General features: G+C 38.3%; 3 protein-coding genes across 8 annotated transcripts; 1 reads left to right on the top strand and 2 right to left on the bottom strand.

Annotated features, from left to right (window-relative positions):
- Positions 1–57,516: 57,516 nt before the first annotated feature.
- On the bottom strand, positions 57,517–61,376 carry oxsm (3-oxoacyl-ACP synthase, mitochondrial). 4 transcript variants are annotated; one of them, XM_059012835.1, is made up of 3 exons: positions 61,301–61,376; positions 58,535–59,547; positions 57,517–58,151 (listed from the first exon to the last, which is right to left on the bottom strand). In XM_059012835.1, the coding sequence occupies exons 2-3, from the start codon at positions 59,527–59,529 to the stop codon at positions 57,743–57,745; spliced, it is 1,404 nt and encodes a 467-aa protein (XP_058868818.1). In that variant the 5' UTR covers positions 59,530–59,547; positions 61,301–61,376; the 3' UTR covers positions 57,517–57,742. The 4 variants fall into 4 exon arrangements, with proteins under 4 accessions (XP_058868818.1, XP_034776815.2, XP_033848210.2 ...); XM_034920924.2 differs by lacking the exon at positions 61,301–61,376 and adding an exon at positions 60,042–60,196; XM_033992319.2 differs by lacking the exon at positions 61,301–61,376 and adding an exon at positions 60,063–60,195 and having other exon boundaries at positions 58,535–59,550.
- A 5,949-nt stretch (positions 61,377–67,325) lies between these two features.
- On the top strand, positions 67,326–128,720 carry LOC117394436 (DNA topoisomerase 2-beta-like). Of its 3 annotated transcripts, none has more exons than XM_059012833.1 (36): positions 67,326–67,860; positions 85,768–85,962; positions 87,882–87,972; positions 90,439–90,502; positions 90,899–91,044; positions 93,222–93,319; positions 99,664–99,876; positions 100,091–100,264; positions 103,113–103,214; positions 103,441–103,578; positions 103,671–103,809; positions 104,100–104,257; positions 104,705–104,830; positions 104,929–105,039; positions 105,565–105,670; positions 105,809–105,918; positions 106,265–106,357; positions 107,442–107,556; positions 107,838–107,959; positions 108,180–108,328; positions 108,981–109,212; positions 109,517–109,651; positions 110,040–110,240; positions 110,460–110,655; positions 110,781–110,872; positions 111,035–111,187; positions 111,488–111,571; positions 111,705–111,906; positions 116,040–116,204; positions 116,549–116,707; positions 117,027–117,213; positions 119,426–119,511; positions 119,610–119,708; positions 120,547–120,669; positions 126,983–127,080; positions 128,226–128,720. In XM_059012833.1, the coding sequence occupies exons 1-36, from the start codon at positions 67,819–67,821 to the stop codon at positions 128,379–128,381; spliced, it is 4,860 nt and encodes a 1,619-aa protein (XP_058868816.1). In that variant the 5' UTR covers positions 67,326–67,818; the 3' UTR covers positions 128,382–128,720. The 3 variants fall into 3 exon arrangements, with proteins under 3 accessions (XP_058868816.1, XP_058868817.1, XP_058868814.1); XM_059012834.1 differs by having other exon boundaries at positions 67,328–67,860; positions 85,783–85,962; positions 111,705–111,902; positions 116,036–116,204; XM_059012831.1 differs by having other exon boundaries at positions 67,328–67,860; positions 111,705–111,902; positions 116,036–116,204.
- A 3,057-nt stretch (positions 128,721–131,777) lies between these two features.
- Positions 131,778–217,063, bottom strand: LOC117394672 (retinoic acid receptor beta-like). Its single transcript, XM_033993094.3, has 8 exons — positions 216,386–217,063; positions 189,999–190,147; positions 175,373–175,514; positions 149,885–150,045; positions 139,986–140,162; positions 136,852–137,056; positions 134,962–135,120; positions 131,778–134,184 (listed from the first exon to the last, which is right to left on the bottom strand). Exons 1-8 carry the CDS (start codon positions 216,543–216,545, stop codon positions 133,982–133,984), a joined length of 1,356 nt encoding a protein of 451 aa, XP_033848985.1. The 5' UTR covers positions 216,546–217,063; the 3' UTR covers positions 131,778–133,981.
- Positions 217,064–288,358: the final 71,295 nt, after the last annotated feature.

Below are 288,358 nucleotides of genomic sequence, written 5' to 3'. Positions count from 1 at the left end.
AACATCTGCACAGCCGAAATGCTGTATTTAAATGAACAATTAAAAGGTTTATTTTCTAACTTACCACATATAAAGCACTACTTAAAAAAATGAAAAACTATAATAAAGTAAACACAACTGTAAAAACTCGCAGCACTGAATCCAGGTTGAGCTGCTGCACCCGCAGCTTTGCAGTTATCTGATCGAAATGTTTCTGCTGAAGCGCTTTCAAAATGACATCTCTCCTACCTTGTACAAAATGAAGGAATTGATGGCTGCCAGGTCCAATAGAGATAACAACAGGCTTGAATATATATATATATATATATATATATATATATATATATATATATATATATATATATTAAAAAACTGAATATTGTAGGTTATATTCAAAATAAAAACGTATTGTAAAAGGCGGTTCTAGTGTTAATGAAATTTAACTTTTAGATGTTCCACAAACACACACACACAAATATAAATTCTAAATAGTAAAACTTGTAGAAATTAATATTTTATATAATTTTGTGTGTGTTTGTGCGTGTGTGTGTTGGAAAGGTAAACAGACAAACAGCTAATGTGCAGCGTAATTCAGAATGTGCGTGACAACATGTGAATTAATTTCTCTTTTTATCTTCATGGCAACGCATGAAGCTCTCCTCACGATATTCAGAATCGTTCTTTTCCTACTTAGTAAGCAGACACATACATTTAAATATCCCCTCCCCTAAATGACTATGAATTGAGTAATCTGCATTGGTACGGCGATTTTTTTTTCCTAAATCAGAACTGCATAGCAATGCATTTTTTTTTTTAATTTAGTCGTTGCCAGTTAGTTTTTTATTATTTTCTCCCCAATTTGAAATGCCCAATTATTTTTAGGCTCAGCTCACCGCTACTCGGGAGGGACGAAGATGAACACACGCTGTCCTCCGAAGCGTGTGCCGTCAGCCCCCCGCTTCTTTACACTGCAGACTCACTGTGCAGCCGTCTCAGAGCTACAGCATCGGAGGACAACGCAGCTCTGGGCAGCTTACAGGCAAGCCCGCAGGCGCCCGGCCAGACTACAGGGGTCGCTGGTGCACGGTGAGCCGAGGACACCCTGGCCGACCTAGCCCTCCCTCACCCTGGGCGACGGTCGGCCAATTGAGCGCCGCCCCCTGGGAGCTCCCGTCCACAGTCGGCTGTGGAATAGCCTGGACTCGAACCGGCGACGTCCAGGCTATAGAGCGCAATCTGCACTCTAGGGAGTGCTTTTACTGAATGCGCCACTCGGGAGCCCCAGCAATGCATTCCTGAAAAGTGAGAAAAGTTAGAATTTTGAATGCTTAAATCAGATCGCCGCATAGTCGTCTTTGTTCAAGACTGAATAGATTCAGTTATTTTACCCTGTCTGCATATGACATGCCTTTTAACCCCGGAATAATTCTGGTCGCTCATCTTTGCACTCTTTCTAGAGCAGCAATATCCGTTTTGCTTTTTGTAAGACTAGACTAGTTCTATCTTAATGTTTCACAGCATAATGTCCAATTAAGAAGATTTATATACATGTTATGAAAGGCTACCATTAACACACTGGCCCACTAATATAGATGATTAATTTCACCTGTAATTAAGGTTGTGTGTGTGTGTGTTTTTCTGTTAAAATAGTATTAACCCGAGAGGACCTTTCATGGTTCAACACTGTTGTCACCTGACAGAAAATACCATATGATTTTCTTAATTAACCTGGAGAAGCTTGATTATATGATCTATAAAGCCTATTTAGCAATCACTGTAGCGATTACTGCTTTGAAACCTGCAAAGTCCTGATAACCAAGGCAAGACTAATCAGCCCTCTAATTGAACAGGGCTCTTTTTTATGTGGTCTGCTGTAATGCAATTTTTCTTGTTAAACTGATCAGAAAATCCCCTATTTAAAATAAAAATAGATTACTGTATATTGGAGTCAAAAGAACAGAAATAGTCAACAATCTATACAGAAATACAACCTATTGTACAAAGGTGTATTCTCCTGTAGGTTTCCAGCTGTTTTATTGATAATGTATCATTTCAAAACATAAAGATGATGTAGACTACATTTTTTATTTATTGTTGCTAATCATATTAATTTGGCATTGGAATCATGTTTTCTTGTTGAACGGGTTTCATTTGGAAATTAAAGTACCAGAGACAGCCGCTTTCAATTAAAAAAATATATATATTTAACTGAATCATGGGCAAATAAAATTTGAGGCTGTTGCAATAGAGAGTTCATACAGCAAAACTCTCTTTCATATATAATAGTCTGATTTGATTTCATGGTTTATTAAAAAATATATATATTGGTCCATTGATATCAGTAGAATATGGCTAACCAACAACAATGAAAACAAACACTGTCATTAAAGCTGTCAGAAAATCCTTTCTCATCAATATTCACTTAGGATAGACAGCTTTGTTCTTTAAATCTGATATTTTCTACAGATTACTAAGATTTAAAGAAGGTGCCCACTTACAGGTCACCTTACCCTTTTGTTTCAATTTTACATGGCCTTCTGCTAAACAATCAATAGTATCTGTCATGGCAACAAATTAACTTGAAATCTGTTTTGAATGTGATGGAATTATAAATGGCACTGGTGTACTCTTAATGTTTAGTTTGATGAAGGACTTTGAAGTGGTTTTAAAAATTGTGCAAACAATTAACTAATTAGTGAGCTTGATAAATTCCAGACAGTTTTAGAGGCCAAACAAAATGGAACAAAACCGTTAATGAATTCCATAGAAAATTATAATTTAATTAGGATTATAGATTATATTTTAAATTCCATTTTAAATACAACCCCCATTTGCCTCAAGGATAATTATAATAATACTTTGTATTCGTAAAAGTTGAAATTGCTTTCATTATGGCTTTCTTCAGAAATTTAAAAGACCATCATAGAATCTCCTGAGACTGGTGCTTTGTAGCTTTACTTGCCTATAAAGGCAATAATTTACCAAAGGCAATTTTATAAATGGGTGCTGACACAAAATCAATATGCCACATTCCCTCGTAAAATAGTTAGAAACTGGCTTTACATTATCCGGCCAAAAATAATTTCATAAATAAGCTACATATTCATGCGTCACTCCTTTTTTTAAATAAAAAAGCAATTTATATGCCTCAAGTTTATGAAGAATGAGGACAAGACTTCCTTCCTAAAGTTTCACCTGTGATTTGAATAAAATATTAAATATGGTTATATCATTTAAGGTATTATTTGACAACCCAATGACCTTCTTCTACTGCCTATGTGTTTTATCTTTTAGCAGTGAGCTGGCAGTGGGAATCATGGATGGTTCCTTGATACAGTACATGACATAATTACAGGACTTATTTACCATGTATTGCTGTTCGCTGTGTATAACTCACACGTGTGATTTTGAAAAAAGTAGTTCAATTGATTATACAAAGAAAGCTCCCCTTTTGTTTGTCAGCCAAAAGATTACAATCTCTGTGGGCACTACACTATATCTTTTTTTTCATGACCAGTTCAATGTTCCCATTGAAATAGGATAATTACAGGTAGCTCCTGACATGATGCAACAGGGGTTGTTAAATGATTTAGTAATGATGGGAATAGGGATTATTTTGGCACAGTCAAGGACTATACCTTTCACTTGTAGTTCCATATCAGTTAAATGTGCAGAGAATGAACTATGGAAAGTGTAATTTCTCCAACCCCATTGAAAAACATTCCTTTCAAGAATGGAAACTGTGCAAACAATCAATATAAAAAAAAAAAAACTGGAAATAGCATGGGTGCTTGAGCGAAACATCTATAATTGCCATTATCAATCGTACCTGCTAGATTATTTTTTTGTGTATTTATTATTTTGTTACCGTCATTCCTTTCACCTAAATAATAAAAATGCGCAGAAATGGGTTTCCCATATAATCAGCATCTTTTCATACCTAATTAGTTTCAGTTTAACCTTTGGAAGGGAATATATTGCTTGGTAGCAACATCAATCTATAATTAAGACAGTAGAATTCGTAATAGGACACTAAGATGATAAGTGCATAACAGTTGATTTAATTCGTGGCTTAAGAGAACACAACATCAACCACGTGAGCCACAGCAGAGCAGAGCTGTGGCTTCAGAACATATCTGGGGAGCTGACTGGGTATCCACCTGTGTAGGCCGTTTAAACAAAATATTTGTTTTAAACCTTTCTGTTACAAAGCAAGGGAAGCACCTTTAGGAGTTACATAAAAATGCAGTTTGTGATAACACCCTTTCTTTATGTGATTGCATCATTCAGGTCCACTGTGAATAACTTCCTATCAGATAGTCTGCTGAGAATCAATTTGATCAAGAGCACACATTATTGTACAAGCTCTCAACACAGCTGCATAGATACTGGTGTCTAAGTGACTCAATGCACCAGTTTCACTTTCTGTAATATGATGGATAAGTGCTTTAGGATAAAGAAGCATGTCTATGGTTAATTGGTTGTTGTGGTTCTTCTTTTTTTAGTAATTCATCTATAACTTCTGATATCCCATAATAAATGCTGAGGTAAAAATCAAGTTGGCAAACATTTTGGGAATTCCTTAAGCAGTGTTAATGTTGTGATTAATGTCTCTCTTGTCCTCTGCTGGACACTGTACACATTACCTCTGTAATATTCCATATCACGGGATGTACACTCAGCACATGAAATATTATAATATAGTCTTAGTCACCTTTAAAATAAACACAATACATATTTGTTTAATGGTTTTTAGACTCGCACCCCCATCTATCAGGCATTCCCTTTCATAAGTTTGGCTTCTCGCTGAAAAATCCCTATTTTTGCTGTACTAGTGCCTACTGACAAGTTATCAACAAATGTCATCTGGATTTCAGACACCCATCATCCATCATATGAATGATATTATGTCAGACTACACCAACTCCAAAAACATAGGATCTGGAGAAAATATGATTGTTTTTGCTGTTGTTTGCCAATTTGTGATTTAGTTAGCATACAGCTTTGTAACGCAGGGTTCAGACCAAGATCCAGGGGATAATGTCTATATCAGGTGTAGATTTAAGTGCAGCTTTTGACACCATTGATCACTCTGTTTTAATTGATCGCCTTGAAAATATTGTAATGATCTTCGCGTCATGCAGTGAAGTAAGACTCTGGGAGACTAGATGGGATTCCAAATTGACCAGTTTATTTTCTTTTAAACTAGTAGAAACAGCGAATCCCTGTTTGGGGCCGGGGTTCACGCCAAATAATAAAAAGTTCCTAATCCCTCACTTCACTGTCTTCGTCTCACTCTCCCTTGTTCCTGCTATCTTCTTTCCCTCACATGCACTCTCCTTTCTTCTCATGCACTCTCATTCTCGGCTCTTCACACTCGCTCTAGGCTATTTCACTGCTTCACAGCTAAAGGCTTTCTCTCATACCGCTCTCTCTGTCCCTCACAGTCTCACAGGAACCACTCACATCGAAGTCTGCGTGCATTCTCCTCCTTGAGGCTGGCCCCCCCTACTTATAGCCTCGGGGGAGGGGGTCCCACCCCCCATACACACACACAGTCATCATACGCACGCGAACATACACCCTTACTCTAACACAAGCACACACACGAACACACACACACTCTAACAGCGTGCCCCGTTCCCTTACAATACACAGAACACCAAACAATACATAACAAACAAAAAAGACAAACACATTGTCCAGGACGATGCCATCACCAGGGTCGTAACAATTAGGGCAGCAGTGTGGAGTAGTGGTTAGGGCTCTGGACTCTTGACCGGAGGGTCGTGGGTTCAATCCCAGGTGGGGGACACAGCTGCTGTACCCTTGAGCAAGGTACTTTACCTGGATTGCTCCAGTAAAAACCCAACTGTATTAATGGTTAATTGTATGTAAAAATAATGTGTAAAAAATAATGTAATTGTATGTAAAAATAATGTGATATCTTGTAAGTTGCCCTGGATAAGGGCGTCTGCTAAGAAATAAATAATAATAATAATAATAATGTGGTGGGACTATCAGGTACTGTCCTGTCCTGGTTCCTATCTCTCTAACAGGTTTCAGTTTGTTAAAATTGAGGAGCAGACCTCTTTTTTGGCAAAAGTTACATGTGGGGTCCCGTAGGGTTCGATTTTTGGCCCAGTGCTGTTTTCTCTTAATATGCTACCCTTGGGTAATATTATTCCTAGACGTGGAGTTAATTTTCACTGTTACGCTGAGGATACTCAGCTTTACCTGTCCCTCAAGCAGGATGATGGATCTGCTGCTAATATTTTGAATACCTGTCTTGCTGACATCAAAAATGGGATGTTTAAAAACTTCCTACCGGCAGTGTTAAATTCAGACAAAACAGAAGTGATGATATTAGGACCTCAGAAACAATACAAGAATATACACTCATCTGATTCTGTACTTGACAGATTTTAGATTTTAGAGCAGAAATAAATTTTAAAAAAAAAACTCTCATTTGAGGCACACATTAAAATTTCATTTAATAAACATTGCCAGATTGGGAGGTATTTTTTCCAGACAGGATGCTGAGAGATTGATGCATGCTTTTATATTGTCAAGAATTGATTATTGTAAGTCTTTTAATTGGTATTGGTAGCAATGTCATATCTTGTTTGCAACTTGTACAAAATGCTGCTGCAAGAGTTTTAACTGGGACTAAGAGACAAGATCATATGCTCCTGTGCTGACATCCCTACACTGGCTTCCTGTCTGATTTAGGATAGATTTTAAGGTGCTGTTGTTAGCCTATAAGGCTCTAGATGGCCTTGCTCCACGTTACCTTAAAGATCTTTTAACACCACACGTCCCCAATCAGTCACTCCGATCTGAGGATGCCAGGTTACTTTCTATACCCATTATTCAGAAAAAAAATCAGGTGGTAGATGCTTCAGCTATATTGCACCGAAATTATGGAATGACCTGCCCAGTACTGTAAGGGAAGCTCCTTCGAATGAGCTGCCCAGTACTGTAAGGGAAGCTCCCTCGAATGAGCTGCCCAGTACTGTAAGGGAAGCTCCTTCGAATGAGCTGCCCAGTACTGTAAGGGAAACTCCCTCGAATGAGCTGCCCAGTACTATAAGGGAAGCTCCTTCGAATGAGCTGCCCAGTACTGTAAGGGAAGCTCCTTCGAATGAGCTGCCCAGTACTGTAAGGGAAGCTCCTTCGAATGAGCTGCCCAGTACTGTAAGGGAAGCTCCTTCGAATGAGCTGCCCAGTACTGTAAGGGAAGCTCCCTCGAATGAGCTGCCCAGTACTGTAAGGGAAGCTCCTTCGAATGAGCTGCCCAGTACTGTAAGGGAAGCTCCTTCGAATGAGCTGCCCAGTACTGTAAGGGAAGCTCCTTCGAATGAGCTGCCCAGTACTGTAAGGGAAGCTCCTTCGAATGAGCTGCCCAGTACTGTAAGGGAAGCTCCTTCGAATGAGCTGCCCAGTACTGTAAGGGAAGCTCCTTCGAATGAGCTGCCCAGTACTGTAAGGGAAGCTCCCTCGAATGAGCTGCCCAGTACTGTAAGGGAAGCTCCTTCGAATGAGCTGCCCAGTACTGTAAGGGAAGCTCCTTCGAATGAGCTGCCCAGTACTGTAAGGGAAGCTCCTTCGAATGAGCTGCCCAGTACTGTAAGGGAAGCTCCTTCGAATGAGCTGCCCAGTACTGTAAGGGAAGCTCCCTCGAATGAGCTGCCCAGTACTGTAAAGGAAGCTCCCTCGAATGATGTTTCTAAATCTCGATTAAAAACACATTTTTATAGTCTGGCGTATTCAGTTATCTAAAGTTATCTATGATATTCTCTCTCTATATGGCATATTTTACTATGTTTACTATTTTGCATTACTTTACTGTTTTATTTACTTTAAATACTATTTTATGGGTATTGTTCTTGTTATCATTACCATTACTGTTATTTATTTATTTATTTATTTATTTATTTATTTATTTATTTATTTATTTATTTAATTATTTAATTATTTCATTTTTACTGCTGTTATTTTTTATTTTTATTTTTATTTTTTTTCGTGTGAAGTGCTTTGTGGCGGCCCTTGTTAAAGGCGCTATGCAAAAATAAAGTTTGATTAATTAATTAATTAATTAATTAATTAATTGATTGATTGATTATTTTGGGACTGGGTTATGACATTTCCTTGGAAACCTGTTTTGCAGGGGACCAGCTATAGCTGATAATTGAAATGCATGTTCAGTGGTTAATCCAGTGGCTAATTATAGAGGAGCAAAGGCATAGAGCTGTAAAATACTAATTTAACAGTACATTGCACAATATGCAACCATCAGAGAAAGAAAATACTTTCAGAATGTATTGTTTATTTGTTTTTCAGCTTAACCAGCTCTTGCATTACATTTTCTTGAACAAGCAAGATCTGGCTTTTGCCATTTGTCCAATATTTACTTTTTAATTAGTTTTGTGCACTGCATCTGCATTAGAACTATAAAACCATGACCCAGGTAAGTATTGAGTTAATAATGACATTCATACAAACATTGCAGTATAAATTAACTCAGATTTGCATCTCGCAGAAAGGTACTGGAAGCCTGGAAAATGTCTTGCTATAGCAATTAATCTTATAAATTAGAACCACTTGAAGTAAAAAATCATAAAAACAAAAACACTGTAAGCTTTTGATAGAATAACCCAGCATGTGAAACAAAAACAAAAACAAAAGGATAATGAAATGCCTTCTGAAAAGGATAAAAGAACAAAATGGCTGTGCAATTTATTTTCTTCACAGTTTAACTAAAGCAATCACTTCTTTTTATGATTGTACAAAAAGTAATTAAATGTCCATAAAAAGATAATCACTTAAAAAAAAAACACAACCATTCTTGGCTATAATTCATTAAATGTAAAATATTCCTTTTTTTTTTTTTTTTTAATTACTTAACTGTAAATAACAATTATGAGCCTGGATGATTTTATGACAAGTTTTATATTACTCATAACAAAATGGATTGAGCTGGTTTGATCAAGTCATAAATCAGTGTTGTTTAATGAAAGAAGACACTGCACTGTTACAAGCCTATAAGAATTAGATTGATGTTTAACTGAATGCAGCGAAGGGAATCCTTGTGTGTCTCATGTATATATATATATATATATATATATATATATATATATATATATATATATATATATATATATATATATATATAGTATATATTACACTACAAGCACATTCATGTTTTCCAATGTAGTGTATTTGAAGGCTTTTATAAATTGTGGGTACAGAACCTAGTGCCAGGGTTAGACTGGCGCGCTTGACAGCTGGCTCATCTTACAACACTGATTCTGGCTTCACATTTATAAAAGCTATTCACATGTTTATTTATTGTAAGCGTGCATTATCTTTCCTTTTCACAGTGGAGAACAGTGTTCAGGTTAAAATGATTCTGCTTGTTCCATTTGCCAGATTTAGATTTCCATGCCTCTCTTTATTCTTCTAGTTCTCTCTGCCATATGTAGAAACAATACTTGAGTGTGCTAATAGTAATGGTTTTTCACACTGAGAAAGCACATGTGAAGAAAGTGTTTTTTTTCTGAATAAGTCTCTTATTTCTCAGTGTCTATACCTTTCTCTCTCTCTGTCTAGATTCATACACGCACTATCCAATACTTGAAATATATGATTTTGTTATGCTTTATATTATTTTTGTAAAGAAAAAAAAGAAGAAGAAAAGAAAAAGGCATTAACCTTATGTGGAAGGGTGGTAGGCAATTCACTGACACACACGGGAGACAGAAGGTTTTATTTGAAACACTGCACGGGTGCCCAGTTTTATTTTGGGAATTTTCTTTTTTTAAATTTTATTATTTGTCGCCAGATGGTGCTGGTGCTGCCACTCCCCTTATACCAACGATGGTAAGCAGGGGTTGCACTTGTATCCAACAGCATACACAGGTGCTCTAAAATAATAATGAAAACCAAAGGCGAAATAAAAATAGAAAATAAAACACAGTAATAAAACTACAAAATAAAGGTGCTGCTAAAGCAGTGCCCCCACTGCCGCTAAGCTGGTCAGAACGGGCCTCCGTCCTACGCTCAGCTATTCCCTATACACTGGGGTGGCCAGAGTTCCCCGTATAACTACACACGTCCCTTTGGTTATGTAATTATTTATATTAATTCTTGATTTATTTGTTTCAGACAGCAGTCTTCCTCAGCCGTGCTTGCCTGTTTTGTTCTCTCTTCAACCGCTGGCGTTCCTGCCTGGTCTTTGTTTACACTGGAGTCTTTCACCAGCCTCACTGGGTATCCTCTTTCCGTCCACCTGAATGCATAACCAAGTGCAGTACTTATGGGCCGAGCAATCCCCCAAGGCCGGCCTCTCAGCAACTCAGAGAGAGGGAAAGCCAACACACCCTCTTCCCCACCTCTCCGTGTCATCGCCATGACTGACAGGCAGATCTTACTGCAGAACCACGCATGCGCCAGATAGTCAGCACAGACTTCCCCCCGTTACACCTTATTTTCTAGTGTTTAACCCTTTGCGGTCCATTGTCGGACCTAGTCCGACATTGCAATTATTTCTATCAGGTCCGTTGTCGGACCCTGTCCGACATCATTATAGAAACGCAAAAAACGGGTTTTAGTCGTTTTTTCTCTGGAAAAGTCGAGAAAACCATTCAATGACTGAGTGGGAACGACAGGAGCCGAGACAAGTCGAAAAAAAAAAAGGCGTATCTCATGAATAGTCATACATGGCCCTGGTATCAGATAACAGGGCGGTCGTAAGTAAACAAGCTGGCTGATAGTAAGTCAGCGCACAGAGAACATGGACATTTGCAGAGCTTTTTTGAGATGTTATAGTAATAAAATAATGACTTGGATCGCATTATTGAGGAGTTTGGTGATAAAACGAGTGATCGGGAGATGATTGATCGGTATGTACGACTATTATTATTATTATTATTTATTTCTCATATGTGAAAGCTATAGCGAACGAAATGGTGGGGCGGGGCTGGAGATGCCTAGTGAGTGCTTTGTTGATATGAAGGGCCATTTAAACCCGTTTGACTGTGAAAAAAAATACTTTTAAACAGCGCGTCTAAAATTAACTGCGCGTGTGAAAATAAATTAGACCTGGCGTGCCTGACACGCATTTAATAAATGGACCGCAAAGGGTTAACATATGTCTGGGTTGTAGTTAGAAATGGTAAATAAAATAAGTAGTTTGTGGTGTCTTTTGATATTTAGAGTTTTTGTTATTTTCTGGTTATTCTGATTAAGTTTGGTGAGTTGTTTTCTGCATATTTGATATATACCAAATTATTACAAATCAAAGTATTTCAATTGATTCTTTCATGCATACATAATGCTTTCATAATAGTTTCTGCAAGGCTAGTGCAGCATCATTTATTTATGGCCATCTTCTGCTGTTGACAGATGACTATTAAAATGATGACTGACAACCTACGTAGCCCTCCATTACGAGCTCTGATAACTCTAAAAAACAGCCATGTGAGACAGCTACCAGTGTTACTGTTATGCAACAATAAGCATTACTGCTGTATTTTGTAAAGGAACTGTAGTTTGTAAGGCAGAACTGTTTAAGGGGTTGAAAGTTAAACACATACCCGGTAATGCATGTAGTTTTTTCTGTAGCTTAGTTTGAAAGGGGTTTCCTAACATATGGCTTGCCCAGTTCTTGTTATTGGTTGAATCTAGTAAATTGAGCAGCATGACAAAAGGATGCAGTGAAGCATGAAGTTTCCTCCTGGAATACTGAACTTGAAAACTACTCAATTTACTACATGCAGTTAAAGGGTTTTAACTATAACACTATTTCATTGTGTTTGTATTGAAACAACATCAAATATAGATACGCATATAGATATGCATTAAAACAAGGCCTTATACTTCTAAAACTTTTTTCTTTAAAGCATTTTTTTTATATATATATACCAGTAATGAGAAATCTGTGTCTGTGTGTGTGTGTTTGCAGTAGTTTTGACCACTAAATGATATTCAGATCTTGAAAATTATGGTATAAAAAAGTGTTTGGCCTAAATGGATATTTAAACATCACCATTAACTATGGTTTCTGTCATATCGTGGTAAGGCAGCAGTGTGGAGTAGTGGTTAGGGCTCTGGACTCTTGACCGGAGGGTCGGGGGTTCAATCCCAGGATGGGGGACACTGCTACTGTACCCTTGAGCAAGGTACTTTACCTAGATTGCTCCAGTAAAAACCCAGCTGTATTAATGGGAAATTGTGTAAAAAAAATATATATATATATAAATAAATAATGTGATATCTGTATAATGTGAAATAATGTGATATCTTGCAACAATTGTAAGTCACCCTGGATAAGGGCGTCTGCTAAGAAGTAAATAATAATAACTCTAGGCCTAGGGGCTTATTATTCATTGATAAGTTTATTCTGAAAATAATTCTTTTTTTTGTTTAAAATGCAAAATTTAGTAGACCCTTAGAATTCCAAAGTGCTAAAATCCTAGAGTGCTGCATGACAGCAATTGCTTTAATATAAATAACAAGATGCAAAAAATATTCTCAAATGAAACTAATGAAGCAGGGCAAGACATTCTCTGTGTTCCACCCTTGCTGATGAGCGACAATTTCTCTCTGGATAATAATGCAAACAATATCTAAGAAGTCAAGAGAAATACAATCACAGCCACACACACACAAGGACCAGGCAATAACACTGAATTATCCTCCCAAAATACTATTTTAAGCCAATGGCAGCTGGTAGCCAAAAAAAAAGGGGGAGGCAGAAAAAAGGAAGAAGGCTTAAGGGTCCCATTAAGCCCACATAAACCGTATAATCGTATCATTGTATTCTGACTGACAACACTTTTCATATTATTATTATTATTTATTTATTTATTTGGCAGACGCCTTTATCCAAGGTGACTTACAGGTGTTACAGGGCAGTACAGTACAGGGTTACAATGCAAGATTAATATTTAAATAGAGTATTGTTTACAGTACGAGCAATTAATACTACTAAAATACAATATGAAATAGGATGCAACAAGTTAGGATTACAAGAAGTTATATCTACAATGACATATTACTAGTGCAATAGAGCAAGGATAGTGCATCAGCTGAAGATCCAGTAACACAGTGTGTAGGTCAGGCAAGTCTAGTGAATAGTAGTAGGAGGGATAGATCAAGAGATCTACAAGTTTATTCTAATAAACTTAACTGTTATACACTGCCAGCGTGCTGGGACAAATATCCGAATATTCGAACAAATATTTTTTGACATTGTGGCAAAGTGGTTTGCTGTGCGCAGGTGTAGTGCTGATGCAGTGCAGTAGAATAACGACCCAACACACTTCCACAGTTAATGAAAGCTTTATTTTTGCTTTATAAATAATAAGGCTGGCAATACACACCTGTGTGTAGTTGCCCAGCCAAAACCCCACTGGGATTTCATTCCCAGAATAATAACAACAATAATCCCGTGACACTTATACACACACGATCACAGTCCAACATGAGTGCTCTCAGTGTAAGTCATGAAATACACTGTAAATGGTGAGCAGTAGTGAAGTGCAGTCCGGGTTTGGTGCTGGCTTAAAAGCGACAGCTCCCAGATATTTAGCCATTTATAATGACAAGTAACAACAGTTAATAGATAGACTAGACAACACGAAAAACACTCACGGTTATTTTACACTCTCAAATTCGTCTCACCAGAATTTGCACGACAGTTTAAAAAAATGACAAATGTGATATGTGAGATGAATATACATATAAATATATATATATATATATATATATATACAGTATATACAGGCTAACTTCACTATAACGAACCGCCATGGGACCTAGAGAAATGTTTGTTATATCAGGGTGTTCACTATAATAAGGTTTGGCATTTTTCTGTATCAGAATAATGACAACATGGCAGATTTGAATTGAACATCAATATATAATACTTTTATGAATATTCCTTCACATTGATCAACATTTAAATGGTTTTGTGACAAGGTACTTGTGTCACATGTGTGGGTAACCGCATTGCATGACAGAGAGACATGGGAGTCGGAGTTGAAACGCCAGCACAGGAGCACAGGATTTATTAAACACAAAACAGAAAGTAAACAAACAGGTCATGTGACGCTACCAATGATGGTAACGCACAGAGGACACACACATAAGACAGGCAGGCAGCAAGTCTCAAATCGAGCTCCCGTCTGTAAACAATCATTTGATCAAACATAACAACTCCAAAAAGCACACAAAACAAACCTGTTTCCACATACAAATTACACCAACATTAATTTCCCCACGTGCAGGGCAATCGCCCTGCTACAGGTATGTTCAAAAGAAAACAGTAAAGAAATGAAAAAGGACAGCTGCAGAAGCTAAACTAAATTTCCAAAAAAGCTGGGGAGCTTGAGGAGCTGGCACACCCACAATTCATGGAATTCATGGAAATCAGCACCCCTATCATACTGAAAGCCACCAGGGAGATGGAAGATAGTCAAAACAGCTGGGTTCAGGTAGGCAGAAGCAGGGACAAAAAGAAACTTTGTCAAACACAACCACCAGAAATCAAAACATCCAACAAATTTGAGCCACTTCAGAATTTGGATGATCAAAACCAACATCAGGAGAACAAAAGGAACAAGGAATTAAACAGTGCTGGCCAGGCAGCAAAAAGAAGGGAGGTCATGATTGTTGGGGACTCCATATTGGGAAACACAGCAAGTTCAGTTCGCATTTTGGACCCCCTTATTACAAAAGTGTGCTGCCTTCCAGGAGCCTCTGTCATCACTGAGAACATGGACAGGCTCCTAGAATGAACAGGAGATGACCCGGTAGTAGTCATCCACATCGGTACAAACAACATTGGAAGAGACAGGCCAAGATCCCTGCAAAACAAATTCAGAGGGCTAGGAAGGAAATTAAAATACAAGACGAAAACGTATTTTCTGGGATACTGCCGGCACCTTGCAAAGGACCATACGGTCAGCTGGAAAAACAAAATTAAAATGCATGGCTGAAATCGTGGTGCACACAGGAAGGCTTCATCTTTCTTGAATATTGGAGCACATTCTACAACAAAGACTATCTATATAGGCGGGACGGACTGCACAAACAAAAAAGGGAACCAATCTACTTGGAGAAAGGATCCTTGAAGAGGTTCAGAAGCATTTAAACAAGAAAGGAAGGGGGGAGAAAACAAAAAAACAATAGGGAAACCACATCAAAACAAGGGCAACAGCTCAGGTAAGGCAGCTATAAAATTGATTTATCTAAATGCTAGAAGTCTCAGAAACAAAATGTTAGAACTTAAAACTACTGCACTAACAAGTAACTACGATGTGGTTGGTTGTCTCAGAGTGATGGAGACAAACATAATATTAGTGGCTGTAAACTGTATAGGAAAGACAGGCAGGACAGAAGAGGCGGAGGGGTAACGCTATACATAAGAAATAGTCTTGAAGACAAGGTGTTAAATCTGGATGAAGAAAACAATGCCGAATCAATATGGGTCAGAATAATGGACAAAAATTCAAAGGGCATAATAATAGGAGCATGCTATAGACCGCCAAATTCAGACGCCGAGCAAAATAATCTGTTATACAATGACATTAGAAATGCGTGTAGCAAAGGAGAAGCCATACTAATGGGGGATTTCAACTTCCCCATATAAAATGGGAAAACCCAGTGGGGAGCACGGATGAAATTGATGAAATGAAAATGGATGAAAATGACTGCTTCCTAACGCAATTTGTCAAGGCACCGACTAGAGGGGAGGCATGCCTTGATTTAGTCTTTTCAAATAACGAAAACAGACTAACTAAAACAGAGGTCAGAGAGCCATTGGCAAACTCAGACCACAACATGGTCTCATTTTAAGTGATTTTTAAAACCCAAAAAGTAATGACAAAAGCTAAGGTTTACAATTTTAGAAAAGCAAACTATGAAGATATGAAACAGAGACTAACAGAAGTAGATTGGAATAAAATAGAGAAAACATCCACAGAAAAAGGATGGCTGTTTTTTAAAAATGTAGTACTAGAGGATCAAAACAATTACATCCCAAAAGTAGACAAATCTAAATCTAAAACAAAATGGCCAAAATGGTTTAATCGATCAATTAAAAAAAATATTCAGCGAAAAAAGGCACTTTACAGAGCGTTTAAAAGGGACCAAAAACAAAGTACACAGAAGAGAACTTGGAACTGCAAATGCAAGTCAAAAAGGAAGTTAGAAAGGCCAAGCGAGAGATAGAAATGAACATTGCTAAGGGGGCTAAAACCAATTCCAAAATGTTTTTCCAATACAATAACAGCAAGAGAACATTCAAAGAGGAGGTTAAATGTCTAAGAGACACAAATGGCAAAATCATAGACGAAGAAAAAAAAATAGCAAATATATTAAATTATTACTTTTCACAAGTTTTTACAAAGGAGGACACGGACAACATGCCCCATATGTCGACCTGTTCCTATCCAGTTTTAAATAACTTTGGCATAACAGAGGCAGAAGTGTTAAAGGGACTAGGAGCTCTTAAAATAAACAAATCCCCTGGACCGGATGAGATCCTCCCAATAGTACTAAAAGAAATGAAAGAAGTTATTTATAAACCGCTAACCAAGATCATGCAACAGTCTCTTGACACAGGGGTTGTACCAACAGACTGGAAGATTGCATACGTAATACCGATCCACAAAAAGGGAGACAAAACTGAACCAGGTAACTACAGACCAATAAGCCTGACTTCTATTATATGTAAACTTATGGAAACTACAATAAGATCCAAAATGGAAAATTACCTATATGGTAACAGTATCCTGGGAGACAGTCAGCATGGTTTTAGGAAAGGGAGATCGTGTCTAACTAACCTGCTTGATTTTTTGATTTTTTTGAGGATGCAACATCGACAATGGATAATTGCAAAGCATACGACGGTTTATTTAGATTTCCAGAAAGCTTTTGACAAAGTCCCGCATAAAAGATTAATTCTCAAACTGAACGCAGTAGGGATTCAAGGAAATGCATGCATATGGATTAGGGAGTGGTTAACATGTAGAAAACAGAAAGTACTGATTAGAGGAGAAACCTCAAAATGGAGCGAGGTAACCAGTGGTGTACCACAGGGATCAGTATTAGGTCCTCTGCTATTCCTAATATACATTAATGATTTATATTCTGGTACAGTAAGTGAACTTGTTGAATTTGCAGACGACACAAAAATAGGAAGAGTGGCAAACACTGTTGCAGCAGCAAAGGTCATTCAAAATTATCTAGACAGCATTCAGAACTGGGCAGACACATGGCAAATTACATTTAATAGAGACAAGTTTAAGGTACTGCACACAGGCAATAAAAATGTGCATTATAAATATCATATGGAAATACTGAAATTGAAGAAGGAATCTATGAAAAAGACCTAGGAGTTTATGTTGACTCAGAAATGTCTTCATCTAGACAATGTGGGGAAGCTATAAGAAAGGCCAACAAGATGCTCGGATATATTGTGAAAAGCGTTGAATTTAAATCAAGGGAAGTAATGTTAAAACTTTACAATGCATTAGTAAGACCTCATCTAGAATATTGTGTTCAGTTCTGGTCACCTCGTCACAAAAAGGATATTGCTGCTCTAGAAAGAGTGCAAAGAAGAGCAACCAGAATTATCCCGGGTTTAAAAGGCATGTCGTATGCAGACGGGCTAAAATAATTTAATCTATTCAGTCTTGAACAAAGAAGACTATGTGGTGATCTGATTCAAGTATTCAAAATTCTAAAAGGTATAGACAATGTCGACACAGGGGACTTCTTTGACCTGAAAAAAGAAACAAGGACCAGGGGTCACAAATGGAGATTAGATAAAGCGGCATTCAGAACAGAAAATAGGAGGCACTTTTTTACACAGAGAATTGTGAGGGTCTGGAACCAACTCCCCAGTAATGTTGTTGAAAATGACACCCTGGGATCCTTCAAGGAGCTGCTTGATGAGATTCTGGGAAAAATAAGCTACTAACAACCAAACGAGCAAGATGGGCCAAATGGCCTCCTCTCGTTTGTAAACTTTCTTATGTTTTTATGTTCTTATGTTCTTAAAATTTGCCAGTAGGACAAGGCTAAAAGGTATTACCAGTAGATTATTTACCTTTTTCTTGTATTTTACATATGTATCTACAGTATGCATTTGATATATGTAATATTTGATGCTATATGTATAGAAATTAAATAACAAAAAAATAATAACAAATAGGCTTATTGCCAATTGTTCAGCTCTGTTCATTTCTTACGTCCTTCTCATATTTTTCCCTTTCTTCTTTGCACAACTGACTAGGGACTGCTAAAACATTCCCAGAACAAGGGTAGAGTGGAAATACATGTATACACAAACTCCACATGACAAGGGCGTTGAATCCCTGAACAAACCTCTGGGATCTTGGAGGTTTTTTTCAAGTACTGTATCTCTCTTTATAATGTCTGCTGGGAAGCCATGCTACAGCACCAGTGAAGTGACAGACATTTTTTCTGCTTGTTGTGTTTTACCATAAACCACCCACTCCAGAAAATACTTATAACAGTTAAAATACTTTATTTGAATTCATATCCTGTGTTACTTTCTAATAACTTAATATAAATCCCTGCGCCCAAAGTTCAAATAAAACCCTTTAAAGCAGTGGTTTGCAACCTTTTTTAAAAACTGTACGCCTTTTGTCTGAAGGTTTCAGCTCAAGTACCTTTCACAAAACAAGCAAAGATAAATCGTTTCTTCAAGGATATACATCAATTGATGTTTTATCCGAAGTGCTTTTTGATATTAAAAATGTTGTTTTTACAAAATCTTGTAGATTTAAATATTTAAATATTTATAGTGAATAATCCTACAAAATAGGTTTTATATATTGTAGCAGCAGGTGCAGGCAGACCGGCTTTGTCTGTGGCTATATTGCATTCCCGAACTTTTAACTTGAGGGACTTGATTGCTTGTACTAAGCGGCAGGGTGCTGGGACTTGCTGCTGGGTCAGGCAGTCTACACAGGGGTCACCAGGTGCTGTTCACGTGAACCCCATGTGGCTGTACAGGACTCTGATTGGGTGAGGAATGCTATAATCTGTTGCATTGTTTAGTTAAAGGTCAGTGGATGCTGATTGGTCGAGCCTCACATACTTGTAATGTTGTGTTTTCTGTGTCTGGGTCTAAGGGGGGATAAAAGAGGGTGCATAAGGTGTGTGAGTGTATGTGGATTCAGAGAGTGGAGAATCGTGTGCTCTGAGCTGTGTTACTTGCTGTGAACCTGCTGCTGCAAATAAAGAGCCTGCCGGCTAGTGAACTGTGCTGTGTTGTCAAGACTGCTTTTTTTTTTCTGATAGCAATTTCATCCAGTCCTACAATATGTTTATCCTTTTTATGGAAATAATTACATTGTAGTGAATGCACTGTTACAGTTGGTTTGCTCTAAAAACAACAACGCCTGTGTAACAGCGTACTTGCATGTGGGTAATCAACCAACTGGAATAAACTATTTCAGTATGACAATGTTATTTGTGTGGTACAGGTAGTACTGTATATATAATTGCCCTGTAAATTATGACTGAAGAGCTTCAACTGTTGCAGCACCACTAGCATAGTTTATCCTCTCTGTCCTGTAGTTTTCTCTGATTTTGCATTATTGGTTGTAGGTACCTGGGCACTGGATTAGCTTAATCCATTGCATTAAAATTAGAGTGGCCTCACTACTGTTTTCACACTTGAGACTTGTTTTCAGCAGCTTTTTTCAAACACATATTCAGCAGCAGATTCAGTTTTGTCTGAAAATACAACCGACTGGATGTTTGAACCTTTTTTATTATTACTGTATCTTTGAAACAATACAGCACAGTTCACTAGCCGGCAGACTCTTTATTTGCAGCAATAGGTTCACAACAAGAAACACAGCTCACAGCACACGATTTAATTCCTATTATTCTTATTCAGTGCACTGTACTGTCCTTGAGCATGTAAAGATTCCATCTGAACATATCCAGTATAACTTCTTAATAAAACATCATTTATATTAATAGGTTATTTATTTTTTTCATTATATCTATACACTTTGTTGGTAACTTATTAACTTATGGAAACTAATGTATTAGCAGTTGATGAATTATGAATCATTTTTTTTTTTTTTTTTCTGTGAAACTAGCTCCGAAAGAATACACTAGAAATGTAAAACTTGTTGCTTAAACCCCCATATAAACTTGTATTAAATGGTTTTCTTGTTCATAAGAAGCTTGGACATGTTAGCTTAACTTGATTATTCTTATGTAGTGTTTTTGCAAACAGATACTACAAAGATGGGATGTCATACATTTTCTTGTCCTGAACTTGAACTAACTTTAAAAATTGAAATGACTTGTAAAACAAAGGACAGAGTGTTGTGTTACTAGAATGGGTTGCTTCCACTTTTATGAATGACAATTCTTACTAGATGCCATAAAATACTGCACAGAGGGGCTTGACACATGAAATCATCCAATGGAAAAAAAATACAAACTACCTTGCACACTGTTTCCATGTGTTAAATTGCAGAATTTAAATGACTCCCTGTGGCAGGATGGCTTGCAGTGGTGGTCTCCAGACCTGCCCCCCCTTCTTCATGGCCGGCAGCTCCCCTCCGTGGGGCTCCAGCCACCCTTTCTCCTGCAGCGAAATTGCTGCGGGGGGAGCTGGTCTCCTGACCTCCCCCCCCTTCTTCGTGGCCGGCAGCTGCCCTTCATGGGGCTCCCGCCACAGTATTTCCTGCTGCGAAAGTGCGGCTGGGGGAGCTGGTCTCCTGATCTCCCCCCCCCTTCTTCGTGGCTGGCAGCTCCCCTTCATGGGGTTCCAGCCATAGTATTTCCTGCCGCATGGCAGGACTGGTAGCAACCCCAGGCAAAACAGGACCCTCGGCAGGCGACGGCAGCAGCAGCGGACCCTCGGGAGGCGACGGCAGCAGCAGCGGACCCTCGGGAGGCGAACTCGGGAGGGGAGCCCCTGGCCATGGAGGCGGCAGCGGGAGCTCCACTTCTCCCTCATACCCTGTAACTGGTGGCTCTCCAGGCGATGCGGAGCAACAGGCAGTCCCAGGCGATGCGGAGCAAGAGGCAGCCCCAGGCGATGCGAAGCAGGCATCCTTGGGCGGTGCGAAGCAGGCATCCTTGGGCAGTGCGAGGCAGGGCAGGAGCAGTCCTTCCCATGACGGTGGATGTGGAACCAGCAGGTATTCACCCTCTGCTGGTGGAGGTGGGAGGGGCAAGGAGTCCTCCCACGCCGGCTGAGGCGGAACCAGCAGGCATTCACCCTCTGCTGGTGGAGCTGGGAGCGGCAAGCAGTCCACCCACGGCGGTTCAGGCAGAACCAGCAGGCATTCACCCTCTGCTGGTGGAGGTGGGAGCGGTAAGCTGTCCTCCCACGGCGCTTGAGGCGGAACCAGCAGGAATTCACCCTCTGCTGGTGGAGCTGGGAGCGGCAAGCTGTCCTCCCACGGCGGTTGAGGCGGAACCAGCAGGTATTCACCCTCTGCTGGTGGAGGTGGGAGGGGCAAGGAGTCCTCCCACGGTGGCTGAGGCGGAACCAGCAGGCATTCACCCTCTGCTGGTGGAGGTGGCGGAGGCAAAGGCAGCTCTTGCTGCTCTGCTCCTGGCGGTGAAGGTGGCGGAGGCAGAGGCAGCTCTTGCTGCTCTGCTCCTGGTGGTGGAGGCAGAGGCAGCAGGTATTCTTCCTCTGCTGCTGGAGGCCTGGGTGCTGAATGCATGGGCTCCCCCCCTCTGGGCGCTGGATGCACGGGCTCCCCCCCTCTGGGCGCTGGATGCACGGGCTCCCCCCCTCTGGGCGCTGGATGCACGGGCTCCCCCCCTCCGGGCGCTGGATGCACGGGCTCCCCCCCTCCGGGCGCTGGATGCACGGGCTCCCCCCCTCCGGGCGCTGGATGCACGGGCTCCCCCTTCTGGACTCTGGATGCTCGCGCTCCCCCCTTCTGGGCGCTGGGTGCTCGGGCTCCCCCCCTCTGAGCGCTAGTTCCTCCTCTTCATAATAGCGGAAGGGACAGTTGGAAAATCGATGCTTCTGGTTGCAGAAGGGGCACACCTCCGATGGCTGGCTATATCTCCCTGGGTGTCTGGCCATTAGGAGACACTCCTCCTCCCTGTCCTTCACCTCTCGGTCTTCCTTCCATCCCATATTTTATTTATTTTTTCAAAACACAAAAACCACTATTTGAAAAAAACAAAAAAAAAACGTCCTTTCCTTTCCTGGTCCGGCTCCTGGAGGCGTTGTTTGTCCCACGCAGGACACCATATGTGGCAGGATGGCTCGCAGTGGTGAGGTGTAGTGACGTCACGGACCAGGAAGTAACTGAATCAAAACAATGGATGGGCGGGTGAAGCTGAATGTAACGGCGTTCAGCTGATTTTAATAAATAAATAAACAAAACAAACGATTTGAACAAAACAACAAAACAGAAACCAAAGGGCACGAGGGCCAAACGAATAAACAGAAACAAGTAAGTGTCGTGCTGGCTAATCCAGCACGTTTTAGCAATTGTTATTTTAAAGTCTCCTCTCTATCTCCCCGTACCTCCTCTCTGTACACCCAACCCTGCAGCACGGACAGCTGCAGGTTCTTATACTCTGGCCGAGGGGTTAACTAGCTGTTAATTATCTTATTACCCCTCGGCCACAGTCTGCACGCATTTGGTAAGGATGCGTGACTGTCAGCTAGTTAAATAATCAGTAGCTGATAAGCCACGCATCCTCACAGGTTTTTAAATATAAAAAAAACAATAACAAAAGACGCGGCGCTTTTATCCGCGCCGCAAACAAATACAAATAATAATAAATAGGGGCGGGACACTCCGCCACACTCCCACTGTTTAATATTTATGAACCTTACAGGTACAATGAACGCTGTCATGAACAATGCACTGTCTGACCATAACAGCAATCTTGTTCATTCGGTATATAATTTATAATGTGGTTTAGCAGATGTTTTGCTACAAAGCCAATTTTGTCATTCAAGGTCAGATTAACAGACAAGATTATTGTAATGTCAAGAGAGTGAGAAACTGATGCATGAGGCCTTGCCTGGTGCGCAACAAAAAACACAATAAATGCAATTCAGATTAATTGAAGACAGACAACAAAGTTCACGATCCAAACAGGTTTTATTTTATAATCCTGGTCTGTCAACCACAAAGAATAATCCCAGGCAATACACAGCAATGTTGCAGTCCCGAAATAAGAAGACACAATAATTAATGAAACACAGTATAACACAGTATAACACACAAAAAGACACACGTTCACAATCCAGGGTTTAGTTGTCCGGGTTTAGTACTGGCCTGTAGCGACAGCTCCAGATCGTGTTAGCTGTCTAATAAATAACAAACAAACACTAGGCACTCACGGTAATATTTTGCTCGTCCTTTAGCGTTCTCTTAACCATAAACAAAGGAACAGCTCACCTAGCCACATCCCCTTTTGTGTCTTCAGTCATGCACCCTTGGTTAGCGAGTGCAACCATTTCTCCTCCAATCCATCGCTTTCCCTCTGGAGCTATGACTTAATGTACCACAGCTGTGACCCCTTTGTAGATGGCCGACTTCCACCTAACCCTGGGAATGAATTGTCAGGCCATCTAGTCCAGGGCACTCTGTTCCCTTTACACAGCACCCTTACAGGTCGGGAGGGAGAGTTATCACCAAGAATCATTCTGTCTGTCACAGTGTCCAATAAATAAAAACAACAATAAGTTACTATGCTGTATGATAAAAGGTTTACAGCAATAAAAGCCCTAGAATCCAATCCTGGGACCAAAATTGTGTTTAGCTGTAGGGTGGTTCCCTTTCAAGTACGAAATGTAGCCATTACCAATGGGTATTTACCTCCTAAAGCCCCGAAACCTGAATAAGATGCTCAGCCAAGCCTGTCACGCAGTCATGCCCGCATCCGAGAGTTTAAAGGACTGGGCGCTCAGATCTCAGCACCATTTTTTCTTTCAAGAACGGACCTGACACGAGACATTATTCAGATAAGTACTTGCTACTTTTTCTGCTATAGATTTATTGTGTTTTTTCACAAATTACATGCAATATTAAAAATAATTGCTGTAATAGTTTTACTAATTATGCATATTTGTGCACAGCCTGTTGTTTATTACATCCCGCTGTGGCCTTGTGCCCTGCGTGAAGCAAGTGGCTTGCCGCTCCTTCCCAGGGATCAAGCAACTTAAATCAGCTGGCTTTGTGCTCTCCCTCCAGGCTGCATTAGCTCTAGTTGGAGTTATTTTATTCTCGTTTTGGTTCCAGCCCAAATTATGAGATGGTTTGTATAATTAAACTAATTGATATTACTGTATTTTGTTGAGAAAAATATTTTCTTTTCTCATTCTCTTTTTCTGTTTTCACAGAGACTATGAGCAGGCCTGTCTGCAGCGTGTGCTGCGGCACACATGTAGTGATAGCAGCTGCTGGGCTCAGCAGCACTGTGCAGGACCAAGAGGCTGCTTCGGTTGTGGTTGCTTGCAATGTCTACCACTGCATCTTGATGCTGTTTTGGTGACAGCTTTTGCATCACCGTACAAGGGCAGTTAGTTCATTCTAAGAAGCAGGCTTCCCTCAGTCTTGTGTGGGTACTGACTGAGTGGTTTTGCCAGTAGCTTGCACAGGTGGGCATCCCTGTACAGTGCTAACTGCGGTAACTGCAAACCGGTGGACCCATACCGTACGGTACTGAGGTCACCAACCCACTCAGTTCCCAGCCCAGTACTGTACCGTACCTACCCGGTGCTAAAGTCACTGGAACCGGTACCAAACTGACCCGGTTCCAACCCAGTACTGTACTGTACTGACCCGGTGCTAAAGGTCACGAACCGGTACCGAACCGACCCGTTACCGTTCCAGTTCCGACCCACTACCGACCTCCTACCAACCGGTGCTTACATACCGGTCCAGTACCAAGCCGGTCTCTTAATAGAAAACAAACAGTGCCGGGTCTCGGAGGTGATCCTCAAGCATGCCTATTCAGCTAGTGCGTTCGCTGCACAGCTGGGCAACTTTAATAGTATTCTGGTAGCCTACCAGTCCTATTTGCTGAGATCCCTGTCTGACAGCCACAGGCCCTCACTACAACAGCTGGATGAGCTGCGCCTGGTTAATAAGAACCTGCTCTGTCTGTCAAAACTGAACAGGCAGGCTGTAGGTAGAAACCTGGCTACGCTGGTAGCTGCATGCAGGCAGCTTTGGTTTTCCCAGGCATGGGTGCCTGACGGGGACAAAGCACTGCTGTTGGATGCCCCTATTACACCAGGGCATACCTTTGGTCCTGCCATGGACAAGATGCTGCAGTGCTCTCACAGCGTGCAGGAATCCACAAAGTGACCACCCCCAGTGCGCAAACCAGTGGCAAACTGGCACCCTAGGCCCCAGCAGCCTCAAAGACCGGCACAGCCGGCTACACTTGCTGCCAGAGGTGGTGTTCAGAACCGGCCTGCGACTGCTTACCGCGGAGGCTTCCGCCACCCGGGGCAGAGACAGAAGCCTCAGGCTAAGCCACAAGCCATGCGGTAGCCCTAGAAGTTTGCTGCCACAGGCCCAGTGCCCCTTTTCAAGAAGCCATCTGGAGTATTGGCATCAGTGCAAAACGGACCTCTGGGTGCTTACTACTGTTCAGACCGGTTACTCACTGCAGTTCAAGCAAATTCCCCCTCCCTTTCGGGGCATGACTGCAACATCATTCACGGACCCACAGGATGCCGCTGTGGTGTCTCAGGAGGTACAAAAATGGGCTATTCGCATGTAGACCCCCTCCAGCTGGGTGAAGTGTTCTATTCCAGGTACTCCCTGGTGCCCAAGCAGGAGGGTGGCCTCAGACAGGTCAACCTGTCTCTGAGCTGAAGGAAGTTCAAAATGTTGACAATGCAACAGCTGTTACAGTCAATCAGGACAGGTGACTGGCTCACTACGGCAAACCTCAAAGACGCCTATTTCCACATCCCCATAAAACCAGTGCACAGGAAGTACCTGCGGTTCACCTTTCAGGGAACAGCGTACGAGTTCCAGGTCTTGCCATTTGGCCTGTCTCTAGCTGCCCGTGTCTTTTCAAAGTGCATGGAAGCTATCCTGGCCCCACTGAGACTCAAAGGCATCAGAGTACTCAATTATCTGGACGACTGGCTCATTTGTGCCCAGTCTCCAGCACAGGAAAATGCCCACACGGAACTTGTCATCTGAAATCCATGATTGCAGCAGGCTTGAAGGTAAAATGATGCTGAGATCTGAGCGTGGAGTCCTTTATACCCTTGGGGACGGGCATGACTGCGTCACAGGCTCGGCTGAGCAGCTTTGTTATATCTTATTCAGGTTTTGGGTCTTTAGGAGATAAATACCCATTCGGTAATGGTTACATTTCTATTTCAGGGAACCAGGGTTATGATAATAAACTAACGTTTTGTGCTATGGACTAATGTCAAATGGTGGCTGCATTGAGACCCCCAAATTTTACTTGAGGCTAGAGCTGGTGCTGGATACATGCTACTCAACACAGGACCAGGCCTGCATGATACATACATGTAAAACAAGATTTAAAAATGTGGTTGTCTGAGAATCTGCAATTGAATTCCAGTATGTCTATGCCTAGACTACTGCAACTCCCTCCTGGCTGGCCTCCCTGCGTCCGCCACCCGTCTGCTCCAGCTCATCCAGAACTCTGCTGCCTGCCTGGTGTTCTCTCTGCCTCGCTTCGCCCACGCTACTCCACTACTCCGCTCGCTCCACTGGCTCCCGATCACCGCTCGCATCCAGTTCAAGACTCTTGTACTAGCCTACAGATGCCTTGACCAGTCTGCACCCAGCTACCTCCAGACCCTCATCTCTCCCTACACCCCCACTCGACCTCTCCGCTCCGCCTGCACTAGAAGACTAGCTCTACCACCGCTACGCTCCCCTGCCTCCAAAGCCCGCTCCTTCTCCACCCTTGCTCCGCAGTGGTGGAATGACCTTCCTACAGATGTCAGGACTGCCCAGTCCCTGACCACATTCCGGTGCCTCCTTAAGACTCACCTCTTCAAAGAGCACCTGTAGAACTCCTCTGTTTGTATCCTGGGACACTATCACCCTTCATGTAAATGTGCTTTATTTTGCTCTTCTCAGCCCCTATTTTACTGCATTTAATCCTGTACTTCAGAATACTGTAATCTGCCAAGTTTTTAACCTGTATTACTTGTATTGTAACGCTTGAAATGTTTTTGCTTACGATTGTAAGTCGCCCTGGATAAGGGCGTCTGCTAATAAATAAATAATAATAATAATAATAATGTGCCATAACAGCAAAATTACTTCTTGTCATGGGTTAGATATCTAGTTCTGGTAACCTGAATCTAATTGACTCATTTGTGGCTAAGAATAAAATCTAATATAGAAAGTAACATGGTTGAGCAGGAGCAGCTACTGTATGTCTATGCTTTGTGTTGTTTGTTTTATCATATGGCAAGTTACCTAAATGTATATGAGAATGCATTATTTACAGTAAAAACCTGTCATTCCTTTATTTATAGAGGTGAAGAAAATGTGTTGTTTTTTTTTTACTTATATGAAACCTGAACAATGAAGCAAATTAAAGTATAAAATAATAATGTGCATTTAAAACTTCAAACCATGCTGTCAACATATCCTTTTATGAAAGGTCTTTATGATAGTATGAACTAAGGACATCTGTGTGAATTCTCTAGGGCCAGCTTTGATCATTCATGCAGAAAAACTACTTTACTTGTAAATGCAAACTAAGCATGTCCATTTCACTATATCCTAAAGCATGATGATGTAACCAAAATACCTACTGAAGATACCTACTGTTTTCAAATTAGAATAGGAGATAAAAGTTAAATCGCAAGATACTGAATGACCTCCCACTGTACTATATATACTATAAACAGGCTGTGCAAAAACATTGTATGCATTCATGTGATCTCAGTTTCAATCCATGTGATTAATGTTCCAAAGAGCACATTTTATACATAACAGATTCAACTATTAATACAGTTGAACTTCTTTGTAATTGCTGCTTTTTACCACAATGTAAAATATTACAAACCAACATAGAACAGGCTACCAACATTTGTAATACTGCAATGTGCTCTTGCTATTTTTGCTACATAATGCATTTCATAATTATTGTCCAATTGACCACACTTAGATATACTTAAAAACAGTAAACAGTGCAGATATTACTTATAGCAGCACCTGAGTCAAACTTTGGTTTAAGGATTAGTGAATAATATTTCCAGTAACATACCAGTAGTCTAAAGAAATAATTTGACAACTAGTGTAATTAATGTTCTTGCATATGACATTTATCTTTTTTCTTAAAGAAAATAACAAAATTAAATCATCATGCGCATCACTAATTAATACAGCACATTAAGCACTATCCACAGTTCACTGTCCATTCATTTATATACCCAGTTAGTTTATCCTACCACTGAGTTCAATCCTTAGGCCAACAAAAGAATGGAAATGAAGTCGTTGCAGAGAGTTGATTCACAGCTGCTGATAACGTTGCTGCTGAATAGCTGTTATGATGTCATCAGTCCCGGTAAGAAGAAATGGTGATGGCTTCTCAGTCAAAGAAAAGTCCCCCCGCACCCAAAAAAAAACAACCTCATATTGGAACACACATCATTATGCAGGTCTAAATAATTTTCACTCAATATACAGTTATTTTTTTTTTCTTTTAACATTGCACATTATTCATATTTTTTTTTCTTTCAGTTTAATTTTCCAGTATATTATCAACAAAAATACATGTGCTTATATCTAAACCTTTTGTCTAAAACAGAAATAAAAGTATACAGCATTTCACAAATTCTGTATTCCTCTGCCTTTGTTTTAATTTATTTTGCAACTGTGTAGTTATATTTATCTTTCTTTCAATTTAAAATTAAATAATTTCTACCAGCATTTCTTTATAAAAACAATTTCAATGTGTTTACATTTAATTTACAGGGTTTTTTTTCTTACTATCTGTCAGAATCGTAAGCTTCATTTTCTTTCAGTTTAACCAAAACATACATAAATATTGCATTTAAAATAATACAAAAATAAAATAATATATAATAGTACACATTCTGTCTACCATTACTATTCAAAAGCACATAACAGAAATAATTCTGGTTGGTTTTATACAGTATTGCAGAACAATAATAAACAAGAATACCATTTTTCTTAATTTAGTTATTTGTAATATATTATAACTCACCAGAAAATCATAGATCTCAGTTCCTAGCGTTGAAGTTCTTCAGCTCTTTTCCAAAAGTTCAAGGATTCCTTTAAGCTATTTATATATATTTTTGTTTGCAAAATAAATCCTAACAACTTGCTGTTGCTTGCGATTTCTTTCTCTATTTCCCAAAAATAAGTAAAACGTATTATCTATCTATTTCTAAAAAAATAAAGCACTATATATTGCTCTAACGACTTGCCCTGTTGCTTGCAATTTCCTTTTTCTGTCTTTTGGTCAATTTTTCTAGAAGCTTCTCTCTAGTGCCTCTAAAAAGATACATTTACTTTTTTCAGTTAGGTCACCTGTTCACTGCACATTGCATGCACGTGATTAACTCTGTGTGTGCTGGAACTCTGTTTTAGAGTGTGCTTAACAAAACAGGGTTACACATGGTACTGCAGGAAGAGGGCAGCAGTCTTGTAAGATCCGCCTGTCAGTCATGGCATGAGAGGTGGGGAAGAGGGTGTGATGGCTTTCCCTCTATCTGAGTGGCTGAGAGATGGGCCTTGGTAGATTGCTCGGCCCATAACAACTGTGCTTGGTTGTGCATTCGGGTGGCCATGATTGGGAATACACCAAGAAGTTTAAAGTGCAGATTGTTTCTGTGCAGTGGAGCGTGGAAACTGGATACGTTGTGAGCGACCAAAACAGGCAAGCACGGCTGAGGAAGACAGCCAGCCTTATATAAACCATTTATTAAAATCTCTGCTTACATAACCGAGGGGACGTGTGTAGTGTTAGGGGAACCTTGGCCACCCTAGTGTATAGTACACAGCGAAGCGTAGGACGGAGACCCAAGCTGACTGGCATAGCAGCAGTGGGGGCACTGTGTAAGCAGCACTTTTGTTTTGTAGTTTTATTACTGTGTTTTATTTTCCCTTTTCATTTCACCTTTTGTTTTCATTGTTATTTTGAGCACTTGTGAGTGCGCCGGTGTTTTTACTGTTTACCAGTGTTGGTATTTCTGTGGTCCTGCGTACCGTCGTCGGTACTCAGGCCACAGACCACAGCGCCCTCTGCAGGCTAAAAGACCAAACAGCAGAAATAATAAAACTGGGCACCAGTGCAGTGTTTTCAAATAAAACTTCTGTCTCCCGTGTGTGTCAGTGAATTGCCCACCACCCACATGGTCTGTTAGTGTTCCTGTATGGAAAACGACCTCACAATTTGAGATATTGTGCGGTTTTGGAAAATGCAACACAAAAGTCCAATGATAGTTTTCCAATACACTAATGTATTCTAGTTCTTATCTCAGGGGAAGGACCTTCAGTCTTCTGCGTTTTGTATACAAAGGTTCCTTTCTGCAAGGCCTGCAGGGTTGCAAACATTAATCTCCAAAAGAGAGGGCTAAATTGGAGGTATGTGTGGGATGAGAAATGGTCATTGGTTTTACAACCTGTTTTATTTCCTGTCAGTCCAGACAAGTGCATTTAGTATTTACAGCTCTTTTGGAATTTATTGCAGACTGCTGACTGTTTTAAGCTTGAGAGGTCTACCGACAAACTTTATAAATCACAGTTGTGTGTAAAAACATAAAAAACAAAAAATCATTCCCTGAGAATCCCAAAGTAAACTGAGCCCATAATTTCAAATCTTGCAGCCTCTTAAAGCTTTATTATTTTTTTCAGATGAAAGTGTTCACATTGATTTATTGACTGTGATGTTGATGCTTCTTTTTTCTATTTTCTTTATTATGACTCATCCACTGGTTAGAGAACTGGTCACATTTCTTTTAAAGAAGAAAGGCAGTTTTGGAAAAGTGGACATTTGAAATTTGGCACTACTGTACAAATATTGTTCTTTAATAATGAGGGAGGGGAGGGGAGAAGAAAAAAAGTTTTTTTTGTGTGTGTTTGTATTTTTTGGACACTGTAAATAAAAACCACACACATTTTTTAGCTTCTTTCTGAGTTAGATTTTGTTTTGGGTTCTGACTGGCCTGGTTCCTGGTCCCGTTCACACTGGCTTTTAAAAGTAATTAAGAGATTATGTTGTTTTTCATATTGTTTTAAAGACAGAGTTAATGTCTCTGCCAGCAACCACAGGTGTGACCACTCTCCAGTTAGTGCAGAAGGACTTTAACAAAGACTGGCACGATGAGCAACGGCGGTGGGAGGGAGTTTGGGCACATCATGGAAGAGTGTCCTTACGAAGACTCCTGCTTTATGAAGGCATACCATAGAGATGAGGTGGAGTCGGCTGATTAGTGGCTCCGTCTAAAGGCCCAAGCTGCCAAGCTGCCAGCCCAAAAGCCAGTGATGGACTTCTATGCCTCCCAAGCAGAGCACGTGAGCGGAGTGGAGTGCTTATAAACTCCGCTCCTCGCGCTCTTCCTCTTTGAAACCGCTCGCTCCAAGGCTTTTATTTCCCCAGTCCGCTCCGCTCCGGTGCTTCTAATTCTGCAGCCAGCTCCACTCACACTCCTCTCCACTGGTAGTGTAAATCACTTCCAAAATATAGAGATGTGTGAACCGGTTCCTTTGAAATTGTGTACCCGGTTCCTGCTTTGGTACCAACTAACCGGATACTATTACGTTTTAAGTAAAACTGATTATAAAACATTTTCTGTCAAAAATACATTTGATAACTATAATTGACACGTTCACACTTAGATAAAAAAAAAGGTCTGCAAAATATTTATTACAGCAACAATAGGGTTTTATAAAGTTTTTTTTTTTTTTTTTAATTAATTATATTTATTTCCCTGGTGAATAATTCAATCTCACTTTTACATGAAGTGATGAAAACGCTTTGGGTAAAGTGAATCTTCTGCACCTCGATGGGATCATTTGCAAGAAAACCTCAAGTCAAACACAACACGATTTCAGCTATCTAAAAAAGTAATTTAACCCCAAGTCGATTAGGTCGTATTTTGGCTTGGAATCCTAACATGCACTGACCTTTTTGCACATACATATAGCATAGTGCAGTTCGGGGGTGGGGGGGAGGGTGTAGCTGGGGATCTTTAATTTCATGTCAAGTCTCTATTTCCCTATTTAAGCCCTGATCACCTGCACTCCCACTGTCTAGTGTTTTTGTTGTGTAGCAAGCATTCAAACTCCATCATTCATGCTTCTTTACTAATATCTAAACTTCGTTGTCTCGTTCCTTTCACTGCAGGTCACTTCTCTGCAACTGCAATCTTCCGGCTCCGACTGCTGCGCTTTCACAACCGGTGAGAGCGAGTTCAACTCACCGAATTGTGACATCTAATACTGCAGGCTCGTCTTGTAGACCTACGTTAACTTATTTATATACATCACTAACTGTTCTAAAACATGTATTGAATATATTATTATTCAAATCTAAAAAGAATACGGAAATGTTTTTATACATAGACAAGGATTTTAATCACAATAACCAAATATATTCTACCCTGCTTCACTGAAGCCAATGGTTTCAATTCCAATCACAACCTCTAGACAGCAGTATAACACCACAAGTTCTACATATTTTAAGTTGGTTTGCTATCGCTGAGAATCTTGCACACTCCAACTTTTCTATTCATTCTTGCAGTTCGTTGTCACTCTGAGGGATTCCATTTCCGCAGTCAAGGCTAACGCTAATCCCCATCTAATCAAAAAGAAAAATAATACGGGGCGCTTGACTTCTTCAGAAATCTAGTGATATGTCCGCTAATCCTCTCAAATACTACAATCATTAACCCTTAGCGGTCCATTTATTCAGCGCGTCTCAGGCGCATCAGGTCCAATTTATTTTCACACACACAGTTTATTTTAAACGCACTGTTTAAAAGTATTTATTTTCACAGTAAAACAGGTTTAAAAGGCACTGCATATCAACAGGACACTCAGTAATGCATCTCCAGCCCCGCCCCACCCCTTGTTCGCTGTATTTTTCACATACCTCTTCTTAGCCGTGCATACTGATAAATCATCTCCTGATCACTCGTTTTCTCACCAAACTCCTCAATAATGAGATCCAAGTAATTTTTCTTTTACTATAACATCTCAAAAAGCTCTGTAATGTCAGTGATATTCTTTGAGCGCTGGATGCGGAAGCAGCAATCTTGTTTGTTTATGGCCGTGTTATCTCTGTGGTGCTGGGGCTATGCGTATTGCTCAGATCCGCCCCTTTTTTCTTTTTGGCTTCACTCGGCCATTGAATGGTTTTCTTGTCTTTTTTCCGGAGAAAAAACGACTAGAGACCTGTGTTTTACGTCTTTTTGATGATGTCGGACAGGGAGGGTCCAACATCGGACCGGAAAGGGAAAATTATAATGTTGGACCTGGTCCGACATAGGACCGCAAAGGGTTAATACATGGTGAGAGATGTGGTACAAGACTGGAAATCTTCCTTGATTATGCGTTAAGGAGTTCCACTATTAGGAGAATGACTGGAGTTGTGAAACCCAAATCTCTGAATGTGAGTTCACCTTTTCCATTCCAAGCAGACATGATAGTAGCAAACTGCTGATCAATCCTGTATTAACCCTTTGCAGTCAATTTATTAAGTGTGCGTCAGGCGCGTCAGGTCCAATTTATTTTCACACGCGCAGTTCATTTTAGACGCGCTGTTTAAAAGTATTTTTTTTCCACAGTCAAAGGCCCTGCATATCAACAAAGCACTCACTAGGCATCTCCAGCCCCGCCCCACCCTTTCGTTCGCTATAGCTTTCACATATGCTAAGAAATAAATAATAATAATAATAATAGTCGTACATACCGATCAATCATCTCCTGATCACTCGTTTTATCACCAAACACCTCAATAATGCGATCCAAGTCATTATTTTATTACTATAACATCTGAAAAAAGCTCTGCAAATGTCCGTGATATTCTCTGAGCGCTGATGCAGTACCATCCAGCTTGTTTCCTTATGACCGCCCCTATCTGATGCCAGGGGCAAGTATGACTATTCATGAGATACGCCCTTTTTGTTTTTTTGTTTTTTTCGGCTTGTCTCGGCTCCTGACGCTCTTACTCGGCCATTGAATGGTTTTCTTGGTTTTTTCCGTAGAAAAACCGAGTAAAAACCAGTTTTTTGCGTCTTTTTGATGATGTCGGACAGGGTCCGACATTGGACCTGATAGGAATAATTGCAATGTCGGACCAGGTCCGACATAGGACCGCAGAGGTTTAACTAACACATAGGATGGTCGGCATCTCATCTCTCTGCCCTTGTTTCCAGAATATGGGGCGCAAAGGGCGCTGAGCTTCCTCAGCAGTCGATTAATATATTAATTCAGCTCCAGCTGCCACATCAGCCCTTAGTTCCAGCACTCCTTCTGCCTCTACTTTCTGTATCCAAGTTCCGTCAGCTGGTCCTGTCCGCTTCCCCAACCCCCCTCCTGACTCCCCAGTTCCACCATATGCTGTTCGACTGAATCCTTCTCTCAGAAACCTTCAATCTGCTCAGCACTACATGTTTGCAGCCCGCCTCCTTCTTCAAGAGCTTCCTACCCCACAGCCTGGTCAGCATTCTCAACTTTCTGCACCCAGCATCAGATTCACCCTATTCCCTTCAACACAAACTGGATCCTGGCATTTTATAGTCCACGCTAGAGACTCTCTCCATCTCACCCCAGCATCTATTAAATCCTAAATCTCTGGAATACAATACTGTTACCATATTATGTCCGTGCCCTCCCTCCATTCTATCCATAATCACCCTCCCGTCTGCCATATCAATGGACAGTCTCTATTCACTCATTCTTACACTTCGAAAAGGCTGCTTCTCCCCCTACGAGGATATACTCATGGAGACAATCTGTCTGTCAGCCTTCTTCGGCTTCCTCAGAAACTCCAAGTTCACTGTTTCTTCTGCTTCCAATTTCCCTGTGACAGGCATTGCCTGTGACATTTCTGCCATTTCATCATTCGGCTGCACACCTCCAAGACTGATTAGTTTTGGTCAGTTCATTCAGCTGTCTAAGATCGAATCCCCCATCTGCCCTTTCTCCTCAATGTCAAGGTGTCTCTCTAGAAGAAAACCACCTGTTCATCGACTCATCCCGCTCCATTATCACTCGCCACTGGTTCTCAACCCACCTCTTCACCCTCATCTCCAGAGCAGGTCTCCCTCCTCAGCTTAACACCTCTCATTCATTCCGCATAGGTGCAGTCACCTCTGCTGCGAGAGTCAATATCAACCTGAGCCTGATAAAGAACATGGGGCGCTGGTCCTCTTCTGCAGTGGATTCCAACATCCAGTCATCGTCCTCTGACATAGTAGCAGCCCATTCAAAAATTGGTAGCATGCCCAGAGTGGGGGCTGCCCTTCCACCAGGCCTACTGGAGGTTTTCCCTCCTCTCCACCGAGCGACAGGCACACACATAGTTACACCAACTAATAATTCCTAACCACCTTTGTTTGTCCTGGTTAATTCACGGAAAGTTACATTTTTGCTTCACTATGTGTGCATGTGACAGAGACAGAATGATTCTTGGTGATACATCTCTCTCCCGACCTGTGAGTGGGCTGTGTAAAGGGAACAGAGTGCCCTGGACTGGATGGCCAGACAATTAATTCCCAGGGTTAGAAGGAAGTCGGTCATCTAGAAAGGGGGCGGAGCTACGATACACAAAATCATCTACCCGGAAGGGAAACGACGTGGCAGCCGCGAATTGGAGAAACGGTTGCAGTAGTTAACCAAGGGGTCATGATTGACGATACAAAAGAGGGCGTAGCAAAGTGATCTGTTCCTTATTATGGTTAAGCTAAACCGGAAGGAAAGATGTGTGTTATTATCGTGAGTTTTTTCTTTGTTTTGTCATTATTAAATATACTGTTTGTTGTTATTTAGACGGCTAACACAATCTGGAGCTGTCGCCAGAGGCCAGCACAAACCTGGACTATACTGCACTTTGTTTCATGAATAACTGCATTTACACCACAAGCACTTTAGCACTCACTGTGGACTTGTGTTTTGTTGTTTTTGTGTTTGTGTTTTGTGTTACGTGTGGGTGAATAAGGATCGGGACTATTATTTCGGGACCAACCTGTGGATTAAAACATGCCACTGTATTGCCTGTTTCTCATTGTTATTGTTTACTGCTGTTTTGTCATCAGACTTTGGATTATAAAAATATATAACATTGCACCTGGATTACCGTTGTCTGTCTGTTCATTGATCACTACTGCATTCCTGGACCTGCACACTGTTAAACGCCACTGCCACACGTGGTGTCAGCCAATAAGGGATGGATCATGTTTCACCAGCGGCGCTGCTGGAGGCGCTGGACAACAGACGGGAGGTCGAGGAATGACGGAGAGAGTAACAGTACACGGTGCCGATCGAGAGGGTCGGGCTGGTGATACCGTGCAATGCACCAACAGGACCCGTGATGACGGCCCCAAAAGCAAGGACACAAAAGATGACGGTAGAGGATGACCCAGAGGCTTACCTGATCGCTTTTGAGTGGCTGGCTACCACCGTGTCATGGCCCAAGGAATTCTGGGCAAGCCAGCCGGAATCCTGCCTGATCGGGGAGGCTCGGGCAGCCTACCAGGCCATGATGGATGCCAAACTCGCCCAGTACAACCTGGTAAAGCAAGCCATTCTGCGCTGACTCAACATCACGAGGGAAACACACACAGTATGGCTCAGGGAGTACAAGAGATCCCCAGATACACGCCCCACGGTTGTCGCACAGAGGTTGTGTGATCACATAGTGCACTGGCTCAACCCCTCCCAGAAAACGAGCTTGGAGACGGACGAGGCTATCGTGGTTGAGCAGTTCTGCCATGTGGTCGGCGCTGAAACCCAGGCATGGATATGGTGCCACAACCCCGACACCATGGAAGATGCTGTGAAACTGGCTGAGGATTTCGAGGACTCCCTGGTTCCTGCCCGGGCCGGCTTACACACCACTCCACCACAACGGAGCACACCTCCTCTCTCCACTCCACCATCACTGGACCCGGAACCGAGACCTCCTAGACCACCAACCCCAATGGGAAACCTTGCCTCGACTCCATGGAGGCCAAGGTTGACCCCCAGTTGGGGTAGAGTTGCTGCCCCTGCCCCATTGCCATACCAGCAACGGGACAGATATTTAACCTCTGCTCCCTCCTTCCCCCTACCTGTTTTAGATGCCACCAGCCGGGACACCAGGCCAGGTCATGCCCATTTACGATGCAGTGTGACGTGGCAGCTTGCAATTGGGCATCAGAAGAGGGTAAGCGAGGGGAAAATGGTCGGGATGGGCCTTGTATTATTGATGTGGTTTTAGGGAATGTGAACACCCACGCATTAGTGGACACAGGGTGTGGGCAGACCTTAATTAAGGTAGTTCTCTTAGGCGGTGTGGCTTGGCTATCTCCTGTATCCATGGAGACACGGCGACATACCCCATCTGCATAAAAGCAGACAGAAAGCCTGTGGTTGTGGACAGGAGTAGGTGAGTGTTTTCTGTGATCTGTGTGTTTCTGTATCGTTTGTAAAAGTTAAGTGGAAGCTCTGCCCAGCCTGGACAAGTTTGGTGGTGTTTGTTAAACTCTTATTTTGGCCCTTGTGCCCTTTTGTATGCTATTTGTGTTATTTTGTTTATTAAAAGTGTGCATCCAGTGCTTTTCTCTGCAGTTCAGTCTCGGAGTCTTTTTCCTGCCGCTACCCTGGTGCACATGTGTTTTGACGGTTATGGTCTGGAACTAAGTTTCCTAAATATGTACTCCCCCACCGCTATTTTAAGTCCAGTTAGTTCACAGTGGATGTGTGATGTGGAGTCCTCTTATATGGCCAAATGTAGAGCAGGGAATGACCAACATCAAATCTACTTAATATACATTACATACCTGATATACAGTTAGTGAAAATAGGTACACTACATCGAGGAATCAGGACCGATCCTCATTGCTATGTCAAAGTGGAAGGACTGTTCTGTACAGCATAAAACATGCACACACACACACACACACGCACACACACACACACACACATACTGATCTTTTTGCTCCCTTAAACAACACTTGCTGACTTGGGGGACATAGAGAGAAGCATGATAAGGATTAATTGAACTAAAGTGGCAGATCTTAATAATACTTCCCTAAAACTTGCTCTATCAAGGATTTATTTAAAATGTATACTGATATTAATAAGTGAGTCACTCTTGGGCAGTAGTTTTTTATGCTTATACGTACATAACTACTGTATTGCACTGATCAAACCAACCAAGAAAACACTTCTTGAAGGGAGGGGGCGGGGGAGGGGGTACTGTAAGTGCTAAATAAATACATCTGAAGTGTAATTTATGTTTGTAGTGGTTAGTTATTATACATCTATACCATGTATGTAACACTTCATTATACATTTATTATGCTTTTAAAATTACGATAGAACTCACAAACCCAATACACAATTTGTTTATAATTAATTGTTCGGTGAATTCTTCTAATCATGCATTTTCTCTGGTACTCTTTGCTCGCCTCCATGATAAATAAACTCAACATGAATAGAAGTAGCCACCGAACACTTACAGTATTATAAGAAGATGTTTCCTTTCAATTCAAAGATGACCACCAACAATACTTTCGGGAAATGCCTGCCACAGGTATTCACTGAGCATTTGATATCAGAGCTGCCGATAGGCTCCTCCGGGGAGTGATGTCCTCGGTCCTGCCTTCCAAGGGAACAAATAGTTTCTGAACTGAGCTATTATTGTTGCACAACTGTGCTTCGTTGTCTTCTGTCTTTCTAACCAACAGCTTGCTGTTACATGTTTTTTTCTTCTGCTACTTGCAGCTAAAAAAAAAAAGAGAGATGCGTGATGCGTCCCGCTGTTGAGTCGACTCTGGCAGTTGTCTTGGCCCACCCGCTTGGTGTGCTGTCTTAAAATAAATAAATAAATAAATCTACATATAATAAAAACTCTTCAGTCTGCCCGCCTGGCGTGGTAACTGCCCTACCCCACAGCTTGACTGTTGTGTAAGTGTGTGTATTTTCTTATTGCGTCTGCAGTTTTAAAAAAAAAAACGGGGCCTGGTTCTAGCTTACCCCGCTGTTGAGTAGAGTTCACTGGCTGTCTCGGCCCGCCCAACTCGATGCGATGGGCCGTCAAAAAAATAAAAAGAGAGAGTACTGTCTTACTACTGTTAAAACAAAACAAAACACCATTGCCTACCGCAGATCTTGAAGCCTGTGCTCCAGTCTGGCGCATGGTACACACTGCCCCGGTTGTATGACTGCATGCGGTTAAGGCCAGACTACCACCTGTGTTGTACCCTGGTGCAGCACCACATGCAAGACTGCTTTCTTGTTGTCTACTGCAGCCATCGAGTCTGTGTATCCACCCTGGTGTATGCTACGCGCTACCCCGGGTTGTGTGACTGCACGCAGTTCAGTCTTGGCGCCCGTCCCTAGTACCCTTGGTGCTTGCACCCTCAATGCGTGGTGTCCTCAGTGCCTTAGAGCCTCGGTGCTTTACGCCCTCGTGCTTAGATGCTCCGTGCCTCGCACACTATAATACTCAGTTGCCCCCGGTGTTTCTGCGCCTACGGGACCTCGGGCCCTCGGTGCCCTCTGTGCTTCGGCGTCCCTGGTGCCCTGGTTTTGCGCACCCTCTGTGCTTCGCTATTCGGGGCCTCAAAGCCTCAGTGCACACGGTGCCCTCAGTGCCCTTGGCGCTCCAAAGTTTAAAATGCCCTCAGTGCTCGCTGCCCCTCGGTGCTTCGACACCCTTGGGACCTCAGACCACTCGGTGCACATGGTGCCCTCGGTGCTGCGGTGTCCCTGGTGCCTTGTCGCCCCAGAGTCAGATGCCCTTGGTGCTCATTGCCCCTCAGTGCTTCAACACCCTCGGGGCCTCTGAGCCTTGGTGCTCCCTTCCTGCGCTGTCCGCTGCTTAGTTCTTATTGAATAGATACTGTTATGTAGCCATGCAGAAATGCATTGTACTACAGTGTGTAGTGGTGACTCGTGGCTTGAAAAACTGGAGGGCACAGCCCCCCCCCCCTCAAAAAAAACAACTAATGAAGCGAAACCGCGCTCAAACCCGACGCCCAATTTTAGCCACTTTTATGTAAAAATTAACCTAGCTATTTCTAACATTACCAGATCTTTCATCACAAACAGTTCTAAGCCAGATTGTCACAATCAAGAGAGCTGCAAACACTTTACAGGCAAGGGTCTCTTTTATCGACAGCTGCACCTGCACTAACCTGAGCGTTTGAAATGGAAGTATCGTCACACTCTCGTGCTGTTAATAACATTATGAACTACAGAAGAGTCAGGTTTGGTTTCTGTTGATGTCTCTAGCGTTGGTGGTTTAGCTTTTTTGTTGTAGAAAAACTCCAAACGTAGCCGTCTTTTTCCCATTTTAGGGCTACATCAAATTCACTGTTTTTAGCACCTATTTTCGCTGACTGAGAAAGTGAAAGTCTCACACAAGAACAAATATAATGGTGAAGGGTCTTAGACACTCTTTATTATTAAGGTTATTAAGGTTTGAAAGTTTTAAATAAACTGCAGACTTGCATATTCTCTACCCACTTATGAAAAACATAAAAATATATATTTATTTTTAAATAATAAACCCTGGCAGCAGTGGTGTAGCCAGGATTTTTTTTCAGGAGGGGATGGAAATCGTAACTTTTTTAAGGTGAGTAATCAGAGTGGTGCAATTGGAAACCTGATTTGACGTTTTATTTTCAAAAAATAAAGAACAATGCTTTTTTTTTTTTTTTTTTTAATTTAGTTGTTGCCAATTAGTTTTTATTATTTACTCCAGCGAGTGCTTTTACTGGATGCGCCACTCGGGAGCCCCCTTTTTTTGTTTTTAACAGAAGATCCAACAACCAAATGCACTGTTGTGCAAAATAGTTAGAAAATGATTCAGTTTAGAAAACTTCCGATTAAAAACAAAAAAGGAAATACAAAGCAAAGGACTTTTAAACTGCGCATCAGATTTCAATTTCACACTATGATAATAAATAAATAAATAAATAAATAAATAACTATATATAATTTCATTCGTGCTTATGGTTGTTGATTTTTGTTAACTAACATTTTGTGTTCAAAACCATTTTATTTAATCTCACAAATCCTGACTAATTTAATTACCGTTTGACTGGTGCAGGACTGCCGGTGGTAGCTGCTAGCTTGTTGTCTTCAGAAGGTTCATAAACAGTTTTCTGCTGTTTAGACAAACTGGGGCGAGCAAAACAAATATCTAATTTTTAAATGATTTTTTCCTTTCCCCTACCGTTGTCAGGCCATACTTCACATCTCTCACTCAGTGTTACGTCTGTTTGGACTGTAAAGTGTAAAAGCTTGAAACGCGTGCTTTGGCAGACAGCAAGCATGTCATTGGTCAGTTGTGAGTGGCAGTTCATGTGTATACTAATTGAAAGTGGTACTGATTGAAGCGTATTGAGGCCACCAAAAAAAAAAAAAAAATCTTTTCAGCACTTTTTTTTTCCTGTAACGCAGTGGCTAAGCCATTGCCTGGCAGAAATCATGGGGGGGGGGGGGGGGGGGGGGGGGGGGGGGCACTGTGTTTATGTATATATTTATAATCTTATTTCAATTATGCCTTACATATGTTTGGATGTAGTTCAAAATACAGGATATTCTTGATAGTTACATATTTGATAGTTACATATTATTTATAACAAATGAACAGAGGATTGTGATTTTGAGAAATTCTATATTTGATTTTTTAAATATTTTTTTTGGAGTAATTATTCATATTAAGGTTTTTAGTCAATGTTGCTACCTCTTGCCTACCTGTCTGTGCTGGGCAGTGTCCATTTCACAGTGAATATAAACTCTTGTGTCATTCACCTCGTAGGAGTAATTAGGGAGCAAAGATAAGCATTAGAAAATGGATCAGAGATTTCTTTTAACCTGATTGGTCAATACGAGGGCTTTAATCTCTGGTAAAGAACCTTGAATGCTGTCTTTTAAACTATGTTTAATCACTGTTCCAAATCAATCTGCCGGAAAATACGTGAATACAGTAAAGTGTGTGTGTGGCAATGTAAGGTTGGAAGGGATGGGGTTAAATCTTAGGGACACTGATCTGAATTGTGCATCCTGAGTCATATTGGGAATATGTGGTTCATTGGCACAAAGCGTGTGTCAATTTTCTAAACCGATATCAGGAATATCATGTTCATACGCTTCAGTTAACAACGGGCTCTTGAAAGCATTGCAAAGAGGATGTGTGCACAATGAAGCTTGCCACATTGACCTTCTCCAGGGTAAAGCAGTGTCTCTCACTCACCTGGTAGACACTGGCTGTAGAAAAGCTGCAGTGAACACTCAAGAACTCAGCAAGACAGCTCACTCACCATTCACAGAGACACCAATAGAAATGGAATTTTTAATAAAGTACTTCAATCATGTGGTTTCAATGCACACTGATCATGCATTATTTATGTAGTTTGGATGTCATATTAGTGGCTGATGCCAAATATTTGGTCTAAGTTAACTAACATGAAACCTGACTGGCAATTGTTGCATTAGCTTGTTTATAGGGTCACATGACTGAAAATGTAAGCTTTAATTAAAACAAAGCCAACGCACAGCAGTCAAAATGCTAAAGATGAGCTCAGCTGTAAACTAGAGAGCTTCAGAAGTATACCAGCAGTAACCTTTCAATGACATTCAGACCACGATAATGTGGGAAGACATTTGAAAGGGCAGCAAAGAAGCTTGGGAATCCACAAGGAGAATTCACTATTTCTGTAGGAGTCAGCAGGAAAGTAATTTAGAGAGGAATTTCAAGTTCATGTTTAAGCTAATATTGCTTCCTTACTTGAGCTTAGTATTTTTAGTTTGGTAATTTAAAGAACTCCCTTCACACCCAAAACAAAAGTTTCTGTTGACGCTTAATGACAGCCTCTAGGTATACCAAAACCTACATAGAGGTTACAAGCGCCGTAACTGCTTGTGCAAATTCATTTTAAACTCAAATGTTCTGAAGAGATATTACTGCAAATCACATTACTGTTATGTCAAAAGCTCATCGTTCCCTATTTAACTCAGTGTGTGATAAACAAGGTGGTGGGTCTGAAGCATGGACAGATCCTGGTACTGTATTATCAAAGCCAACACCTTCATAACAATCAGAATACGGAACTGTCAATGTTGAGAAACGAGGCTTTAAATGTATGTAGTTCATAAACACTGAACTCCCCTGAGGGGGGATTGAATATCAAAGAGGAAACCGTTTCCATGGTGAAAATAATTCAGCCTCAATGTGCCCTTATTAAATAGGCGGACTGAAAAATGTATTAAAAGGTGGTGATAAAGTACTGCTCTTTCAGTGTATTGATTGAGGTAGAATGCATGAAGTGCTTGATGGGTCAGTATCGGAGAAGACTGCAATGAGGATCAATGGAAAAGCCAACTATTTATTGGTTGTAAAAGGTAAGGTCGCCAGGAAAGAAAGAAATGGTGAGAGCTAAATAGTACTTATCGTTGGTGTGACATTCAGTGGAGACAGCAAAATCTAAATGTTTCAAAAGAAATTGACTTGCTATCAGTGTCCGATTTATAGCTTTGCCAGTAACGATCTGATACTGGCACACAACATAATTACATCTTTCTCGTGTGAATGGCACATTATATTCCTATTTAAGCATAAACTACTACAGGCTTTACACAAAGTAGACATTAGTAACACAGGCTAGATCAGGCTATGCAGTCACTTTGTTGATCTAGTGTGAGTTACTAATGTCTACTTTATGTAGCAGTCCATGCTTAAATAGGAATATAATGTGCCATTCACACGAGAAAGATGTAATTATGTTGTGTGCCAGTATCTTTGATCACATACTTAACATTTACCTTGCAAGCTGGGCCAGTGTTTGGAAAGCATGAAATACACTTGCATCTGTATTCCGATTCTGACTCTCTTGCCAAATCTAAAATCTAAAGTCTTTTTAATGTTAATCCCTACAGTCCCACACATTGGATGAAAAGCAGATGAAGTAAGTTCCGGTACCCAGTACTGGCATTAAAATAAGTCCCGGTACGGAGTACAGATGAGTACCGGCAGAATTTCACCCCTGTTAATGTCAATGGAGCTGGAGAGCTGATCCTGATTTCTGGTAGTTCACAACGAATAGATTGATTTAATCACCCTACCTGGATTTTTCTATCCTTTTACAACACTGGGGAATTCCCCTGTATTGCATCAACCAGCAGAAGTGTTATAGGGACTAGGAGCTCTTAAAATAAACAAATCCCCTTGGCCAGATGAGATCATCCCAATAGTACTCAAAGAAATGAGTTATCTACAAACCACTAACCAAGATCATGCACAAGTCTCTTGACACAGGGGTTGTACCGACAGACTGAAAAATTGCAAACGTAATACTGATCCACAAAAAGGGAGACAAAACCGAACCAGGTAACTACAGACCAATAAGCCTGACTTCTATTATATGTAAACTTATGGAAACTATAATAAGATCTAAAATGGAAAATTACCTATATGGTAACAATATCCTGGGAGACAGTCAGCATGGTTTTAGGAAAGGGAGATTGTGTCTAACCTGCTTGATTTTTTTGAGGATGCAACATCGACAATTGATAATTGCAAAGCATACGACATGGTTTATTTAGATTTCCAGAAAGCTTTTGACAAAGTCCCGCATAAAAGATGAATTCTCAAACTGAACACAGTAGGGATTCAAGGAAATGCATGCACATGGATTAGGGAGTGGTTAACATGTAGAAAACAGAAAGTACTGATTAGAGGAGAAACCTCAAAATGGAGCAAGGTAACCAGTGATGTACCACAGGGATCAGTATTAGGTCCTCTGCTATTCCTAATCTACATTAATCTGGCACACAACTGATACTGGCACACAACATAATTACATCTTTCTCGTGTGAATGGCACATTATATTCCTATTTAAGCATAAACTACTACAGGCTTTACACAAAGTAGACATTAGTAACACAGGCTAGATCAGGCTATGCAGTCACTTTGTTGATCTAGTGTGAGTTACTAATGTCTACTTTATGTAGCAGTCCATGCTTAAATAGGAATATAATGTGCCATTCACACGAGAAAGATGTAATTATGTTGTGTGCCAGTATCTTTGATCACATACTTAACATTTACCTTGCAAGCTGGGCCAGTGTTTGGAAAGCATGAAATACACTTGCATCTGTATTCCGATTCTGACTCTCTTGCCAAATCTAAAATCTAAAGTCTTTTTAATGTTAATCCCTACAGTCCCACACATTGGATGAAAAGCAGATGAAGTAAGTTCCGGTACCCAGTACTGGCATTAAAATAAGTCCCAGTACGGAGTACAGATGGGTACCGGCAGAATTTCACCCCTGTTAATGTCAATGGAGCTGGAGAGCTGATCCGGATTTCTGGTAGTTCACAACTAATAGATTGATTTAATCACCCTACCTGGATTTTTCTATCCTTTTACAACACTGGGGAATTCCCCTGTATTGCATCAACCAGCAGAAGTGTTAAAGGGACTAGGAGCTCTTAAAATAAACAAATCCCCTTGGCCAGATGAGATCCTCCCAATAGTACTCAAAGAAATGAGTTATCTACAAACCACTAACCAAGATCATGCACCAGTCTCTTGACACAGGGGTTGTACCGACAGACTGAAAAATTGCAAACGTAATACTGATCCACAAAAAGGGAGACAAAACCGAACCAGGTAACTACAGACCAATAAGCCTGACTTCTATTATATGTAAACTTATGGAAACTATAATAAGATCTAAAATGGAAAATTACCTATATGGTAACAATATCCTGGGAGACAGTCAGCATGGTTTTAGGAAAGGGAGATTGTGTCTAACCTGCTTGATTTTTTTGAGGATGCAACATCGACAATTGATAATTGCAAAGCATACGACATGGTTTATTTAGATTTCCAGAAAGCTTTTGACAAAGTCCCGCATAAAAGATGAATTCTCAAACTGAACACAGTAGGGATTCAAGGAAATGCATGCACATGGATTAGGGAGTGGTTAACATGTAGAAAACAGAAAGTACTGATTAGAGGAGAAACCTCAAAATGGAGCAAGGTAACCAGTGATGTACCACAGGGATCAGTATTAGGTCCTCTGCTATTCCTAATCTACATTAATGATTGAGTCTGGTATAGTAAGCAAGCTTGTTAAATTTGCAGACAACACAAAAATAGGAGGAGTGGCAAACACTGTTGCAGCAGCAAAGGTCATTCAAAATGATCTAGACAGCATTCAGAACTGGGCAGACACATGGCAAATGACATTTAATAGAGAAAAGTGTAAAGTATTGCACACAGGCAATAAAAATGTGCATTATAAATATCATATGGGAGATAGTGAAATTGAAGAAGGGATCTATGAAAAAGACCTAGGAGTTTATGTTGACTCAGAAATGTCTTCATCTAGACAATGTGGGGAAGCTATAAAAAAAGGCCAACAAGATGCTCGGATATATTGTCAGGTGTTGAATTTAAATCAAGGGAAGTAATGTTAAAACTTTACAATGCATTAGTAAGACCTCACCTAGAATATTGTGTTCAGTTCTGGTCACCTCGTTACAAAAAGGATATTGCTGCTGTAGAAAGAGTGCAAAGAAGAGCAACCAGAATTATCCCGGGTTTAAAAGGCATGTCGTATGCAGACAGGCTAAAAGAATTGAATCTATTCAGTCTTGAACAAAGAAGACTGTGTGGTGATCTGATTCAAGCATTCAAAATCCTAAAAGGTATTGACAATGTTGACCCAGAGGACTTTTTTGACCTGAAAAAAAGAAACAAGGACCAGGGGTCACAAATGGAGATTAGATAAAGGGGCATTCAGAACAGAAAATAGGAGGCACTTTTTTACACAGAGAATTGTAAGGGTCTGGAACCAACTCCCCAGTAATGTTGTTGAAGCTGACACCCTGGGATCCTTCAAGAAGCTGCTTGATGAGATTCTGGGATCAATAAGCTACTAATAACCAAACGAGCAAGATGGGCTGAATGGACTCCTCTCATTTGTAAACTTTCTTATGTTCTTATGTTCTTATGAAACCACAGATAAGTGGTTGATGATTCCCCAGTGTTTTAAAATGCTACAAAAAGGGGCAGGGTAAATTACATAAATTAAAATGGGGGGGCGTGAAGGCGGGGTTGTCGATGTACCTCTCATAACCACAGCCAAGCTACAATGATAACGTTATGGTGAATAACTGTAATTTATAAACTAGATAGACTACAAGATATCATAAGACTTGTTGCTTTTATATATATAATGATTTCACAGACCCAGATTAGCACTCATTTTGGACTACCTTACCTAACATAACATTAAATTGTCCAAGATTAGATCTGAAACCAACAGTCTATGTAACGGTTATCTTATCTTTACTGGTTCTTAGCTTTACTGGGATTGTTTTCAAACAATTGAATCTCTCTAAAATATAGCGTTCCCTTGTTATTTCCCTATTTGATATATCAAAATTAATGAAATATTGGAAACAGGGAGTTAGGCCTTTATACAGTTAAGAACACGTACTATTTACTGTCAAAATGGTGCAGAAATAATAGAATTTGTGAATTGTGATTGAACTGTGAAATAACAGGGAAGCACTGTTTACACAACTAAGCTCTGGATATTGTACAGTTTGTTTTAAATAAATGTAAATAAATAATTCCTTTTTTCCTGTTTGGAAATTAACCAATAATAAAAATGACCAACAAATCCAGACATGATACAATAAAAATTGAATTATTTACAGTATAAACAAATACATTCAAAATGAAGCGCAACACAAATTAGACTCTTGTTAAATAATAGCACTTTGCCCACTGTAGTCGCAAAACACATCCAAACTGTTGTTGTCATAGGACAGGTTCTAATCAGCCTTGGTTTACTTGAGAAATATTATACAGTATCTCTGAAAGAGTATAGCCAAGACCAACATGGAACAAACCAGGAGGACTTAATCTGACTGGAAATTGGTCAATTTAACCCAGAATGATCACACAGCAGAACAAGGGAGGGAGGTGTAGGCACAATCATCCAAAGCAGATCAGGGAGACCAGGGAGAATGGAGGTCACCTTAATGTTTTAAATTGATCAGTATACGCTTGTCTCATGTCAGAACCACCAGAGGAGGTTCAGTTCCAGCAGATCTACAGACTCTTTTCACCTCCAGGTTGTGGTTTATAAAGGCATGACATAACTTAATGGTGAATGATTATTTTTGTTCACACCTAACTGCTTTGTATTATATGTACAATAATACTTTTGAAATATGGATTTCCCCCTTGGATAGCTGCTCTGGCAGAATAATTGATTTCCAAATTCACAGTTTTTAAACTGCTTAAGAAATCCTTTCATCCTCATGACATAATTTGAATAGTTGAATGTCAGCAGAGAAATACAGTGCACTCGGTTTATAAGAATCACATCCACCCCGGATGATTTGATTCTTATAAGCGGTTGATTCTTAAAAGGGGACTGATATGATTACTGTGGTGAAGTGCTGCAGAATCAATATGTTAGTTTGAGAATTAAAGCTTTGCTTTCCTGCAGTGTAATGGGTTGACCACTAGATGTCATGAGTTCCCTCATGTATGCGCAGTATTGTTTATTTGGTGCTCCAACTGAAAGCTAGGTTTTTGTAACAAAAATAAAACCAACACCAGTTTTAAACTATAAATCAAGACTCCAGCCTGATCATTTACACTGCCCCCGGGCCACGTCACATTACAAATAGCAAAAGCGCCTCCACGCGTCAGCAGTTTAAAAACAGTATACAAATGTCAATGGTGCTCAATCACTGAGGACAATACATCAAAACAAGTCCTCGTGGGTAACCAACTTGTTATATGATCACGATTATGTTTTACTACAGTATACTTGAGAAGCAATCGTCTCGTGAGGGTGCCTAGTTTAACTGCCGTGCTGTGTTATGTGTAATGGCCTTTGAATTAAAATGACATTACAGTATTTTACTGTCAGGACTACCACTGCATTTAAGCATCTGTGGCTTACTTGTTTTTTGTTGCAATGCAAATCTCACAGTTTTTTATTAAGCAGAGATGCAAAGCTCTGCAATCCCCCCCCCCCTCCTCCTCCTCGCCGCGCCACAATCCCACTCCCTCTACATGCATATCACAATATAACACTGCTGTACTAAGTATGTATTCAATGAACGTGTATTCACTTTATTAAAACAAATTTTCACTTACAGAGAACACAAAAAAACATACCTACACAATGCAGTGGCGCAGTCACGTTTGATTACAAACAATGCAGTGTTTCCTGCATTGCACTATCCATGCTGTGTACATGCCTAATCACGCAAGATGTGATCAAATTCAAATTCAAAACAGCTTTTATTGGCTGTACTGTCATGTCATTGCACTTGATCAAGTATCGTATTACATGTAGCCAGTTTGCCCCAAAATGATTCTTATAAACGGATTGATTGATTCTTACAAGCAGATTATTTTACATTGGTTGGTATGGGAATGATTTGGTTCCAGTGGTTTTGATCACTATATGCGGTTGATTCTTATATCAGTGATTCTTATAAACGGAGTGCACTGTATTAAAAGGGTAGAATGCATGAAGTGCTTGAATGGGTCAGTATCAGAGAAGACTGCAATGAGGATCAATGGAAAAGCCAACTATTTATTGGTTGTAAAAGTTAAGGTCGCCAGGAAAGAAAGAAATGGTGAGAGCTAAATAGTACTTATCCTTTGGTGTGACATTCAGTGGAGACAGCAAAATCTAAATGTTTCAAAAGAAATTGGCTTGCTATCAGTGTCCGATGTATAGCTTTGCCAGTAACGATCTGATACAAAATTAAGTACAGCAGAATAAAGGATGAACATGAAATCTTTGAATGTATTATATTAGCAGGGAAATATTGATTCACTTATTGTATGAATGATTGCAGGCCCTCTTGCACTTGGTCACTCTTCAAAAATATCTACCCATAAGGGAAGATATCCATATTCTGAAAAGTGTCTCTTGTGTTTAGGCCTTGCGATAAGAGAGTGAAGTGATAGAACTACAGTATGTATCATTCTTTTTAAATTATTTATTTTGCTGTACAAAACCTCAAATCAAATTAAACCTATACAAACTGTTGACTTTCTTAGTAAGGATCAGAGAGGGAATTGTACTGCTTCACTTGAAACAAGGGTATTTGGGTTTTGGGCTTCACTGTTGGTCATCTCAATTCAGTTTTCTGTACTAAATCTTTTTAAAGATACTGTCGAGTCAATACATCGCAGCAGTTTAAAGAAGCATTTACAGACATTACATCTTCCACCTACTGATTCCTGTCAAGTAAATTAAGTGCTTTTGGCTCCTGTCTTTTTACTAGAAGCATTTCTCCTCTTGCAAGTATGAAACAGCTTCTGCCTGATATGAGGATTTAGACAGAGGAATGCAAAATTTAAACAGGATTCATATACTTTCTGTCTTCCATAGACTCTCCTGTATTTCACTGAATTAAAACCGCTTCTGGCAACTGCTTTCCATAAATGATCCATTATATCCCTCACTGTGACACTGGCCCAGTTTGACCTCATACACTTCAGCCATTTAAAATACTTATTTTCTGAAATAAGGCATGATTCACATGTTGTAATTTCTTCTTGTGTTCCAAGTTACACTCTAACCCCAATAAAATCGGTAATTAAAAACAGTATTAAAAAGAAAACTTAAATGAAATTAATTGTGTATACAGTGCCTTGCATAAGTACTCACCCCCCTTGGACTTTTCCACATTTTGTAGTGTTACAACCTGGAATTAAAATGGATTTAATTAGGATTTTTTGTCACTGATCTACACAAAATAGTCCATAATGTCAAAGTGGGGAAAAAAATCTACATATTTTATAAAATTATTTACAAATAAAAAAGTGAAAAGTCTTGATTGCATAAGTATTCACCCCCTTTGCTGTGGCACCCCTAAATAAGCTCTGGTGCAACCAATTGCCTTCAGAAGTCACATAATTAGTTGAATGGAGTTCACCTGTGTGCAATTAAAGTGTCACATGATCTCAGATTAAATACACCTGTTTCTGGAAGGCACCAGAGTTTGTTAGAGAGCATATCTAAACAAACAGCATCATGAAGACCAAGGAGCTATCAAAACAAGTCCGGGATAAAGGTCTGGAGAAGCACCAATCAGGGTTGGGTTAGAAAAAAAATATCCCAAACTTTGAATATTACCTGGAGCATCGTTAAATCCATTATTAAAAAATGGAAACAATATGGCACAACCGTGACTCTGCCTAGAGAAGGCCGTCCACCAAAACTCAGTGACCAGGTAAGGAGGGCATTAGTCAGAGAAGCAACCAAGAGGCCAATGGTAACTCTGAAGGAGCTGAAGAGCTCCACAGCTGAGATGGGAGAAACCGTCCATGGGACAACTATAACCCGGACGCTCCACAAAGCTGGGCTTTATGGAAGAGTGACGAGAAGAAAGCCATTGCTGAAAAAAACCCATGTCAAATCCCATTTGGATTCTGCCAAAAAGGCATGTGGGAGACACAGCAAACATGTGGAAAAAGGTTCTCTGGTCTGATGAGACCAAAATTGAACTTTTTGGCCTTAGCGCAAAACGCTATGTGTGGCGCAAAGCCAACACTGCTCATCACCCTGAGAACACCATCCCCACGGTGAAGCATGGTGGTGGCAGCATCATGTTATGGGGATGCTTTTCATCGGCAGGGACTGGGAAACTGGTCAGGATTGAGGGCAAGATGGATGGAGCCAAATACAGGGAAATTCTAGAGGAAAACCTGTTTCAGTCTGCAAGAGACCTGGGACTGGGGCGGAGGTTCCCAATTATTAGTATCCCGATTAGGTGGTGCCGACTGTACCAATATCTGTAGTGTAGATGTGGTTTGTGTAAAATTTTAAAAGGACAATCTAGAATGTACTCACAGACCAAAGTTTGGGATCATCTGCTAAAGGCAGTCAATACACATAACCTGCGAGTCACCTGTTATGTCAGAGTTGTTATGTCAGAGAAATATGAAGCTCATGTTAAATGTCTTCAATATAAAAAGAATACAATGGGGGTAGATTGCTGATTACAGACAGTTAGATATCAGTATTTAAAATCAATATAAATATCCTACAGTCATTTACACCAGAAAATAAACCAGCTGGTTGATGGAAAGAAATATATACAACGGATGGTGTTTTATTTACAATTGTTAATTATTTTGGACAGAAAAACTATTTATTAGCAGCACATAGCTCAGAGTTTTGGCGCTTTTGGGATGCCACGAATGGATATTTTGATCATTGATTGATTTGGTTTCAAGAGAGTACTTAGCTTCCAATTTGCTTGTTTTTTTTACTGTCCCCATACTTTGGGTAAATATCTACTGGTAACAACTGCAATAACACTCGTAAAATGTCTAAACATATTTTTGTTATGCAGTATATCAGATATCATTTTGATATAAATATAAGGTTAACACTTTTCCATGCTTTTTTTTTTTATCTGAAAAAAAAAGAAAACGTTGTCGCCATCTAGCGACCAACACCGCTACTCCAATACTGCTGGAATGATCAGACTCTTTGTGTCTGAAATCCTAAAAGGGTATGTGAAGGCTCCAAGTAGATTTCCTATTTCATAGTGCACACATTATGTTTGCTGTATTTAGTCTACATCAGTGTTCCGCAAAGTTTTTAAATGACGCCCCCCTTTTTTAGCATACATTTTGTCGCCCCCATATTAAAACGTTATACCATAACTTTATATTTTAACAGTTTTTTCCCCCGAATTCGTGTAAATTGCGTATTATTTCCTTAACCACAAAAAACTCCAGATTTAGCTAAATACATACGCTTATCACAAATTCAACATTTAAAATCAGTCTAGAAATCTTTTTTTTTTTACACTTCGAGTGAACATTTTGACATGTTAAACCTGGATTGCTAACAAATAAATCAGTGAATTTAAATATTTTGTTTACACTTGGCAAGTCAACATTTAGCTAACATTTCTAACACATAAATCTGTGATAAAAAAATACATGTACCTTAACTGTTTTTTTGTTTGTTTTGTTTAAACTTTGCGATTCAAATACCTGACATATACATCTGAAAAACATTATTATTAAATGTAGCTAGTCATGAAAAGAGACGGAATAAAATAAATAAAACACAGAAGAGCGTGGGAACACCACACACTAAAAAAAGGACAGTTTAGGGACTACAACCGGCTTGTAAAAGAGCTAATGTGATTATTATTATTATTGGTCAACATTATTAAAACAAAGAAGCATCATTTTGCAGAAATACAAAACCAGTGTGTGGCGCTCCCCATCACTTGACACTTTGACATAGACTACCATCAATTTCCAATTGTTCTGCTATTTCTTGACATGTGCATCCTCTTTATTGTCTTTATAACCACAGACACTGGCATCATAAGAACATTCTATTTTTCAACTTTAATAATTTAATTCTCATTGATGTAGATTTTTTTTATTTCTGTGGTAATCTTTGCGTGAGCGAGACACTGACAGTCTAACAGCCGCTACCTTTGACCTTATTTCTGATTGGTCCATTGTGACGCGAACAGCGCGTAGCAAAATACAAATAAAAAAAAAATGGATTTCTCTATATTTGCTGGCTTCATTCACCCGACTCGCTTCGCTTGTGTTGTGCATTACTCCATTTAAATCAATAGTTTTAATTATTTTTGATTCACAAGCTCACGTTCAAAGTGCATAGCTTTCAACATGCAAGCCCATACCCATTGACGTATTGATTATTATTAATATTTATTTCTTAGCAGACGTCCTTATCCAGGGCGACTTACAATTGTTACAATATCACATTATTTTTTTACATACAATTACATTATTTTTTTTACACACAATTACCCATTTATACAGTTTTTTATTTATTTTCTTATTAGAGTAATCTAGGTAAAGTACCTTGCAGGGTACAGCAGCAGAATCTCCCACCTGGGTTTGAACCCACATCCCTCTGTATGGAGCGCCATTTGTGCCAAAAGTATCGGGCCGTTAGTTTGTCAATTTGTTTGTCAATTCGTGAATTTGTCAATTTACCCAGCAATTAGTCCATAAATTTGTCAATTCATACAGTAATTTTTGCGCGCAGTGAGACGTCTCCATTGAAAATCAGCGGAGGTGAGTATCTTGTTAAAAAGAATATCTTCTGAAACGTCCTTCATATTATTGGCTGAAACAGTTTTGAGTGAGGCTGGATTTTTGTTGATTAAAATATTAGTGTGTGCTCTCATTGGCTAGAAAGGTCGCATTTTTTTCACACAGTGCGAGATTGACAGTTGGAAGTTTGTCTGGTCGTTGGGAAGTTTGTCTGGTTGATTGGAAATTTGCAGGTCCGTACAGCCTTTCGTATTAATGAATTTACAAATTAATCAATGAATTATTAGTAGTAGGAATTATTAGTAATGAACTAATTGTTGGACAAATTGACCAATTCACAAATTGACAAACAAATTAACAAACGAATTGACAAACTAACGGCCCGATAGTTTTGGTACAAATGGCGCTCCATACCTCTGGTCGAGAGTCCAGAGCCCTAACCACTCCACACTGCTGCACACTACAGTGCAGTACTGCTGATTTGACATTGTATGTTGCAGAGCTGCGCTTACACCGACTTTTAAGACTTAACATTTATGTATTTAGTTAAATATGGACTTTTTATTTTGTTAAATCTCGGAAAAAATACGCGATTTACATTAATCCAGGAGCATTTTTTTTTTACACTTATTGGCACTGTTCACTGCCACTTCAAACATAATTTCTCTGGTTCTACAAGTCCTAGAGAGTAACCGTCAACGGCTCATTTGAAAGGTAAAAACTTGGCCTAATTAGCTGTCATTTATGTATTTATTTAAAATGTTCTATCTTTTTTTTTTTTTAACAGAACTGCCTCTTTAGTCAGTCGCGCCACCCTTAGTGACACTCCACGCCCCCCCAGGTGGGCGCGTCCCCAAGTTTGCACACCACTGGTCTACATTATGTTAAAAAAAAAAAAAAAATCTGAATCTGCAGCAGAAGAAAAATTGCAGACTGCCCAGATTTTGTAGTTCATGGCTGGTTAGTTTGGCACTGTAAGCAGGCATTAGCTAAAATGAAAGAAAAAATTGCTTGCTTTGATAAAATCCTGCGTTAAATGCCAAGTCCATTAAAATGGTTTAGGGATTAAGATTGCTGCTACTTGTGCCAATATCTTTATGCCATCCTCTAATTTACATGTATTTTTGCTGTATGACTAAAGATGTGCCTCATCATAACTAGGGCTTTTGTTTTTCGGTTTTTATTAATTTCATTTTTGGTGCTTATATTTAGTTGTTTTCAAGTTTCTTGTAAATTGTTTTTTTTTTCCTGGACTTTCGCTCTTTATATACTCTATGAAATTATTATTTTCGGTTACGTTCCAAAATGCTTTGGGAGTTTGTTTCTGTCACAATATGTATAGTAACTCGACAGTACTTGCACACTTAAGTTGTACCTTCTTTCCTTTGCTGACTGGCACATTCTTCTGGGGGTTTTGTGTGTCTAGGCATTTTTTTTACATTTCGCCACAATTTGCAATTCTGTTTTAATCTATCTAACTGTAATATAGATTTCAATCCTGCGAACAAGCCTTATATTACCAAGTTTCCATGAATCACTGAACTCGTTTTTAATCTCGCAAGCGGTCTCCAATAGAAATGTAGGAATGTGCTGCCACTCAGTAGCTGGGTGGGGTTAAAGTATTCAGAACAAATCAATGATAGATACAAGTAAGGAAGGAGGGATATTGCCCAGCTGCACTGGGAAACATAGTTTTTTTTTTTTGTAGTCGTAGTAGTAGTTTCGGTTTGTTATCGGTTAAAACCAAAAATCAAAAGCTCTAATCAGAACCAATGCTTTTAAAAATCTCAGGAAGAGAATGAGAAAACCAGTACTTTAATCAAGCTTAGTGTTGTTGCAGACATAGTGGGTATCATCAGAATGAAATTGAAAACAAAGCCTGCTAAGATGTGTGGCAGGGCTGAGGTCCTGCACCTATAAATAGTGTGTTGTTGTTTCTTGTTTGGGTTATTGTAAATAAAATGTATATGTTTTGAGTTTGACAGGGATGGTTTTAAAATCATGCTTTAAAATGGGCTGGCCATATGCTTTAAAAGGGGCTGGAAAAGCCAGTTCTTTGTTTTCTTTGTGCTTTGTCTGGAGATGAATCTGTGGAGAGCCCTCACGGCTGCGAGTGTGAACCAGGGTGAGCAACAAGTTATCAATGTGTGTAGACCGGGATAACCACAACTGTAAGATAAGAGAGAAGGGTCCTGCAGCAGGACCTCCCTTTTAGTGGGAGCAGCGCTGAGACGCTTGTTGGCAAACTTTAGTTTTTTAACTGTTTTACCCACTGTGTTTTGTTTTGTATTTTTGCACGTACAGTATTATTTTCATTACACCTTGTTTGTGTATGTTCTCTTGCAGTAGGACCACTGCAACTGAGTTGCAACAAATATTGTAAATAAATCCTGCACGCCTGCAGGGATTTTAAATAAAAAAAAGGTTAATAGTATATTATTATGTTAGCTAAAGGACCCTGGTGATTTTACACAGAGATTTTTATGTAAAATGGTGAAGGGCTCAGTACTGTCTGTAAAGGGTGCTCTAAAGGTCCAGAAAAATATGTGAAGAGTCAGTCAATGCAACATATTAACATGTAGTTTCATGCAGAACCGTAATAGGGCTTGGAGATCTATAGTGAATATAGGGAATGGGCACATCTCGAATGAAACGTATCTTGGTCCTTTGCATGTCTATTTCAGGATCCATTTGGCAGCAACGATCACGGTTTGATTTCCCCATACATGGTATCAATTTGGTACAGAGGGTTTTTAAAAGACTGCTTACATACTGTATATGATTCCAGAGTACAGGGTCCAAGTCAGATATACTACAGTATATATGTTACTAAACCTGTGCTGTTAATTAATTAATCACTGTATACTGTAGCTAATACTATTCTGCCCAACAAACTACTGTGTACTTTATATGTTGTTTTTTTTGATGTGTAGATAAGTTACCAAAAAGGATCAGCTGTATACATTTTACAAAACCAACGTTAAAAAAAAGCACAACTAACACGTTTTATGAATTAACGGGAGCCTAGTTATCCACAACTGTGTCTTGTTTCACATGTATTTCCCTTTTTTAATTTATAATGTTTTCAACAAAAAGAACCACCACAACAAAACATGCACCACCTACTGTTTCGCTATTGCCTGCTTCATTTTCAACACATTTACAGGAACTAGCCAGTCACAGCATTTGACAGGTCTTAAATATTCTGAATAATACAACAATGTACTGTATATGCATGTGAAAATAGTATTTAATAGTATTTATAACCCAACCTCAACAATGTATGTGGATATATTCCAATTACATTATCTTACCAGAATTTACTGAATTGTTAAATGCAATCTAGACTATCTTTTGGGGTTGTTATTTTGTTAGATGTGTCATTTGGAGCAATGAAATTTAGCTAAACACCTGTAAAACTAAAGTATAATATAAGGTTTCTTAAGCACTCTCAAATTCTACAAGACCATACTGGAAAAACAGAGTGTTGCATTAGTGCCCCCAAATCCAAATGAGTTGGTAAGTGCTATCCGTCTGCTGGCAGACTTCCACTCCTGGGCCGTGCACGGAACGTAATTCAGGTCAAACCCAGGGTCTGTCCTGTCAAGATTGAGAGTAGGGGGTAGTGTACCATGGTAGCACGCCAGGGCAGTGAAGGCAGCCTCTAAAGCCCCCGCGGCTCCCAGAAGGTGCCCTGTTGCTCCCTTGGTGGAGGAAACTGCCAATGAGTGGGAATTCCTTTGGAAAAGTCTCTTGATAGCTTGGTTCTCAGCAGCATCCCCTAGTGGAGTGGATGTTGCATGTGCATTTATGTAGGTTACCTCTTCAGGATGTATGCCAGCATCTTTAATAGCAGCAGACATGCACCTGTAAATAAAATAATATTTCAATTTGTGACACACTACAGTAAAAACCCATCATACACTTTCTGAACTTGCCAAATAATTTCCACCAGTATCAACTCTGGTGGGAATAAATGTAACTTAATCTAATTGCAAACTTCTGTTTTTTTCCATGTCAAAAAACAAGCGGTTATACTTGTTATTCAAACTATATTCCTACTTGAATTATCTTCGAGCCATTAATAATATAATAGAGAGACTGATTGTACTGCACATAGAACCGTAGTGGGTGTGGAGTATAAGCTGAAACAGAGACTTATACATTTATTTACAAAATCAAGTTCATACATATGGAAACAGGAAGGAAAGAACTACAGCTAATAATGAAGTAATTAAATATAAACATACCTAAATGCCCCATCTCCATCAGAGCTTGGTGCTGTCATGTGACTGGCATCACCAGAAAGTCCATAACCCAGCACTTCTGCATAGATCCTGGCTCCCCTGTCTACAGCATGCTGGTATTCCTCGAGTATTAACAGTGCAGCCCCTTCTCCCATCACAAACCCATCTCTCTCCGGGTGGAAGGGGCGAGATGCAAGTTTAGGTGTTGAGTTACAGCTGGTGCTCAGTGCACGGGCTCTGGCAAAGCCAGCAATGGACAGCGGACCAATGCAGGCTTCTGTCCCTCCCGCAATCATCACTGCTGCATCGCCATGGGCAATAAACCTGGATGCATCCCCAACAGCATGTGCCCCTGTGGTGCAGGCAGTCGACACGGCATGATTGGGGCCTTTGAGCTTGTATTTGATGCTGATCTGGCCTGCAGCCATGTTGACTAGTATCCGGGGCACAAAAAAAGGACTGACTTTGTTGTAGCCTTTGGTCTTGAACATTATAGCTGTTTCTGCAATATCCTCCAGCGGGACCATTCCCATGCCCACTGCCACTCCACTGGTTAACTGGTCGAGCTCACTCTGGGGGTACCATCCTGAGTCTTTCAATGCCAGCTCTGCCGCCGCTAGGGCCATGATTGTTGCCGGGGACATGGCCTTTATATCCGCTTTGGACACAAACATCTCCTCCTTGAACTCACCTACTCCATCTCCTCTTGGCACACAAGCTGCCACTTTGCAAGGCACATTTTTATAATCATCAGTCTTTAGATTTACAATTCCACTTTCCCCGTTTATCAAGTGGTTCCACGGCAAAGCGTTGCCAACTCCAAGGGGAGATACCAGGCCTATCCCAGTAATCACAACCCTCCTTGGTATCTTCTGAGGAACAGGGCTGCTGTACAGTCTCACTTGGACATGACTGTAACTCTGACAGAAACGGCTTGTGAGGCTCAAGAGGTTAAGATGTGCTGATTTCAGTACCCGTTTTTGCTGGTTTAGCAGCATTCTGTGGAAGCTGTTTTGCTGCTTAAAAAAAAAAAGGACAACTTAATCTATAATATAATATATTCATACTGTATATAACAAACAAAATAATATTTTCAGAAAGGAAGAACATAATGCCGGAAGCCTGTGTTATTAAATTATGTATTATTCTGAACTAAAAGGCACACAATATAACAATGAAACCTTAACACATTGCAATAAGTGAGATATATCTGTGTTACCAGAAAATCCTGCATGCCTCAACTGAAGGGCAGTAACTACAGTAATACAATCAATAACTGTTTCACTGGTGGTTCTCAAACTGGCGTCTCAAGAAACTTCCCACAAATGTTTTAAGAGGACCAGCTCCTGTCATTCAACCTTTTGCAGTTAGCCTAGTTATAAACTCTAAAGAGCAATACAAGCAGAAAGTCAATCAAAATGACATGTCGACGTAACATCATCAAGAAGTAATTTGCAAAGATTGTCGCTTAAAAACCAGCACATCTGCTAATTAATGCATTCATATTTACATTACAAAAGTACAGTCTTACATGCACCACACGTCCTCAATTTTAAGTTACGTCTTTGTCTGTTTACAAAATTAGGACCCCATATGACACGAAAAGCGGTACTACAAGATTCAAGATGAAACTGCAAGTCAGTAAACTGCAGCACGAAAGTACAGCGCCCCCGCTGCGCAAAACCGCACCATTTACATAATGTGTCAAAAGCTGTCATACAATAAAGTCAGGTATAGCCGTCTGCAAACAACATTACACTTTTTTTCTTCTTCAATAAACTGCAATATATATTGCTCCAAAATGTGTCCCGTGGAAAATATATTTTATATTGTATCCACCGACAGAAGAGGCAAATAACGAACTGCCTTTTGGAATCGTGCCAGGTCTACTTACTGTATACTGTATTCTAATAATACAGAATATCTTTGGAAAGGCTCTTCTTTTGAATTCTAAATATTTAGAAACGTATCGTTCATTGTGAAACGTGTGTATTGAAAATGTAGTACTGTGAATAATATACCTAAACTATGGTACTGACATAGAACAATAAAAACAATTAAAATAATTGCAACCAGGCACGGTTTAGACAGCTCTAAATGGAAGCACGTCACGATTTAGCTTTGCCATGGCTGTAAGGGTAACTGCCTGCGCAGATCTGCAACAAATGGGGTGCGTTCACAGAGATTATTCTGCGCAGATTCTGTTTAGAATCAGACCAGTTTAGCCAATGGGTGCGTTCACGGAGATCATTCTTAGAAGATCATTGGCTAAATTGGTCAGATTCTGCACAGAATATGCGCAGAATGATCTCCGTAAACGTACCTTGATGGTCGTCTGCGTGTCATTAGCAGACGAGTCATGCACCTGCGCCGATGGTGCAGCTACCAAAAAGTTGGATAATAAACCCTTTTAACATCTAATCATCAATTTCTTATGTCAGCAATTATATTACTCATATCAGTAATGTTTAGTTGATATATATATATATATATATATATATATATATATATATATATATATATATATATATATAAAATTGGTGTTAAATGTTCAAACGGCTTGCCATAGAGAACAGAATGCAAACAACAAAAAGAGCTCTGAAAGATCGACAGAGGCATATAAAACAATTGTGGTTATGTTGAAACGTGCTACTACTGCCGCCTAGGTAGTGGGATAATAGAGGAAACAATCAGTTGTCTATAATGACTGAAATGATGTTAAGTTTTCTTTGCATTTAATATTATACTAATACAACTGTATTTTCTAACCTGATAAATATATTGTAGCGATCTCGGTTCCTGCAGGCAAGCGCATCACACAGGGCGAGGCAATCCACACACGTTGGCGGGAGGGCGGACGCGAACCCAAGACCTCTTGCACTTAAACAAAGCGCAGATACCGCTGTACCTCCTCTACGCTCCCCTGCCTCCAGAGCCCGCTCCTTCTCCACCCTTGCCCCGCAGTGGTGGAATGACCTTCCCACAGATGTCAGGACTGCTCAGTCCCTGACCACCTTCTGGCGCCTCCTCAAGACTCACCTCTTCAGACAGCACCTGTAGAACTCCTCTTTTCCCTCTGGACACTTTATCTCTCTTTCTTAATGTGCTTTACTTGCAGTTTTCTGCTCCCTATTTTACTGCATTTAATCCTGTACTTTACAGAGTACTGTACTATAATCTGCATTTAATCGTATCCTGATGTAACCATCACTGACACTGTTATATGCTCTGTACTTACTAGAACTGAAGTCATTGTATTTTATCTTGATCTTAATTGTATTAATGAAAATATTTTTTTGTTTACGACTGTAAGTCGCCCTGGATAAGGGCATCTGCTAAGAAATAAATAATAAATAATAGAAACAATTGGGGCAACCTTGACTGCCACCGCTTTTACATTTGTGCCTATTTGCTTCAACCTATATTGAGGCAATGTATTGCCTTTTGGATAGGGTAAATGTAAATAGTAGCCTAGTCTGTTGAAAGGGTTAAGATGTGAATCTGTGTAGCGTAGCGGTTATGTAGTTGGAGAGAAAGTATGACTAGTTAGGGTTTGAATCCTACCCTATATATGTACAGTATATATGCACATTAAAGTTATGTGTGCAAAAGCATGTATGTTCAATGAGTGTCATTCAAAATGTGTTTGTTAAACATAAATAAAATACTTTTTTTTTTATTTTTTTAAAGTTTGCAATATAAACCTTGAGTGAAAATCAAACCCAGATTTCACGCCACAAAGTTTGTCCTTCCATTTGACAAAATTTGCAAGTGGTATAGCAGTAAAGTTACAGTTTTTAACAAGTATTTTGTAAATAATGATCATGCATTATCCTGATTGTATTGAAAGCTTTCATCTGATTTTGCAAACTATCATAATAAGTTTCATTTAATATATTGTTTAGAAAGTAGTAGTCAGGGAGACGGTGTTGAATTCTCAAAATGTTTGTTTTATTTGAAACTACTGAGCATTCCTGTCAAGGGCCAGAATTCACGGTACCAAAATAATAACCCTACGATTTAATCTTGGCACTTTCATTGCATATTCTCTCCAGTCACAGCTCACATACTCGCTCAGTTGCACCCAAAGTTTCTCATTCAAGTTCAGTGCTGGACTGTCTTCAGCCCCCAGGCTCATGCACCCCCTTATTATATAACCTCCCGTCGTTTCCAGCCGCTGTCCGGCTCATCAACCAGTCATTTCCATGCTGTGCAACCCCTGAAAACAGCAACATACATTTTGCCCACTCAATCACTCATCCCCCTTCCCATGCTAAGTAACAGCGTGACCCGTTCCCCTTACAATACACGTAAGATAAAAGACAGACAAGACAAACTGAACAGACAACAAGTCCTGCAACAAAGCAATTGGCCGGGTCGATACAATATATATTTTTTTTATTTTGAAGATCAAAATATATGAAAGCATGACGACCTTTATGGACAAAAATATTCACTAATATACAGTTGTACAAGAACTGTTGTATTTATTTTCGTTTCATACAGTATTAAATGGCAGTGTTTTATATCTGATAGTGAAAAAGAAATAAGATTTGCATTACATGAGAGTAGATGTTAAAACTTCATGCTGATTTGAACTTGTCTCTCGCCAAGATAAGCACCAACTAAGATGTAGCCTTACAGTAAACTAATGTGATCCATCTGTGTTTCTATCCATTTGTGTTTCCTTCCATATGATGTAGATATCCTTCTGCCTGGTGTTGATGGCTGAAGTGTAATGCTGGCTCCAGGGATCAGCTTATTTTGCCTCCCTAGCGCATCAGCACACACAACGGCTGCGATGCTGGCTCCAGGGATTAACCACAGTGCAGTCTCCCCAGCGCATCAGCATGACAACCGTCTGGATTGAGCTAAGTAAGATACATCTCTGGGGTCTTCAAGTGGGCACCTTCCATCCTCTGTGTTTCATCGACTAGCCCACGACACCTCAAGAAGGCTCAACGGTGATGCTGGCGTCCCAGCATCACCCCCCTCCGTCCCCCACTCAACTCAGCCCAGCTTACTTACCCGTACATCAGCGTTTCTTTCTTTCTATTGTGCTTGAGATCCCCAACCAGAATCTTTCCGTCTCAACCACAGCCAGTTGCTGCTCCTCTCTGCTGCTTCAGATAAGTTCTTCACTGTGCAACGCAACTCTTGGCCACTGAATCCAACATTTCTGAGAAACTGGGTTGTAGAGTGCCACAAATCCTCGACAACCCACCACTGGGTAAACCCGGACTCTCCATCCTCACTGTTCCGCTTCAGTGGCTAGTCGATGGAACTGGTGGCAACTTATTGGTCATGTTACGCTTGTCTTCCAATGCTAAGGCCAAACATCGCAGCACCTGGTCATGGTGCCAAGTAAATCGTCCTTGGCTAAGAGCCACCTTACATCCTGTCAAAATGTGCCTTAATGTTGCAGTTGATGAACACAAAGGACATGAGCGATCCTCTCCTACCCAGAGGTTTAGGTTCTGTGGTGATGGGAGAACATCATATGTTGACCTGATGAGGAAACTGATCCTGCTCTGTTCCATTGACCATAGGTCTTGCCAGCCAATCTTGCGTTGTTCCACACTCTCCCATCTCATCCTTTCTCCCTGCTTGGCCTGGGAAATGGCCTTTATGCACCTCATCCTCTCCTCCTGCTTTTGCACCTTCCTCTGTTGAGCTGGGGCTGCCTTGTGCCATGTAGGAGGAGCTGAACTGAGACCAAGACCCCCTCTTCCATGCTGAACTTGCCCCATGATATCACCAATTCGAAGGGCAGCCTTTGCATCCTCCACAGCTTTCTTTGCCGCCCACTTTCTTCCAGTTTTCAACACAGGTGCTGCCTCCCTTACGCATTTGTCGCGTGACTCTACTAATGTCATTTCCAGTCTAACCTTGGCACACAAACTCCTCGGTTAGAGTGGAGACTGGTAGCTGCAGTATTCCTTTACCATAAAGTCCCACTCTGCTGAGGCAGTGTGGAACTCCTAACCATTTCCTGATGTATGAACTGATTAAAGCTTCCAGCTTCTCTACTGTTGTCAAAGAAACCTTGTACACAGTCATTGGCCACAGCAACCTCGGCAGTATACCAAACTGAAAGCACCAGAGTTTTAGTTTGCCTGGTAAAGCGCTGCTGTCTATGCTCTTCAACCCTTCCACTGCTTGTTGTCTAACTTCTCCCACATGAACTGTGTCCTTTAGATCCCCATCGTACCATCTCCCAAGACTCTTCACTGGCTTCTCAGACACTGTTGGTATTGCCTCACGAGTAATGAAGAACGTTTTATCTGCTACTTTACCTTTAATTATAGAGATGCTCCTTGATTTAGTTGGCTTGAATTGCATTCGTGCCCATTCAATGTTATTGGTTAATTTGCCCAATAACCAATTAGTGCAGGCTACTGTTGTAGTCATGGTTGTCACGTCATCCATGTATGCTCGAATTGGTGGTAGTCGCATTCCAGAAGCCAAGCACTCTCCTCCCACTACCCATTTTGATGCCCTAATGATTACTTCCATTGCCATGGTAAAAGCCAGTGGAGAAATGGTGCATCCTGCCATTATTCCAACTTCTAGGCATTGCCATGTAGTGCTGAATTCTGAAGTTGAAAAACTAAATTGCAAATCTCCAAAGTAGTCTGTCACTAAATTTGTTATTGTCATTGGTACACTGAAAAAATCAAATGCTGCCCAAAGAAGTTCATGTGGCACTGAACCATATGCATTAGCCAAATCCAGGAATGTCACTGGAGCTCCTTCCTCTCCTTTTTAGCTGATTGAATTTGTTGCCAGATCACATTGATATGTTCTAAGCATCCTGGGAAACCTGGAATGCCCACTTTTTGTATTGAAGTGTCAATAAAGCAGTTCTTTAATAGGTAAATTGACAATCTCTACGTTTAATAGGGAAATAGGGCGAAACTGACTGATGCTTGTAGAATCTTTTTCTTTAGGTATAAAGACTCCACCTGCTCGGCGCCATGCTCTTGGTACAACCTGTTTTTCCCATGCCACTTTCATCAATTTCCACAGGATTCGTAGAACTCCTGAAACACTCTTGTACACTCTGTAAGGAACTCCATTAGGCCCTGGAGATGATGAAGCCCTTGCTTTTTTCACAGCTCGCTCTACTTCTTTCCACTTAGGTGCACAGTTCTCCATTTGGTATTCTGGTAGATTGATAGGTGGGCTGTCTGAAGGAATTGACATAGGCTCCTGCCTTTTTGAATCTTTATGTGTTTCCTCCAAATATCTCTCCAGCTCAAACTTAGATGCTTTTAGTGTGCCATTCTTCTCATTGGTGAATAACTTCTTTACAAATTTGAATGGGTCTTTATAAAAGTTAGTTCTCGCATGCTCCTTCTTTTTGTAGCGTTTCCGTAGGCGCTCAGCTCTGCGCAATGTTGCAAGCTTATCTTTTATGACCCTTTGTAAGAGATTGAGTCCCTCCTTCTGACTTTGTTCTGCTCTTCTCCATTGCTTCCTCAGCTGTCTCCTTTCTCTAACTAAGCGTTCAATCTCCTGCTGCTGTCTAGACTTTCCAGGAATAGTTTGTACTTTTTCCTTCCTTTTTTCAACTCCAAACCTCTCTCTTCCATATGCGTAGATGATGTCCCCAAATCTATCCAGCTTCTTTTCAACTGTTCCACTTAACCTTTCCAAGGCAAAGCAGAGATCTGTGTTTACTGTGTCCCATGCAGTTTTCTCACAAGCTCTTGGCCATTTAACTCCAGGCTTGTGCCCGTTGAGGAAAGGGTACAATGATCAGGATCATCACTCTGAAAAAGAATGTTGTGGGAAATTGTCTGTGTTGTCTTTAAAAAAGGGTATTTGATCTTTAATTCCAAACTGTTCTGTGTTACATACCAGTTAACACAGTTGAGATGAGTAAGCAGAGCTGGGGGAGTGATTTTTATCTGAAATGTCACAAGCACTGTTGAAACAAAGACATTGTGTGTTGTGTGGATCATTCATTGCTGTAGGGTTGATAACTCACTGCAGTTTCCTGTTTTCCAGCCCAAGAGGGGGGCCAGCAAGACATCTTCTTTTCAAAATAATTAAATATTACCGTAACTGCATTTTTTTTTTTTTACATAAGGTGTTTGGTTGCTCATTATTGAAAGTATATATTCCTTGTTGCATTACTTTACATAATACTGTATTGTCTCACGTCACTTGAATTAAGCATACAATCATACATGGAGACCATCTCCAGGTAATCTCAAGGTTATTAATAGCTGCATACCAGTTGTAATGCAAGAGTCAAGAAGTCCAGCCCATACAGTGTTTATTGATCCAACCACACTTCCTGGGCTGTGGATAAATAATAGGATGGTTATATATTATTCATTTCTTTAATAATTAAAATGAAAAGAAAAAGTACACCTAAATATAAATTAAACGTTTGGGGGGTTTAGGTCAAATTTAAGATTGAGATAGATTCAAATATTAGGGATTTCCCCGTGGACCACTATCAACATCCGGCCAATAACATTGGTATTTGTACTACAAACGACACATTACCTGTACTGTTGATACTATTGTTACGACTATAACACACACACACACAAAAGTTAATGTTAATGTTGTTACATTTGTAGCAGTGAGTTGTTAATTGTAATATGAGGACTATATGTTGGAGGACTTAATAGAAACTGTATAGTTAAGAAAAGAGCAGCTTTTTTTTTTTACATAACAATATTTGTAGTGTGTAGTGTGTAGTATAGTGTGTCGTGTATAGTATCATCGTGTACGTCATTGACCACTACCGATTTTCCAATTGGTATATCGCACCACTGCAGGGGATTCTACTGTAGGATTGGTTAATTCTGTTCGAAGGGGCTCGTCGCTGTGCGGGGAGTGATGCCGGACGAAAGAAGCGGTGGCGTTATTGTTTCTGAAAGAAAACCTGAGAGGGGAAAGGGTTAATGTACAGCTATTTTATTTAAGCGGGTTTACGTTTATTTTTGTACTTGTTAAAAATACTATGAAATTGTTAAATTAATTGTTTTTATACTACGTTTTATAATTTTCAAAGGGAATAGCACCAGGCCTCACGGAGCCGCCGCTGGTCGATTTTAACAATAACCGTGAGAAAGTCCCTTAATCCTGGACGGCTTTTATTGGTGTTCAACAGCATTTTAATTGTGTAGAGGTTGACTGTAAATTACAGTACAGTCTGTGGTCCGATGGGGCCACTTTTTTAGTGTTTAGTTGTTTTGTTTGAAATCTTTAACTTGCAATATATATTTTACATTTAAACACGATTGTTTTGGAAAACACAAAATAATATGTCTAACGGAGCAGCAGGAAGCGGAGGTTTGACTTGGGTGGTAAGTTTCTTTAATAATTTAATTACACTTATTTGAATGAGTTTTTTTTTTTAATGCATTTGAATTAATTTTGATTGTAATTGTGTTAAGCCTTTGTTGGTTCAGTGTGGAAATATGCACGCGCCTACGGTTTACTGATTATGTCTCCATAATTATAGTTGCATATAGCGCAGGAGGGTACGCTATGAGGAATACAAATTGAAATATTAAAGTTTGGTAATTTGTGCGTGGTTTCTATCTTGTTTTTTTTTTCTTTTTCTAAATAAACATGTGACACGAATGTATAAATACACAGTCAGTAATCGTTAGGGAAGACAACAGTGCTCGTCTGTACCCTGCAGAACAAAAGTTTCTGTATATATGTGTATCTGTGTGTGTGTGAGAGATTATATATATATATATATATATATATATATATATATATATATATATATATATATATATATATACACATATATACACACACATATATACACACACATATATATATATATATATATATATATATATACACACATATATACATATATATATATATATAGTAAACAGTTTTAACTTAACTACAATGTTCTGTATATGGTATTAGCCCTTGTCCCGGCTATTTAAATTTTAAAGCTACCGTGATTATATTTATGAATTGCACTACACAAGCGCAAGCTCTCGTCTGCAGCGCGTATATGAAAACAACAGAGCAGCTGTTCAATAGAGTCGCATACAGAGTAGGGTTACACCAGATATAAGGCATTCTAGATACTGTACTTTAGTACTGGGGTAGCCAGACTGGAAACGTGGTCTGATATAAAATATAACGGTTCCATGATAGCGAGTGGGGAAAAAAAAGAACATTCTCACCAGAAATTAGAACGAGTTGCAATAGTGTATTGTTTTGAAAGTGTAACTTTTTTATATCGTGTATATATATATATATATATATATATATATATATATATATATATAATGAGATTACATTTTTTTGGCACAAAGATGCTAGTTATTTTGTTTTTTGAAAGTGAAATACAACTTAAACGTTTACACACTTTAACGTAACCCCAAAAGTTGTGACTTGATAAATTGCTACAAATTACATTGAGATTGTATATGTATATATATATATAATATATATATATATATATATATATATATATATATATATATATATATATATATATATATATATATGTATATGTATAAAATAAATAATTGGGTATTGGCAAGCAAGCAAGCAAACAAACAAAAAAATCTGTTAGCACAATAACTGTTTGCTTGGAAACCAAAATTTAAATTATTGGATCACCAGGAAATGCAGTATAACAATGAACATTTATCAGAAAAATCCTTGTATTGCCAATAAGGGAATACAAAACAAATGATGCAGGAGTAAACAATCGCCTTAATTTTACAAACTTTTTTCCTCCCCGTCTTTTAGCTTCTGGGTACTGTACTTTATCAAAAACGTCCAGTTTGTTTACATTATTCAGTCTAATCTGTAGGGACATCACATAAGACCCTTTTTAAATAATAAGATATGCATTGTTCACTTAAGGTTTTCTTCAAAAACACTAACTGGTCAACATGTTTGGCCTTTAGAGCACTTAAACATACTTACTATATCAATGCAGTGAACACTGTTTCTGATGGCACACTGGTGTTTCTGTTCGAGTGGCAAATTTGCAATCTGGGTGTCTTAAGTGGGTGAAAAGATTGTTTGCATGTCTAGTATTGTTCATTTATTTACAGCATATTACAAAATTGCATGTGATGTATCAATCTTTCATTTAGAAAAAAACTAAATTATTTCACACTTTTCATGATTGCCATTTTAGAAGTGGTTAAAATGAGCTTTTCTGTATGTTTTTAAGTGTTCGGCTTGGTGGCTATCTCTAATCAATACTTACTATATCAATGCAGTGAACACTGTTTCTGAGGGCACACTGGTGTTTCTGTTCGAGTGGCAAATTTGCAATCTGGGCGTTTTAAGTGGGTGAAAAGATTGTTTGCATGTCTAGTATTGTTCATTTATTTACAGCATATTACAAAATTGCATGTGATCTATCAATCTTTCATTTAGATAAAAAAAAAACTAAATTATTTCACACTTTTCATGATTGCCATTTTAGAAGTGGTTAAAATGAGCTTTTCTGTATGTTTATAAGTGTTCGGCTTGGTGGCTATCTCTAATCAAGTTGTGTATTTCTTGGGCACTCTTTGCTGTCAGGCCCGCAAGTGATGCGAATGCAAGAGAATATATACTCAACTTCATTAGAGTTGGCCACTGTACACTTATAAACATATTAGAAATCATTAAGTCCAAATAAAAATAGATGAAACATAATATTAACATGCGTAATCTGTGTTTTATAGAACATGTAGTGGTTAAAATGTTTAGAATGCATTGTGATTGACATTCTGAGTGTGAAATCTACTCTCAGTGGAATTAGAAGTGTAGTTGCTGATAGGTTCCAATGGGGACTTTTAATTTACAATAAGCACCCTTCAGTGATGTATGCAAAAAACAGGAAGCAAAATACATACTTTTTTTTTATATTCATATTATTTTGTACCGATATGGCTGATGGCGTATCGATTAAACCAAACATTGTATTCACTGGAGTTAAATTCCTCTATCTGCAGTGTATTCAGTATATACTTGCATGTAAATATTTTAAATATATTTTAGTGTGTCCTGATGACCCTTATAAAATGTGAAACACATTGATAAAACAGTATGATACAGAATCACTATGAACATACTTAGAGTATTGAATCCCATGAAATTTTCAAAATCTCTCTCTAGTCCACTTGGGGTTGCTCGGTATTCCTTTTGGGGTCGTTATCTCATGGGAAAATGGGAAACCTGAATAACAAGTTAGAATACATAAAATCAAGAGCAGCTCATGTTGAGATGGAGGTCCCTAACCTCTAAGGCAGGGTTTCCCCAAACATTTTTTTGCTGCGCCCCACTTAAATTTCTTTTTTTTTTGCTGTGCCCCCCTTCTAGTAAACAGTACAGTATTTAGAAAAATATGATTTTCCTAAAATAACATTGTAATGTTGCATGTAAAATGAAAGCAGGATTCACGCGGGCAGTAGCTTTGTGCTCGAATTCAGCAATTTATAATAATAATGTGCTATTGCTAAATTCTAGTCTACCTCTCGCTCTCGCGAGTCAGCCTTTGTCACTCGCACAACTGCGCTCAGGCATGCACTCCTATTTATCTCTTCACAATGTTTATATCATGGTCTGGTTTTACTAGTAGTAACGCCCTTAGTGCTTTTTAATCTACTATCATTGAAATTTCAATTTGTTTATGTTTGTGAAATAAGGTATACTGTATTAACAATACTACAATAATAATAGTAATAAAATCTGTTTCATTTACAGTGTTTTTCTGTGAAACAACTAAATGAGCTTTTAAACCCCCACCCAAGTCCTTACTTTAGCATTAAAAAGCAGAATAAAGAACGAGAAAACGAGGGTGCAACATTAATAATTAAGTCTTTGTTAATGTTAATGCAATTACGAATTGTAATTGTAATGTTTGTCCATCTTAATTTTTTTATTAACTTTATTATAGCTTTATAAAATATTTAATAAAATGTTGCAACCTCGTTTGTCCGTTTTCTACATTCTGTATCTAAATCTAAATCTTTTTTTTTTTGGATTTGTGAACAAAATGTTTTTTTCATATTAAAAGCCACCACCGCTGCATTTTCAAATGAAGGACTGGGTGATAGAGTTGCTGAGCTACAATAGGTCCGAAAAAGCTCTGTGGATGGGTATTAGTCAGATTTAACACAGGATTAGTCAAATTAAACATGATCCCTTCCTGGGTAGTTGTAGGGATTATATAAAGGATAGGACAATGATGTCACAAATGGGCAGGGCTAACAGTGGCACTCTTGCCTGGAGCCCAGAGAAGCACTTTGACAGTGCACAGTCAGTGTGTTTTGCCTATGCTTGCCTTGGCGAAATGTTTCTTGCCATACATTAACTTTCATTTGCATAAGTAACTGAGCTAGCAGAGAGCAAAGCTTTAAATTAAGAAACTTTGGCCTGCAGCCAAAGTGCTGTGCTCATGCTGTCCATTGCAGTTGTCAGTGAAAGACAGCTTGGTGTCTTTCAATACCGTTGTCACAGGAAATAAGTTAGCTGGGAAATAAATTAGCAATTTTTGAGCCTTTCTACCCATGCACAAATCTTAGAACTTAAAGGTAAGGTTCTCTGTGGAGATTCATTGAAAATTACATGACGCCATTTGTATTTTTTTGAGAAATGAAAACAGGTATTGCATTGAATATAGTAATTTTTTAAAAAAATATTGTCATCTTATTTATTGAAGTGAATTGTAGACAGTTTTTTTCTTTATTTAAAAAGGTGACATTTATCATAATGTGTATTTACGTTTAATTTTTATTATAAATACATTTTATCTTCAGAAAATTGCTTGCTGTATTTGTTTTTTTTTTAACATAAATATTTTGAACATTTTATCGGTGTAATTTATGTCTATGCATAGTTAAAATCACTACTTGCCAAATGTGTATTTCCTTTAAAAAATGTAGTTCGTGGACATGTTGTATACCGTGGGGTAAGCAAGTGTTTATGTAGGCTCACTTTAACAAAGTTATATTATTTTCATTGTAAATCGCTCAGTGACTGAACTTTTTCAACAAACTGAGTGGGAAAGTGGGTAAAAACACTTTTCTTCATGTAGAGAATACTGTTTTTGACATTTTAATCAAGTTTACGTGGGATATCTAAACCTGTTAATATAGAAAACGTACACGTTTTTAGTGGAAGATGGTGTTAAAAGGTGTATATATAATTTGAGAAACGCACAAAACAATTGGCTTCCTATACATACTGTCCTAAAGTGCAGTTAAATTATTTATATGAACATCTGTAGTCCTAGTTGACATGGTGGATGTACTTGCACAGCACCAAATACTGTACTAATATTTTCAGATAGCTCTCCAATTAAATGTAGTACCCTGTGCAAGTCTTTGATCCTCAGTTTTACAATAAAGTCCCCACTCACCAGTCGTATTTCAGGAAAGATAAAAAGTCATATCACAGGTTATACTTTTTACTTGTAGATTATTATGTGAAACTCTGTCCGAAGATACATTGTTCACCCAGTTACATGCTTTGTTTATTTTTGGAGATGCTTTTACATCTTTCCAAAGACGTCGCTGGGTGACGTCTTTGGAATTATTTTTGTATTTGGAAATAGCTCATGCAAATTTGATAAATCTTTTTTATTTTTCTAACTAATTCCACACTTTTCAATTTATTTAAATCATTGCCTTCAGCGTGAATCACAAGGATATCAGGTTTGGAAGAAGGGGATTTAAAAAATAAATCATAAACAAAGCTAAAAAAAAAAAAGCCACCTAAGCCCCCTCTGTCCAAACCAGCGGACAGAGGAGTTTGGCAGCTGCAGGTCCGGCCCGAGGCGATTTCTTCTTTGGTAACTTCCATGAACTTCCTGTGTGTGTGTGTGTGTGTGTGTGTGTGTAATATATATATATATATATATATATATATATATATATATATATATATATATATATGTATTTTTTTTTTGGTTAACTATAATTGCACATCAAAATAAATCGCAAAACAAATGCATAATGGTTTATGATACAGTATGTCAACACATACAAATTATTCATGTATTTATTTCTCATTTGCTGTATTATTTGTATGAAGAAAACCTAATATAAATATCTGCGGCGATTACAAATTTAAAATGACAACTGTGGTGAGAGTTTGCCACGTCTTTGAAAACTGGGAATTAAACTTAACACCTATTACTAAATAATAGATAATATGGCACCGTAACTTAATCCGACGTTAACATATAACTAGTAAACCGTGTATTGCAGTGTTTTGTGGCAGACTGCAAGCACCAGCCAAAAAGGGAAGCTGCTCCAGATTTCCTATAGTTGCTCATGCTAATCTCCTAAAGAGATTTGTGCTAATCTGTATTAATAAAATGAATACGAAATACCCAAAACCATTTGTGTATGTAATTTGTATAGACCAAAGTGATTTTCCGTTTCAACATTACTCTTTTCCATTTGAAGTAGTTTCCATGTCTTTCCATTTCATATACCTATAATTTGATATTACTGGACATTTACTTTCAAGCTACGTTGTTCAAGTAAATGCCAATACATTATTTATTGTTATTTGTATTTATTTTAATCATGCAACAGTTAATAGAATAAAAAAATATATTAAAAACAAAAGAAAAGAAATACAACTTGCTGTATAAAAATGGTTGGTTGGTTCCATGAATATTTTTAGAAACTTTTTTTTATTATTATTATTGTATAAAATGCAAAAGAAAAAATGGAATACATGAAAAAATAGAAAACAAAATACAGGTTATGGCTTAACTTTTCTGTATTCAAATTTACTACCAATTAACACTGCTTCTTATGTTATGTCTTTTAATTTAGAAATTGCTTCACATTTTTCTCTTCTGTCTCACTTGGTATTATGGTAACTGTTTAATGTGACATTGTTTGTTTTTGTGCCTGAAGTATAATTTGTTTCATTAGTGTCTGGTTCTGTCTTTCTTTCACCACTTTTTTCTGTGTGTAATAAATTATTGCAAAACCAAACAGTTTGCTTAAATATGTGGACTTTACTTACTTTGAAATTTACTGTGTGCTAAGACAAGTTTGTGGTTTTAAAACACATTATTTTGTAATTACTTTTTATAGACAAAGTACCTTTTACTTGCTCTTTAAATCTCAATGCCTAAAATCATTAAAAAAAAAGAAAAAAAAAGAAAATGAAGTTATACACTTATTTGGAATTTTGGGTCCCTATTAAGGCACATATTTAGCCCAGGATATGCAGTTTTAGACCCCTGCAAACCTGTAAATTTAGTTTTAGGTGTCGGGGGAGGTGGGGGCACCTGTGCTGGGGGAGGACCACCAAACTCCCGTAAATGAAAGTGAAAAGACTGTGTGTGTGTGTGTGTGTGTAATATATATATATATATATATGTATATATATATATATATATATATATATATATATATATATATATATATATATATATATATACACACACACACAGTTTAAGACAATTTTACACAGACTACAAGCATACATTTGTACAAAAACAACTTTAAAAATTTAAAAAAGGGGAAAAAACATTAAGTAACATCTAAGAAGAAAATGATGAAACATTTCGTTGACCCACACACTAATTACATACAGGGTGCTTATAAAAGTTAGTTGGCCTGTTCCCCTGAGACAATGACAGTACATATGGGAATGTGTTCCCCATTGTCCCACAGCGATGGAGGTAAGCTTTTGTTCTGTATGTCCTGCAACGTTACTGTAGATCACTACCGAAACTCATCTGTTGACAGGCATTTAGATACACTGAAAAGAGAAAGGCGGAAATCCAGAGCAGTACTGTGACTGCTTTACTTGCAAAGAAACAATTCCATATTTCATATTCCAGAAGTCCAGTTATTAAATTCTGACCTGACAGAGGCGTACGTTTGCACAAATATCCCTTTTGAAAAATTGGACAACCAAAAGTTACCGGATATTCTTTAGACAGTGTAGCAAATGGTGGAGTGATTCCTTTATCAGCCCAGCTGAGACGTGAATACTTACCTAAAGTTGCCGAGTATCACAAGCAGGAGAATATGGAATTGGTAAAACAGTCTGGTTGCTTGTCAGTGGTCACACTGACGACTCGACAGATGCACAAGATCAGTATGGGTTACACATTTTATTTGCTTTGCAAGACCTAAATGGTGAACATGCACCTGACATAATAGAACTGAAAGCTGTCCTTGCAGATACACTTTACATACAGGCTGTTAATTACAACACCGTTTCACAAGCTATGGTAAAGTGCTTGACTAACTTTGATGTTAATTTTGATGTCAGTGCATTTATCGGTATATTTGCTGTTTTAAAAAAAAATAAAAAAATCTGTACACATAATTTATTTTATATTTCCGTGCACATTCTGTGAAATACGATACTTTACCGGTGACTGCTATGAATTTTAAAGAATTTCAGCAATTTTCACAGGGCTGTGATCGTTTTGTCCTACTTCACAATTTTCACTTAGACAAAAAAATGTACATGATTCCATCTTTTTTTTCTTTAAAGACAGCCCATCCAGTTATGTAATACAACACTTGAGATTTGATGAGGTTTAAAAGCAGTGTCAGAATGCTCAACAGGAGATGCACATGAAATCTGAACTGCTTCCTCTATTTCATCATCATTATGATGATACCTCATGTACTGTGATTGTTTTATGGTATCTTTGTAATCAATGAGTGTTGGTGTTCACATATTTTCACTGCTAGAATTCACTTTCTCAAACTGACAGAGATATAAGAACATAAGAAAGTTTACAAATGAGAGGAGGCCATTCAGCCCATCTTGCTCATTTGGTTGTTGGTAGCTTATTGATCCCAGAAACTCATCAAGCAGCTTGAAGGATCCCAGGGTGTCAGCTTCAACAACATTACTGGGGAGTTGGTTCTAGACCCTCAATTCTCTGTGTAAAAAAGTGCCTCCTATTTTCTATTCTGAATGCCCCTTTATCTAATCTTCATTTGTGACCCCTGGCCCTTGTTTCTTTTTTCAGGTCGAAAAAGTCTGCTGGGTCGACATTGTTAATACCTTCTAGAATTTTGAATTCTTGAATCAGATCATCGCGTAGTCTTCTTTGTTCAAGACTGAATAGATTCAATTATTTTAGCCTGTCTCCATACGACATGTCTATTAAACCCAGGATAATTATGGCCGCTCTTCTTTGCACTCTTTCTAGAGCGGCAATATCCTTTTTGTAACGAGGTGACCAGAACTGAACACAATATTCTAGATGAGGTCTTACTAATGTATTGTAAAGTTTTAACATTACTTTGATTTAAATTCAACACTTTTCATGATCTATCCAGTACTTTCTGTTTTCTACATGTTAACCACTCCCTAATCCATGTGAATGCATTTCCTTGAATCCCTACTGCGTTCAGTTTGAGAATTAATCTTTTATGCAGGACTTTGTCAAAAGCTTTCTGCAAATTTAAATAAACCATGTTGTATGCTTTGCAATTATCCATTGTCGATGTTGCATCCTCAAAAAAAATCAGGCAGGCTAGTTAGACACAATCTCCCTTTCCTAAAACCATGCTGACTGTCTCCCAGGATACTGTTCCCATATAGGTCATTTTCCATTTTGGATCTTATTATAGTTTCCATAAGTTTACATATAATAGAAGTCAGGCTTATTGGCCTGTAGTTACCTAGTTCGGTTTTGGCTCCCTTTTTGTAATCGGTATTACGTTTGCAATTCTCCAGTCTGTCGGTACAACCCCTGTGTCAAGAGACTGGTGCATGATCTTGGTTAGCGGATTGTAAATAACTTCTTTCATTTCTTTGAGTACTATTGGGAGGAAATCATCCGGCCCAGGGGATTTGTTTATTTTAAGAGCTCCTAGTCCCTTTAACACTTCTGCCTCTGTTATGCTAAAGTTATTTAAAACTGGATAGGAACAGGTCAACATGTGGGGCATGTTGTCCATATCCTCCATTGTAAAAACTTGTGAAAAGTAATCATTTAATATATTTGCTATTTTTTTTTCTTTGTCTATGATTTTGCCATTTGTATCTCTTAGACATTTAACCTCCTCTTTGAATGTTCTCTTGCTGTTATAATATTGCTGTTATAATATTGGAAAAACATTTCTATCTCTCTCTTGGCCTTTCTAAGTTCCAAGTACTCTTTCTGTGTACTTTGTTTTTGGTCCCTTTTTAAACGCTCTGTAAAGTGCCTTTTGTCGCTGAATATTTTTTTTTAATTGATCTATTAAACCATTTTGGCTATTTTGTTTTAGATTTAGATTTGTCTACTTTTGGGATGTAATTGTTTTGCGCCTCTAGTACTACATTTTTAAAAAACAGCCTTCCTTTTTCTGTGGATGTTTTCTTTATTTTACTCCAATCTACTTCTGTTGGTCTCTGTTTCATACCTTCATAGTTTGCTTTTCTAAAATTGTAAACCTTAGCTTTAGTCATTACTTTTTGGGTTTTAAAAATCACTTCAAATGAGACCATGTTGTGGTCTGAGTCTGCCAATGGCTGTTTTAGTTAATCTGTTTTCATTATTTGAAAAGACTAAATCAAGGCATGCTTCCCCTCTAGTCGGTGCCTTGACAAGTTGCATTAGGAAGCAGTCATTTGTCATTTCCACCATTTCAATTTCGCCCATCGTGCTCCCCACTTTATATGAGAGAAGTTGAAATCCCCCATTAGTATGGCTTCTCCTTTGCTACATGCATTTCTAATGTCATTGTATAACAGATTGTTTTGCTCGGCGTCTGAATTTGGCGGTTCTACCATGCTGCTATTATTATGCCCTGTGGAAGGGTGTGGGTATTCACTGACACAGGAGACAGAAGTTTGTCGAAACACTCCACAGGTGCTCAGTTTTATTTAGTTTAATCTTATGATTTGTACTGATTTCTTTTAGCGCGCAGAGGACGCTGTTGTCCGTGGTCTGGCTACCAACTATGGTATCCAGAACCTACGGGAATACCATGGCAGGGTACTCAGTACAGTTCAGGTGCACTCGCAGGTGCTCAAAAATAATGAAAAACAAAAAAGTAAAAAAAAAACAGGGAAAATAAAACACAGTAATGAAAACTACAAAATAAATATGCTGCACTTTGCAGCGTGATTTTCCCCAGTCGTTGCTACCCGTACGACCCGGGACTCCATCCTACACTATGCTGTTTTCTCAGCTTACATACAATATCGGGGTCTGCCCAAGGATTCCCCACTTTCTCTCTCTATTTCCTTAAATTATTTTCTTTGCGTTCCTTGTGGAAGTTTTCTCCCGTCCGTCCACGGTCTTGCCAAGCAGCGTGACCGCTTGCTCGTTGTACAGGTCTAAAGGGGCAGATCTGAGGATACAACAAAGTATTAATTTATAGGACCAGCAATCCCCCCAAGACCCGTCTACCAGCCACTCAGAGAGGGTGAAAGCCCACACACCCTCTTCCCCACATCTCTGTCTCACTGCCATGACTGGCAGGCAGATCCCACGGGACTGCCGCCCTCTTCCTACAGCATTGTGCATACGTCAGACGGCCAGTCCAGATCTCCCCCTGTTACATGCCCTTTGAATTTTTGTCCATTATTCTGACCCATATTGATTCTGTGTTGTTTTCTTCATCCAGATTTAACACCTGGGCTTCAAGACTATTTCTTATGTATAGCGCTACCCGTCCACCTCTTCTGTCCTGCCTGTCTTTCCTATACAGTGTATAGCCACTAATTTTATATTCGTCTCCATCATTCTCAGATAACCAAGTTTCTGTAACACCTATCACATCGTAGTTACTTGTTAGTGCAGTAGCTTCAAGTTCTAACATTTTGTTTATGAGACTTGTAACATTTAGATAAATACATTTAATGGCTGTCTTACCTGAGTTGTTGCCCTTGTTTTGATGTGGTCTCCCTTCTGTTTTTTTTGTTTTCTCCCCCCTTTGTAGTTTAAATGCTTCTGAACCTCCTCAAGGATGCTTTCTCCGAGTAGATTAGTTCACTTTTGCAGTCCGTCCTGCCTATATAGATAGTCCTTGTAGAATGTGCTCCAATGTTCAAGAAAGATGAATCCTTCCTGTGTGGAAGGACGATTTCAGCCATGCATTTTGATTTTGTATTTCCAGCTGACCGTATGCTCCTTTGCAAGGTGCCGGCAGTATCCCAGAAAATACCACAGTTTTGGTCTTATATTTTAATTTCCTTCCTAGATGAAATGTTGTTTGTTCTGATGTGGACAACTACTACCGGGTCGTCTCCTGTTCGTTCTAGGAGCCTGTCCATGTTCTCAGTGATGTGTGTAACAGAGGCTCCTGGAAGGCAGCACACTGTTGTAGTAAGGGGGTCCAGACTGCGACCTGAACTTGCTGTGTTTCTCAATATGGAGTCCCCAACATTCATCACCTCCCTTCTTTTTGCTGCTTGGCCAGCACTGTTTATAGGGTCATGGATGTTATTCCTTTCGTTCTCTTGATGTTGGTTTTCATCATCTAAATTCTGAAGTGGCTCAAATTTGTTGGATGTTTTGATTTCTGGTGGTTGTGTTTAATGAACTTTCTTTTTTTCCCTGCTTCTGCCTACCTGAACCCAGCTTTCAACCTGCTTTCAAACTGCTTCTAACTGCTCTGTACTTTTCCACAACTGTACCTCTCCCACGCTGTCGCTTCCACACGCTTTAACCGGGTCCTGCACTCTAGCTTGCGGGTGAATTATTTTGTTGAAACGCAGTTGAGTGTGTAAATTCTCATTTGCATCACTGGAGATTCGGCCACAACGGAACACACCTAATAGGCCACAGTCTGAGGCCAGAAAATATGCTTAGAAAATGAGTTTTGTTGCAACGGTCTGGGGTGTAAGTTTTCTAATACATTTTTGGATAGTCAGTATTAGCCTGAGCTTCAAAGTGTCAAAAGTTCTACTTCAGATTCATGCCAGTTTTTTGTCATGATGAGGTCAGAGTGCCGTTTTGGTGCCTCCTGCTATGTTTGGTGGAGTGATGGACATGTATACTGACTACAAATCCTGTAATTATCAAGTCAGTAGACCCGCTAGACACAATTCTATACAAATGTGAAAAACGATTAATTTTGTCATATTTTATACATTACCTAACTCAGCTAGTATTTAAGCTATTTGGCTAAAACTTTGTACATGGAAACTACATCACAAATACTCTATGTGGATGCAATTACAGTATCCATCACTTTCCTGCAGACTGAAACTGCCCCAGGAGCCAGTCAGGGCAAATGTTATTATCTTTCCGGGATGATGCCTCAGCCAATAATTAGGAGTGTGTGAGTACATAATATGTATAAATTATGTATAAATATAAATTAAATAACTGATGTGGAGTGGTGCAAGAAATGGAGGTTATGGATGGCCTGGAGGCTCATGTTGGTGCACAAAAATATATATATATTTTTTTAACAATTAGTGCAAAGCAACAAAACATAAACTAAATAGAACGATAAACACAATGAACATCATCAGACTTGATAGTCACAGATCTAGTCTCGGTGACGTTCCGTGCAGTCCTTACATTTACACATGTCTGTACAAGACAAGCCACAAGACCGACATGAGCACCTTCCTGTCTCATATTTCAACTGTTTACATCCACAACTGATGACCTGTATAACACTTTCCGGGGCAGGGTACACTGTCATCTAAAACATTGTTGTCCATTTTCCAACCATGCAGCCAGTGCATTTCAATGGTTACTTTGTTTGCCACTCACATTTTTTTATCTATCTCTATCTATCTCTATCTCTCTATCTCTCTATCTCTCTATCTCTATCTATCTATCATTTTTTTTACTCCTTAATATTTTATCATTTATTACTATTATTTAGAGAAGTGTTGAAGATTTACAGTGATATAATACTGTGTTCCACTACATTTTTTTGTTGTTGATTTTTGTTCCAATAAGAAGACATACAGCTCTTGTCTGTTAACTCAGCAACTCATTCATAAATAGATTATTTTAAAAGCTGGTTGACATCAATTCAAATTTATAATGCTATGTAATCAAAATCCAAAATGAATATATGTGGCAAAGTGCCCGCCCCTGTGTGTATTTTGTGTGTTATGTGTTGTATGCGTGCGTATGTTAATGTTGGTGTATAGATTGGTACACGGGATATAAACGGGTCTGTGTTTCACGTGTGTTTAAAGTGTATAATTATATTTAGGCACGAGGATGGCACATCACTTCACGTGCAGATAAAATATGTATAATGTGTGGCACGGGGTTGCACAGAATTAATTCACGTGCTGGGATTCAAGTGAATAATTAATTAGTAATTGAATCCCAGCACAATAGTATATATAGACGCACATTTCATTCAGTCAGGGTTAGGTGTTCGGTGAGTGGAGAACGGGATAGGAGACGGAGGTAGTAATTGTTAGTAAAATAAGTAGTAAAAGAAGCTCACCGTGTTTGTCTGTGTAGTTCGTTTTGTCTGTCTGTTTATTTTGGCGTGTAGTGCCGTGTCCTGTGTTTTTGGTGCTGTTTTCAAACCTTTTATTTGTTAATAAACGCTGAGTGCAGCCATTGCACTCAGCTCATCATCACCACCGTCTCTGTCTGTGTTTGAGTTCCTTTCTGGTCTGACGCAACCCACTCTGGCCGTCTTTGTGACAATATACCACAGGAAAATGAACACTGTAAAATTATATTATGTAATAGTTAATATGAAGTCAAAACGGCACCAGTAATTTACAGATTTAAAAAATGGCTTATCGCGCCCACCCCTGCTCTAAGGCTAAAATGTGCACATTTTTCGCAATAACTGGCAACAACCTTCGCACTCGGTTTGCTAACTTTCACAAGTTATTATCATAAATATTGACTCCAACATCTCATTTTGAGAGTATTCTTGCAAAGCATTAACATAAGCATATTTGTGTCTGTCTTGCAGCTGAATTTTTGATTTCCGTCTGTAAAAATGCAAGTCACAATAGTGCATAACTTGCTCGGCAGCAGCAAGTCTACTGGTACAGGGTAGGCGAAGCAGGCGCCTGCCTATTCTGCGTCAATGGAGAGTCCTGCTCATCAACTTTGCAGTTCTGAACTTGTCGTATAATTGAATACTAATCAGAGAAGCATAATCTTTCTGCATTATTTACAAGTATAAATACTTCAAAAAACCACAATACTCATACTTTGACGGTTTTTGTTTTATTTCCCTTTTAAAAAACGACCAATTTCAGAAATATAATCATCTCAAGCTTTTTGAGACTGGTAAAATTTTAATCAGAATATTAGTCGAAAATACACATTTAAGTGTATAGTAATTAGACATGCATTATTTTTTTGTTTTGCGAGTTTATTCATGTGTCTTCACTCTGCTGAAACTCAACATGGTGTCTGCACCAACGAAGAAAAAAATGCAACGTTTTGCTGTAATTCGCTTGATCGAGTCAATACCATTAAATATCAATGCCTGTTGAAACCACATCGCGAATAAGAAAGCAGTAGACGACAACAATGGCAAAGCACTGCATTCTATTATTATTATTATTATTATTATTTATTTCTTAGCAGACGCCCTTATCCAGGGCGACTTACAATTGTTACAAGATATCACATTATTTCACTTTATACATATATCACATTATTTTTACATACAATTACCCATTTATACAGTTGGGTTTTTACTAGGTACTGTGCTGAAGATGTGGCTTTCCCGAAGTAAGTAAGCTAAATTAATTGCTTATTTCATTATTGTTTTAGTTTGTTTCTTTCCACACTACCTGCCTTTTAATAAAGCTATAATTAGCAATGTTAAACCATGGCCGTTTTCTTAATTGAATTATAATTTTTGACGATGAAGAAATTAGCTCAAAGCTATTTTTTTAGCTATACATTCCTTAAAGGAAATTGATCCCCTTACTGTGTAAGGGATGTAGTCACTACACTACACACAGTTTGTTTCACAAAGACATTTTGTCTGGAGACACACCTCTTGTTAAATCTTGCAAAGAAACAATTAGGTGGATTTATTATGCATTTACGTTAAAGGGGGCGCTATTTAAATTACAGTCGAGTAATACCAGTGAACCTGTTTTAGAGCAATGAGTCGGTCAACACGCCTTTATCAGTGTTTTATATTTTATGCTGGTTATTATAATGCCAGTAAAACGCTAAACTTAATTTGTTGAGTACTGTACATATGATTACTCTCACATGACATTGCTGGTCTGTTACTAAACTGTTAAGTATTTTTTTATTGTAATGCCAGCAATAAGCTAAATGTGTCTTTTCAAAACAGCTTTATTTGTAGACTGAACAACAGTGGTAGTGGAAGACTGTAAATATGATTCACACAACTCTGCTGGACATTTGTTTTCTGTTGTAATATAATTCTTAGGTTTTCCTGCTTATTTTAATGCTAACAACTGAGCCAAGTGATGTCTATAAACATTATGACAGGTTTGAAGTGTCTTCAGGTGCTTTACTTACAATTTCAGCAACAAGAGTTATAAAAAAATGGTGGTAATATTTATTAATTTACTTATTTTAACTAGCAACATTATATTTATTTTCAAATGCCATATTTAATTATGTTGGAAAAAATGGAATTTGATATAACCAAGAATGAAAAATTGTGTAGCCCTAAAGATGGTTACAATTGAAGGCAGTGCAGACACCAGTGTTTTATACAGTAGTTTAAAGCAATTTTATACAGGCCACCAGTTAAGCAAGCAGTCTATATCTATGATAACAACTGACAGGGCTACATTTATGATAGGATCTCAGACAGGCTTCATAAAGGTACACTTCATAAAAATTTCTGAGGCAGAGCCACAATAAATGTCTTATTCCCCAGGGAATTACACGCCTTTGTAATTTTATGCATAAAACATATCACCATGCATAGGCGCGTAATATTACATAATATCACCGTTAACAGGGGAAAATGTCAGATCACAATGAGGGTCACGAGAGCCTCTGCCAGAAAATGCCACGACAAAGGTCCCATGTTATGAATATATAAGCAAAAGAGAGAGTAAAAGATTTTCTTGGGACAGGTATTTGAAGACATCGACTTGTTTTGATCATCGCTGTATAATCTTCTCCTGTCCGATCGGAGGCGTTCTCTTTCGGAAGACAAACTCAAAGAGCTGGTGTTCCTTTATTTCAGTCTTGGAATTTAGGAAGAAATTTAAAAATCCATTGGTTTCTACTTAATGCTGCGTTTTTTTTTTGTTTTTTTTTTTAACTTAAATGCTAGTATTTTGATATCCAGTATGAGAGAAGAACCCAATACAACTGCACAATAATTCTGATATTTGCACATACTCGTACAGAGAGACTGCATTTTTTTTTTTTCTGTGCATAATTCCCTGAAGTGTATCTTGTTTTAAATTTAAAGTAAATTGTTGAGATACTTGTTGGAATACTATATTGTTTTAAAATTGTATAATGCAACAAAAATACATTATAAGGGTTAATGCGTGGCCTAAGATTTCTCACTGATAATTGACCCTTTCTCAGTCAAAACGGCAAGTTTCTCAGTATCTATAAAGCTTTGAGGGAACGCTGGTCCCTATTGTAATGACCATATATAAGCAAATACGCTTAGAAATAATAACTTTCTGCTACAACTATTAATATAAATACCCATTAGTTAATCCTACCACAACTGCCGTGCGTCTTTTGTTGCTGCTCACAACTACTTATATATGCGAGACTGGATTCTCAAGCCTGCTGATGATCAAAACCAAGCAGCTGATCCGAGCTATGCACTTGCAAATACTGCACCAAGAATTCAAGAAATGGTGAAACGTAAGCGAGCACAACCTTCCCAGTGATTTTAAATGCACTTTGAATTACTAACATGTTTCTGCAGTTCTAGAACACATTATTAAGGCTGTTTTTTTTTTCAGGGGTATCACGGATTACCGTAAATTACTCATTTTATTTTGTTTGATAATTCATGAATTGTGAAAATAGAATGTCTTTTTTAAAAGGTGGACATAAATTAAATATTCTACAATTCAGCATTTACTGTTTTTTAAGGTAAGCGTTTAAATATGTAGGAACATTTGCTGTATAATACAGTAACTAGAGAAAATGAACAATTTAGTATGTGACAACGCAATGTGTGGGGGTGGGGTCCACAGACCTTGAACATGTAAAAAAAAAAAAAAAAGGGGGGTCTTGTTGGGCAAGAGGTTGAGGTTGAGAATTTTACCTGTTCTAGTTTACCTGTTAAGATTAGGGTACTGCATTTCAGTTCTTCCTGCTTTGAGTAAATCATCAAATATGTTTTTAACTGTTTTATAAATGTATCTAATAACAGACCCTCTTTGATAAGAACAATGCTGCCAGAAAGGAAGAAGCAAATGCTAAGAACGATGGTGCCAAGACTGAAGGCTCCAAGAAGGAGGGTTCGAAGAAGATGTCAGTGGAGCGAGTTTATCAGAAGAAAACCCAGCTGGAGCACATCTTACTCCGCCCAGATACTTACGTAGGTTCTGTTGAACCAGTAACCCAGGTGAGCTACTAACTACTTTTTTTAAGATCAGATTTTTTGCTGTACCTGTACTGAAAGTACCACTCAATGTAAACAATTTCTTTTTACAGTTGTGGAAAAGCCCAGCCTTTTCACTTGGTAGGTTTACATGGCCACTTATATGGTTTTCGCCAAAATAAAATGAGATTGTAGTGGTAGGGACTAAACAGGACATAGCATCGATGTGTTATATGAGCTTTCAGCGCTTTTCCTCCACCTGGTAACGATGATTTCCTATTGGCTCAGTGTCAATGGTTGAAGTGTAATGCTGGGTCCAGGGATCAGTCTATTTGCGGCATCCCTGGTACTTCAACACAGACAACGGTGATGCTGGCTCCAGGGATCAACCAACGTGCGTCCACCTTAGCGCCTCTGCATGGCAACTGTATGAAAAGGGCTGGGTGGGGCACTTCGCAGGGGTCATCAGGTGGGCACCTTCCGTCCTCCGGTTTTTCGTCGGCTATCCCACACCTCAGGAAGGCTTAACAGTGATGTTGGCATCCCAGAACCACTCCCCAACCTACCCCGGTTTACTTACCTTAGCCATCCATTCCTTTTCATTGATGTTAACTTCCTCCATCACCTTTCTTTTGAGGTCTCCAGTTGGCCTCTTTCCTCCTCAACCAGAGCCAGTTGCTACTTCTCTCTGTCTCCTCAGATAGAGCCTTCACTATACACCGCAACCCCTGTCCACTGAAACCAGTATCGCTGAGAAGCCAGGTCATGCAGTGCGCCACCAATCCCAGACAACCCACCTGTACTGGATAAACCCGGACTTTTCTCCACCGCTGTTCCACCTCAGCAGCTAACTTAGCATATCAGAGTTTCTTTCTGTCATATGCCTCATCCATGGAATCCCCCCATGGCACTGTTGGCTCCACCAGGAGAACAAGGCATGCTGAGACTGATCACAGGACAATCGAAGGGTAGTTGTAGCAACCTCGGTTGGGAAAATAATGTGCTTACCAACATCTGTCTGCATTCTTCAATCTCTAGCAGCCACCAATTGTCCCTGGCGAAGCTTGGTTCTAATAACCTTTCCTGTTGCTTGCTCTCCTGGATGGGGGAATGTCACTCTGTGTGCCAGGTATTTCTGATACTGCCGGTGAGCTATTGATCTTATTATGCCGTTTTTCCACTGCTAATGCCATGCATCGCAGCACCTGGTCATGACGCCAAGGGAAGCGACCCTGACTCGGTCACCTTGCATCCTGTATGAATGTGCTTCAGGGTAGCCGGTGATGAACACAAAGGACATGCTGGGTTTTCCCCCATCCGCACATTCAGGTTCTGCGATGATGGAAGAACATATGCGAACCTGATTAGGAAGCTGGTCCTTTGTTCCATTGTCCCCAGGTATCACCAGCCAATCTAACTGTTCCACATTCTCCCTGCTTAGCCTGGGACACAACCTTAACACAGATCTTCCTCTCCTGCTTTTGCACTTCAATAACTATAAACTTCCTAATTTCAGCTGGTGCTGCTTTGTGCCATTTTGGGGAGCCGAACTGAGACCAAGGCCTCTTCACTTTTGTACTTGCCCCATGATGTCGCTGATACGGAGGGCAGCCTTTACATTTTCCACCACGTCCTTTGCTGCCCACATTCTCCCAGTTCTCACTACATGTGCTACCTCCCTGACGTACTCCTCATGCGATTCCATCAGTGTGATTTCCAGCTGAACTTTAGCGCACTTGGCACTTGAATTCCTCAGTTAGAGTCGAGGCTAGCAGCTGTAGTATTGAAGCAACAAGCATCTAAAATAACTAAAACCAGCATTTGGGTGAACAAGTAGGCCTACAGTATATTTTTTATATATCCCTGATATCATTTTTGTAAAAGATATACTGTTTAGTAGTGCCTTTTTATATGTTCAACTATTTTTGTTTTTTCATTTTCAGCAAATGTGGGTTTTTGATGAAGATGTTGGAATGAATTTAAGAGAAATTACCTATGTTCCGGGCATGTACAAGATCTTTGATGAAATTCTTGGTAAGAGAAAATATATATTTTGCAAATAGAGAAAATAAATATTCAGTCTTAAGAATGTAACAATTAAATATGTAGGAGAGACAGATATAGCATTTTATAAAAGAATACATTATCGCCTATCAAACATAAGAAATAAAGTAAATGAGCCAATAGTTCATAAATAGCACTTCATGAAAATGAACATAACATGAATGACCTACAATTTGTGGTTTTAGAAGAAATACAATTAGATAATATATGGAAAATAAATGGATAAATATTCAATACCATAATGCCTGAAGGTTTACATAAAAAGGAATAGTAAATTGTTACATCATTAGCTATGTAGTGACATCACAAACACATTAATAGATTTAAATAAGGTAACGCAGGTACACAAAAATGTGAATAATTGATAAAAACAATGTACACACACACAGTAGTGTTCAAATGTTTGAAAACAAGAAATGATTCCCAGCACGACTAGGAGTGGGGATTCGACTGCCCATTTTTCCTCTCCTACCCCTTACTTACTAAATACCCCGATATCTCTGAATAGATAATAATCTCTTTAAAAATATGCTAAATAAATTAATGAGCAAGTTCTCACAGGTGGAATGGTACCCTGAAATGTTCTTCTTTTTCTAGGAAAGCAGTACAACTGGGGATGGGGAGTTTGTTGCCGGATAACTTCACTCGCACTACTTGCTCACTAAATATCTTGGTATCCCTAAATAGATAATTGTCTCCTCTTTAAAAATATTGAATCTTTTTAATGAGCAATCCATCTCATAAGTTCAGTGGTACCATACATATGATTGAATTACTCACAATGCTGTTGAGCATTTGTCTCTATTTTACCCAACAAATAATTTTCTTGAATGGGGACTGTCAAGACTGGCACTTTCACACACAAATGCAGCTACTGAGCCCACTCGGAGACGTTTAAAAAAATTATTTAACATGCCCATTCACACAGCACGTAATTGCACAATCCTATGCCGGTATAATACCGTCATAACCCTTTCACACAGCCAAAGGGATCATGCGAGTACAACTTTCAAACCTGCCAGTCAACAGATCGTTTTCATGGCAACAACAAAACAAATAAATAAGCAGAATAACATGGGTAAGATACTTAAAAAATATATATATATACAAGCTCTGGAAAAAATTAAGAGACCACTGCAAAATTATCAGTTTCTCTGGTTTTACTGTTTATAGGTATGTGTTTGGGTAAAATGAACATTTTTGTTTTATTCTATAAACTACTGACAACATTTCTCCCAAATTCCAAATAAAAATATTGTCATTTAGAGCATTTATTTGCAGAAAATGACAACTGGTCAAAATAACAAAAAAGATGCAATGTTGTCAGACCTCGAATAATGCAAAGAAAATAAGTTCATATTCATTTTTAAACAACACAATACTAATGTTTTAACTTAGGAAGAGTTCAGAAATCAATATTTGGTGGAATAACCCTGATTTTCAAGCACAGCTTTCATGCGTCTTGGCATGCTCTCCACCAGTCTTACACATTGATGTTGGGTGACTTTATGCCACTCCTGGCGCAAAAATTCAAGCAGCTCGGCTTTGTTTGATGGCTTGTGACCATCCAGCTTCCTCTTGATCACATTCCAGAGGTTTTCAATGGGGTTCAGGTCTGGAGATTGGGCTGGCCATGACAGGGTCTTGATCTGGTGGTCCTCCATCCACACCTTGATTGACCTGGCTGTGTGGCATGGAGCATTGTCCTGCTGGAAAAACCAATCCTCAGAGTTGGGGAAGATTGTCAGAGCAGAAGGAAGCAAGTTTTCTTCCAGGACAACCTTGTACTTGGCATAAAAAAATATGACGGCTCTGTGACAGTATAGGCAATTCACACAGACCCAAATGCAGCATCAGTGCCGGTTCAGAGCCGTCATAACTTGTCTGTGTGAGGGGTATTAGAGGGTAAAATAAAGAGAAAATGTCATACCCAGTCATTCTGCATTGGTAGTAAGTGGATCATATTTGGGGTATCACAGTACTTATGGCAGAGACTGTTCATTAAAATCTCTTGATTTATTTTTTTTTTAAAGAGGAGACCAATTTTATTGAGAAAATAGTCTGAGGTGAAGTTATCCGACAACAAACGCTCCTTCCCCAGATGTACTGCTTTCCTAGAAAGAGGAGAACATTTCGGGGTGCCATTCTACTTGAGATGTGTTGCTCATTCAAATATTTAGCATATTTTTTAGAGGTGATTATCTAGTCAGAGATACCAGGGTATTTAGTAAGGGGTCTGAGTGAGGAAAAATGGTCTTGCTGTAAATCATTTGTTGTTTCCAAACTTGTTAAACATAATTAGTTTTGTGTTTTAGTAAATGTATGTATTCCCATCCTATTTTTGTTTGCTTACATTTGGTACTTCAATCTATTTTGATTTTATGTTTGACAGTTTTGGTTGTGATTCTAAAATCACTTTATTTTTATTTTTTTCAGTAAATGCAGCTGACAATAAACAGAGGGACAAAAACATGTCCTGTATTAAAATAACAATAGACCCGTAAGTAGAATGTATAATCTAACTTTTTGTGAATCCTTTCAGGTCATCCTTACAAAGTTAGGCATCTTCTGAAACTTGGTAAAAATATTTTAAGAAGTTTGTGGGTATACTCTGCCAAAGACACAACTGTCTTTCTTTAATTTATTGACTTAAGAAGGTCTAGTACAGAAAAAATGATTCTGCCACTGGTGTATAGTGAAGTACAGTGCCCATCTACATTTAAAACGTGTTCCATGCTTTTGTAATATTAAATAGGCATATGTTTTTACTAGATTATGTTCTATACACAGTTGATGTAGTTCATGGTGATACTTGGGCACTTGTAGTGGTGCTTGATATCCTTGACGTTGGATAAGTATGTAGCGAATGTACCCTGCCTTGTTTGTTTTTCGGCAGAGAATCAAACATTATCAGCATTTGGAACAATGGTAAAGGCATTCCAGTTGTGGAGCACAAAGATGAGAAAATGTATGTACCTGCTTTGATCTTTGGGCATCTCTTAACATCAAGCAACTATGATGATGATGAGAAAAAGGTTACAGGTAAGAGACAAAAGTATGTTTTGCAGCTGTATTCTTGTGTACAGGTAACAAGTACGCAGATGTAGTGGGGTAGACTGTATAGCACGGAATCAGGTTGGTTTCAGTAACCCCGTAACAGCAAATTAACCATCTGTTTCAACGAAGTACCGTACCTAAAGCTACAAAAAAAAACAAAGCGGGGTGTGAATGTTATTCACATTCCTATAGAGACAACATTGATAGAGCGGCAATATTGTTTCTTCAAGCTGATACTTTATTAATTAGGTTTGAGTTTCAAAGTGCATTTAAACAGCAGGTTTGTTTACTCACAAAGCAAGCTGGCTGTAGTGTCATGTCCCTTTTTTCTCTTTTTGCAAGTTTTCTTTAAGTGTAGGTCATGTAACCCTTTTTCGCCTCTATTTTCACCAACTCGAGTTGCCCATCAACTCGAGTTCTGGGAGAATTCAGACCAATTCGGGCACACTCGAGTTAAACAAACGGAAGTGAAAAGGTTACCTTATCAAGCTGAAAAAAGTTTTCTCTGTGAACGCCAATAAACCAGTGTAGTCTTTCGCCAGTAACATGTAAACATAAGAGCTGTCTGCGTTTTCATGCTCTCAGTTCAGGACTTCATTAACACTAAGCATGGGAGCTGCAACATGCTGTTTCCCATTGTACACTGTACACAATTAAAGGTGCAGTTACCGATTCCATACACAGCTCTTGCAAAATATCTAAAATATAAACATGCCGAGTTCATTGCAGTCATCAGCTGAATAGATTTAACCATTCAGTAGAACGAGGCAACAAACCAACGAGTACAGACATTAAGTTACTGTTTCAGTATCACTTAAGTGTCTTAGCAAGTTGTATTTTATGCAGTTGAATATGGTAGCAAACAACTTGCTCCTAAAGCGGCACCCAACAATTGGATTTGACGACTAAGGAAAGAAGTGTGTCTGGAGCCTTGATATTTTCCAGTACAACATTTTTGTAAACAAAAAACAAAAACTGTTTATTCTTGATAGTGGCGTTTCTAGCAGTGGAATGTTTTACTTTGGTGACGGAAACGCTATTGTTGTGAAATGTACTTATTACTAAAAATGTAAAGAAAATAATTGATTTTACAGGACTGTGAAAAAAAGCAGGCCACTTTAAGTTGTAGCTGTTCATGTAGCTGTTTGTTTTATGTTATCCAAAATGTTCATGGTTATTTGATTAACTTCAGTTGTAGAGCAAGATTGGTTACTGAGAATTAATGGTGTAGAGCAGGGGTGTCAAACATACGGCCCACAGGCCGGATCCGGCCCCCAGAGTGATGTCGTCCGGCCCATGGGCCGTATGTCATAGGACACGGGGAAAAAAAAAATTGCAAAAAAATGAGTGCTGGGACAGATATCCAAATGAACATTTTTTTTTTTTTTTTTTACATGTATTGGAAGGCAAATATACGGCTTAATATACTTTGCTCCAATTCACGGCGACGGCATCATAAGAGTTGCTGTGTATAATGATTTGGTACTGGATTTAATATGCATTCTACAAATCAAATGGTCGAATTTTGCATGTGAGGACAAGTACATTTCATGTGTGATTTTATAGTATTCACACATTGTCAAACGATTTTCAGTAAACTATTTATCATGTGGTTCAAATTCTGTCTCCGATTCGTGACATAAAATGGTGGTGAAAAGTGGACGTTCTACTCTGTTGTGTGTGTGTGTGTGTGTGTGTGTGTGTTGTGGGTTTTTTTTATATGAACAAGAAATGTCATGGACACTGCTGTCGTGAATTCCAAACTTATTACTGCTTGTGCAGGACACTGTATAAAACAAAGGCAGCACAGTGCTCAGTCTCGGACTCCAGGCCCTGTTAAACTCCTGTGCACCAAGGTTGATAGACATAGAAAAAAACATCTGACAGTACGTGAATGCCGCCTGACGAACCTTCGAAGGTTTAGAACTACCTTCGAATTACTGGCTAGTGAATGAACCTTTGAACAGTCCTAGTTTATATACTGGGTATATCGGGTGACCAGGCAAAATTGACAATCATTTATTCAACCTGACCACATTAACCCTCACACTTCTAAATACAGACAGGGGCACCAAGTTTCCCACCAGTGTAGGTGTCACAGTGATATACAATGTTGTAAAAATATGTTTTAATTGTTTTAATTTCCTTTCTTGTTTTTCCAGGTGGAAGAAATGGCTATGGTGCAAAACTTTGTAATATTTTCAGCACCAAATTTACAGTTGAAACCGCATCCAAGGAATACAAACATAGTTTCAAACAGGTAGGTTGAGATGCACACTATTTTGTGGGGGAATGGAAATAAATTGTTGTATGAGATTACATTTAGGTAAATTTATTTTTTTGTTGTTGTTGTTGTTTACGTTTACAAAACAGCTCAATGTATTTATAAAAACAATATGAATTTCCCCCCCAAAAGTTGTGGTGTTGCCAGCATGGATTGATTAGCGGAGTGTTCTAATCTAATGGCTAGCAGTACAGTTGGCACCGCTTTATCGGGACGCCTCAGGAGAAGTAAAAATATCCTGAATAAGTGGCTGTCCCAGTTTAAACAAGAGGCATTTGAGACAACCTTAGTCGCACTTTTTGTGTTTCTGTTTGAAAAAAAGAATGAAATCACATCACATTATGATTAAATGTTAAATACATCATTTAAAATGTCATTTTTTTTTATTCCTCAACAAAGTTAATTGCTGTTTTTTATTTCTACATGAAATGAAAGAATGAAATCACAAGGCGAGGTACCTGCGATGTTGACACGCCAACTTTCTTTGCAACAGCAGCCTGAGAAACCATAGGAGACTCCAGCTCCTTCAAGAGTTCAACGTGGTTTACGCAATTTATGCAAGTCACAGCGTAATCACATACTCACGTACTCACTGCACTGTGCTACGCTAACCTGTCTTGCTCTGAAACGTGATCTCCATTCGTCATTTGAAATACTGTATCCCAGTTAAACTAAGTGATGTCCCAATTAAACAACAAATAATATTGGGCAGAACTGTCTCTGAGTTGTATCCCGTAACACAATTTTTGTTCTTGGGTAGTAAGTGTTATTTCCTAATTGCTTATGCCTCAAAAGTATAGAAAATGGCTATTTTTCCCCACAAACTTTGCTTTTGTGACCAGGACAGTGATATATTGAAATTTACCTATTTCCAATGAGAAAACGGGTGAATTTGTGTCTTTTCGTTCACATAGTCAGAAAAAAATCAACATATGAATCCAAATTAACATGTATTTATACTAAAGTAATACAAAAATGACTACAAAAGATTTAGAAGTGAGTAGTTTTTCGAGATTTACAATTATACTGTAAATCACTTTCATGAATCAGCCCCCAAATGTAGTCTCCCATCATGTTCTCGTTATACTGTCCTTGGTAGCGGCGTTCAAAGTCCAGTGTATCCTGGTGGAAGTGCTCGCCTTGCTCCTCAGAGTACGCTCCCATGTTCTCCTTGAATTTATCAAGATGAGCATCAAGGATATGGACTTTGAGGGACATCCTACAGCCCATTGTGCCGTAGTTCTTCACCAGAGTCTCAACCAGCTCCACATAGTTTTCGGCCTTGTGATTGCCCAGGAAGCCCCGAACCACTGCGACAAAGCTGTTCCAAGCCGCTTTCTCCTTACTAGTGAGCTTCTTGGGGAATTCATTGCACTCCAGGATCTTCTTTATCTGTGGTCCGACGAAGACACCGGCTTTGACCTTTGCCTCAGACAGCTTAGGGAAGAAGTCTTGAAGGTACTTGAAGGCTGCCGACTCCTTATCTAGAGCTCTGACAAATTGTTTCATAAGGCCCAATTTGATGTGCAGTGGTGGCATCAGCACCTTCCGGGGGTCCACCAGTGGCTCCCACTTGACGTTGTTCCTCCCCACAGAGAACTCGGTCCGCTGTGGCCAGTCCCGCCTGTGGTAGTGCGCCTTGGTGTCCCTGCTGTCCCAAAGGCAAAGGTAGCAGGGAAACTTGGTAAAACCGCCTTGGAGACCCATCAGGAATGCCACCATTTCAGCCTCTTGATGCCATCTCAGAAAAATGCAGATATGTATCCACTTAGGCAGCTGGAACTAAACTGAACTGGTGGGCTTAAGGCCCCTGTATTTATACTACTATTTATATTACTGGAAAGTTCTAGAAAGTTCTAGAAGTTACTCCGTTTACTCAGCACTGAATCTATCTGGAATGTTCTGGAAAATTAGGTAAATTTCAAAATATCACTGTCCTGGTCACAAAAGCAAAGTTTGTGGGGAATAATAGCCATGTTCTATACTTTTGAGGCATAAGCAATTAGGAAATAACACTTAATACCCAGGAACCAAAAAAAAAAAAATTTGTTACATGGTGTTATCAGTATCCCGATTAGGCGGTGCCAACTGTAGTTTGCTTAACTTTTAGTTTTAGACTGTGCCAAGTTCTTGAAATAGTGTTGCTCTACTCTGCCACAAGATACAGTTTTAGCACCCAACAAACATTCAGCTCTGATGGGGGAAGAAGAGTTTATAAAGTAGGGGTGCATAGATTTTAAGATTTTTTTTGGCCGATACTGGTAGCCGATGATAACCCACTGTAACAGGGCGAGCAGCCCTGTACATTGTTTATTTATTTTTAGATCGGGGTCTCCCCCTCCGCCCCTGTGCAGAGTGTTTTGTATTATTTATTTAGTTTTATTGTATTATATTTAAAACGGCGCCCGCGCCACTGCACAATACCTTTTTGTTGTTGTGGTCCCTTCTTCTGCCGTGACGTCAGACCACTCAGCCATTCCTGCCACACGTGGTGTCCTGCGTGGGATTGCAGCGCCTCCAGGACGCAGGCAGAAGAGGCTACTGCAGGTTTTTTCGTTTTTTTTCGTTTTTGTGTGTGGAGAAAAGGAGAGTGAAGAGGAGGATGGGAGGAAGGAAGATGGGAGGAAGAAGGAGGATGAGGAGACAGCAGCCGCTGCAGCAACAACAGCAGGCACAGGAGGAGATGAGCTGGGAAGCCCTCCTCCATAGCATAAGCCAGCTGAGTTGTTGCTGCATCTGTGGGGAGCGGGGGCATTTCCCAGTTAATTGCCCCCTCCCTGAAGACTGGGATTACAGCTGCTGGAGGGGAGACAAGAGGGAGGAGTTGGTGCGTCCTGCGCCTGAGTGGGAGGAGCCCGAACGTCCTGAACTGGAATGGGAGGAGCCCGAATGTCCTGCGCCTGAGTGGGAGGAGCCCGAACGTCCTGCGCCTAAAAGGGAGGAGCCCGAACGTCCTACGCCTAAAAGGGAGGAGCCCGAACGTCCTGCGCCTAAAAGGGAGGAGCCCGAACGTCCTGCGCCTAAAAGGGAGGAGCCCGAACGTCCTGCGCCTAAAAGGGAGGAGCCCGAACGTCCTGCGCCTAAAAGGGAGGAGTCGGTGCGTCCACGGCCCAAGAGGGGGGAGTCGGTGCGTCCACGGCCCAAGAGGGGGGAGTCGGTGCGTCCACGGCCCAAGAGGGGGGAGTCGGTGCGTCCACGGCCCAAGAAGGGGAAGGCCGAAGGTCCACAGCCCAGGTACCTGCCAGCAGAGGGAGAGTTCCTGCTGGTGCCACCTCCGTCTCCATGGGAGGACTGTGAGTCGCTCCCACCTCCGCCAGCAGAGGGAGCATACCTGCTGGTTCCACCTCCACCGTCGTGGGAGGACGACGTGTCGCTCCCACCACCAGCAGAGGGAGCATACCTGCTGGTGCCACCTCCGTCTCCGTGGGAGGACGACATGTCACTCCCACCACCACCACCAGCAGAGGGAGCATGCCTGCTGGTTCCGCTTCCACCACCGCCAGCAGAGGGAACATGCCTGCTGGTTTCCCTGGTGCAGCCAGAAGGGGAGGAGCCGCCTTCGCTGCCAGAAGGGGAGGAGCCGCCTTGGCCGCCTGAAGGGGAGGAAGCCCTGCCGCCTTGGCCGCCAGAAGGGGAGGAAGCCCTGCCGCCCTGGCCGCCAGAAGGGGAGGAGCCCCTGCCGCCCTGGCCGCCAGAAGGGGAGGAGCCCCTGCCGCCCTGGCCGCCAGAAGGGGAGGAGCCCCTGCCGCCCTGGCCGCCAGAAGGGGAGGAGCCCCTGCCGCCCTGGCCGCCAGAAGGGGAGGAGCCCCTGCCGCCCTGGCCGCCAGAAGGGGAGGAGCCCCTGCCGCCCTGGCCGCCAGAAGAGGAGGAGCCCCTGCCGCCTTGTCCGCCAGAAGAGGAGGAGCCCCTGCCGCCTTTACTGTCAAGAGGAGAGGAGCAGGAGCTACCTCAACCTCCACCACCACCACCATTGGGAGAAGTGGAGCTCCTGCTGCCGCCTTCATGGCCAGGGGCTCCCCTCCCGCCGTCGGAATCGCCTAGGGTCGCCTGTGTCTCCCTTGCATCTCCTAGGGTTGCTGCCGGTCCTGCGTCGCCTCCCGAGGGTCCGCTGCCGTCGCCTCCCGAGGGTCCGCTGCCGCTGCCGTCGCCTCCCGAGGGTCCGCTGCCGTCGCCTCCCGGGGGTCCGCTGCCGCTGCCGTCGCCTCCCGAGGGTCCACTGCCGTCGCCTCCCGAGGGTCCGCTGCCGTCGCCTGGGGTCTCCAGGGATCCTGCTTCACCTGGGGTCCCTACACTGTGGTCGGAGCCCCACGGAGGGGAGCTGCCGGCCATCAAGAAAGGGGGGGAGGTCAGGAGACCAGCTCCCCCAGCCGCACTTTCGCGGCCAGAGGTCATGTGGTCGGAGCCCCACGGAGGGGAGCTGCCGTCCATCAAAAAAGGGGGGGAGGTCAGGAGACCAGCTCCCCCAGCCGCACTTTCGCGGCAGGAGAGAGTGTGGAGGGAGCCCCGGAAGAGGGAGCTGCCGGCCACGAAAAATTGGGGGGTGCCGGAGATTCCACCATGGCCACCCCCCGGAAACAACCTGCTTCCCCCTCTTCCGGGACATTGAGACTGAGGGGGGAGGTGGCCGTTGGGGCCATGTGTGCTTCGCATAAGGAGGGGGATATGTAACAGGGCGAGCAGCCCTGTACATTGTTTATTTATTTTTAGATCGGGGTCTCCCCCTCCGCCCCTGTGCAGAGTGTTTTGTATTATTTATTTAGTTTTATTGTATTATATTTAAAACGGCGCCCGCGCCACTGCACAATACCTTTTTGTTGTTGTGGTCCCTTCTTCTGCCGTGACGTCAGACCACTCAGCCATTCCTGCCACACCCACCCAATATCAGCCGATACGGATTCCGATGCTGATAACGTATAGATACAGTAGTGCATGTATTCTAATTCACACGACTGTTTATAATTACAGATGACAACAATTAACAGGTATTGTTCACTGCATTTATTTCTAAAAATGAATACCAAGGGTAGTAAAAGATAGTGAAATTGTAATCAGCTACTTGCTGATAGTGATTTTATGCTGTATAAACCTATTACAACAGTCACACATAATCACATTGTGTATTACTGCTTGTAGTAAAACATACATTTACATTAACTTATATTTAGAAGTTGTCAAACTGTAATTTTGATTCCTACTTAGTGTAAAGTAGTAAGTATATAGATAAGTTTATGCATTGCAAAACAGATTTGCTTTTTTTATTATATATACACTGCTTAAATGCTGCCAAATTTAAATTCACGGCTATAATTTAACAAAACAAAATGAAACATGAAATATAAAATTTCTGCTTTAAAATGCCACGTATACACGAATCCAGGATAAAATCCTGCATAAAATCCTGTGCCTCTTCTCATCTACAACATGTGAAGCAGCACTCAATAAATGCTCGCTGTCAACACAGCTGCTCGCTGTCAAATACACTTTATTGCAGCTTTAGCCAAATTTGGCAAAGAGCAACGTGTGCTGCATATGAGGCTAGTAAATTCCTGTGACAGGATTCTTGCGACATAGTGCGTGCACGTCAAACAAAACCTTGTATTTTACTGTATGCGATGAAGTTAGGATACAGTAAATATCGGTGTGCATAATCGGCAGATTGTGTAATTTGATCCTTGATAAAATTGTCTGCAGCTGCAATGCAATGTTCCTACTATGTCAAGGCATTTGTTGCCAGCCGTTGGTCTTGGCATTGGTTCGTGGATCTGGGATGTCCACTCTGCAGCCTGTTGTGTGTGTTTGCTGCTATTATGCTTATAAACTGATCAGTAGTATATTAATATACCTGTATCTTCTGCTTCTGATCAGTAGTATTTAAAAAATCTATATGTTTGTTGTTTTAGGAAAATAAGGGCAAAAGGTTGAAAACTATGGGATCTATTCGCAAAACATAGACTGTTTCAAAAACAGTTGATATTGATTCATTTTGATCATGGTTGCTGTTCATGAAACCCTTTTCAACAGTTTGAGAGGGTTTATTAGTTATTTCAAAGCATTGTTTAACATTTATGAACACTTAACAGTCCTTCAATTTCAAAATAAATTGAAAACTTGAAACCATCCTTAAAATGCTGTGAAGGTGGCTTTGCATAACTTTTTTTTTTTTGTTTTGCATAGAAAAAATAAATGTGTATCACATTTCTTTGATTGTTGCTTTGGAATATTAAACCTGAACATCTGTTTTCTGTTGAATATTGTTGCTTGCATATTTACAGAAATACCAGCTTTTAATGTTTTTGTTTTTGTTTTTGTTTTTGTTAAAGATCTGGTTGAACAATATGACAAAAACCAGCGAACCAAAAATTAAATACTTTGATGGGGATGATTACACCTGCATTACATTCCAGCCGGACTTGCCAAAGTTTAAGATGGAGAAACTGGATAAAGATACTGTAGCGATCCTGACAAGGAGAGCTTATGATATTGCTGGGTCTTGTAAAGGAGTCAAAGTCATTTTCAATGGAAAGAAACTGCCTGTGAGTGTATTCTTCTTTTCTTAAAATAATAATGTTACTTTTACTTTTGACTGATTTTAAGTTGATGTGTATTGTATGATTACCGTAAATAAGAGCTTGATTGTTTTATGGGCCCCCTAGCAGAAGTGGCTATGACAGTGGAATTTTACTGTTACCTGATTGGGCGACTACAGTATACATCATGATTTAGAATACATTACTGCTTATTTTCCAGGTCAATGGATTCCGTAGCTACGTAGATCTGTACGTAAAGGACAAGCTGGATGAGACCGGCGTTGCACTGAAGGTGGTAAACGAGACTGTGAATGACAGATGGGAAGTGTGTCTCACAATGAGTGAGAAAGGCTTTCAGCAAATCAGCTTTGTAAATAGCATTGCCACCACAAAGGTAAGGGCATCACTGTTGAGTATACTGTTTGTTGATTGAGTGTGTATATAGTAGTGCTATAATACAAAATTCTGATGTTCATATTCGCTAGAAATGACAAAAATAACTCCCACTTATTTAGTAAGAGGTTAAAGAAAGGGGCTTGTAACCAGGAGGTCCCCGGTTCAAATCCCACCTCATCCACTGACTCATTGTGTGACCCTGAGCAAGTCACTTAACCTCCTTGTGCTCCGTCTTTCGGGTGAGACGTAATTGTAAGTGACTCTGCAGTTGATGCATCGTTCACACACCCTAGTCTCTGTAAGTCGCCTTGGATAAAGGCGTCTGCTAAATAAACAAATAATAATAATAATACCGCCTCACCAGAAGTTTCACGACAATGGCAAATGAAAAAGAGCTCTGTGTGATATGTGAGATTTAAAAATAAAAAATACACAAGATCAACACTGCAGCTCTTGAGCCTATTTAAAAGTTTTAGACAGCAAAAAGTAAACAAACCAGATTATGCGCTCGAAAGCATAGTAATCTCTGTGGAAGGCCACCTGGGTCAAAAGCATTGTGCTGCTTTAGAGCGAGTCAGAATCTCATGGACTCACTTAAACAGTGCCCAACTTGCTGGAAATGTTGTTGTGTAGTGATTTGAATATATATTGTATATATTATATATTTTTTGTTGCGACTTTATGTGGAATGTAATAAACGAGAACCAAAATGGTGTTTTTTTTCCCCCCTTCATTTTACAATGCCATTTTCACGTTTTTGTTTTTTTTGAAGTATTTAAAGATCAATTTCAGCTTGTTTGCTTGTTCAGCTACAAAAAGACACAAGAAAACCTTATGAAAACGTGTATGGCCAGGGTTTACTGTGAAGAAACGAATGAAAGAGGAATGAAAAAAAAGTAAAATTAATAAAATGCGGTGTCAACTTTATGTGCTACTTATTTCAGGAATAAACAAAACAATGTTTAACTTGGGGCAGCAGTGTGGAGTAGTGGTTAGGGCTCTGGACTCTTGGCTGAAGGGTTGTGGGTTCAATCCCAGGTGGGGGACACTGCTGCTGTACCCTTGACCAAGGTACATTACCTAGATTGCTCCACTAAAAACCCAACTGTATAAATGGGTAACTGTATGTAAAAATAATGCGATATCTTGTAACAATTGTAAGTCGCCCTGGATAAGGGCGTCTGCTAATAAATAAATAATAATAATAATAAATACTTGAACTGGTATTTGGCATCCTTTGTTTTGTAGATAAATCACTGGAGTAAAGTTAAGGCCTACACAACATATTCTTTACTCCTGGGATATTTTTCTACTTTAATGTGTTACATATTGTAACGTCTTGCTGTAAAATAAACGCACACACAAGTTTCCAAGTTCAAATTTCATGATGTGGTTTCATCCTTCTTTATATTTGTATGCAACAAAAAATCTGCCTAACTATGCATCCAGTATATGTTGTGGCTTTTGATGTCTTCAGGAGGTAAACAGGAAGCATCAAAAACATTTATTAAATGTTGAAGTGAAAAACTTCACAAAAATAGCATACAGCTGCCATTTGTACATTGTTTTTATAATACAAAATAAGTAAAACCATACCCAATAATCTAGGCAACTAGAGAGCCTACATCAGATGTCTAGCCTATCCTTCTTCATCCTTCTCCTCACATTAACATGTTCTCCCCCTTTTTATACCTGCTACCATATTACAATTTTTTTAAAACTAAAAGCCAAGTATCACTAGTTAATTTTACCAAAATAATTAGTAAAATATCTTACCTTTTTATTTATTTATTTCTTTATTTCTTTATTTCTACTCTTCCTACGTCCAAAAGAAAATGGACTGCCCCTTGCTAAAAGTTTCCATAAGTATAGTAAGTAGCCGCTGCCCCTGCCCTTGCCGAAATGGTCACCTGTCCACGAAGGTGTCCACAGAGAAACTCCCTATCTCCCTGGTACAGGTCAGTTTGCTTTTTAAATTTGGAATCGCCAATTATTTTTCTGATTTTTCTCCCCAATTTGAAATGCCCAATTAATTTTATTTTAACCCGGCTCACCGATGCCACCCCCACGCTGACTCGGGAGAGACGAAGACGGACACACGTGTCCTCCGAAATGTGCGCCATCAGTCGTCCGCTTCTTTTCACTCTGCAGACCTGCCATGCAGCCACCTCGGTGCTACAGCGTCGGAAGACCACGCAGATTTGGGCAACTTACAGGCAGACCCGCAGGCGTCTGGCCAGTCCACAGGGGTCGCTGGTGCGCGGTGAGCAGAGGACACCCTGGCCTACCCCACTCGGGCGGTGCTCGGCCAACTGTGTGCCGCCACCTGGGAGCTGCCATCCACGGTCGGCAGTGGAATAGCCTGGACTCAAACCGACGACCTCCAGGCGGAGTGCCATTTCCGGATGCGCCACTCGGGAGCCCACTCTTCTTTCTTTTTTAAATGTCTCTCAAAGTTAATGTGCTTCATTTTTTGTGCTTCTGTTTTGGTCAACAAATTATTTAAAAAAATGCAGTGCTCACACGAGACGGAGTATTAAACAAATCTAAAGCAGGAATCAACTTGTTAACAAACAATAACGTACAGCCCATTACATTCCTATAAGCTCTGTGGCGCACTATTATGGAAAAATAAAGTATTGTTTTTACACTTCAAGCTTCAAGTACCAGGGGCATATTCCATGGAACCCACTGTATGTGCAAATGGTTACATTTATTACACAGCTATAGAAAACTAAGATTATATTTAGAAAGGTATTTCCTTACTAAATGTATATATCTTTTGTGTGCTATTGCTTTTGTCATGAATTACTTTTAACAATATGTTTTGTTTTGTTTTATTTTAGGGTGGCAGACACGTTGATTATGTGGTTGATCAGATTGTTAGTAAGCTCATTGAAGTTGTGAAAAAGAAGAACAAAGCAGGAGTTTCAGTCAAACCTTTTCAGGTTTGTAAAATATTTTAAAAATGAGGAGGTATTTTAGACAAGTATCCCAGCACTTTATGTTGAAAAACAAGTTTGAAATTACTCTTCCGGTAAATTGTCTGAATGACCCAGAAATAACAACTTCCTTCGGCTTTTTCTTTTTTGGAACCAGTTTATTGAAACTAACACATCTGTTTTGTATTACAAATATTGAGAGAGATTTCCATTTGCATTCACAATTCAACAGGTAAAGAATCACATCTGGGTTTTTGTCAATGCACTGATTGAAAACCCAACCTTTGATTCCCAAACAAAGGAGAACATGACTCTCCAAACCAAAAGCTTTGGGTCCAAGTGTCCGCTTTCAGAGAAATTCATTAGATCGGTAGGTACTCTTTTAAAAATATTTAAAAATTTGACATTTAAAATAAATGAAAGGAAAGTTCTATAACACACCTTCATATTTTCATATGGCAGGCAACTAATTGTGGCATTGTTGAAAGCATCCTCAACTGGGTAAAATTCAAGGCCCAAACACAACTGAACAAAAAATGTTCTTCAGTGAAATACAGCAAAATTAAAGGTATCCCAAAACTTGATGATGCCAATGATGCTGGTAAGTTTTCAGTGTCCATAATGATTGGGCATATTACCATTCATACATAATCCTGCATAAAGTTGCTTTCAGTTACTTGAATGAAAAAGCAAAATGTGTAGGCCAGCTGCAGTCTAAACCTTATTTTACACATTTCCAATTGTTGCTATACAAGAGCATCTTTTAAAATGCAACTCCTAAATGTTTTATAAGGACCAAACACAATTTTTTGTTTTGTGTTAAAATACTTTTGTAATTTCTCTTTATTTATTTATTTATTTATTTATTTATTTATTTATTTATTTAAATAGGGGGCAAGCATTCCACTGACTGCACACTCATTCTGACTGAAGGAGATTCAGCCAAATCCTTAGCGGTGTCAGGTTTGGCTGTCATTGGGCGGGATCGGTACGGAGTCTTTCCACTTAGGGGTAAAATCCTAAATGTTCGAGAAGCATCTCACAAGCAGGTATGCTAAAGAATTGGAAAAAGTTAACCTTACCTATTTACGTATTCCACGTTTCTTTATTATTATTATTATTATTTATTTCTTAGCAGACGCCCTTATCCAGGGCGACTTACAATTGTTACAAGATATCACATTATTTTTACATACAATTACCCATTTTACAGTTGGGTTTTTACTGGAGCAATCTAGGTAAAGTACCTTGCTCAAGGGTACAGCAGCAGTGTCCCCACTGGGGATTGAACCCACAACCCTCTGGTCAAGAGTCCAGAGCCCTAACCACTACTCCACACTGCTGCCCAGGCTAGAGACATTGTTTACTTTGGCATAACAAAGTGACCATACAGTACTTTTTATGTTTTCTAATACCAATGCTATTTGTCCATGTCATGCCTATGTTCTGTGTTTTTATTTTTATTACATAATGTGTATATTTTATATGTATTTTAGATTATGGAAAATGCAGAAATCAACAACATTATCAAAATAGTTGGTCTGCAGTACAAGAAAAGCTATGATGATCCAGAGTCTCTAAGAACACTCCGCTATGGAAAGATTATGATCATGACTGATCAGGTTAGTGTGTTTTTGTTTGTTTTGTCTTTTTGTTTTTTAGGGGTGGAGGATTATGGTGCTGCTGATCTTAGACATTGCTTTCTGTTTATGTATGCTAGGATCAAGATGGCTCTCACATCAAAGGTTTACTCATCAACTTCTTCCATCACAACTGGCCGTCTCTGCTTAGGCACAGCTTCTTGGAAGAGTTTATCACTCCAATTGTAAAGGTAGGAAGCACCATTATAATGTTCTCTTAGTAGTTAGAAAGCTATGTTTTCAGATACATTTAGCAACAATTCTGCAGGTGCTATGTGCTGTTATTTTGTTCTTGTAAGGTGCTATCTGTTTTGAGGTGATAACGAGACGTGCCATATCCTTTAAGGCATGGGTTCCCAACGTTTTTTTTTTTTTTTTTTTATATACCTGAGGCCCACCTGTTCAGCTGCATTAGGCACTGTGGACCACTATTGGCATTTAAGAAAAATGACAAATTAAAAAAAAAATTTAAACCTGTAACTGTAAATTTATTTATTTTTTTCATTTGAACCTTCTTTTTTCTTCACTAGTATTTGATTGTTGCTTTTCGCTGATCTATATATAAAATACATAGAATGTCGCTGCTCCTGCGGCCCACAGTTTGGGAACCCCTGCTTTTTAAGGGATTCAAAGAGCTAACTATAAACATTTCAAAATGTCGACCCTGCCAAAATGTTTGCATCTATTGTAGTTTAACATCTATTTTCATTTTTTAGGCCACCAAAAATAAACAAGAGTTGGCATTCTACAGCATACCTGAGTTTGACGAATGGAAGAAGCAGACAGAAAACTACAAAACATGGCACATAAAATACTACAAAGGTTACAATGATTATTATTTTTTTTTTTAAATCTTCTATTGTATGAGTATTTCAATTCTGAAGTAGTAGTTAGTTTTATAGTAGATTAATATGTTACAGCTACCAAATGTGAAGAATTGTGTGTCTTATCCATTTACAGGTCTGGGTACCAGCACGGGAAAAGAAGCAAAAGAGTATTTTGCAGATATGGACAGGCACAGGATCATGTTTAAATATGCTGGTCCTGAAGATGATGCTGCCATAACTCTGGTATTTGGGGGTGGGGGGAGGAGATCTAGTGGAGGTTCCCATACATATGTATGTCACACTTTTGTATGTGTACCTATAGAACTTCTTCTCCAACAGATATGATACATACATATCATACTTTACGTTTGTACATTTATACAGGGATCTCCTTTTTCATGTTGTTGTTATTTTAAAATTACAGCCATGTTTATATTTACTGAAGAGACGCTATTAAAAAATTCACTGGGCTATGTTACACTAGTTATTATGCAGTGTACATGTATATTTCAAGAAGCAAACTTGTTTTTCCTATGGAAGAAAAAGGTAATCTCGTTTGTGTTGAAATGTTTCTGTTTCTGTGTGGCAGGCCTTCAGTAAAAAGAAAACAGATGACAGAAAAGAGTGGCTAACAAACTTCATGGAAGATAGGCGGCAACGGAGGATGCATGGCTTGCCAGAGGTAAGTGGGCTTGGAATATAAATTGTATTTAGGGTTTCTGTTTTTGGTTTTTATTAATTTCATTTTTTGATGCTTATATTTTTTTAGCTATTTGAGTTTTATGTAAATTGTTGTGTTTTCGGGGCTTTTGCTTTTTATATACTGTATGAAATTATTGTTTTTGTTACTTTCCAAAATGCTTGGGTGTTTTTTTCTGTCAAAATATGATGTATAGTAGTAACTCGACAGTACTTGCACATCTTAAATTGTACCTTTTTTCCTTTGCTGTCTTCAACAATGAAATCCTTGTGGTCACGGGCACATTCTTCTGGGGTTTATGTGTGTAGGCATTATTTGCCACAATTTGCAATTCTGTTTTAAATACTCCGTATCGTAACTGTAATACAGCTTTTAAATCCTGTGAAAAAGCCTCCATACCTAATTGTAATCTCACTTTAAATCTCGCAAGCAGAGTAGAAATGTAGGAATGTGCTGTCACTCAATAGTTGGGGTGGGTTTAAAGTATTCAGAATTAATCACTGATAGATAGAAGTCAGGAACGAGGGATGTTTGCCCAACTACACTGGGAAAGGTAGTTTTGTTTAGGTTTTTTTTTTTTTTTTTATGGGAAAGGGGTGGCCAATGTGAACTGAGTAACCAGTTCCACTGTTTCTCTGATGTTTTTTGGCTATACACAGATTTTATTTATTTTTTTAAAAATGGGGGGTGTTTTATCGTTTTTTCTTCGATCAAAACTGAAAACCAGAAGCCCTAATTATATTAAACGTTTAGGTTTGTGCAATAACCATAATTTTTGTTGAATGACAATTTGTTGTGCACAGACAAGAGGGTTTTATTTTTAGACATATGAGCCTTCTTTAAAAATTGACTTACTTAAAATTTTAATAAGCCTTACTAGCCCTAGGGGCCGTGTGTCTGTTGTCAGGGCAGGCAGTCAATATGCTTTGTAAAAAAATAATTATAGGAAAAGAGGCTACGAATATGGCATTTTATGAGACCTTGAATGAGTGGTGCTAACCCAGTTGTTATGCTTTAGGGATTTGCCAAATGAAATATGTTGCATTTAAAATTATTTTCTCTACAGCAATATCTTTATGGTACACAAACAAAACACCTAACCTACAATGACTTCATTAACAAGGAACTGATTCTGTTTTCAAACTCTGATAACGAAAGGTCGATTCCATCTCTTGTCGATGGTAAGAGTTTATTTTCCTCAATATATTGTATCACACTATTTCATCTTCACCTCAGTTTACTGTTACGTTTATTGAAAATGCACTAGATAACACAATTAAACAATGATTATGGTATAATAAAACTGGCATTATAGCCATTATCCTGCTGTGTTGATGTGTTTGCTGGGTTCAATACCACAAAGAATGATCAGCAATAAGTTTGACTACACTCGTGGCATGCCGCTGGTTAAAAGCCTACTTTTGCTTTCTGGCTTTCAGTACATTTTTCTTGTTTTTTAAAGGTCTGAAACCTGGTCAAAGGAAAGTCTTATTCACTTGCCTCAAAAGAAATGACAAACGAGAAGTTAAAGTTGCTCAGCTCGCTGGGTCTGTCGCTGAAATGTCAGCATATCATCATGGTGAGGTAGGTATAATTCAGCACAACCCCCCCACCTCCATAAAAAAAAAATATATATATATATATATGATGTGTGTGTGTGTGTGTGTGTGTGTGTGTGTGTGTGTGTGTGTATATATATATATATATATATATATATATATATATAATATTTTTTTTTTTAAACAAATTAATTTATATACAATATGGGTAAACCACATTTCTTTATTTTATTTATTTAATGCAGCAAGCTTTGATGATGACTATTGTGAACTTGGCTCAGAACTTTGTTGGAAGCAACAATGTGAACATTCTGCAGCCCCTTGGTCAGTTTGGGACTAGGATTAATGGTGGCAAGGATGCTGCCAGTCCTCGTTACATCTTCACATTGCTAAGGTAACAATTTTATTATCCAGGGCTGCTGTTCTGTGTAAAAATCATTCTGAAATTTGTTTGTCAATCAAGAAATTAATTCCAAAAATACAGTACGTTTGTTAATACAGTATTCTAGGAATGAGTCGGCATACTGGTTTTGCGGTTTAGGTACATTACTGCATTGACATAGTCCCTGTTGTCCTATACCGCATATTGTTATTGTTATACAGTGGTTAATGGTATGTTTGTGTTCCAATGAACCTATACACTTCTAATTACTGTACAAAGAGAGGGGGCATATTAAACAAATGTAAAGCAACACTTAACATGCTACTGCAACACTAAACATAATTTCCAAATTCTGATACCCTGAAAATTATTTCTTGCATCATACATAAAACATTTGGAATGGAAACCATTTTACTGTAAAACCACAGGATTTGGGTTAGTGGATATTTAATCAGTGGGCAAATGAAACTGGTTCTCGTGAAAAACAGCAAATTGGACAAAGGTCAGAATAAGGAGTCAATCTATGTACTTGGTTTATTTTTAAGCAGTAGATTTAAATGATTGTAAATACACTGAGGTAAGTGTTTCGCTGTGTTGCACTTTTTTTCATGGGTTGCTTTAATTTGGAAATAAATGTTTTTAAAAAAAAATCATTTTCTCTTAGTTCTTTGTCAAGGTTGCTGTTTCCAGCGGTGGATTCTAATTTACTCAAGTTCCTTTATGATGATAACCAAAAAGTTGAGCCAGAGTGGTACATTCCTATCATTCCTATGGTGCTAGTAAATGGAGCAGAAGGTATCGGCACAGGATGGGCTTGCAAAATCCCTAACTACGACCCCAGAGAGATTGTGAACAACATCAACCGATTGCTTGACAACCAGGAACCGCTACCAATGGTAACGTTACATTTTCCTAACTATAACAATTTGTGCTTCTTACAGCTGTTGGGTAGATGCTAAAGAAGATCTGAGAGATGTATAGTTGATGTGCTGTCAAAGTACTGTATTTATTAACTACAAACAGGGATATTACAGTATTTTGGTTTATGACTATCCTATAATCACATAAATGGAAAGTTGTCACCGTTGAGTCTGTCAAACAGCAAGTCCATAGGAATTGTCAACTGGCAGCAGTATATTTGTAGTGTAATTCATGTTCAAAAACCTTTTTGATGTGACTTGTTTTTCTTTCACCTAACAGCTTCCTAGTTACAAGAACTTTAAAGGGACTATCCATGAATTGGGTCAAAATCAATACATGGTCAGTGGGGAAATCATTGTGGTGGACAAAAATACAATAGAGATCACAGAACTTCCAGTTAGAACATGGACACAGGTAACTGGGATATGTTTTGAAAAATAAATATATATATATATTTTTTCTAAACACATTGGAATTATACAAATGTATATGCATTTGTTTTGGATGTGTTTTATATTTTTGTGAGTGTATAATGGTTTGAAACGTGCTGGCATGGTACTGCATATGTTTATAATAAAGTAAAATTAAGCCAAAAAAGTTACCTAAAGTTGGAGAAGCATCAAATTGGAGTTGGAAATATTTAAACTTTTAGAGCAGTGGTTCTCATTTTTTTAAATTTATTTATTTTTTAAATAAAGGTGTATTTTCAAAGCTGCTTCTGTAACATATATATATATATTTTTAAATCCTTTTAGTTTTAATAAACCTTTGTTTTAATTCTACATTAACATTTTATCTTTAGACATACAAAGAAACAGTTCTTGAGCCAATGTTTACTGGAACAGAGAAGACTCCAGCTTTAATAAGTGACTACAAGGAGTATCACACTGACACAACAGTCAAATTTGTGGTACGAATGACAGAGGAGAAACTAGCTCAAGCAGAAGCTGCAGGACTCCATAAAGTCTTCAAACTCCAGTCGAGTCTAACGTGCAACTCCATGGCAAGTGTCATAAATTCTTGTTTTAGATTTGTTGACTACTAGAAAAACCTGTATTTTGACTTTTTGCTTTTTTACAAATTGTTTAATCGATTGTAAATATAAATTGCTTCTATTTTTCCCTTGTGTGGTACACTTTATATAAACATGATCGTAAACATGACTATATAATAATGAATATGCCATCAAACATCTTACCAGTTGCATTAACTTTTCTTCTAGGTGCTTTTTGACCATATGGGATGTATGAAGAAATATGAAACAGTGCTAGACATTTTGAAGGAATTCTTTGAATTGAGGTTGCATTACTATAAGTTACGAAAAGACTGGCTTGTAGGAATGCTCGGAGCAGAGTCTGCCAAACTTTCCAACCAGGCACGGTTTGTCCTAGAGAAGATTGAGGGAAAAATCTCCATTGGTAAAAACAATTATTTCATGGGGGGGGGGGGTTATCTGTTTATGTTTCTGGCTCTGTTAAATATTTCTTAATGCATCAGCACTATGATAACAATATTTACCAATGCACTGTTCGCTTCCTTCTAGAAAATAAATCAAAGAGGGATCTAATTCGGATGCTTGTTCAGAAGGGCTATGAATCTGATCCTGTAACGGCCTGGAATAAAGCACAAGAAAAGGTCATTTTACCTATTTTTATAGATCTTCCATATTACATTGGTTTTCAGAAAACTCGTTTGCATTATATTATGGAAGAGTAACTGCTTTTTTAAAAAAAAGGTATCTTTTGTGACATAACCTAAACATTTTTTATTTTTATTTATTTCTACAATTTCGTTCAGTTGCTGGAAGATAATGCAGATGATGACGATGATACAAGCTCCATTGACTCCGGCTCAACCTCTGGGCCTAATTTTAATTACATCCTAAGTATGCCTTTGTGGTGCCTCACTAAAGAGAAAGTACAGGAGCTCTTAAAACAGAGAGATACTAAGGTAAATGATTTGTAATCATTCTAACTTTGATTTAGTTTTTAATGATGGAACATCATGGAGGGGCGTCATAGAAAGTGGCTGTTCATATTTTGATGGTCCATGTTCTAGGAAAACACTGCAGTTAGCTCTGTCACCGTTAGCGCTGACCCAATATGTGTTACATTTATTTTTTTAACATACCTTTAGAGAACAGCTTATCCAATTGTGATTATACTTTGTAAGTTTTTTAGTAATATTGCTATGCCAGGGTATGTTACTGATTTTATTATGTGTTTTATACTAATTAACTTCTCTGTACAGAAAATGGAGCTTGATGACCTCGAAAGAAAAACTCCATGTGATCTTTGGAAGGAAGACTTGGCAGCATTTGTTGAAGAACTTGATGTACGTGCTTTTCACAACGTTCACCTTTGTACTTTATATGAAGGTCTGCAGCTGCTGCAAAGCGGGGAGCATTATACTAAAATGATGCTTTCTGTCCATCCATATTGAATTGAATTTTTTTTTTTTCTTGTAGCGAGTGGAAGCCCAAGAAAAGGAGGACATGATGGCTGGAAAAGCTGCAAAGCTAGTAAAAGGGAAAGTAGGCAAACCTAAAATAAAGAAATTACAGCTGGAAGAGACGTTGCCTTCACCGTATGGACGCAGAATTGTGCCCCAGATTACTCAAGCCATGAAAGCAGACGCATCCAGAAAGATGACTAAAAAGAAAAAGGCAAGTAACCTTTAGGTTTTTGTGTTTTTTTTAGCACTTCCTCAGTGGCAATACAGTGCAGTCTGTTTATAAGAATCGCTGATATAAGAACCAACCGCATATAGTGATCAAAACCACTGGGACCAAATCATTCCTATACCAACCAATGTAAAATAATCCGCTTGTAAGAATCAAGCAATCCGTTCATAAGAATCATTTCGGGACAAACTGACTACATGTAATACAGTACTTGATCAACTGGAATGATGTGTACATCCAATAAAAGCTGTTTTTGAATTTGATCACATCTCACGTGATTTAGGCACTTACACAGCATGGATAGTGCAATGATGCAGGAAACACTGCATTGTTTATAAACGTGACTGCGCCACTGCATTGTGCAGGTGTGTTTTTTTGTGTTCTCTATTAGTGAAAATTTGTTTCAATAAAGTGAATACACATTCATTGAATACATACTGAGTACAGAAGTGTTATTGTGTGATATGCATGTAGAGGGGAATGGGATTGCGGCGCAGCTCTGTGAGGAGGAGGAGCAGAGGAGGTGATTGCAGAGCTTTGCATCTCTGCTTAATGAAAAACTGATAAGTAAGCCATAGATGCTTAAATACAGTGGTAGTCCTGACAGTAAAATACTGTACTGTAATATCATTTTAATTCAAAGGCTATTACACCCAACACCACACGGCAGTTAAACTAGGCACCCTCACGAGACGATCGCTTCTCAAGTATACTGTAGTAAAATACGATTCTGCAGCCTTGAGTAAACCTAATCATGATCATATAACAAGCTGCTTACCCACGAGGACTTGTTTTGATGTATTGTCCTCAGTGATTGAGCACCATTGACATCTGTATACTGTATTTAAACTGCTGATGGCACGCTTTTGCTAATTGTAATGCAACAGTGGCTGAGGACAGTGTAAATTATCAGGTTGGAGTCTTGATTTACAGTATTAAACCGGTGTTGGTTTTATTTCTTACACTGCGGTGGCGAAACAACTGCTAATAAGACAAACAAAATAAACCTAGATCTCTTACTCGAATTTTGGTTTCGTTTTGTTACTTCTGCTTCCTTACGCCTCTATATCCCCATCACAAAGCTATCGGCTAAGCCATTTCTATCGAGGTGTCATTAACTTTAACAAGCAGTTAACCAATTGACTATTATTCATAATTTGTTAAGGAAAGCACCTGTGGATTTTTCGTGGGCATGCATACATACGGCAACTCATGACATCTAGTGGTCAACTCATTACACTGCAGCCAGAGAACAAGCTCTTACTTTTCTCATACTAAGTTTGATTCTGCACCACAGTAATCATATCGGTCTGCTTTTAAGAATCAACCGCTTATAAGGATCAAAACACCTGGGACGGATGCGATTCTTATAAACGGACTGCACTGTAATAGGGCTCACACAGAAGACGGAAAGGGGTACAAATGCAACCCACATACATAAATGTGGTTAAAGCAAAAAAAGTGGTTTTATATTATTATTTAACCAGTTCTTTATTTTATTTCTTTTGAAGTATTTTATATATTAAAAAAAAAAACGAAACTGTGCTATCAACATTAAATGCCTTTTTAAAATATATACTACAAAAATAAATATTATAGTGTACATGGAAACTAAACATGTACAAAAGCTGTTAAAACCAAACAAAATGTGTCAGTGCATATCTCGGCTTCAGTATGAAGTCACGTTAACGTAAAAAAACATCTTCAGTCTTTCTGGCAAAAAAAAGCAGAACAACCCCATAATGAACAAAGTGAATTTGCATACATAATGAAAACATCTATATCAAGAAACAACACCAAAATGTAATATTAGTGTAGAGTGCATTGCCATATTGAATTTAACATTGTGGTATACAAGTTGGTTATCAGTAAAGATTTCCATTTTTAACCTGGTCTTTTTAATATTATCAGACAAAACAGTCTAGCGTATCCAAAGTTATTTTACTGTAAAGCAGTTTGTTGGTTGTACCTGACTTTTGTCTCGTCTCTGTATTTTGACAGCAATTTGTAGGTTAGGTTAATGATTTTAATTTCTCTAGTTTCAAGTTTTGTTTAGATGAAAAAGAGACATTAATCTGTTTTATGAAATATTACAATGCAATGGCTAATTTGCTATTTTTATAGTTTATAATAATTATGCAACTTTGTACTTTAGTTGAACACCTGTTTTAAAGCACCTGATAAGTCAAATAAAGCAGCAGGGTAATAACCAACAAAATTAAGAACCAACCACCTTCCATACACAGACATTTATATATTTAAAACAAAGTTAAAATGGCACAAAATCACCCTTCATAAAGTAATAGATGCTCTGTTGCATGTCGCATACAGTACAATTTGAATGCAGTAAACTGCAGTAGGCTATTCCTGCATAAAATTGTGTATTCTGCATTACTGTGTCCAAAATACTGCAGGTTGTTTTTTTGTAAGGGTGCATGAATAACTTTTATAAATACATTGTAATGAAATACCACTTATTGTAGGATAGTAAACAAAACATTTTGGATGACAATTACTACAAGGGTTTAATAATGATTACTATATATGTATTATAAGAAAAGGCTATAGGCATCTGTAGAAATGTTAAAGGACTTTTTTTGTAATTAAGTTTTTATTGAAAAATTATATACAAAGTGAAGAGAAAGACATTGGAAAAATTTCCCCCCACCCACCCACCCCACCCGGAAATGTTGAAGGACTTTTTAATATAAAAGTTGGTGCTCATTATTATTCGGGCTGTATTTCACAATGAGAATAATTGTGATTAGTGTTTCCCACAGAATAGACAATGTTTAAATTAACATTTTAAATCTACAACATTGGATGGTTTTAGGCATACCTGTGAAACATTTGCCACACAATAAATAAAAATAAATAAATAAAAAATAAATAAAAAAAAGTTATTGCAATTTCTGTAGCCTATACGTTTTTACTTGCATCTAAGTGAGCTTCCACACTGAATACAAGCATCCACTATTTTGGCACACAAGTGAGCACTACACTCAGCAGTCTGGAGTAGTGGTTAGGGCTCTGGACTCTTGACTGGAGGGTTGTGGGTTCAATCCCAGGTGGGGGACACTGCTGTTTAGTATTGCTTTACATTTGTTTAACATGCCCCCTCTCTCTGTACAGTAATTAGAAGTGGATAGGTTCATTGTAACACAAACATACCATTAATCACTGTATAACAATTACAATAGGGCAGCAGTGTGGAGTAGTCGTTAGGGCTCTGGACTCTTCACCGGAGGGTCATGGGTTCAATCCCAGTTGGGGGACACTGCTGCTGTACCCTTGAGCAAGGTACTTTACCTAGATTGCTCCACTAAAAACCCAACTGTATAAATGGGTAACTGTATGTAAAAATAATGCGATATCTTGTAACAATTGTAAGTCGCCCTGGATAAGGGCGTCTGCTAAGAAATAAATAATAATTATAATATAATACACTTAATTGATGTTTCTGGATATGGGTGTTCAAATTCTGTAGATGGGGGAACATTTGCTCCAATTGCCTGTCATCTCTCGGGCATGGGGTCAGCAATTATTGATTCAATAGTGGTAGCCTACAACTCGCAGATTAAAATATTTGTTTTTAATACTGTAAAGAATGCAGGTGTCCAATTCAATGTTGGAAACCAATGTATTTATACACATATGGACACATAATTTCATGAAAATGACTATTGGCTAAAAAAAAAAAAAAAAAAAAGCTGTAGGGCCGATTTCAAGCCATGCACATTTTCTACATCTCCCCCAGCTCTCCCTGCAACTCAACAATCTATTCTGCAAGTAAGCAGGAGCTGTGATTGTGATATGTGAAAAATGTTTATGCAAGTGCACCTCAAAAACGTACCATGTACACCTAAAGAATTACTCCTGTTTTGAGTGGGACAAGGACGTGATTGGTATCAAACTAATGGTCATTGCTTAACTTTAACTTTAAATCACACGTAAGTATATCTCTGAATCTTTGCATTTGCACCCCTTCCAGCTGACAAAGTGTTAAAAATAAAAGGCAGTTATTTTAATATATACCACGCAAAATATCCGTAAAGTGTAATACAAATAACAGTAGTAGTATTAAGAACTTTACACCATTTTTTTCATATGTATAGGGAGAAGTAGATTCCATGGCAGTGAAAATTGAGTTTGATGAAGAACTGGATGGAATGACAGAAGAAGGAAGTGGGCTGAACTCCATCAATACATCAGTAATAACACCAACAAACACACCAGCAGTTAAAGTCAAGACTCCACGTGTAAAGAAAGAAAAAAAAGAACCAGGTACATTTTTATTTAGCTAGTTTTTTATTATTATTTTAAATATGAAAGATTCATTTTTAAAATATGTGTTATATGTGGTGAGTGGTTCAGATAAATAAGATATAAAATTAACATGTTTTAAGTAGAGATGTTCCTCTTTTCAAAAGAGTTTGCTTAGTTAATAAGACATTATTTGCCCAGATTACCATTTGATCAGACGCACCAAATATTTAAAGGGCTTGGATACATTGAAACATGGAACAGATTTAATGCAATTGCTGACTGCTAGGACAAGACTGCCTTTTAAATGCAAGTTTAAATAATAAAATACATTTTATTTTTTATTTTTATTTTTTTTGGTACAGGCACTCCTAGGACAAAGAAAACTCCAACTGCCAAAGGAACACCCAAGAAGACCAAGAAAAGAAACCCTTGGTCAGATGATGAATCCAAATCAGAAAGTGACTTGGAGGAGAGGGAACCTGTTGTAATTCCACGAGACACAAAATCTCAAAGATCCTCTGGTTTGTATCTATGTGTTTTTATTTAATGGGCACTAATACATTAACAAAATAAAAATGTAAACATTTATCAATCATGCTTTATTTTGCAATTACATTTTGTAGACCGGTCTTAGGTATGATTATTCATTCTTAGAATTAGTAGAAACCGCAGAAGTGAGAAGGAAGCTAATTTGTTCGTTTCAGTTTTTTTCCCCACTGATTTCACAGAGTATGAATCATAAAGACTTTATTAATGTTTGCGAATAAACTATTTGTAGTATTTAACCAACCAATTAACCAATTTTATTGTAATGGTAAGCTTTCTTGGTTTTGTTTCTAGCTGCAAAGCCAAAATATACCTTTGATTTCTCTGAAGAAGAGGACAATGATGATGATGATGACGATGATGTAAGAACTGCATCTTCACCGATTAGGAGTTACAAAGATGATGACTTTGTACCCTCAGAAAGTAGGGACCGATATGAGGAAGATGACTTCCCTTCAGCTAAATCAAAATCTCTAGCGGAGTGAGTACCTGAAATTACACATTTCGATGTACAGTAGTCCCTCACTAATACAGACACTATTGGTTTGAAAAGTAAGATGTGGATTACAATTACAATTCTGAATTTGAAGTCTTTAATTGCTTTTGCATAGAAAGTCTGACACATCAACAGAAAACAAAAGTAGCAGGTAGGCTTTGTTTTTTACTTGCAACCATGTGTGCACAGTAAAGTGTTCTATGTACATTTAAAAATGATTTATTTCTGTGTGTGTGTGCAGTATATGTAAGGTACTGTAGAGTATAATAACGTGGAATGTGACACCATGATTTATTGTGTTAATGGTGTAGAAAGTAGGCTACGGTAGAAAAGAAAATGCACCAAAATTACGTTTGTTATTTTCGCATTGTACAGTAATGTGCATAATGCAGCAGCATGATTTATTTTGTGTTACCAGTAATATATAGGCTAAAATTAAAAGTGCACTAGATATTCATTTGATTTTACTACTGTACTGTATACTTTATTGGCCTACTGTACAGATTTATATTTTTACATAATGTAATGTGCTTTAAACCAGACACCTTGTTATTTTAGACAACTTGTCTGTCTCCTGACATCTCCGTTTTAGCAAGGATAAGGAAATGTGTTAATTTGTTAAAGAAATGGGGGGATACTAGTCTGTTTTTAAAATATAGAAAAAAGCCAAATCCCTGAAATGCTTGCATTTTTTAAAATTGCCAGATCTCTTTTTTGGCATGTTGGGTAGAGCCTACACGTAGATTCAAGTAAACCTGTACTTGCACAGGTTGCTTCAATGTGGCAGGGGTGGAAGATTGTGGCAAAAAAGTGTGACATGAAGGAAATTAAAACAGTACTGTATTTGTAAGTTAAGAGAGTTTTTTTTAGCTGGTTCAGTGAAGAACACCAGTGTGCCCAAAACTAATTAATTTACACTTAACAAGTGCATAAGTATCTTGTGAGCTCTTCAAAACCAAACTCTGAAATGAAGAACCCAAAAACGGACAGCGGTAGACACAGAACTAAAGGTTCAAGTCAAGTATTAAACCCCTCTGAGCAGAAACCTAATTTAAATTAACTACTGCACACCGCAAGCGATCACAAACTTAATTCTGTAGATAGGCTTTTTTTTTATTCCTTCGCTGTCCTGTGTGCATTGCACTTGGGCAAAAAAAAAAAAAAACCTTCCTTAGACACAACATTTAAAAAAATAAATAAAAATACTTGCGGTTTTTCATGTTTACTGTTCACATGACATCGATGTTTTAAGCAGCGGTGTGTCTGTACTGGCTTTTCTGTGACCTGTACAGTACTACTAAGACAACGTCAGTGTTGCATTGTTTTCATTTAGGTTGCTAAAATCAATTTTTCAGCACTGGAGGTAAAATACCAAAAATGGACGACAAAGCAAAAAAGTCGAAGTATATTTCGGCTGAGGATCGTGTCAAGAAATTTCCCAAAAAAACTTTACATGCTGATGGACAAAAATGATTTTGCACTTCTAATGTGACTGGAGGAAATACGATAGATCGCTACGTAGCTTCAGAATCGCGCATTAAACGAAAGACTACTACAGAGGCTGCTAAAAAGAACATAAAACAAATAACAACTTTCAGAAAACATGCTTTGAAAGTCAGCGCAGTATTCCTGTCAGTTGTATCCAAGTTGAATCAGTACTACAGGTACAATTTAGCACAGCCACCTTACTTCAAACAACCTGCTGCTTACTTTTTAAACACAGTTAGAATTTTAGACCCGAATGGACACGTTTTCTTTCTTTTGACTCGCTACTATTAATTCCTGGATGGGACAAACAACATGACAACGAACATGCTGCATATATGGCCTTTATTAAAAAATAGGGTAACCTAACTTGGGTAACCGAGTTTTGGGACTGTTTCTTATCGATTGCCACATCTGTATAACTTTGCAAAGCTTTGCCTTACACTTCTAATCAATCAGTGGATGCAGAGCCTGCAGTCTCAATGGGCAAGTCTTCACACCACAGAGACAGAGAATGTCGGCAGCGATTGCGATTTAAGTAGATCCCTATACGTAGTTAACAGTAACATAACAGATTGTCAAACTTCCAACCTTTTTTATTTTTACTTCAGCCCATTTGAAGGTTAAAATCACATTGAACTTGGTAGAATTGATTACTTGTTTATTGAAGCTAAAATGTAAGTTATTAAATGTTTTCCTTTTTTATTAATAGCCCAGCTTCTCCAGCAGAGAAAAACCATGAACCAGCAAGTGTATTCTCAACGACATCTTTGGACTGTGAGAAAAACAATGACAGTGGTATGTAACTTTTTTCTTCATAATTATTTACATAAGTAAACCTAAAGGATAGTTTGCATGAAAGTGTTTGCTTATTGACTACTTTTGTTTCTTTTTAGATTCATTAAAGTTTGACAGCGATGATGAAGATAGTGCACATGTATTGTCATCGCTTTCTAGCTCCACAGCCTTTGATAAATTGCCTGCTGCAAAGAAAGGTAAGTTTATATATATATATATATATATATATATATATATATATATATATATATATATATATATATATATATATATATATAAACAAGTAATGCTTTATTTGCCTATCTCCCTACAACCCATTTGTTTTTTAATTTATATATATATATATATATATATATATATATATATATATAAACAACCTGTGATAAGTAGTTTTTAGAAGAAAAAAATAGATCATGTGCAGTATAGAAAAAAGGAAAATAAATGGATAATACTGTCGTTGTCTGAAGGTTTAAATAGAAAATAATAGTAGATTGTTATTCATTAACTATGTAGTAAATGACATCACAAACACATTAATTTTAAATCTAAATAAGTCACTGTAGTTATCTATCCAAACATTCCTTAGTAGTTTATTCAAAGATACTATAAAGCGCAAAACCAATTTTAGAAAATGTACCAGGGCTCCTTGGTTTGTAAATACTTTTCATTTAAAACACACTCTAAAAAAAGTAATGCTAGATCTAATATAGGTGCTGTGTTCAGTGGGTAGTGAGTTTTTCCTCCGTGTGTATAAAGGTGTGTGTGCTCACAAAGTTCCAGAAACATGTGACATGACCCAGCCTTTCCTGTGATACCTGGTATAGTGACTGCATGAAAATCAGCACACCTTGGTTTAAACTTAAGATCAAAGCATTTCAATTTGTGGTTGAATGTTAGTTTTACTTTATTTGTGTGAGATGCCCCCTAATGTGTCTTCTACTGTATTTATAATCCCCTGAAAAGGGATATACATTAAGTCAACATTAATCTGCCATGGAAGTGTAACCTAGCATTTGATTTTAATGTTTTAAACAGTAAAGAAACCTTCAGATGGAATGCCTAAACCTAAAAAAACTCCAAAGCCTAAGAAGTTTGAGACAACAGCCTGGGAATCAGATTTAGAGTTTGGAGCTCCAAAGAAATCTGCAACTCCTAAAGGTATGCATTTTGACTTATAACTGGATGGTTAGTATTTTTATGTCCAGTGCAACTCTTATTAACACTTGAGTGAAACACTAGTTATTGTTTTATAGGTATTTGCGACAAACTTGTAATTATGTTCGTCTGGGAAAAAATAAGATATTTTACTTTTAAATCAAATTGTGCTTTATATGTAGCTATTTTCCATGGACAAAGTGTAGAATATTTATTATTTAGGCTAAAAATTGGAAATTGTTTTGTTTCCAGGTTTTGTATTTTAGCAGTAAATGACTTGTCGTCTTCTATAACATTATAACAACTTGTGGACACTGAATTTTATTACAAGATGGTCGCAGACAAGAGTATTGGCAACCTATACTTAATATAAGATCATTTAAGAAAACATGTTAAATACAAGCACTTGGTGAACAATTAGCCAATAATTAATGACAAAGACCGAAATACACAATTTCGCTTACTTTAACCAACAATATATATATATATATATATATATATATATATATATATATATATATATATATATATATATATAATATATATATATATATATATATATATACAGTGGTCAAAATGGGCCGGTATACCATACCGGCACTTCTCAAAAAATACCAAACGCACGTTGACAAATTATATAATAATAATAAAAATAAAAAATACAAAAATAAAAATTTGCTGTAAAACAAATGAGAAAGGTTCTAGTAGTTATGGTGTGGCACTTCCTATTGCAGTGCTGTGTTTCCATGGCAACACCGCCTCATCCATAACCCGCCCTTTCTTCCTGCGCATACATGTACATGCGTTGAAAAAAAACGGTACAGATTGAGTTTGCAAGTGTGATAGATCAGTAAAAGAAATAAAGTAATGGATCGATTTCTTATTAAACGTCCAAAATTAATGATAGATACATGCAAGGTTCCTGCTTCTGTGGATGACGAAGATCGTGTAAAAACAGGAACAGAATTAAAAACAAATGAACTTGGGAAATGTGAACCATCTTCGAGGGAGGGAACAACAAGCGATGACATTGCGACACTCATTCATGTAAGTGATTCTTGCAGTGGCTATTTTCCTAGTTACTGGAAGAAGGAACAGTGGTTGGAGAAAATAAAAGAACATGAGTGGTTAGTAGTGGGAAAAGGTGACATTGGCTGCCGAGCATGCAAATCTGCGGGTACATTGGGCCCTTTAAAATCACAAGGCCTAAAACTGTCTAGAGAGTGGATAGAGTGCAGAGTGTCTTGCTTCGGTGACACAGAAGAAAAGAAACGTAAGTCTATAAGGAAAAAGATATTTGACCACAAAACCAGCATAGCGCACAAAAGAAGCTTAGAGATATGTGAGGTAGCTAAAAATGAAATTGAAATAGCAACTGCCCGTCAAGAGTCTGCATATCAGGAAAATACATGCCGTGTATTTCGTACAGTATACACAATAGCGAAACTAAACAGACCGTTTACTGATTTGCCAGTGCTTTTAAATTTACAATCAGGAAACGGGTTAGATGTTGGACGAGTACTGCAGACTGATCATTCTTGCGCCGACATCACAGATCACATCGCAAAATATATGAGAAGAAAGTTAGTTGAATCAATTATCAGCGAGGATCTGAAAATTGGCTTCATGATTGACGAATCAACTACAGTAAGCAAAAAAGCGTCCTTAGTCATTTGCATGAAAGTTGTTTTTCCAAAATCCGACGAGGCTAGTAGCATGTTTTTTGTCTTAGTCCAATTGGCTGATACTACTGCCAGTACAATCCTAGATACATTTCGACAAGCTTTGTATGACAATGGATTTACTCGAGAGTTTCTTTCACGGAATTTTGTTTCTTTTGCAACGGATGGAGCCTGTAATATGTTGGGACGAAAATCGGGTGTAGCCACCTTATTGCAAGAAATGTTTCCTGATATCATAGTGTGGCACTGCAATAACCACCGGCTCGAATTATCAGATGCAGGTGTCGTGGAAGAAGTAAGTGCAACAAATGAGATGAAATCATTCTTTGCCAAACTGTACAGTTTGTACTCATCTTCACCAAAAAACCAAGCAGAACTTCAAGAATGTGCCAGAGCACTGAGTATATGATTAAATGCTGTTGGACGCATACTAGGAACACGCTGGGTATCCTCTAGCGCTAGATCAGTACGTGCTGTATGGCAAAATTATGCAGCTTTAGTACAGCATTTTGAAAATGCGTCGAAAGACACTAGCCGAGATTCCAAACAACGGGCGACATACAAGGGGCTCAAAGATCGTCTCAATGACACGTCATTTGTCTTGAACATGGGTTTACTTTTTGATGCATTAGTGGAATTAGAGGAGCTTTCTTTGGAGCTACAGAAGCGATCTACTACACTGATGTGCGCTCACAAGTTAATTGAAGAAAAGTGTCTGGTTTTTTAATCAATGTCGAAACGTCCTGGAGAACACTTTTTAATTTCTCAGCAAGCAGTTCGGAGTGGAGAGTTCAAAGGAGTAGCTTTACAAAAAGGGAGAATGACAGCCATTGACCACACTCGATTTTTCAACTGTCTTTCAATCAAAATGGAACAGCGAATGCTCACAACTCGCTCCTCACATCGCACATTGGGTTAATCCAAACAAAATGAAGATAAAACAAAGTATCAAGACCTCTTGAAACACATGGAAGTGTTTGATAAATCTAAGTGGCCATGCGATCCAGATATTTGTTTTGGAGACGAGTCGATCAAGCACCTTTGTGCTTTCTTTAGGATTTCTCAAGCCCAGGGAGCAGTAAGTGGATTTCGAGAATATGTCCGTGACATGTCAGATGAGGAAGACAAAGTACCTGAGAGACTCAAACAGTTACTGGATGTGTTAAAGACGCTAATAATATCCACTGCAGAATGTGAACGGTCGTTCAGCTCAATGAACGACATTCTAACCAATATCAGAAACTCGTTGTCACTGGAAAATACATCCAAGCTGATTTTTTTTTAAATTGTTGGTCCCCCACTTGAACATTTCAAACCGGAAAGCTATGTTCGATCTTGGCTGGGAAAGGGCCGGTGTCATGCAGGCTTCACCGCTTGTCGCTGAAAGCAGACTGAGAAAAACAAATCAACTGTCATGGCAGGCAAGAAATCTGTCTGGGACCTGCTGGGATGATTTAAGGTAAGCGCAATTTAACATATTAATATGAATAAAATATTGACTAAAAAGGTATTTCTAAGTGTACATTTTTTTTAGACTTAAATTAAGTTAAAATATAAAATGAAAAACATTTTTCTTTCTCAGAGGTGAAACGGTTAACATGGGCTGCAGGACTACAGCAACAGGGTTTCATACCGGGACTTTTAAATTTCCATTTCGACCACTGTGTATATATATATATATATATATATATATATATATATATATATATATAAAAAGATTGTTGGTTAAAGCAAGCGAAATTGTGTATTTCGGTCTTTGTGTATATATATGTGTGTGTGTGTGTGTGTGTATATATATATATATATATATATATATATATATATATATATATAAATCTATATATAAATCGATTGAAAACCATTACACAGTAATTAAGCTGCATTATAGTCAATAGTCAGAAAGAGGTAATTATTTCCAACATCTGTTGAAGAACATTTTGGCGACACAGCAGATGATGGTCAAGACAAGAGTTGGATTCACATTTTGAGAGAAGCATTTTGTAGCAAATTACAACAAAGAAAATGGCTACAGAACAGTATCAAAGAAATAAGGAATACCAAAATCCACAATTAGAAGTACCATAGAACAAATTTAACTGAAACGCTTGAAAGAAGTGGCCGTCCAAAGAATTGTAGGTACAGCAAGTAGGAGAATTGTCTAAGAAGCTATAAAAAAAAAATCTAAAATTAACAGCCAATAACTTAAAAGAAAGATTTAGATGCATCAGGCATAATAGTGCACAAAAGAACTGTACAAAGGCACCTGAACACAGAAGAGTTGTATGCATATAGACTGCAAACCTCTTTTAAAGAAAATTCATAAAACAAACCGTCTAAAATTTACCAAGAAATATGAACAAGAATCTAAAGCATTCTTCAACTAAATTCTCTGGTCCAATGAGAGTAAAATATATCTTTCACAAAAATGGACCACAGCATGTTTGCAGAAAAAAAAATAGAAAGCCTTCAATGAACAAAACCTTGTGCCTGCAGTTAAACATGGAGGTGGTTCGATCATGATGTGGGGGTGTTCAGGGACTGGAGACATTCATGTGATTTGTAGAATATTTTGATACACGGCTGCTAATTTGATCTTCGAAGTATAATCTTCTCGGAGGCTGATTGGCAGAGTTTATCTTCCAACATGACACCGACCCAAAGCATATTAAGTCCACTAGAATTCTTGAAGAAAACAAAGAGAAGTTCTGGAATGGCCTTCAGAATCACCAGATCTCAATCTGATAGAAATGCTTTGAACTGATCTAAAAAAAAGCTGTTGCCAAGCATTGTGTATCCATTCTGAGCTGAAGGATTTCCATTACATGAGAGTAGGTGTTAAAACATCATGCTGATATTGGACTCTGCTCTCACCAAGATAAGCACCAACTAAGACATAGCTTATTTTACTGTAAACTAATGTGATCCATCTGTATTTCCTTCCATCTGATTATGTATATATCCTTCTGCCTGGTGTTGATGGTTGAAGTGTAATGCTGGCTCCTGGGATCAGCCTATTTTGCCTCTCTGGCGCATCAGCACACACAACGGCTGCAGTGCTGGCTCCAGGGATCAATTACAGTGTGGCCTCACTAGCGCATCAGCATGACAACCATCTGGACTGAGCTGAGTAGGGTATTTCTCTGGGGTCTTCAAGTGGGCACCTTCCATCCTTGGTGTTTCGTCGACTAGCCCACGACACCTTAGGAGGGCTCGACAGTTATTCTGGCATCCCAGCATCACCCCCCTCCGTCCCCCACTCAGCTAAGCCCAGCTTACTTACCTTTCTTTACATCAACGTTGCTTTGTTTTCTACTGTGCTTGAGGTCCTCAACCAGAATCTTTTCGTCTCAACTAGAGCCAGTTGATGCTCCTCCAGATAAGTTCATCACTATGCGTCGCAACTCTTGACCACTGAATCCAATGTCTCTGAGAAACCGGGTTGTGGAGTGTGCCACAAATCCTCGACAACTCACCACTGGGTAAACCCGGACTCTCCATCCTCACTGTTCCGCTTCAGTGGCTAGTCGATGGAACTGGTGGCAACTTATTGGTCATGTTACGCTTGTCTTCCAATGCTAAGGCCAAACATCGCAGCACCTGGTCATGACGCCAAGTAAACCGTCCTTGGCTTACCCACCTTACATACTGTCAAAATGTGTCTTAATGTAGCTGACAAAGGACACCATGGATCCTTTCCTATCCATAGATTAAGGTTCTGTGGTGATGGGAGAACATCATATGTTGACCTAATGAGGAAACGGATCCTGCTCTGTTCCATTATCCATAGATCTTGCGTTGTTCCACACTCTCCCATCTCGTCCATTTCTCCCTGCTTGGCATGGGAAACTGCTTTTATGCACCTCATCCTCTCCTTCTGCTTTTGCACCTCATTGACTACCAACTTTCTCTGTTGAGCTGGGACTGCTTTGTGCCACGTAGGAGGAGCTGAACTGAGACCAAGGCCTCCTCTTTCCATGCTGTACTTGCCCCATGATATCACTGATACAAAAGGAATTGTGCTAGATAGAATGGGCCCAGATTTCCCCAACAAGATGTAACATAAATGTCTGAAAGCTGAAATAAAGCAAAAGGAGAACACAGGAAATACTGTTCATGAATGAATACTTTAAATGAAAGAAGTTTGATTTTATTTTTTTATAAAGATTATTTGTTAAGTTGTTATACATTTTGTAATTTTCATTTGTTGTATTAAAGTGTTTATTACATGCTTGTCCTTGATCTGTTATCTTGAATTATGGTATAATAAGCTTAGGATGCCAATACTTTTGTCTTCAACTGTATACCAAGTTAAATTACTTTGAATACATTTGTTTTCAGTTCCTTTACAAGAGCCATATAAGAAGACTTTCCCATGTAAAATATGAAATAGTTTAAAGTCTAGTACCCAGATGTAGTCTGTAATGAGTGATGTCAGTTTTTCAATATCTTGGCTTTTTGGTGAATAAGCTCCATGAATGGGTTCAGTTCACAAAGATGATTTATTTATTCACATTAGCTCACAAGATGGCGCTGGCTCTTACTTCTGTGCATACCCTTTGGCTGATTTAAGCCTGTGATTTTAATATAGTGATAGAATCTGTCAAATAGAACTTTGAATACCTATGTTTCCACAGGTAAAGGTCGAGGAAGGAAGAGAAAACCTCAATCTGGCTCTGAAGAGGAAGATGAATACTCTCCTGCAAAAAAGACAGGGAAAACCCCTACAAGCAGGGTGAGTGACTTGCAAATAATACATTATTTGAGAAGGTACAAAAAATGTTACATCTTTATGTTGAATGAAAATCAAGCAGCGTACATGTCGGTCACTTCATCACATTCATCGATCCGCACAAAATATAGTACTTGTTGCATCTGAGTCTTCCCAGATTTTAGTAAAACCCAGTATTGATCTAATCATGCAATGTAGGTCAAGCTGGCTACTTAAAAATAAAAAGATAAGTTCCTGATTTGTAAAACTATATTAAGACTACCTAAAATACTTTTTTTTTTTAAATTTTGGAAACTTTGTAAATAGTAGTCTCATGGTTTCAACGTGTGATCAAACATGTTCAAGGTCAGAGCTTCTCAAACTCGGTCCTGGGGACCCTCTGTGTCTGCTGGTTTTCATTCCAACCGAGCTCTCAATTACTTATTTTTATTATTATTATTTATTTCTTAGCAGACGCCCTTATCCAGGGCGACTTACAATCGTAAGCAAATACAATACTTAACTATACCCTTAATTGAACTAAAAATTTGCTTAATTAGACATTTTTACTTGTTTTCAGCTCTTAAGCAGTTGCAGTTCAAGTTACTTATCAAATGTTATAGCTAACTTGAAATATGCAATTATTCAAGAGCTGAAAACAAGTAAAAAGGTCTAATTAAGCAAATTATTAGTTCAATTAAGGGTATAGTTAAGTAATTGAGAGCTCATTTGGAATGAAAACCAGCAGACACAGGGGGTCCCTAGGACCGAGTTTGAGAAGCCCTGTTCTAGGTAATCTGAACAGTGTATTTATTACAAATCAAGAAACCTTGGTCTGTCTCTTGGTCTGAAGATCTTTTTGTTTTTAACTGGCTTGTTCCATACAGTATTTCTCTAGCTGAGCACTAGAACATTATGATTTTTTGTATTTTATTGTTTTGTTTTTAAATTAACCCCTTTGATCATAGCAGAAGTATGTTTTAATTTATTCATTGATCTATATTTTGTAAGTTAAAATGTTCTTGCTCTCTGCCAGTCATTGGTAATTTTAATTTATTTGATAAAATAGCAGGTGTTGAAGTTTATAGCCAGTGGATAAACATTACAGAATCAAATGTCACTCGGAATGTGCAAAAAAAAGCTTGAATAAAATCTTTTTACTTTTTCAGAAATCCAAGAAAGTTGTTTCAGAAAATGATGATTTTGACATAAACAACTTTGGAAGATCAGAAACCTCTTCAAGAGAAAGGCCAGGTCGAGCCAAAAAAGAAGTAAAATATTTTGCAGAATCAGATGATGAAGATGCATTTGAAATGTTTGATTAGGTGTTCTTGGCAACAAAAATTTTCCAGCAACACACATGATCTTGTAGAGCATCTCCTCTTGTCTTGTCTTGCAGAATTTTGTACATTTTGCTCATTTTTTGTGATAAAGTTCTCAGTGGTTTTTACTGGTGTGTAGATGTTTTACACGTTTTATTATTATACAGTTTTATTCTCTTCTGTTTGTTTTTTTTACTTATCACTGAAATGTCATGTATTTGTCTGATTGGCTTTTAGAAGTTGTTTAGACTCCGGTGCTAACACACATTTTAATTGTTAAGATAAATAAAATGTAAACTGCTTTTTTGAAATTAACTTGGAATTAAACATTAAGAACTGTAAGATGAGTTTGGTCTTCAATTTTGTGTGAAGTGCTAAACAGCCGGGAGGGTGGGAGCTGGGGCTGCTTAATGTCTGTCCTTACTAATTTCCTATTTAAACCCCAATCACATGCACCTTCTCTGTCTAGTGGTTTCGCTTTCTAGCAAACGCTCAGACTCCGTCAAAACGTGCTTACTTTATCTCTTTACTAATGTCTAAACTTCGCCTTCTCGCTCTCTCGTCCGATTTCAGATGATTCAGAGCAAATTTTCCTACCTGTTCTGAGATTCTTCTCATCCTTCAGCTTTTCTTTTTTTTTCTTGCTGCAGCAGTTTCATCGTCAGTTAAGCCTGCAACCATCTAATCTCCAGCCGCACTGTTCAAAGCGCCGCTCCAGTATTCAACATCCGCTGCGTCTCCCTTAACATCTATTGCGAAGCTTTGTTTGCAGAACGTTCCACACAGCCAGATCTAAACAAATCTTCCTTTGACGCATTTCCAGCGCAACCTTTCTTTAAAGATTAGTACACCAACAGGATTCTGAAAGGTATTTTTTCCTCCATAGCAGTTCAGTGTTGAAGCAGCAGTAGTGTCCCTCCCCACATGGTCATTGAATAACATAATCACACAATTCTGCTCTCTTTAACAGGCCACTGCACACTACTGACTGCAGTCTTCTGTACAATATTACAGATCTCCACTTCACCAGACCTCTGCTCTCTACAGCAGGCCACTGCACACTACTGACAGCAGTCCATCAACTACTTCCTCAAATCTCTGCACTTTTCAGCAGATCCTGCCCTCTGCAGTTAATCACTCCTCACTGCAGCAGATCTCTGCTCCCTACTGCAGCATGCAAAAGTTCAAACTTGCTTTAACCCTTAGCGGTCCATTTATTCAGCCCGTCTCAGGCGCGTCAGGTCCAATTTATTTTCACACGCGCAGTTTATTTCAGACGTGCTGTTTTAAAAGTATTTTTTTCACAGTAAAACAGGTTTAAAAGGCACTGCATATCAACAGGACACTCAGTACTGCATCTCCAGCCCCGCTCCACCCCTTGTTCGCTGTATTTTTCACATACCTCTTCATAGTCATGCATACCGACTACCAAACTCCTCAATAATGCGATCCAAGTCATTATTTTATTACTGTAACATCTGAAAAAAAAGATCTACAAATGTCTGTGATATTCTTTGAGCGCTGGCTGCAGAAGCAGCTATCTTGTTTGTTTAGGTCTGTGGTGCCGGGGCTATCTGCATTCCTCAGATCCACCCCTTTTTTACAGGGTCCGACATAGGACCGCAAAGGGTTAATCTACCACTTAAATCTGCAACTGCCCCATTTGGAGCTTCCAATGCTCCAACTTTCCTCCAATAATACTTGACACAGAAAATAGCTAGCATGCCTGGAGTGGGGGCTACCTGACCGTCGGGACCACCAGAGGTTTTTCCCTAATAGCCAAAGGGTTTTTTTCCTCTCCACCAAGCAGCAAGTAAACACATAACAACCTCACACTAACCCTTTCTTAACTTCTCTCCCTTTTTGTCTTGTATGTCCTTTCTCGTTGGTCTTGTATGTCCTTGCTTTTATGTTATGCACTGGAACGACTTCTGTTTGTCTCACGGTGGAGTTTCTGCGGGGAGCCAGGGGTCCACCCTATGGGGGCAAGTGAGGCTCACTTCCCCGACCTCAGGTCAGCTGCGCTACCTCTTCATATGGGGGGGTTCTCACTGCATGAGTCAGAGGGGACCCCTGGCCACACTATCCTTTCGCAGCACATGAGGCTCTATTCTGTTTCCTTCGGGATGTGGCCCGCTTTATTCTCTCGGTGCTCAAGTCCCAGATTAACCCATCTCTCTTTTGCAGGTTCCCTGCAGGATGTCTCTCTGCTCCCGGCTTCGGAGGCCTGTGCCTCACCTCGTTTAGTCGGACCCCTTTTACTGCCATTTCCTTTCAGGTCCTAACGCACCAGGACTGTTCCTTTTGGTACGAGAGGCGCCTCTGCTGAGTCGGAGCCCTTTTATGTGTTTTTCAGATCCTCGGGACTAGCAGTCTTCACGACCAAGCCCAGTCCTACGCACAGGACGGCTCATCGGTTGGGGATCTTTTCCTATCCTAATTTTAAGTCCGGGCCCCTCCAAGCCCACTCCTAAGTCCGGGCCAGTGGCTCGCTTCTCTATCCTGTCTGGGCTCTCTCCGTCCACTATTGTCCCCCCAACTCGTTTTGGCTTCATCTGCTCTATCCAGCGTACGCCCCATGAATTAGCATTACATTCAACATAATTGCAAAGGGCAACAGATTTGAAGTTAACATCTGAAGGTGCTAATGTTTATTCCTTTGTTGCTCATATATGCTCAGTTAAATGACCTGAGTGTATTTAAGCACTAAGAACGAACATTCACACACTCTGCTGATGCTACAGATTTCCTCTTTGATTGGTACCTTTTTAGGTTTAGAACTATAGATTGAATACTGTTTTGAGCAGTAGAATCAATGCATATTTAGCAGACAAAATGCAAGTAGGTCGATATGCTAAGAGTGCAATATCACCAGCAAATGTGTGAATTCAGCATGCTTTTACGCTGAAATATACTTGCTCAAGCATAGTTGGTACATTTTTATAAAAGTGAAATCTGATATCATTCAGGTCTGAAATTCCTTAATGCGACAGACTTCCAAATCTTGCATGTATACAAATAAAAACATAAGCCATTTAAAAAATACTCTTTCAATTGTAGTACAGAATGCTATGAAACGATATAGTTATTTATAGTTATAATACTTATGTATTTTTAAAATAAATATATTTTATTAATTTGCCAGGAGAATCCATGGTATAGGTAAACGGTATATGAGCATAAAAAGCATTGTTAATGTACAAACGGAGCCAGGGAAAATACATTACAGGTATAGCAAATATCAAAGAATATCCCAACAGCAGTGCTTGAAATGAATTGGCTCAGTCACTGCATCTGCAAGAATGGGATGAATCTGTGAATATCTTGCATATTTTTCTGATACTTCCAAGTAATAAACTTGAACATTTAATTATTGCCACGGCTTTAGTGTTTTAGCTGAGGTCTAAAATAATTTAAAAGTAGGGGTTTTAATCTTGACATTTTCTACTGATCGATTAATCATCTGCTGTACTATCAATTAATCACACCTGTTTGCTAGTGATATGAATTGTATTGAAAGAGAAATACAAATTAACATAATGCTATTTACTGCAGATGTTTCATAATGCCAGCTAATGTTTAATATACATGTATGTACATACAAGTTTTTTTGACAGTCTGAAAATATTTGCAAATTTTAGTACGGCTGTGAAAGGAAAACACCGATGCACAAATGTTGCAAGTTGCAGTCTTTTTTTCTGCATTTTAAGATATTGTGAAATATTTGGTATACCTTCCAGTTGCCCTTTTACCAAGGTCTTTAGAAGTACCAAAGATCTTCTATATTTCCAAGATACTCAACAAAGGGTTATGGGATATAAAAAGAGCTTGGGACAAGTTTTTCTATTGAGTCAATGGAGCGGTGTCGGACAGAGCTGCTTTGAACTGATTTTATCAATGTTTAGTCTGTTTTACTCTTGCCCGGGGTGTCTTGACAAAAAACAACACATGTTAATGATGACATACTGTAATTGAAACGAAAAATGCACTTTTCTGAATGCAGTACCAGAGATGGCACATGGGCAGAAAGTGGAGATTAGAGCTTTGCACAGCAGATGCAATTATAAAACGTTAATTTTTCAAATTTCATGTCAAAACAAAGACCCTTATTAATTGATTAGTTTTGCAATATTTATTTAAGTAAACTGTATTGGAGAAGTTTTTATATAATTAAATAAGAGAATTGTGAATTCAGGTATCAATCAAGCTATATATTTCACTACGATCATATTAAAAATAGCAACTGCAGTAGCTTAAGTAAATTTGCATTGGTACAGCAAAATGTAATGCTTATTACCATACAACTAGTAAGTAAAATATTTTGCTATAGGTAAATATGACACTGCAATCACAGAACAGTTTTACACAGCACTAGAAAACGTGATCTTAACTAAGCAGGCGCGGATGAAGGACTGTATTCAGAAAAGTACATTTTTCTTATCAATTTATCATTCACCAGGTTCATTTAGTTGGACCCTGGGCAACAGTGAAACAGATTTTCAAAAGTTTTAAAATATTTTAGACACTGAGAAAGTCAGCCCAATCCGACCCCTCTCCATAGACAATAGAAAAATTGCCCTGGAGCTCTCTTTATATCCCATTATCCCTTGTAAAGTAAAGGCAGAGTTGAGTAGATTATATTTGGTACCTTCTGCCATTTTTCAAAATCTCTTTTTTGCGCACTCAGGTAGACAAGATTAATCGATCAATTATTTTTTTAATCACCCACAGGTCTGATTAATCGATTAAAACCCCTAATTAAGATTATCTAGGAACACAACTCTACAACAGTGCTGCATGGTGATTCACTGAGTCAGCCAATTACATACATTATCTAACTGGCTCAACATGACACAGGCAAACAAAACAACATTGTAACACTGAACAGTGATTTGCCTTGGAGGCTATCTTTACTGCAAAATATGTGTAATATTCTTTCTTTGAGCTTCTCACATGTTTAAAAAGATGTGAACCATTTTACTTACAATGACTGACAATTTCTTTGACCTGTTTAACGGAATTGGCAGTTTATATTGATATTGAAGGGTCGGGGCTATCATGTTTTTTATGGGGGAATAAACAGTACAAAATAGATACACCTTAAATATATGAACAGATATAAAATAGACTTCCATACTAACCTAAGTCAGAACATTCTATATGTTTTTAGGATTTAATAAGCCCATTTTATATCTTGATGTCTTGCCTTAAAACATATTTAAGGCAATGAAAAAGCACCACAAATCCAGTATAGTAACAAAGATTTAACCATACAATGATATGTACAATGCATGTCAACAAGTAAAGAATTGAACCACTTGCCAAGCTCTGAACCATGCAATTGTGAAATTAAATAATGTAACCCTGACGTTTTAAAACCAGTTTAGGTAGTTTTACCAATGGAACTTTTAAAATTCAAGGATATATAGACTGAAGTCCAAAAAAAGTTAAGAGCTTAATTGGAATTGTATGCAAAGAACTGGTCCTTTTAGGCCTTAGTGTTGCAAAAAAAAACACAAAGGCAAAGCATCTATGAAAATGCTTCTTGCTTTGCCTGTTCCTCCTGTATTTTGTAAGGGGATGTCTAAAATTGTTTAATAGTTCTATTGTGCCGCTGCAGGCTGACTGATGGGGCCGCTGTCTTCTGATCCTGGAGATGAGCTGCCGCTCTGTTCGCTTTTGTTTGTACTTTCCTTTTCATCAGCACCTTGTGCATCTTGTCCTTCTGAGTTTTCAAGCATCTCCTGGATTAGTGGAGGCATTGATCCTGGAATTTCCAATTTTAGTGTTATAACACGTTCTGCACCTGAAAGAAGACACATTTCTGTTAGCATTTCACAAGCTACTGTGCTTTGTCTTGTATCTGAAAATGACACCCTCCATTTAGGGTGATTTTTGGACCATCAACCAATAGCTATGAAAACACTCCTACTAAAGTCAGCTACACATGAATGTGAGACTGGAATACAACCCCGAAAAGTGTTTATTTTGTAAAATAATGTGTTTACATGCCAATGGGATACTTTGTATGGGGGGGGGGGGGGGGGTCCCTTATTAAAAAAGACTACTGTCCAAAAAACTATAATATGATTTACAACCCTAAAGGATTCCAAGGACAAGTTGTACGCTTCATATTAGAAAATAGAATATTGCATAGCCAGTTGCTTTTACATGTCATGATATGTACTGTATAATCGTGCTGATAGGTGAATGCATACTTGTACTTGGGTATACACTGCTTTTGTTTTCATAGAAAAGCTTCTGTGCCTGAGTATAAGTTATCTATGACTGAATATGAATGGAAATGCAAGATGTTTAAAAAGTTGCATTACTTTACCACAGCATGGTGTGAGATAGTAAACGTGATACAATACCAAACTAAAGCCTTGTAGGTGGATTTCTAATAGATGTTTACTATTCTTTCTCATCAACTCCTTTCTGAATAGTGCTGCATGCAAACCCATACACTTATCTTGCGTATAGCCTAAGAGCATGCACCTGTGTGTGCAATTATACAGTAAATAGTTTTGATTTATATATTATTATTTTTGTTGCTGTCTTTCCAGGACATACAGGTTCATACCTTTTGCACTGATGCTGCGCAGATCTGTAATTTTCATTAAAATCTTTGGAAACATGTGTGGTTTACTAGGTCTCCGCTTTCTTATATAAATCTTTAATGCTTCCAGAAGTGGTTCCTGCAGCTTATCAACTTTTGCTGGTTCCTCAAGATCTTGTCGGTCTGGAATTGAAACAAAATACAATTTCAGACTAATGGAAAAGCTAGAAAGCGTTCCTGTGGTGTTTATAGTTAGAATAGAGTGATTAATGTTTGTATGGATGTTGTTGTTAACAGCTATGCACAAATCTTGTCTAGTGTAGTGCTGACATTTACACCATGCGGTCAGTCCATTCTAAAACAAAAGGGGGAGCTCTAACACCACTCCATTGTATTAGCTCTTGTAGAACTTCATATTACCAGTAGATGGCAGCATTTAAAGATAAACCTAATGCCATCCATGGAATTACATGTGAAAAGAAGCTGTGGAATACTGTATTATGCTAGACTGCAGTATCCCTTGCTTTTAACAATAGCGCATATGACTGTTTTTGAAACAAGAGGCACTATTTAGTAAATTTTTGTATTTTAACACACTATCTGGATGCAAAATGTCTTGCTGATGCTTCTCATATATAAGTGGATGAAGCTAATCTGAATTCCAAATCCTACCGCTGCACAGACTTGGACTTCTGTTTCCATATAGCTGTTAAGTGTAATTCCCAAATAACTAAGTAAAGGACAGGGTATGATAAGGTCTGAATCCCTCCTCTCCCATCATATTTGCCTACATTTATAGATGGGTACTTTTATATATGTGTTTATCGCTATCACCTGAGGACATTTATTTTACAATGTCAGTCTATGGTAGGGATGAAAGGCATTTTTGCAAGTATTGTTTTTTTTTTTTTTCGTGACCACCCCTTATGCTGGCAAGTAACAACAAAAGTGATTTTCTGGAAATGTGTAAAAGCTCAATTAAATTTTTTGTCTGACCTGGCTTTAAACAGAGCAATCTGAGAATCATCTACTTTTCTGTTCTGAGCCAATTTGTAACAGACCTCAATTGTTTAGGACCAGAACAGACTTGTAGCTATTGATACAGGTCCAAGGCACGCTTAAATTAGGCCAGGACACGAGTGTAAGCAATGGCTCATGGTTTGGAAAAAGGGTTGAGGGTAATCACTAAAAAAAAGACATTCATGGATGATACTGATCCGTAAAGGATTTAGGACTTGTTTGTTTTTTAAACTAATTTATAAGCAGACCTTCCCAAACAATTGCAAAAACCAGCTTTTTTTATATATATAAACTAGAGTTTTTTTTTTTCTACACACAGAAATAACTAAAAAGGCAAACATGCACTTTTGATTTTTATAATCTCTGGGCCTATATTAATGGTTTAAACAGTGATATTTAGGGCCCTCACTGTTTAGATTAATTGGATATACCCACTTGCAGATTTTGACATGATTTTATAGCATTATGATTATTCACTGTGTGGGAGGAACTTGGGCAAAACGTTTGTGGTACTCCACTCCAACTCTCTGGTGTTTATTTTGTAAGGAGTGCACAAAATAATGTAATACATCCCTGATCTTTTAAATGAACACATTTATTTTGAGCTGACTCACACTATTAAAAGAGCCCCAGCTATGATCCAGGGTTGTGTCTGAATAAAAACAGCCTGCAGGCTCAGGTGATAATACAACGATAATCACCATCTGTGTTGTAATTCCAAATAGAAGTGCTTGAAAAATAAATACTTTTTTTTTTTTTTTTTTTAATAAATCTCCAAAGAGGGCTGAAGAAGTTAAAAAAAAAAATGCATTATCTTCTCTTCAGTGTTGTAAATGTTCTTCTTTCAATTTGATATAATACAGGGATGAGCACCATACATGTTCAAATCCGTACCTCCAGAAATAAGACAGGTGGCACTGAGCAGTCCCGTCTCCGTGTCGTCCATCTCTAAAGGCAGGAGCTGATTGGCAAACGTGAAGACGAGGTCTGTGAGAGGGCCGAATCCTGCGTTGTGCATCTGTGTTCGGTTCAGCGTAAGGCCGTCAGAAAAGGTCATTGTGTCCTTGTCAGGGGTGTATCTCGTGCAGATTCTCAGAATCTATTCAGGGTAATAAAAAAAAAAATCCACCATTAGTCTGGTTTAATAACAGGAGCTTTTTAATTGTACTGACAATTTCTTAACACAATGTTGAAAGATTGTACATAAAGATGAAAATAATTATTAAAAAGAAAAATTGTTTCTACCTTTCATTATTAGTTTTTAAGTGCTCAAGAAAATATAAAGCCATCCTCTAAAACAGAGATGAGGAATGCACCTACTGTCATCTGTACTTGGGGTTAAAAAAAACTTAAGACTAGAAAGCTTTCAAATGTTTAGGGGAGGCCAGCAAAGTCTGCTAAAAATGCCTGAAGATTCTCTGTTAAGATAAAAGTGAAGAACGCATTCCAAAAACTTTTCAACAGCTCTTTGGACAGATGCTACCAATATATACACTGTATTGCTCACAGAAAAGACAACTCAGTGAATGGATTAAAACCTAATGGCTTTCTTACCCCTTACATTTTTTGAAAGAAAATTATAGATCCCTTAAAATATATACAGCTGTTGATATAAGCTATTGTGTTTAAAAACTTGTCAGTGTATACATTTTCGCTCATTTTCAAATGTGGCACATACCCTTAAGCCATTCATCTTTAAAGAAAATATATAGAGTACTGGAAAACAAAGTCTTCAGTTGTGGTTTCTTGTCTGTTCAACTGAACATCGCATCCTTTTTTGCTAATGGGTCTAATCCTTTAGGTGGTTGCTGTACTTTCATCTCTGCATGGCAGCAAGGTTCTACATGAGTGGGAGGCAAACGTATCTCTGTAGCAAATTAACTGCAGCAACAGGCTTATTGAGCAGCTTTTAGACAGAGTACAATAACAGTGCTTTAAAGGCATTTTTAAATGCCGGATAGGACAGAGCGCGCTTGCCAGTTTCCCTGAAGACTGAAACCCACCCAACAAAGATCCAAACACAATGAGAAGCAAGAAGAACGGAAAACATGCAAACGGCAGAGAAGAAAATCTGTCAGGTTATGTGTGTTATCTACAGGCAAAATAGGCTACATAGCAGGTGTGCTGTAGTATATCTAAATAATATCTCATAGGCATCCAAGTCATGTGCATTATACAGGGGGTGCATGTTATATGCCCTATAGTCCAAGATATACTGTGCTACTATTAAGATCTTGTAATACATCTTGGTTAGCATGAATATTTAATCACATATATATTTTCAACCATTCTTGATGAATTTTACCAGCTAAATTGAATTGTAGTTTTCTTTTAAAAATGATTGGAGCTTTATCTTCGTACCAGGCCTCTTTCTTATAGTTCAGTGTTTTCAGTACATTGCAAATAAATGTGTTTCATTTGATTGCTTTTTTGGTTTGCCTTCCTTCAATATACAGCTGCAGCGCTTGCAGATGATATGCATAGCCTCCTGCTGCTGCTGGTTTGAACTGTTTCGTTCACACTGTGAGGGCAGCTAGAAAGCTTGATGGAGGGATGAAGCTTGTGTGCCTTCAGCTATAAACAAATTCAAGAATGACAAACTCAAGAGTCAACAATGGCTGGTTTCTTTAAAAGTAGACTTCACAAAAGACGAAACTATGAAAAATCTATTTAATAGATGCCAAAGAAACAGTGTAAAATTAAATGTGTCTGCGGGACACTGCAGTTTAAAATAAAACAGGTTATAAACCTGCTGAGATAACATTTATTTTATAGAGGACACCTGTGGAGGGCGGCATTGACATTACATCTAAAAACAACAGAAAGATAAAGAGGAATAAAACATGATCACAGTGATTCATCAAGATACGGCTGAGGAAAGCTATTTGTTTGATCATTCTTTTGAATTCTGTCCGTGACTGACTGCCGCAACGTGACGGATCAAGTTTATGTAAGCAAGGCTATAGGAAAAGCATACAGTCTTGCATGTGTTCCAGCATTTGGAAAAACAAAATTATTTTTTTATTAAGGGTGAACTCAGTTTGTAGCTTGATCTGAAAGAGAGGCAGGGCTCCTATGGGTTTAAATTTGAGTCATCTAACTTACAGACTAAACATAACAGCACATCCACTGTTATTAATGCATTTATGTAACCTTAACCCTTTTCCTTAGATCATTAGCATCATTAAAACACTAAAGATGTTGTGAAAACTAACGCTAAGGGACCAGCTGGTGGAAATCAAAAGCATATATTCCCCAAAAGAATCTCTTCAATAGGTTTAATATTTGGTGAATTCCCCCTATAAAAGGTTACTGTAGTATGTCAAGATAAAAGCACAGCAAAATGTAATAAAGAAAAGAAAACCATAGTAAATCATGGAAAACAATATTTATAATGTCAATTTTGCGATTCTTCTTCCCCTCTACAACTGAGTGATGTGTATCATAACAGCTTTTATGATTTGTGTATCAAGTGAATATAGACAACTATGTAAATTGATTCAGCTAAACAGACCATACGTATGGGGAAAATAAAGCAACAATCACCTTCGAAATGACTTATCTGAAAGGGAAGCAGTAAGAGGTGGATCCTGGGAAGCTGTATTTATCATCGACTGATACTTGTTTTTGATGCAAAGGGAGGAAAGCTAAAAAAAACCTTTATAAGATGTAACTACTTGTTAAATTCATATTTATGCTTTCCAAGCTGTTAAAAAGTTGCTTAGGAGCACACACTCAAGCGTATAACAAATGCTCATACTTGCACACACATGGGTGCCAAAAAGTTATTTTGCTTGTGTCTGGCCGATATATACACTATAATTTTACATGTACTGTAGTTGTACATTTACAGTGTTATTCCCATTTTTTTGATGTTTAGCCTTCTATTGTGTCAAGCAAAATGCAGTATACAACTAATCACATACAGAGGGTTAGAAGCAGTGGTATATGAGAAAATGTCTCACATGAAAATACTGTTATTATCCTTTATTAAACTTTGCGTAGGAATACAAATGTAAAACACCTACCAGGATATCTAGACAGGCAGCTTTAAGTAGAGTTATTTGGTCTGCGATGGTCAGTCCTGTGAAGCCAGGCACTTTTTTTGCAAACTCCACTATTTTAATAATGCACTTTGTGGCCAGTTCACTGAATTTGTCCCATAATCCGAGGTCTAATCGTACACGATGATCTGCACTTGAATTCTGCAAGACAAAAGCACGGCACAGTGTGAGATTCATGTTTCTTATCGCAGGGGCAAAATTGAAGTGGACTGGCATTTGTAGGGTTTTCTAAGATTATCACAATTAAAACCTGACCAAGAGAACCTTAAAATTTGTTTACCAAAAATAAATACAATAATATTAAGGAACAGGAGAAAGTGAAGTCGGCATCTCAAACAGATATTTACTGTTAAGGAGATTTACAAAAACATATAGGCTCTCCCTCACACGAATGCTTAAACAATGACCCCTTTTCACAATATGAATTATGTGCCAGTGTTTGAAATACATTAAGCTTAAGTGCTAATGAAGTGGCTTTGCTGACAGGTAGATATAAACCCTTTGATGTGTTCTAAACCAGATGGAGGCTTGGAAACCTGTTTTGTCTCTGAAATATCCATTAATATTGCATTTATTCATGCAGGGCATACATATAGGTAAACAAATCTACTTTACCTTACCATTGTTCTTTAAGAAGGTTAACATAAAAAAAAAATTAAAAAAACTGAGCTGAGCACTTGATAAAACACATTATATAAAGCATAACAGGGCATTTACTTCAATGTGCAAAAGTTACACTGAGCACATATCAAATTTGCATGTTATGAAGGCACATGAATGAATTAGTTTCAGGTTGGATAATTCCAGAACAGGAATTAAAATCTCTGTTAATGCAGGTTTTTTTAAAAAAAAGAACAGGTATGGTCACTAACACAAAAGGAAGCACACATTCACATGTACATAGCTATACAATGTGTTTTTTGTACTAAAACAGCATTTCTATTATATAACTGAAGTATATGATAAAAAAAACCCTATTTTAACACATGATACTGTATTTAAATTCCTAAATTGTATAACTTGCTCTATATAATGAGTCCACTTTACACAATATATGAGGCATTTCAAATGGGATTATTGAATACAGTGTACTTGTGAATCAAACCTTTTTGGGGTTGTGTGCGGGTTTGTTGATGAAAATCCTAGAAATACACAAATCCTCACAAAGTGGGTAATGCCTGGTGTAGACATGACTCTATGAGCTCTATTGAAGGAAAATAAATACTTAAACTTCTGATACAAACTAAAAATAGACAAGGAGAATACATTAGTTGAGGTAACCCTTATACTTCATACCCATGCCAATAACAAGTCAATGCAGACAAAAATGATTGACCCTAAATATGTTTCTCCTGTAGGGTGTATTGTAACAAATGTCTGTGGAAAGTTGTATTTCATTCAAGCAAATGTTTCGTAATTCAGAGATTATTTCTTTTGGGACACTTACACAATGTCAATTAAGTTATTGTAAAAAATGAACATCATTTGTCACCATGAGTTTTATTTGGATACTCTCTCTCTCTCTTACTCTCTCTCTCTCTCTCTCGCACTGTGTTTACTTTGCTTTCTGCACAGCTGAAGAAGGGCTTTTGTCCAAAACATCCTGAAATAAATAATTGTTTCATAAAAAATAAATAATACAATTTTGCGTACATGCAAAAATAAACGTTTCATATATATAGTAATTATGATTAACATACAGTATTTCACAGCACTTCTCCACTATATCCCCAGGATAATAAAGGTCTTTCACATCTGTTACCCTGTACAACTAAACACCTTTATAAGCCCTCTTTTTATCATGTCCAGTAAGAAGAACATTCTTATTCTGCTCATTGTCAGGCTCTTGCATGAGAGCGCCAGCTGATAGGAAAGCGGTCAGTGGGTGGGTGGGTAAGGAGCCATCTTCCATCTCTCTTAATGCTTAAGTGCTTATTGGGACACAAGCACCTAAATTCCTGTGGTCCCAGGCCACTACTTAACACAATTAAGCGGTTTATAGAACAGTTATCTCTCTTTATCTCTCTCCACCCTTAGGCACGTTTCTCTAGGAATTGAAAGTCCTTGGTTAGGGAGGGTTTTCCATATTTCTTCACAAAATAATCAAAGGTGACTGAGAGATTCATATAACACAGTGACATACCGCATTTAAAAACAGTATCTCAAAGCTAGTAGTCTTAGAGAAATGAAAGCTTTAAATGAATGTACCTGCAAGGTGTTTATTTTTACTGTACTACTTCCACAGCAAGACAGAAAACTAGAGACAGCTGTGATATTTCAAAGCAATACTGTGTGCGGTGTGGCAGCAATAGCGATTGGACTTGACTGAGAATCACAGTACACAGCCATGTACCAACTAGGCAAACAATGGGCACATTTTTTTGTTTTCATCAGTACAAAGTTTGCTTCCATTTATTTTTTTAACATGGAAAAATATTTTAAAACACGTTAGAAATAATTACAATCACAAGATAATCACAAGATAATCACAAGATAATCACAAGATTACCTTACGAGTCGAATCACCTCAACTAGGCAGCCATATTGGGTTAGTGGTCAATGTTGAGGTCACTGACACATGTGAAGGAGATAATAATAATAATAATAATAATAATAATAATAATAATAATAATAATAATAATAATAAAACACAGACATTGAAAGAATTCAGAACATGACAGGAGGGTTTCTGAAAGGCAGATGTACAGTATATGAACAGATGATGTTTGCTTGTTTGTTTGTTTGTTTGTTCATTTTCTTAGAAACGGTTTACCAGAATATGTGATGCCTCATGTTATCTCTGCTGGGATTATGCCAGCCACCAAATGCATAGCTGGGTTAGACTGACACACAGGGATATGATGTGTCTAGCTTTCTAAACCATAAAACAGTCAAATAAATTCACAAAGCCCTTCTTGAAAGTGTCATTAGCACCATTGTTTTCAGCGGGAGAAAAACAAATAACTTTAGAATACATGAGCCCTTGAACTAAAACCCAGAGTTTTTTATTTGAAGGTTGAAATTCAATGGGTGTTTTTCTCATTTCTGAAACTGTATGGAAGTAAATAGCTTTGTGAGGGATTTAGGTGGCTTGAACGAATGCCAGAATATCCAGGTCATTCATACTGATGATCTCTTTTCTCTTGATCTTGCAAAATGTCAGTGAAATTAAATGTTTGCAGTTGTAAGAGTTCATTCCAATTTACCATTAAATTAAATAGATACTCAAAGCTGAAAAAAGTTGTGTTGGTTTAACACAAGGATATGCCGAGCCAAGCTAACAAACAGTTGGCCTCACGCTGGGTAATGTACTTGGCTTCTCCACATGACGTCCTGGTGAAGCAGCGTTGCGTTTGCAGACTCCGCCAGCAGTCTCACAATACCTTTAACAAGCTGACAACCACTGACAGTTTTTTTTACAATCAGCCCAAACCTGACTTGCTTTTAAACAAGTGAATATGTTTCAACGTGTTGACAATCCATTTGTAATTTTGTATGTACCATTTAGGAGATTATTTTTAAAGCATACTCCGCCTTTACATTTTCCCATATAAAAGTTTACCACAGTAAACTCATATTCTCAGTGATCTTGTTAAAGTACAATTGCCTAATTCTGTCCAGAGTTTTATTAGCAGAGCTTTATTCAATTCAAGTTGCCAAGTTTTAGAAATAACCATCTCAAGGTTGTTTTTCATACATCTCATTACAGGTTGAATTGTCAGGCTTTATTTGGTTTCTAAATATAAACAAGTACATGGGTAACATACTGTAAATCCGCCATAAAGTTAGGTCTCTCAGTAACATAAACAAGTGGATCAACATGACCCATATGTGGCTCACCTGGTAAAAGCACACCTGCGTGGTGTGCAGGGTGAGTCATACAGCGCAGGTTCGCGTCCTGGCTGCGCGGAGTCGACTGGGGGTTGCTGGGGATTCCTAAGGGAGGCAAACCCGGCAGAGACTGCTTCTTATCATCACGCTACAGCGAACCCTGCTGGCCAGGCGCCCAGTGAACTCAGAGTGGACACCACAGGCCTTTGTCCTCCAGGGGCCGGTAGCTCGCTGACATCCGCTCTCGAGTTCCTGGGTGAAAAAGCTGGCTTGGTCGTGGGATCAGAGGATGCCCACCTAACTTTTGGATTTCCTGAGCTTAGTGGGAAATTGCTGCGGTGAGGAGGAAAAAAATATTGGACATTCCAAACTGGGGAGAAAATCTGGGGTAAAATAATTGGGCACATTAAATAAAAAAATGTAAAAAGGAGATGAGCTCCTATATGCAGTATATCCCCCCTAGTATGATACTCTCGATATCTTGTGATAAAGAATGTCCTAACCAAGTTTCACCGCAATTGAATAAGCAGTTCTTCAGCTATATGTACTCTTTAAGTGTGACATACACACAAACGTACTTTAGCCCACTATCCCTATCGCCATGGTTGCACATGCCACTGTTGTTGTTACATGGTATGAGGAATGTGCAGCAAATTCCTATTTGACTTTCCTAGCCGCAATTCTAACTACAGTTTTAGACAGTTTAAACTGTGTTATGCAAACATCTCATACCACAACAAATGGGATTACTGTACAACAGGCTGCACTCGGTCCAAGTTGTAATCTGATCATCAATAAAGGGAAATAAAAAAAAAAACTGTATGTGGATATTTTTCACATTACAACATGCCATACTAACTAGAATTTTTCTCGTTCTAGAATATTATTTCAACACCTAACTCTATTACACAGCTGCCTCCATACTTTGAATAGCCCTACATAACTCAAGTGTCTGTTCACAGGACAGAAGATCTACCCAGTGGAAATGATCTATACTCAAGGGCAAGCCTTCTTTCCTTTCACTTAACCCATCATCAGAACAAAACCTGCTCCAAATGATTATTATTATTATTATTATTATTATTATTATTATTATGTTTTATTAGCGTGTGACCTACATCTCACCCCTAACCCTTAAAGTAAAGTCAATACACCATACTGTGTTGTGAAAAATTCTTAACTTATTTTTAAGTCTCAGAAGTAGCTTCAAGTGTTCTGCCTTATATCGCCTTCAACAAAGGCTTCCAAAATACATGTTCAGTGTACCTCAAGAAATCAGAACTGAATATAGACATCTGTCTGGTACAATAGGTATTCCTTTATATTGCCAATAAAGTGTTGGAATAGAATACAGAATGCATTATCCTGTTGGAATCAGGGTAGCTTTCAAAGGCTGCATCTCAGAGAATTAAACTTAAACATGGACAGGGTTTGATAAACTCAGGCTCAAGTTTTTAACTGCTGACTGAGGAAACTCACTGTCAAGCTCTGATTCCAGCTAGCCTCTCTCTTTGAGACTCTTTCACACTGCAGAGCAATGTTTACTCTCTCGGGATGACCTGAATGACGTCAGAGGGTCACAGGGGTTCCTTTCATAACAGGATTCAGTCACATGGGGCCTGATTCACAAAGCTCTTCATCTTGGAATAAAATACTATTGTTTCAAAACTAGGAATACATTTTTCAATATAAGACCCCTACATGCAACTAAGCTGCTTCTTTGTAATGTAAAGTTATTTTCTCGTAATACACTGTAAGAGTGCAAACTTTGCACTGAAGCAAAAGCTTAGTAATCCCATGGGATCCAAATACAAAACTGAGATCAGGGTTTACAATTCCCAGATCTCAGGGAAAAGAGTATGCACTCTTAGCAGCTGGACACACTGAACAATCTGTGTGAGCTGGCATTCCTTAAAAGAAGTTATAACATTTGGCACATTGAAAAAAATTGGGGTGTCTTCCTTTCAAACTGTTTAAAAACTACTCAAACGCTCAACCTGGGAGGTAGTGGAAATAATTCACAAAACAAGCAAGCCAGTAAATGTGGGGGTGTTTGTGTTTTCTGATCCTAAGCTAGAACTTTGCAGGCTGAACTCTGGAGTCTGGACAGCATGCCTTTAATTAACTTCTGTATTTGAACGGAGAAAAACAGCTGCTAATTGAACAAAATTAGACCCCCCCCCCAATAAAAAAAAAACTGCCTTTAAGTAGTCATATTCGATATGAGCACAATTTAGACTAATTTGAATTTAATTATATTATGTTTCTGAAGCATCAGAATGCTAAGAGCATTATTCAAGAGTTGATTCTTGCATTGGAAAAACAAAACTCAATCTCCAGCATGCGATTTGAATATTTGTTTGAATAAACATAATCTTGTCAGCAGCTGCTCTGGATTGAAGACTTTAAATCTGCTGTACCACCAAGAACTGATCCTGTACATCTTCGGGGAGCTCCCTGATCAACGACGGGCAGAGTTCTCAGTTTTGTCACCAGCTGACTCTTATCAAGCCCTTGATCAGCAGCCCGCAGCAGCCTCTGGGGATCCGAACGTGCTTGGCTGCTACAGCAATTCCTGTTATTTAGCAGAGTGCCTGAATTAATTGTTTTGACTACATCTAACAAGGGCAGGGATAAGTAGCTACTGCCAAAGGAGCACGTAGTCATTGAGCCTTTTTTTTTTTTTTTTGCTCTTCTATGCAGACAAATTGAAGTGCAACAGTGCTCAGCACTTTATTAAATAATAAACACAACAAAAGATTTAACCAAAAACAAAACACTACACAAAAAGGCTTGTTGGCCAGCCAAACAAGTATCGTGCTGGTTTTTAACCAGCACGTCTAGCAATTGTTTTACTCTCGTTCTCCCACAGACTTACGTCTCTCCTCTGACAGTCTCCCTCAAGCGCAGACAGCTGCAGGCTTTTATATTCTGGCCGAGGGGTTGACAAGCTATTAATAAATGATCATAGGCCATAGTCTGCACAAGTTTAATAAGGATGTGTGACTGTCAGCTAGTTAAATAATCAGTAACTGATCAGTCATGCATCCTCACAAGGTTTTTAAAATCAAAAATACAAAACAATAACAAATAATATTGGCATTCGCTGTCATATAAACATATAACTCATAATATAAATAAACAGTAAACAAAGGGGCGGGACACTCCGCCACAACGAACCTATATTTCATTTTTAAGATTAAGACACAGTAGTTGTTTTCTTTTCAAGTAAGCATGTGGGTATCCATGTTAGAAGTGAAAATGTGTTTGTTTTGCATGCAATACTTTGTTTTAATCCACTAAAATCCTTTCAAGTTGTCAACAAGGTCCAAGGCTGGATGGTATTGAACAAATTCAAATAGGCAGCGCTCAGTATTTGAAGCATACATTTTTACTTAAATATCATATCTGACCAGATATAACCAGCCTAGTCTATTCAAAGGGATAGAAACAGTAAAATTATTATGTTACTGTACCATCATCTGAACAGTCATCCAGAGGCAAGGCTTAGTCGTTATAGAAGCTAATCTTCAGCATTAAAAAAAGCTGTAGTACTGCACAAACAGCTTTAAAGTTACCTGAAGCCATGATAGGCTGTTGTCAGTTTTCACCTGTCAGGGAGCTGCAGGCTGTTGACATCACAATCACACAACCAGACAAAAGCAGATTTTTATAGAAGCATATTTTTGGAAAAACCTTAGTAGCAGAATTTTGTTTAAAAATGTGGTGCATTTCATTCAATCCTCTGCTGAGTTTTCACTTGTGCTTCACTTCTTATAATATGTGACAGTTCTCCCCGGCTCGAATCTACAGCTATGGCCAAACGTTTAGCATCACCCTATAGAATTAACACGTTCATAAACGTTGAATGAAACCTGCTTAATAATAATGTTACGTTAACATATTGAATTACATACCACTTTGTAGTTTTCCATATACAGTACAACATTGCATATCCGACCCCCTGTGGACTGGGGTAAAGGCGGATATGTGAAATAGTTGGATTTGTGAATATAGAAAAAGCATTTACACATCCATAGATAGGTTAGTGAACAAAAACAGCATGCAAACTGATTTAAACATGGGGAAATTATCTGCTTTAAAAGTAAGCAAACGTAAACGAGATTAATTAGGCTACTAATACACAGTGTTGCTATGCGGTTTGCTATAAGCCATCTCCACGCAAAGCTTTAAAAAAAAAACAAAAAAACGGTAAATGTATAGTAACCTTCAACTGATGGCTTCTTTCTTAACTCTAGAAGTCCCTGCCTCCCTGGTTCTGCGTTCTCAATATTTCTGTCACGGTACTTTGCGCTCTTTCTTGATATTGCCAAGAGCCGATAAGAAGCTCGGTTTGAATATTCCTTCGGCTATTTTAAACAAACGGCTGGTAAGAATTGCGTTTATGAAGTTTGCTTGTATAATTCAAATGCATTTAAAAGCTACAGCAACATGCTGCCAATATCTGCAACCATACACTCCATCATATAACACATTGCACAAAAAAAGCTTTTTCGACTGGTGTATTGAAACATCACTGCTACACGCAGCTGACTCTCTTAAAGGGGAACGCACCAAAATGCTGATTGCTATAACGCTTTCTTTCTGTTTCCATCGTGGAAGCTCCATTTGCTGCCAATGTCGTTACTCTCGTAGCCTACTTTTAATATTTATTTATTTATTTATTTATTTATTTAGAAAGGTGGTTAATTGATGAGGGCGGTTATGTAATGGTCGGATATGTGACGTTCCACTGTACCTAACAAAAACTGACACAAATTGAAAAAGTGACCTTTTTAAATCTAACATGAAATATTACTATTATTTTGGCTTCCGGTAGACTTTTGCAATATCATTTTGTAGTTTCTTTGAAAACAATTCCATCTGGGGTTTCTGTGACTGTTTATAAATTACTTGACCTTCGGTCTCGTAATTTATGACGTCACAGAAACCCTAGATGGAATTAACTCACTGAAGACCACCTATATATATATATCTCAATCCTAAAATTCTAGGTGATGCTCTAACTAATAATAATAAGATTTTAATATATATTTTTTTATTTAAAGGCAATAACTGATCTAAAAAATTACAATAATAATATCACAATAATCGTTATGTGTTTTATGTTATAAATAATTGAAGTCTTTTAGTTCTGGGTTAATAGTTAACTTCAAGTTCAGGCTTGACTGGAAATCAGTGATAATGTTGCCAAGCAACTGCATCACAAGTCACACAATTCCAAACAATTTCGACTCACTTGGCACAAATTTCTGATTTAAGCTTAAAAGTCACCATTTTTATAAGGTCCTGCAAATAACAATGCTACATTTGTATTCTAGAACAGTATTTTATATGACTTTACAAAATAGCCACTTGTTACAGATTTATATTTCAATACAACACAGTTATTCTTTTTTCTATGTTTAACTTTACAATCAGAAGTACTCTTTATACAGTATGCCATGGCTTAGACATTTTATAAAGAATAAAATAAATAGATACAAAATGAAAAGGTTGTTTAGCAAAAGGAAAATAATATAATAATAATATTTTTTATCCGCACATAAAATACATCGTAGGTATACAGTGATGGCTCAATACATTCCAGTGGTCTCAGTCCTGTTTCTATCTAAAAAAAAAAAAGTGATTACAGGATGTTTTATCCAAAGCTGATATCTAAACTGGCACATAATAATGGGCATGAAGGTTTGAACTTACATCCCCTATACAGGATGGCCCCAGACGGCATGGAGGCATAGTGGCTGAGCTGAGCAGTATATAATACTGTAGCTGCCTGTTTCTTACTGTACCTGCTCTGTTAATAAGAACAAAATTGGTTTCATTTTTCATTGCTGTCAATCCAGCCGTTCCCGATTACAAAACTGATAGAAAAAGGTAAGAAAAGTGAATTAAAAAAACCGACCTGGTGTAAAGTGTATATACTAATATCCTTGTGTAACAGCACAGGGATGGAGTGCATTCTTACCAGAGCTGTGTGGACACTGATCCCCGCAGGCATTTGTACTTACTGTGGTGTATTTACCCAGCTGGCAGAGGGAAGGGAATGTTTCCTGATGAGCCTTACGAATCTTCTCAATGAGGCTCTCTAACTCGGCTGTCAGTTCACAGCTCTCCGGGCACTCTGGCTTCGCCGTCTCTTTCTTCTTTTTGTTCCTGTCGTTTCGAACAGCTGAAACAAGACACAGTTACTGTACATGTGAGACAAGTGCAACCCCAGCACCACCCACTGCAGTAGCAATATCCCCCACAGGTTTATTTTCTTCTTTTTAAACAGCCTTGGCAATGTACAGGGAACACATTTCCTGTTGATTTCCATTTGACAGATTCCAAAAGGTATTGTTAAGTACAACAACAAGTTTTTAAAATTCCCTCACTAGCTGTGATCCCCCCTGCCAACTTAATGTCATTTCAGGCAATTAGTGTCACTATAAAATGAGAATTTCACAATCACCCAGGTAATCTGTAGTGGCATTATTTTTCAAATATTTAAATCTTAATCTTATAACGAGGCTTGTGACTACAATTTCTTGTTGGCAAAGCAACCCACTGGCCTGCTCCCCAAATGATGCTTTTCAGTGCAGGACAGGGGGTTACTTTGTATACGGAACAAAGACTGTAACCAATTGACCTCATAATAAAGTGTGTCATTTGGTTTCCCAGGACATCAAATTTGATGCAAGAGAAAGAGCAGGTCATACATGAAAAGAGCATTTTGTTACATTTACTAATCAATTCAGCACCAGGATATACAGTATTCAATATACTATATACAGTAGATCATGAGAGATACATTGACAGTTCTTCTGTGCTTTGCAGTGATATGAATCAAACAGATTTCATATGCACGGGAATAGAAACATTATAAATGTCATTGTGGACATTTATATTAGGCTGATGTAGGAAATCCCTATGTTCTATAAAATATTTCCTGACTCCTCTGGATTGAAGGATAGGGTGTTGTCACACCTGACCCTTTCAGAAAATAAATAATAAATGCAGAACTTTATATGCCATGAAATATTCAGGTCCAATGTCATGTAACCCCAGCAAGCCCATCTCTATATCTCAATCCAATTGAGCCCCTTGACAACCTACAGCACGGCACTCATCTTAAGTGACATTGACTCTGTGCCCAAGAGGTTTTGTTATACAGCTGTGGATAAACTTGTTACGAGCGATGACCACAGCTACTGTACTACATGTGCATTAATTTTCCCCAGAGCAATTTTACCACCAGTATATTGTACAGGGATGTCTGCACATAACTACATACATTGTGAACAACACAATTCAAATTTCAGAAAAAGAAACATCAGAACATGTAATCCTACAGTACAGGATGACATTTTGTATAAAATCTCAAATGAAACCTGTTTGTAATGCATTGCAGTGGCACCTTTTTTCTACACAGTATAAAAACAATGAAAAGCTTTTGGCTTCTTTCAGTGGTTTACAGTACTTTATTATCCTGTACAATGAAGATTGGCTGATGGTTCTCAAAGCAGGGATCTGTTGCATTTGGACTTTAAATTTGGTGGGTTTTGCTCCTGTTGTTGTCTTTTTCTGGCCAAGACTCCTTGAGGTAAATGCACAGTACTAAAAAAAACATGCGACATATACTAATCTGTCATTGTATTAATAAACAATGAGAGATAAATAAATAAATAAATACTTTCTGTGTGTTTGTATAAGCATAATGAAATACATAAAAATATATTGTTCAGGTGAAAAACGGAATAAAGTTAGAATACAAATACAAATATATTTTAAAATGTATTCACGGTTCAAGTTCATAGCAGGACATTATGTATAGTGTCAATTTTAAAAATATAGATAGTAGCTGATTCAATGCACTAGATGCAAATTACATATCTCATTATAAAACCTGCATAGGTCAAAAGTATACTGAGTCAACTCATATCTAAACTCAAGTCATGTGTGCTGTTCCCTCCTGCCTAGAACATACTGACCGCACATATTTCTGGCACAGATTCACACCCAGCATGGGCCTCAGCTGACAGCCCTCAGCTTCTCAAGATCACTACTATGGTTTCACTTGTTGGTACTGAACCTTTTTCTTCTTCAACCCTTACATTTTATTTCACCACCACACTATTGATTGAGTTATTATGTAATCTTATTTGCCTGTGTTTAAGCAGACTTAGGCATTCTTTATGCACCTTGCCTAGCTTTAAACTTACAACATAAAGGCGACTACCACTGTGTTCAGCATTATTTATAAAAAAAATAAAATGATAGCTTGTGACAAAAAAAAATTAAAACTACTTGTTAATCTTTACTTTTCCGAAATCACCATAAAATATAACCTATGCATGGCACTAAACAAGTGATAAGCATTGCATTATGAAGATACCATTTACCTATGACTTAGGCTGGAGTGATAGCTGTGCTAAACAGCCAACTTCAGCAGCGACTTAGCTCAACAGTTTTGAATTGTCTGCAATACAAACACATTGTTATTATAGTGCTGTCTTATGAACTGCTGCCAAGAGCTGCAGAACCAAAACAAGGGGATGATTCACACGGGAATCAGTTTACTGCACCTCAGCTCTATCCGTCCTTTAGAATAAAGGAGACAAAACAGATAGCTTTCCTGTACTCAAATATAATAAAATAAACATTTCAAAATGGAGGAGCTGACTTCACGTAGGCTTCAAATGTAATTACTTTCCAGACACCAAGGCTTAGATGCATTGTTAAAAATAACAGCCCAACCACCTGGAAACTTCAGGGACTCACAAATATATATATTGTATATATTCTGGACAAGTTAGGCTCAATAAATGTAATGCTTTTTTGCCTGTTTGGCTAACACTTTCTAATTTGTCATCAAATATGGCATGGATTAAAACAACCATATAACATATAACAACCATAGTGAACAGCAATGACATTTAAACATGTATACTTTACTCGATGATGCTCTAGAGACAAGGTTGGTCGCACACTCAAAAATCTCTTCTTTCAGACTTGACCGCTAATAATTATATCCATCAGATTCCTTTTACATTTTGTTTTAAAAACGTTTTATTATTTATTGAAACAAAACAAAAAACAAACACAACGCTTTCCGACCCATAGTGTGTCTTCATCAGGTGTTGCAGCGATTGCGGTCATGTCTGAAAGAAGAGATTTTTGAGTGTGCCACCAATCTCGTCTCTATGAGCTTCATCTAGCAAAGTATACATGGTTTTTAGGTCATTGCTGTTCATTATTTAACTCTGAAGGGCCTCATTCACTAAACTGTGGTAAATGACCAGAATTACCATGTGGCAGGGGGAAGCCACACCGCGAGCAAAAATGAACCAGTGGTAGCTCTATTTACTACTCTAATTATATGCACAAATAAAGCGAGCTAAATGATTAATTTGCAAGTTGTCACAATGCGTGGAATTATACATGAGGTTCACACACACTGTATTATAGTGTGTATATATATATATATAAGGGCGCTCAAAAGAAATGGTAATGACAGCAGCCAAGGAGGACTGAGTGAGGAATCTAAAGTTTACAGACCAGAAGCTAAATATATTGGGGAATTATGAAAGGCTTTTTGGTGCTGAATCAGTGAGAACATTAACTTCAATGAAACATTAAGGACAAAATAAATGCACTCCATAAGAGGAGGGCAGGGGTCTTGCCCCAAATCACAGCGCCAAAGCAGAGAAAGTAATTGTTAATGGAACATTTATGTTTAACACTGTAACATAAATATTTGTTTGTTCAACGTAATCTCCCTCTGATTTATTTTGTAATATTAAATCAAAAGACAGCAAAGCACTCGCTCAGCCAATTAAAAGTCGTGTGATTGCTTGTATTTATGACTGCACCTCAACTCACACTCTGTGTACATTCATTTATGGACCTTTACAGTTTCTTTTGTAGCCTATATTTTAAAGCTATTTTAAGCATAGCCTACTTAAATATCACACGCACATAGTGACTATATAAATATAGTAACATTGCCGAAAGTGTTGCACATGACATGACAGCTTTGGGGTAAGTGCTCCTGCTAGTGCATTGTTGACAGCTGTTATGCAGAATGCAGCATGCAACAAAGAGTGTACACACTTTCCCAGGGCTATACTGTAACAAACCACCAGATCTATCTAAATCTATCTATAATCTGAATCAAATTTTTAACACTCCAAATGTACGCTCAGTAACAGAGCATGTAGCCATGTGTGCTGTATTGTATCGAATCTCAGCCTGCATTCTGGGGTCTGACAGCAGTGTATAACAGCCAGGGTTTGATCCCATAACCAGCACCACCGGTGACAAGCATTAACAATGTTAGCAAAGTGTCCATGCTTCCTATCAGCGTCCTGTTAAACACATCCAGCTCCACATACACATGACCTCGCAATCTTCATATATCCCGGACTGTCTGAGGATGTACGAGTCATGTGCTGCGCCAGGATAGCTAGCGACCGCATCAAGAATACTAAGTTTCGCATCACACCATTTGTACATTAATGGAGTGGTGATGCTTCCTATTATGGAAGATATGCTCTATATCCTGGGGTGGTGACAGTGCTATATGGGTACAATAAATAGCCCCCAATACATTTGGAAAGCCAGACACTTTGTGTATTCTACTGATGTAAGCTGCCTATGTGTTATCATTGATAGTTCACCAAGGTAAGGTACTGCACACAGGCAATAAAAATGTCCACTATAAATCCCCACGGGAGAAATGTTAACTGCAAACCTGAAATGACAAAACCGAAGCTTTTGTGTTTTTCTTTATACACACTGTATATTTCTACTAATATGCAGGCATTTTTTTTGTGAAGTTTTAAAACCACAGATACTGTAAAATTATTAGTACAGCATATAGTTTGCTTGTGCTCTGCGCTGACTGCGTTCTGATCCTGACTTCACCTGTTAACGGGGGGGCGGGGATTGGGGAAGTGTCAGTCAAAATAATGACAAGTAAGGTTGGATAGTAAATATGACTAGCAGGGTCTCAGCAAGAAAGAGACTCAGAGGCAAGAGAGCTGCAGTTTACTTTAATAAACAAAATAACACCAAACAAAAGGGTGCAAGGGCCAAAACAAAATGTTCAAACAAAACACGGTTCGCAGGCTGAGCATTCGCCTTCACTACTCACAGAAAATATATAACACAGCAACAAAACAGATTAAAAAAACTCACCAATCTCCCAGACACAGAATTTCTGCCTGCTTTTATGCAGGTGGCCACTCCCCAATTACCACCAATCTACACTAACTGGCACGTGGTCTACCTGTGGTTACTGGCAGAGACATTAACCTTGCCACACACCTCTCCTCATGTATGTAGCACACATTGCTTCCATGGCCACCTCCCCCTTTAAAGTTCAAAAAGTCTTGCCCATAGTCCTGGGCCATGAGTAGAAGCATCACGGGACCCAGGGGCAGCAATGTTTGCAGTGGCCAAGCTGCTGCAATGCTGACAAGCGGCAATGCTGTCAAGCAGCAATGCTGTCAGCGGCCATGCTGACAGCGCACCGGTTGGCTCCTCCAGCTGGGGCAATCCTGGCACTGGAAAGGCTGCTTCCTTCAAACGTGTGGTGAGTAAGGACAAGACCCTCGGGAGGCGACAGCTGGAGTGGACCCTCGGGAGACGACAGCTCTGGGCACTCCAGACGTAGTGACGGCTCTGGTACTCCGGACATGGTGGCTGCACTGGGCACAGCAGACATGGACGTGCAACTGGCTTTCGCCGGGCTCCCCTCAGCAGCAAGTGCATTGCCTGCTGAGGTTTGCCCGGCTGTTGTCCTGTAGATTCCACAGCTTGCGACGCTTCTTCCTGTTGCACTGGAGACAATGGGGCATTTCTCTCTAGCTCTGGAGACAACAGAGATTCTCCCTCTCGCGTTGGAGACAGCGGGGCTTAAGAACATAAGAACATAAAGTTTACAAATGAGAGGAGGCCATTCAGCCCATCTTGCTCGTTTGGTTGTTAGTAGCTTATTGATCCCAGAATCTCATCAAGCAGCTTCTTGAAGGATCCCAGGATGTCAGCTTCAACAACATTACTGGGGAGCTGGAGGCGGGAGCAGCAGATAGGCTGCCTCTAGCTCTGGAGACTTGTGTGGCTCTCCCTCGGTCACTGGAGACTGGTGCGGCTCTCCTTCAGCCACTGGACTGGAGCAGCTCTCCCTCGGTCAATGGAGACTGGTGCGGATCTCACTCGATCACTGGAGACTGGTGTGGCTCTCCCTGGGTCACTCGGGACGGTAACAACTCCCTCTCTGGCCCTCGGGCTGGTAACAGCTCCCCCTCTGGCCCTCCTTTACTGGCTTTTCTCCAGGACTGGCCGCTCCTCCCCTTCCTACTCTTCCGGGCTATCGGCAGCTCCTCTTCACCCTGAAGAGGGCAGCACACCGCATAATGCCCGAACTCTCCACAGGTCAGGCACCCACCTTGGTCCTCCAAGCCAGCAAGGGGGGCGTCCAAACCACCATCCCAGGTGGCTTGGAAGGCAGAGAGGTCCATCTCTGGCAATTCCTCCTCCTGTGATATGGGGGGTGGCCGGGTGATACGTGCCAATGCAGGTGAGGCAGACGTCCCGACCTCAGTCCATTAATAAAAAAAAAAAATAATAAAAAAAACCCGAAAAACAAAAAATAAAAAACAAACAAAAAAAGTCTCCCAAGGACCAAAACAAAATGTTCAAACAAAACACGGTTCGTAGGTTGGGCATTCGCCTTCACTACTCACAGAAAAGAACAGACTTAAAAAAAACCTCACCAACTCCTCTCTCTCAGACACAGAATTTCTGCCTGCTTTTATGCAGGTGGCCACTCCCCAATTAGCACCAATCTGCACTAACTGGCGTGTGGCCACAACTGTGGTTGCTGACAGAGACATTAACCCTGTCTCTGCCACAATGACTTTATATACTGTAAAGCCACAAATATTTGCAAGCCTTTTATTATGCATTTCAACATACTGTTGGGTAAGGCAATTTACACTTTATGTGAAATGGATATCAGTTTGTTACTTGCATTGGTTAAGTACTCTGTACAGTACTGTATGTGTCTTCCTTCTTTTTCTGCCACTTCAGTGTGTTGTGCTGGCTGTTTGCTGTGAAGCTGGGTAAGCTTTTACAGAAGGTGCAGCTGCTGACAAGCACCAGCAGCCTGTTGCATTAGACCTCAGGGACGTGAATAAACTTGTTTAAATTGTTGAGCTGCCTCCAAAATGTTGGAACAGTTGAAATATTGAAATAAATAAGAAATAATGTATAACTGATTTTTTTTTTATAAATAGGCAACACACTCAACTGTAGATATATTTATGAAACCTTGGATTTTTATCCAAGTGTTTCGTTGGTCAAAAGAAGGTCACATGGCCGTCTATTAGAAATCAATATTTCCCGAAAAAGCGGTCTATATTGCAAGTATTGGGCATTATTGAACGTGATGACATCATCACACTGTCTCCTAAACCAATCTCCAGAACGTTCTCGGCAGGCTCCCTGTGAACAGGCTGGCTGTAGGGGTGATGTCAGGCCAGAAAGAAACACACACAGACAGGCAGTACTCGGGTTGAAACTGAGACGCTGCGGCGCTCAGAATAAACAAACAAAAATAAAAGGTTGAACAAAACAGAACACAGCACTTTGGGCCAAAATAAATAGACGAACAAAACGACAAAACAGTAAACAGCCAGTGGACGAATAGACAAACAAACACAGTCAGAAACAAACTTATATTTACTTTACTTAGTTTAGTTTTTTAAATTCTCTCCTCTCCACACCCGTTCTCCACTCACCGAACACACAACCCCGAGTGAGTAAAACGTGCATCTATATATACTGTTGTCCCGGGATTCAATTACTAATTAATTATTCACCTGAATCCCATCACATGAACCAATTTGTGCAACCCCGTGCTCACATACTATTAAATATTTTAAATGCCGGTGAAGTGATAAATGTCCATCTGAATGGGGTACGATGTACTGTTTGGCCCAATTCAGCACATTTACGTGACTTTGATTGATGAGCAAAAATTGTAAACATACAATTTTGTAGGTGATCTACAGTTTGTCTTGTTCTCAGTGATTTGTGCAGTTGTCAGTCACAGCAATCAATGTACCCTTAATTAGAGCATTGTATGGCTGGAGATCTCATTTTAAAAGGTGTCAATATATGTTTTTAAATTATTATCATAAGAGATGTGTATTTTAAGTGTAATAGGCTTGTGTTTTGGTATTTTGGAATGCAGTGAAGTTCAATGGGCAGTCAGCATGTTGATTAGGCCTCATAAAGTGAAGGATCCTGAAAAGGTCAAGAAGGAGTGTAATTTGATTTGGTGTCAAATTTCGATGACTCGCCTCAGTCACGTTTATGACATAATCTCAAGTGAGGGGTCAGGAAATACACCCACTAGACTTCCCTGATGAAAAACGTATGGCACTTTGTTTCAGTAAATGACACTCTTATACCATTAGGGCCAAGGTCAACTGTACATACACATTGCTTACATTTACATGGTAACATTCCTATACAGAGTGAATAGGTATGCTACAAACACTATGTTATCCACTTTATTATCTAGCTATAGCTAACATAACATATCCAGTGTTGAGTCCTTGGTATACAGTACACACAGGCAGCATGCATATACACCTCATTTAATACAATTATTGTATATTCTATACCTGTGTTTAAATGAGGGAACACAATCACATGTAAAAATCTGAAAATAATGTAGATTCCACAAGCTTAAATCTACATATTGTTTAAATACAACGTTAAGGTCTACAGCAACTTATGAACACAACTAATGGTTCTGAAATGTATATATTTAAAGTAAGCATACATCACTAGCCTATTCAACACGTTCTTTATTTGTATGTAGGCTATACCGCTATCAGTGTATATATTGAAAAAAAAATAAAATAAAAAAAGAACTGGTACATAATAATAAACTGGCACATGCATTAAAAGACTTGAAAAACTTATACAGGTCATGTTTTGGTACGCGTACCACATTATTATTATTATTATTATTATTATTATTATTATTATTATTATTATTATTATTATTATTAATTATTTCTTAGCAGACACCCTTATCCAGGGCGACTTACAATTGTTACAAGATATCACATTATTTTTACATACAATTACATTCTTCTTTTTTATTTACAATGTTTCCGTTCCTACCGGCATTATCAACGTTTCTTTCCCTCCCAATCACGCCCGAGTGTGTAGGCAGCAGGCACACCTCCCGCTGAAGTAAATAACATGATAACAAAAATCTGAATAAATCAAAACCTTTCCGATACTTCGAAACATTTTTTAAACCGTTTTGCTTCCTAACACCATTTTCAATATTTATTTCCCTCCCAATCACGTCCTGACTGTCATTTTTCTTCCTGCCACCCTCAGCTGCCAGCAAAGCTCCTGCCTCACTTAACTTTTGCCCTCCCTCAGGGACAATCATTTTCTGATATGGGACTCAAAGGGCAGTCCATGTTTGCCATTTATATATACAAATCTTAATTAAATATTAAAATAGTATATATAAGCCATTCATTTTGGAATTACTTTTTATTCCCACAACTCATAACAAGCTTAAGAAAAAGAAAAACATAAATAACATACAATCGCACAAAACACACACAAAAAAGTAGAATATAACTTTTATTTAACAGTGAACACAATCAATCAATTAGTGATTAACAGGGACTGATCTAGCCTTGTATCTTGATTGGTTCACTAAATTCTTCAAGATACACAAAAGGTTCTCTGTGACCCGACCTCACCTCAACAAACGTATAATATACTTTAAGGAAATGTTCCGTTTAGTGCAGTTTGGAACACATTTGCAAGTACATATAAGCAATACTTGGGAGTTATTCAAATATAAAAATAGCTTCTGCCTGTTTTTTTCCCCCTCTTTCTCTATAAGCTGATGTACAGGTGTTTTCATTTGTTACATCACAGATACGGAATCATTGCCAACTATTACTGCTGCTTTGTGGAATTCTGATTTTTCTTGACGTTCTTTCAGTTTTGTAACTGCTGAACCCCAGATTTTTAAAGGACTTGTGTATAACCTGTCAAGTTTCTCTGCATTTTGTACTGTTTTTCTGCCAACATGAATGCAATATTTACAGAAGGCTCCATCACATTCTGCAAAGACAAAATATGTTTTTCTTTTGTTTATTTCTATTATACAGATGCACATCACTTATAACGGACTCCAAGGGACAATGGAAATCAGTACTTTATAAACAAAGTACATAGTAAACACAATTAGAAATGCTGTCTGTAACTGAGAACATAAGTACCTTAAATATAAACAATACAAGAAAGATTAACTGCCAAAGAACAGGAGTTTTTTTAAAACATGCCCTGTGGGCTGTACAATATAATAAGTAGTAACATTTTGCGAATTTATATTTTCGCTAAATGTAATTGTGACAGGATGAATGGTGCAGTGCAAAAGATGTGGAATGTCCAGACTGGTGTCTCCCAAAGAATAATCCTTTTTAATAATTAACAAAAATATCATAAAATAATCCAAATGAAAAATAATAATATACCCCGCTATCAGCGATGATATTGGGGTAAAACAACAACAAGTCCCGACTCAAAAAGTAAACAAAAGACACTCCTTAAACCACAATCCTCCGTGCACGAAACTGTGCTCTTCTCCTCGGTGGATCGTGGTGCGTGTGCTGTGCTGTGTTGTGCTCTGTGGTGAGGGCGTGCTCTGGGGTAAGTGCTGGCTACGTGGCTACAGCCTCCCGTCCTCCTGCTCCTCTAACGATAAACACAAACAAACACGTAATACAAAATAGAACACACAAACACCAGCTCCGGCCGGTCGCTCTAGTTTCTCAGCGCAAGAGGAGGTTTTGACGTAGCTGCTTCCCCTTTGTACCGAGCAAACTCCTCCCTGCAGTCAGCACGTCACCATGGTTTCTCCACTAGAGGGCTGCCCCACAGCTGACTGCAATGGAATCGTCCTGAGTACTCGCAGCTACACGCCCCTCCTAGTATGGTCACCTTCCGGTTTCCACCTACCACCGAGGTGGTAGATCTAGGAGGCAGCTTACCTTCCCCCTTACACAGCGCCCTTTCTAATCGGGAGGGAGATTTACAGCATCGATCCTTTCTCTCTCTCTATCACAGTAATTAAAATTGTATATGTTATATGTTTTAAACTGTACTGGCTGTGCCAACAAAAACATAGAATAAAATTAAACAGCAATTGTTTTTCCTGCCCGATGTCACAAATGCCACCTTGACTGTCATTTACTGTCCCGGATGTACCTTCTTTGCACAAAATATCTACCTGTCGAACAGGAAAACTGTACCTAACAAAAAAAACGGTACTGTATATATTAAACTGCAAGTATTAAATGCAAAAGACATGCCTATGGAACAGGAAAACTACATATTAAACAGTATACGTTATAAACTAGCCCGTTTTAACCAGAGTAATTCCCCATTAAAACCCATGCTGTTTGGCAGGGACATGCCTCCTCAATACATTGTATATGGAACTCTGTTCTAACAGGATCCGTTATAAGTGGAGTGCCCCTGTATACCGTACTTATTTTTTCTAAACAGTGTACAACACTTTAGAGCTATTTTTCCTCATCTAACATCTTGTCCCATGATGGCTAACTGGAACACTGCTGCAGCAGGGTGATCCTGGTTTCATAACGTTGGTTTTTTTTGGGGGGGGTCGGGGCAACATTCTTTCCCTGCACTACTCTCACTGAAAAATAAATATATGAATGAATTAATACGAAAACACATTGCTATCAGATTTATTTTATTTAAAAATAATAATAAAATATTGTACAGATAATCTCATATATAAACATTTAATTTCTATCATTATAAACATATTTGTCAATCTTCATGTTTTAATAGTTTCACAAATGGTAAATAGCAAACTAGACAACACTACAACACTAAAATAGAAAAAAAAAAAAATCATACATTTTTTTTTTGCCAGGGAAAGTTTGTCTTGAAATGCTTCTAAACAGTAAACTTCATTTTTTTTTTTTTTTTCAGTTGCAGCTTGTGTACTCGGGCAGTGACATCTTTTTTCGTATTTTCTCGGAAGTCAGTCGTGTTGCTGTTTGTGTACTTGGGTATTTATGTCTTTTGTTGGTTCAATATACTGTACTCGAATTTAAAACACAGGATATTTTTGAGAAGAAAAAAATGGTTTAAAAAGTGTGTCTCAAATTTGAAGGAATACGGTGTGTGTGTGTGTATATATATATATATATATATATATATATATATATATACAGTATATTGGGGAGCACAAACCTTAGTAATACAATAGTCTCCAATGAAGAGAACACTCCTCGGGAAGCAAGCGAAGTGTTCTCTAAGCCAAAGTGTTCTTTAAACAGAGGTGACCACCAGACACGATATGAATCAACCAATAAATAGATATTTATTACTTGCGCACATGCATCAATATATGAAATTAATAGAAGTAAGAGAAAAACAAAGGCGAGTGTATGTTAATAAACTATAATAATAAAGTAACAGACAAACTAACTGTCAAACTAAATTAACACAGCACCCCTACACACGTAAAAAAAATGCAGCAGCAGCTCTAGATTAATTTTGAATACCTGTACAGGAGCAATATTCAAAACATGCACACAATTATTTAACAGAAAGATGAAGCAACTCACCGTAAAACAGCAAATTGCTCGACGACTTGTGTCTGATTCAGGTTTTTTTAAGGAGCTCAAACAATTTCCAACTTTTTGTAACAAGAGAAACAGTAGCGCATTTCAGCGTTTGTTTACATGCCATTTTGTAACGATGAAGTGCACTCATGGAAATCAGAATACAAAACGAGGCAATGATATGACGGCAGTTCTGTAAAGATTTAATAGACCAGTCAGTATGCTTCAAGACACTCTCGCCATGACATTTGAAAAGATTGAATAAACCAATTGTATTTAAGTTTAACGATGATGATGAGTTATCCGGTTATAAAACAGTACTGTATCAGTTGTTTAAGCAAAGTTCCTGTGCCTTTAGGCAGAGCATTTACAATGTGAAAAGAGAAGATGTGAGCTAGCATTTGTATTTAGTCTATTAGTTTAGTTTTTGTAGGAGTCAAAATAAAGGAAACACATTTATTTATTAATCCAGTTATCACAAATACAACAATGCTTTCATAAGTCAGCAGAAAACACAGACACACCTGCATACAACAGTCCCAATGTCCTCCACACAACACATCAGAGAACATTTGCTGTTGTTTCCAGTTCTAGCCAGACCCCATTTAAATGCACCTAAAGAAACCGGTTCTAAAAATATTAGTTTGACGTCACTTGAATCTGTGTCTCCAAGTCGGCAGACTGTCCTTATGGCAAGGACATTGTGGCAGGAAATGATGAGGTCTGCTTCAGGATTTGACAGGTGCAAGTCACTGCACTTCTGTCAGAGCAAAACCTGAAGTGAGTTCACAGCAGAGCACGAATAGACACTTCCAGCAAAGCAATCAATGAATTCACTTGTGTTAGGTCACTTAAGTAGGCCATAAAGTACAACCTGTCTTACTATGACTTCAACAAGTTTTACTATGTAAATATTCTCAAGTGTGTAATGGCCTGTGTACATTTTTAGCACACACACACACAACCTCACCCACATTTTTCCAAATGACAAAAAATGTATTTGTTTATGCCTCTGTACAAGCACCCACATACATTCCAATTTGCCATAGAAACAGTCTGACTCCTGTTTTTAACATATTTAGGTGCTGTAATAGACAATAATCCATGCATGTTATAAGGCATTGTCAGTTGGTTTAGCACTAAACGTCCACCTTCCCCTCTCCACATAACCCCACAAATGAATATCTAAATAGTTGGAACATTTTCTTTATCTCCAGCTTACAATTCCTCTTGTGTGTGTATGCAGATCAATTGCAGGGTCTGTTACCCTGAGAATGTTTCTACAGCCAGGTTAGGCTTGCAGCGAAACACCAGTTATACCGTTATATCACAATACAGAAATTGTTATTATTACTACTGTTTGTCAAATAAATGATCACAATATTATGATAAGAATAAAAATACAGTTGTAATGCTCAGTTTTACCAGCTTTACGTTTCTCATGAAATAATATTATTACAAACCCAGTCAAGCACTTTTCCAATTTTTAAATTAATACGTTTTATAGTAATATAAGAGAGGTGCCTGTTTAAAGGGAAAAAATGACTGAGTGTTTGCACATTTATTTGGGTTTTAGATTTTTTTTTTCTTAATCTATATGCTACACACCAAGGGGTGTATTAGATAACTAATAGAAAGCGGTCCCATAAACTTACACAGTTCAAAATTATGCATAAAACGTCGCCTTTAAAAAAATGAAGTGTGTACAAAGCTGTGTTTTATCTTGTGTCAGTAGAACTGAGCTGGACTCCTGATTGCAGGCAATGTTCTCTTTTTCTTTCTTAATTCAACATCATTCACAGACATTAAAGTGTATTTAGCATTGTAGTCTGTTTACAGTCTGGACTATATATATATATATATATATATATATATATATATATATATATATATATATAGATGGGCTTCAGTGAGTTACAGGAAAATCATTTCTTCCAGGGTTTCAGTGACATCATAAATTACAAGACTGAAGGTCGAGTAATTTATAAACTGTCACAGAGACCCAAGATGGGATTGTTTTCCTGTAACTCACTGAAGAGGCACATCTATTATTTTTTATAATACATGGGTACCATGCAAATATGGCTTTCATCCATGTATATATATATATGAATGAATCAGTGGTTGGAAATTCTGCCCTGTGATTAGTTAAAACTTCATCATAGGAGCAAAAATACATTGAACTATTGCCCTAACATCCTTAGACCACCGGACAATAGTTTCCCTCTATCATGTGATTGGTTCACAACACTGTCAGTGCCGCCCCCTTTCAAAGGAATGCCCTTTTTCCCTGCACTCCTCACAAGAGGAAATGGCTAAATGTGAAAATAGCGATTCTGTGACTTAACAGAAAAAAAAACTTTGATAACTATGCATTATGAACTTCAAAAAAAATGTATTTATGTTATTTATGTATTTACTTATGCTGTATTAGCTATATTTAAATAAAATATATAAAGTCATATTTACTATCCAGGGTTCAGCCCTCAGTCTGTGGCTTCGGGCATTATATAACAACAGTCTTCCCTCAGGGTAATAATTTTCCACTATAGCCCTCCTCTCCAGTTCATATTTACTATATTTATATTTTCGCTAAATGTTGTATTAATGTGAAATAATGTATAATGTGATATCTTGTAACAATTGTAAGTCGCCCTGGATAAGGGCTTCTGCTAAGAAATAATTATTAATAATAATAATAATAATAATAATAATAATAATAATAATAATAATAATAATAATATGTTATATGTTTAAACTGTACGACGACTGTGCCAACAAAAACATAGAAGAATAAAAGTAAACAGCAACTGTTTTCCTGCCTGATGTTACAAAAAAGAAAAGGGCTTGTAACCAGGAGGTCCCCGGTTCAAATCCAACCTCAGCCACTGACTCACTGTGTGACCCTGAGCAAGTCACTTAACCTCTTTGTGCTCCGTCTTTTGGGTGAGACGTAGTTGTAAGTGACTCTGCAGCTGATGCATAGTTCACACACCCTAGTCTCTGTAAGTTGCCTTGGATAAAGGCGTCTGCTAAATAAACAAATAATATCAAATAATATCTTGAAATTATATTCTATACTGTTATTGCTGACATTAATACAGTTGCCCCTTTCTTTAAAATAATCTAAAAGATCATATTTCAGTTCTAGATCCAGATGATCATTATATCATAATATCAACATATTGTCATTTTCTGTTCAGCTTGTATCGTGATGTGAAAAATCTTGTATTGCTGCAACCCTAATCTATAATCTGACAGCAGATTTTAGATATCACATGTCAAGGTGGGCAGAATTCTCTGGAAACACTGGACTGGTGTCATTTAATTTAATTTTGGTATCTTAAGTGTACATTATGCCTTCCTGTTTTGATTATGCTACTTATTTTATGTAGAACAGGAGACCCCTTCACTGTGACCAGCTCGATATAAATGCCTGCTCACCACGATCAGCCCTTTCCATTTTAACAGCAATCTGATGATCTCCCTTTTATAGGATTAAGTCTTAATTAACAGTATTTTAATTGTAATATTTCCACATCTAGGTAAAATACTACAATTAAAAAGTACTGAAAAAAATACAGAACAAAATACAAAATAAGAGACCATTAATATTGAGATATCTCTGTCAAGTATCAAAAGGCTATCCGTACAGTTAATGGTAAATTACTCTTTCTATCTTAGGGTTGACAACCAAGTGTTTTGCTTGTGCTATAGAGGTAACATTTGTGTATAGTTAATGGAGTTGTGGTTTCCAAAACAGGTAAAAAAATCCTTACCAGTCTTAATTCACATTCTATTTAACAATAAAAATCGTCTTTAGTAACCTCACAAAGATTCTACATTAAAGAATATTCACCCTTCTTTAAGGGCAAACAGCTGTAATATGTGGAGGGCGGGGGGAATGGTTGATCTATACACACAGTATCTATACAAAATGAGAAATTAATATGCAGGTTTTTTTTAAATAATGCATATAAATGTTGAGGGCAAAAGTCCCTTGTAAATGAGTGGTACTTACAGATGCATCACACATTTTTAATATAATTGTTTAAATCACTTCCTCTGGTTCTTTTTTATTTTTACATTGATTAAAAAGTGATCCTGCTTCTTTTATATCAATGGTTACACAGTGGGGAAAATAGGTCAGTGTTTCTCTTACACTGAAAAAAACATCTCTCAGACTCCCTTAGAACTGTCTGTCACATGACAAGCGAAGCCTGTAATCTAATGTAAGTGCTGGCATGTGTTGAACTTCACTATTCACCAAGGGAAATACAGGATTCCATTTGGCTTCAACCGAAAAATATGAATTCGGTCTTACCTCCGAAAGCAGGATCAGCTACATGCACCCCCCCCCCCCCCACTACAGTTTTTAGTAGCTCACCTATTTTATTTTCATGAATCTGGATAGTATTTAGTGCATTCGAGTACCATGACTAGGTACAGGCCGGTGTTCACCCCCCCCAGGCACTGTGCAAGTCTCTTCATGAAGCCAGTTGCAGAACCGTATACTATAAATGAGTAATACACTTTTCATTAAATCTTAAATTAAATATGAAATAGAGTTCATAAATATTAAATCCACTACCTATCATTGCAGAAGATAAGTAATGATTAAAAAAGAAAAGAAATTAAAACAATAGATAAATTAAGAGTTTCTGTTTTTTACAAGAAAATCGAGAGTCATATGCATGGTTATTTGGACAAGCCACATAATTATTTCACTGCAGGTGACTGTCATTTGGGAACTACCATAAGTTTCAAATAAAGGAACAAACAACATTTAGAACCATATGCACATAACACCTGTCAAAGATGATTTCTGTCAGTCTGGTTCAGCAGTCATTACCTCATCAAATTAAGCCATATAAGCCTTACCTTAAAACACTTAGGGCCTCATTTACTAAGCCGCAGTAATTTGGCCAGAATTGCGGGAGGAAAACTGAGATGACTGCGCGTGTTATTTCTCAAAGTGTCACGCCAGATTTACTAACGAATCAGAAGCAAAAATACAGCTTGGAACAATTCTAATTAGCATACAAATTGTGGGATGGCAACAGGTCTGAAGTTGCGCACGGTATTAATTCTATTGACACAGGAGCTTACGTAATGGTGGCGGCAGGGTTTAAAATATAAGAGAGAGATACAAGAAAATATGATGAAATAATTTAATTTAAATTTAAAATAATATTTTATTATCTACGCATCCTACAACAATGTGAAGCCTACAACGCATCAACATGGTTTGTTTTGTATTACATGAAGACTAAAACAAAAACAAAAAAGCCTGCTAGGTATTCATTTGATTTTACTACTTTGTTGTTTAAGCCTATTGTACATATCTATATGTTTACATATATCTATATGTTTACATAATGTAATGTGTACAAACACACTAATGCTATTTTAAAATGCCCTCATATGTATTAGGCTATTCATATTTTCTTTTTACTTCATTTTCTTTAATTCATTAATGATGAAATAAATATATTTACAAACAAACAAAATAAAATACAGATACATGCGCTTGGGGTCAGCGTACGTAATGTAGAAACAATTAAAAAGTGCTGTGGGGGCTGGGGGGGGGGTATATGTTTTGACTCCAGTAAAAACCCAACTGTATAAATAGGTGCCATAATTTGAACTCAGTTCGACTCAATTCAATCCCAGGTGGGGGACACTGCTGCTGTACCCTTGAGCAAGATACTTTACCTAGATTGCTCCAGTAAAAACCCAACTGTATAAATGGGTAATTGTATGTAAAAAATAATGTGAGATCTTGTAACAATTGTAAGTCACCCTGGATAAGGGCATCTGCTAAGAAATAAATAATAATTAATTGCTACAATGTAACCTCCCAACTTTCTTCTACCAGAACCTAACGAAAAATGTACATTGTAACTATGTTTAGTACAATTTTACTAACTATGTTTAATTACAACCTGTGGTGAATCTTGTAACATTGTGTCAAACAGTTGAAATTTGCTTCTAACACTAACAATAAAGGTATTTAAAGGTCGTTTGGGTAGGTTTTTTCAGTAGTATGTTACACTCACTTAGTTTTATTACGTGCATCATTTTCATCCCAAATGGAAATTTGGAACCGAGTGTTCAGGGTGGTTTTATGAATAAAGGTAAGTATTTATTGTAAGGTATGTGAAATAAAGGTCACTGTTACATGTTCTATTAGCCAAAAAGAAACGAAAAAATAAATAAAATAAAACATGTACATACTTACATCCTTTTATCTACGTACATTTTACTGTGTCAAATACATTTGAATTGTATTTTGTATCCCCCCCCCTCCCCCAACCCTACCAGACTGTTCAATTCACATTTAACATTCACCACATATATTCCATTAACTAATTGTTAATCATGAGGAGAAGTGGGCCCCATATCTCCTCAAAGTGTTCCATCTTGTCATTGACCCTGTATATGAGCCTCTCATAAGAAGCAGTTTCGGCAAGGGCTTTGTGCCACTCTGCATATGTGGGAGGATCTTTATCCTTCCAATGTCTCAGTATAATTCTTATGTGGTTATAGCTACCATTATCCATTTAACCTGCTTGTCATTCAATCTATCAGCTGTGTTATTTTTATTTAAAAGACATAATGCCGGGTTCAACACTACTGTAGTTCCAATTACTTCCCCAATTTGCTGGATAACCTCCTGCCAGAAATGTTTTAATTGATCACAACCCCAAAACATATGCAGAATGTCACCTGTTTCCCCTCAATCCCAGCCTATTCATTTTAGCAGGAGTCCAGTACAATCTCAAAATGCATCAGTTTTAACCAAGCATCCTGCATTGGACAAAGCATATTTTCTACCATATTGTCCCATTCTGTCTCTTCATACTCTTCCCCCAAGTCTCGTTCCCACACCGTTTTTAAGGCCCTGCAGTCTGAGGCTGTTTTGTCAACGAGAAAGCTATATATGAATGAGGCGAGGTAAGGTCTTGAGCTGTGGGCTTCTAGTTTATCGCTGATCTCTGATTGATATGGTGGCCTATTATCTTTGCTTCCCATTTTAAGCATATAATCTGTAATTTGCAGGTATTTCCAAAAATCTTGTTTCTGCAAATTGTGTTCTTCTTTTAAATCTTCAAAGGATTTGAACGTGTTCTCGTGAAACAGTGATCCCAGGTGTTTTATATCTTTTCTGTGCCAATCTTTCCAAAAATTGCTTTTCCGCCAATTTTAATTTTGGGATTGTTCCATATTGTTGCCTTCCTGGTAAGGAAGGGTGACATTTTCTCTCTCATGTGTAGCTGACCCATATTTCCCTGGTGTGCATCATTATAGGATTTTGTATACTTTCTTTTGAGATCTGACTCAAATAATCCCCTGGGTCAAAGGGTGAATTTAAATGAGCTTCAATATCAACCCATACTGGCTTTTTGTCATCCGCTCTGAATAGGGAAGCTATTTTGGCAGACATGAATGCCTGTCTGTAAAGCTTTAGATTAGGAAACCTCAATCCACATCCTGATACCGTTGCCTGAAGTCTGGACAACTTTAAGCAAGCTCTTTTTCCACTCCAGAGAAACTGAGTAATCATTCTATCTATTGTTTTAATATACTTTACAAGCATTTTGAGAGGTTGCATGCTGGTTACATAGTTTATTTGTGCAGCTATTACCATTTTTATAATCTGGACACTTCCCCACAACAAAATTTGAAGCTTATCCCAATTTGATCTGCATTTTAGATATCAGTGGAGATATACTGTCCTTCATCATTTCGTCCAGACTGGGGTTCAATAGAATTCACAGGTATTTTAAGTTTTTGTGTACCCATCTGAATTTCCACTTTTGGAATTCCTGTAGGGGGCAGTATTTTGACAGATGTTCTGTGTGGTTCTGTGTATTTTGACAGAGGTTCTGCTGTGTGGTCCAGTGGTTAAAGAAAGGGGCTTGTAACCAAAAGGTCCCTGGTTCAAATCCCAGCTCAGCCACTGACTCATTGTGTGATCCTGAGCAAGTCACTTAACCTCCTTGTGCTCCGTCTTTTGGGTAAGATGTAATTGTAAGTGACTCTGCAGCTGATGCATAGTTCACACACCCTAGTCTCTGTAAGTCGCCTTGGATAAAGGCGTCTGCTAAATAAACAAATAATAATACAGAGGCATCACCTCAGACTTGGACCAGTTTACTTTATAACCCAATATATCAGAAAAAACTTCCACTAATTTAACAGTGTTGGTATTGAGGTTTGGGGGTCTGTGACTATTAAGAGTTTATCATCTGCATATAAAAGCAATTTATGATCCTGGTTTTCTAGTAGAAATACCTTGTATAGATTTATGAACCCTGATGGCTTCTGCTAACGGTTCCAAAGCAAGGATAAACAATAATGGGTACAGGGGGAAGCCCTGTCTCGAGCCTCTGCTAAGTTGAAAGGAGTGTGACCGTAGGCTATTTGTAATTACTGCAGCCGTGGGTTTGCTATAAATTACCTTCATTAATTTCCAAATTTCTCTAAAGTATAGCAGAGATAACCAAATTCTACCCTGTCAAATGCCTTTTCAGCATCTAATGATAAAGCTGCCACAGGAGTATCTACATCCTTTGCTTTCCAAATAATATGTAACAGATGTCTCAGATGTTCTTCTCTTAACAAATCCAGCCTAATCAGGGTTTATAAGTTTTTTAATAACCTGATTTATCCATGTTGTTAATAATTTTGTTAAAATGTTTCCATCGTTGTTGAGCATGGAGACCATCCTGTAGCTGCCACATTCCTGAGGATCTTTGCCAGCTTTATATATTAAAGTAATTAATGCGTCATTCATAGATGGGGGGAGTTCACCTGTGCTAATTGCAGCATTATTATGTTTTATGTAGTTCTGGACCTAATAATATTTTTAATTTTTTATAAAACCCATTGGGTATTGAAACTGGAGTACATGATCAGATGCAGTCCAGAACCAGGTTATCCATGCCCTGGTGCAGCACCGTGCGCTTTCCTGTACTGCTCTCCTGATTGCCTACCGCAGCAACTCGAGCCTGTGTATCCACCCCCGTGTATGCTATGTGTTACCCCGGGTTGTGTTGACTAAACGCGGTTAAGAATAGGTGCTTCTGCGCTCCATGCCTCTGTGCTTTAGTGCCCCAGCATGTAAATAACACCTGCACTCGGTGCCCCGATTCTTCGGTGCACCAGTACTGTATTCTACCTCACTCAGTGTCCTCGGTGCTTCTGCACCCTTGGTGCCTGAGTGCTTCAATACACAGGTCTACACCCTCCGGTGTTTAAACTATGCCCATGGGGCCATACAGACATCAAGCGTGGCTAAATTCCACACGTCCTGCACAATGTCCCCTGCTAGCATGGCTGAGCCGTATGCGGCTTTGGGTGCCCCTGGCCTGGAAGCAGGCTCAAGCCGTTGCTCTGGCCCCAGCTCAGCCGATAACGCCTGCAGCGGTGGTCACCCTGGATGTTACAGAACCGGACGTCAGCATTGCAGAGGAGGGCCATGATGCGATTTTGATCGCGGCCTCATGGGAAGATGGCTCCTTCCTTTAGAAGCAGCCCCTACCTCCCCTGACCATTCCTTTGGACCAGCGGGAGAGGAATTGCTGCAGCACTCTCACCGAGAACGCAAGGAGTCTTGGCAGGTAGCCCCAATGCTCCCCTCCTGTACTCTTGTACAGGAGAGAATAAGACACTGGCACTGCCGTACTCACCAGGCTGTCTGGCCGGGCGAATGGTTTATAACAGTGGACCAAAAGGACGCGTATTCCACGTCCCTATTCGTCCAGCGCACAGGAAGTATCTCCGCTTTGCCTTTCAGGGGAGCGTCTTTGAGTTTTCCATGCTGCCATTTGGCCTCTCCTTAGCCCCCCGCACATTTTCAAAGTGCATGGATGCCATCCTAGCTCCCTTGCAGCTGCAAGGGATCAGGGTGATGAACTATCTGGATGACTGGTCGATCTGTCCCAGTCGCAGGAAGGAGCAGTGGCCCATACAGCGATTGTGACAAAGCATCTGTTCAGGCTGGGTCTCACCCTCAATGATGCCACAGCCAATTAATACCGGTGCAAAGTACGGTCTACTTGGGTCTCCGGCTGGATTCCCTTACAATGCGAACCTACCTGTCGGACGACAGAGTAGCTAACATTCACAACTGTCTGGCCCTGTTTCAACAAGGGTTCACAGTACAGTTGGTGTTGTGTTAAAAACTATTGTGTCTGATGGCCGCAGCTTCATCATCCACCCAGCTGGGGTTACTCCGCATGCGCCCAATCCAAGTGTGGCTCAGTGCCTTTCGGCTACACTCCAAGCTCGTCAGACACCATTGGCTGACCATGTCTCGCCTATGCTGGGAAGCCCTACGCTGGTGGAGGCAAGCCTCTCACCTGAGCGAAGGCGTAAGGATGGGAGTGATTCACAACCGTCAATTGATGATGATACTCTGGTTGGGGGGCGGTCTGGGCAGGCAGAGGAGTCCGCAGACCTTGGTCGGGTTGCTGGACATCCCTGCACGTAAATGCACAGGAGCTGACAGCGGCCCACCTCGCTGTTCAACATTTCCTTCCTGTGCTCCAGCTCCAGTAGTGGCATACGTGAACCACCAGGGAGACTGCTCTGGTATACTTTCCCATAAGTATGTTTTGGTGGTCGTCTTCGAATTGAAAGTGAACGTTAGGTTACTTAACGTAACCCTGGTTCCCTGAAAGAGAAGACAACCACCAGCCAGCGAGGTCGCATCGGTTGCCCTCACGGGTTCGATGTAAAAGAGAACATGGCTTCCGTGGGTTAACTGTTTAATCCCTTGGTAGGTGGGGCCGAGGGCGTCACCCCAGGAAGGGGCCTATCGGCAGCTCTGATATAAAGAGCTCAGTGAATACCTACCTAAGGCAGGCATATCCCATAAGTTTGTTTTGGTGGTCATCTTCTCTTTCAGGGAACCAGGGTTCCGGTAAGTAACCTAACGTTTTCACTATATCAATTAGATGCATTTTGTAATTATTTCCCTTTTCCTAACAGTAATGTATCGCAGACTGAATTCTAACATACACTGCATGCGTTAATTCGATTTAAATCATTAATTCAGCACAGCCGTAGTAGCAAAAAGTTATCAACAATACATTTTAAACAAACCCAAAACGCCATTTTTGCCATGCATTTTCACAAATAATTTATTACATTTCAAGCCACTCTTACCTCCTCTCCCCCCACCACTGTTGATTTGCTGCTGTTTTTTGTCACCACTTTTGAGGAAGTGCAGTGTAATTAGAAAAATAATTGTGCACTGCACTATGTATACACTATGGTAAACATGTACAATTGGGTAACATATTGTAACACAGTGGCGGTGTGACACAGCCAAGCAGAGACAGAGTTGCAGCAAACAGTGGGGGTGGGGGTGGGGGGGTTGGGCGTGGGCCCTGGACTGAGTGAGTGTGTGTATGTTATATGTGCTTAGTGGTTGTTTTCTGTCCATGTTTCTATAGGTTTTCTTTCAATGACTTAATTTGTATAAATGTATCACAATGTTTAAAATGTTATTTCTGCCTTTCTCCAACCAGGTTCACTAGGACTGTATTTAGACAGCACAGTGACCTGGTTGGGGCAGTCTGTTGTCAGTTCCAGTCCTGTGTGTTTCATTAATAAAAAGAGCTTTGGTTAATTTAAATGCTGTTTCCTCACCTTTCTTCCACCGCCACCACAATATATATTATGAACAGCTCTAACATTTGCAGTTTTACTCCATAAATAGGAATTACACTTTTTTAAATGGCCTAATAAAAAAAATACTATAATTGCTCTTTTTTTCAAGCTGCTCTTAAAGGGGCTACACCAGTGTTTCCCAACCCTCGTCCTGGGGACACCCTGTGTCTTCTGGTTTTCATTCCAACTGAGCTCTCAATTACTTACCTAGACCCTTAATTGAACTAATAGTTTGCTAAATTAGACATTTTTAATTGTTCCCAGCTCCTAAAAAGTTGCAGATTTCAAGTTAATTATAAAATGTTACAGCTAACTAGAAATCTGCAACTGTTTAAGAGGTAAAAACAAGTAAAACTGTCTAATTAAGCAAACTATTAGTTCAATTAAGGGTTTAGTGAAGTAATTGAGAGCTCAGTTGGAATGAAAACCAGAAGACACAGGGAGTCCCCAGGACGAGGGTTGGGAAGCCCTGGGCTACACAGTCTTGGACTATATTTATTTTCACTGCACAGTGGTGGTGATTATGCAGCTTTGAAAAAAAATGTCAGCTCAAATTCTTCAAACATTCAATGCTGAAAGAGTTTGCAAAGGTTAGTTTATTATGGGTATTTCCACTCCTAACAAATGGCAGAATCCATGACTGGAAGCCTAAAGGACTGATGCCTCCAGCCAACAATGACTGAACCCAGACACAAGTCACAAAGAGGTCCAATGGGGCTGACTAGCGGCAGGCTGCCTGTAGTAGGGAGGCACATCCTGTTATGGAAACCAAATAGTACAGGGTGGAGAGGAGATAGGTGCCACCAGCATTCTAAATGCATAGAAATGCCCCTGACGCACCTCAGCAATCAACAGCATAAATATTTCAAGAAGACACACTAATGACTTTTGCTTGTTGCTGACTGCAAAAAAGTACAAACTGACCTTGTCTCTACACTTTAAAAGAAAATAGTTACATTATGATATACTTTATGAAACATAAATGTCACAATGTGCAACTATATTTTGTTCACTGTACAGTTATGGTCATACTATTGTGCAATATTATGTTGGTTGAGAAACAACTTGAAAGGTTTTCAGGAAAAAAAAAATAATGAAGTGAATATCACTGAATAAACTTACATTCTTTGGACATGCCCGCTTCGAAGCACCTCTGCAGCCGACAGTACTGGCATCGATTTCTTGTGACCTTGTTAATAACACAGTTTTTATCTCTGTGACACGTATAAATCATGTTTTTCTGAATACTTCTGCGGAAAAAACCCTGAAATGACATGAAAAAAAGAAGAAAAGACATATAAACCAATGTATTTTTTATTTCTCATGTGTGCCAGAGCATGCTTGATGCCAGGGCTTCAAATCCAAGCACATCAAAAAAAAAAAAAAAAGCTAAAATACAGTTAGTTACAGGCCAAAAAGTTGACTGTGTCACATTGTGGGGAATTGGCAGTGGAATGACAAAATGGAGCACTTTGTACAAACTGCTGAGTGGTATTTTAACTCGAGCCATAAAATACAGAGCATCCCAAACCATTGCACAATAGGAAAAGTACATGTATTAATCACTGAGCATTCAACATTTCTAGAAACTGATGCATAACAGCTATGGAAAATACTGGCTCATCACATCAGCATTTCCGTGCTTTTCTGTTGTTGAAGATTAAGCATTTCAAATCATTCCCAGTCAATTCACAATGATGAAACTGAAAGTGTGGCTTTGGAAGTTTTAGTATACTGTAGATGTTAACATATACAGACGTGCTCAAATTTGTTGGTACCCCTCCACAAAAAATGAAGAATGCACAATTTTCTCTGAAATAACTTGAAACTGACAAAAGTAATTGGCATCCACCATTGTTTATTCCATATTTAATAGAAATCAGACTTTGCTTTTGATTTTTTATTCAACATAATATTGTAAATAAGAAAACAAATGAAAATGGCATGGACACAGATTCAAGGCACCCTGTGCCAGGCGCAGCAAAGCAGCCCCAAAACATAACCGAGCCTCCTCCATGTTTCACTGTAGGTATGGTGTTCTTTTCTTTGAAAGCTTCATTTTTTCGTCTGTGAACATAGAGCTGATGTGACTTGTCAAAAAGCTCCAGTTTTGACTCATCTGTCCAAAGGACATTCTCCCAGAAGGATTGTGGCTTGTCAATATGCATTTTAGCAAATTCCAGTCTGGTTTTTTTATGTTTTTCTTTCAAAAGTGGAGTCCTCCTGGATCTTCTTCCATGGTGCCCACTTTCGCTCAAAAAGCGACGGATGGTGCGATCAGAAACTGACGTACCTTCACCTTGGAGTTCAGCTTGTATCTCTTTGGCAGTTATCCTTGGTTCTTTTTCTACCATTCGCACTATCCTTCTGTTCAATCTGGGGTCGATTTTCCTCTTGCGGCTGCACCCAGGGAGGTTGGCTACAGTTCCATGGACCTTAAACTTCTTAATAATATTTGCAACTGTTGTCACAGGAACATCAAGCCGCTTGGAGATGGTCTTGTAGCCTTTACCTTTACCATGCTTGTCTATTATTTTCTTTCTGATCTCCTCAGACAACTCTCTCCTTTGCTTTCTCTGGTCCATGTTCAGTGTGGTGCACACAATGATACCAAACAGCACAGTGACTACTTTTCTCCTTTTTTTAAATAGGCTGAATGACTGATTACAAGATTGGAGACATGTGTGATACTAATTAAAGAAACTAATTAGTTTGAAATATCACTATAATCCAATTATTTATTATCTTTTCTAAGGGGTACCAACAAATGTGTCCAGGCCATTTTAGAATATCTTTGTAGAATAAGCAATAATTCATCTCTTTTCACAGCTTCTTTGCTTTATTCTATGACATACCAAAGGCATGCAAGTATACATGATAAAATAGCTTTTAATTTCAACACTTTTCAAGAGGAATGAAGCATTATTTCAATGAGCTGTAAGGGTACCAACAAATTTGAGCATGTCTGTATATGAATGATTGTGTTTAAAAGAAAAGAAACTGACGCCCATTACGGACCAAAATCTTCCAATAGATTAATGTATGGTACATGATGATTAAAGATGTTTTTTTAATCAAGAAAGACAGATACATTATTTGTATTTTATGCAAACTGGGTGGTAATTAATTTATGTTGGAATGACCCAAGTGTATGATCTCAAGAAGCCACAAACATAGCTGCTCATTGGGTTTACTTTATGAATTGTCCTGAGGTGAAATTGGATTGAAAACCACGCTCACATTACAATACATTTAGAAACAAAGTAAACATTTCCTATTTCTTAGTTCAAAATAATTATGGGATTTTAAAATGAAAACCTGCCAACAAAAAAAATGCTCACGGAAATACACAAAAGACAGACAATGGGCTAGATTTATATTTTTATTAGCTGGTAAGTAAACATAACTCCATTACGATTTGCTTCAATAGCTACATATTAATTGTGACAGTTTACTGATTTCTGGCTTCTTCAGTGTTGTTTTTGGCTATGATTGGGACATTTTAAGTTGTATCACAAATGGACTCCTTTCACTACCTCAACAAATTATTTCTTATGCTTGGCTGAAATCTAGTCCCACTAAATAGAACCCCATTGTGAACAGCTGCAGCATGCCAAATCACTTCCCCAGGTCTTCTCAATCCAGATGAATAGCTTTCTATGGATTTGTATCCAGTGGCTTAACTAGCAGCTCAATATAAATCAAACAGGATCCTCTCAAAGGGATATTTTGGTGGACCACAGTTAAAAAAAGCGATACATCATCTCAACAGGAATATTTTACCTTGTTTCCATGGACAGCCAACTTGAGTCGACTCGAGTGTGCTTGAATTGGTCTGAATTCTCCCAGAACTCGAATTGATGGACAACTCGAGTTGGGAGAAAAAGGAGGCGTTTCCATGCTTTTCCAAGTTACTCAAGTTATCACATGAGTTGGGCAGGAAATACTTAAAGTTAAAGGTCAAGACGCGCATTCGCTGCAGGCGGTATTACAGTCAAATCAATGATTTAAAAGATAAATCCACCTAGATATTCTTTTGTTTCATCCTGTGCCTATACCTCTGGTAGACTGGTATGCAGAACAGGGAAAGCAGCGCTGGACAATGGAACTAATGTGTCATGTCAAAGTGGATATGAGAATAGCAGTGATGAAGCCAATTTGCTTGAAAAAATTAAAAGTAGACCGGACATTTCCATCAAAGGATTTAAAAATCCGGAATTGATCTGATGCCCAAAGGCACTGTAAACTGCACCTGTTACTGTAGTAGGACTGTTCTTTATGTTAACCTCCCGTTTTATGTGGTTCATTGAAACGTGGTATTATTATTATCTAGTTCAATATTTTAAATAAATGTATGCTTTAAATACTATGTTGTCAGAGTGTGATTCATTTTGAATAGTTAAGCAATCCAAGGAAACAAGAGTACAATAAAGTGAACTTTATCTACACTTTTAAATACTCATTAAATAATATTAAGTATAAAAACATGTAAAACAAAAGAAAAAATGCTAAATTTGTTTTTAACTATTTTACAGCACAACCAAGCTCAGCCTAACGATTTTGATCGGACAGCTTTCTGCATTTTTAGGTCAACTGCTGCTGAAAACAAAGTGTCCCACACATATGTGGAACCCAAAATGGACATCATATTTTTTCATACCAAATACACATTTCTGGGTTAGCTTTAATATTTCCATAAAACTACCATTTCACAGCACACACTGCAACTGTGTAGGAGGCTGATTCTAAAGGTCTCCACACACCAGACGCGATGTGATTTTTTAATTGGCAACGAGACACTTTCGCAGCGACATGACCATACACACCAGAAGCGACACAGAGGCGATGTGACAGGTTTCAAAACTGCCAGATCTATACAACTGTTCAAAATTGCTATTGACAAAACTATGACCAAGACTGGTACATATTCGTCACCATGATATATAAATTACAAATGACGGTTTTTTAACATATATGGCAATAAATCATACACACCAGGCTTATCCAGTTCCTTCGAAATAGACTCCCATATATTATCTTTCAAATCTGTCAAATTTTTATAATTGTGATGCCCTTCGTCATAAAGGGCATCACATTTCCTCTGTCATTTTGGATACTGCTTCACCCTGCTGGATCACGTGCATTGACGCTGTTCTCTGATTGCTCAATGCCCTAGTTGACACGCATCAAATCGCAAAAAATAGGATTCAATCCTATGTATTTCACGCCGCTCCACTGCCGCCCTGGTGCCACTTCTGCGTCTCCTGTTGCATCGCCTGTGGTGTGAAAGATACTTATCAAAAGTATAGGTTCTATTAAGTTTTGACACATCTCTGCACAGTTCTGCTTGCTGTATCGTGTCTGGTGGGGAGCAGCCTTAAGCCAGGTATTCTTCTTACTGTATTATGCAATCAGCCCCACTCAAAATGACTTTAGATTTCAGATATTTTCATGTATGAAATCATCATGTGCTCAGAAATGCCACACGATTCAATCATTTATTTTGCTCACGTGTACTGTTAATTTCATGACTTGGATGTCGTAACATTTTTCTGTGATTGTCACCTGCATCGGGGTGAATGAGATACCACACCTCATCGACCATATCTGTTATCCCGGCTACTACGGAATTTTAACCATGAAGTAAACCGATCCTGCCTTTTAACTAGAATCCTCTTCCCCAAGCAGATTTCTCCCATAAACAATATCTTAATTGGAATTGTTATCGTTCATCTTGTTATCTTAATGGGGGGTGGATAGGGTGTCACTCAGGGCCATGCCATGTTAGGTGTTCTCATTTACAGATTAAAAATGAAAGTGCCATCCATAAATTATTCAAATCCCATTGTATCAATTTGTGTTCTCTGAGCATTCACCACTGGCAAAAAAGAATCAGATTATTTTTCACTCTTAATTGTGTTGATATCTTATCTCTTGTGGAAAGTGGAGAGGGATACACAAAACCCCACAGGTTCACAACCAAGGAGAGCTATTAATCAAGCCTATTATTTACACCTTGAGTTCGCCACAGAGAAGAGGTAATTCTATTACAAGTGGATACAAAAAAAACAAAAAAGACAGTCGCTGTTCACTTTTGTATGACTTGTGTATTACTCTGTTGAACATGGAAGAGGTGACTACAAGGTTAGACAGCACTAAAAGAAAAACCTGTACTGAGTAAATAAGAGCCCAAGAAAGAACTGAAGGGTACAAAGGAAGGCTTTGTGACTCCAGAATGTGAAACCTCTGCAGATAAAACACAAGTAAAAGAATTCTGAAAGGTGCTGTTAAATAACTTACAACACAAAGGAAAATGAAGCGACAGGTTCTACTATCTGAAACACCTCTTGACTGGTATGGATCTGCTGATTCTGCTGGTTGAGAAACAGGGCAGACTAAATGTTATCTATTATTTTAGCTGAGACAGCTGGTTTCCAGAACAGATCCCTTTTCACTGAGTACTTTGAGGGAAACACACACATAAGAAAAAAAACTATCCGTCAGGTGTATTCATTAGGACAATTTTTTTTAATATGTTTTTGCTACTTTGTAAACCAGTACCACCATACTGGTAACCATTTGCAGTATAGTAACAAGCCATACAGCTTTTTATCCAAATCTGTATTGCCACTGCTGGTATAGCTGTGGCATGCAATAAAAAACATTGAGTATAATTATAGTCAGAACAAGTATAATTTTAATTGTCTGCAATATCTGCCGTAAACATACAGAAACTGCCTATATTTTCCTCAGATTAACTGGTATCTGTTTGATTATTCGAAGCAACAATGTTGTGCAGTTAAGACAAACACACACAAATCATACACTGTTTAAACATTCCTATTATTTTGGTAGGAGCAGCAGAATAACATCCCTCAACTGAAAAACGTATATATATATATATATATATATATATATATATATATATATATATATATATATATATATATATATATATATATATATATATAAACTATAACCACTTTTTTTTGTATTTACCAAATTTTTTGAGACATCAAACTGTTGGAAAACATGTATTTGTGCATTTTTGAGGTTGCAGATTCAATAAGTAGCCATTAGCCTAATATTCAAAAATAATATCTATATATTTTTTATGTACATAAGCACCTCCATCACAATAAATACCTGAAATCACCAAATAACATTATCAACTGCTAAAGCCCACTATTACCACCCAGTAATAACAAAATAACAAGTGTAATTTTAACACAGGGACATGCTAGCTCTATAAAGCAATCTGTAAAAAAATCAAAGGGAGGGAGTCATTAGTTTTTGCCATGCATATTATAGTAGCATAGCTTAAAGTATTTATGCATAATGTTGATTCTAAATATGACACCAAGTAATAAAATGTCTTGGGATCTCCTGTGCTTGTTTTAATTAGTGTGACCTGCCAGCTCAGGATACATTCTCAGATTCCCTCCAGGGGTGATTGAGAGGTGACCAAAATGCATGTCAACTGAGCCTCGACACACTGATCAGGCAGGATGAAATTCAGGAAAGCGCTCTTGCCTTTGGACTCCAATGCTCCAAATTCACTTTTTTTCATCTGTTCAATACGGGTCTGTGACATTTCTAAGAAAGTGGAGAAAGTCCATTTTTCTCTGAGTCAGCAAGCACATCACCAACATGGGATTTACTGGGCTGGAAACATTATTTAGGGTGGGGACAGGCTTTACTACAAATTGGTTGTGCAGTACTTGATTTCAAATTGAAGTCAAGAAAGCTGCCCAATATGTCAAGAACATTAAGTTTATTGCACATTAGGCAAAACCCTAAGAGTGTGAAAGATGATTCACACGAGCACTTAGAATGTATCAACTGGAAGTTGTTTTTTGAGCTGATTAATAATTGTTTATTTACATGTATGGACTTCTGTTTACACATGATAACAACACAGTCAAATCCAAATCCACATGTATTCCAATTTAATTCTGAGGGCTGATAGTCTGTAATGGTTAAATGATTTACTTTTCTTTTACAATTGTTTTCCAGCTACACGTGTATTATATTGATCTCTCTTGGTCACTTTACAACAAAATAACAGTATAACAAAACAGAGATTAGAAGACAATAAACATAGTTAACCAAACTTCAACCGATGGGAAGAAAAATGTGGCAGGATTAATATTCTCTTAAACCACATACCATGAAATGTTGGGTATTTTTTAAGTTCATTCACGCTTGCCAATAAAGCACTTTAGCAAAGTGTTTTGTTTTACATTGTGTTACCATTAAAATGGTTTAACGTTTTCCATAATAAGATTCTTCTCCTGCTGGTGGTTTAAGGAAACCCCAAGTCTGCTTTTTTTCTAAATCCCCATTTTTTTTTTCTGGTCACTGAGACTGTCCAGTAGATGTTGTAGCACTACCAAGCCTTTAGCCGTGACTACTGGCTTTAGTAGTACAGTATATGGTATAATGATTTTATTTGTATAGTTATTTTAATAGTACCATATTACAGTATTTATTTTGGAGTCCATTTTTTTTGCTAAGCACAATGAATGCTATGACTGCACAGTCAATGCAATTTTCCATATGGCTTCTGTATGTTTTTAATTAGGCAGCATGAGACAAAACCTGTCAAAATGTAAGACATTACACGATTCTGAAAATGTGACTCAGGTGATGGTATTGTACACCAATTTCCAGATTCTACGATAGCGTTTTAACACTTTATTACCACTGCACCTGAACACACTCCCTCTTCTCTCACACACGCAACAGATCAGCTATCTATTATTTTTTATTTATTGGTTATGATTTTTTTTTTATATTTTCAAAACAAAAATGGTTAAGTTAAATAATTTCCACTCATTACACAGCAGGCAATAAACAAATTTATTTCTAAGAACACCTTTTTCTGTAGACCTTCATCTTCCTGTTAGAATCTCTTTTCAGATGGGTTTTTTCTGCTTTCCCTCTGCCTTTGGCTAGAATTAGTTATGGAATTCAATGTGCAGTATAATTGCTGCAACCTGTTTAATATCCTTGCACGCACTACTGTATAGTGATACATTTTCCCCCTTCCTCAAAAGGTTGACATAACAGTTTATGTACTGTAGCACTGATTATAAAATATTGTTTTTACAAAAGAGATTTAATAAGTGACTGTGGCAAAGTGCCCACCCCTTGGTGTTTATTTATGTCTGTTTTCATTTGTTATTATTATTATTATTATTATTATTATTATTATTATTATTATTATTATTATTATTACTATTATTATTATTATTATTATTATTGTATTTGTATGCAGGCGGACGAAGCCATCTGTCCTAATCATTATTATTGTGTTTATGTGCGGGCAGTCGAGCACCGTCCGTCTTTTATTATTTACTGTTTGAGACCTGGCGAAAAAGCCTTTCTTATAATGTGTAGTCGTTGGGGATGGGGTTAAAACCCCTTCCCTAGAACTCTCATGGGAATGTGACTGGATCCTTAATAAGGTAATTTATTAATAAGGTAATTAAGGCTCCAGCCATGAATATAAAAGGACCCACTCTCGGCTCAGAAGGAGGAGAGTGTCAGAGGCGAGATGTGATTTTTGAAGCAAGAGAAAAACAATTGCTATATACCGATATACTTGTTTGTGTTATTGTTTTTTTATTTGTTTGGCCAATGTGCCTGTTTGTTTTGTAGAAGTGTTTTTGTTTTGTTTAAACTGTGTCTTTATTATTTTAATAAAACACTGAGCGCAGCCATAGCGCTTCAGTTTCAGCCCATACTTTGTTTTTGACTACTGCTTCCTGAACCTGACAGGAATTCTCTGTAGTTTCAAATAAAACAAACATTTTGAGTGCTGTCATTGGCCGTTGCTCTTGGGCTCTGACAATAGTGCCTGGTCAATGACATAACTAAATGTAGAGTACTTCGGACATTAGCCGGCCATTGTCAATAATTCCCAGTGAAGGTCGGGCAATGGTGTGTGTAACTACCAATGCCAATTTGTAGCAAATGCCTCATAACTTCAAAGCATATACATGTTTTGTTACTGTTTCATTTTTGCTATGCCTCAATTGTTTCCACTAACTTGGCTTTTGTTTTTCAGGCGCAATAAAAGCAGATTGAACTTGCATCAAAAACACAAGCCAAGTTAGTAGAAACAATTGGGGCAACCTTGACCCCCACCGCTTTTACAGTTGTGCCTATTTGCTTTGTGCTGGGCTAGGCTGCCCCAATGGTTTCTTGAAACTTGGCTTGTGTTTTTGATATCTCCACTTTAAATGGCTGGGCACTTTTGATAAGTAGACGTTTTTTTCACATTTCCAATGTGTTTTTGTTTCAGATTTTAATAACACCATTTCCAGCAATTATTTAACAGTTCTTTTAGTTCATTTATTAATTTTTTTCCACACATGTATTTATTGAGGGGGGTGATTCCGATTTAGTATTTATTACTTGTGACTGATTAAGAATGATGTCTACACTGTATAGAAGTACAAAATGGTAAGGGGAAACTGGTAAGGGAAATACTTTTGAAAAATATTATTTTCAGACCATGAAATAACACACCCTAAAGTCATCATCAGTCGATTGCATAGTCTGATACTTAACAGATTAAACTTTATACAAAAAGTCTTTGCATTCTATGAAGTAAAAAAAAAAAAAAGACCACAAAAGGTCTGAAAACGTCTGGAAAACATTACAGTACGTTAGGGGTTGCTGTTCAGATTTTTTATTACGTATCCTTAAAAGCAAACTAACAACAGAGGCTGGCAGACTTTGCTGTTGTGACTGTACAGATAAACCCTGCTAAAATTCTGCAGCTCCCTTTTTTTGTCTACATTCTGCAGTGAGCTCTGTTCTCATATAAAATAGCCATGGGCAACTCTTCTGCCCTTAGGAGCCTGTGCCAGAAAGCCCTGCAGCTTACAGCCAGTAAAGGAATGTCGCCTTTTCATTGTTGAGTATAAGGAACAAGGCCCTAACAGACATCACAATCTGCCAAAACACTAGTTTCTCTGCACACCACACAATACTTCCATTGTTCAAGACGCAGCCCACACCACTGACTTGCCTCTCAGCCCTTGTTCAAAGAATATGAGTCAGTACTTTGTGCTGCTTGTAGAAAACCCTGTCAAAACTATTAGCCAGTTGCTCACTTTACAAGCTTTTTATGTTTATCATCTCTCTCTCTCTCTCTCTCTCTCTCTCTCTCTCTCTCTCAGTATTTTCTTTTAATATTGTTCAGAAATATATCTGATTATTATTGTCATTTTTTTTTCATGTATTTTTGCACAGCTACATTTTCCAATATGTAGACTTATTGTAGACCTTACGATTGAACGCGGAAACTGTACTTTGATGCATCAACAGCAGGTTGTTAATGCTTCAGGAACATCCACACTTAGAACAGCATCTGTTGCACAGATAATATTTCAGTTGTCCCCCTGGGGGACGGAATACCAATTCTGCAATCCGACAGTGACTTTATGGTTAGAATTAAGAACGTTTTGGCATAAAATTGTGCTTCAAGCTTATGATTAGGTGTGATGGGGTGCCAGCTCGTTCCTATAATTTGTGTTGTTTATTGTTATTTTTACTGTTGTTTTTCTTAGAATTCTTGTTTGTTTTGGATTGGCAGGGAGGGGGTTAAATTCCTCCCTGTAAAATACATGTGAGAATGTGGCTGGAGCCTTAAGTGTTTAATTGTTAATTATTAGTTAATTGGGCTCCAGCCACAGACTATAAAAGGCAGGTGAAACCCTTTGTGTAGGTGTTTTTTTTGGGTGAGTTTGTTTGTTGGTGTGCTGTGCTGTTTAGTTTTTGGAGAAAGCAACTGTAGTGAAGGCGAATGCCCAGCCTACATTTCTGTATTTTGTTTAAACCTGTTGTTTGGGCCCTTGTGCCTATTTATTTGACTATTTTTTGTTTAATAAAGATCATTATTTTGCCCCTTCCACTGTCTCTGAGCCTCAAACCTCTGTCATCCTGCCACATTAGGTGTATGTACAAATGGTCCTTGAAGCATGGGTGATCTTGGAAGATTTAGCTCAGAACAAACTGACAATGTACGTATCAACAGGACTGCCTCTACACTGCAACTCAATTTACAGGGACTACAGTTTTACAGTTTGTCTTTGTTCCACATTGCAAGTCAGGGAACTGATGCCAGCAGCTGTGTTTCCTGATGGAATAAACATGTGTGTGCTTGAGAACTGTAACAGAGAAGATGGGGAGCTCAGCTGAGACGATTTGTCTCTCACCGGCACAAAAGGCATTCTTACAGTACATCTGCAGACTCCTGCCACTTCTGCATCTGTGGATATGCCTTATTCAGAAACATTTGTGATCTTTCAAAAGAACTGTTCACCATTGAATACACTGAATATGCCTTCATCATTGAATAATGCGTGGCCTGGTGCCTGCTTAGGATATCCATTGGTGGCTATATTTTAAATCCAATCCCTAAAGAAACTGATTCAAAACTGAAGAGCTGTGACAGAGGTTTAAGTTGAGTACCTCTCTCGTAGAGCCATGGGAATGATGGAAGTGACAGAACTGTTGAATCACCTGTCAGGAGGTAGTAGTCTCTTGACAAACATCTAAATTCATTATAGTTTCCATCATTTCAAAAACAGATCAATCAGCTTTGCCGCAAGACATTTTTTTGCAACTGAATTATCATAATAAAGGAATTAGCTCCTGCAGAAAAAAAGTGACTTGATCATCAATATTTATCTTTATCACAACTTTAGTTTACAGGTAGTTTTAACAAAATGATGTTTCACTAATAGATAGACAGATAATAGAATAAATAGAAAAATATTTCTGGTGTGAGATGGATCACAAACGAATACACCTCATTTCCAGTGGATGGAAAATGATGTTATTCTCCTTGACAAGTATAGCAGTTGAGATACAAAATATTTCTTTCTTTTTTTTTAATTATTAATTTTTTGAGATATCTTACAAAATATATACCTCAGTGGAAGAATGTGTACATTACAATAGTTATCCTCCATTATAAAGAAAAGAAAAACTGCTGTAGTGGTTTGCCAAAATACACAAATATATTCCCCTGCTTATACTGAAAATGATTTATCTATACCATGCACAACTCCAGGAAATTAATCAATTACTGTTTGCCTCGTTCCTGAAATTCTCATAATTTCTTGCCTTTCTGTTAAATGTGCCTAGTCTTTTCCAGTAAACTCCTCTGCACCACTGGGCCCTTCTGTAAACATCTGTATGATAACCCTCATCGTGTCATATTTCCAATTTCACTCACAATTTATCATTCTCTTTTTAATGTTACGCCTTGTTAAGTGTTCTGAATACTAGATCCCATTGTAAAATTGAAATTACGTACCTGTTTGTGCCCTTTCAATGTAAGACACAGCACCATTTAAAAGAAAATTTGAATAGTTGCTTTTTCACAAGTGAAAGTGGTGCTTACAGTACTATTTTGGGACATGTAGTATAAAGAGATTTTTTTTTTTATTTTGCAAGAAGATTTTAGAAATGTACAGAGGGAAAACACATTTTCTAAAATGTCATTAGCAACATGTCACGAGTGTATTTCTAGTTCCCTTTCAATTCGAAGATGACCACCAAAACATTACTTATGCGATATGCCTGCCTATTAGTAGGTATTCACTAAAACCGTCATTCCACGGAAGCCTTTTTTTTTTTTGCCTCTCAAGACGGTAAGGTAAGACCTCTGTGTTGAAACTGAGCGTTTTGTGAAAAATAGCTTTTCTGAGTTCCCCTGCATTCATGCTGAAAGCTGGCTTGCTGCTTTCCTGGAATCAGAGGCTCCAAAGTTGAAGCTCTTTTTCTTTCCTCCTTCTTTCAGCAGCCTGCTCGCTTGCATTGCAGGCTGCCTTTCCTTACTGTCTGTCGTGTGTGAGCGACTGCCTGTGCAGTATTGATTTAAAGGAGTGCGTGTGTATGTTTTTTCTAGTCTACACTCTTGGGAGAACACAGTTCCTCCACTGGGGCTAGTACCCGCCGCATCCCCGCTGTCGAGTGATTCCACCAGCCGCTGTCTGGGCAGCTGGACTGGGCATTGTTTGTTTTGGTTGTTGCTGCGCGTCCTCCTGTCTGTATACTAGACAGCACAACCCTGCTTGTCTGGGTCGTGCTGTGGATTAGCTGCAGAGCAGCTGTCATACAACAACAGCCAACCAGCCGTGTATTCCTCCACCGGGCTGTGTATTTACATACACTCTGCTGTAGAGTAGACCTCGTCAGCTGCGTCCGCTCGCCCACCTTGGTATGTTGGGCCTTCATAACAAACAAACAACAACAATGTGTTCTCCCCCAGTGTGTTCACGCGGTGCACATGGTACACAGTGCAAACAGTGCCTGGTGCGCACGGTGCTCAGTGCACTTGGTGCGCACGGGGTTAAAAGCGCACGCCGTTAGTACCTCGGTGCATGTAGCGCCCTTGGTGCTCGGTACAACCGGTGCACGTGGTGCACTTGGGGCACGCGACGCTTGGTGCACACGGCACTCGCTGCGGTGCGCAGTGCACGCGGTGTTAACACCTCAGTGCTCATAGTTATGCCTGTGGTACACTTGACATTCGCTGCACTCAGTGCACGTGGCACTTGGTATAAGGAAGCACGGTACACACTTGGTGCACGCGGTGCTTATTGCTAATATCCCTCAGGAAGACAGGCATACCCTGTGTGCGCGATGCTTGGACATCCAACACGTCACCTTGGCCCTTGGAAGTGAGGTGGCCTGCGACATCTGTGCAGCTTTTCAGCCCCGGGTGCGCCAGAAGCGTCTAGAAAGGGCCACAGAGATGAGTTCCGCGTCCTCTGTGGCCGGACAGTCGACGGCCCTTGGATCCCCGGAGCCCCTCCTCATCAGGCTGTCCCAGAGACACTCGCAGGGCATCCCCTGCGCGCAGGCTCTGGTGGCGACCCCTCATAGCTGCTCCCCATCTCCGCAAGATGAGATGGGCAGCTATTTAAAGTTGCCGCTTCCTGTTTCGACAGGGATCAGAGGTTACTTTGGTGTTGTGCCAGAAACTGTTGAGTCTGATGGCCGCAGCCGTATCAGCCATCGAGATGGGTTTAATTCACATGCGCCAGCTGCAAGCGTGGCTCAATGCGTTTCGCTTACATCCCAAGCGCGACAGACACCATCGGCTGACAGTGTCTCACACGTACTCAGCAGCCCTGTGCTGGTGGAGGAGTGTTAAACCGTTAAAAAAGTCCTCTGGGTCAACAAAAGGTATAGACAGTGTTGACCCCGGGGACTTTTTTGACCTGATAAAAGAAACAAGGACTATCGGCAGCTCTGGTATAGAGAGCTCAGTGAATACCTACCAATTGGCAGGCATATCCCATAAGTAAAGTTTTGGTGGTTGTCTTCTCTTTCAGGGAACCAGGGTTACGGTAAGTAACCTAACGTTTTGAAACGTTAAAGGGTGTTTTTTTTCACTTTTATTTGAGCTGCTTCGACGCTATCAACAGCTCTTCACCATCTTCCACAGCCTTGAAACACTACTAAGAAGTGTAAAGGCCAATCTGCTGATTCAATTTATATTCTGTGTAGCAAAAAAAAATAAGGACAAATGCTGCTGAGTATTGCCAGCTACTTGAGCTTTGTGCTGTGGTTCGTGGTCTTAAATGCCACATTTCTTAATAGTTCCTCCTTACTGCAAGGAAAATTGAGAACTGGAATTAAAAGCAAAAAACATAATTTAGGAAATAATAGGGTTGACAATCCTGGAAGATTCAATGTTAACATCTGCTTGAAGTCTTACCTTACACCCCTCGCATGCACTGACTCCATAGTGGTAGCCGGACGACTTGTCTTGACAGACGAAACAAGGCTTGTAAACTCTGGGCGGAGGCAGTGGGGAAGGGGGGCTTGGCACCAGTTCTTCAGAACTGGTGCTCTGTGTTTCAATAGCTGCAAAACATAATGACAAGATATTATTACTTCTGCTTTTTACAAAACATGCAGCGTCTTGTACATTTACCAATAAAAAGCTTGACTGGTGAAAATTCAGATCTTATTTTGTCATCTAGTGCAGTAAAAAACAAAAAAAGAGTTGACCATAATTCTATGACTGCAACATGCCATTATTAACCTAATAATCTAAAAAGGTAATTTAGAGAACAGATTCCCTATCAGATAATGAGTTAGTATAGCAGCAGTGGTAAAACAATGTTAACTGCACTGTACATAATACAGTAATTGATATTATAAACCTCATAGTCTTTTTTGGAACTGTACTTTTAAACTATAAAAAAACAGCTGCTCCATACTGTAGTCACTGGTGTCGCTACATTATTAAAAACACTGGGCTGGAATGACCGTTGCACTGAACATTAATACTTAATTGTACGTTTTGTGCTGAGGAAAGCATTCTGTAGAGCCCTTGGAAACAAAAGTATTTTTGCCAACATCTGCAGAGCAGGGCTTTTGACAAAATCTGCAATGTGGGAGACATTGGTGACACTGCAGAGAATAGCCCCGCGGCAACACCTGTGCAGTAAGTCCCTTGGCTAGTTGGCAACATCTGCAAAACAAACCCCTTGAATAGATTTCGCAGCGGGTCTGACCTTACCACCCATTTCCATCTGAAAATACCAAAATGCATGCATTTCCATTACAGCTGCATAGTACACACTAAACAGAAAGAAGATCCAATACTTTGTTTGAGGAAAAACATTTTCATTATTTGCTGAAACATTTGTCTGTTTAACTTAGTGCTGGGCCAAATATCTAAATATGGTCCAAAAAAAAAAAAAAAAACATGTCTTTGTCCACCAGAAATTACAAAATTCATAATGAAAATATGTAACTGATATGGTTTGGCCTTTCATCGATTTACCTCCTTGCCAAAACGTATGTGACAGTTTCTAAAATGGTGTGTGGAAAAAAAGACCTCTGTATGTATTATTATTATTATTATTATTTATTTCTTAGCAGACGCCCTTATCCAGGGTGACTTACAATCGTAAACAAAAATACATTTCAAGAATCACAGTATAAGTAATAATACAATTAAGAGCAAGATAAAAACACAATGACTTTGGTTCTAGCAAGTACACGTATATGACAAAATTCAAATAGTTCAGCACCAAAAACCTCTTGTTAGAAGTGATGACTCTGTATTGACAGAAGTAATACTTTTTTAATATTTTTATATATTAAAATGTAAACATAGTTGTTTAAAATGCTAAGATTTTTTTGACAGCAAGAAGTAAACAGTCCGGATTAGGATGTACATGCAACCCAAGATGCCAAATATTGATTTCTACCAAAAGACACAGGTGCTCCTTCAGATTTGGAGAAGCAATACCTTGTTTCCATGGACAGCCAGCTCGAGTCGACTCAAGTGTGCTCGAATTGGCCTGAATTCTCAAGTTGATGGACAACTCAAGTTGGTTTAAAATGAGGCATTTCCATGCTTTTCCGAGTTACCAAAGTTATCACGTGAGTTAGGCAGGAAATACTACTGATTTTCCCCAGAAATACTTGCGAGTTAAAAGGTCAAGACGTGAGTTCACTGCAGACGATATTATAGTCAAATTGTCAGCGATTTAAGAGATAAATCCATCTAGATATTCTTTCGCATTTGTTTCTCAAAGTACATCTACATACACTGCTCTATATCAGTACATAATCATCTATCTATCTATCTATCTATCTATCTATATATATATATATATATATATATATATATATATATATATACAGAAAGAGAGAGAGAGATTATTGCATCTGACAAAAATGCCATATACTTTATTAATGTTTTCAAATCTTTTTATTTAGTAAAAATGGCTCTCTCACCTTACTTGTTTTTGGTGTTCACAAACCGCCAAAATTTCATGTTATAATTACCGAATAACAGGAAATTTTGGTGGAGAATTTATTTTGGCTTTATTGGCGGTTTTGATTGGATCGCCAATAATACTTACACCAATCAGACAGTTGCATACAGTGCTCATAGTGCCCTCTGGCAGACTGGTATACAGAACAGGTTAAAGAAGCGCTGGACAAGGGAAAGAATGTGTCAGATGTGAAAGTGGATATGAGAATGGCAGTGATGACGCCAATTTGCTTGAAAACATGAAAAGTAGACAGGACATTTCCATCATAGGATTTAAAAAATCTGGAATTGATCTGATGCGATCAGAAACCCAGAGGCACTGTAAACTACAGCTGTTACTGTAGTAGAACTGTTCTTTTTTATGTTAAGCATTTTTGTCTCGTGTTTTTTACAAGGGTTTAATTAAGTAACAGCCAAAATTGTTTATGCCAGACTTGTTAGAAAGTCTGTAACAAAATGGTTGATTGTTATTGTCAATAGGTTGTACATATTACTAAAGACACCCACCATGCAGGTATCGCAAAGTCCATAAAGAAAACAAAACATTAAAATAAATTAGTTCTGCACCATATAAAACTGAGCTGATTTTACCAGTGCTTGCTAGTCTATTAACCAGTTTGAAATTATTTCGAAGCAAATTAAAGCATTTTTGTTTTGGCTTTATTGTTAAGGTTTTCACACGTGGCAATACTGTCCTACAATTACATGATACTGAGATCATTCCACTGTGTTATGTTGTGAACCATAGCAAAGTTTTAAAACTGAGAGACAGCAAATGCTTATGGTAAAAGTTTACCGGTACCTTAAAATTAAGGCCCATATAAGAACGATAAATACTGTAACTGATTAAAGGCCTTTTTTGTTGTTCTCCAAGTTGCTGCATTTACACTGTAGATGCTATTGTAACGAGTTACTGTAAATGAGATCCTGTGAGCGCAGACAGATTGCATTAAGTAAACATTTATTTGAATGTTTTTGGTATTAAAAGTATAAATCCAAAACTGCGTTTTATTTTTCTTTGTGAACGTGCTAATGAAAAACGGCAATTCAAAAACAAAGGCAGCAAATCAGCCGAATTTAATACCAGCCAAAATGTCCCATTATACGATATGTTCCCATCCCCAACAACATTTTTGATTGACATTTAGTGATGTAATTTAGGCCAGCCCAAGGATTTAAATCAGACCAGAGAATTCTGAGCTAACTCGAGTAATTTAAAAACATGGAAATGGAGGTGGGGGGGTAACTTGAGCACGTACCCGAGTTTTGTGGTTCATGGAAACATGGCACAAGATAGAATCAGGGTGTGTTTCTGTCTGAAACACAATGCTTCATTCTTTCCAACAATGGCCCAACTTGCCTCAGAAAGTGATCAACATGTTTTTTTTTTTTATGTTGTAATCCTAGTAATATAATTGAGAAACAAAACAGTGAGTCATTTTTTGTTTTTGTATTTATTTATTTTTAACAACGCCCTCTTTTTTACAAAAATAATTATTTCAGTTAAATTTGAGTTTTCACTTGCTTGTTCAGTTAGGGTTAGGGTTATCGCAGTTAAATTTGAGTTTTCATTTGCTTGTTCAGTTAGGGTTATCGCAGTTAAATTTGAGTTTTCACTTGCTTGTTCAGATAGGACCAACCGCAAAAAGGACATAAGTAAACCTCATGAAAATGTGCCTTTGGACACTTTGTTATTACAACACAACAATGGCAGGGATTTAAAAAAAAAAAAAAAAAAAAAACATGTCTACTTTACTGTATGAACTGTTTTTGTCTTAAATACAAGAAAGAAAATGTTTAACTTAAACTACTGTATGGCATCCTTTGTTCAATATAATGGCTTTGATTACGTTTTTCAAACGATAGAATATCTGCTGTTATACCAGTTTTGACTTGGTGACTGACTTTAATAGAGGTCCTCGGTCGGCAGGTGTTTCTGTATCTACAGAAATTGGTATAAAATCTCTCCAGATCAATGCCTATACCTGGTAACCTACTGTCCGATGGGTTTATATCTTAATACAGTTATATGGCTCTTATTTTTCTTCATTTGGTTTTTATGTGTATACATATATGTTCACATATAAATTATATGTGGATTGGTTATAAAATTGGCCTGATTTTATAGTATTTTTCATATGATTTTATGTGTTTTTATAATCTAAATACATGTTTTTTATAATCTAACTATGTGTTTTTAGAATCTAAATATGTTGTTTTTTCTTAATAATCTAAATATATGCCCTTCATTTGGTGAACATTGTATACAATTTACTACATATTTTCATATATCATCCTATCCAAGTAAGAAAAATGGGAAATTAAGCCATTTTGAAGTTTCTGCCAGTTTCACTTTGTGTTTTTTTCATGAAAATGTGCTGAAACTGGACATTTAATAAAATATTAGTATACATTTATATTAATGAAACAATAACAATCCAAAATACAGTAACTGTTCAGCCCGGCGTCCCCCACTATTTTTAAATAACTGCCTATTTATAGTAAATACTGCCCATGCCCTCTATAAAAATATAATGAGATAAAATAATATATATATATTTCTATTGCTCTACTATTGTGGGGCTGCCATAATGATTACAAATTCAGCAATCTACCCATCAAAAAAACAATAGGAATTGTATTTCAATCCCATTGTACTGAAGCAGGGCTCCAGTATACAAGCTTGGGGTTTCTCAGTATTTAAACACTGAGCAAAGCAGATTCATTCATTCAAAATCATTCAAAATCATTCAAAACCAAAACAGCATTTCCTCCAGTGCAAAGTTTGCACCACTTGAAATAAAACAAATAATAAGAAGACTAATACAAAATACAAGCAAACAAGCCAATAGGAATAAACAGTTAACAACGGTATCTTTCGACTCCCATTCCAGCCGACAGTTGCAAAATCTGCACATCATTATTTTGTCACCGTCAGCTGCATACTTGCCCTCATGATCACATATTTTGCAGCACTGTTTAATTGTTATGCAAGATTTAGACATTTTAGAAACAAAGGTCTCTTCTCTCCCATTTGTGCAAGTGCTAGACAGAGCTTCCGTTTCCCTTCCTAACGCATCTATGGCAACGTCTGAGCCTTGACAACTATGATTGCAAGGATTTTTTTTCTTTTTTGTATAAACCTCCCAATTTAAAAATGTCATTTTATGTTTGTTTTATAATGATTTTTCGTTTTAATAGGTAGCATTTCATTTTATTTCATGTTATTTCGTATTTGCGAAAAACACGGGGCTCTACCCAGACGTTTCTGTCAAATTTGACTTGTTATTGGGGTGTAGAATTATTATTATTATTTTTTTTTCCAAATGTGCTGTAGAAACTTATGTGCAACATTTTATTTTAAGGATTACTATTATGGAACAATTGCCATGGGTATTTACTTGATGTAGGTTGATGTAGGTCAAAGCCGTAGGGCTTCTTTTGTATAGTATCTGATCAAATTTTTAAACGTACAAAAAGCCAAGTTTGAAAAAGTAGCAGCCCTTTAAACATGCCTAAAAAGGGGCACATTAAAGAACAAACCTGTATTAAATGGCTTAGACAAGAGACAATTGAGGCTTATCTTTCCCTGCCATCATTACAAAGCACAAAGTATTGTACTAACTGATAGAAAATCAAATAGTTATTCAAGGGTTGTTCCTTAGTAAAATGTTAAAATGAGATGGTATGCATGGGTGCTAAGCTAGCTTGTGTATTGTATCGTGTACCTTATATGACCTGTGGGTGTTTGATATATGCTTTGCAGGTTTTTGTGTACATAGTTTAAAATGCAGTCTTAAGCAGAAAGTGATTTTATGCTATTTACAAAAATGTTTATGGTGTCTGATAAAAATATGGATTCAAAAGGAGACACTGGATGTGTATCTGTAGTTATTTTATGCAGATTATGATACATTCGAAACTTCATCTTTTTTTATAAAGAAAACAAATCTTTTTGTGTACATTTTTTTTACTTATTCCTTATTTAGTGCATGTCTCTCTTTATATGTCATACTAATCAGGTTGCATTAATTTTGGTCACGCATGTTCCTATTTTCCTTATATTTAAAAACATTATATATATATATATATATATATATATATATTATACATCAATATATGCAGTAACTAAAGGCCGCTACACACCAAACGCGATGCTACAAGAGAAGATCTACAACGATGTGACAAAATTCATAGAACCTACACTTTTGATATTTATCTTTCACACCAGAGGCGACATGACAGGCAACATGGCGGCGACACTGGAGGAACGCAAAATAAATAGTATTATGGGTAATGTGAAGTACAAAAACAAGACTTCAGAAAGACTGCAACTGTACCGTACGGCAAGCCCTTTCAACATTTACACAATCCTGAGTTTCTGATATCTGCATACTAATGAACATCCGGTCTGAATTTTTTATATCAAAATGCATACTAGTTATATTACTAGTTATATTACCCCATTCGGTCTGCTAAATCCTTATTGGATACTATGTTCTTATGTTTTGTTAAGCAATAAAAAAAGAACAAAAATGCATTGGGCGTAATTTGAAAGTGCTAGGCCAAAGATATTCTATTCAACTAAAATATTCAACTCTGCTGATTCTCTATGGAGACTTCCATCATGCTGCACAAAGGGTTATGGGATATAAAGAGAGCTCAGGAAAAGTTTTTCTATTGAGAGTCAATGGGGCGTTGTAGGATTGAGCTGCTTTGAGCTGATTTTCTTGTTGAAGCACGCTGAAGTACCCGCAAATTCGTCATCTTCATCAAATTATTTATTTACTACTACTAAAGTATTTTGTTACATGTAAATATGATACTGCAATCACAAAAAGTTTTTTTTAAACAGCGCCAGAAAACCTGTGATCTTAACTGAGCATGCAGAAAGGTTAGTTTACAATTATGTTATGTCAATATTTACCAGGTTAATGTATTTCTTCCGTGGACCCTGGACAACAATGAAACAGACTTCAGATGTTTTTAGAAATTTTAAACACTGAAAATAATCAGACCGATCCAACCCCTCTCCATAGACACTCAATAGAAAAATACCCCTGGTGCTCTCTATGGAGACCAGGTGTCAAAAAATGCAGACCGGATGTTCATTAGTATGCATGCATTTTTTAATATAAGAAAATTTTATTTTTGAAATCAACCAATCAATTTTTGAGATGAAAAATTGCATTTTTTTTATATAAAATGTTTAATTCTTTATATCAACAACTGAAACAAGATCATCTTACAAGATCATCAAACAAGATCATCTTACAAGATCAGTTCCTGCCCATTTGGTCTAGAACTATGGACGCACATGCTGTGCAAACTGGCAGAATATAACGGATATCTACCAAAAAACAGAAGAATCTCGTAACTGAACAGTGAATACAACAACCTTAAGAACTTTAACTTTTCTTCTGCTCTTTGCTGTGTTTTTTTCAATTTTTCCAGATGTGTCTGGCAAGTTGTAATTATGTTTATGTTGTAGCTGCGAATCCATCTGCGTACAAAGTTGTTTTTGTTATGAGGGATCCGTTGTGAATATTCTCATGATGTAAAATGAACGAACGATACCGGGATACAACAAAAAGTTTATAACTAAAGATCAGGAGGAGGGTCAGACACCAATCTCCGTGTCACCAAATTGAATCATTCAATTTACACATTAGCTAATTAAGACTGTTAGCACTATAAATACCCTCTTCACTTACCTCTCATTTGTGTTTCGATTTCATTGTACATGCACGCATCACGGACAACATTCTGGATTATTCCGTTTCGTCGGATAATGACATATTTGCCGTTTCCCTGGAGCCGAGATCCACTCAACCAGCTCAACAAGGCCTTCCCGGACCAACTCCACGACAACTTCGGTCGGCGGTATTTACCACTCCAAAATTCTCTGCTTAGATGTCTGCTTCTCCAGCACCATCACCAGATCTCTTGTCTTTTCCCTGTCGCCCAGCACAACAACCGGCTCACTCTCCTGTTCACTGCAGCTCCCGCCTGGCCACTTGTTCCTCCGCAACTCCTGAAATCAGGGACTGGACGATCTCCAGGCTCCAGCATTACATTCATAGCAACAACATCCCCTTTAAACCTACAGCACGTAAGGATAATTTGTTTAATTTATTTCTCTCCACTCTGCAGCATCCTTCCCGTCGCACGCGCTATGACGACACCACAGATCGTCGCTTTCCAGCTCGCCCCGTACCCTTTGCATCAACGCCACAAAGCGCATCTACGTCCGGAAAACACCGAAGACGAGACCTTCACAGCACCTTTCAATCAAATGCTCATTCAGCAGATCCAGAGACTGGATCTCCAGCAATCCATCCCGGGGTTTCAGCGACCGCCACTGTTGTCCAATAACCCCCCCCCCCCCCCCAACCTTGTACCTCCAACTGTAACCTTTCAGGTTAAACCATGACCCCATAGTGGTCCCTTCTCTGTCAAATGCTTTTCTTCCTTCTGCCTTTCCAGCTGCAGGCTTTCAACAAGGACCCGCAGCCCCCTTCTATGCCTTACCTCTTCAAAGGTCTCTGGCTCCTAGCACACTGTATGGGGTTCCACCGCTCACCCCACCATTTCCTGCTCCGTTACCGACCCTCCACCCCATTCCCTCATGTCCCTCCCTTGCAATCCTCCTCCTTCCTCCCATGCATTTCCCACACTTTTCCTTCATCCCTTCCAGATCAAAAGACGGTCAGGGCCGCGACATTACGTTCTTCGGCGGCCACCAGATCTGCAACAAGAAGAAGCCTGTTCCTATTCCTCCTGCCATTTCCTTCACATTTGCAGCCACTGCGGGGAAGCCCATTCACGTTTAATTTGTACACACAAGCCCAAAAAATTAGCCGAATTTCAGAAAACCAGATCTAATACTGCCAATGCACCTAAATCACCCTTGTAAATATTTTACTAAAGAAAGAATTAGACAACCAGTTTATGATAGGTCCCTTTTGAATCCCCTCCTTTTCCCCACCTTTTGCATTAACCACATCGGGGTTGCAATAAGGAAATACTCGGGCAAAAAGAGACTAATAATTGACCTTTCCGCTCCCCCTGCCCAGAACAAAAACGATTCTCAAATCATTGTTCAAATCTCGGCATCCCCCTACCACCAGAAAAGACCCTGGGTCCTCTCACTTCCATCAAGTTTCTAGGCATCACCCTGGATTCTCAATCTTTTCCAGCTTCGCTCCCCCGGGGAAAAAAAAAAGAAAATGGTGTCTATTTCCACTTTTCTGTCCGGTCCCCCTCCTACCAAACGCAATCTTCTGTCCCTCCTAGACCATTCAAACTACGCCTGCTCCATGGCCTGAAGAATTCAGCACCATTCCTATAACCCATCAGTCCTCGTCATTGTACAAGATGAATCCTGTCGCTGTAGCCACATTCCTTTGGGGGTCCTCCTGGGCCCAAAATTCCATTCTTATCCACTCAGATAATTCAGCTACAGTCCAAATCATTAACAAAGGTCATTCATCCTCCCGCATATAAGGCCCAAGAAACAGCTCTTCTCAGCATCGCTCCCCACTCACTGTAAACGTACTGGTCATCCTGGAATTGCTTTAAAAATGTCACATTGCATTTAACATTTCTTTCCCTTCATTTTCAATGCCTGCAGTATCATCCTTTATTATGTCCCTTAATACCAAGTTTTCATTTGAACAAATATTACAGATCCTAAAAATGCTTTTACTAAAATGTGCTCTTAAGCGTTAGTAGCCTGCCCAGAGGAAGGGCAATCAGATCAGCCATGGATTCCCAGAGGTTTTGTTTTCCTCTTCTGCGTGCTGACAATCATTTGTTAAAGGTTTGCTAAACCTTCAAGTGGCCTATATCCAGTACTACTCGCGGCATTGAGACCTGCTTGTTCTTTTTGGGGGTCTCTGCCTCGTCCAGTCGGCCAGGCAGCGAGCCCTCAAACCAAGTTAGGTTTGTTTCCAAATGAATGCACATATATAACATACTTCTGTGTAATTTTGCATACTCCGCATTATTCCCAATAAATATTTGTACTAAAACATGTTGTGATTGGTGTTTGTCCCGGAGGAGGGTCAGACACCAAACTCCGCATCACCGAATTGAATCATTCAATTTACACTATTAGCTATTTAAGATTGTTAGCACTATAAATACCCTCTTCACTTACCTCTCATTTGCATTTTGATTTCATTGTAACCCACCACCTCCCCATCTCCACCTCTTTTAAAAATTTAGGTTTTATTTATGGGGGTTTCCACCTCATCCAGTCGGCCAGGCAATGAGCCCTCAAACCAAGTTAGGTTTGATTCCAAATGAATGCACATACATAACATACTTCTGTGTAATTTTGCATACGCCGCATTATTCCCAATAAGTATTTGTACTAAAACATGTTGTGATTGGTGTTTGTCTGGAACTACTGAAAAACAACTGGCTAAAACCAGGAATTAGGAATCACCCTATATTGTGCATTTGAGATTCAATTAGGTGATGCCTGTGTTTACACGGTTGCCTTCAGTGCTTAAATTAGCAGTATATTCATTACATTTACAGTTTATTAAGTACTGACTGAATCTGTAATATAAACACAACTAGAATAGTCAAAGGAAAAGACAATTACAATGAACACGTCACATTGAAATATAACAGACAGCTCCACTGGGATGCGACATCTGAATTCACAGCATTCCTTGTCCCCATGTGTAGGGGCAAGGGGAACTGAACTCTTTTGAATTAAATTAGATATGACAGGGGGATTTTAGTCAGGGCCCAGTTTTTGACCTGTATTGGCTTATGGCCAGGATACATAAGTACTGGAAATACTGTAGGCTATGTGCTGCACCTGTTCTTAGAAAGTCTGTAATCATGACTTTACTAAAGAAACATGAAACCAACAAACATGGCAAACCGAATTGTGTTTCTTGTGAAAATGAAAATTCAGAGCTCTAATGCAATATCCTACTATCCCTGGATATTCTTTTAATAACTTTAATTAACTTTAATATTATTTATTTTGATATGTGACTTTCAATTACAATATAGACAACAAAACAAACACAAATATTAGTGGTACTAACTTGTGTTTGTTTAACAGTGTACATTATATTACAGTATGAAGGATACATGTCAGGTCATTTGCATTGCAGTATTTTGAGTCCTGTCTGTTAAGATTCTAGATATACTTGTTCAGTATAAGGCATTATAGAGAAACACTGTATAGCGTATTCTATTGCAATATACTACATTATACTTATGTAAACAAGCCTGTGTAATGCATTATTATGAAATAAAACAATCGCTCCACTTCCTCACTTTACTGTACAGAATGTGTAGAGACCTTTTAATTGAATGTATACAGGTTTAGTACCCATGTCTGTAAAACCTTTTACACTTGTCTGTTTCCTGTTACTTAAGACGAGTCATAACAGATCTGGGCTGTTTGTACTAGGAACATTAATGTAAAGTTTCAATTCACCAAGCTTTCGTGATACAAGAAAATGTATACCACTTTTTCTAAAATGGAAAAACTGATAATTATCAAAATTCTAAATAAATCACATGAAATCCTAAATGCACATAGGTTACAAGTGGTGTAATGTCAATTAAACTAATATTTTGCATTAAAAAAAGGTTGTACACTTTACAACAGTGAAGTATAGTAAATTAAATTTAAAAAAAAAAAGTTAATAGCCACATAGTGTAATCACACAGGGATTGCACTACCCTCTCAGTCCTGCCGAGGGCAGTCATTATTATTATTTATTTATTAGCAGACGCCCTTATCCAGGGCGACTTACATTTGTTACAAATATATCACAATACAAAGTATCACATTACAAAATATCACAATACAAAATATCACTTTACAAAATATCACATTACCGATATGAGCAGTTATAAAATACAATAAAATCAGTAGAAAATGAGAGCAAATTCAAATAACAGCAAAATAAAGCATACAGTAAATAATTAAGTTGAAGAGCGAATTGGACTAAGAGCAGTTAAACTGAAGGTATTTGCTTATGAGACTAAATTCCATTAAGAGCAAGTAGTAAGTACTATAAATGTATAAGAATGATTTCAAATAAGCGCAATTACAAAAAACATGAATACGGTTACCTTTATTAGTAAAATCAAGTATAGGATACAGAAAATATAGTTATAATTAAGAGCAATAGTAGAATACAGCAAAGTGTGGAGCAGTTAAATGCAAGTACAAGATGATGCAAGTACTGATACAATTGGGTGCCATAACACGAATTCAACACGAATAGCACGATATTAGTGCGGGTCACACAGAAACAACAATTTGGACATAATTGCAAAACATGTAAAGAGGTGAAATTAAACTGCTGAACAGTTTAATTTCACGTCTGGGTTTTAAATCGCTAATCAGCCATCAAATTGACTTTTACTACTACCCCACCCTGCAATTGTTAACCCACTCTCTGCTACTTCTTTTGTTGACCACGTATTACAGAAATGATCAGCTCATACCATGTTAATAATGGTCAGAATGAAAGTTTTTACCAATCTGTGTCAAAGAAATACAAATAAATAAATACAAATCTAATAAATCTAATTTTGGAAACATAAATCAGAAATCTGGAAAATAATAGCAAAAAATGTAATAATAATAATAGATGATTTTTTTTTTTCATATGACTTGTTATAATGTGTTAAATCTCTTCACTTTTCTTTGCATTATTAACCCTCTTCTGATGAGCACAAACATGAACGTCACTACATGGATAAAGAGGGCTGACCGATCACAAAATGAAAAGTGTGTTATGGGAAAAAAAAAAAAGAAAAAATGCTCATCCCTGTTCCCTTGAACTTTTAGCCTCAGGTTGAACCAAGAACTGGGGTCAAACAGGAAATCACACCCATTAGCAACTATTATCTAAAAAAAACCCTCAAAACATTTTACTTGATTCATTGACTATAATGCGCCGGAGCTGTGTTTTGCTAACACTACACAAAAGGTGTTACATTGGGTTATAATATGGAAGGGGAGAGGTTCCTGATCAGGCTTTTAAAATTAATCCTGGCATTTTGTGCATTGAGACTGGCTGTACAAATAAACCAAAACAACTTCCTTGAAGTGTTGTTTCTTCCAGTATGCATTCTTTTTGACAGTAAGGGAGCCAGACAAAAGCCCAACGATGATTTTACAGTGTTCCACCCGGCACGCCCGTGCACTCTGGATACACATGGGATCAACAAGAGATTGTCTTCCAATTCTCAACTTGTTTGGATTCTTTTTATAAAAGCCAGGCAGAAACACTAGATAAAAGGTTGTCTTTAGAAACGTAGAGTGACTGCTGGATGGAAATTGCCTCTTCTGGCTACCTTGGTTGACTGGTTGTCTTTAATGCAGTTAATTATAGAGAAGCAGATAGGGTGTGCAGTACTACAAAGTCAAAGTCAGCTGTACCACTGCATTATAACGGCACCCTTCGTTGGAAAACCAACAATTAAAAAGTCTTAATCTTAAGGGGAAAGAAAGAAAAAGAAAATAAGTTGTAAAGCGAATGGCATTTCCTGCACTGCCCCAGGGGGAATTAGGAGTACTGAACTCTGGGTCACAAGCGAGAAAGAGCCATTACAACTGATTAGGGGTACACAGCGAAGAGTTGCACTTGGTTAAAACATTCTGCTAGCCCTCATTTTTGTTGGCAGCTAATATAGTCAGGGCTTTTATTTTTCATGAATTCACTGCTTGAGTGCAAGGCACATAGCTCACATACATGAGGCAGAAAGTCAAAGGAAACGCCAAAGTTCAACTAAAGTACAAGTAATTAGAACCAGATTTACCACAGCTCTCTGTGTAGATTTCATGGTAGAAATTATTTATGCCTCTAAATGTTGGAAGAAAACAGCACCTGAGCCATTTAATTTGTATGTCTAGTCTGTTTTTTTTTTATCAGTTTCTAGTTTGAAAGGTATACAGTTGAGTTTCTCTCTTGTCTGCACTAAATGATTTGATTAAGGAAAAAAAAAAAGCATTTAAATGTCCCAATGAAAATAATGATCCCTGGTCAAAATGCAATGCATTAGGAGTCTTTTAGATTTACATCTTTTCCAAAAAGAAAAGCCCGCCTTGTATTACTAACCCAGCCGTGACCTCAAAGAGCGGTCTGACCAGGTCACAATGGAGTCTGACTGTGTGCTTGCTGTTGAGTGCATTGGATTTGGTAATGGTACTGCATTACATACTGTATACAACAGGTGCAAAAGATACAAAGAGGGACTATGTAGTTTGCATACTGGAACTTTATACCAACATTATAAATTACAAATGCAACTTATTGTACACCCTTTATTTGTTTAGGGAAAGTATGTATTTAGATTTGTGTATATACCTATTTCAGTTTTAAAAACAATTCAATTAAAATATAACATGTTGTAACTTTTCATACAGATTCATTGTAGCAAAACAATCTTTTATTCTTTTGTAGACCCGTCAAGGGAAAGGCATTCTCCCGAAGCCTCACACTTTGGCTGTGATTCTCAGTAACCAAAAATTCAAATACACATTTACTAGAATATGTTCGTCTTTCATATATGACAATCCCAATACATACTGTATGTAAGATACATAGCAATTATTTTGTGAGCTCTATGTGCTATAAGTGAAAATAGCAAGGGAAATATTTTCTACATTAATTAAACACTAGTAAAAACTACAGCTGCAACGAAGGGTACATTTTGACCTTCGAAGGTTCGGAATACATTACCGAAGGAAGGTTTGAACCTTCGATGGTACTCATTTGCATAATTTACTGGTGACGTCACCATAGCTACTTGTTTATATTTGATTGAAAATCCTATTATTTTGCAGGTAATCCATATAAATGGAATAAAACATTCACATGTAGTTTAAAAATAGGTTATATAGAACAGTAATCATGTTTTTATAATTTAAATAAAAATAAAAATACACATTGTTTATTTACACGTAATTGATGCTGCTTGCGATACATACAGTAAGCTTGCATTGCAACAGCACCAACTGCAGCGGACGTAGGCAGAACAAAGATTTATTTAACAGTTACCGTTCCAAGCAGGTTATCAGTCACATTTTACTACCACTAAAAATATTAATAAAACTAATAATAATATGAAGTTACGCTTGTCAAGTGACCCCAGAGATTGGTTATACCTCCATGATATGAGTCGCTTGCACAGTTTGCATTGAACTTTTTTTTTTGGTCATCTGGGCATTTAACAAAAAAAAAACCCAAATAGCAGAGGGGTTTCGAGACATTTCTTTCAATACAGCTTACGCATTATGCTATACAACGTTTTGCTGTCGAGAGGGCGAATTAAGAAATTAAAGGTTTGCCTCTGGATAACACGAGCTGGAGGGGGGAGGGGCAGACGGTGCTCAGTTTTCGAAATTAAAATTATTAGTGTTAGCGTATATTTTGTATGTTTCAAACATATTCTACCATAGCACTTCTCTTACACTGTCTTGGTACACTAGGTGCTCAGCACATATTTTACTGAAGCAATACAGCCACTAGAGGTACCTGCCCACTGCTTTGGATACTATACCCTGCTCCATATTCGGCAGCAGCATCATGTAGAGTTACTATACGTATAACGATTTGGTTATATGCATTATACAAATCAAAAGATTGAATTTTGCATGTGAGTGACATATAATGTGTGATTTATAGTATTCACACAGTCAAACAGTTTCTGTTAACAGGAAGAAAAAAAAAAACATACAGTGCGTGAATGGCACCTGACGAACCTTCGAAGGTTTAAAACAATCTTCGAATCCCTGGCTAGCGAACGAACCTTCGAACCTTCGGACACAGCCCTAGTAAAAACAGACAATCCAACATCAGGCCATAAACTAAAGATTAGAATCTGCATTGGGATCATTTAAGATTACAGTTTCCCAGTATCACTTCTATAATTTCAAACTTATAATTTCAATGGCTATCAGCACGTTTCATTGAACCTTCTGGCTCAGTGCAGAAGCCTTGATACTTGTAATCAACTAGATCTTCTGGCAGTATCTTTCATTAAGACAAACAGCACAACATTTCTCCAGCTGCCTCTCACCCTTAACTTAGCTTGGCAAGCGAGCAACGTTAATGACTTTTTGTGTCACTTTCATAAGCGCTTAAGCTGAAAAAAGCAGTAATTAGACTTGATCAAAAACATATAATGGGATTTAGTGTACAAATATCAAATTCTAATCTTGATGATAGCTGCCTGGGGCTTTAATTACCAAAATCTGTTTACAGAGCTACATTGAGGTCAATGACGTGCAGGCAACTACAGTGCCTCTTCTAACACATTTTTTCTGAACTCAACATGTGTGAATAAATTCCAGTCATTATAAGTTAACACTTGTTTAGCAGCCTGCAATTCAGCTTTCACTTCAGCCTTGACTTTGCCTCTGAAGTCTGCAGAATCAACCATTCTGTATGTCCTGAGTTTTTTAATTTATAAAGCAGTGTGGGCAGCAGTGTGGAGTAGTGGTTAGGGCTCTGGACTCTTGACCGGAGGGTTGTGGGTTCAATCCCCAGTGGGGGACACTGCTGTTGTACCCTTGAGCAAGGTACTTTACCTAGATTGCTCCAGTAGAAACCCAACTGTATAAATGGGTAATTGTATGTAAAATAATGTGATATCTGTATAATGTGATATCTTGTAACAATTGTAAGTCGCCCTGGATAAGGGTGTCTGCTAAGAAATAAATAATAATAATAATAATAATAATAAAAAAGTGCACTTTTCCGTGATCATTTTCACCCTTGCTGAATTAGCTGGGTAATTTGCCCCTTGCATAGATGTGATTGTCTGCTGACCTGAAATCAATGTGCTAGCCTTTACTTGTTCACTGGGGCTCGACTTCCCTCCCCATATAAAACTATATTAACAAATGTTATTAATATGCATCCAAACAACAAAACAACCAGCACTATTGTCTGTATAAGACAAAATGAGTTAAAATGTATTCAAATTAGGTTTGGGTTTTTCAATATAATATTACAAATAATAACTGAGTTACATGTAAATACGTAAACATGATAAAGAACAAAAGCAAGTAAAGTATGAACATTACGATTAAATACCAATAAATAACACACACATATATTTTTGTTTTTACTCTTCACTCTGAATCGCGAAACGAAATCGGCACATGACTCGTTTAGGACTAAGGGGAAGGTGAAATTTGGCAGGGGAGGCGAAATCTGCCATGATGCCGCCAGCATATTTTATTTTAGCCTTGCATAAACGACATACCGCAATGTTTGATGCGGTACAGCCATCCTTTTTAGATTTTTTTATTAGGAAACGATTACAGACAGCAACGGGGCTGTTCAAGACCCGAACAAACCTGCTTGGTACCGGACCGGGGATGTAAGCACTGGTCAGTATCGGGTTGGAACCGGGACGGTCTGGCCCTCTTGATCAGTGGTAGAAGCTCTGCCGACAGACAGAGAGAGCTTAACTGCAGGGGATGGTACCAGGCCAGTTCGGTACTGATTCGGTGACTTTAGCACCGGGTCAGTACGGTACCGGTGCGGTAACCTCGGTCCTGGTTCGGTGCGATGCGGTACCGGGTCGGGAACGGAATGCTCAGTGACCTTGGTACCGGTACGGTACGGGTTCACCGGTTCACAGTTACCGTGGGTAGCACTGCTTGTTAGAAAGAACTGACATCCCTCATAATGGTGATGCAAAAGCTGTCACCAAAACAGTATCAAGGTGCTGTGGTAGAGATTGCAAGCAACCACAACCGAAGCAGCCTCTTGGTCCTGCACAGTGCTGCTTGAACCCGGTAGCTGCTCTCACTACACTTGTGGCGCAGCACACATTGCTGACAGGCTGAAGCCAAAACAAGAATAAAATAACTCCAGCCAGAGCTATTGCAGCCTGGGGGAGAGCACAATGTCAGCCGACTTGCTTGATCCCTGGGAAGGAGCGACTCGCCACTGGCTTCACATGGGGCACAAGGCCGCAGTGGGACGTAACAAACAGGCTGTAGTGCACAAATACGTGTAATTAGTAAAACTAATACAGCGATTATTTTTAATACCACATATAATTTGTGTAAAAACACAATAAATGCGAACATCTATAGCAGAAAAAGTAAGAAGTACTTATCTAAATAGGCACTCCGGTCAGGTCAATTGTTGAAAGGAAAAATGGCGCTGAGATCTGTGCGCGCAATCCGTTATGCCCTCGGGGCGGGGCATGACTGCATGACAGGCTCATCTGAGCAGCTTTAATATATCTTATTCAGGTTTTTAGGAGGTAAATACCCATTTGGTAACAGTTACATTTCATACTTGAAAGGGAACAGCTATGTCTGATATATGGGATTAATATATATATATAAAAAACAAAGTGCTATTTCTTATTTAGGAAGAGAGTCAGAATCAGAGGATACAGATGCAGCTACATTACTCAAAAATGCCCAACATGTACAGGAAATTGTATGTATAGTGATCAACGTTTTGTTTTTGCTTTATGTTGTGATCCTATTTTCAGTTACGTGGAATGTAATAAACAAGAATCAAAATATGTTTTAATTGTACAACGCCCCCTTTTTCACATTTATTTTATTTGAACAGTTTATTTAAGTAAAATTTGACACATTACACTTGCAATTGCATTTCTTCAGCAAAAAAAAGACACCTCAGTAATTCTATTGCTTGTTATTATTCTATCTTTTGTCACTTTGTTTATTGTGAAGAAACAACAATTGACAGGGATAAAAAAAAGTACACAAAAAAACTATTATGTGACATCCTTTGCTTTATAATTAGGCTACTTTAGTGTGGTAAAGTCAAGCCTCCACAAGCCTTTTTAATACAGCATATAACGTTATGATATAAAAGAATTGCAAATATTTATATTGTGTTATATTTACCTGGGAATTGTGCAGTATGCGATTGGAACAGGAAGTAGTTGAGAAACAACTTGGCTTTATTACAGAAATAAATGTAAAACACATGAAAGTGCATATATCTATGCTTTATTTATCTGAGATACCACGCAGTCCCAGGGGACCGTTGTACTCTGGTCTCTCTTGTTCATATTACATCATAAGATTATTCCTGGTTCCTGCTCAACAAAAATGGCTATGTGTGCTGGTGGGCACTCACTCAGTCGTCCTTGGTAAAGCAAAAACAGACAGTAACTGAGGTAGTTTGTAAATAGTTTCCAGTGATTCAAAATTGAAAAGGCTACAATCCTAGTGTTTGATTTGTATGCATTTTTTTATCTAGTTAGGATTGCCTGCTTGTTCTCTTGAGATTGTTTCAACAAGTTATTTACAGTTTTCAAAAACTTTTACGTGAATAAATCTTTTTTTGTGTACTAATTATTTACTTGCACCACAATGTGACAATCAAAAAATTCTAGTGTTAATATATATTTTTTAATGGTTTTGCTTTATGTATTTGGGCCAAAGCCAAAAACAAATAATTTGACAATTCATGCGATATACTGTACTTTGTATTTTGAGGAAGACTTACTGGTGGCTGAACTCTGAGACCACCAAAACATTTGGTTTGAGAACCACTGGGTTAAACTATGGAGCTATAACCAGTGCCCACAGGAGGGGGGCAACCGGGAATTTTGTCCTGGACCAGGGCATTCCGGGGGGTCTGGACTGGCCGATTTTGTTTTTTTACAGCATTTTTACAAATGAATGCTGGCATACCACGAGCAAAGCTATTACAGGTAATTACCCCCTTCACATTCCAAGAATGTGCGGTTGTTGTGTGCAGGATTTTACTTAAAGTAATAGCAGCAATGACATTAAATAATTCCATCTCTGGAGGGGGTCTGATATATAAAAACTTGACCCGGTCCTGAAAGTTTCTGTAAGCGGCATTGGCAATAACATAAAGTGCATAATGAAAATGCAACAGACAGTTTTACATCAATAGCTCATTGGGCACATACATAATGTTATTTACATTTTAAATAGTGAGCAGAGAGGTTTATTGATTGTTTGAGTAGTATTGTTCCTTGGAATAACAAAATACTGAGCTCAAGTCATGTGATTTCAAAAAAACGCCAGGTGCTCAGTGTTTGGTATTTGAGTTGAGTTAAAATTTCCAAAATTAGTTGATTAAGAATCTGTATAAATAGCCATTCGAAAAGACATGATTTTAATTCACGCAAGACCAGTGAAAGATACGACTATGCCCCACTTGAGTAATGAAGATCGTCTGGTTCCTATCAGCATGATTGAAGGCGGCTTGTCTGTTGCCCGGAGACTGAGATGCTTCAACAATCAGCAGACTAGTCCAAAAAACCAGGAAGGAAACCATCTCTGTGAGGGACAGGCCACGTCCAGGAAGGCAAATGGTCACCACGCCGGCCCAGGACCGTCACATCCGACTGATCCATCTGCGTAACCGTTTTCAAACTGCAGTGGCTACAGCACGAGAAATTCCAGGAAGAAATAACCCACACATCAGCAAAATGACAGTAGCACACAGTCTGCAAGAAAATGATATGCATGCTCAGAGGCCATTCAGGGGTAACATGTTGACAGCTGAGAGAGGAAATCGTCGTCTTCTGTGGGTCAGAGAACTTCTGAGGTGGCGGCAGAGAGAGTGGTGCAGTGTTTTATTCACCGATGAATGCCATTTTGCCCTTGACAGACCTGACAGAAGACAACGTCGTGGTAAGCGGTATGCTGACTGGGGCGGTGGAAGTGTGATGATGTGGGGAGGAATCTCCTTTAACACAAGAATGCTTTTGGTGCATACTGAGGGCAACCTTACTGCTCAGCGATACACTGACGATTCCAATTTGGAAGTGTTGATTTTCCAGCAGGACAATGCAAGACCACACAGTGCTAGGATGACAATTGCACGACTTCAAGAAAACAATATTGAGGTCTTGCTGTGGCCGGCTTTTTCTCCTGACCTGAGTCCAATAGAACACCTGTGGGACCAAATCGCCAGCGCCATCCACAGGAGACAACCATGATCAGCCAACCTTCGCCAGCTGGCTGCAGCTGCACAGGAAGAGGGGCGGAACATCCCACAGCAGTCTATCCAGAGGCTGATCAGGTCGATCTGTCAACGCTGCCAGGATTGTGTTAATGCTCAGGGAGGTCATACCCAACACTAACTTTGTAATGTTTTCATTTTGACAGTGTGTCATGTTTCATACTTAAAACTACTACAGTACTGTCACTTTTGAACAATAAGATCCTAATGTTCACGCAGAGAAGATTTATGGTAGCGATACCATGGGCAGCAGTAAATATAGAACTGATCAAGTTCAAAACAAAAAGTTATAAAACCGTTGTTTCTTTTTTTTTTTAACCACTCGGCTCCCTGCCTATCTGTTTGCTTCGGAGAGCCCCCACACTGCACTAAAAACAAACAAAAAAAAAAATACAACACATTTTAAAAATTAACAGTACTATTTTTCAATACAATTAGATAAAAAAAAACAAAACAAAAAAAAAACTTTTAATCAGCTTGTGTAAAAGGTTAAATTTATGACTGTTTAAACAGTTAAACGACCGGATTAACAATGGGTTTAAAGGTGTAGTCAATTAAACGTAGATTTACAGCCCTAAATATATGTTAGCTCAGAAACCAAGGACTGGGTGCAGGGATAGTGTGAGTTTCTAAACCTGCTTTACCATACCTTTCGGGGATTTACAATGCTTACCTATGCTTTCACTATGTTTTTTTTTACACTTTCTTATGTTTTCATTATTACAGTGGTCACTTAATAATGAATTATTAGAAGAAAAAAAAACTGCCTTGTAACTTTTTCACATATATCACAGAAAACATGCTTCAAAAATAGTGGGAAGGATAAAACATCAATGTTTCTTTTTCAGGGGTTTCTCTAGACAGCACTGATGATATCAAAAGCCAAAAGAGCAATACAAAAAAATAAATAAATAAATAAGAAAAAGCTACTTTGGAGCTACAGACCTGACAGCTCATCAGTATCAACCAAAACTGGCACACGTCACATATTTTAAAATAACAAGTAGTCATTCATTCGATGAAGAAAATGAAATATAGTCATCTGATACACCGTGTAAAATCATCGCAGTGCACTAACATAGAGGGCCAATATATTTTCACACAGAGGTTCCTATTGTTTTTCAGTGGTTCCCATGTGAATAATGAAACCTTCCAATAAGTAATCTGTAAGTACATCTATCTGATTTACTGTTATGTGATACAGCATTTAGTTTCAATGGGGGCAGTTAATATCGATCATGTAAACTACAGCAGGAAGACAAACATTCTACACTTCCAGAGCCAAGTGGACTATTAGGCCTATATAGTACCTGATAGCTTCCTTCTACACCGATGATTGTGGTGTTATTCATAATCAATGCTAACAATTCAAATGTACGTAGCAGCAACGGTACGAGTGAAAAATACTTTTATTCACATATTGTATGTATCATCATATTTTACCAGTATAATATGACAAGCATGGGCAAATTATAACTCAATGAGAGTCAGAAAATAAAGTCTTAAAAGGCTGGTGCAAGCTATGAAATGAAAAGTGTAACACGATTGTTAAAATGTGAAGTTCAGGTTACTTTAACCTCTTCTGTATTATTGGGAACGCCATTTTCATTAAACACAAGAAGTCATATTATTTTTAATTTGTTTTATTAAAGGCACCGTAAGCAGTCAATTAGGCCTGTATCATAAATTGTCCTAAACAGCACTAGTATGTGAAGTCACTACATAACATAAGTCAGCTAAGCTTTTACATAACATTAACATATGAAAATAATATAAGCTATTTTCCTTTGGGGTCTGAAATAGTATGTGCTCCAAACATTTAATAAAACATTACTAATAATTAAAAAATGATACAGTATCGCTAAATTTGCAGTATATAAAAATTGCAATTCCAAGCAGAGGTATGGTTTATGACTAAGTAGTCCTACTTTTTATTGTTTTACACATTTAAAATAAAAGCTTGTATTTAGTTAGAATTGTTTCTTTTTTTTTTGCCATGGAGAAACGCATTTCGAGGAACATCATGAAATGAGTTTGCTACCAAAATGAAAACACCAGGAATGTAATTTCATTTGCACCAGTTTTCAATCTACTTAGCTAATTAATACCCTCAAGGCTTCCATTACACAAATACTTAAAAAAAAAAAAAAAAAAAACTTTGATGTTTCAATGACCCCTGTGTGATTAGCCTTTTAAAATGAAAGAATACATTGAAAAAGAGCTTGTTTAGTCATAAAAGGAACGGTTGCCCTAATTGTTTGGGACACAAAAAGCTTTGTTTATAGAAAAAATAGTGAATGAGATGGCCCTATGCTACATTTTTCCATTTCATTGACTTGCACATTGAAGATAAACACTGCCTTATCTGCTCCATTTGTGGTTTAATGCAAACTTTCTGATTCATTGAAATGCAAATCAAATGCACATATGTACAGTAATTAGCGCAAGTGATACATTTCTTTAATATTTAATATGATTTAAGTACCCTTGGTTGCTTAAACAATAGAGATAAAGAAGTAAAGAAATGTAAAGTGAAAACGGATTGGCTGTTTGGGTGTCTTGTTTGAGATCATCTTCAGCCTGCAGCAAGCCAACTCACCATTTGAAAACACTCATTGCTAACAGTTCACTGGAAGCAACTGTCTGCGATGTCAACCATTTCCATGAATGTAGAATCAATCAATCAATCAAGTTATTTTAATATAGTGCCTTTCATGACAAGCCATCCCAAACTGCTTCACAATCAAATAACTAAAAAGGCCTATGAAAACAAGACCAAACAATAAAAAAATAAAAGTGAAATAAAAACACAAAATAAATATAATCACACTCAAAAGTCTTGAGAGAACAAATAGGCTTTCAGCCATGACTTAAACTAAATATACAAAATAAGCTTTTGATTCTTCAGCACCATTAGGTAACGAGGAATGGGGAATTAAAATGTTCTTAAATGAAGACTTATCTTTACTCCAGCTGACAGTGAGGCTAATCTTCTAGAGTTCTAGGAAACCTATTCCATTCACAGGTAGTACCTACAGGTCTTAACCACCAGTGCTACTACCAACCAACCATCTTTTAGCTTGGAGTTCAATTTAGAACACATGGAAGTTCTCCTTTACATTTAAATAAAAATGTTAATGCCACTGTACTTGGTACAACTTGAACAAACTTGTTCCAAAACTATTTTTTATCATGCCAGTGCTATAAATGCAAGCACTATTAATAGGTGAGTCAGTCTTCCTTTCAGATTTTATTATCTCACTCAACCCACATAATGAAGACTAGCAGATAAAGATATACTAAATGCTGTGGTGTGGCCAGAAGCTGTTGAACTTTTAATTAATGTCTTGTGTTAGCAAATGTTTATGGAAGTTATTGTTAAAATGTTTTTAGTTTTTTCACTTTTTAATGGAAAAGGACAACTAACTGAAAGTGTTTGTAAACGACCTTAACCAGAAGACTGCAGCTATGTATTGCTCTTGTAACAAAATTATCTTTCCATGTACATAACAAACACATTATTTCAAAGGAAATCAAAATCATTCCTTAATTATGTGTATTAAAATGTACATTTAATAAGAAATATTTTAATATCCAGGGTCTAAACGTGCTGGCCTTGTATCATTGCTAGGTGTGATGTAGACTATACAGTGTTTTAAAATATAGGCCTACCTCATATACTAGGGACAAAATAAATACAACATCTAAAATCAAAATGCATATAACTTCCATTTACTATATTTTCTTTTCATATCAGAATAAATACCAAGAAGATGTTATATTGTATTATAAAATGAATAACCCTGACCCTCTGTAAATAACTTCGGATGGGCTAAAAAACAGACCAGAAAATAGCAGTCATTGTAACAGCATGTGGTCTTGATATCAAGAATCTACTCTTATCAAAAACGGTTGGCACCAAAGCCACTTGCACTATTAGATAAGGCCAATCTGTTTGATTTGTTGTGTAACGCTTGTCAGTGCACATAATGTTCATTGACAAGAAGTAAGATTATTAAAGGGAGATATTAAACTAGAAGACAATATTTATTATTTAACGTTATCTAAGTAAATAATGGAACACACGTTTGAGTAAACACATCCTTTGCGAGAAGCTAATGCTGGCTTCTGTATATACCATGTAATCGGTCGTAATTTATGTTATATATTTTACAACGTAGTAGTTAAACTGAATACATACCATTTTGTTTCATTTAGATATGATGTTAAGTGTTTAATTCAAATGAACCACGGGTGTTTAATTAGAAATGCAAACATATCACTAAAATTAAAATAATTAAATACCGTAAAACAAATAATAAATAAATAAAATAAAAATACGCGCCTTGAAGTCCGGCGCCTTCAAAAATAAAACAGAATGCAGTTCTCAAGATTTCTCTGGTGTGTTGAAGATTTAACCATTCATCTACAAGAAAAGATCTGTCAGTAACTAATAGCCTTAAACAGCAAGTGTACAATGCAAAGGTTGAAGCCGTCCCTTTGTAACCTTGTTGAAAACTCGGCCGGTAATTTATCTAAATCAGTGTCAGATAAGTGCAGCATCCTGCAGGTTCCTCGGAGCAGTGAATAGCCGGGCGCCCCTTGTCATTTCTCAGAGCTGTGGTGCTAAAGCACTGCCACTGTTTACCATTTGCATTCCACAGCACCGTGTCAAGATCAGATACCAGTGGTCATTTTTTAACCCCCCGCTAGCAGTAGCAATGCTTTACCCCCCACACAAACACAAGTCAACGATTTCAACCATTAGACCAGCATAATTAATGGCAAAAATCACTAGGGTGCCCGCAACGAGTAGAACTGTAGCAAAAAAGCATCTCGCTGTAGCAACAGAAGATGTCAGGAGTCATTAAATGAAAAATGCCAATACGGGCAGTACGAAAGTCGTTACCAAATAAAAGTGTAAATGTAACTTTTTAGTGGTTTCTTTACTACCTCGTGAATAAGACATATTAACAGTTAATCAATTATGCATTACATAAATTGACAAATATTAATGCAGATAGAAATGAATATATTGTTGGGTGTTCATTCACATGCTGTGGATGCAGTTTTCCTTTGCACTATTTTTGCATATACTGTAGAGGTTATTTATTCAAGACGCACTGACAGTTTTAAACACCGTTTTTTTTAGTTTTTTTTTTTTAGATAAATCGAGGCCTCAACGTCAAAATATGATAACTGAGTAACATTGCAAGGTAACAACGCATACCAATAACGAGCAATTTTACTAGGAATTTCGATGTGCAGGCATACAAGATGGGAAAAGCAAGCGAACAAAATGTAACCTACACTGAGCGCTGCGTCGGTGCTGCCAGTCTGTTTGTGCCAGTCCATTGAAACATGCTTTAATAGCTTTTTCCTGGAGCATGCATGAAGAAGGGCTTGTAGTGTAGAAATCCAGCATTTGCCCAGGGCTCACTGTTAGAACATCCATACAGTCAAACATCATGAGCCTGCAGACTCTGAGAAAGTGCTTATCCTTTAGATGTAGAGGAAAATGGCATGTAAAAGTGGACCCAACTCCATCAAACTCTGCCCCTTTTTTGGCACGTAAAGTCTTGGTCTTTTTCCCAGACTAGAATCATGAATTATGACAGACAACACAGCTAAAAGCCTGTAATTGATCCAAATCATCATTTACCATTTCCAAGCAACCCAGATACCAAATAAAAAGGGGCATCCATGATTTTTCTGAACTGAATCCGACGATTTACCCCCCCAAATATCGCACTGTGAGCCTTCTGAATTATCAGATACAAAATAATCTATTTCAAATTGCGACAGACGACAAAGAGATGTTTAAAAACAAAAGGGTTTACATTTTAAAAATCCACTCTCCCCTTTATTGACGAATGGTTTGTTCTGCCTCCATGCCGCTCACTTCCTACTAGTTTTGTCACAGAGAATGAAAGATTGAATTGCCTAATATATGCGAGTGAACTTTCAATGAACCCTTCCCAGGCTGCTAACCTTCAAATGACCCAACCAGTCTGACATCACCAGTCCCAGGATTCTCACACTGCTTAAAACTACCAGCAGCCTTGCAACAGGAACGCCACAACAGGCATGTTGTAGACAAGCTGCGACGAGCACAGTGCAGGTTCTCTTTACACTCGCGCTCGCGCACACACACACAAATAAATACTTTCATGTACTTATAAATACTTATCACAAACGTCTTTAAAGAAAGTACAGTACTGTTACTTAATAGTATCGAAATACATAGTTCTTATTTCACTGACTTGAGAAAACATCACATGCGCTCCAATGCTGCCAGTTTCAGTACAGAAACAGCTATGTCCTCGTTTTCAGTACAATGATTATGCCTTTACTTTCGTCATTCTCGGGTGAAATAACAGTAGTGTCTTTCTATCTGTCTATCTATCTATCTATCTATCTATCTATCTATCTATCTATCTATCTATCTATCTATCTATCTGTCAATCTAATATTTATTTTACGAAACGTTACAAACTTAGCACCCCACCCTAAGAACCATAAAGTTAAAGACAATCGTTACTGTTGAGTGATAATATCCCGGCTGTTAAAGAGACAAACCTGTACAGTACATTTTCACGGTGTGGGTAATGACTGACTTTTAAGACTAATAGTACTGTACTACATTTCCTGATCCTTTGATAGTCCTTCGTGAAACAATCCTGGAAAGAATATAGTGTGCCAAAGAGGTGCCTATATATACAGTGTTACTGAAACTCTCAAAACGGAGAATCATCTGTGACACGTGGGGGGTTCCAGTCTAGCGGTATGTTTTTATCAGCATCTGGAACACCTGTCACATGTATTTGCAAATGTATTTATTTATTAATGTATAAATACAAATAATTCCAACAACAACAGCAATAATAATAATAATAATAATAATAATAATAATAATAATAATAATAATAATAATAATAATGCATTTCAAAATAAATAAAAAATATATATTCTTTTGTACTACTGAGTATAGGCTACAGTATTTATTGGATGTCCAAAGGGATATTTGTCGTGACCTGGGGAACAGGAACAATACAAAATCGATGTATTCTTTGGTAAGTTTTGGATGGTAAAATACTGTATGTACCTTAAGTCAAAATGATACAATGTGCACATAACTTAGGTACTAATTTAAGCAAACAAATATTATTTTTTTTATTAGCAGACACCCTTATCCAGGGTGACTTACATTTGTTACAAGATATCACATTATTTTTACATACAATTAGATAATTTTTACATACAATTACCCATTTATACAGTTGGGTTTTTACTGGAGCAATCTAGGTAAAGTACCTTGCTCAAGGGTACAGCAGCAGTGTCCCCTACCTGGGATTGAACCCACAACCCTCCGGTCAAGAGTCCAGAGCCCAAACTTTTTTTTTTTTTTTTTTTTTTTTTCAAACACATTAACCAAACAGAAATGGCAGAAACTTGTAAAAAGTATTATTAGTTTAATACATAATGTTTATGTGTAGAAAATTGTTTAACAGTTTATTTGGTTGTCTGTTTATGTATTTAACAAGTAGTTTATTTTATAAACAACATTGCATAGAATGTTATACTGTTATTGATCAAGCAATTGAAATAATATTATTTGAGTTTTAAGAGATATTTTCCAATGTTAACTTTGGAAACAATGGATTGTGTTGGAAAACAAACAAAGGAAGTTGAACTAAGGATTTCTGGTGACATACAAACTAAAGAATTTTTTTGTAAAAAATATTGGCAAATTCATACTGAATTGTTTCAATCCTAAAGTATATTATTATAATCCTACATATACTGTATATATATATATATATATATATATATATATATATATATATATATATATATATATATATATATATATATATATTGTTTAATGTTTTTTAATTGGCAAGATGAGTACTGTAACATTTAATGTAAAAGGATCCAGCTTAAAAGATTAAACCTTTTACACAATGTAATTCTAATATATTGTACTATATACAATTCTGAAAATTAAAACATAGAAAATTCTCTGAATATTCGTTGGTGACACTGTATAGTCTTTTAGGAATATCTGAAAAGTAAATGTATTTCAGTAAAATCATTTAAAAAGAATGCAGCAAAGTGATCTAGGTCAATTTTATGACTAAAATGGCAACATGAATAAAGCTTGGCTGTGTGATGTATTGTTTGCTTTTCCTTTAGGGACTGGGATACAACTCTATTCTGATTAAAGATGACATAAATCACTCTCCACTTAAGGTTCCTAAAAAAAAATGAGATCCAGCTCCTTTTGCAAACACAAACGTTTAATTCATGAAGGAGACAGAGGACATAAGCAATCACGTTTAAGAAAAATAATGATTTAAGGGATTCATCAAAATGCATTTACATAGCACACAACAAGAAACCTATCAAATGAATAATGACAGCAGCAGCACTAGCAGCATGATGAAATGGTATAATAAATTAAGAAGATGTGAAGAAGTTTGTTGTGAACATGACAGATGGGCAAGGGTTGGTGGGAGATCATTTGCACAGCTTCCAGCGCTCAGGGAAGACCCTGTTTGATAGCAGTTTGTTTCAGCATTGCCTGCACTTTAGGCAGGCATTTTTCATCCAACTAGCTGTACGCAGAACATGAATTAGAGCACAGGGAGTCAGAAAGCACCAAGACTATCTAAACATACCATTAACTGCTAGTGTAGCAGCACATGTGCTAGACAGCTCAGTATATTCCAGATAACTTATGTCCTCGGCAAATAGCTTGCTGTTTTTAGACCACTATTTTTTCAAACCAATTTCCGAGTGACAGGAAGAGCTTAAGGCAGTTAATAAACGTAGCTTGAAGATCATTTATAGCATGACTGCAGCATACTAGTTCTTGAATCTTTGAAAGGCACACCTTTCTCCTGTTGCTGACTGGTTATCATACATTCCCTGTAAAAATGATAATGCTTGAACTGTATAGACTCATTTATCTACCTAAACGTGCACATACAAATCACAATTAGCTTGTAGTAGTAGGTGTCTAATTGGCGGCATAAATTATTAACAATATGTTGTACAATAAATCAGATGTTTCTATGATCATTTAATAACTTTTAAATAAATGAATGGCTTCAGACTGAAGAGTAATATGGATTGTTCATGTTAAAAATGTGCACCATAGGCAGATTTGGAAATGTTATATTATACAGCAACAAATTGTGCGTCAGTTTGATTCTTATAAATCAGATTCCCAAGTTGAGGTCCACCATGAGCAAATCCCAAGTGGTCCCTGAAGCATTACTAAAATTAGGCACCAGCAACACTCCTAATAGTAAATCTATTAGACTAACACATCATCTTAACAAACAGTGTGATCAGCTCACTTTAAAGTTCTCTCATCGAAACAGCACAAGGTGACAAGAGAGAAAATAATGAGCACTACTTATAGGAGATACATTAAATAAAACGTTTTACTATTTTTTAATAAATCTTTATTATTTATTTATTTATTGATTTTTTATTTTACTGTATTTATTTTTTTTACCAAAAAACAAGGTATTTTGGCATCTAGACCTCAGCTGTATTGGCATCCATAGCACCTTCATCTGGGTTTCAAAAGAAAGCTGTTTTTTAAGGTCAACCTAAAGCTTCATTGAAGTTGTAGGTAAAGGTTATTTTCCTGATGTGCAGTGTCTGACAGGACCCAGTTTTCAGCACATTCTAAGTATTTAGAAATGAAAGGTGGGATCAGACAAAATCCAGCAATACAACTTTACTTCTGTTGACAGGCAGACTCCTGTTGGACGTGTCCCAACAATGTCTGTCATCTATGAGGCGTTCCGCTTCTCCAAACAGCCCTGGATTATATTTCTTTTGGTTACAAAAGCAAAGTAAGAAAAAGTAAAATGTACCAGTTTATTATTGATCCATCATGATGTGCCCTCATAACATATACCAGGGAAAAGCAAAAACCTAGTACATTACTCATCAAACATTCCAAGCCTGTTTGGGCAATTCTTTATTATTAGTATACAGTCACTGTGTATATATCAGAGATGTGTTGCTAACATTATTGATGGGATTTAAAAAGTTAAATCATTCTGTAATCACGGCAAAATAGAGAAAATTAATTAGTTTTGAGACAATAGATTACTGTCAGTTTTGATTAACCTAATCAGATTTGCTGTGATTTAATTAAATAGCTGTATACAACCATGTAACTTGCTGCTGCTGAGATACAGTCGAAAAAATTCAGAATTATTTTATATTGCTGCTTTTTTAAGAGATTAGTTCACCAAAGATCCTAGATTTATATTTCATTATTTGGCCCAGATATGTTTTTGACTTTGTCCTTGATGGCTTTGTTATGCAGAGTGGCTGCAGACCAGTTAACACTAAGGGCCGGACCAAATCAAAGTTAGCACTTAGCGAACAAGGACGTGAAAGCATTCGCGGTAACAAAACACAAAAAAAATTCCAAGTGAAATCTCGCAGAACCAAAACAAGCCCTTTTCGCCCTTCAAAAAGCAGCTATCGCTTGCTGACTACAAGTGGGTTGAGAAGGGGGAGTGGTTTGCTCGCCCAACCAAATCTACTCAATTCCAGCTATAAATCAAATCACAAGACTTTTGCAGGACCGGATTTTATAGTCAACTTCGAACTTGTCTAAAGCTATCACGTATTAAGCAAATATTTAAAACAATAACACTAAACATCCTGATATTTGCAAAAAAAACCCCCCAAAAAACAGTACATGCCAAGACGGTCCACTGGCCACATATATCGAACACTTGCACACAACACTGAACAATTTAAAATTAATAATTTACAGTATCAAATATTAGTATATGTATTATTCTGTTCAAATTATTAATTTCTTAAAGGCACAGTGCTCCATTACATTGAACTTCGATCAAACTCAAGGCTAACAAATGTAAACAAACTAGAATACTAATAAAGAATGTATGAATGTTTTAACCTCTTTAAAGATATTAACTTTTAGTTTTAAATATTTGGTTACTCTCGTAAAGTACTTCAACAAGTTGGCCTACACAGAAACATTACATGAAGCCCAAATTCTTGGCATGTAAGAACAAGCCCATCGTTCCAGTACAAGGGAGCACACATTTTATTTTGGCTATACCGTGTCAGCATGCCAAGCGGTCCCTTCGAAATGTATAAATCCGTGTAGATAACAAAACTACATAATACCTATAAAGGTCATCTCAGAAGCATCAAGATGTTTTTGAGATGAAGTTTTTTTTTTATTTGCTTTTGGTTTTCGACAGAAGAAATAATGATAATAATAATAATAATAATAATAATAATAATAATAATAATAATAATAATAATAAAATACAACTACCCGATTCTGCCCATTTAAAAAAATAAAAACAATCTGCTATCAACTTTTTTTTTTTTTCACGGCACTGGATAGCATTTCATTCTACTTATTCACCTATTCACTCCAAGTTTTTTTTTCTTCGTTCTTGTGCAGTTACTCTACAGCAGGGCTTCTCAAACTCGGTCCTACATCTTTAGACCCTTAATTGAACTGAAATTATTAGTTCAATTAAGGGCCTAGGTAAGTAATTGAGAGCTCAGTTGGAATGAAAACCAGCAGCCACAGGGGATTCCCAGGACCAAGTTTGAGAACCCCTGCTCTACAGCCTTGTGCACAACAGTCCGGTGGCAGTCGGGTATGAGGATGCTGGCATTGCATGGTGCTGACATAAGCCAGGACACGGTATGGATTTTTACAAAAATCATGAAAACAATGTGGCACGCTTTCATAACAGTGACAGAACAATGCAGCACGATGCTGCAGACATCGTGGAAACGAAGTAATTGCCAAGTGTGTGTGTGTGTGTGTGTGTGTGTGTGTGTGTGTGTGTGTGTGTGTGTGTGTGTTTTCTTTTCGTTTTGGTTTCGTGATAAAGATAATGCGATATTGAAACTAGTGATATTATCAAATAAACAGGTGGCCTCGGAAGCCAGTGCCCACCTGTTGTCCAGCTCTTTATGGGACGCGCTGCAGCTTTCTTACAGGTCCCTTGGACGATGGAGAGGGGTACTACTCGAGGTATTTTCTGGTACCCAAGAAGGACAGTGGTTTTTGGCCCATCTTAGACCTGAGGCTCCTCAACGGGTTCTTAAAAGAAAGGTGGTTCCAAATGCTGACGGACCGCCACATCCTCCTTACGGGACGCGTACTTTCATATTCCCATTCGTCCAGAGCACAGAAAGTATCTCCGCTTTTCTTTTCAAGGAAGCGTTTACGAGTTTGCTGTACTGCCATTTGGCCTCTCCCTAGATCCTCGCATGTTTTCAAAGCAGCTGCAGGGGATCAGAGTATTAAACTTCCCAGTTGCGGGAGGGAGCAGTGGCCCACACGGCGGTTGTGACAGAGCATCTGGCAAGGTTGGGCCTCACTATCAACGATACAAAGAGTCAGCTTACACCGGTGCAGTGCACTACGTACTTGGGGCTCAGGCTGGACTCCATTATGATGCGCACATACCTGTCGGATAGCAGAAGTGCAGCTATCCAAGGTTGCCTCTCCCTGTTTCAACAGGGATCGCAGGTCACCCTCCTTTTGTGCCAGAAACTATTAGGTCTGATGGCCGCAGCCACATCAGCCATTCAGCTGGGTCTGCTTTGCATGCGCCCACTACAAGTGTGGCTCAATGCGTTCCACCTCAATGCCAAACGTGACAGACACAGTTGGCTGACTGTGTCTCATTCATGCTCGGCAGCCCTACGCTAGTGGAGGACTACCTCTCACCTGCACAAAGGTGCATGAATGGGAGTAGTGTTGAACCGCCAAGTGGTGAAGACAGATGTCTCCAACTTGGGTTGGGGGGCGGTCTGGGAAGGCAGAGGAGTACGTGGATCCTGGCCAGACTGCTGGACATCCCTGCACATAAACATGCTGGAGTTGCAAGCAGTATCCCTTGCTCTCCACCACTTTCTCCCAGTGCTGAGCGACACACATGTGTTGATCCGGACGGACGACACGACAGTGGTGGTGTATGTCAACCACCAGGGTGGCCTATGGTCCCCAGGGTTGCATTGCATAGCCTTCAGGCTATTGAAATGGGCTCAGAGGAACTTGCTGTCCCTACGGGTGACGCACATTCCCGGTGCAGTGAACTGGGCAGCGCACCTCCTCTCTAGGAGCGGTCCGCATCCGTCAGAGTGGTGACTCCATCCTCAGGTAGTAGAGCACATTGCCCCCTATGGTACTCCCTCCACCGCTTAGGCATTTCACGCGGCATAGACGACCTAGCGCACAAATGGCCCAAAGCGATTTTGTACGCTTTCCCGACTATACAGCTACTCCCGGCCTTTCTCGAAAAAGTCCGGTTAGAGAAATCATCAGTTCTCCTAGTGGCCCCCAAGTGGCCCAGGAGAATCTGGTTTTCGACCCTGTGCCAGCTGTTACACGGCCAGACCTGGGAGATTCCACTGTGCATGGACCTCCTCAGTCAGGCGAAAGGCTCTCTTTGGTACCCAGAACCGAGCAGGTTCCAGCTATGGGTCTGGCCCCTGAAAGGGACCGCTGGTTAGCACTAGGGCTATCAGATGCGGTTGTGGGTACATTGCAGAACGCGAGGGCAGACTCCACTAGGTGTTTGTATACCTATAAATTTCCTCTGCCCAGTGCGGGCATTGAGATGCTACATGCATAGGACAAGAGCTCTGTGTCGATCTGACCAGCTCTTTGTCTGTCACGGGACACGGACCCTAGGACATCCCCTCTCTAAGCAGTGTCTGTCACATTGGATTGTGGATACAGTCTCAACTGCATATAATAGTGCTGGCTTGCCCCACCTGGTAGGGTAGACGCACACTCCACTAGAGGGTTGGCTACATCTTGGGTCCTCTTCAGAGGTGCCTCAATATCTGATATTTTTACTGCGGCTAGCTGGGCTATACTGCATACCTTCTCCAGGTTCTACCGTCTTAATGTGGTAGACCCTGCCTTGCCTTTTGTAGACACAAGAGTCCTTGAGGGTGTAAGTTCACGCTGCTAACCTCTGGGTTGACAGTGCTTGTGCATCCCTCATATGCTGCCGTTCCTTCTCCCTCACGAAGGCGCTGGTATACATTATCCCATACATAATGTCATTGGTGGTCGTCTTCGAATTGAAAGGGAATGTTAGGTTACTTACCGTAACCCTGGTTCCCTGAAAGAGAAGACGACCAGCAACCGCGAGGTTGCATCGGTCGCCCTCACGGGTTCGACGGAAAAAGAGAAATGGCTTACTTTGGATATGCAGTTTTATCCCCTTGGTGGGCGGGACCACGTGCATCATCCAAGGAAGGGACCTATCGGCAGCTCTGGTATAGAGAGCTCAGCGATACCTACCCAATGGGCAAGCATATCCTGTACGTAATGTCTTTGGTGGTCGTCTTCTCTTTCAGGGAACCAGGGTTACGGTAAGTAACCTAACATTCATAATAAATTGAAATAATTGTAGTGTATTTCATATGCCACAAAGGTTATGAGTTTAAGCCTTATTCAGTATTTGTTTAATTTCTAGGGTTGTTTAAGAAGGAGTCATCTACATAAACTCTTGCCTTGTTTTTTATTTTTAAGACATTGATCATAATTAAGATCACCCAGCAGGCCCCCAGGGTGTTTTCCATTTTAACTGATAAGATAGAACTAAATGAACTCACAAGAACCCACACACGGCTGTTATCATACCACAAATTGTTGTTTTACCCTGCTTTTTAGACATTTGTTGTAATTACATTTGTGCATGTCCTTGCTATTTGATTGTGTTTGGAATCATTCTGAGTGGTTCTGTGATTCATGTAATTATCGTTTCCACTAAATATGAGCTAGTCTTGTGTTTCTCAAGTGTTGGGACTGAATATTTTTCCTTATTTCATTCAAATCATGTGACAATTAGACTTATTACACACACACACACACACACACACACACACACACACACACACACACACACACACACATATATATATATAGTAGGTGGGGCTAATATAATTGAAAGCTTACATTGTCACATGATTTTAATGAGGAATGCTGATAGTCCCAGATATGATCAAATCAAAGTAAAGGCAGATTTAGAGAAAACATGGTTATAACACAATATTTGGAGCAACATTAAGGAAAATATGAAAAAAGCAATTAGAGACATTTGAAACTATATACTTAAAAAAAGAAGAAAAGGCTTGCCTCAAGATGTCCACTTGAAAACAAAATAAAAAGAAAGACTTTTTAACAGCATAAAATTGTAAATGCAATACCACGATTGGAGTCAGTATACATGGATACAGTATTTCTTTTGTTTTATTGTCATCTTGTCATAGGGAGGGATTCAGAGGAAATAACATCATGGAGGTTAATTTCAGTGGGTTAAAGGAATTGAATATTCCACGTTTGTATTGTTTGTGCAGGGAGGTGAGTGTACTGTTGTGAAACTCTTTTTTCAGTTACCTAGATCAAAGCTAACTCCACTGTGCCACGTTAATGCAGCAAAATGAGAAACATTGAAAGTGCTTAAAAGACCTTGAAATTACACTGCTTAGTTGTTTGCTCTCGTTTTGCAAATTAGGTTACGTAAATGCTTTGAAAATATTCCATGCTTGTTGTCATTAAGTTGTTGTTTTGAACACTGTCAAGTGAGCCAAGTAAAACCCCTTGTACTCTGTTTCGCAAAAATGACTTGAATCCTCCATGACCTTCTCTTATGTACTGTAATGCAGCATAATATTCTGATACCAGAACAGAACAGGGTTTTTTTTATTTTTTTTGTAAAACACTTTTTACATGCTGCCTTGGAAAATCCATACAATCTTACAAAAGAGTAGCTACTTTTAATGAAATTGGCAGTAATCGCTATGTTCAGAATTCACACTCACATACAGCACACTTTAATGTGAGATGAGTGAAGAAATGTATCATATTAGCCACAGACACACAGATTCCAGTTTAGACAGCGCTCTCCTTTTAAAATTCCCCAAGACAGTGGTGAATAACATCTTTCTTTGTGTCATCCTTTCTAAGCAATTTTTACAGAAATATATTTTTGCCTGTGGTTTGGCTTTTTCTCTAACATTGTGTGGTACTACAGCATATATATGTTTGAATTGACACCTGCAGTCTTGTCCACATTCTGAACAAAAAGACATGGCTTACACATGTGACTTAACATCATGCACCTGCCAAATTAAACCTAGCGACCCATGGTGAGCTCTGTGTCTTGATAAAACCCACCTGGTTTGCTCTGAAAGGTTTGTATTTCACAGGTTTAAGATCCCGGGGCCGTGCTGAACCATGACGCTGTTTTGTAGCTGGCACAGTCCACGTGATTTTACCCTTTTTTTATGGCAGAGGCTCTATGATCAGTAACTGAAAGAGATAGGCTTCAGGAAACTCTCTAGCCTGTTTGTTTTCTCAGATCTGTGAAGAATTACTGAGGCCAGTCCATTTGTAATGTAACTGTTTTCCCTGGGGGCTTTTTGAGGGACAGGGTGGATAAAACGCAGTCCGAGTAGACAATATAAAAGAGCAGCTTTCATCTTCTGTAACGGTAACTACTTCAGGACCACACATTCTGCACAAATCGTAAAATCTGTGACATGGGTCCTGTTTAGAAAAGATGAACACAAATCTATTCCCTTTTTATATCAAGGACCCGTTTGGAGCAATTCCATTTATTTTTAACGTGCGGTACCACACTGTGATAGGGCAGCTTCGACACAAAAACAGACTAGCAGTAATCCCATGAAGAGAGAGAGATGCTTTTCAGACCATGAGGAGCACTTTCATTATTGCACATAAAAAAAGGGAACAAACTCTGTTTAAACTAAATTCTCATTGTATCAGTCTATCTAGTCTATATCTTTAGGCTAGAGTAACACAGGTAAAACAGGATAGCTATATTAAAAAGCACCAGCACCATCTAGAACACTAATGTGTATTGTCAGTAAAACAAACAGAAACCTAAGCCAACACAGTTGAAGTCGTTTAACAGCTCCATAACTGCAGGGTATAGTACAATAACATCAGTTAAAAGGCAGTTCTGGTGATGTCAAACTGCAGCAACAATGCTTTTTTAATGGCTTTACATAGCAGTCACTGCATCTTTATGTAGAAAACCTGCAGTTTCAGTTCAGTTAGCATTCATTCAAATAGCACTCTGCAGCTTAATGTACTTTTATGTACATCACCCTGTAGATTACTGTAGAATAATGCAGATCTTCAGTTTTGAATATGTGGCTGTATATGGGTTTTTACAAAATGAATAAAATGAACAAATCAAGCCTTTGAACAATGGCATTTTAACAGACCCAGCAGATGATAAAATCAGACACCCAGGTGTTTGCATTAGGTTAACAAATATTCAGATCATTCACCATTGCTAATAACATTCTGTATTGTAAGTTAATGATGTTTTTAAAAGGGGTTGCCAACTAATATCACTTCATAGACCCTGTATAGATAAGATTGTGGTGTGCCCATGTCAAGTTTTTATTGCTGGTACTTTTCCACTTAAAGTTAAGTTTTCACTTAAATTGAAAATTTAGAGTAGAGTTATATTCTACTCACTTGCACTACAGACTTCTCAGCACAGCTTAAAAAACAATAATAATAAACATATTTATTATTAAAATCTCACCTAATGATAGAGCAAAAGTTACTCTTAGTTTTAACATATTTAAAATAGTTCCTAAATAATACAATACAAATTCATTTTATATAGTGCCATTCATGCCATGGCAACCCAGAGTTCAAAAATAAACAAAATAGCTCATATATATATATAGAACACACTTCAGTTACAACTAATTATATAAAAGCAGAGGTGCACAACGATAAAAAGCTCTGGCTCCAGTTGATTTAACTGACTTTTTGGAACAATAAAAGTTGATCTGGTATTGAGTTAAGCTGAACAAACTGGAGAGCCTTATCTACTCTGCTTGTTATATTCACCATTTTACACAATATTAACAATTCCCTATGCAGCTTAATGGAATAATAATCAAGTTCAATAACCTAAAACACCTCTTCATTAATCATTTGATATGCCCGTTACATTCAACACATGATTGCCCATTTCAATAAGCACTGCTTTAAACACACCGAAGGTGCTACATTTAAAACTCAATGAGCCCCTGCAATTATCTATAAAATATAGATAATATATGATTTACGAGGGCTTTGCTCCAGGGCAAACTTTGCTTCACTGTAGGTGGAATAAAAAACTAAATGAAACAACTGAAAAATTCAGTCATGAGTTGTTTATTTCTAGTTGTGAAACATTGATAGCTTCTTTTTTTACAAAAGTTGAGCAAACTTTGCACTGGAGCAAACGTTTGGCATATTAAGCCCATAGTACTTAAAGTGAGAACCAGTATGCAAGCAATGAGTGAATAATGATAGAAAACCCAGCCCAGCTAGTAGTAAGCATAGCTAAGATTATTTCTGTTGTTGCAGGCTCCATCCCTGCTGATCTATTTTTGTTCCATATTGACTGGTACTGGAAGAGTAATCTATCTTGCTGCTCAGTGGCTGCTGGTCCACGTTGCCTGCTATTGGTCAGCTGTGTGCAGTAAGTAGAAAAGAACCAGGGATTCAGTCCTCTAGTGCTTCTCTGTCCACTTCCCCATAGGGCAACGAATCATATCACCACTAAGAAGAGTGACCAACCAGAAAATCATCTCTTTGGTCTTGCAAGCTTAGCTCCCATCCTGCCAAAGAGGGGGTCTAAAGAGGATGAACGCATTACCACTGAAGTGCACAAGACAACCCTCTCTTCATTTGATTAATATATCTTACGCAAGAGGTTGTTTGCATCAGGGGGATTGCAAGCAAAGAACAGGCTTGTATGTGCTTTGCTATTCTTTGCCAGAAGTCAAAGTTTTTCCACGTTGGTGCTTCAATTAGGAAAGTAAGTCGTATGACAATGAAGTTTATGCCCATTCTGATGATGGTGTAAACTGAAACGAAGAGGTAGTTATTGATATAAACAGCATTCCTGCCAAGCCTTCCAGCATTCCATCATTCTTTCTGCTTTCACATAGCACACTGAAGCAGAGCCCTCAGATTCTGCACAAATCATTTTACCCCACGTGTGCCACATTTTAGCATAGCTTTATAATATCATGCCATTCTGGGAAGGATTACTCAAGATAAACTGGCTTAGATAGAGGGAACAGGACATACTGATCAGATAGGTTTGCATTATCTACACATACCTTCTGAGGATAGTTATCTTAAGGAGATTAACACTGGTAATCTTGCTGAGGTTGACGACACATTCTCTTTACATTTGTGTGTGTGTGTCTGGATGCTATCAGGGTTTTAATATGATACATTAGGACTTGTGTAGAACTAGATCCCTAAAAAGGAAATCATCTATGTGAAATGTCTCTTTTTTACTGATGGAATGGCATTGTAAAACCAATAAAAAGTGTAGAAAACAATTGTGAATGCATTTTAACTCCAGCATAGATGCAAAGTTATGGTAAACCATGGTAAATGACTAGTATAAGCTTGTAAAAGCTAGGTAAATTATAAAATGACAGTGCAGATTTACAGTGGTTAATGTTTAAAAAGGTATTTGTGTTGCTTTTGAAGGAGCATTGAATGATACACATCTCTCAGCATCTCTAGGGGAACTCAAAACTTAATGAACAATGCAGGTTCATATTTACGTATACCTGTAACTATGATGGATTAAAAAGAAGAATGTTATGTCTATTGTGTATTACAAGGAGGCTGAGAGGTAATGAATTATGTGAGTGTGTTTGTTTCCTTTAAAAACACAAAAAAGTTCTTCAGAATTTGTTTGGACAATGTGTTAGAAATTCCAAACCATATCAAATAGTTAATTCAATAAAAGACCCAGAAGTCTCCTAATTCATTGTTAAGGATCTTGATTTTTTCAGAATTATAGAAAATGACAAGTGAACTTAACATGAACTATGGGGTCTGAAAACTAAAGGATTCCAGTATTGGCATTTTTAATCTAAGCAGTCTGGTGCCAGAAAATCAATACATTGTAGTTATGGTGGTTCATTGCTTTTTCCTTCTTAGTAACTGACTTTCTTGTTCTTAATAGAAAATGAATAATTCTGAGAACTGTTTGGAGGAGGGGGAAAGGGGAGAAGGAGAAAAACAGAAAGCAAAGGAATGTAAAACAAAAGCAAAATAAATCAGCTGTATTATAAAGCAATAACATCAATGATGCAATATATGTAAACAAAAAATGAACCATAAAAATAATAATTTCAGTGGCCCATTTTCATACAAGGCTTACTTTTCATCAGTGCTATTACAGGTATCATTCACATTATTGGATTGAACCCATGCTGCATAACCAAGGTGCTGACAGACCTTGATTACCCAATAACTTCTGTATTCCTTTCAGCAGGTTCACCAAAAGGACAGGAATGCAGAGTCTTCCTGTGGTGCAGACTGCCTTCCCCAGCTTCAAGTTTTAGAAACCCAATGCCCTAGCTCTCCCATCTACTCTCTCACTCTCATTCTCTCTCTCTCTTTCTCATACCCTCTCTCTCTCACTTTCTACCTCTCTCTTTTTTCTATTTCCTAAAACTTAATTATGCCCTTTCCCTCTTTATTCTTCACTGTTCCAGAAAATTTATTGTACATCAGAGAAGCCAATCCAAACATGTTAAACTCTTTTCATAACATGTAAAAGGGGCTGCTGAGCCATCTATCTAGTAAATCTGTTGTCAGCCCTTTCCCATGCTGCAAAAATCAACAACCACTCCTCACTGAGGGCAGGCACTAGGAAAACAGTGGAAAATCACTGTGGGTTCGGCAGCCAGACGTCTCCAGCTATAGTCCTCTGGAAATTTTTTTTTTCCAGGTCTACAATGAAATTATTCAGTAAAATATGACTGCTGCCTTATATTGCTAGCAAACTCAACTAAAAGCTAGAGTACTTCATATGTTTGTTTGTTTTTTTTTATTTGCTCTTCCTGCAGTGATTTAGAGGACAGATCTCAAACCACAGTGCTTTAGAGCAGACATTTTAAAAAGAGCTTTGAAACAGACTTTAAAGTTATAAGTGTAACAAGTTGTCAGGATGTTAAAATTAAAAACAAAAAAAATACAGGTACGTTATTTAAGCAGTTGTAGCAACATGTTGGGACGTATAACGCTATATTTTTTGGAAGCACGCTACATAGTCAGATGTGTTCACCACATATAACATAATGGGGATATATATATATATATATATATATATATATATATATATATATATATATATATATATATATATATATATATACTTGTTTTGTTTGATAACTCTTAGAAAAAAGAGAACTCTTAGAATATCAGAGCCAGTAGAAAATGTAAATGAAAACATCGGGATATTTACAGATGGAGTTTGTTGGGTTCCCCCTCCATCATAAATGTATATACACTCAGTGATAAGACAGCAGCTGTCTGTTGTATGGTGTTCTAGAATATTGCAATAATGTAACATTAATAATACGTTGTTTCAACAGCCATGTTCATCGTGAATATTTGCACACTTAAGAGTCCAAACTGTTGGTTGTAATTTGTAAACTTGTATGCGTCTTCAAAAAAATTTAGAAGAAAAAAAAAGAAAAAAATGTCCCTTCACTCCTATAGTAAAACAAAAAAAAAGCTAGGAACTGTCACTGTAGGTCTTTACTAACCAAATAAACTCCAACTGCAAACCCAGTTCACCAAGGAGATTGTCATTAACTTGGTACTAATTGATTGTTTCATCCCACAGCAAATATTTGTCTCCAAAAATGTAATATTATACAAAATGGGCTGGAAATGTGCAGTGAGCCTTCAGTTAATACATCATTAAAATGGTCGCCTTTGCATCTGCACAAATAAATAGCATAAGCTTTCTTTGAATGAGGTTGAGTTAGTTGAACAGCCTTTTGTTCTGCTTTTCAGCGAACTATCTGAATAGCCCTCTGGCTTTCTACCAAGATAAACAGAGTAAATTAAAAAAGGCTGTTTATCATACATGCATTGGCAAGAACATGGAGTGCCATATTTGACTATCAAACATTGGAACAGACTCGACCTATCCATCATTTAAACAAGCAATTGAAAACTGGAATTACTGCACTAACAAACAGAAAATCGCAGAAATAACCAGCTCAGAATGAGACCCAGCACGTCCTTAAAGCTATTTGTCTTGTCCAATAAACTACACATATGGAAATGAAATAGACTATCGTACAAATAAATAATGATGTATAACTGTTACAACAGAGCAAATGTGTGTTATAAGTAACTACCAAGCTACCTCTTCATAATGGTCCTTAAAGAAACTCCTTAGTATATATCCAATTATGTCACTCTTGCTTGCAACTATGTTATTATGGTTTATATTAGGCTGCTTGGGAAGATAGGATGGGGATGTTAGGTCCTGCCTTGGTTCCACTAAAGCCCTAAATGCCAGATTATTGATTTTGGTTGCTAGTGCAGGTTACAGGGATACATTATATTTCTAGTAAAACCATATTTATAGTTTTCAGGCCACTGGAAAATAACTGGAACTAGTTCAATTTAGTAATATTAAAAGTAGACTTTTCCCCTTTTCTTTGTTCCCTGTTTTCTGTTTCTCTTTTTTAAATCTCCACTTGTTCCATTCTGATCTGATCTCTCTTTTCCCGTGTTATTCTTTGGTAATTTTATATGGGTAACACTTTAGTTTTAGAACTCTATAAGGGCTCAAATTACAGTACTTAATGCTCCGTTGTGTCCTGAAGTGAAAGACGCAGAGCTCCAATATGATATCACACACTCAGACACTGCCAGTTGGTATTGACAAAGGTGTTGCTGCTGGTTTGAGACAGGTTTACTTTTGTATTAATCCAGTTGAGCCATGTGTTTGAAAATGTGGGAGTCACCATTTTCAAATGAACTGTTTCACCAGAATAAGTGGGAGTACCCATATGCAGATTAAGTGTTTTTTGCCCACGATTATATTTACATAAGATTTAAATTAACGTTCTTGCGAAGGAGAGGTGGAGCACTGAGATCCTCATCAATGCCTATTAACCAAAGAAAAAAACAGTCCAACGTGTTTCTTTAAAAAAGTTACTTCACATCAGAACCAATAGTAAGACAATTAGGCTGCACAAATGTAACATAAAGTATCAATGCCACTAATAGTTTCAGGGAGAGCAATTACCTCTAAGGTAATAAATGTAAATTTTTTTTTTTTTTTAAGTGTATGTCACATTATTGTATGTTAATGTGGACACTCGGTTTTATGTAAGTATGATGTTCCCTTTTTGGACATATCATTTTTAGATTGTGAGTACCTTGATTTTGTTTTAGGTAGATCAAAACCATAAACAGTAAAAAGAAAATTCTTACAATACCAGTCATTTAAAATAGGGGAATAAAAGGTACGTTTTCCTTGCTGTCGCACATATATATATATAGTATATATATTGTATTTATTGTGTATATATATATATATATATATATATATATATATATATATATATATATATATATATATATATATATATATATATATATATATTTGTTTAGCTTGTGCACATGTATATATACAGTATTATGAAGACAATGCCTCCTACACACCCACATGTCGAAGTGTGTGGTCAATGCACCAACGCAGCTAGAATCTACATTTGTCATGGTATAGCAAAACAATATTATGTATTGTAATTCTGCATTATCATCATTTCTAATAATCATTTGTAACTGTTCATAATATCAATAAAACATGTTTATAGATTGTATAAAATAATTTACAAATACTCATAATATGCATTTGCTTACTGTACCTTTTCACTTTCCTCATTTGTTATTTCTTGCTCTGGGACAACGTATTGCCCTTAATAGTCGTCCGTCCCCCCCCCCCCCCCCCCCCCCCCCCAACACACTTTATTTACAGTAAAGGATTTGTAAAAGACAGCACTGAAAGGGGTAAACACCACCATATTTTATTCACATTTTACATTTAAATAAAGTATTTGGAAACTATAAGACATTTCTACAGGAATAAGAAAACAGTATAATTGTTACTGGGTTTTTAAAAAGTAATTTATAAGATAGTTCTTCATTAAATGTAAAATGAAAGGCATGAATAGTATATTCAAACCAAATGTTATGCCTCCTGAGTATTGTGAGCTCCCTATAGGCTGAGCTCTGCCCTGTTGGTGTTGCTGTTGCTTCTCTGTTCAACTCAAAAGTGTGTAGATGCTACTATAGTTGGATATATTACACACTGTTACACACAATAGATTAGCTAGCAGGGGGAAACTCAGGTTTACATTTCTAATCTGCAAGCCATTTTTTTTCCAGGGAAGTATTTATTACCTATTAACTCTTAATGAAAAATAAAGGTCTATGAAGTGGTTCCTCAACATTTGCCGTTTGTACTGACACAATAAACAATACAAGGTAAAACTCTGTGAAGGTAAATTAAAAAAAAAAACATGGATAACACACATATAATATTTATAAAAACAAGTTTCACACTTTTTCTACACAAGAAAACCTTATGAAATTGATTCCATGGTTTCATACAACAGAGGGATGGAGACACTTCTTCATTCTTCACACAGAGAGAGGTGGGGGTAAGGAATTGGTTACCATGTCATGTTGTTGAGGCAGAATCACTGGGATCCTTTAAGGCCCAAATTGACAAAGTTTTGAACTCAAATCAGCTACTAGGAACAGACAAGCTTAGATCAACCAAATTGTCTCCTCTTGTTCGTAAATGTTCTTATGTTCTTATTTTGTGGCCTTCTTATATAGTAGTAATGTACATATTATAACAGGTTGTTATAGGTGGAAAAAAGAAGTAGAACGTACTGTATTTTAAGTTCAACATTTTACAGGAAAAACATCTCAAGCCAGGATGTCCTTGTGTACGGATGTTCAGAATACTCAACATTCAATATTTCCTGGTTCCAAATATTGGCCTCATATTTTGTATGTTTTTGCCAAATTTAGATGTTTCTTTTAACAAACCTGGTCTCAGGACCGAGGTAGCTATAAGATGGAATCATCATGAATTATATTATCTTTTTTTTTCTTTTCTTTTATATTCATTCTTAATATTTTGTTTTTATTCACATACTCCATCATACAAAAAAGACTTAAGCCTACATAAATGTATTATATTATTGCAGCGTTACAATAATTTGTCAAGTTATCCATTAAGATGGGGGATGGGCCCTTTTAAGTGCACACATCTTATCCATCTTTAACTTTTAAATCTAGTGTGTATATTTACGCCATTATCTTCCAGAGGGAAGTAAAGTATTTACCAAGGAAAGGACCAGGAAGAAATGTGACACTTCTGAGGTGAAATGCATTTTATCCTCTGGAGAACAAAGGAAGGTATTCTGGCTTTGTGCTAGGGCCTTTCAACGTAAATATTATCCTGAGAACTGCTTTTTCATTGTCTATTCTTTAAAGGGTAATAAATTAGACACTAGACAGCCATACAAGCTGCTACTAGATGTGAATGTGAATGTGTCTGTAGAAAAGGCTAACTTTCAATCAAAGTCTATTGAAAGAATAGTTGGATTTTCTAAAGAAGCATGTTGTGCCTATTAACCAACTTACAAAAGGGCCAGTTTTCTTGATTTATATTTGGTTGCTATAGAGATCCTACAGCTGAGACTGGCAGGGGAAGTTTTTGCTTAATAAGAACTGAGCCTTTTTAGAGTCACTCTAGGGAAATCTTTAGGTAAAGTGATGTCAAAGTTAAAGAATATATATATATATATATATATATATATATATATATATATATATATATATATATATATATATATATATATATATATTCTCTTTTTTTCTTACTAGATACAAGGGGTGCTCCCTGTATAACAAAAATACATAATATTCAAATACTTAGCTTTTAGAACTGGGATCTCAAGTTCTGAATAATTTGAAGAAAACATTATTATGTTATTATACGAGTTAAACTCTGGCCCTCAGATCATCCCCTTCCCCCAACTTCATGACTAATGTGAATGTTGAAATCACTAGGATGAAATCATGAAGAATGTTAATCAAAATCTGTCATAGTCTTGGAGACAAGCTTTTGTTTGTTTTAGTTGTGGTGCTCATGAAAGGTGGGCAACACTGGAGACTGGAGTCCTGCCTATTTATCCTCGTGTCAGGTAGAGCACATGCAGTGGCAGTGTGAGCTTCCTTACATTGTCCTGGGAGCATGCCTCCAGCCTGCCCTGGAGGGAAGCACTTCAGCCTTTATGTCCACCCTATCTTTGGACTATCTCATTGAGACTGCCTGCAAAGGTTCCCAGTTCCCATCGGGATGAATTATATGTCAGTGCTGACAGCTATGCACAGAGGGCTGAGTTGAAACCACCGAAATAAGTAATTCATGGGGTATGTGTACCACAGTCACTGCTATGTACCCACATGTACACGTGTACTTATTTGCTTATTTGTAATACGTGAGTTGGTAAATGTGAGTTAGTCAGTAGCTCTACAAAAAATAAATAAATAAATAAATAAATAAATAAATAAATAAATAAATAATAATAATAATTCACAATTTTATAGGAGACAGATTTTACATCTGAACACCCCTGGAGGTCATTTTTCAAACCATCTCACTCCAGAAATTCAGCAAAGTGGTTGAAAAATGTAAGTTTTGCTGTATTAGTTAGTAAGCCTGGTAAATAATCATGAAATCAGATGGAGAATGATGGACTTAATATGATATTAAACAGGTAAGAAATTAAAGGTTAGGAAAAAGTATGTCCATATTTCCTTATGAGGATTAAGAGAAAATAAATGGAATGCTGTTCAGGTAACTGCACACCTCTAAAAGAACTAAAACTGCAACAAAACACAAGCATGAGCTGATCTGGGCAACAGGAACACTTGGCAGGCACCCAGTTCACACAACAGTGCTTAATTAATAGATCTCACCTCTAATCTATTATTGTTAGCAAAGCACTGATCGATTGTTTAGACCAAAGTCCATACTGCTCCTCTCTAGCTAAATGTATTTGTTACTGTACCCCCTCTATCTCTTTCAGTTAAGTGCAGGTTAAGTGGTTTATCCACAGAAGAATAGGAAATAATGGGAACAATAAATGCAATCCCTTTAATTTGATAAATGGGTTACAAGGAGAGCCAAAACAAAAGTCCCTGCTGATGGCCTTCCGGTGAACCAGAAGTCATTTCTACAAACAACTGCTGCTTTCTATACTTGTATGTACAGTGCGTATGCATTGCATTGTCACAGTAAATGCATGCGGTAAGTCTTATGCACTTAATGTAGCTTTGTAAAGAGAAATGTGTAGTATATGAATGTGTATGATTGCATGCTTCATATTTAATGTTTATATACTTTGTTGTATGTATTTATTTATGTAAGTGTCACGGATGGCTTGGTGGTGAAGTCAGACCAGACTGTTACTGCGGGTTGGAGCGCGTATTTATTAAAAATAAAAGGTTTAAACAAAAACAGAAACAAAACACTTTGCCACAAAACAAAAGGCACGATGCCAAAACAACAGACAATAATTAAAACAAGTATCGTGGTGAGTATAAAGACAGGATTTTTTTTTTTGTTGGTATTTCATTTCGGTTTTGCTATCTTCCAGTTAATTTACTTGTTCTTCATCCAAATCGGCATGTCTACTTACTACTTTGGGGATTTTTGTGCTGGTAATTGGTCATTCAGTTTTATAGTTACAACTGTGGCTAGGGCTCCCAATTTTTCCCCTGGCTTTTCATTTCCGTGTGTACAGTTGATCCCTCAATTCGAGTTCGGGTGGCCGTCTCCCAAACCGGCAGTGTAGGATGGTGCATAAAGCTCCAAAGTCCAGCAATCACCCGGATGGTAGATCAAGCAAGGCTTGATCATGCACTGAACAGTCAGCCCCCTGACCCAGTGCTGGAGAGTGGAGAGACTTTGGTAGACACAAGCTCTGACTGGAGAGCAAGTGTGATCTCAGATGGGAGCTCTAACTGCTGGTGGGGAGTGAGCGTGCTTCTGGCTGGAAGTGCTGGCTGCCGGACGTGCTCTTGGGCGGGAGCTCGTACTGCCGCTGGAGAGAGGGCGTGCTCTTAGTTGGACGTGCTGTCTGCCGCTGGAGAGCGATCGTGCTCTCGGGTGGGAGCTCATACTGCCGCTGGAGAGAGGGCGTGCTCTTAGCTGGACGTGCTGTCTGCCGCTGGAGAGCGATCGTGCTCTCGGGTGGGAGCTCATACTGCCGCTGGAGAGAGGGCGTGCTCTTAGCTGGACGTGCTGTCTGCCGCTGGAGAGCGATCGTGCTCTCGGGTGGGAACCCGTACTGCCGCTGGAGAGTGAGCCTGCTCTCGGCTATGTTTAAATAGCTTTTTATGTTATCAGATTAGTTGGAAATTAGAATGTTAAGGCAAAAAGCTGGTATTTATGTGCGGATTGATTTAAAATTTAATTCACAGTTAAGCACTTCAACGTTCCAGCGGGCATCTATGCAAAATAGAAGCCCGCTAGATCTGGAAGCTGATTGGCTGTTCGCACTCAATCGTTTTCTAATTATTTTAATTATTGTTCTTCCCACAAATGCAGTTCCGATGATATATATACCACTTCTTATCATCACCCCAGGCGTGGTATATATCATCTGAACTGCACGGCTACCTGTCATTTGTGGGACGCTATGTGTCAGTCATGGATTGGAGGAGACATGACTGAACTAGTTATCGCAGGGGGTGTGACTAAGGGTATCATTGGGGATGTGATGATGTAATCTGTTCCTTTGATGTTGTTATGAGAATGACCGAGAAAGGAAACGGACTGCAATAAGCGTATCCTGAGTGTTAAGTGTTTTGTTTGTTTCTAACTGTCTGTGCTTGTCATTATAGAAGGCTAACCTCCGGGAGCTGTAGCTAAACTGCCAGCAATTAAACCCGGACTACACTTCACCATTGAACACGAATAAAGCTGTAAATCACCACTTTCACTAAGAGCACTCACTCTGGACTTGTGACCAATAAGTCAATATGGGAAAAAGTAAAGAGCTATCTGAAGACCTTAGGCAGAACATTATTTATTGCGATAAAGCTGGAGAAGGATACAAGAAGATTTCTAAGCATTTGAGTATCCCAATTTCAACTATTGTTTCTATTATTAAGAAAGACTCATGGTACTGTCAGAACGCTCCGTCGGTCTAGAAGAAAGAAGGTTCTTTCACCAAGAAAAAGTAGAAGAATTGTGAGGAAGGTTAATAATAATCCGAGATTGACTGCCAAAGATATTCAAAGTGAGGTCGAGTATTGCATGGTGAAGATCTCAATGGTCGCAGGCCAAGGAAAAAGCCACTCTTAGGAAAACATCACAAGGACAATCGCTTAAAGTTTGCAAAAAGGCATTTGAATGATGGATATGAGTTCTGGTCAAAGGTTTTGTGGAGTGATGAAACAAAACTCAAGCTATTTGGTCACGCTGATAGACGTTGTTTAGAGAAAGTCTGGTGAGGCGTACAAAAAAAATAACACCATACCTTCTGTCAAGCATGGAGGTGTTAATATCCTTCTATGGGGCTGTTTTTCCTCTTATGGTACAGGAAATTTAGTTCCAATACACAGTAAAATGGATTCCATAGAATACCAAAAGATATTGGCCAATCATCTGAAACCCTCCGCTATAAAACTTGGTTCAACTGAACGTTGGTATGAGTTGAAGAAGGCTGTGCACAAGAGAAGTCCTCAGAATTTAAATAAATTGGAACAATTTTGTGTTAAAGAATAGTCAAAAATCACTAAAGAATCATGCCAAAAGCTCATTAACAAATATCCTAATCATTTAAAAGAGGTTATTATTGCTAAAGGTGCCTCCACTAGCTATTAATTTCATTTTCCTTGTGCGGGTATGAAAACTTTTGAATTAGCATCTTTTTCCTCATCCACAAAAGCAAAACTTTTGCTACAAAAGATTTTTCCTATAACAATTTTCTTGAAATTATAAATTTCCATTGGGGTATGTAAACTGTATATATACTGAATATGTTATACTTACATAGAATATAATATATAGAAAGTAATTTGGCTTCACTTTCTCATTTTCCAGGCAGAATCTTAACAACACAGATGGGATCAATTAAAAGGAAATTCAGAACAGGCTTCCTCATTGTGTAAATTCATTATGAATTCTTTGTCTGATATAGTCTCAAAATCAGTGAGTCATACTGTCAAATAATATGTCTCTTCAGGCATCTATTAATTATGTACTGCTGAATGATTGCACACTGGTGTATATAACCAGAGCTATCTATACCAGCCAGAGCTGCTGAGGCACTGAGCCTTATTAGAATGTATGTCTATTCTTCTTAATATGTGTACATAACCAGGAACATGCAGAACTGCCACGTGCAGCTTCCCACAGTGATATTCTGGAGGGAATTACTGTAGAACAAAAATAAACTCAACTGAAAAAACGAATTTAAGAGCAACCCTGCAACCAAGTGTTTCTGCCTCATTTCACTGTTGGCCCTTCTTTTCCCCCCTCCACCATACCTAATAACTGTCCGCCTCCCTGATCAATACTAAAATGAATCACTTTTAAATAAGCAGTTCTCTATTGCAGAATGATGTGTGCGCTTGCATTAAACCTATCCTATACCATCAAACATATTGCTCTGCTCTGAAAAGCTTTGGGATTATGAGTGTTTAAAATGCAAAGTACCAGAATCTATTTTAAGATATAACAATTGGGACTGCATTTCAAATCATGTTCTCTACCTTCTAAGACGTATTTGCACAAATACTTGGCTGTGCACAAAATAATGCTGAATGCTGAGGCTCTTTTGTATATACTTAACAGAACATAAACTTATCTAGTTAAAAAAAATAAGTCGTCTATGAATTCAAATCATACCCCAGAACGGAAGCTCCACTCCCACCAAAAATGTTTTATTTAACTCTTATGAAAGCAATTATTACTCAAACAATCAAGGTGTCAGCATGAAGTATTACATTAAATCACCAAAGGATGAATTAGTTATACAAAAAATAGGTAATAAAAAGTACCTTGCAAGTATTACTTACAATAACACCAACCAAGGATACAAAATTCATAGTATATATTTTGTTATTACTGCCACTTAAAATGACATTCTACCAAAACAGCTAAAAATCATTCCTACACAGCCTGAGCCATTTAGAATGCATTCGTAAGATAAACAGACTTCTAGGTCAGGCAATGTCTAGCTGCCGGCACATAATACACATGATGCTGGTAAACAAATAACCGTTGAACATTTTCCAAAATCTTCCTTTATTTTGGGGAGCAATAGAGAATATTTATGCCTTACATCCATAGCAGTCACCATGAAATCACTGTATGGAATGTGGTGTAGCTACAGAGCTTATTCACTCGCTGAGGCTGAAACAACCTTTTTTGCAAATACTTTTGTCAATGAATATTTTCAAAAACAACTTGAATGCAATTATAATATAGCTTTTTTTTTAAAACAGTCCTCATAAATAATAATAGTAATAAATCATTATAGTGACATTCATCCCCTACTCCATATCTGTAAATTCAAAATTAGAGCTACACAAACCAGTGTGACAGATATACCGTCGGGTGGACAGACAAACAGCCGTCAAGTTCCCAGAGATTAATATCTAATTAAGGAACATTATAGTGCCATGGGCATTGTAATGTGTTTGAGCCATTTGTAGAAACTTGTACTCTGAAGACTGGTTTCAACCCCTTGGCTCCAGGAGGTCTAAAATATAGCAGCTAAAATCATCTACATACCTAATAGCAGAAGTGGCTAACTGGGTCACAGTGCTTTTCCATCAGCACAGGTAGTCAAAGTTTTCCAATGGCAGGTCAGATGGGTTGGAGAAAAAGCAATATTACACATCCCTTGTTTTTATGTAGTAAACCAGTAAAAAGTAGAAATGAAATTAAATAGAATTTGCATCTGAAATAGAACTGAAGTAAAAATAAAAATGTAGGCAGAATTGAAAATGATTTATTATTTTAGGACTTTTTTTGCTGTAACCATTACTTTTGTCATCCTATAACTTAAAATCTATATTCTTAATTGAATTACTAATTTTATTAGTTTTTTACAACTGGATGCAAGATGGCAACTAAGTGCTAAATGGTATTAGCTGAACACTCAGGGGGCACTGGGGTCCCTTGGGCCCATTACAAGATATAGTAATTTCATTTAAAATAAAATAAAAAAAATAAAAACTTTTGAAAGTCTCCGTTCATTTCATGATGCTTTTATGATAATTGTCAGTCTGTGCATTTTTGTGGCATTCAGCATCTTAATAAAAAAAAAAAAAATCAGTTCAATATTCCACTCTGCTTTGACAGACTGGAACCCTCAGCCAAGATAAATCATGGTCCTCCCAATCTCTTGATTGGGTTACCAGTCTCTCTCTGGGGGACAGGAAATTATTCCTCTTTTATTGTCAGGTGGCATTGCTGGTAAGCACTACTCGTTGGGTAGCCTGTCAGTACTTCACCTTCCAGTGTCTTAATATGTCTACAACTTGTTTGACCTTCGTTCTGGATTTTTAAACCAGGTTATGTATACTAGATAACTTTGTATAAAAGATTCCTCAGTTTCGGCATCACTTGTTACACCCAAAACAATAAACCAGCATTTCCTCTTTTTTGGAAGATATTTATATGTAAATATTTCTATAGAGAGGCTCATCTGGTAGATGCACGGCAGCGTGTGAAGGGTGAATCACACAGTCAGAGGAGCCCAGGTTTGCATCTTGACTGAGCAAAGTCGATGGTCTTCGCTAGGGATGCTTTGCATTGGCTCTGGCACTCCTGTGGATAAGGGAGACAAAACCGACAGGGACTGTTTCTCCATGTCACGCTGCAGTGGACTCTACTGGCCAGGAGTCTGGTGAGGTCAAGCTGACATCTACGGGGCTGACCTTTGACCTCCAGAGGCCGGTAGCTCACTGCCATTCACTCTTGAGCTCCTGGGTGTAAACTGACAATTGGCTTGATTGCAGGATTAGAGGGCGCCCCGTGATCTTCACATCTCCTGAGCTGTTGTGGGGAATTGCAAGTAAATCAGGAGTAGAATAATTGGGCAAGCGATGTCCTCTGTTTGCTTAATGTGCATGTTCAGCACATGCCAGTATTCTGTATAATAGAATTTACATGTAAACATGTTGGAGTCATTTGCATTTATGACTGTTTTTGCATGTTCAGTTTTTTAATGATTATAATTCACCTTTGTTTTTGTAGAATAGCATGCACCCATTCACATATTATTGAGGATGATAAAGAGGGGTGCACAGAATACATCGAAGCACATGATCTATGATTTGTTTTTCAAATTTGCTGCGTTTCCAGTGAATTGCTGCGAATCCAGATGAAAGCAGGAGCAGACACCACTAAAACTTAAATAATTCTGACAGGCTGACTGAAGAGCATGTGAGAGCTGCTGGTAGTGGAACACAATATATAATCAATGAGACCATAGAAGAACCACTGCAACCAACGACATAGAATAAACAAATGTATTTTTGTGTGATGTTTTATTTATCCTTATAATTAAATAATATTTACAATTGATTTCTTGTGCACCATAGCAGTAACACTAGGAAGAATAGGTTTATTTTACATAAAACAATATATGCTAAATTAAAATGCATCAACTAAAATATATTTCATGGTATATGATATGTATACAGTGGTAAGTTAACTTTAAATAAAATGCATAATGTAATAAAACACTAAATTATTATAAAAATATACTGGAATTGTAATGGTCAATAAGTAGCAGTTAATCATCATGCAAAAAACACTGAATTAAGCACATCACTGATGTTTACAAGCAGATGATCCTGTTTCTTAGGTGATCAGTCAAAGATATTTCTTTAGATCAGTTAACCCTTTTCATATGCAGTGGATTGTGGGATACTAGAAGTCTAATGGCAGTTATTTTTTGCTGTGTGTTTAGTTACAAACTTGCTAGGACTTTCTCCCAAAATAAATCTGGATGCAAAGTTGATCTGTCACCTCCAGTCTTTCATATTGTTACATTGACTTTTATACTGTTGTATTGTATTGTACTGTATGGACTATGGTAATGGTGACAAGGTACCATACATTAAAGATAGGAAATAGAAAGGAAGATGCATTCCTGTTTTTATTACTGTACAAATAAAATAGCAATACAGTATGAACATGCAAATGTTTGCGTTTTATTTATGTATTTATTTAAAACGCTTGATGCAGTCTTGTAAATGTTAGAAGCTACATAGTGACTGTTATTCATAATTGGAAAATGCAAAAAGTTAACATAAATACAGTAACGTTAGGTTACTTACCGTAACCCTGGTTCCCGTGGTTCAAGGTACTGTACTCACCAGGGTGCTTGCATTAAGGCAGAGTTAGTAGCCTACTTTACTGTTTGTTGCTTCCTCCAGTATGCAGAGGAATGTAGTGTTAAGAACCGATACTGGGGTCGCTAAAACAGCATGCATTATCCATAGGAACGTGTGATACAACAAACTCATTACAGGAATGACAAAAAGTGCGTGGAATGCATCAGAACGCATTTTACCCTGTGTGTGGCTATATCCGAAATGTACTGTAATGACACGTAAATACTAATTAAATACCAATTTTTAGGTCATTATGGTTTCATCTAAAATATAGTATCTGTAGTTGATATTATATTCTGATCATTCACAATAACTACAATATATATTTTTTTATTATCTGTATAGTTTTATACAATGAGAGAGTGTATGCTTCTCCTTCAGGTCAGCTGCAAGAACCAGTTGTTTTCCCAAGAACATGTCAGATATAATCTTGTGTACTTTGTAGTTACCCAGAGGCCTCTAGATGCTGTCTGTCAGGTGCTTTATTTTTATATTGTCATTACTGATGTCTTTCACAGCTGAAATTGTATTATCCTATTATCATTCTGGACAATATTTACTTGTTGCTTGAAAATTATTGACATTTTTCTCTTCCCCAACGTAATTATATGAGACTACTGGGCAAACCCGAATGAATTGTTGTTCCATCTTTAACGTAAAACGCCAGAAATGATTCCACATTTACATCTGCACCATGAAACCAGTCTGTAAATTTAATTTCATTCCAATATCAAACTGGGGCTGCCACTGGTTCCATCTGTAGTCTACAGTCTAATAATTTGATTGATTTATATATATATATATATATATATATATATATATATATAGTGATGGAGTGTACATTCCACAGCAATCTTGGTCAGCTGTGAGGCCGTGGCTGTAAGGAGTACACACTCCATCCAGGTAAAGGTTGTGCTAAAGCTTTCAAAGGAAACTAAAATAATAAAATGTGAAGACAACATAAACTAACTGGCCAGCAAACAAACCGGGAAATAAAGTGATGGGTTTTAAGGCCATGGGGAACAGACTGTTGTCTAGAGTATTTAGCAATTGGTCTTAATTGTGTAATTGCTTGATTGCCCAGCACTTAAAATGGGTTAAGCTGAGGTGGTCAGGGGGAGAGAGAGGAGAGACCCAGAGAGAGACGAAACGGTGAGAGAACGGAGAACGGTAAAAGTGAAAAGGAGACTTTGTTTTTAGGGTAAGCAGAATTAGCCTGCCCCTGTTTAGTTTAAAGGGAAAATAATAAGTGTGTAGTTTAGGACCCGAGAACGGGATAGGTTTTTGTTTGTGTTCTGTTTGTTTTGTTTTCAAATAAAACCACGCTCCGGCGTGTTTCACTGCAAGTACGGCTTTTGTTTGGATTTGTTCAACAATTTTACACAACACGATGACTTTATCCTGGTAAACGACAGCGAATTCTTCACAATATATATATATATATATATATATATATATATATATATATATATATTGTAACGACGGGTGGGAAATTAAACAGGCTCACACAGGTATTGACGGTTCATGAATTCAGCGGTTTATTGTAGGCAGGGATTCTATACTCAGCAAGTAAAGCATGCTGCTTTAAAGCAAGGGGTACTGCAACAGCTGAGTAACGTAGTGTGACACATGACTGTAAATCACACTGTAGGCCATGTGCTACGCCAAACTAAGTGCAGTCAAATTACACAAAGTATCCACTACAGGGGTGCCATTTAGTGTTTCATACCACTTGTTCATTTTAGTGGTGGTATTTACACAGTGCAAATATACAGTTTCGTTTGATGCAATTTTACTGATAATCACAACCACAGATATCCCTATATCTACAACTGCCTAAATATGTGTCCTGTCTGTTTTGCATCTTCAAACATGTAGTACCACAATTACACCTATTAACTCGAACTTACAGCACTGTGGTCCTCGATCGATAATGATGCATAAGTCATTTGACTCACAAGTGAAGATTTTTAGACCACCAACGGGGTTGCAGTGCAGTGCAAATTATTGCGGATGCAAAATTCTAATTGCATTGTGGCCAGGCAATTATTTTGCACTGCGCCCTATGTAAGCTTAAGCGCAATGGAAATTACTCAGCACGCACAAATAATGATCCGCAATTATGATAATTAGAGTCTCAATGAGCGTATCAATCTATTTAGCCACATGTGCAGAATTAGGAGTACAGAGAGCAATAGTCGCTATATGACATTTGTGGAGCACAAAAATACAAACTAAAAGAAAAATTGTCAGATAAAGGGCAGCAAAGTCCCTAAGCGCACAGAAAAGAAACATTTTCTGAGAAGGAGCTGAGAGTCCTGATAGCTGAGATCACTTAAAATGAAACAGAGTTGTTTGGAAAAGCCTCAGCCAACACCAGTTTTGCGAGTATCCTTAGGAAATTATACGTATTGGCCTGCCCTTTTTAGCATGACATCCAGCAATGTGCCTAGCACTGGATTGGGCTATCCATCCAGACATTTCAACTGTGGTCTGAAAGGAACCAGAGGCTAAGTAGTGCAGAGAACACAGCACTTTCACATTCTAGCTCATCCCTCACTTTCACATTCTATCTCATCCCTCAATTCAGCTATTAGCTCTAGGATGACCTGTGGAGTGAGATGATAACGCTTTAGCACCGCATCCTCTGGCATCCCAAACAAAGTGACCCTGGGATTGAATATGCAGGGTCTTCTTCGTCTTGCCCTTCTCCTCTAAACGTGTTCCTGTCTCTCCTCAACAAGAGCCAAGTGTCGCCACATCAGGAAGTGTACCACAGCAGCCACCCTGAAGCCAATGACAGGTATCTGCAGGTGTGTGCTTTTATACAGCTCTTAATTACTCGCTTCTACAATGGTTTGCACCTTGTAAGAAGAGGTGTAAAGTTTTTGGAGGGTCAGCAATTGCCCAAGTGCAAGGCAAAATCCTTACATCACATTATAATGTTTGTGCCTGCTTTGTATCCAGATCCCGCCCAATTCCATATCATTTTAATGGAGTGTCACAAAGACGGCCAGAGTGGGTGGCGTCAGACCAGACAGGAATACACAGACAGAGACGGTGGTGATGATGAGCTGAGTGCAATGGCTGCACTCAGCGTTTATTAACAAATAAAAAGGTTTTAAACGGTACACAAAACAGGACACGGCACTTCACGCCAAAATAAAGAGACAAACAAAACGGACTATACAGTAAACAGACAGTGCACGGACAGACACACAAACAAACACGGTGAGTTTTAAATAAACAAGTATCGTGCTGGTCCTCCCAGCACGTAATAGCAATTGATATTTAAACGTATTTCTCCTTCTCTCTCACCCGTTCTCCACTCTCTGAACACCTAACCCCGAGTGACAGAAACGTGCATCTATATATACTGTTGTGCTGGGATTCAATTACTAATTAATTATTCACTTGAATCCCAGCACGTGAATTAATTCTGTGCAACCCCGTGCTCACATATTACATTTAACCAGCACGTGCGTGATGTGCAATCCCGTGCCTAAATACAAATATACAATTTAAACACACGTGAAACACAGACCCGTTTATATCCCGTGTACCAATCTATACACCAACATTAACATACGCACGCATATATACAACACAGAACACACAAATGCACACAGGGGCGGGGCACTTTGCCACATGGAGTAATGATGGCAAAGTGCAAATTTGATAGCAGGTGCAGAATGCCAGATGAACACCATTCTTTACATATGCCGCATTTTTAGCGACTGGTAAAAACAGACTTTACGGCTGCTAAACGCGATTTACGGCAGCATTATGTGGGTTTTGCGCCTGCAAATCACTTTGCGCGTATCCTTACATTACCCCCCAAACCTCCTACCCAGATGCAAAAGTGCATTCTATCTACTCATTCATACATTACTGCGTAACAAAAAAAATGTAAGAAAAAGGATGACAAAAATACTTTCATTACAACCACATTGAACATTTTCATTAAATCTTGTCAGCCTGATAATGTACTGTATTAATGTTTATTTATTGTTATAATTAAATTATATGGCCTTAGTTTATTCAATGCAATAATTTGTTATTAGAAATGAAGTTACTTGATGTACCAGTATCACTTTCACTTTGTTTTCTATAAATATGTTCCTATTGTTTACTGATGTGAACCTTTCATATTTACAGAAAATCTGAAAGTGATTCAAATTCATATCAAGTGTCATTGCTGCATTTAGACACTTTACCTTTTAACCTACCACATTGTTTCCCACTTCATAAAATCACAGCAGATATAACATGGGAGTTAGATTTCTAGACAAATTATTGATTTGTTTTCTGCAATGTGTGATATAAATCGATGTGCATATAGCATGGAGGATAGATTCCTGAATCTGTCACCAGGAGGTGCTGTGTTGATTTGTTGACCCCTGGGGATACTGTCATACCTTCCAGCCACAATGAGGTACTCTCTCCCATCTGTTCTAGGTAAAGGGTTAGGGCCTTTGTTTTGATTATGAAGGTAAGCCACATCTCATTACTCTCCCCTTATAACTGTGATAAAATTATTGTTAACACTAGAACGACCAAGGCAGTCATTTTGACCGTTTTTGGAATTTAAATTTAAATTGTGGTGCTTGTGTTTAAGATACAGAGCTGTGACTTTTCCTAAATATATGTGCTAACTACCCTGACAAAGAAAGAATTGCGTAGCTGCAAAAAATTTGCGAGATAAAAAACTGTCATACCTATTCTGACCAGGAGAGTTCACATTGACAGATACATATAAAACATATTATAACAATGAAATGTTGCAGTATTATTTGTATTTATCAGTCGGGACTTGCCTCCATGTATTGAAGTTTGATAATATCAGTCTGCATTCCTCAAGTGAGTGGTCTTCTGACATTTCTATTGTTTCAATGAGCCTTCTGTTAGTCCATCAATCAGCCTTTGACAGCTCATGGCACCAGGCTGTCTGTCTGCAATCTGGTTACTATAAGTCACTCTTTTTTCTAAGAAATTCATTGTTACCCCAATACACATTGAAAATGGATCGCCGAAGATGCAGGACAGCAAAGCAGTGTTTGGAATTACTGCAATTTCTACCAAACAACGATTCTGATGCAGCAGAGACGAACATTGACGAATCCGGCTCTTAAGCAAACTGGGTTTGCGAAGATGAATCTTCCAGCAGCAGTGACACCGAGGGCGCAGGAGAAGAAGCAATCCTGAAGCCCACCGACAACTACGAGATGATCCCTGGTCAATGCCCTTGGAGGAATTAGAAGCTTTCATTGCACTATATGCTCGTGGAGCATTTGGTGCCAGAAGCCTGGGTTAATGTTGATAGCTGTGCCAAAGGTGCAAAGACAGTCTGTGGTAAGTGCACTGCATATATTGAAAAGCACAGGATCTGTGTCACTTGTGCCAGCACTTAGACTTTGTAAACGATTGTAAATGAAGCCCATTCTGTTCAAATTATAGTATGTCTGTGTATAAACGCATAGCTTCAGTTGCATATATGCGCTTTGTTATGTAGGAAATATAAACCCATTTATTTATTTATTTTTATACTTACATCGGTTCAGTTGTACAGTTTTGTATGTACATGATATACCTGTATATACACATATTTATTATCAAACATTTGTTTATTTCATTTTTTACAGTTTTTTGAGGTTGAGCTTTATGTAATATGTCTGTATATAAACACATTTCTGTTCAAAATGTCCATTTATTTACAATGTTTTGGTTGTGAAGATGCTTTATATGACATTTCTGAATAAAACTACGACTTATATTCAATTGTTTGTCCTTTCATTATAATATTTATGCTGTTTTTAATACGCCAGGCAAATTGGCCGGTCATGGTTGTTCTAGATATGCTTATAAACGCGTTCGTTCTAGTTTTAAAACACCATACATTACTAAATTTCACCTGAAACCTATTGATGAACATTTGTGATGTATATTAATTGCATTAATGTTGTATTATTATTGAAAACAGTTGACAAAAAAAAAAATGAAAATGTGGGTTGTGATGCAAACGTCCCATCATAAAGTGTCTATGTGCATTTATAATGAACATATGTATAAAAATAGCATGATGGTTGCTGGAATGTTGTTTTATAAGATGCATTCTTTTCAACTGCATTTACTATGATGTAATGACATTGTTGTGCAATATCATAATACTAATTGTGAGGGCCTTTGTTTTGATTATGAAGATTTGGAAAGCCCTCACTTGTTTGACTGTTAGGAGGTGAAACTGCACACAAAGAGGAAATCAGAATCAAACTGTTGTTGATAACCCGCAATAAAACAAACAGTTGGGTTGTTTTTATTTTACTTTAAAGTCAAAACTAAAGAAGAAGAGGGCTACACAATAATAAAATAACACAACACAGATCCACTACACAAATTAAGGCCTGAATACTATTCTAAAAGGAAAGTATTATACCTGTTACTAGTTTAATTTCTGTTAATGACTGTCATGGTCTTCATTGATGTGGAGAGGCAGAGTTAAAGGGCCTCTTGTTTTAGTAAGGCTACCTAGCCCAGTCTTACATCTATATAACAAAACAGCCTCAAAATGCAGGAGAGGTTCTGCTGTTTCAATCTGATCTTGATGATGGAAACTTTCCTTGAGCGTCCACCTTAAAAGAGATGGGTTTCTAATATTGAATTACTTACCTGTTTAACTTCCTAATGTATGTATTTTGTATGATTCTCTTTATTGCTTCTCTTTCTATGGCCACAGTACTACCACCAAGACTTTATGATTTCACTACTTTGTATCATCTACATATCCCAATATTTTAATTTCTTACCTGCTGTATACAGTATGTGTGTTCTGTATGATTTTCAGTTGTTGTTTCTGCTTCGATCATTATTTACCAAAATGCTTCTGAAAAGGCTCCTCAAGGCTGCTTGAAGAGAAGTGAGGTGGGGATATATCAGTGTTGAACAGGCTTTAATGTGCAGTGCTTCACTAATTGGCGTCAGTGCACATTGCAACACTAGTATGCTTCCCTACCTCCCTCACCATCAGCATAATAGTCTTTAGTGTTGCCCTTACTCTCAGCCTCCACCTACCAAATGCATCCCCAGCATTAAAACAGGCACACTGCCTTAAAACCTACCTGTAATACACCATTGAAATAAATACAAACTGAACTTACTGGCAGGAGATGGGGTGCTGCATCCACTAGCTGGCGGGTGGCTCTGCAGCCTGTGGAGAGGAGGAAGAGGGAGTCTGCTAATCACTGAAGGGAATAGGAAAGGATAAGAGCCTGCAGGGTATCTGTTCATTTGGCCATCCACATGAATGGGGCAGGGCTGACTCCTGGCTGTCATCTTCATACCTCCCAGGACCAAGGATGGTGCAGTGCCTTTAAATCATTCCTTCATGCCTGCAAGCTACAATCCTGAACTGCAAGAGGGGCAGAGGCAGCAGTGAATCATCCAGACTACACATTGACAAGAAATGAGACTGTCCGTTGATTTTGACGTTTTGGTATTTATTGTTCCATGCCTGTCATGTATTTCAAAGTCTTTGTTTAAAAGCTGATGTGCATCTCTTGATCTCTACAGGCTGTTAAGAAAGGTGGCACTTCAGCTTCTTATTTTTTATCTTATTTCACCATAATCCTCTGCCATCTGAAAAATAGTCAAAAACATGTTATATATGTTATTATGTGAGCCAGGTGGCTGGAAAACTGAAACTATTCAGGCTAACAACATTCCAAATGAACACATTATTAAAATACTCATTTGGATCAACTTAATCACAATCAGATAGACTATTGATAGGACTGAAAACAATAAGGGTCCTTAAACTGATCCATGTAGAACACTGTGTGTTGAGTCAATGGTGAACTTTCAATTGATACCAATACAAATGTAATACAGATTAAAGTGTAGGTAGTTTCAAATTACATTTTCATTTTATCCCTTTAATTTTTGCAATACGAACCGCTCAGAATGATTGTAAGCATCACAAAAACAAAAGTGACAGTCAAAAAAAATATTCTATTAACTTATTCCCACTATGTTAATTCAGACCACAGTAAATCATTGCATCTGTTCTTCAATACAAGTAAAACCAATGTTTTCTTCATATATCCAGTGTGTCATCATCATCTCTGACGCAGTTACCCTTACGGAGAAGAAGATTCATTTTTATTATTATTATTATTATTTCTTATTTCTTAGCAGACGCCCTTATCTAGGGCGACTTACAATTGCATTTGCTAAAAAACTTACCTAAACTTTAAGTATTAGTGCAGCAATGGAAATTATTGTCACCAAGTTTAAATGTATAAAGTTCAACTTGAACAAAATTGTAATCAACTTACTATTCACCAAGTTTTGTTTTCTTACAAACCAGTATTCCTAGACGAATCAGAAAAATTTATCTTTTATTAGCTTAAATCCATGTTCTAGATGGACAACTTTAAGGCACACAAAATCCACAAAAAACTTTGGTGAGCCATAAGTTTATTTTAATAGGCTACATAATGCATAACGTTAGGTTATTATCATAACCCTGGTTCCCTGAAATACAAATGTAACCATTACCATATGAGTATTTACCTCCTAAAGACCCAGAAACCTGAATAAGATATACCAAAGCTGCTCAGGGAGCCTGTGACACAGTCATGGCCCGCCCCCAAGGACATAAAAGGACTGCGCTCACAGTTCTCAGCGTAATTATTTCTTCAAGTCTGCTGCAATCATGGACGCAGCGACCTTGAAGGTTAATGGTTACATTTCTATTTCACGTTCACTTTCAAGTACGAAATATAATCATTAGTGAGTGTACCAAAGCTGTTGCAAAGGCAAGATTGCTGAACAACCAGAATGCTACAAGGCTAAGCCAAGAGGCTGCCTTGTGCGTTACCATACTGAATCCCAATAACAATAACCTAGGGTGAAAAAATATTGAGGAAGAAACTCACCTCTATGCCTGTGTTGTAAGTGTCAACTGGGAAGCCGCCCTTAACACTCTAGTTCCAAAACCAGGCTTTGAGGATCCACGACATTAAGTCTGTAGAACCTAGTAAAAGTATGGGGAGTAGCCCACACCACTGCATTGCAAATGTCCTTGACAGATGCACCCTGGAATAAAGCCCACGAAGTTGCCATGCCCCTGGTGAAATGGGCAGTGAGCTTTTCTGGAGGGGGTAAGTTGGCCAGCTCATAGGCAGTCTGTGTCTGCTTATTCAGGGCTTCACCATGGGACTACCTGCAATTGTTGTGGACATCCTAGTGCCTAAGAAGAGAAACTTTGTTTTAATCAATTTCCATTCTGTTGTGTCAAGAACTACAGGCAACCTCAGTTCCTGCTGTCAGACTGGAGGAGGTGGATGGAAAACCTCCAGTTCCACAGACTGGTTGACATGGTCTTGGTACAGAGCGTAAGATTTGCGGAGGTGATAGCAAGCAAAAAAAGGCACTTTGAGCGATAAAAATTTCAGCTCAGCTGAACGCATGGGCTCAAATGGAGGCTTCATGAGTGCATTAATCACCACATTTAGACTCCAGCAAGGAACAATGTCCTTCATTTAAAAAATTGTCTCGCCAGGAAGTGAGCTCCTGGGACACCGAGTCAATTTTGACATGGCAAGCCGAAATGGCTGCCAGATAGACCTTTCCTGCCTGATTTTCTCCAGACACAGCGGGAGCAGGGTGAGCAGTGGGAAGGCATATAACAGTTGCCTCTGCCACTGGTGTGCCAAGGCATCTATCGCCAGTGGGTTCCCGACTCCTATTATTGAGAACTACAGGCAACCTCAGTTCCTGCTGTCAGACTGGAGGAGGTGGATGGAAAACCTCCAGTTCCACAGACTGGTAGACATGGCAGTGGGTTGATTTCTGGGAGGCAAAGAGATCTATCTCTGCTGAACTTCTCCCAAATGAGGCTCACCACCTCGGAACTCTCCTTTAGAGGAGGTTTCATGGGGGATGCAGAAATAGGCATCTTTGAGGTCCACCGTGTTGAACCAGTTGCCTGGCCTGATTGACTGCAACAGCTGTAGCATCATCAACATTTTGAACTTCCTTCGACTTAGATACAGTTTGACCTGTCTGAGGTCAAGGATCGCTCTGAAGCCACCATCCCGCTTGAGCACTACGAAGTACCTGGAGTAGAACCCTTCCAAATAGCCCGCTTTAGCTGAAAAGGTGCGCTTGAGGATCACCTCAGAGACCCAGCACTGCTTGTTGGGGCGGGTAGCTTCTTTGGACAGGATTGCTAAATTAGGCGACAAATGGGCCAGACCCAGCTTCTCCGCATCATGTACCCTATATGGGGCGTCCATCGACCGGGAAAAAACAGGAGCTGTTGCCAGGTGATCCCAGGAAGACTGGATTTCAAAAAGAAAATCCAGGTGCAATGGGGGGACATGGAAGAGATGGTAGGCTCATCATCAAAGATGGACTGCTTTGTTTCACCTTCAGTAGGCCAGGGCACTTGCAAAATTGCAGTGCCTCTCTTGATCAGTGGCAGAAGCTCCACCGACAGGGAGAGCTTAACTGCAGGGGGTGCGCTGTCAAACTCCACATCCTCAGACGGGAACGCCAGCTCCTGTTTGCCCGCCTCCTCAGAGGCGGCGATGGACAGTATGTCCTCCTGTGGCCAATCTGCGCTTCCACCCCCCTGGGGCCCCAAGGGGACAGGCGGGGCAGGCGACGTTGAACATTCCCGCAGTACTTTTGCGAGAACAGTTCCTTGGTGGGAAACTGCTGCCCAAAGCTTTTCCAGTTGCTCCGAATCTTCCAATTGCTTGGAATAGCGACAATTCCTTGTTCGAGGAGAAGGAGAAGCAGTGGAGGATGAGGAAGACCGTGAGGATAGCTTTCTGTCTGGGCTACTTTCCTGGGTGCATCATCCACTCTCCCTTGGCACAGAGACTTGGGGTGAGAGCACAGCCATCGCTCTAACTGAGGGTGATGGGAAGAGCGCTGAGCAGGCATAAGGGACACAGAGCATGGAGTACTAACAGCCTTCGTACAACAATATTGAGTTGTGCAATTGTTGCGGACATCCTAGTGCCTAAGAAGAGAAACTTTGTTTTAATCAATTTCCATTCTGTTGCGTCAAGAACAACAGGCAACCTCAGTTCCTGCTGTCAAGCCAATTGCCAGGCCTGAGAAATGGATGCCACCAATCTGCTGAATGCTATAAGTTCCTACCTGGACTCATCTGGTGCCTGACCAATTGGAATTGCTGAAAGCAAACTATCCCCAGATTTGCCTCCCTAACCCTGTGGGAGAACAATGCAAACAAAAGGCCAATGCAAGTCTCCCTATGGGCACCCAGATCGGCAATGTGTCGCAAACTGTATTCAAACCATGCTCACATCACTAAACTTGCACTACAAAAATGGCAGTGCTTCTACAAATGGAGCCACAATTGCACCATAGGAAATGTGCAGATGGTACTTTAAATATAACACAACAAACTTGCCTTATCAAATTGTGGTTATTCATTTCATTGCTAATTCTTATTTTACACTTTCCTGTACATTGTGTTGATATATGTCGTATTCATACTATTCATACTTGCCAACATTTGGACTCAGTTCAGCGAGGTTGGAGTGGACTGCAGTCATATGGATAAATACACACATACACGCAAACACTCATTATAACACTGTGTAACAATTTTTTTTTTTTTTTTTGGTTCCTGGGTAGTAAGTGTTATTTCCTAATTGCTTATGCCTCAAAAGTATAGAAAATGGCTATTATTCCCCACAAACTTTGCTTTTGTGACCAGGACAGTGATATTTTGAAATTTACCTATTTTCCAGAACATTCCAGATAGATTCAGTGCTGAGTAAACTTGGAGTAACTTCTAGAACTTTCTAGAACTTTCCAGTAATATAAATAGTAGTATAAATACAGGGGCCTTAAGCCCACCAGTTCAGTTTAGTTCCAGCTGCCTAAGTGGATACATATCTGCATTTTTCTGAGATGGCATCAAGAGGCTGCAATGGTGGCATTCCTGATGGGTCTCCAAGGCGGTTTTACCAAGTTTCCCTGCTATCTTTGCCTTTGGGACAGCAGGGACACCAAGGCGCACTACCACAGGCGGGACTGGCCACAGCGGACCGAGTTCTCTGTGGGGAGGAACAATGTCAAGTGGGAGCCACTGGTGGACCCCCGGAAGGTGCTGATGCCACCACTGCACATCAAATTGGGCCTTATGAAACAATTTGTCAGAGCTAAGGAGTCGGCAGCCTTCAAGTACCTTCAAGACTTCTTCCCTAAGCTGTCTGAGGCAAAGGTCAAAGCCTGTGTCTTCGTCGGACCACAGATAAAGAAGATCCTTGAGTGCAATGAATTCCCCAAGAAGCTCACTAGTAAGGAGAAAGCGGCTTGGAACAGCTTTGTCGCAGTGGTTCGGGGCTTCCTGGGCAATCACAAGGCCGAAAACTATGTGGAGCTGGTTGAGACTCTGGTGAAGAACTACGGCACAATGGGCTGTAGGATGTCCCTCAAAGTCCATATCCTTGATGCTCATCTTGATAAATTCAAGGAGAACATGGGAGCGTACTCGGAGGAGCAAGGCGAGCGCTTCCACCAGGATATACTGGACTTTGAACGCCGCTACCAAGGACAGTATAACGAGAACATGATGGGAGACAACATTTGGGGGCTGGTTTGTGAAAGTGATTTACAGTATAATCGTAAATCTCGAAAAACTACTCACTTCTAAATCTTTTGTAGTCATTTTTGTATTACTTTAGTATAAATACATGTCAATTTGGATTCATATGTTGTTTTTTTCTGACTTTATGTGAACGAAAAGACACAAATTCGCCCGTTTTCTCATTTGAAATAGGTAAATTTCAAAATATCACTGTCCTTGTCACAAAAGCAAAGTTTGTGGGGAATAATAGCCATTTTCTATACTTTTGAAGCATAAGCAATTAGGAAATAACACTTACTACCCAGGAACAAAAATTGTGTTACATAGTGTAATCAGAGTCAAGCTGCCATGATTGACTCAATATGATTAACATAACACATCAAATCAGAATCATAGTAAGAGTACACACACACACACAGATATTGGCCAGTTGATCCTTTTGGCCCGAACGGCAGACGGTTGGGTGGGTTTTGTTTTGGCCCTTTCAACAACACTGTCTAATATGTGAGCCTTGCAGTGTGTTAATTTGCCTTTGGCCCGTTTATCTAGATTTTGTAAAGGCAAACCTAACTAGCAATATGTTATTTATTACAGTAACGCAAAAGTGCCTTTACAAAGTTAATTGTGTTTCAATACATGTAAGCAGATATATTATGATCGCAGATTAAAGCACTGTTATAAGATGTTACTACTGAGACCAGTCATTTAAAATGTATATTGTAATAATATTAAATCACTTTAATTTATGGGGTTTTAATGTGAAACAACTAGATGGGCTTTTAAATCGTCAAAGTCTTTACTTTCTCATCAAAAGCAGAACAAAGAACGCTAAAATGAGAGCGTAACATTTTAATAAGTGACTAGTCTGTATTAATGTAAATACAACTGCAAATAGTGATTGTAATAAAGTGTGTCCTGCATTCATTCTTTTTTAAATTATAGATGAATCCTTTATTAAAATGTTGAACCCTCGTTTGCATGCAGTTTATTTATTCTGCACGCAGCAAAACACTAAATGGCTAGCAGGGATCAATCAAATTCTTAAAGGGGAAGAAAACATCAGGGAAAAGCATAGAAAAACAGCAACCCTAAATATAATAATTATATTCAACCCTTAAAAAGGAAATATTTAATATATTAGAAAGTTGCTTGTTAAAAGTAAACAAAAGAAAGTACCCTTAAAATTTGCTGATATTTTTCAGTTTTCATTGTATTTGAAAATAAGCAATTTTACAAACATTGAAAGTAAACAGCTAAGTCAAGTCTTCTTTTTTTAGGGTGGCGAATTGCTGATCCAGGAGACACAGCCAAAGGCTTCTACAGATACTGCAGTCTCAATAAGAGCCCACCATAATGACATGCAAAAACAACTAAACATATTGTAGCATCAAGGGGTAAAATGAAGGCAGGCTCACACAGGTATTGCAGGTTCTGGAACACAGCAATTTATTATAGCAGAGACTACACTCTGCAAGCAAAGAGTGCTGCTTTGCAAGCCAGTGGTACAGCTACAGCTGTGCAGCGTAGTGCTACTCAGACTGTGAAAACAAAAGAAACACCTCATACTATAGCACGCTGTAGGTTGTGCACTACGCCACACTAAGTGCAGTCTTATTTAGTAGTTTTCTTGGCTCTGTAGTCCCTTTTCTCTCTAGCGCTCCTCGGCTCTTCTTCAATCTCTCTTTAGTCTCGTTCACCTCGCTCTCTCTCTGCCAATGTCATCACTCCTCTGTTTATCCACCTGTCCAGGCCACACCGCCGCTACACCAGCCACCAATCCCAAGCTCTTGATCCCTTGCTTCCCACTTTCAATCCCTTGATTGTTGTAACATTTCAACCCCCTTTTTTGTTACAATAGTATTGGTAGCAATTCTCCCGTCTCTGACTTCACTCAACACCTGCTGGTTGTAAATAGCGCTGGGCCAAAGAACATTCCAGGACCCTGTATTAAAGCAGACCCAAGGTTATTACAATATTAACAATGTTATTCCACATCAGAATTGAAACTAGTGTGTCTAGTGTCAAGGCACCCCCACTTTGTCACAATATTCTATATACTGTATATATATTCAAGGGGGAGGACCCCTTGCAAATGAAGTAGAACCCCCAAACCTCAGGAAATTTTCGGGGGGGGGGGGGGGGGGCAAGGGCCAAAGAGACAGAGAGGGAGGAGCTGCCATCCCACATGCCTGAGAGGGAGGAGCTGCCATCCCACGTGCCCAAGAGGGAGGAGCTTCCATGAATGTTGTACGAAAATGAAGGGCGTAGCTAACTCCAGTCCTTCACTTTCCATTGGCTCCCACATTTGACTCTAAATCATACCTCAAATCCCATTGCAGCAGCAGTGTGGAAACAATACGCTTCTGCAATATGACTGAATATGACATGTGTCAATAAACTGAGATCTGGTCACGTGAACACAATCCCTATCAGGCAGTGCAGTGCACGAGGGTCAGCAGCCGAAAGAGAGAGCGAATGCCCTAGAGATGTAAAGAATTTCCAAGGATAAATATCAGGATGCGGGACATTTGCTAGGAAATTGGGACTGTCCCGACATATAGGCACTGTGGGCATGTATGCATATTCATCAACTGAATCATACTGAGCGCTTTAATTTTGAATTTGCAGCTGTCTGCTGCTGACATACTTGTTTTACTGATCATTTTATAATGACATTAACTTAACCTGACAACAATGCCCTTTAATTAGGGTTCCTTTGTTGAAACCTCCCTCTATTTGGATAATGAATTAGACAGTAATTTTAGGGAGCAGTTGGCTGATGGACATGGCGGTTCAGAATGAATGTGTCAAGCTCATCTAACAGTTCACTAGGAAGCTAATTTTACCACTTGAAAACATATCATGCACGGTATTAGACGGATCCCTAATCAATCAGTTCCAGGACTCACAGACAAAATGAAAAGCAAATATAGCCTCATAGCATAAATGTTCCTCCGCATTCCTGAGCAAGCAAAGGACATCCACTTATTGTCCAGCCCATCCGATTGGTCCATATAGAACTGCAAGTGCACAATGGAAGGAAACAGGAAACAGGCTGGCACATCTGCAGTGTCTTTAATAGTGAGTACTGAAAAACACAGTAAAACTCACACTTCAGTCACACATGGAATAAAACACTTGCAATCAGACAGCATGCTCCACCGACTACACTTTGAAAGCAAAAACAGCACACTACAAAATAATATTATTTCATTGTGTTTTTTGCATAGAAAATGACAACAAATTATGACAAACAATTACAATGTTTATGAAAAATGTAATTAAGATCACTATAACCCAGTGGTTCCCAACCTTTTTCAATTTAGGGACCACCATGGCGTTTGGATTTTTCCCATAGACCACTTGCCATGCATTTTTAAACAACATTTTTTTTTTACATGTATATGTATAAATACATGTAGAAAGTAAAGTATTTATATAACATATCTAACTTTAATGAGATTCCTGGGCTTACATCTTCGCTACCAGGTCAACAAGGAATGTTGTCATTTTGCACATTGAAAGTTGCTGATGGAAAAGTTCCTGTTTCTTTTGTTTAACATTCTGAATGCTTTGTAGACAATTGGCGTCTCCATTTTGCAGATTTAAGAGTTTTGTTTGACAAAACTTCCAGACAAATGTTAATGTACTGGGGCTTGGGTTGTCGTCGGATCCAGTAAATGTAAATACCAGTGCTAGTCCCTGCAACCGTTACCTCGTGTAGCAAAATAATCTATTCATTTCTTAACGCAATTTATTATTCGCCAACCTCGCTTGATGTACATATAAAAAACACCGGAATACAAAGACGAGGTGGGTGGGAAGTAATTTGAAAAAATAAAAAATGATTGTAGAGTGTACAGGATGTTACTTACCACTTCTGGGCTGTGATGTGTAAATTAAACGGGATTGATGGCACACAGGTGATAGGATTTAATGGTTTTAATGATTTTTTTTATTTATTTATTTATTTTTATTTAGTCATTCCAACCAAGTTAGAAATATTTAATACAGTGCGCTACTTTTATGCGGAGCTAAAAGGCTGGGACAGCCAGATTACGTTTTTTTCCTCTGAACACTGAACAAGCAGGAGAATGAGCACAGATCAGAAAGATGTGCATTTACGTTAAAATAAATTGGCTAAAAAATAGAAGTCTGTAATTTTGACAAGACATATGTGCCTTCATAATGTATAAGTTATTTGGTTAGTATTTGTTTCACATCACAAAGCTGTTTCAGTTCATGGCTGCTTTGAAGGTGATGCTTGATATACATCAAAGGGAGCTGTAATATATATATATATATATATATATATATATATATATATATATATATATATATATATATATATATATATTCATTTACAAACACACCCGTAGTAAAAGAAAACAGACAAAGGGGAAAAATGCAGATTACATATTATCTTATAATTATATATGACGTGGTTAAAGCTGTTTGTTGTGTTGCTTAGTAATAGTAGTAGCACAACGTGTGATTGTGTAGAAATGGGTTTTTGCAAGAACTGCATAACCAAAATGTAGTCGTTATTTGCGGACCACCTGGAGTTTAGTCACAGACCACAAGTGCTTTAACCTAAATTAAATTGCTATAATCTGGACTTATGTATCATTTTGTTTTCAAATACAAACTTAATAAACAGTAATTCTGTAGCAACTACAACTTCAAAGCAAATGAAGCATAAATAGTTCAAGTATTCTTGTGTGCTTGAACATTGCCTGTAGGTTAATCTTTGACCTCCTCATACTTGCGTATGAATCACTTTTGTGCATTCCAGTAGTTTTAGTTGTTATCCGGCTATGCATCCCACCTGGGGGTGAAAACTTCACATCAGTATCCCACATCCCCAAACTTTAATCAGAAACGTCAGGGATTCCTGATTCCTCTCACAAAGTCTTGGTTGGTCCATAAATCCATCATACTGGTCTGCTCCCTTTCATGCATACAAAGGTTCATAGGGAGTGTGAACAGCTTTATAAATATAAATGGCAAGCCCCATATGGGCGAGTTATTTTAGTCACTGTTTGTTAATGATGACACCAATGTATTGCAATTGTTCTCATTAAATCAACATGTCATGTGTTTGATCCAGAATCTTCCAAAGCAATTATGATTCTTCACTTCACAAGACTATGACAAAGTAAGTCTTCTTATTTTAGAGTCCATTAAATTCCATTCCAAAAGTATAAATACTGCTTGAAGCAAAATGTGTCTATTAAGAGACTTAGGATTTTAAAACCAACAACTGTGCAATCTTTGAAAAGAAACAATGAGGTCCTGAAGCAGGCTCACAATTTGTAGCCGTTGTCCCTAACTTCTATCAAATATAGTGTGAGTGACTAAGTATAGGATATCCGATTCAAGGCTATTAGGTGTGATATTTATCTAATAAGTGACGTCAGCCTGTTATAGAGGTATGCCAGTGATGACAGAATTAATTTGCTAAATGTTGTACCTAATAGTCTAGAATCAAATATTCTTTTTATACCACAAGTATTTATGTAAATAAATTTACTTTGATTTATTTTCCATGAAGCTGTTCTGATTAACTGTAACCTAACAATGCCAAGGTTCTCATATAAATGGTCGATAGTTGGGGAAGAAAGAAGGAGCAAGTGCTAAAGGTATCCTGGTTATCGACTATCTAACCAGCCAGGGGTCTGTGGTACGGCAGTGGAAGTTTTCAGTTGAAGACCTGATTCTCAGCTGTTTGCAAACTAAAAAAAACTGGAAAAAGCTCAGGGATGATCAAGGATATGTGAAAAAAATATGTATATTTAAAATCAACTTAGCAGGCAGCAACTGTAAATAATGTTTTTTGTTGTAAACTCCAGCCTGTTAAGTAAACTACACACAAAGAAGTAACTATTATTTTACTTTTGTAGATACTGTTAACTGTGGCAATGTGACAAAAAATTTAAATAAAATAGCTTCTATACATGTAAGCAGCCTTAGTATAGAAATACCCCAAAACATACAATCAGTGCATCCAAAACACACAGTCATAACACTATACGGTAAGGTGTTTTTCCTGCAATATTTCACAAATTCAAGCCCTAAAAGACTTATAGCACTGTACCCTGTTAACTGCCTGGCAATGAAGATTTGAACTTGAGCCAAATTTTATGAGACAGATGCAATCACATTGGATTATCTTTCAACATTTATAAATTGGACATGAACCTTTGATAACTGAAAAAGACAATGTGAGGAGGAAGATAGGTTAATTGCAGTGAAGGCCCTGATTAACCTGTCAACACAAATAAGAACTGAGGAAATACCCATGTGCAGGTTGAAATACCCAGGTCACCTTTTTTACCCAAAAATAGAGAAACTGAGAACAATAAAAAATATTATTATTATTATTATTATTATTATTATTATTATTATTATTATTAATTTCTCTGCAGACGCACTTACCCAGGGCGACTTACAGTTGTATACAAAAAATACATAAAGAATTACAGTACAATTAAGATCAAGATACAAAATACAATGACTTTAGTCCGAATAAGAGCAAATACAAAACACAGTACGATTTGATATCGGGGCAGTTCAAGAGCAGGTAACAGTGTTGACAGCTACATCAGGGTTAGATATGACTGCAAGTGAAATATAAAATACTACAGATTGGGTAAGTGCAGGATTAAATACAGTAAACTAGGGAGCAGATAAGTGCAAGTTGAAGTGCATTAAGGCAGAGTGCTATATTGTCCAGAAGGGAAGAGTTTCGTTTTACAGGTGTTGTCTGAAGAGGTATGTCTTTAGGAGGCGCCGGAAGGTGGTCAGAGACTGGGCAGTCCTGACATCCGTAGGAAGGTTGTTCCACCACTGCAGGGCCAGGTTGAAGAAGCAGGCTCTATAGGCAGGGGAGCGAAGAGGAGACACAGCCGGTCTTGTAGTGCAGGCAGAGCGGAGAGGTCGAGTGGGGGTGTAGGGAGAGATAAGGGTCTGGAGGTAGCTGGGTGCAGTCTGGTCAAGGCATCTGTAGGCGAGTACAAGAGTCTTGAACTGGATGCGAGTGGTGATCAGGAGCCAGTGGAGTGAGCGGAGCAGTGGAGTTGTGTGGGAGAAGCGAGGCAGAGAGAACACCAGGTGGGCAGCGGAGTTCTGGATGAGCTGGAGCGGACGGGTGCTTAACCCTTGGTGTTATTGGAGAGATTTGTGTAATAAACAGATTGAACTTTTAATCCTGCCTCCTCCCTTCGTTTTGTGCTACGCAGTGTCCCTCCCAGATGAAACAACTTTTTATTTCTTTATTTTTTTTAATTTGAGTAAAATTGGTTAATTTGTGAATCAGGACTTTTAATTAGTTAGGTTGATTTAAGTGTGACCTTATCAAACCGGGTTTGATAAGGTTTAAGTGTGACCTTATAACCTTATAACCAACCACTCCTACTTGGTGTTGGTTACACACACACACACACACACAGGCATGCACATTTCTGGGCCATTATGATAAGCATACAAAACCCATGTTTGCCATTCTTTTCCAAGTGCCAGCCTCATGCTCACACACATACAAACTGCAGACCAACTATCCACCGTACAAACTGTCTTTATAACACAAGTGGCAATAGCAGTGCCTCCTTGTTAACCATATTTCTAAAGCAAACTGTGTATACACTGTATGCAAAATTCACTGATCATGATTATGATCGAAACGTGTTTGAAACAACATGTTCTGTTTTTAGCTGTATATGTTTGATGCTGTGTTTTATAACAGTAGTTTTGTGTTATATATTGTAAAGGACTGGGGAAGGGTCAAGCAGAAAACCTGGCCCTAAAATGTTTAATTGTCTTTCGTTATTGTTTAATTAATTTGATTATTGTTTGTTAATTTATTTAATTGTTAAGTATCACCTACACCAGGATATTGTTGTAAATTAGAGCCAGGTGCAGAGTATTTAAGGAGAGCAGTTAGTCGCTTCTGGGCTGCTGTGTTAAGAGCCCGACTGTGTGTGTTATCAGTCGTATCAACGGAAAAGGTACTGTGTGTTCTTTTTTTGTGTGTGTAGAACTGTGTGTTATTCAGCCGGTAAACAGCTTAGCTGTCTGGTTTATTAGAGTAGTTTCCTGACAAATGTTTAGTTAGCGCTCCTGAGGAGCTAGGAATTTATTTTATTTTATTTATTTTTGTCATTTTTAATAAAAACACGGTGCAACGCACAGTATGAAAAAAAAAAAAAAGTTCTGTGTTGGGTTTTTGTACTGAAAAGAACCCGAGTGAGTGTCACTTGATTACAATATATATATATGTGAGAGAGAGATATGTACAGTGATTTGAGGAGGTGAAATCTGTTGTTTTGGTTGCTGTGATTAGTGGCCAATTTCGTCCTACTAATATACAGTATTTTCAGTCACTGGGCCTGAATTACTGACGTGTGATGGTTTGAAAAATTACCATTTGGGATAAGCAGCTTTAATCTCAGTCCCCGCATCTGCTACTGTTGCAGAGGGGTAGAAATTATATTTGTATTTTTTCTGGTTTATATTATATGTATCTGGCCCTGCTAACCTCATGTTAATTTTCAGTAGACTACCAATGCTTGGGTGCAATATTTATCCTTTTGATTTATAAAGAAATTATCATTTTTAAATTACTTATTCTATATATGTTTATACCCAGGCCATGGTATATAATAAATGTGAGGCATTTAAAATGCCATTCCCAAGTTTAAAAAAAACAATCAAACAGGAAAAAAATTAATGCATTTTTCAGACAGTAGACTACATTTTGTTAGACCACAGTATTTATATACACAAAAAAAAAAACCCTAGGTGAGTTATGATTGCAAGAATAAGGCCAGATACCAAATTGATTTTATTCAGAGTAAAATAGGCATGTTTGCTGGTAGATCATAAATTAACAAAAAAAATGGAGCCAGATATTCAAAAGAGAGTTTCGCAAGGGCAGTTACAGGTATTTCTTCCCCCTCAATTCTGCCTTGAGAAAGTTGTGATTGTGAGTGAAATTTAAAACCGGCGCCAACAAAGGATACTGATGTTCCAGGTAAGCTCTCAGTTTCAGATAGTGGTAGGCCTACAGTAAAAGCAGATGTTGGTGACACTGATGGTTTAGCTGTGCCTGGAGCGCTCCTAACCTCTAGGGAATTGTTTGTGACACCCTTTCTCTGTTAAATGCATCAGCTCTCAGGCAGGTCCTCCACTAATGGATTTGGCAGATTTTCAAATCTCAGAAGTTTCTTTAACTCAAATTTCAAATCATACTATATACAGCTCTGGAAAAAATTAAGAGACCACTGCAAAATTATCAGTTTCTCTGGTTTTACTATTTATAGGTATGTGTTTGGGTAAAATGAACATTTTTGTTTTATTCTATAAACTACTGACAACATTTCTCCCAAATTCCAAATACAAATATTGTCATTTAGAGCATTTATTTGCAGAAAATGACAACTGGTCAAAATAACAAAAAAGATGCAGTGTTGTCAGACCTCGAATAATGCAAAGAAAATAAGTTCATATTCATTTTTAAACAACACAATACTATTGTTTTAACTTAGGAAGAGTTCAGAAATCAATATTTGGTGGAATAACCCTGATTTTCAAGCACAGCTTTCATGCGTCTTGGCATGCTCTCCACCAGTCTTTCACATTGATGTTGGGTGACTTTATGCCACTCCTGGCGCAAAAATTCAAGCAGCTCGGCTTTGTTTGATGGCTTGTGACCATCCAGCTTCCTCTTGATCACATTCCAGAGGTTTTCAATGGGGTTCAGGTCTGGAGATTGGGCTGGCCATGACAGGGTCTTGATCTGGTGGTCCTCCATCCACACCTTGATTGACCTGGCTGTGTGGCATGGAGCATTGTCCTGCTGGAAAAACCAATCCTCAGAGTTGGGGAAGATTGTCAGAGCAGAAGGAAGCAAGTGTTCTTCCAGGACAACCTTGTACTTGGCTTGATTCATGCGTCCTTCACAAAGACAAATCTGCCCGATTCCAGCCTTGCTGAAGCACCCCCAGATGAGTCCAATTGTCAGCTTTGTCCAACACCTGGTTGTCTAATGGTTAGACGGAGACCTAGAGAGGCCTACAAGTAACAGTGTCTCGCACCCACTGTGAAATGTGGTGGAGGATCGGTGATGATCTGGGGGTGCTTCAGCAAAGCTGGAATCGGGCAGCTTTGGCATGAATCAAGCCAAGTACAAGGTTGTCCTGGAAGAAAACTTGCTTCCTTCTGCTCTGACAATGTTCATATATATATGAAAGCTCATAAAGATCATTATTGTGTGGTACAGTTTATAATAGTTTTCACATAGTTTACCACCAATTCTTTGTTTTTTCAGCTATCATTATACTCCTTAGTAAAATTTCATTTCTATGCTTTTCAACACTTTGAGCCATTGTCTCACCTCAACAAACACCTGCACCAGTTTGCAATGTAAGCAGATATACATCAAAGTTGCATACCTTTGCAAAATCTTCAGATTTCTTCTGAATATCTGGCCTATGGTTCTTAATTATATATATATATATATATATATATATATATATATATATATATATATATATATATATGTAATATTATTCACTACTGTTTTATATGTGGTGTCATACTACAAAAGAAACAAGTCTGATTTGATAGGTTCATAACAAACTTAGAAATAATAACTGTGGAATAAAAAAGCGTATATAGGGACTGGCATGTGTGACGTTTAAAGATTAATAAAATATTGAGAAAGGCGATGGTAGCCCGATCCTTGTTTTGCCCACAGAGGCTTCTAGAAGAATGTAATGAAATAGCCTGTCATGCTTGACTGATGTCACACCTTGTCTACTGATGGAAAACTTCACTGGAGTATTTAGGAATGAGAAAAAAATGTAATAATGAACACAACCTTGGGAAATGGGAGTCTGAAAGGTCAATATTACTGTATGACATGAACATATTGGCTGTTTGCTTTCAAGTGTAATTAATCAAAGCAAGGCACTGGGCAGTTAGCTTGGGGAGGTTAAACTCCAATTCATCATCAGAATCAATTACTAAATCAATTTTCTACATTATTTATTTTTGAATAAAAAATTCATATCACGACTTACTGTTCTCCATGCAGCCTCTCCCTAATATAACATACACTTTTCTTCTTGCACATTATGGAATCCTAGCAACAGACTGTTTCAAATCCCCAGTATGAATAATGGAACAAGGTATCATTTCAACACTAAACAAGATTGTTTCAGCTGTCTTACAAGTACAACTAGCAAACTAGGGCAATGCAACGATACTCAGCTATAAGTGTTAGACTTACTGTAGTTCATTCTGAGCTTGAGACTCTGTGTATAATTGAAATGAAGAACAGCTTTAACTACCTAATGCAGGGAGCTTCAACCCTGGCCATCATGTACCCTCATGTTTTTGACCATGCCCATGTTTTTGTTTCAACAGTTAAATATTTGTTTTAAACATGTAAGACCACAGGCGATTGATCATATATTCTAATGATAGTTTGTATAGAGCCATTGCCTGGATGCCATAGGTTCCCAACAGCATTGTGGGGAGACTGCTTTTATTTATTTAAGGAAAACGTGGATATTCACTCTAACTCTGCAGCAGTGCTTTAGACCAATGCTATTTCCCCGCTCAGTGTGGAATTTAATCATCTAATCTAGAGCCATGTGACTTTAAACCATAATGACTGTAAACACAAGGGTTTGGCATTCTTGCTATCACAGAAGTGTGTTGTCAATATGAGCGTTATAACCAAAGAGCTTTATAAACGGGGGAGCATCGCGGGTAACATAACACACATCTGACAAAAATACAAAATAAAATAACTCCCTCTCTATAATGCACATATAGTGAAGCAAAAAATTTAACTTTCCGTGAATTAACCATGCATAAAGCACCATGTAATCAACGCAATATTTTTTACAAAAAAAAGGAACATTCCCACTCGTGGATCATTTTAATTGGCAGTTTTTAAACTATAAACAGCCTGGCTAAACGGCGGTCGGGAGTTCAGTTCGAAGTGACAGACAAGCAAACCAAGTGCGAGAAGGAGAACGGGTTGGGAGAGGGGAAGAGGGAATGGGCTTTCCCCAGGTTCAGTAGTTTAGTAAAAAAAAAAAAAAAAGATTTGTATCAAGCTGGGTGGTTTCTGCAGGTTAAATTACTGTCTATTCATGTAAGTGCATGCAAGCCATGCACAATGAAATATATTAAATCTCCACTTAAGTTTTACAGACCCATATGGTTTTTAATAATAGTTTTAACAAATTTAAATTTGTGTTGCTCAAATGCCCATTTCAGGTATACTGGTTCCTGTAAAATGTATCCTGCTTTTCGTTATTTACATTTTTTGGAAATGCACTTTTAGAATGGTATAGATTTCATTAATCTGTATTTTGACTATTTTCTTTGTATTTGTATTCTTTGTCAGAAGAATACAAATACAAATATCAGTTACTGTGCTTCGCATATATAATAACTTATAGAATAATTCCAGGCGTATAGACTTTTCAAACTTCAGAAACAATACGTTTTATTTACTTACATCCATGGCAGTCAAATGGGTGGAAAATCCTTCCATTGTACAGCAATATGTTCAGCAACAATACAGCTGCATACAAACAGTCTTCAGCTTAACTACAACTTATATCTTCTTAAATTCTTATGCAGTTACAACTCTCCTATTTCTTATGTATGTCTGTATTTCTGACTCAATGTATGATTTTAAAGCATATCTGTATGGTCTATAATATAGCTACATTATTCAGATGTGCCTACAGCTGTACTGTATTTGCTCTAGCTACAAACTAACTGCGTCATCTGTCCCTCTGTCCTTTTTTTTACCGTTTTCTTTCAAACTCAAATTTAACAATACTGCCTGAACCAGTATTATTAAATACCAGAATGCCATATTATAAAAAATACATTCTGTAAGCATTACTAAAATAACAGTGGAGGATGAGCCCTCATTGTATTACATGCATATGAGACTTTGTCTTTCGTGCGCGTCGGAATATCATTCCATTTTTTCTTAATCTCTTCCACCGTTCTTATAATAATGCCTACACTAGAAGTAAAGGCTCTCGTTAGAACCTTGCTTTGCCACTGTGAGGAGACATTTTTAGGTGCTTCTAAGAACCTTTTTTACATGGATTCTATATTCTCTATTTGCAGACTTTCTTTTTTGTCATGTAAGCTAAGAAACATGTATTGAAAGTTTGAGTTTACAAAGCAATACGGTATGTTAAACCGCAATTTACAAACTGACTATCAGAAGGGTTAAAAAATGAGCTCTTTGCAAAATGTTATTAAATGTTTCTTTGTCCTTGAAAACGATGTCGCCTTCTTGCTGCAGACAAGTCTCCGACATCACCTTGACTTTTATATAGCCTACTGTCTGACTGCGGCAAATTAATGCCTGCTTTTCAGAGTTCTTAAAATAATCAAGCAAATACGAGGACTACAATTACCATCAGCTTTAATAGATTAGGCAGAATATTTAATAGACCTCATTTGCAAAATCCCCTCCCAATTTTAGCGGTTTCATTCAGAAACACCCCAGAATTACATATGCATATACAGAATTACATATGCATCAAGGACTAAAATGCACAGACATTGCCACCGCAAATCACATCTTAATTGCGTGTTTATGCCATTGTGTGTGTTTTATAAATCCCATCCAATAATTCAGAACCCTCAGCACCCGTTTTACAGTTGTAAAACATGCACAATCCTTTTATAAATCTGGGCCTGATAAATATCTAATTAGTATGTAATGCAACCTCTGCAAAACTGCACACATGCCTTGCTGTAATTGTGCCATCTGTGCCATGCTTCTGCCACACTATTACCTGTGTTTGATGCCCACTTTTATATTTTATAATCTGGTTACCTTTATTAAAAACCTTTGACTATTTACCAGAAATCTGCAAAATTAAATCATGCAACAGCCCATTAACTAACCCCCTGGTAAAAGTGATTCCATCATTTTTCAAAGTTCACCAACCTGTAATTACTATGTCATCAAAAGTTACTATATAATTAACTCTTTTCATGAACTTTTAGTCGTAGAGAACCCTTTATTCTTGCAGCACATTGACCTGAGCCAAGACAAATATTGTTTCATTCCACTCCTGAGATTCAACAGAAAAAAAAAAAATGTGCAGAATATTTTTTTCTATTAGCTAGCCTCAAAGATATGAGTGGGGAGAGCTTTCTGAAGGTGCCCTTCCCATTGAGAAGCAGGGTCCCCTAAACACAACATTTTGTAAACGCATTATATTTTCGTTGCAAGGGAAGTGTCATATCATTGCTCTGGTTTCCCATTCCCACCCTTGCTGCACTCACTGGACTTGTAAGTTCTTGTTTCTTTTTGTACACAATGTCCTGGTCAATGTATAACTGCAAAATCCTTATACACATATATTGTTTTCAATTGCAAGTAACAAGCAATCACTTCCTCTCACAAGTCATATAAGTGATTCTCCCAAACAGGAAATTATAAAGACACGGTATGAGACAATCAAAAAACAGTTCTACATTTAGTTTATTTTCTTTTTAATACATTCATTATAACTATTAAAATATATAGACAAGCATATTGAATAGCACTGTATTTTTAGATTTAGATCCCTAGGAAATGTATTTGAGATAAGATACAAATGTAGAAGATATACCTGATTTGACGCTTTTTGTTTTAAAATATACAGTCTTAATACAAGACCAGCAATTGGAGATACTGAATCTAACAACTGCTCTTCCTGTTAGAATTAATACCAGGAATTTCCATTTGAATGGTTCCCTCCATGTTTCTCACCGCTGAGTTAAGATTGGAGGCCAGAGCAGTTTATTTAGTGCCAGTGGAAATTAGAACCTCTTCCAGCCTTAAGTTTAGAAAGCAATTAAAAACTTTGGTTTATCAAAGAACATTTGCGTAAATTTTTATAGTTTCAATAATCTAATTAGTAGTGGTTAGGGCACTGGACTCTTGACCGGAGGGTCGTGGGTTCAATCCCCGGTGGGGACACTGCTGTTGTACCCTTGAGCAAGATACTTTACCTAGATTGCTCCAGTGCAAACCCAACTGTATAAATGGGTAATTGTATGTAAAAAATAATATCTTTTGATATCTTGTAACAATTGTAAGTCACCCTGGATAAGGGCATTAGCTAAGAAATAGCTAATTATGATGATGTTTTTTATTATATGTTAAATGATTTTAATGTCTTTTGCCTTGTACAGTGCTCTGATGCCAATTGGCGAGTGGCAATATTTAACAATTTAAAAAAAATAAAATCTGTTTAATTTTAAATGAAAGCCACGGCCAGACCCATGCTGTGTACAGTATGTCCCTCAATGTAACTACAATTCCAGGTCAATTAACTAGCTATGTATTAGGGTCTGAATTCATTTTCATTGAAACTTAAATCTGTTCTGATCTATTTATATTAAATCAGAGATAAAGCTGTTACATAATATATAGGGCCCTGTGTTTTACGCCACCTGCTTTCTTAGGCTGCACTTCATTCCTCCCACCGCAAGGTGGTCATGTAGTCTGCTTAATTAAACCACTTATTGATTAATAAACTCTCGATTCCTTTAATCATCTCAATTATTCATTCTATTAACGAGAGTTGATTAGGCGGCAGCAGCAGCTACGGACATTTATTTAGTCATGCATCCCTTTATTACTAATACGTCTTATTCAATATTATTTCTTAGAATGTGTAAATAAATAATTTTAATGTTTCAGTTTACTAGTAGGAACACATAATTTGTCAACAAAATATTAAAAAAACACAGCACTGTTTATATAAAATACTGAACTCATAACATCAATGCTGTAACATATATTACAATAATAATAATAATAATAATAATAATAATAATAATAATAATAATAATAATAATGCAAGGTTGTTCGCAAGCAGCACATTAAATGTCACTTACAGTTTCATGAAAGAAAATGTCCCATGCATTAAATGTTGCTATTAAGCTTAAGCATCGTCAGCTGGTTAACTCTGCCTTCTTTCATAGATTGATGTTGTTCTGTAAAAACTTTTGTTTTCTTTTGCATAATGGTAGGTATTTGCCCATTTGTGATTTACAGTCAGCATCAAATCCTGGAATAGAATATAATGGGAGGGCTTCCAGATCCAAACTACACACTTATTGTGGGTCGAATATCCTTACTGCCATTAGAAAGTTATGAGCTGGTTGAAAAAAACATGGTTTCTTTTTGCATTGATCTGAGTTGTAGTAATTAATCAGTTTTTCAGAAACGTCATGTAAGGTCTTTACATATAGTTTGTTTATTGCGGCATCTTTGATGTGTATTGCTCGGTATGTATTGATTAATTCTGCAACTTTATTATATGTTTGATGGACTCTCACTTAACTGCTTTCAAACCACTGAATTAGATCCACCAGTCCATTGGCATGCGTCGCAATTAGGGAGATTTTAAACTTTGCACATCTTTAAGTAATTTCTGGAGGTCCTTTAACACTACAGTGTTTGGTGTGCATTTCCTTTTCCATGAAGTCTGCGTAAAAATGAATGTATTTGGAGTGATATTCAGCAGCAGAATACCAAGTGCCCCATCGTGTTCTGCATGGCTCAGGTGGCAACTTTATGGGTAAAGTACAGCCATCTTGTTGGTGGTCTTTAAAACGTAGTTTTCTGCTTGGGCAATGTTTAAACATTTTTTTTTTAACGGTTGCAACCAGCTTGTCTGCTTTTTGAAAATTATTTGCCCAGATATTGCTGGCAAGGGCTATTATGTGGGCATTACAAGCCAAATTTACTGAATTTGGCAGTAAACCTCGAAGAATGTCATTGTATGCCTTGATCATCCAGTCACATTATTAAAATTAACTTCAAATGCGTTTAAACATTTCACAACGCCCTCTGCTACTGATGAGTAATTCACAGAGTGCAGATTAACTGTATCGGCTAATATTACTTTCAGTTCGAAGGTATTCGATAGTCCTTGGAGAACAAACAAAATGTGCAAAACATACTGATCTTTTGCATTTGTAGACTCATCCGTAACTACAGATACACTGTCAGACATCTTTACCAGTTGTACAATTTTCATCTTGTGCAACTCAGCAATTCGGGGTAGATATTTCTTTCTCAGTTGACCTGCTGTAGGAATTGCTCCCGCATTTATCAATTTTTTCCAGGGGAATAACATCTCATCAGCGTTCATAATTTTCGTTCCCCTTACGTTTTTTACTGGAGGACGCCGTCTCATAGCTGTCAATCTTAATGTTTCGTTTTCTGTGTTTTTCTGATGATAAATGTCAGTCTATTGTTGACTGTCGAGTGTGGTTCAAAGATAAATTGCAAGTTGTGCAAAATAAATTATACCCATCGGTGTACAGAACACCAGGTGGATATTGTTGCGTGCATTCGCTCAATGAAATGCTTTTTGATTGGGATGTCTTTGACTCTATGTTTAGGTCTCCCGATTTTTCTTTTGTACTGAGTAAAAACAAATGCGAAAGAATATCTAGATGGATTTATCTTTTAAATCATTGATAATTTGACTGTAATACCGCCTGCAGCGAATGCACGTCTTGACCTTTAACTCGCAAGTATTTCCTGCCCAACTCACGTGATAACTTGAGTAACTCCAAAAACCATGGCAACGCCTCCTTTTTCACCAACTCATGTTGTTCATCAACTCAAGTTCTGGGAAAATTCAGACCAATTCGGGCAGACTCGAGTCAACTCGAATTGGCTGTCCATGGAAACAAGGCAATAGAGAGTAGAGACATGGAATTATCTGTTTTACTAGAGCTGGGATCCACCCAGCTGATACACGTTGGGTGTATGCTTCAGTCATGTACTTGCCAAGCATTTCTTCATGTAGAGTAACTAAATTCAGACTAGGTCTTTCAGTCGAGGTCATGTCTCTTAGCCCTTTCCTGCAGCAACAAAATGCTGAATATTTTAATGACTCCATTGTATTTAGCTCCAATTACAATCTGAAAGGACCACCTAGACTTTTAATGAATTGCTGAAATACTGTATTTGTTTTCTTAAACTTTATGAAACCCCAGGGAGACCAGGCACTGATTCAGTAACTGCAATAAAGACTGTAATAGAGTTGACTCTAAGTGTGTTCAGAGTTAAATCACAAAAACCCTGAAGTCTGAACAACAGATGTAATCCAAATCATCCATGTCCTAAAATATTAATTTACAGCTTCCCCTGTCAACTTGTGTTTTCCATTTTTCTGAAAAACTGGAATTCTGTTAAACTTTTACTCTCCAGCTGTATGTCTTTCCAAATATAGCCTATTTTGAAGATGTTCTTTTATAGTTGACTTGATTAAACAGGATTGATGAAAAAGGGAGGAGTCCAGAATTATAACTGTCTGCTAAATCAGTGGTTACATTCTGGCAATTAGCCACAAGCAATAATAAACCTCTGCCTACAAATAGATAGTACTGTATGACTAAAACACAACTAGCAAGTCTATCAACATGCTAAACCAATTATGGAAGAGGTTTGTTGGTTTTATTATTCTTATTTTAGGAGCTTATAGGGAACAGAATATTGTTTAAAACAGTAATAGATAAGTCACAAGAACAACTGATTTGTATTATGTTTATTTGCACTGAGCACTTTATCATGTCAGATTGTTCATAAACGTGTAGAAATCGAATAACAAGTATGTCTTGGATGTAACTTTGTTTCTCCTAGTGTGCATGTTTGTTTAGGCTTGGCACTGAAAACAGTCTCGCTGGTCACTTCCCTGAAGATTTTTTTTGTTTTTACATTAATGCAGAAACTTTTTTTTTTAATCCAACACTATATAGAACTGAGGCTTTGTGGTACAGTACCTTATAACTTCCTTGGTCAAAATGTTCTAAATTAAAGTTTAAAAAACAAGCACAAAATAATGTTGTTGAATTTTAAATCCTATTAAAGTTTATTATTCCTTTGAGAGGAAGAATATAACAAGCAACTTGGGAATGTATGCATGATATACACCCAGTTGCACATACAAGTTATGTAGCTGTGCAGCATTCTGCTGTCAAGAATTTTTTTTTTTTTACATTATACCAACACTAGACTGTGTGTAACCTTTGGCATTTACAATTTAATTCATATAATCATATAGATAAAATAGTAAAGAATTACAAAACACACAAGTTGACCTTAGTTAAAGCATAGAAAAGTGTTATAAAGCAGGGGTCATGGAGGGCCGGTGTCCCTCCTGGTTTTTGTTCTAACTGCAGACTAAATTAATTAATTTGACCAATTAAGCTTCTAAAAACCACTTCATTGGTCCAATCAAGTAATTTAGGGTACAGTTGGAACAAAAACCAGGAGGGACACCTGCCCTCCAGGACCAGGATTGGAGACCCCTGTTATAAGGCATAGTGAAAGCATGGTAAAGCATAGGTAAGCACTGTAAATCCTAGAGAAGTATGGTAAAGCATATTAAAAAACATGGCAAACCATGTAAAACAATAATAATCTTCAATGTGAAAACTGTAAAATTACTGTGCAAATTTATTGCAGTTAACTTTTATAAGGTTGTGTCTGACTGGTTCATGTGTGATTTTAAACAAGCAATTTAAAGAGATTTAAGAATTACATTTGAGGAATAAATCGGAGAGCAGAAGTTGAAGTATTTCATCAGTCATGGTCATGCTTGCAAAATACCCAACAGTCATAATTAATCAAGGCTACAACTGAGTCTCCCATGATCTCAGGCCAGATCTGATCTCCCTGAAGTGGGAGTCTGGTAGTTTAATGTAACCTTTTAGGCTTCCCCCTAGTTAATCAAGTCAATTTATCAATTAGCTTCCATATTTAACCCTTTGCGGTCCTATGTCGGACAGGGTCCGACATTGCAATTATTCCTATCAGGTCCAATGTCGGAAAAAGGCGAGAAAACCATTCAATGGTCGAGTGGGAGCGACAGCAGCCGGGACAAGCCGAAAAAAAAACAAAAAAGGGCGTATCTCATGAATAGTCATACTTGCCCCTGGCATCAGATAGGGGCGATCATAAGGAAACAAGCTGGATGGTACTGCATCAGCGCTCAGAGAATATCATGGACATTTGCAGAGCTTTTTTGAGATGTTATAGTAATAAAATAATGACTTGGATCTCATTATTGAGGCGTTTGGTGATAAAACAGGAGATCAGGAGATGATTGATCGGTATGTACGACTATTATTATTATTATTATTATTATTATTTCTTAGCATATGTGAAAGCTATAGCGAATGAAAGGGTGGGGCAGGGCTGGAGATACCTAGTGAGTGCTTTGTTGATATGCAGGGCCTTTTAAACCCGTTTGACTGTGGAAAAAAAATACTTTTAAACAGCGCGTCTAAAATTAACTGTGCGTGTGAAAATAAATTGCGCCTGACGCGCACTTAATAAATTGACTGCAAAGGGTTAAGCCCTGGGTCAAACACTCATTCTCTGTCTGTTTTGTGTTTTCGTATTGTCACGCAGCGCCTCCTGCTGCGCCCCTGCAGTCCAGCGTAAGCATCCGCTATAACAGCAGCGTCTATCACTCCCGCTGTGCCCTGCAATCCAGCAAAAAGAAAAGCTACGTGTTGAGCATAAACAGAAACAACTCCTTCAAAAGCTGTTTCCTGAGGGTAATCAGAAATTCTGTGTTTTTGTAGTGAGAACATTTGATATTGGTTGTGAGATTTTTTACAGGAAAGGTCAGTTTCTGCTGTTTGTCTAATGCTTGTTTGCCTCCACCTCTGGGTGGGCTCCAATGATGGCATCCGTGATGGTGCGTGGTTGGGTCATGGGATGGCACGATTTAATCACTGGATTGTTTGTCCTATCCTGCTTGCTTTGTGTTTTTGGGTGCACTTGTTTGTTCAATCCCGAGCATGCCGGCTCTGCCCCGCTGACCCATTCAGGCTCCAGAATTAGTATCAAGGCATTCAGTCATACTAAAATATTTCATTACCGCTGTGCCCCTTATGCTCATGACTGTGTTCGTTTTATCTACATTAATTATGGAGTGGCAATGCTTGTTACCCACACCTCCTGAATGGGCTCCAATAATTGCAACTGTACAGATATGTGCATTGAACCATGGGATTGAATGCACATATTGAGTGCTTTCACCACGCTCGTCTGGCACTGCAGCTGCCATTTTTTCATGCTCATGTCATCTCATTCTGTCTTATAATGCTCCCAATAAAATCTGCTCGACCAGGCAAGTCATTCAGCAACATTCTCCCTCCTTCAGCAGCAGCCATAAACTCCTAATTGAAGCCGTAAGCTACAAGCTTACTGTCACAAATCAAGCTCACTGTCGCAAGTCGACCGGTTGCTGGTTTCTGCTTTCAGAGGTCTCCCTTGCCCCAAGAGTAAAATTCTCCAATCATGTCAGATTTTGATGGTCAGTTATTTTAAAAATATTTATTTTATTTTCTATTTTGATGTGGTATCTGTTTTTTTCCAGGATTTCATTTTTTCTTCCTTGTTCACGCATAACCTACCAATTCAATGACCTGATAACTAAATTCATCAATTTGTAATGTCTTCACATCTGCTCAAGTCTACACGGATACCGCACTCGCTCCTGTTATGCTCTTGCTCCTCCTACGCAACCAGCCGGTCTGCCTTCTGCCTCGCTTCATCCACCTGCTCCCTTTACGCAACTGTCTGGTCCTCCTTCACTACCTTCTGCAAGCAAAATCAGGTATCCCCTTCTCCCTTCAACCAAGAAGTCATTCTGTCATTCCCCATTCATGCAAAAGACAAGCTGCACCTCCCCCTGGGAACTCTCAAATCTATTCCCCTCCCATTCCTTTGTATATGTGCAGCAAATTCAGCAGCCAAAGTAAGCATTAACCAGAACCTTATCAGATATCGGCCACTCACTGATATCTATTTAGCCAACAGGATATTGCTAGTATGCCTGGAGTGTGGACCACCAGAGGTTTCCTCCTAATCAAAAAAAGAGTTTCTTTTCCTCTCCGCTGAGCGGGTGAGATTGGTTACATGACATAACAGCGAGTCCAAAACCGCACCAACATCACCACGAGGGACATTACAGCGCAGACCATTACAGCGACTGCACATAACAGCGCTATGACATTACCACGCCGAACTACAATTCCCATAAGACTGCGAAGTTCACAAAAGCGTCACTTACCAGGAACTGGGACACACGACGCAGTCAGAGCAGGATCCACCACAGATTTTCTGATTGCAGAAGACTATAGTTTTTTTTTCCACTGTTCCCATACAGCTCATAACTAGACTGGTAAATATGTTAAGTAAAACCTCCATGTAATAAAAGCGTGTTTCCACAAGCATGTTTTATGTAGTTGGGCTGCATATCGATTTTTTTTTTCACTTGTTGCAGAATGATATTGAGCATGTGTTTTTATATATATTTATAATTTGTATATGATTACTCCTTCACAGGACATTCGGGATTGGGCTAGGACTATATAAAGGATAGGACGGTCAATCCCGTGATGCAGTTCGGTACTCAATTACAGGCGCCATTTGTGGAGCCCACTCAGTACTGAATATATTGTGGCAATGCTGTGTTGCAGCGCCAGGCTATACCGGTATTTTTTAACAACAATACAAAATATCCTTAATATAAAGTGACTGACTGTTATTTATGTGAATTAATGCTTGATTACGTCAAACATTTTGCCAGGGCAAGCGCGAATAAGTTAAAAGCATTGCGAGTGCGATGTTAATGTGCTCTACGGGCTCCAGAAATGGCTCCACTGTTTACTAACTCCGCCCACTTGTGACATCATTTTCCTATCCTTCTTTATATACCTAGTATTGGGGACCTAAACACAGACATGACATGTTTGGATTTTTTAAAAATGTATATTTTGTACAGATTTGTTTTTTTAAATAGTTTAATTTTATAGTGTTGTTCTTGCTTCTCTGCCCTGTCGTATCTGTACTGAACCCACTGTTTTCTTTCTAGCATGACGCTTTTATCCTGAGCGAGTTAAAGCATAGCCGTGTTAGTTTGTTGTATGTACTCTGTCGCCCTCTAGTGATAGTTTTGCATATTGGATTGTTTCACTTATTTTAGGTGCCTTGCAGGAAGTAAACAAGGAAATGAGTAAAATGCTTTGGTGAGGCGGATGGAGCTCGTTTGTACTCCGGGAGCAAATACAGTTTTTCAAGCTAAACAATTGATGTTATAGCATCCTAAACATCATCTTGTGTGATGAAAGAATCTCCACCTGTTTGGCTTCATTGGAAGTAAGTGAATAAACTACTTTTTTTTAAACTTTGGAAAGTGAATACGCCTGGAATCATTTGATATGTACTATCAAGAAAGTGAAGTAGAAATGCATGAAGTACAGTAACCTAATGTTGAGTCACAACGTATAAGCAACTGGGAGTTCAAATCAGCAAAGGAGTGGTATAATTATTTGTTATTTAGTCAAAAAACTTTGCCTATTCTCTGTGGAAAACTGGGCTAAAATGTGAGCATGATTCATGTTGCAAACTTGGATTAAGAACACTAGCTCTTGTATAAATACAAGCAACGGTTTCAGACAGGGTTGGAATTTTTTGAATTAATACAAAAAAATAATAATAATAAATGGATAAAGAAGAGCTGACAGCAGATGCATCAGCAATTTCTATCCGTGCCACAGTAGCTGGCACGTCAGAACCTCAGCCTCAGATAGATATTTCAAAGATAACAGACGAAACTGTGGACAAGAGACCAGTTAAGCATACCTTTAAGGCATTGGAGGCTAGACTGAACCAATTAAAAGGAGCACGGAAGGCCAGATTAGGCCAGCTCACAAGCAAAACTAATGAAATTAAGGCTTTAAATGGAGGATAACCAAAATGTGGATCAAATTAAGGAATTAAATAAGGAATGGAGGACAATAAATCTAGAGTTTTCAGAGCTGCACAAAAACTATTATTTCCTGCAGCCAGAAGAGGAAATGGACAATGATCAGATTAACTGGTATGAGCCAAAGGAGGCTTTCTTTCAAGAATTTGCCGTGCAAGTTGACAGATGGCTGTTTGAGGCTCAAAATCGTACTGAACAGTCATGTAAATGTGACAATGAAGTAAACCCGAGAGACAGTGTTTCGGAGATAACATCATACACGTATAGCAAATCTCAGAAATCAGGTTCCGGTAGTGGTTGGTCATCGACTGCAGCTACCTCTACATCTTTAGTGCGGATGAGAGCAAAAGTTAAAAGAGCAGAGCTCTTGGCTCGAGCAGCTGCTTTTAAACGGAAACTCTAGAACAGTTCTCGAACAGGAGGAACTTCGTCTGCGTCAACAGAAACAGGATGAGGAGCAACTATTGCATCACCAGAGAGAGAGAGAGGAGGAGTAACGTCACCTATGTTGACAAAGGTAAGAAGCAGAAGTGCAACTGAGAATCAGGAAGGAGGAATTGGAAATACAGACCAAGAGAGAAGTCTCGAATAAGGAGTTTAGCAGATGGAATGAATGAATATTTCTGCACAATAAATTATATCTACGGATCCAATGAATTAAAGACCCTAGTGCTAATACGTTTGTTCCCATTGATCAACCTGAACAATCTATCGATAACAGGGCAACATTTCATCGAGGAATGATTCAGACACAAGCACATGGAACGTAGCAGACATACAGACTGCAACCCGATGAATCCGCTATGTGACCGGACAGTGTGACGATGTGTGGCAAAGTGGTTAATTGTGTGCAGGTGTAGGAATGCAGCAGTGATTAATGAACAGACAGACAACGATAATCCAGGTGCAATGTTATTTGTATTGTCTGATGACACAAAACACACAGTAAATAATAACGATAAGCAATACAGCGGCTTATATTGCTTTATTGTAATCCATGGGTTGGTCCCAAAATAATAAACAGTCCCGTTCTTAAACACCCACACAAAACACATACACAAGTCCACTGTGCATGCTAAAGTGCTCGTGGTGTAAATACAGTTCTTTGTGAAACAAAGTCTGCATAAGTGCTGGCCTTTCGCGACAGCTCTGGATCGTGTTCAACCGTCTAATAATAACAAACAGTGAATTGCTTAGACACGACTGAACAAAACGAACAAACACTCACAGTTAGTTTACTTTCGTCCTTCAGCGTTTCTCTTAACCATAAACAAAGAAACAGATCACCTAGCCACGTCCCCTATTTGTACCTTCAGTCAAGCCCCCTTGGTTAGCAAGTGCAACCGGTTTTCCTCCAATCCGCAGTTGCCACATCACTTTCCCTCTGGCGCAATGACTTCATGAACCGCAGCTAAGCCCCCTTTCTAACCTAACCCTAGGAATGAATTGTCAGGACATACAGTCCAGGGCACTCTGTGCCCTTTACACTGCACCCTCACAGGTCGGGAGGGAGATGTATCACCAAGAATCATTTAGTCTCTGTCACACAATGTCATTGAAGATCGCTTGGATACTAAATTGAATTAATCTATCAGTAAAGGAAACCTACATGAAGTGATGCAGAGACAAAATGATATTACTGAAATCTTAGTGAAGTTTCGATTACATATTGGTGAATCGATGCATCAATTTAGAAACCAGTTTGAAGTCTCCTGTGGCTGGTTTGCATTAAAAACATGAGTGTGTGAGGGTGTGCTTCTTTTAGTACTAGTACGGTAGATTAGCGCGTTGCTAGGATACACACTAGGCCTCTGCATTCGCGTTGGACAAGCCAAATCAGAAGTTAGGCCTATTGTATTCACGTTTTCTTGATTTAAATTTGTTGTTGTTTTAAATCTATTAAATCTACCGATGTTACCTTTTGTTTCAAAGCATGTTGTGTTTGAATTATATGGCAATATTATATAAAAAGAAGCTGAATTTAGTACGATACTTAAATTAGTCAGGATTTTGGACATAAAATGTCAACAGTAATGAACAACCATAGCTCAGATAGAAATTACTTCTGTTAAAATATTTTTTATTATTATTACAATGTTAAAGGGACATCTGAGATGGACACACGCATGTTATTTTCAGTTGTTAAAAACAAGTCCTTTGTATTTCTTTTTTTTTTTTTTTATAATCGGAAGTGTTCTAATTTGAATATAAATTGTCTTTTTTGTTTAACTATTATGCACAACAGTGTTTTTAGTTATTGGATCTTCTGTTAAAAAAAAACAAAAAAAACAACTAATGTTTGTTTATTTTGAAAATAAAACATCAATGCTCGATTATCATTGATTAAATGCTTATACGATAATTGAATATGAAATTAGGGCGCCGATTGCACCACTACTCATAAGCAGTCATTATTAGACCAAAAAATAGGTAAGCAGATCATCACAGCTCTCCCACATGACTTTTGTTTGTTAACGTGCATTTTGTTTCTTTTACTTTTATGAAATGTATCACTAAATGTAATTATGGGGTTTGGTAGCATGCACTTCATAGAGATATAGAGATATACCAGAATGGAAATTTTATCCAGTCTTGTTGTACCTGATAAACCAACATTTGGTGGGAAATGTCTGCAGTATGTTTATTTATACTGAAACTGAGATCAGACCCTTCACTCTGTTCACTGAATATTTCTCACAATTTTTTTTTTTAATTGAGCCCCAAATGTGCTTCGCTTCTGTTGCAGAGACTGCATGCACGCATACTGTGATAAACCTGCATTTTTTGCAATTTTCTCTCTTCGCAGGCTCCCATCTGTTTCAGCTCGGACAACATGAGTCCTAAACCAGTGTCTTCAATTTTAAAAAGATCTGACAGTCTGTCTGAATGGATCATACTGTTTCATACTAGCAATGACGAGCAAAGCATACAGCTGGCCGCAAGATGCTTAGCCTTACAGTGTGACAAGGAGCTGTCAGTAAATCCTTGTTGTTACATAATGAGGGGCCAATAAAACTGTCATTAATGTTTATGTAAGGTGCTCAGCTCTGAGGCTTGGTTTAAGAGTTAATTGGTACAAAAAAACCCTTTGATTTATCTAGTGTGAGAATGGCTGCAATTACCAGTACACATGGGGAAACTTCTCATAGGAATTTTGAATACATTAGTGTTTATAGCACCATGGTCGAGTGCAATCAAAATGAACAGGTGTCATAATGTCATGATATAATTATCACGGCCAACCGTGATCTTTTATAGTGTTTAGGTAGATGTTATATTGGGATAAATACAGTGCCGTGAAAAAGTATTTGCCCCCTGTCTGATTTTCTGCATTTTTGCACATTTTTCACATTGTATTTGGTCAGATTGTTTTGAGAGTTGTAGTAGTATATAGAGGGAATCTGAGAGAAAAAATGACACCAAAGTTTGGTGCTTCTTTCATTTGTTTGGTGTGCAAGGTAATCAAACATGCAATCTTCAGGTGTGAAAAAGTTATTGCCCCCCCCTAGTTAACTCAACCCGATTAAAGGGATAATTAGGGTCAGCTGTTTGAGTACTTTGGTTAACAACCAGGCCTGATTTGGGCCAGCCCTGCCCAATGTAAATCTGACTAACTTTGGCCCTTACCATCAGAGTGAAGTTGTCAGCACACAGGTTCTAGAGGCACATCATGCCACGAACAAAAGAAATTCTTGAAGACCTCTGGAAGAAAAGTTGTTGATGCCTATCAGTCTGGAAAGGGTTACAAAGCCATTTCTAAGGCTTTGGGGCTCCACAGATCCACAGTAAGAGCCATATTGTCCAAATGGAGAAAGTTTGGGACAGTAGTGAATCTTCCCAGGAGTGGCCGTCCTGCCAAAATCTCTCCAAGAGCAAGGCATACAATCTTCCAGGAAGTCACAAAGAACCCTAGAACAACATCCAGGGATCTGCAGGCCTCTCTCACCTCGGCTAAGGTCAGTGTTCATGACTCCACCATCAGAAAGACACTGGGCAAAAATGGGATTCATGGCAGAGTAGCAAGGTGGAAACCATTGCTCACTAACAACATGAATGTTTGCCTCAAGTTTACCAAAAAGCACCTGGATGATCTTCAAGAGTTCTGGAACAATGTTCTATGGACAGATGAGTCAGAAGTGGAACTTTTTGGCTGACATGGCTTCCACAGTAAGAACCTCATACCAACGATCAAGCATGGTGGTGGTAGTGTCATGTTTTGGGGATGCTTTGCTGCATCAGGACCTGGACCCCTTATACAGTTTTATTTAAATTTTGTTTTCATTGGAGAAACATGTGGAACTAAATTTAACACCTAATAGCTCTTTTATAAATGGCTTCTGCTCACAGAACTCAATTTCAATGAGTGGTACTGTGGGGAGAAGCACAGCGAAAATACAATAGTGTCTCTTTAAATACAAGAAAGCACATTGTATGATACATTTTCAATTTAAATTATGAAAAAATATGTTTGGGTAAATGCTATCCCAATGTAAATTCAACCCTGAAGCCAGATATGCAAGTATCAGCTGACTGCCCCCATTGATTATGTTAGAACAAAGGATAAAATGCAGCAATTCATTGCACTCCACTGTTTCCCATCACATTTTCATTCAGGCATAGCATAATGTTAGAAGCCAATAAATGAAGCATATGCTTCAAGGCTAAATATGTTTCATCTGCCAAAATTCCAATGTGGAGTAATACACATCATTTGCCCAACTAGCCAAGAGTAATTTCAGCTTCTGAAGCTACTGGTAACTCAACAGCCTAGCAAAAGAACACAAAAAAAAACAAACCTTTTGTTTTCAGTTCCACTTTTACATGATTAGTGTTGTGGTTTAAAACTCTTTTTAATCTTAAAAAACAGGGATTTTCAATACACAGTGATACAGAGCCACATCAATGATATACAAAAAAGATGACATATGTCCCATACAGTCACATCAAGACTTTTGAAGGAGCCATAAGTACCAGTTTGGTACTACATGTAAATTAGTCTTTTAATACTGATGCAGTTTGCTATTCCTAACAGTGGATCTTGAATGAGAGCTTGGTTTTGACTCATATAACAGCAATTAATTACCATTGCCCTTGTGTAAGTAACTTTTTATCACAATTCAGCTCAGTGTGTTAAAAAATGTGTCCGGTTTCATCTGACATTTTTTAGTTCCTTGCCAACAGTGTAAAACAAAAGTTGAGGAACACTTCTTTGCTGACATTAAAAATGGAGGGGGGGGGGTCAAGTGAGAGTCAACCCCACAACTTCAGGGGATGAATGCAACCAGAATGCGGCACCGTAGGCCACACGGCTCCCATAGATGTTTTGATAATTGTGTATCTTCTGTATTTTAAAGGAGCTTTTACCTCCTACTGTTCAATTTGTGTGCACGTGTAGCACAGAATACTGTACGCACAAACATGCCATTTAGGGAGGGGTATAAAAGGCTGAATAAGACCTATTTGAGTCTGAATTTGTATTTACACTGTGAGATATTGGTTGATCTTGAGCATCATGGCACAAAGAGAATGTACTTGTATTTTTGAAGAGAAGCATTGCCTTGATATTTTTGTATATATTGTATTTTATTCCTGCTTTGCTACATTAGACACTGTACTTGTTGATTATGCTTTGGATGCCACACCTTGAAAATCGAGTGATGCGAGCTATTTCACTCAATGTTTTTCCTTCTTTATGCAAGTCAAAGTTGTTATAATAGTAGAAAACACTAGTGGAGGCTTTGAGTAAATTGTTGATGCTCAGGCACAATAAAAGTGGATCAAACGCATGAAAAACACAAGCCAAGATAGTAGAAACAATTGGTGCAACCTTAAATAATTAAATCACAAGCAAAAATATAAAGGGATTGAACATATGCATATTCAAGGTATTTTTTTTTTACTGGTTTTATATACCAAATGGCAGCACCTAAGCTTGTTTCTGAAAGACGGTAACAGCCCTTGTTGTGAATACGTTTGAAACAGGGAATGTAATGGACATTAATATAACAGACTGAGCAGCAGTTTGCTTATGGCAGGGTTGTTCTGTAGAGGAATAAGGTGGTTGTTGTATTCAGTGGTGTAGCTAGGAGGTGATTTTAGAGGTTTGAACCCCCCCTCCCTCCCCCCCCCAAAAAAAATGATTCAGCTACGTGGGGAAAAATAAAAAGTCAACCATTAGCAAAAAAAATCTCCAGTGTTTACACCAATATCCAGTTACCTTGACCTGTCATGCCATCTGCTTTGTCTGATAATTTTGACAGTTATAGCAACACATTGTATGCATGGAAGTACGGTTTGGGGTTGCTCCTTTTATATCTGAAGTACAAAGTTGTTTTATTGTAAATTCTTAACAGCATATACATTAAGATATATTAAAATATTTGAGCAAGCCTTATCTTAAAGAGAAAGGCAGTATTATTATATACCTGCTT

The sequence above is a fragment of the Acipenser ruthenus genome, chromosome 3, assembly GCF_902713425.1.
Source record: "Acipenser ruthenus chromosome 3, fAciRut3.2 maternal haplotype, whole genome shotgun sequence".
NCBI lineage: Eukaryota > Metazoa > Chordata > Actinopteri > Acipenseriformes > Acipenseridae > Acipenser > Acipenser ruthenus.
This window is presented reverse-complemented; position numbering and strand designations above follow the sequence as displayed.

What these genes read in the sequence shown, in the direction of transcription:
- oxsm (XM_059012835.1), bottom strand. Translation starts at nt 59,529, where the DNA reads ATGCTGCTAAACCAGCAAAAACGGGTACTGAAATCAGCACATCTTAAC. An exon ending in GATGGAGATGGGGCATTTAG is followed by an intron (nt 58,152 to 58,534) that starts GTATGTTTATAT and finishes TTTTATTTACAG; the next exon opens with GTGCATGTCTGCTGCTATTA.
- LOC117394436 (XM_059012833.1), top strand. Translation starts at nt 67,819, where the DNA reads ATGTCTAACGGAGCAGCAGGAAGCGGAGGTTTGACTTGGGTG. An exon ending in GCGGAGGTTTGACTTGGGTG is followed by an intron (nt 67,861 to 85,767) that starts GTAAGTTTCTTT and finishes ATCTAATAACAG; the next exon opens with ACCCTCTTTGATAAGAACAA. An exon ending in AAATCAAAATCTCTAGCGGA is followed by an intron (nt 117,214 to 119,425) that starts GTGAGTACCTGA and finishes TTTTATTAATAG; the next exon opens with CCCAGCTTCTCCAGCAGAGA.
- LOC117394672 (XM_033993094.3), bottom strand. Translation starts at nt 216,545, where the DNA reads ATGATGTTTGACTGTATGGATGTTCTAACAGTGAGCCCTGGGCAAATG. An exon ending in GTGCATGCGAGGGGTGTAAG is followed by an intron (nt 175,515 to 189,998) that starts GTAAGACTTCAA and finishes ATGTCATTTCAG; the next exon opens with GGTTTTTTCCGCAGAAGTAT. An exon ending in AGCTGGGTAAATACACCACA is followed by an intron (nt 140,163 to 149,884) that starts GTAAGTACAAAT and finishes TTTGTCTTGCAG; the next exon opens with AATTCAAGTGCAGATCATCG.